This window comes from Notolepis coatsorum, assembly GCF_963971535.1.
Source record: "Notolepis coatsorum genome assembly, chromosome: 13".
Taxonomy (NCBI): domain Eukaryota; kingdom Metazoa; phylum Chordata; class Actinopteri; order Aulopiformes; family Paralepididae; genus Notolepis; species Notolepis coatsorum.
In genome coordinates this window covers 46,910,751-47,199,108 of record NC_140177.1, presented here as the reverse complement: position 1 = coordinate 47,199,108, position 288,358 = coordinate 46,910,751, and the positions used below count along the sequence as shown (strand labels likewise).

Sequence of the window (288,358 nt, the reverse complement as noted above, 5' to 3'; positions counted from 1 at the left end):
ACACCCCAAACAACTGGTTTTCGCCTTCAGGTGGGGGCTCTCTCTCTCTCTGGGGAACCTGTTTTGATGAGTAAGCGTTTGGTTCCAGCCGTTTGGGGCAGATGGCTAAATCCACATTATCGTCTGGTTTTCAGACTAGCCAGTATTATTATGTTATAATGTCTAATAACCTATCAAAAATATACTACATAACCTCTCTTGTGACGCCCATGTGGGCGTTACACTCAGTGTTATTTTTGATGAAAATGAATATCAATCAGAAGAGTAATTTGTAAAATTCATAATAACAGAAATAATAATAATAAAAATAAAAGAAGGAACTACCGATCAAGTTAATAATAACAAGAATAATACTGTGAAAGATAATAAAGAAAAGAAATAAAGAAAGAATGTTTACCAATAGAAGTAATACAAGAAATTAGTAAACGAATTATAGTCCATTTGTCATAAATTGAATTTGTAGAAATTTAAAATAAAAATTTGTGGTCGATCTTTGCCGTTGGTCTTCTTCACGATCTGGTCTTGCTGGTCATCTGTTGTTCATTTTGTAGTGTTTGTAGTTCATCTGTCCATCTCCTCTCTTTAAGAGAAATATAGTAATTTGTTTCTCTTACATTGTGTTTTGTCATGCAGGCAATCACCGTCTCATGGCCCACAAACTTCCTCCTCTCTTGGGGCAGGTGGGAGAGGTGCGGTGCCTCTGTCTGATGTCAGCCTGATGTTGGGTGGGGCTCGGAATCCCGGTCGGATGACAGCTTGTTGTGTGGGCGGGGCTCGGATACCCCGGTTGGATGGCAGCCTGTTGTGGGCGGGGCTCGGAACCCCGGTTGGATGGCAGCCTGTTGTAGTGTCTCCCCATGATTCCTCCGTCTGGCCAGTGCGTTGGCCGGAGCTCTCAATCCGTGAGAGCTGGGCTTCCTCCCTGGTCCCTTGGTACCCGATGTGGTGATGTGCTACCCCATTGTTGGGCCCTGACTGGCGCTTTGGAATGTCAGTGGCAAGTATATACTTTTTTTTTCTTTTTTTTATGAAACATGAAATTTTATATAATTTTTTTCTTTTTTCTTTTTTTCTTTTTTTCTCTTGAGAGGTGAATCTTACCCCCCAATCAATAGGGATAGAGGCTTCCTTGATTTTTCATCAAGGCTCGCTGTATCTTTTGGGTCTAGTTGTCATTCTTTGTGGCCTATGGCCTCTCGATGTCTTTGCACTCTGACAGGTGTGTCATCAGAATCCAATGTAGTGAAGCTCCTCCTCTCTTTTTCCCGACAGCTGTCGGTCAGGTGTCTCATCTCTGCCATGCCCTCGATATCCACCGTTGTTCTCCGCTGATGGTCTTTCTGGCTGAGGGCTGCTCTCAATGACAGCCTCTTTGCTGTCATCCGTTGTCTGGTGCAGTGTGCCACCCTGGGACCACCTCCTGCAGTGTGCCACCCTGGGACCACGTGGGCGATCGTGCCAATTGTTCCAGGTCATCTCGGCCCCCCGGAGTTTCTGATGAGATGTGGTATATAGCTCCACCTCTCTTGTCACTGGATCCACCTCTCTTGACACGCTTTTGTCATCCCCTGTTGGCGTGTTGGGTCGTTGAACCTCTGTGCATGGTTGCCTGGGAGGATCGCCTTCTCTCTGCTCTGTGTAGTTTCCTTGTGGACACATAATTTGTAGAAACTCCTTGGCCATGTTAGTTGTTCCCTAATCTATCTACTCTCACTCTATGTTCATAAAAACAATACTTAACTAACTATAGTACAGCTAATTTCATATTCTGATTCAACCTTGTGTGTGTTCTTTTTCTTAATTGGTTTTCCTTTCTTAAATATTCAGTTTTATAGTTTCACTTTTTATTCCAGATTGTTTCTGTTTCTCTCTCAGCCCTGTTTAACTATTTCTTTTGCTAATTAATCTATATTTTTAGTTATTTCTCCATACACGTAAAATCATTTTTCTGTTGTCCATTTGCTCATAGAAGTTTCTGATTCAACATTCTTATTTCCTACTTATTGTTTCTAAAATTACTTGTACACGTCTTCAACAATACATGGTTCATCTGTTACACTTTCATCCTGGACGCTGACTCTCACTGTAGTGTTATTTTATTCTGATTAGCGTATTCTAGTGTCTAGTGTTTGATTACCTCAGCTCAGTTGCACAGACCTGGCCTATTACTAACTCTATGCTATTTTGAATTGTATACTATGTCTATTGTACTTTTTATTTAAGTTAGTTTATATTTCCTAATTTCCTTTACCTTGTCTTAATTTTCTATTATTTCACTTTCGTTCTACTTACCTCTCTTGTCCTGTGCACTCTTTCCATCAGCTCCCACCAGGCAAACGCGGTCGGCGACAAATATCATTGATTTGTTTTATTCCATTAACTTGTTTTATATGTTCACTTTGTTTTTATATCCACTCTCACTGTGTCATGTTTCTATTCTTACTTTATGTGTGCACTACTCTTAAGTGGCCTTACTCTCTGTGTGTTGTGTATTTATTTTTTCTCTCCTGCCATTAAACATTTTCAGTCAATATGATTATAGTTTGCCAGTTTTGGGCTAACCTAATTGCAGGACGGCTTTTTGCTTTTTCACTCCCACAAGATCTTTGAATTTGTATTCACTTTGTCTGGTGCATTATTAGTCCAGAGATATGAGTCTGGAGATGTCACTTATTTGGTGTTGATAGTGTCCTCAATGCCTATTGCAATTTCTGTGTTTCACTCTCTTCACCTCCCCTTCTCTGTGTTCACTCTTTCAGTGAGTCTTTGCTCACAGTGATTTTTACGGCTCCTGTAATCGTGAATGTGCCTGCCTTAGGTTGCCGCGGGTTTCTCTCCGTGCAGTCTTACCCATCTTTGGCTATAATGAATTAATCATTATCATTCTTCCATACCGGCCTGTTTTCAGCGTACCCGTTGGGACCGTGTCGCTTGTTGAGGGGAGGCATATTTGCGCGCTGCCATTGCTGAGTTAATGGCCTGTTTTGTCATTGTCCGAGTTGAGATTTCTCACCATTTTTCTTTTGCTCCAGAACTGTGATGTAGTCTCTAAGTAGGCTTCTCCTATTTCCTTTTCAAATTACTGTTCAGATTGTTTTTCGGAGACTTCCTTTGTACTCGGCAGAAGAAGAAAAAATGTATGTCCTAATTTGTGTGTGGTGTATATGTATGTGTGTATGTATGCATGTTTTTATATTGCTTCTAATATAGTTCTTGTCTCTCTTACACAAACTGTTGAAAGCCTGTTGGGATGTCTCTATCTATCTCAGATCACTTACTTGAGATATAACCCTTTGGCCGCCCGATATCCCCCAGCGAGGTGCTAAACTCACTAAGTTCTCGGGTCAATTACTATTTCTATCAAGCTTACTTCATAGTCACTAGTTAGTTCTATCCAGTTGATATGAAATGTAAGCATAGAAGAGTTGTTAACCTCTTCTCTGTTTGTAATAAACCGAATGTATGTCTGGGAGAACTCTTATTGCCTATAATAACAATAATATTATTATCATCATTATTATCATCATTTTACGAAATGCCTGTAATGCTGCTTCTCTGAAAGCTTGATGATCTTACGTCACCGTCATCACCGCCAATATCCTCATTTGTGAGGAATGGTCTGTAATACTGCTCATTTGAAAGCTTGATGATCTTACGTCACCGTCATCACCGCCAATATCCTCATTTGTGAGGAATGGTCTGTAATGTTACTCATTTGAAAGTCTGGTCACCGTTTAATAAGTTTTACTACTGCCAATAGTGTAATATTAGCGTACTAACACTTAATCATTATTTGCACGCCCCAGTACCCCTTATCAATCCGACAGGCCCATCCGTCGGTGACACCGATCATCCAGTCCTGCAGTGACTAGAACATCAGTTTCCCACAAACTCAATGGAGCCCGTCGGACACAGAGGCCACCGGCGCTTGCAAACAACAAACAGTGAAACTAAGCATTACTACTGTCAATAGTATATATATATGTATTACTACTCTTTTAATAAGTATTTATATATATATAATCTATTATATAACTTTAGCTGAAAAGCATTAACCAGCAATTGATTCAATCTGTAACATAGTCACCTCAGATGAAAGCAGGGCACGGCCATCATCGTGGCCCATTGCTGGCAGAAAGCAGTCCACGAACTCAACAGATATTTATAAAAAAGTATTTTTAATTAGAAAAAAAGCAAGTTACACAAGAGACCTCATTGGAAATGTCCAACTCTTAAAAGAATTATAAAACAAAACAACATCTCTTCTCTAGTATAGCAAAAACTCTCTTTGTCATTTAGAGCAAATGAGCAAATGAGCTAAAAAAACAAAGCTTTGTCCTGGGGACTCCACTTTGAAAAATATACAGAACCCGTTCCGGTACAAAAATCTGCTTGAAAATCTGAAAAACTGAGCTCCCGAAGCAGGAGCAGTCATTTATATATCATATCCAGACCTCTTTTCTATTGGTCCAAAAACAGTGATGTCACAGCGATGTCATTCCACTAGCCAACCAACGTACAACACATAACGCAATCCGCAAAGATGAACTCCTCCTTTTGTCTCTCTGTGCTGGGAAAGCACCCAGGATTCCATCTGCCATGGATCCCGACCCTCTCTGCAGGCAGAGATTTACCCACTGTCGAGGTCAAACGTTCTGTGTCCACATTCCTGGCTCCACTCAACAGTAAGAGAAGGAGACGAGGGAGACTGTAATATACAATACATGGTCCTTCTAGCATGAATAGTCTATACCATAGGTGTCAAACTCACGGCCCGCGGGCCAAATCCGGCCCGCCACGTCATTTGATGTGGCCCCCCAAGAGCTCAGATAAAAAAATTAAAAAAATTGTACATTAATATTGGGTTAAAAAATAGCAGTGTTAAAATAATTGTGGGTTAATGCATTAATAAAGCTTTAACTTTGACAGCTTTAGCTATTACACATTCTTACACATACATGTATGTTGAACATCTGAGGTAACAAAGGAAAAAAGCCAAAAGCACTTACTCCTCAGACATTCTTTGACAATTTTACAGCCCAAAATACAAAAAAGATCCAGGCGGAATAGGTAACAAAGGGTTGAAGAAATATTGTCTGAACTGTCAGATGCAAGCTGGCTGTGTGACATAACCGAGCATCTCGCTCAATTGAATAAGAAGCTGTAGGGATGCAAACAAGTCCCACCCAAAACTTGACCAATATAGTTGTGAACTGAGACAACCCTTATTTTGTTATTTTTGAGTACAGTTACAGTTGTGTGTTCATGCAGACACATAATAGCAATTTCATTCCGAATTGAAAATGGGGGACCCTGATGTAAACAAGTCGAAAGTGTTTCTCTGGTCTGCATCCCCTTAACAATTGTGTGTATTGAGCTGTACTGTACCCATTCTGCAATCTGTTAATTAATGTTAATTAAACTATCTTCCATTAGTTGGATGTATGGCCTCTGCAAGGTTGTGTGCAGCCATTTGTTTTTGTAACATCTGCTACATCTGTCCCACGTGTTCTTTGCAGCTCACACTTGTTAGTTCTGCCCCTCTTGACTGTGACAAAAAGGTTTTGAACAAACTTAATGTCATAGCTTGTATTTGATGATATTCTTCTTTGTTATTTACTTGAATGGTTTGATCATTGATTGGTGGAGTAATATGGGGTTCTGATAAACTAGAATTATTTGTTAAAATAACATAAGCTAACATATATTTTTATATTTATGCAAATGAATATGCAATATGTATAACTTGAATAAGTAATAAATACAGAAACACCATGTTTAACAATATGTAAATGTGTAGCTACATTTATTTTATATTACATTAACATTTATACGGTCTTTGGCCCTTTGAGGGCAACCATAATGCTGATGTGGCCCTCTGTGAAAATGAGTTTGACACCCCTGGTCTATACGCTTATATGTATATACAGATATATATACATAATCATCATAATCATAATCATAATAGTACATCATACATGTGGTGTTTAAAGTGTATGATGGCTCTCTCTTCTGGCAGGACAGGCAAGGGTTAAAATGTGCCACCCTGCTCTTAGCTTGAGCTGGAGTGGAATCTTTCAAGGCCACATATAGAGGGAGCACATTCCTACCCACTCTAACAGAGACTGCATTATCAAAAGGTTTCTGTTTCCATTCTGACTGCATATTAACTGTAACATAACATTAACATTAACTGTAGTATAGTTTTCAAGTGTATAAAGAATATACAGGTTATATAAGAATACAAAAAGACATCCGTCATATCAGAGGCCTATTCCATTCTCCAGGATCACACAAGATATTGTAGTGTGCACAAGTTACTGTTCCAGAGTCCACAGTCCATAGTTCTCACAGTTTTACACAAGTGGGAGGAAGAATATACAGACATTCCCCATAATCATATATAATAAACATATGCTTAATTTTTTACATCCTACAATTGACAGAGAGAACAGGATGTCATAATAACCAGTGTCACTAGTTGGCTGTGACTCTCAACACCCCCTCTGTCATCTTGTTCTGTCATTTTCCACTGTCTTAATAGCGTCTGTACGGGGGGACGAGATGGCAATTGCGGGGTCACGATGGCTGTGACTCTCAACACCCCCTCTGTCATCTTGGTACCTTGGTACCCTGGTAGCCGGCGGGAAGACTTGCATCTGTTGTTCCCTGGCTGGACGGCCCGACAGGATAGGGGCCACGTCGTTGCTTGGTATCCGGCGGGAAGACTTGCATCTGCTGTTCCTGGCCAATGCACCCCCAGTTGTTGTCGTCTGAAGAACACAATGTCATGGTTCTTATGGTCACCCCTTCTGACCTCTTGGATCTCTCCCGTAGTTTGAGGTGGGTCGAATTGTCACTTCTCGGGCGACCCCATGGGTCCCCGAGAATTGTAGCAGCAGTCCTCTATTGAAGTGTGGTTGGCCTGGTCATGTGACCCTGTCCGTAGGCCACGCAGGACATCACAGATATAGTCCACAGAGGACTACTTTCTTTTCTCTTTCAGGTCCATTCAGGGCTCTCGTCGCCCTGTAACTTGGGTCCAGGTCGATGTCTCTCTGTCTCCATGTCACAGGATATGCGGGCATAATATCCCCTGTTTCATCGCCTGCCCATTCTCCTCCAATCCTGAGCTCCAGGAGAGCTTTCAGAGAAGGCCCCTTACTGATAGGTCTCAGTTTGGCCTGCTTAGCTCTTTTGTTCGGTCTAGGAGGTTCGTCCCTTGGGTACCGAACTCTCTCCCTAGATCTTGATCTAGATGAGGACCTTGAGGATGCTCTGGAGCTTGACCTATCCCGGTCTTCCTCCATTTCTGAGTTCTGATCTGGGTCAGTATATTCCTGTTTGCTATTTGCTGCGTCGTTCACTGACTCCGGGGGACAGCCCCCCCGTCTAAGAATGCTCCTGGCCCGAGATAGGGCAGGTTCTGATCCTTCCGGTCCGAACTGTACTGTCGGTCTCCTTGGTGTATCCTAAGGAGGGAGGTCGGTTCATCCCAGGATCGCAACATATCCTCCTTGATTATCTGATCCTTTATAGAGCATACAGCTCTCTCTGCCACCCCGTTCGTATTGGGCTGGTAGGGTACAGAGTATTGGGCCATTACACCCGCTTCTTCCAGTAGTTTCTTTACTGATCCGTGAGTGAAGTAGGTGGCATTATCCATCCTGAGGGATTCAGCCTTTGGTTCTTCCCTTAGGAACTGTGATATGCAGTTGCATATAACTGCGGCCGTCGGAGTGGGGATAGGGTACATTCTGAGTCTACCTGGCCCATTGTCCACTATCACCAGTCCCTGCTTATGTTTCTTTTTTGTTCCCTTTGACATGGGTCCAAACACGTCGGCAGAAAAATGCAGTCCTGCTTCAGATACTGCTATTTGTCCCGGTGGCACTGGTTCAGGTTTTGTCCCCCTTACCAGCGCACATTGTTCACAGGCCTTTCGGACTGTTATCGCTCTTTGTTTGGCTTTAGGTATGTGAATGTTGTTAGTTCTCAGGTATACCAACATCCTCTTACTTCCGACATGTCCAAGGTTATCATGTACCTGTCTGATCATGTGAGTAGCCTCGTCCTCCGGTACTCTCACTGTGCCTTTGTCTTCCCAGGCCGTGGGCATGACTAAGGCCAGTCTTTTGAGGTGTAGCCCTCCGACCTTAAGTCGTTTTTGGGCCAGGGTATCCGCTTCCTTGTTTCCCTGGTAATGGACCCCGGTTTCCTCTGTATGGCTTTTTAGCCATTTCCAGGCTATTTTCATGCCTCTGAATTGTTCCACTATGAGGGCCCAGAGGTTACCATGGGCCATTGGCCTGCCTGTGCTGGTTTCAAACCATTTGGCTTCCCAGTACTCCAGGTTTTCTGTTCCTCCGTTGTAACAGTATTGGCTATCGGTTACAATAAGTAGTTCCTTCTTGCACAGGGGGTCAACCCTGTGTTGTGCTTGTCTCTGTCCAGACTGGGTAGTTAGTGACTGTTATGTCTGGTGTTAGCTCTGGCTAGTTAGCCTGATGTTAGCTCTGGCTAGTTAGCCTGCTTGTAGACTCAGGCTATGTAGCCCCTTGTAGACTCAGTCTCTTCTCTTTATGGTAGTGTGGTGGCCATGCTTCCATTTGAGCTCTGCGCACCGTGTTCTGCTGGTCAGAGAGACTGATCCTTCCGGTAGGGTGATATTCCCGAGTAGAGCTTTCTACTAGAGTGTGATATTCCCGAGTAGAGCTTTCCACTCGAGTGTGACTTTAAGCCTTTTATTTTAGGTTTCTAGTCGCTAGTAGAGCTTTCTACTTAGGTTTTGACTTTAGGTAAAAATTACGTTACCTTTTAGTCGCGAGTAAACGTTACTTTAATCACAAAAATAGAGCTTTCTACTGAAGTGTGATATTCCCGAGTAGAGCTTTCCACTCGAGTGTGACTTTAAGCCTTTTATTTTAGGTTTCTAGTCGCTAGTAGAGCTTTCTACTTAGGTTTTGACTTTAGGTAAAAATTACGTTACCTTTTAGTCGCGAGTAAACGTTACTTTAATCACAAAAATAGAGCTTTCTACTGAAGTGTGATATTCCCGAGTAGAGCTTTCCACTCGAGTGTGACTTTAAGCCTTTTATTTTAGGTTTCTAGTCGCTAGTAGAGCTTTCTACTTAGGTTTTGACTTTAGGTAAAAATTACGTTACCTTTTAGTCGCGAGTAAACGTTACTTTAATCACAAAAATAGAGCTTTCTACTGAAGTGTGATATTCCCGAGTAGAGCTTTCCACTCGAGTGTGACTTTAAGCCTTTTATTTTAGGTTTCTAGTCGCTAGTAGAGCTTTCTACTTAGGTTTTGACTTTAGGTAAACATTACGTTACCTTTTAATCGCGAGTAAACGTTACTTTAATCACAAAAATAGAGCTTTCTACTGAAGTGTGATATTCCCGAGTAGAGCTTTCCACTCGAGTGTGACTTTAAGCCTTTTATTTTAGGTTTCTAGTCGCTAGTAGAGCTTTCTACTTAGGTTTTGACTTTAGGTAAACATTATGTTACCTTTTAGTCGCGAGTAAACATTACTTTAATCACAAAAATAGAGCTTTCTACTGAAGTGTGATATTCCCGAGTAGAGCTTTCCACTCGAGTGTGACTTTAAGCCTTTTATTTTAGGTTTCTAGACGCTAGTAGAGCTTTCTACTTAGGTTTTGTCAAATCTGTAATTAATTTTACTCCAGAGGCACCTGACAGCCAATGTTGCCCCTAAGGTGCGCCCGTGCGCGCGCGCACATGGCAAAACGCTCCCGCGCACATCTGAAATCTGTCGCGCACAGAAGCGGTTGTGTAAAATATGCATGTAGTTAAATTGACTGGCGCGTTGCACCGAATACTACGGTAACCTGTTGCATGTGACGTTACCAAGAGAAGCCTCGCTTTCAGTGCCTTGTGGGCGTCGCTACTGCGCGCTCTCACAGACACACACAACAGATGAGGAAGCAGACAGATCCGACCAGCATCGCTGGCTCCTCAATGCAAACGCGAAAATGTACATTACAGGATACAGATGAACTGCAGAGAAAATTCCCAATTTATCGTCCCGGTCGAGACTAATTGGAAGCGGAGTACAACGCGTGCAAAGCTTGACCATATGTTTCTGTGTCTAATAAAAGTGGTGGCGATCTCAAAGCTCACATGGACACAGAAAAACATTACAAACAAAGCTGTGCGAGGCGAGAGTTTGATGGCAAAGTTGACCGAATTGATTGAAGAATGCAGCTATACAGAGGGAGAAAGAAAATAATTGAAAACTATTTTGATGCCTCAAAATGATGTTTTGGTTTGATAAGATGCTTGTTATGATACAATCATTCTAAGGATTATGTGTGTAATAAATTAGTTTAGTACACTAATTGCAACAAATCTGAAACTGCATAGTGCACTTTTAAATTAGTATCTTTGTGAGGTTACTGTTTTATAATTTACATTACATTGAAAAGATACAAAGATATATTTTTTAAGCTGGATTTTCTAATACAGAAGAGGTATTATTTAGAACATTACTTCATATTTTTCTTGTTGTTTATTTTGTCCAGTAAGACTTGAAAATATATATTATTTTGTCATGGGTTGATTTAGTTATTTTCTTGAGATTTGTCAGATAGATTACTTTAGGCATAATACAGCATGTTGAGTAACTTTGGTTATAGAGAGATATTATTTTGTTATATAAAATAATAAACAATAATTTTATATCCATACAGAGAAGGCATACTTTAAATATATTATAATGATAAGGCATCTTTGAGTAAACTTTGAGTATCATTAAGTATCTTGAGGCTGAAGGCAGTGTCCTCTTTAAAAAAAAATCACAATATGGTCACCCTTGAAGTCGCATTATAATTCACTTAATAAAATAATGACGAGTCAGCCTCCTAAAAAGACAAAAGTTAGTGACGAGACTCACACCGCTGCCGCCAAAGTAAGGACTTTGCTCTGTATCGTCAATCAATGGTCAAATAAATATTTGATTAAGGAATATAATATGCCTTTTTGTATTATTTCTCGGTGTATCAGCAAAATGTATATATTTTTATGTTAGACATTGAGGGAAATTAAGATTCTCAGATTTTTTACAAACCGCCGCTTATCAACTAACCGGTTAATCGGCAGGTGACGTATGTTGCTCAGTAGTTGCTGATGTCTGCTCAGGAGGTTGGAGTGTTTGCTCAGATCGAAAAAAAAATTAGAGGGAACATTGCTGACAGCAGTCATTTAAGTTCATATTCTCTTGGCTGTTAATACCTATTCAAATGGTATAAAGCCCAACTCTCGGATGTTCTAAGCCCCAGAACCTCCGATCCGTTTTGACAGACCTATAAACCAGTGACTTGGCCGCCTAAGCACCACAGCGTCCTGTATGCTGAAGCTTCCAAGTCCCCACAAATCTGATAGGCCTGTCGGATACAGACCCTGATGCTCGCTCTGTCCCCCCGCGTCGAGGTGCTAAGCTTGATGAGAGTTTGCAGAGTCTCAATTTTTATACATAGGCGCTGGTGAGTGTACATCTCATGCAGCTGATATGGTTGGTACGGGTGCAACCTACCAAAATAGTTACTGTCAGGTAATCCCTTTTGAATGAAATAGATTAAAAAAAAATCGTCCTCTTTACTCTGTTTTTAGAGAAAATACAGACATCTTTACATAGTATACTTAAAACATATACAAAATGAATGTAGTATTCTATGTCATGTTTCTTCCTAAATGACAATAACACTATATATTATTCCTCTTGACAGATGAGCTGAATGTCAAGTGCAGTTTGCACTTGCTCGAGTGTCATGTGTCAGGGCCCCAGAAGGTAAGGATACTATTGATGTTTTTTCCTTCCGGGCTTTGAATTCCTCACTTGGTCATACAGTATACATTCGATACGTAACTGGTCTTGTGACCATGCTGCGCATCGGGCTGCCAGTAGGTTACCCCCTGGGACACCTATGAATAGTTTTTCAAGCAGTAAGCCTGATCCTTGCATAGGCGCTCCACGTATGACTGATTCTGCTGCAGCAGTGAGAGACAGGCTCCCGTCTCGCACCTGTGGGATTAGTTTCTCCACCATGTTTTCCCCTGGAACTTGACCGGGGGTCCTTACTTCTATTTCCATCATTTGGGCCATTGAGGCCCTTTCTGGGATCTCCAGTCTTTTGAGATGTCTCAACATGCGAGCTAGCGTCTCCTGTGCCAGCTTCTCATGAGCTAGCATCTGCTGCACCAGCTTCTTCTGAGCTACCTGTGCCTGCTTCTCATGAGCTAGCATCTGCTGAGCTAGCATCTCATGGGCTAGTGTCCGCTGTGCCAGCTTCTCCTGAGCTAGCGTTGGTTGCGCCAGCTCCTCCTGAGCTAGCATCTCTTGTGCTAGCTTCTCTTGTGCTAGCTTCTCCTGAGCTAGCGTCGGTTGCGCCAGCTCCTCCTGAGCTAGCATCTCCTGTGCTAGCTTCTCTTGTGCTAGCTTCTCCTGAGCTAGCGTTGGTTGCGCCAGCTCCTCCTGAGCTAGCATCTCCTGTGCTAGCTTCTCTTGTGCTAGCTTCTCCTGAGCTAGCGTCGGTTGCGCCAGCTCCTCCTGAGCTAGCATCTCTTGTGCTAGCTTCTCTTGTGCTAGCTTATCCTGAGCTAGCGTTGGTTGCGCCAGCTCCTCCTGAGCTAGCATCTCCTGTGCTAGCTTCTCTTGTGCTAGCTTCTCCTGAGCTAGCGTTGATTGCGCCAGCTCCTCCTGAGCTAGCATCTCTTGTGCTAGCTTCTCTTGTGCTAGCTTCTCCTGAGCTAGCGTCGGTTGCGCCAGCTCCTCCTGAGCTAGCATCTCTTGTGCTAGCTTCTCCTGAGCTAGCGTTGGTTGCGCCAGCTCCTCCTGAGCTAGCATCTCCTGTGCTAGCTTCTCTTGTGCTAGCTTCTCCTGAGCTAGCGTTGGTTGCGCCAGCTCCTCCTGAGCTAGCATCTCCTGTGCTAGCTTCTCTTGTGCTGATGTGATTCTTTTTTCTATGTCATCGTATATTTTCTCATAGTTCTCCATTTCCCGAAGATTCATGTCATGAACCAGTAAAGTCTTCCCCATTGAGTGTTCACATTGAGACAGCATGCCCAGCAACTTCTGGTTCTGTGTAAATGCTTCCTCCGGGGTGCCGGGCGTGTTGCACCATTTTGTAAAGCTCTTCAGGAGCATATTGATGCACCGGTAGTCTCCAGCTCCGTCTCCGTCAATAAGAAGACGTTTCCGAATGATTTCATCATCTGTTACAGCTCCCATGTCCGCAGCAACTAGCGAGCTGCTGGCTAGTTAGCCTCCAATTAGCTCTGGCTTAGTAGCCTGTTGTGAGCTAGTTAGCTCTTGGCTAGTTAGCCATCAATTCACTTTTGGCTAGTTAGCCATCAATTAGCTCCTGGTTTGTTAGCCGGTGGTGAGCTAGTTAGCTCTTGTCTGGCTAGGGCCAGTTCACTTCCTGTTAGCACTGGCTTGTTAGCCGGTGGTGAGCTAGTTAGCTCTTGTCTGGCTAGGGCCAGTTCACTTCCTGTTAGCACTGGCTTGTTAGCCGGTGGTGAGCTAGTTAGCTCTTGTCTGGCTAGGGCCAGTTCACTTCCTGTTAGCACTGGCTCGTTAGCCTGTTGTGAGCTAGTTAGCTCTTGGCTGGCTAGGGCCAGTTCACTTCCTGTTAGCACTGGCTTGTTAGCCGGTGGTGAGCTAGTTAGCTCTTGGGCCATCAATTAGCTCCTGGATTTGTTAGCCTGTTGTGAGCTAGTTAGCTCTTGGCTAGTTAGCCATCAATTAGCTCTTGGCTAGTTAGCCATCAATTAGCTCCTGGCTTGTTAGCCTATTGTGAGCTAGTTAGCTCTTGGCTAGTTAGCCATCCATTAGCTCCTGGCTTGTTAGCCTGTTGTGAGCTAGTTAGCTCTTGGCTAGTTAGCCATCAATTAGCTCTTGGCTAGTTAGCCATCAATTAGCTCCTGGCTTGTTAGCCTGTTGTGAGCTAGTTAGCTCTTGGCTAGTTAGCCATCCATTAGCTCCTGGCTTGTTAGCCTGTTGTGAGCTAGTTAGCTCTTGGCTAGTTAGCCATCCATTAGCTCCTGGCTTGTTAGCCTGTTGTGAGCTAGTTAGCTATTGGCTAGTTAGCCATCCATTAGCTCTTGGCTAGTTAGCCATCAATTAGCTCCTGGCTTGTTAGCCTGTTGTGAGCTAGTTAGCTCTTGGCTAGTTAGCCATCCATTAGCTCCTGGCTTGTTAGCCTGTTGTAAGCTAGTTAGCTCTTGGCTAGTTAGCCATCCATTAGCTCTTGGCTTTGTTAGCCTGTTGTGAGCTAGTTAGCTCTTGGCTAGTTAGCCATCAATTAGCTCCTGGCTTGTTAGCCTGTTGTGAGCTAGTTAGCTTTTGGCTAGTTAGCCATCCATTAGCTCTTGGCTTTGTTAGCCTGTTGTGAGCTAGTTAGCTCTTGGCTAGTTAGCCATCCATTAGCTCTTGGCTTTGTTAGCCTGTTGTGAGCTAGTTAGCTCTTGGCTAGTTAGCCATCCATTAGCTCCTGGCTTGTTAGCCTGTTGTGAGCTAGTTAGCTCTTGGCTAGTTAGCCATCCATTAGCTCTTGGCTTTGTTAGCCTGTCGTGAGCTAGTTAGCTCTTGGCTAGTTAGCCATCCATTAGCTCTTGGCTTCGTTAGCCTGTTGTGAGCTAGTTAGCTCTTGGCTAGTTAGCCATCCATTAGCTCCTGGCTTGTTAGCCTGTTGTGAGCTAGTTAGCTCTTGGCTAGTTAGCCATCCATTAGCTCTTAACTTTGTTAGCCTGTCGTGAGCTAGTTAGCTCTTGGCTAGTTAGCCATCCATTAGCTCTTGGCTTTGTTAGCCTGTTGTGAGCTAGTTAGCTCTTGGCTAGTTAGCCATCCATTAGCTCTTGGCTTTGTTAGCCTGTTGTAAGCTAGTTAGCTCTTGGCTAGTTAGCCATCCATTAGCTCTTGGCTAGTTAGCCATCAATTAGCTCCTGGCTTGTAGCCTCCTGTTAGCTCGGGCTATGTAGCCTCCTGTTAGCACTGGCTCGTAGCCTCCTGTTAGCACTGGCTCGTTAGCCGGTGCTCCTGTTAGCTCGGTATATGTAGCCTCCTGTTAGCACTGGCTCGTTAGCTGGCGCTCCTGTTAGCTCGGGCTAGGTAGCCTCCAGTTAGCTTCTAGTTAGCTCTGGCTATGTAGCCTCCTGTTAGCACTGGCTCGTTAGCTGGCGCTCCTGTTAGCTCGGGCTAGGTAGCCTCCAGTTAGCTTCTAGTTAGCTCTGGCTATGTAGCCTCCTGTTAGCACTGGCTCGTTAGCCAGCGCTCCTGTAGTCTCGGGCTAGGTAGCCTCCAGTTAGCTTCTAGTTAGCTCTGGCTATGTAGCCTCCTGTTAGCACTGGCTCGTTAGCCAGCGCTCCTGTAGTCTCGGGCTAGGTAGCCTCCAGTTAGCTTCTAGTTAGCTCTGGCTATGTAGCCTCCTGTTAGCACTGGCTCGTTAGCCAGTGCTGCCAGCCTGTATGGCTGCGCTGATGTCTCTCTAAACTGCCAGAATTTTTTTAGAGAGAGGGTTTTCTTTACTTTCTTTTTCTTTAATCAAATTTTGCGACCTCAACCGCTCCACCAGCAATGCCCCCACTACGCATATGCCTTTTAATTTGCCACTGCTTTCCACTGAGGGCCATACAGATCAATATCCTTTGTCTGGTGTATTCTAAAGCGGAAGGTTTTAGCTCCCTAGGTGCTAATAAGAGCACATTCAAGTAAGGTTTAAACTCGCTTTTGTAGTCTGTTCATTTCAGGGTTCTCCGTTATTAATATTTCTAGTTTATTTTATTTGGCTGTTATCATACCGATCTCAGCCCTAACTCAGGGACGCCATGTTGAAAGCCTGTTGGGATGTCTCTATCTATCTCAGATCACTTACTTGAGATATAACCCTTTGGCCGCCCGATATCCCCCAGCGAGGTGCTAAACTCACTAAGTTCTCGGGTCAATTACTATTTCTATCAAGCTTACTTCATAGTCACTAGTTAGTTCTATCCAGTTGATATGAAATGTAAGCATAGAAGAGTTGTTAACCTCTTCTCTGTTTGTAATAAACCGAATGTATGTCTGGGAGAACTCTTATTGCCTATAATAACAATAATATTATTATCATCATTATTATCATCATTTTACGAAATGACTGTAATGCTGCTTCTCTGAAAGCTTGATGATCTTACGTCACCGTCATCACCGCCAATATCCTCATTTGTGAGGAATGGTCTGTAATACTGCTCATTTGAAAGCTTGATGATCTTACGTCACCGTCATCACCGCCAATATCCTCATTTGTGAGGAATGGTCTGTAATGTTACTCATTTGAAAGTCTGGTCACCGTTTAAAAAGTTTTACTACTGCCAATAGTGTAATATTAGCGTACTAACACTTAATCATTATTTGCACGCCCCAGTACCCCTTATCAATCCGACAGGCCCATCCGTCCGTGACACAGAGGCCACCGGCGCTTGCAAACAACAAACAGTGAAACTAAGCATTACTACTGTCAATAGTATATATATATGTATTACTACTCTTTTAATAAGTATTTATATATAATCTATTATATAACTTTAGCTGAAAAGCATTAACCAGCAATTGATTCAATCTGTAACATAGTCACCTCAGATGAAAGCAGGGCGCGGCCATCATCGTGGCCCATTGCTGGCAGAAAGCAGTCCACGAACTCAACAGATATTTATAAAAAAGTATTTTTAATTAGAAAAAAAAGCAAGTTACACAAGAGACCTCATTGGAAATGTCCAACTCGGTTAAAAGAATTATAAAACAAAACAACATCTCTTCTCTAGTATAGCAAAAACTCTCTTTGTCATTGAGAGCAAATGAGCAAATGAGCTAAAAAAACAAAGCTTTGTCCTGGGGACTCCACTTTGAGAAATATACAGAACCCGTTCCGGTACAAAAATCTGCTTGAAAATCTGAAAAACTGAGCTCCCGAAGCAGGAGCAGTCATTTATATATCATATCCAGACCTCTTTTCTATTGGTCCAAAAACAGTGATGTCACAGTGATGTCATTCCACTAGCCAACCAACGTACAACACATAACGCAATCCGCAAGGATGAACTCCTCCTTTTGTCTCTCTGTGCTGGGAAAGCACCCAGGATTCCATCTGCCACGGATCCCGGCCCTCTCTGCAGGCAGAGATTTACCCACTGTCGAGGTCAAACGTTCTGTGTCCACATTCCTGGCTCCACTCAACAGTAAGAGAAGGAGACAAGGGAGACTGTAATATACAATACATGGTCCTTCTAGATAATATATATATATATATATATATATATATATATATATATATATATATATATATATATATATATATATATATATATATATAAGATATACATACAGATATATATATATATATATATATATATATATATATATATATATATATATATAAGATATACATACAGATATATATACATAATCATCTACATCATAATCATAATAGTACATCATACATGTGGTGTTTAAAGTGTATGATGGCTCTCTTCTGGCAGGACAGGCAAGGGTTAAAATGTGCCACCCTGCTCTTAGCTTGAGCTGGAGTGGAATATTTCAAGGCCACATATAGAGGGAGCACATTCCTACCCACTCTAACAGAGACTGCATTATCAAAAGGTTTCTGTTTCCATTCTGACTGCATATTAACTGTAACATAACATTAACATTAACTGTAGTATAGTTTTCAAGTGTATAAAGAATATACAGGTTATATAAGAATACAAAAAGACATCCGTCATATCAGAGGCCTATTCCATTCTCCAGGATCACACAAGATATTGTAGTGTGCACAAGTTACTGTTCCAGAGTCCACAGTCCATAGTTCTCACAGTGGGAGGAAGAATATACAGACATTCCCCATAATCATATATAATAAACATATGCTTAATTTTTTACATCCTACAATTGACAGAGAGAACAGGATGTCATAATAACCAGTGTCACTAGTTGGCTGTGACTCTCAACACAAACCTTCAGTTAGGTGACCCTGTTGTTGCCTTTACTCGATGGACGTTTGTCACAGACTCCGTTCTCCCGGTGAGACGCTGTGAAGCAGAACAAGGCAAAAAGAGACATGTTTTACTATATATACAACTGTAATTTCAGAAACAATTTCTTCTAAATTTAGCATAAATGTTGTTCTTTTACCATTATTTTTATTGAGAGAATTTGTGATCGAAATATAAAGATATATATATAGCATGCTGGTTCGTTCTGCACCTGGATTTCGTTCCCTATTTTCTAAACTAATCTAAGATACTTCTAGTCCACTGGCCACTTCCACCTGTATTTTCTCAGAAAAAGAACAAATTATTCACATGTTTTGGTTATTCATAACATTCCTAATATAGTCTCTCACTTTTTGCCCATGGAATTTTGTGTGCAATCTTGCATTGTCGCCGTAACTTTGGCAGGTTATAGGACCACGTCCATTTCCCAATGTGACTCTCCTTACCCTGTTTCAGAAACCATTCACTGGCCTCTTCAAGGTTAGAATGATTTAGCATAAATTATTTGGACACATCTGCATTTCTTCTGTGTCTATTAGTCGTCATAATTTTGACAGGTTGTAAGCATCCGGATTAATCAACCGTCCATTTTGATATCCTCTCTTTGACTCTGTCTAGTTCAGAGTCCACATGACCACAAAAGCCATTGCGGTGACCATTTTCCTCTCTCCCATCTGTGCAGCTTGGCCAGGCTGTACAGGTGGGAGACATCAAAATTGTCCACCATACCATTCTCTCTTACGTTTTCCTTACTGCCACAGCAAGAGTTGATCAGAAACACTGTAGCAAAAAGGAAAATCCATGATTGGTAGTTTGCACAACGGGCTACTACCTTACACAAGTATCTATATTTCCCTACTGGGAATATTTGATTTGATCTTAATATTCAGTTAAAAAAGAAAATGTCCAGGGTCTACACCTGGTTGACTTCAAGTCGATGTCACAACCACTTACCAACTTATCAACCCAACACACCTGAAAAGTGTACCTGGAAACATAGCATTGATCATAATATTCTCATAATATTATCATTTTACAAAATTGTTGAATACTATAATCCACTAAACAAATCAAGAACCAGCTTAATTAGCTTAGTATTATATTATATTAGTATTATATTACTTAAAAGAAAGTTATAATGTGAAATAAACATTTCCAATCATCTAAAATAATAATCTTAAGGTATACAATGTTGCCAAATGAATGCATAGCAGTTCTTTAACTATAAAATGACACATAGATAGTTTGCATGGTCAACCCTGCCACAAGTTCCTACTGTGAAATCATTATACTGACCTAAACTATTGTTTACTATATGCAAAACAATCTTTTTCTAAATGAATTATATTTCTGATGAGCACAGAAATCTGAATTTTTAGCATATTAACTTCATTGACATGCAATGTAAACCAAACATATCTACTTCACCTAGACACATAATCAGCACAATATAATTGGTTAGTACAGTCACAAGTATATATTCAGCACAGCATTATTGAACACATCATAAACCATTTCATCTGACATATAGTTTTCCTTAAAGTAATTTCTCTCTTCTGTCAAGCCAAACCGTCGCATCAGTAAGTGTTCACACCTCTAGGAGTAGTTATTGTCAATATATGTAAATTAGTTACCCTCTCAACTCAGTCGCAATGAACACTTATGTGTCTATCTATCTATTTATAATTCCATCTATTTGTAAGTCGCAATCTCTGTACAGTACTTATCTACTGTTTTAAACTGAATGCCATAATTTGATGTGGACTCACAACAGGCATCCAATAAACCATTTGGAGGATGTTTTTTCCTCATAGATTATGATATGACAGTTTGGATATTGAATATAGTCAGATATACAAGTTTATTCAGTGAAGCCCCGACTGGACTATCCATTCATTTACAAGTGAGGATTATTTCACAATTTGGGTGGAATATTTTTCAAACCATTGCATAGTCTGTGTCTGTCTCCTATCATTACAAGCTTAGTGAAACTAAATAGTTGCATTGATCAATTCACTTTGGTCCGGTACTAACAATTATATCTAAAATTAAAATAACACTAAATCGGTTACACAACACACTGTTACACAACAACATAGTCAAACAACAAGAGCACACATTATCTAAACCATCAATAAAAACAAATAGAATATATTCAATCACTTCTGGTTTCTATCCAACTGCCACTCACTTATGCTTTACAAAATCACGCGTTTCTATGTGTTTATGTGTGTCCAATGGTAGCTCTGATTGTTAAATGTACTGATGAAGTGAACGGGAGTACACTTTTATGTATCTTGTGTTTTTATAAATATAAATATGGGTGTTATGTGTATGTATGTATTTTAATGTATGTATTTAATACGTAAATTTACTTCTATCAAGCTGATTTGTTAGCCTACAGTATATGCACAAAGTCAAACGTACTGAGTATATCTAAAATGTTCTAATGCAGTGTATTATGATGACACTATTTCCCCTCTATCTTAATAAACTATGTCCCAAGTAACCAAATAAACACATTCAAATGGTAGTTTGCAATTTAGTCCTTCATTCTATTCCGCCCACATTTATACATATAATCATTGTCTTTTCACAAAGTGTATCTATTTCTAATCAAAACTTCAGTTTTGCAACTGAAGTCCGTTAGTAAAACCTCTCCCCCATTTGCCAAATGAGAAACGTTCCGCTTCCCTGTAATGTGTTTTGTTTGAACCAATGAGAATTCATTTTGTTAATCCCTGTAATATAATAGCTTCCTTACATATTATTAACTACAGCCACCCCGTTTAACTGTTATGTGTATCTATTCCCCATACAATATATTTTACACTTATTGGTATGTAATTTATTATACCCCATTTCTAATTGTTTTGCAAACATAATTATATTCAATTGAGTAATGCTATTTGAATCAGCCTTGGTCTTAGTGACATTCCAAGACAAATTAACCGTATTAGTTTCTTTCTTTCATTCATATAGTAATGATATGCCATCAAAAACACATACTCTCCTCAACTACACATCTCTCGCCCACCCCGGAAGTGAACTGGAAGTTTAGCGTTTTATCAATGAAAATAACTAGTATATTGTAAGCGAAAACCGTGTGTTTTAAATGTAAACAATCATTCTTCCCATACTTCGCCAGACAAACATATTTCCTCATTCGTCCAACATTATGCAAAATTTTTTGTCTTCCCTGTTAAGCAAACCAGTACAGCATGTCAACGCTACTAGTCACTTTTGTCAATGAAACCTATTCTCCCGTGGGAACTGGCGGTGCTGACATCATCCACTCATTCTGTACATGTGCTGATTCACCATTCAATCGTTTGGACCAATGAGAATTCACGTTACTACCAGTCGCGCAGCACATAGCCAATGATAAGTGTCGTAATTCAAACACATACTCCGTTGTCCGCGATACCGGAAGTAGTTTTTAAAAGTGTCATGACTTCGTTTTAAAGCCGTTTCCTAACGTGAATCGATATCAACCTAACGTTTTCATTCATTCGTTTCTTAAGCTATATCATAAAGTGCCATTTTACACTTCCTTATTTACAGAACGGACGTCTTTATTCTGCAAAATAAGTATTACAATACATGGATCCATGTTTTCCTATTTCCACAGAGCTTGAAAATGCGTCTTATCAGACCTCGTCCACTTCATAACAACACAGGGTCTAGTCAATCAGACTTCGTCCTGTTAATCCTAGTGTGGATTCATCCAATTACCGTCAACGTCATTGTTTCTGTGCCTCTGAATATACATATCTATTTTCTTATAATAACTTGTCTACGTTACCTGTTAATCCTAGCCTGGATCCATTTGGGTCCAGTTCTTAACAGCACGGATCTAGCCAATTTAATCTATTAGTAATAATTTGTCTTCGTTACCTGTTAATCCTAGCCTGGATCCATTTGGGTCCAGTTCTTAACAGCACGGATCTAGCCAATTTAACCTATATCTAAACTTTTTATTAAATAATAATTATTTATATTATTCAGAGTATTCAGTAACCATAACTTTGAGAACCCTTAAAACAGGCAAAAAGTTCCCCACCCAGGAGCGACCATAGATTTCAAACTATTTGGCAAGTTTAGCAGGTTTTTTAAACATATATTCCTAATGAATTATGCCAATAGCTCTTTAATTAAACAACTCATCGTCCCCAACGACGAGTTGGCGCATTTCCTCCTCTGGCACTATTTTACTACAATGTTCTCTCTTTATCAATAGTAAGATGTATAATTGTCATCACATCTCTAATAGTGTGGGATCTTCCAATTAGTTTATATAATAATTTGTCTTCGTTACCTGTTAATCCTAGCGTGAATCCATCTTGGTCCACTTCTTAACAGCACGGATCTAGCCAATTAACCTATATCTAGAACTCCTACTATTTGGCAATTCGCCTGACAATGAGAGAACTTAAGATAGACTTTTACTCTGTGTACTTTACCAATTCATACTTTGTCTGCTTTTAAATACACCAACCTCTTCCTTCTGCTTTTCTTTCTTGAAATCAGTGCTCCCCTCCATTCCCTGTCCCTGGGTCTCGCCAGCCCCTGCTGTTCTAACATTGTTCACTCACCGTTCAATTTGAAGAAAGGTTTCAGGTTCACTCAAATTTGAAGAAAAAGCTGGTGGTGTGTCTCCGTTAGAACAGCAGCAGCTAAAAAGCGACTTGGTTTCGGCACCATTTGAAGTAGATTCTTTGAGAGTGGGCACTGGTTTCAAGAAGAATTCAGACTGGAGATGGTTTTCAGAGGCAATGGCTCAGTTGGTGAAGAAGATGATTTAATTCAGCATACCACAAGCATAAGTTACACAGCAACAGTTGTCCATCCTGACCAGTGCATGTGAGCGGATCGGAGCGCGAGCGGCGCGGGGCGCGGAGCGGCCGGTTTTGACGTGAGCGAGGAGTGGGTTTTAAAATGAGTCGGCGCGACGTCCGGAGCGAGAGTTCTCCTCCGCTCCAATCCACTCCAGGCCGCTCACAGTGGTTTAACACTGATGTAATATATACATGCAGTACAATGCCAAAGCAACAGATGGCGATGTACAAACATGAAGGCCATTTTCAACCAATGAGAAGGGTGAACCTGTGATAGGCTGTTCGTTCAGGCTTTGTCACTGTAGAGACGCCCACACTCACTCTAGTTAGAAAAAGTATATCGACGCCATTGTTGTTGACGTTAGCTTACATGCTAACGTTAATGGCAGCGACCATAGCATTGTGGCTCGGCTAGCCTATCATCGCTTAATAGAGATAGTGAATGGATAAACAACGTTATTTAACATTGCAGAATGGCTACAATTACAATGCGGCTCAATACAAACAATTGTTAAGGGGCCCAGGGGGTGTAGACTGTTGTAGTTTGAGCTCATTTACACCATGCTCCAAAAAAAGAAGAAAAAAAACTGCCGAGCGATCTGGCGCGGGGAGCGGGGAGCGCTCGATTCAAGGTGAGCGGGGAGCGAGCGGAGAGCGACTTGGGGGCGGGGTCAACATGAGTGATTAGCGGAGCGGACCAAGCTTTAAAGAGCGAAGAGCGGATTTCTCGGCCGCGCCGATCCGCTCACGTGGTCTGATCCTGACACAGATAGTTTGGTTCTACGGAGTGTGTGTCTCAGTCCAAAATGACTGCCTTATATATTATATGCTCAACCCAAATCTAATACTGTTCTGTAATTTGCTACCACTACTGGCCAACTGGATGGGTGGGTTTCCGATGGCTGAAAGTGTGTGGGTCGTCAATCAATTGGTCATGGGGTGTGTTTGATCAGATTGCTCTAAAAACCTGTTTGCCCTGTGTTGGTTCAAACATTGGTCTCTTGGGAGGACGCATGGAACAGTGTGTGTGTGTGTGTGTGTGTGTGTGTGTGTGTGTGTGTGTGTGTGTGTGTGTGTGTGTGTGTGTGTGTGTGTGTGTGTAGTAACAAAAGGTCATTCAGTTACACCCCAAACAACTGGTTTTCGCCTTCAAGTGGGGGCTCTCTCTCTCTGGGGAACCTGTTTTGATGAGTAAGCGTTTGGTTCCAGCCGTTTGGGGCAGATGGCTAAATCCACATTATTGTCTGGTTTTCAGACTAGCCAGTATTATTATGCTATAATGTCTAATAACCAATCAAAAATATACTACACGGTTAACAGAATACACACGCGGTGGTGAGGTTGGAGCCAAAAGCTCCCTTCCCCTCATCCAGCCCTATTTTATAGTCAACAAATGTTGGAAACCACCGAACTGTCTATAAACCTTTATGATTTGATTTGTCTGCCATGTATGTACATGTACATCATCCGCTAATATTTGAAGTTTGTGAGGTGCGCCAAAAAGTGACAGTGTGGAGACGCGCACAGAGAGCGAGACTGCAGCAAAATAGTACATTTATATCAAACATTCTCGCAGTGTTTTAGCCTATACACAGTAAATTTAGCAGAGGAAATGTTACTGTGTATGAAACGTATTCTAAGTCATCGTCATTTATTAGGTCAGCTTTTGCTCAATATGCTTTGAGACGGTTTGAAGATTTTAGATTCTTTTTTTATATCGGGTCAAGATGATGTGCTGGCCAGTTTGCTCTGCAGTCTGTGAGGATGAGAGATATGAAACACGTGTTCGCTCGTCATACAAAAATGTTTACATAAATTAACGGTTTATAAGTAAAACAAACATTTCGGATTGATTGTAAACAATTACAGTTTGCAGTGTAACACTTTTTTTGCACTGTATGGAACACCGTTGGTCTGTACAGGATACTGTTGACATTTAACCCTTTCACTGCCACACGACAGAAGGTTAACCCTTTACTATCACACAACCGACGGTCGCCGAAAGGGTTAACCGTTTGGTAGTGCGGAATTAATTGAATTTAAAACCTTTTTTTGAACTCTAAAGGATTTGAGGTTGCCTTCATTTGCAAGATCTCGAGTTACTTGCCAGTTAAATACATATTTAAAATTATTATTGTCTGTACACGGGCAAAGGATGTAGTCTACCTTTCCCTTTCAGCATCATCCCCTCGGGGTCCTACTAATCACCACAAAGTACCAGAAAATACCCCAAAGTATACCCCAAAATATACCCCAAAGTGTACTCCAAAGTATACCCCAAAGTACCCCAAAGTATACCACAAAGTATCACGAAATACCCCAAAGAACCTCAAAGTATACCAATACCTCAATGTACCACAAAATACTGGCTCAGAGGTAGAGCAGGTCAACTAATGATCAATGGTTTGTGTTGACAGAATCCGTCTATAGGGCGACAATAATGTGGTCAAGAGGCATGGTTTCTATCTTGAGCCTTAACTGGCGTGGTTTATTTATTCACATGGCAGAGCAGCAGTTCTACAGTTCTCCTCTCACTGAGAGGCTGGGGGAAAGAGAAAGAATGGGAGGAGACATCTCTATTTATACTCGCCACCTGGTGGTGTTCCTGAGTGGCTCCGCCTAGAGCGCCCTCTAGTGGAAACAGTTATATATGCAGTTAGACAGTTACTAGTGGAAACAGTTATATATGCAGTTAGACAGTTACTAACAATCCTACACAGAACCTCTGACTCCAACACTCCCACTTAGGGTTTGTATTAGCATACTGGATAACTTCTTTGGAAAACATTTTACAAAGGAAATAATATAATCCAAAACATCAACAGGGTATGACAGTCAATATTTACACATTAAACATGACCCTTGCAAATCCCTTCAATTTTAATTTGGAACATGTTTCCTCATAGTATCTGCTACCCTGTCGTCCGTTGGACAGTAAACCAGTGTCATCCTTTCTTCTCTGATGACAGATCTGATGGTATGATATTTTCTATATTGACATGTTTACATCTATGTTGACACACTGGGTTCCTAGCAATCACAATGGTTTCCTGGTTGCCCTCATAAACAACAGCCTTCATATATACACAGTGTCCATCATTTTTAAATGATGTTGACAAAACGCCCCTCATATTCAAGAACCACCTTATTTGGTATAGAGGATACATTCCAATTACCTATTACATATGTAGCAGCCTGAAAATATTGTATATTATTCAGAACTGCTGACTTGCCTTTTTATCTCCCCTCTCTGCACCAAGACATTCTAATTAGTTTCATTGATACTCGTATGAACAATGACACAAGCGCCTCCTTCTTCTATCGCTGGAATATTGATTATAAACGGCATTACTGGATTCTGTTCTGCAGTCCTTTTCCCTGTGGAGCTAGTGGGTGACCAGCAGGGGGCGGTGGCAGGCAGAGAGTGTCGGGGAGAGATGGAAGGAGATATATGGGAGCGGAAGGAGAGAGACGTCCTCTTCGGCAGTGAACTTGACCACGAACAGTCGCAACGGGCGTGGGCTCTGGAAGAGCCCTGTTGCAGAAGTTATGTCGAAGGGCCCCGTGGAATAGTGACGGGTGATAGGAAGTACTTGCTAGTTGACGTGACATCCTAGAAGTACCAGCGATAGTGTGTGAGCAAACGGTACAGAACAAGGTACTAACATTATCGGGTTATAGTAGTTACTGTGGGCGGTATAAGTAGCGTGCGGCTAATAACATATCTGAGTCCTTAGTAGTCGGGTTATAGCAGTTACTGTGCCGGTATAGAGTGCGAGCCCAGATACGTGCGTGGACCTACAAACAGTCTGCTCCGGCCGTCAGCAGCTGTCTTCACCGGCGTTCTGCATCAGCTCTGCACTGGCTGGAAGCAGCCAGCACGGGAGTCATCCCGTCCAGCAGAGGTCGCCAGCACACAGCACGCGCTCTCAACCCACCACTGCCCCTGCTCCAGCCCCGCTTGCTAGCACCTGCGACGAGAGCGTTCGACGCCATCTTGCCACTCGGACAGTGGTGGAGCAGCGCGGCCGCCATTTTGGTAGAGTACATTAGGGCTTCGGTGCCCAGGATCTATTGCACGTTACACAGTGTGGTGCGGCCTGCGGGCGAAGTTAACTTTGCTAACTACAGACCCCAAACAATATATGCCGGCATTAGAATAGGGCTTTTGCAAGGTATTAGTGGGCCCACACTTTTGTTTTCTTTTCTTTCCTTTGAGTGTGATAACCTGTGTGTTTAATAATATTTTCCCATCCAATTAACCCTTTCCCTGTGGGGAAGTTACAGACCTGGTGTATTATAAATAAAGCCTAGAGAGGTATTATTCTGGCCGTATAATTAAAGCCTTTTGAGGTATTATACAGGGTGAAGACCCAGACGTGGGTGATGAATCAAACACAGTGAAGTATATTATCCCTGATATTAACCCAGAGGTGGGTGTATAATATACGTGTTTATGAGGTATGGAGCTACCAACGGTACTATAGTGGGACTTCCGTCCAATTGGCCACTAGTAGTAGATCATTGTAACTGACCAGTGCATAACATTAAAGAATCGGATGGGAGATTTGTGTGTGTGTCTATCCATGGGCCGGTTGACAATCCTTTTGGTGTGGGTAACGTTAATATAATTAACCCTTTCCTATCCCACCTTTCCCTCTTCATTGTAAGGTTTCTAGGGTCATTGAGGGAGGGTACTGCTTGCGGGGGGAACTCAGAGTATTTAATTACAATTCAGTCACTAGGTGTGGGAGGGTTTAAGGAGCAACTGGGGGGAGTGGGAGCGTGTTGGGGAGTACTGCTGACCGCCCTGCGGCAGGGAAGGAAGACCAGAGTACCAGACCAGGTTGGTAAATCCCGGGCCCCATCCACTCACACTACCAGCCTCCAGTCGACGCCCCAGGCCCAAAGGCGAGGGTGCAGTCAGACAGAGTTCTACGGTGTCCAGCTACCTAGTGACTGCCAGCAACCGTTCCCACGAAGCAGGGATAATCCACCCTGCTACACATATTAAGCAATATACTCGTAATCTTATCTCCACCACTTCTAGCGGTTGTTCTGGATAAATACACTCCTGCATGGTCATAGCTAGAACCATATATTCGGCTTCACAAGTTGATAGTGCCCTGTCTGCATCACTGTGGGCTTTAAGCCCTAGACCCTCGCTGCTCTTTCTGAAACACAGTTGTTTATCTGCTGTACCTTTAGGATAACAAAAGACATGTTTGGCTGTAATCCAAATGCTCCTCTGTGGGGTCAGCAAAATGCTGTGACTGTTATGGTTTGAAACCGACCCCAACAGCACGGCACAGACAGGTAGTTCAGAGTTAGCCAAAGACTAGGGCGTATTTATTTCTGAAACAGGAATGAGCGAGATAACAAATAAGAACAACAAAGGGGAGAATGTTCTTGGCAGAGTTGTCTGCGGCTCTGCAGATCGTCCCGGTATTGAGATGGTGAAGCGGCGTAGCGCCACTGCCTCTGCGGCTCTGCAGCTACTCCAGGATCCAACTCGGGGAGGAACGGAGAGAGAGAGAGTGGTCAATAAACAAGCCAACGGAATACAGAGGCAGTCCAGTCCTCCTTAGCTGAGTCCAGTATAAACACACGTGACTTAATCTTCAGTGTTACCAACACACAAGTTTAGCTGAGCCCAGTACAATCCCACGTGACTTAATCTTCAGTGTTACCAACACACAAGTTTAGCTGAGTCCAGTACAAAACAAAAACGGCAAATCTTCAGTGTTATCCAAACACACAAAAAACAGAGAATCCAAAAGGTTCGTTCCAAAAACTCACCAAAGCGCAAATGCGCAAAGCGGGCAACGAGGCACAGCTCCAAACGGATGATAGAGATACACAACAGCGGCGACTTCCATGGACGTCCTGAAGAAAAACAGACGAGGCACAACAACGGGGGGAACAGGCAGTAGCAGTGGTAATCCAAAACGACCCGACAACGATTGACAGAAAGACCCAAGTATATGAAGGGCTCTGGGCGCTGATTACAAACAACCGACAGGTGCGTGACGGCAATTGGTACTTGACCTAGAAGCGTGTGGTGGCAATGAGCCAATCCTCCTCACAGTACCTTGAAGCGTGTGGCGGGAATGGGCCAATCCTCACAGTACCCCCCCCCTCCACGGGAGCCACCCGGCGACCAGCCCGGCCCGGCCTGTCCGGATGGGAACGATGGAAGTCGGTGATCAGGTCGGGGTCCATGATGAGCTGGCGGGAGACCCAGCTCCGTTCCTCCGGGCCGTATCCCTCCCAGTCCACCAGGTACTGGAACCCCCGTCCCCGCCGTCGGACGTCCATAAGCCGACGGACCTGCCACTGGGGGTGTCCGTCCACCATCTCGGGAGGAGGCGGGTCCGGAGCAGGAGGCATCAGGGGACTGAGGGAGACAGGCTTAACCCGGGACACATGGAAAACGGGGTGAATGCGCATGGACGCAGGAAGCTTAAGACTCACCGCCGCGGGACTGAGCACCTTCAGAACCTCAAAACGACCGACGAACCGGGGGTTAAGCTTCTTGGCCGAGGATCGAAGCGGAAGGTCCTTGGCAGACAGCCACACCCTCTGCCCAGGGTGGTACGTCGGCGCAGGGATCCGGCGCCAGTCAGCCCCACGACTGGCGCGCTCCGATGACCGGAGCAGTGCAGTCCTGGTGATCTCCCAGACCTGTCGGCACCGGTCGAGATGGTCCTGCACGGAGGGAACTGCCACCTCCGACTCCTGTGCAGGGAAAAGAGGGGGTTGGTAGCCCAGGGATACCTCAAAAGGAGAGAGGCCGGTGGCGGAACTGACCAGGGAGTTGATGGCGTACTCGACCCAAGGGAGGAACCGGCTCCAGGAAGCGGGTCTCTCGGCAGCCGCACAACAGAGAGCAGACTCCACGCTCTGGTTCATCCTCTCTGTCTGTCCGTTAGTCTGGGGATGATAACCAGAGGAAAGACTGACTGTTGCCCCCAATCCCTTGCAAAAGGCCCGCCATAACTGGGAAGTGAACTGGGGGCCCAGGTCCGAGACGACGTCCTGGGGAAAACCATGGAGGCGGAACACGTGGCTTGTCAGGAGGTCCGCTGTCTCGGCAGCCGAGGGAAGCTTGGGAAGGGCCACGAGGTGAACCCCATTGCTGAACCGATCCACCACGGTCAGTAGGCACGTGTTCCCCTGGGACGAAGGAAGACCCGTGACGAAGTCCAACGACACATGGGACCAAGGGCGGCTCGGAATGGGAAGCGGCTGCAATAGCCCGGAGGGTGCCTGGTGGGAGGCCTTGCTGCGGGCGCAGACCGCGCAGGCCAGAACAAACTCCTTGACGTCGTTCCTCATGGTGGGCCACCAGAATCGACGAGCCAGGAAGGAGAACGTGCGATGAACGCCCGGGTGGCAGGCGAACCGGCTGGTATGGCCCCACTGGAGGACCCGGGAGCGGACTGAGTCGGGGACGAAGAGGCGACGAACGGGTACATTGCCGGGAGCGGGATGGAAGCGTAGGGCACGCCTTACCAACCCCTCGATGCCCAAGGTGACCACTCCCACCACCCTGGCCTCTGGGAGGATGGGAGTCGGATCCTCAGTGGTTGGAGCCCCCTTGGAGTGTAACCGGGACAGGGAGTCGGCCTTCGTGTTGCGGGACCCAGGGCGAAAGGTCAGCGAGAAGTCGAACCGACTGAGGAAGCTGGCCCACCTTGCCTGCCGGCCGTTGAGGCGCTTGGAAGCACGGATGTACGTCAAGTTCTTGTGGTCCGTCCAAATGGTGAATGGTTCCTCTGCCCCCTCTAGCCAATGACGCCACTCCTCCAAGGCAGCCACTACCGCCAGCAGCTCCCGATTGCCGATGTCATAGTTCCTCTCGGCAGGGAGAAAACGACGTGAGTAGAAGGCGCACGGATGTACCTTCTGGTCCGTTGCCGACCGCTGGGACAAGATAGCCCCTAGTCCAGTATCCGAGGCGTCCACCTCCACAATGAACTGTCTCTTGGGGTCTGGGTGGAGCAAGACCGGGGGCGGTGGTGAACCTCTTCTTGAGGGAACGGAACGCAGCGCAAGCCGCTGGGGACCAGTCGAATGGCAGGGAGGGAGAGGTTAGCCTGGTAAGTGGTTCCGACACCTGGCTGTAGTTCCGGATGAATCTTCGGTAGAAGTTTGCGAACCCGAGGAAGCTCTGTAGCTCTTTCCGAGAGGTGGGTTCCGGCCACTCCTCCACGGCCCGGATCTTGCGAGGGTCAGCTCAGGTCAAGCCGCTCTCCACGATGAAGCCCAGGTAATCGACGGAGTCGGAGTGAAATCGGCACTTCTCTGCCTTGACGAAGAGCCGATTGTGGAGGAGGCGCTCCAGCACACGGCGGACATGCTGGACGTGTTCCTCGAGGGTCTTGGAGAAGATGAGGATGTCGTCCAGGTATACCACCACAAACTCCTCCAGCATGTCACGGAGGACGTCGTTCATGAGCGCCTGGAATACCGCCGGAGCGTTGGTGAGGCCGAACGGCATCACCAGGTACTCGTAGTGGCCCCTGGGAGTCTTGAAGGCGGTCTTCCATTCATCGCCTTCTCGGATACGGACCAGATGGTAGGCACTCCGGAGGTCCAGCTTGGTGAAGACGGTAGCCTGGGTGAGGGGCTCGAAGGTGGAGTTCATGAGAGGAAGAGGGTACTTGTTCTTAATGGTGATCTCGTTGAGTTGGCGATAGTCGATGCAGGGTCGAAGGTCTCCATCCTTCTTCCCAACAAAAAAGAAACCGGCCGCCACCGGGGAGGAGGAAGGCCGAATGAGGCCTGCTGCCAAGGACTCAGAGATGTACTTATCCATCGCTGCCTTCTCAGGGACGGTCAGACTGTAGAGGCGGCTGCCGGGAAGGGGAGCCCCAGAGCGGAGGTCGATGGCACAGTCGTAAGGCCGGTGAGGCGGAAGGGCCTGAGCCCGGGACTTACTGAAAACCTCCTCGAGGTTGTGGTATTCGGGGGGAATAGTCGAGAGGTCTGGGGGTGGCTCACAAAGGGAACTCCGGGGCGAAAGACTGGACGCCGCCTGAAGACACTGGGCATGACAGGAGGAGCTCCACCCCCTGATGGTACCGGAGGACCAGGCGATGTGGGGCTCATGCAGCGCGAGCCAAGGCCGACCCAGGACTACAGGGACAAGAGGGGATCTGGTGATAAAAAACTGGAGTCTCTCAACGTGGTTACCAGCAATGGTGAGAAGGACTGGACAGGTGCGTTGAGTGATGTCAGCCAGGCGGTGCTGGTCCAACGCGAACACCTCCAAGGGTCTCTCGAGGTCCTCAAGTGGAATGTTGGCCTGGGTGGAAAACTCAAAATCCAGGAAACTCTCATCAGCACCCGAGTCAATGAGTGCCTCCACCGTCGCCCGTTGGTCCGCCCAGGCTAGGGTGACGCACGTCAGACGGTTAGGTGGTGCACGGGTGTGGGAACAAGAAAAACGGCTCACCAGGATCTCCCGGGGTCCCGGCGAGCCTGGTCTTTTGGCCGGGTGGGGCAATTGGAGATACGGTGTCTATCCCGGCCGCAGTAGAGGCAAAGGCCGGACCTGAACCTGGCCTCCCGTTCAGCCTGGCTAAGGTGTGTGCGTCCCAGCTGCATCGGTTCCTCCTCGGGCACCGAACGGGAGGGGAAGGGGCCACCAGTTGCGGAGGGAGCAGGACGGACCGCAGTACCGTCACGAGTGCGGGGGGTCTGGGGAACGTCTGGGGGTCCCAGTCGGGCTCTCTCACGCCTTCTCTCCCGGAGGCGGCCGTCGATGCGGATTGCGAGGTCGAACAGGCCCTCGAGGGAATCGGGCTCCTCACGGGTCGCGAGCTGGTGAGACGAAGCGCTTGAGCGTTCCAACCACTCTCCGTTGCGGCCAGTCTGAACTCCAGCGTGTAGTCTGTGACACTGCCACTGCCCTGCCGGAAGGTGCCCAACCGAGCTCCTGGGTCCTGGCCACGAGCTGGGTGGTGGAAAACCCTGCGGAGCTCTGCCACGAAGTCTGGGTAGGAAAAACAAAAATCAGCCCTCATTGACCAGGAGGCAGTAACCCACTGTGCTGCTCGGCCTGAGAGCAGGTTAGTCATGTAAGCCACTCGGGCTCCCTCTGAAGTAAATCGGCTGGGTTGATGAAGGAAAACCAACTCACATTGCATGATGAATGTGGCACAATCCTCGAAGTTACCGTCAAACCAACGTGGTTCGGAGAGACGGGGCTCCCGAGGTGAGGCGCGGGGTCCGCCATGGCTGCGGGTGGTGATCTGGCCGAGACTCCTGGAGTAGGTGGGGTTACAAGCAGGGCGTTAAATGCTTCACTCAACGTCTGTAGTTGGTGCAGAATCTCAGCCTGCTGATTACCCTGGGCTGTCTGCAGGGTAGCCAGAGAGCTAAGGGACTCCTGAATAGGCTGGACCTTAGCCCGGAGGTCCTGCACAGCAGCCGCAGCCGCACATAACTGTAGGCTGTGGTCGTTGGTCAATTCGATCTGGACCGCCAACGCTGCCTTGACCCTGTCTGTGTCGGCTGGGGTCGTCATGGTCGGGTCGTAATGTTATGGTTTGAAACCGACCCCAACAACACGGCACAGACAGGTAGTTCAGAGTTAGCCAAAGACTAGGGCGTATTTATTTCTGAAACAGGAATGAGCGAGATAACAAATAAGAACAACAAAGGGGAGAATGTTCTTGGCAGAGTTGTCTGCGGCTCTGCAGATCGTCCCGGTATTGAGATGGTGAAGCGGCGTAGCGCCACTGCTTCTGCGGCTCTGCAGCTACTCCAGGATCCAACTCGGGGAGGAACAGAGAGAGAGAGAGAGTGGTCAATAAACAAGCCAACGGAATACAGAGGCAGTCCAGTCCTCCTTAGCTGAGTCCAGTATAAACACACGTGACTTAATCTTCAGTGTTACCAACACACAAGTGTAGCTGAGCCCAGTACAATCCCACGTGACTTAATCTTCAGTGTTACCAACACACAAGTTTAGCTGAGTCCAGTACAAAACAAAAACGGCAAATCTTCAGTGTTATCCAAACACACAAAAAACAGAGAATCCAAAAGGTTCGTTCCAAAAACTCACCAAAGCGCAAATGCGCAAAGCGGGCAACGAGGCACAGCTCCAAACGGATGATAGAGATACACAACAGCGGCGACTTCCATGGACGTCCTGAAGAAAAACAGACGAGGCACAACAACGGGGGGAACAGGCAGTAGCAGTGGTAATCCAAAACGACCCGACAACGATTGACAGAAAGACCCGAGTATATGAAGGGCTCTGGGCGCTGATTACAAACAACCGACAGGTGCGTGACGGCAATTGGTACTTGACCTAGAAGCGTGTGGTGGCAATGAGCCAATCCTCCTCACAGTACCTTGAAGCGTGTGGCGGGAATGGGCCAATCCTCACAGTGACAGTCTACTCACTACAAACCATCGGTCAGGGCGGGTAGTACCCGCCCTACCCAGCTTCTCTGTACATTTTCACATCTGTCAGTTTCTGAGCATCCTCCTGATAGTCTAGTTTTTGATCACATGGTGTTTCCCTTGATCTACATTCTTACATGTCTAAACGTTCCAGGGTCTTTCCCACATAGTTACATCATTGAGAACATGGTAAGTCATCCACCTCTGTAGTTAAACATGGGATTAAACATAGGATCCATTTCAGTATTTAGACATGGACACCAGTGCATGTGAGCGGATCGGAGCGTGAGCGGCGCGGGGCGCGGAGCGGCCGGTTTTGACGTGAGCGAGGAGTGGGTTTTAAAATGAGTCGGCGCGACGTCCGGAGCGAGAGTTCTCCTCCGCTCCAATCCACTCCAGGCCGCTCACAGTGGTTTAACACTGATGTAATATATACATGCAGTACAATGCCAAAGCAACAGATGGCGATGTACAAACATGAAGGCCATTTTCAACCAATGAGAAGGGTGAACCTGTGATAGGCTAGCCTGTTCAGGCTTTGTCACTGTAGAGACGCCCACACTCACTCCAGTGAGTCCAGTTAGAAAAAGTATCGACGCCATTGTTGTTGACGTTAGCTTACATGCTAACGTTAATGGCAGCGACCATAGCATTGTGGCTCGGCTAGCCTATCATCGCTTAATAGAACTAGTGAATGGATAAACAACGTTATTTAACATTGCAGAATGGCTACAATTACAATGCGGCTCAATACAAACAATTGTTAAGGGGCCCAGGGGGTGTAGACTGTTGTAGTTTGAGCTAATTTACACCATGCTCCAAAAAAAAAAAAAAAAACTGCTGAGCGATCTGGCGCGGGGAGTGGGGAGCGCTCGATTCAAGGTGAGCGGGGAGCGAGCGGAGAGCGACTTGGGGGCGGGGTCAACATGAGCGATTAGCGGAGCGGACCAAGCTTTAAAGAGCGAAGAGCGGATTTCTCAGCCGCGCCGATCCGCTCACGTGGCCTGATGGACACCTCTGTACTTTAACATGGAATTAAACATAGGATCCATTTCAGTATTTAGACATGGACTCTTAATCAGGTATTTAAACCTGGATTCTACTCCTCCCGTATTTAAACCTAGAGTATCATCCTCCTGCATCTAGGCAGTGTAGCCACCCTCCGTCAGTATTTAAACATGGGGTACCCTCCTACAGCATTTAAGCAATTTTCTACTAACCATACTTTGTATTTGTCGTGGCCTTCAATACCCTCCTGGATTGAATACACCCATTTCCCTCCCACTGTCTGTCTGCCCTCTGGTAACTTGGTTGAATACACCCATTTCCCTCCCACTGTCTGTCTGCCCTCTTCGGGGGACAATGTGACCTCTTTAAAGGTCAGGGTTACCCCACTGACTATCCTGTAGTAGTAATCAACGGGGGTAGGTGTACTGTCCTCCTCGTCACTCCCTTTTCGGGCATAGTCTGTCAGATACTTTGGGGGTTTGTGTTCCCTTGAGGGATACCTCCCACTGCTTGTGTGACAGTTCGGTTCAGACTCCTCTGCGTTGTGTATATTAAAGGCTGATGTCCCGAGGGGGAGTCGAACAGGGGGCTCCCGCTCCGCGGGCGACGACATAGACCGCTGCACTAAGAAGTGAATCCACTGCTAAGTACCGTACCTATGCGTCTATTAACCCTGTTATGAGGAAGTGAGTTTAACTTCCCAGCCCGCTTACTGCCACAGTCACTTCTCAACACACCTGTTTCTGTGACTGTGGATATACTCACGGACACCTGTTACACTCACCTCCCTAAACTCACGTCACCTCAGGACATCCGGGTCACTGGGCACCACTGTGACAGTTCGGTTGGGACTCCTCTGCGTTGTGTGTATTAAAGGCTGATGTCCCGAGGGGGAGTCGAACAGGGGGCTCCCGCTCCGCGGGCGACGACATAGACAGCTGCACTAAGAAGTGAATCCACTGCTAAGTACCGTACCTATGCGTCTATTAACCCTGTTATGAGGAAGTGGGTTTAACTTCCCAGCCCGCTTACTGCCACAGTCACTTCTCAACACACCTGTTTCTGTGACTGTGGATATACTCACGGAAACCCGTTACACTTGGGGCACTTGACGTCACCCTCAGGTGCTCCTCGTCATCGCCCTCTGGGGGTTGCTGACTTTCTGCCTGCACGACCGTACTATGTACACTGGGCTGATGTGTCTCTGTTTCTACACCCCTTACTCTGGAGTCCAGCTCTGGCTCCTCTGTCTGTGTCTTGCTCTCACATGTTGCCTTTGTGACAAACTTGACTAGCATGTGTTTCTGCACTCTCCCGTTACCGGGATGATAAACTAGGAAAGCGGGGCTTCCCTTGTCGTGTCCTACGAAAAATCCTTTTACACCTCTGGACTTGGGCTTTCCCCTGTCATGCGGGTACGCATAACACACTGATCCAAATCGGTGCATTCTGGCTAGATTACACTTCTTTCCTGTCAGCGCTGTATACGGGGTGGTGCCCGAGTGCTTATTAAAGCACCTGTTTCTGGTGTAAGCGGCTTCTTGCACCGCATAATGCCATAGGCTCTTAGGTAAGTTACTATCTACTAGCTTACACCTAGCCATTTCGAAAAGGGTGCGCCATTCCCTCTCTGCCACCCCGTTCTGGTGTGGGGGATATGGACGTGACGTCTCGTGTCTTATCTTGTACCTTCTCAACAGTGATTGGAACTCTCTGATTGTGAACTCAGTTTTGTTGTTGGACCTCAAGCATCCTACGTTACCATAAGGGGCTACGTCTGCCAGGAATCTCTCCATGGCCTGGAGTGTGTCACTCTTTGCTTTGAGAAAGTAAACAAACACTGCCCCTGTGCCCATATCTGTAAAAGACTGTACATATCTAAAGCCTCCTATGGACTCGTTGCTTACTGGGCCGGCTAGGTCCGTGTCAACTAATGCAAGTGGTACCCTTACTCTGTCTGTGGGATTTCTGTATCTCGGTTGAGTAAACTTCCCTGTTTTGCACACTGCACAATTTTTGTCAGGTCTATGCTTTTCACCTTCAATGGGCATGCCTTCTGTCACTACTTGCAGTTTCAGTAAATCCTCGTAATTATAATGACCCATAATCTCGTGCCATGTCTGAATATCGTGACTGGCCGTCACGCTACACATATCATTATTATCATTACACTTGTCGTTGTCATTACACTCCGTTTGCAGATAATATATTCTCTGGTACATCTTTATGTCAAACCGTGTACTGTCAGGTTCTACAATTTTTTTTTTACCTTTATCGAAGAATACCTTGGCACCGCTTGCAGTAGCAGCTATTACAGAGAATAGTCCTTGTGGGAACGATGGTACGTAGAGAGCGTTCTTTAACGTCACCGTACGCCGGCGCCCCTTACTGTCCGTGAGGCATATCTGTGCGTCTCCTCTCTCTTGCGCCAATCCGTAGGTGCGTCTCCCGTCTGCCAGCTCCATGCTGTGCCTCTCCGGGTGGAAAGTGTCGTCAAAGTTCTTGAACCGACTCCTGTCGTTGATGACATGGGACGACGCACGTGTCCACGATCAGTCCCCTTCTCTGGGCTCGCTGCAGCTGGGCCGGTCCGGCGATGCACGCCGTCCGCGCCCCGAAAGCGCAGTCTTCTTGTCCCGTTATTCTCCGGGCGTCGTCTCGATCCGTCTCACGTCGACCGTCGCCGCCATCGTGTCCGCTGCCGTCATCCTGTCCACAGCTGTCTTCTTGTCCGTAGCCGCCATCTTGTCCGTAGCCGCCATTTTGTCCGTAGCCGCCGTCTCGTCCATGGCCGTCATCTTGCCCATGCGCGTATCGCACGCTCTGGTCGTGTTTCTTCATGCACGCTCTGTCTGTGTGCCCCGTGGATTTGCAGAAGCTACACCAGACATTCTTTGTGCAGTCGCTTCTCCGATGGCCTTACTCTCTGCATCGCCAACACGCCAGTTCCGTCGTGGTCCTGGTCCTCTCCCTTGGCGTCGCTCGGGCCTTTAGCACCCTCTCTCCCGCCTCCGCAGTGACTGGGTGGGTATCTTCGAAGCCTCGAAGTTTCTTAACTTAGCCTTGAACTGTCCCAGCGTCATGTCCGTTGAACCGTGTGTTACCAGGAGTGTGAACGGTTTGTACAGCTCCGGTAGTCCTCTCATCATCATCGCCATCATTAGCCCATCACTTGGTGCTTCTCCGGCACTCCTCAATGGCGTCGTGATTTGCTCCGCTCTGTTGACGTATTCGGTCACAGTCTCGGTGGGCCCCTTCCTCAGGGCCGTTAGTGCTATGTAGAGCGCCAGGACTCGGGGTCTTCCTCGCCCGATGTAATGCTCTCTCAACACCTCCAGGCTTTCTCGGCCTTGGTCTTTAGTGTCGCGGAATATCAGCCCCAAGCTGGTGTCGTCGAGCAGCGGCGCTAACTCACAGTACGCGTCTGCGTTACGCTGGTCGTCCAGGGCTTGCTCTTCCGCCGTCAGTTCTCCCGTGGGGGCTGCCAGGATCGTCTCCTTCAGTCCCGCACCGTGCATGCAGCATAGCATGCGCTCTTCCCAGAGCTCGTAGTCCTCTGCTTTTCCATTGAATGAGGGCCATTTGCCCCTTCCCTTGTTTTCCATCCTCTTCGTTGGTGGTAGGCGTAGCTTTAGCTCTTGTTGGCCTAGCGTCTAGCCACGCGGTGCTCCCGGCGCTAACCTAGCCTATACTTTAGCTGAGCTTGCTACCCTTATTATTTTGCCCCGGCGTTATCTGGGCCCATAACCTGTTGACAGAATCCGGCTATAGGGCGACAATAATGTGGTCAAGAGGCATGGGCCCTCATTTATCAACGTTGCATACACACAGATATGTACGTAACCCGTGCGTACAATCATTTCTAAGCAAAGTGTGGGACTTATCAATTTTAACTTGTGCTTGACTTTGTGCGTATATCTAAGCACAGCTCGGAGCACGCGTACCTGGCGCCCGGTGGTAGAATATTATTCAGTCTGCAACGCGGAAATAAGCTTCCGTGCATTACTTCCAACACTGGCGTGTTCAACTTCTGTATGACCCGTAATTCATTATAGTTCATTGTAAAATAGCGACAGTAGTGTAATAACGGGCTCACGCGCGAACAAGAGGTTGGCCTGCTTGTTTGGCACGGGGGGCAGACGCAGAACACCCACCTCCAAACACGATTAAATATTGTTTCAAATAAAAAGCTAAATACTATTATTTTGTGTGTCATGTTTCCAAATAAGATTGGCCACAACTAAATGCTTTCTACTTCAATTTGTTGGTTAGAATAGATTACCTCCGTTGAAACTTCACTGAGACTAAAAGTAAAAGACAGTATTTTTTTTGTGAGCTCCGCGCACAGACGTGATAATAATAATAACAATAATAATAATAGCTTCATTTTATATAGCGCCTTTCAAGAGACCCAAGGTCGCTTTACATAGATAGGGGGGGGAAATAACAAAGTAACAAACATGGACAGACACAACATATAAATATGATGATGGGATTCAAGTTCGCGTTTTTATTGATCACATAGGCAGGCTATACATAGGCTGCATGGCACAGTCCATCGTGATATTGTAGATAGATCGAGCAATAGACTGTTACTGTACCACCCATGTAGCTGTCAAAGCTCCATCACAAATGCAGTTCTGTATCACACTAGCTCACGCTCAGCGTTTCATGCATATATCTCGCTTCAGCATATATACACTGAATAATTTCACAAATGTACCTTTAAATGCCAGCATTCATCTGGCCACACCCCCATCCACTTACCTATATAAGCAGGGATGGTGCCACACACTCATCTCCTTCTCAAATTTCATCACAAGCAACGTGTTGCTCATATGCCCACTTGACGTGGAGAAAAATATTTGCTGGAAAAGCAATGTTTACGAGGAGAGGAAGAACAAGGAGATACGTTGACATCATATCTTTATTTTCTCTCTCACTATTTTCGAGAAAATACGGCGATGTTGTCTTCGTCACTGGAGTGTCTGGAAGATGGTGATCATTCTAAAACCCTCCACCGGTTTTCGTATTGGGAGCACGCCGCTGCATGCTTCTCAACTGCAGTTCCTTGCTGTGTTGGTTGGGGTGAAACCTTTCAGGCCACAGCTGAACTGTAGGACGCGCCGCTGTTGTGAGAAGCAGTGGGTTTCAGGTTGGGTGAGTACTGTTGCTGGCAGGCTTCACTTGTCTGTTAGTGCTATGGGGGCTAATTGACAATGTTTATGAAAACCGGCCCCAGGCTAGGGTCCTTTGTTCAGCCTCCTAGGCGACAGAAGACCTTGGTCTGAAGCCATTGTAGTTTAACTAGTGGGCCGCGACCATTAAACACTGGTGATCCCTACTGTTAGCCAGTCAGCTGTTAGCTGCGGCGCTAGCCTGTTGTGATCACTAGGAAACGTTAGCTTGCTGCTATCGGCCTAGGCCAGCGCGGGGTAGCTCCGGCTACTCGCGCGCCGCCGCGAGCTCCCCTCTGGTCGCGTGCGCCGTTCGCTCGGCGTCTCGCGAGCAGGGGCAGTAGCAACCGACGGTTGGAGCGGCCGTTAGCTTAATGCTACTCTGTTGAACGTGCTTTGATTATAACATGTTTTACACTCTTGACTACGACGTCATCTTTGACAGGGGATGTTCGTCGACCCTGCCCTGAGCCAGGACGGCAAGGATTGCGTCAACAAAGGGGACCGTAGCGACGGGTGGAGCGGCGACGCTGCCCAGATCGAACAACACAGGATGGCTGTGTTTCTACGGTGTCTTGAGACTGCACTTCGCTGATCTACGCTCCGGGTAGGACAAAGGTTTGGCCAGACCTTATACGCGTCTTCCGGCTTTACCTTCTACATGTTTTGTAAATAACGCTGTTTTCCAAAAACGTGTGTTGCTGCAATACATTTGGGATACGACGCAAGTTTTGTGTGAACTGTCTTGTCACTGGTAATTAGCTTCTCCGGGCAAATCGGGTTGTTGTTACAGATGTGAAAATGATCTGGTTGTTGTGTGAGAAACATCATGTGTGTTGTTATGTACCGTGTACTCACAACTAAGGTAACTAACCTATGAAGCTATGCTTAGTGACAAATGAGTGAAAGAATATTCTTTTCTCAGCCTGTGATGACAATGAACAGTGTGTTCACATATTAACAGGTTCCTGTTTTAACTGGCCGTATTAAGGGTAAAGTAGGAGGATTGTGTTTTTTCCCCACGGTTCCCTGGGGACTTCTTCATCCTCCTATCAGACATGTTGTTGCACTACATTGTGTCTTTGTGTGGTAGGGATGCGATGTAACCCTTAGTTTCCTGGTCCCACGGCCTGGAATATTGGGCGTGTGCACCGCAGAAATTCCCCCGCCATAGAGTACGTCACCGTGCGCGTCTCTATTGGTAGGACTTCCGTGTGCTGTTCAGGTCCATGTGATGGATCTGTTTCGGGGGGGTGGTCAGGGCTCCTCCTCACCAAGCGCCTATTCGGGCCTTCTGTGAGTTCGGACTCCTCCTTCCATGTGAGGGAGCCTCCATCAGAGTACAGAGCCTTCCTCCTCAGATTGTCAAAGTGAGTTGACCCTCTAGAAGGTGTCCTATTCTATTGTGTATGTATTCGATTCAATTCGATTATTGAGTGTGTATGGGTTCAGTGCCTCTTCCCCGGAGAGCCCTAAAAACCAATTTTTTACATGGCTCAAGGTGCAATATATTCTTTTCAATCTGTACAGCTCGCGTGGGAAGTCTCTCTGGGGATTCCCGTCTCCTTCCTATGGGAGGGTGGTGGGATGTAAAAATGTGAAAAAATGTCCTTCTTTTCTATTAAAAAAAAAGAGTTGGAGTTAGGAAGTGTCACACCCCTCTTGTCGTTCCCCTGGGCGCCTTGGGGATTCAATGACAGGTCTAAATAGCCTGTTCATTGATGTGGGTGTGTCCCGACGCACGTATAGTGCTAGCTCGCTATAAACAGGCGACTGACTGGCACGCCTTGGTTGCTTGAGGTTAAAACTGCGTTTTTATAGAGCAACTGAGATGGAGGTTTTTCCTCTTCCGACGACCACATCCCACGACCTGGGTTGGTTATCGACGGATTCTCGTTCATGTCTGGGGGATGATGACGGAATGGATCTGAACATATGTAGAGGGGTCTTACGCCCTGGGGGTGGGCCACCGGGCGCGGTTCGCCCGAACGTCTGGGTGGCGCCTTCTTTTCATGTTAAGATCAACACGCATATCTGCCCTTTCTCCTGGAGTAGGCATGTCGGCGTGGTTAGGGCACGGGACTGGTTCTGGTCACGCTGGTCCGGATCAGTTGAACCCGTTGTCCGCCGGGGATGCAGATCTGCTGTTCTGGTACCCTGAGGGACTTGGGCTTTTTTCAGGGGGAAAAATGCCAGGTCGGTCCGGCTTACGGCCATGCCAACCTGTACACGCTCGATCTCGTCGGATCTCGGCCGCTACACAGGTTGGTCCTGGTTAGTACTTGGTTGGGAGACCGCCTGGGAATACCAAGTACGGTGTGCTTAGGGGCTGGTTCTCCATTCTTTTTCGCTCCTCTCTCACGCATGGCGAAGAGGGGCCTGTTGGGGTGGTCTTTGACCTCCTCTGGTGACCCTGTGCTTCCCGTATCGCCAGGCCCGGTCCGAAGTAATGTTTCGTTGACCCGTAGGCCTGGGTTAACCCTTTTTTGAAAACTGAAACACTTGTACTGCGGTATAGCCGGTGTATACCCGCAGGTGTGTTTTGGAGTTTTTTCTTGAGGGGTTATAGGAACGACCACCGCATTGGGTAACACCAAGGTGGTTGATTCCCTGGTGTGTTGGAGCAGTGTCAACTCCCGGGTTCACCGTTGAGGGTGCCCCTGCACGTTCATGACGTCTGCCAATCGTGTCAGCCTTCTCTGCCTCAACCCCTCTGGGTGGGGGTTTTTAAATGGAGGCTTGGTCATGCAACACCGCCAGCTTCCGCTCCTTCCGCCGGGGCGGCTGTGTTCAGCTGTCCCCTCTGGCGCCTGTCTCGTCCGCAGTCTCCAGGCTAGGGTTAATAGCCTGTTGCCTGGTTTTTCCCCGGTGCGCTGCCTGCTTCCGTTGGTTAACTTTTTTTGTGTGCTTACGGCCATGCTGACTGCCTGTTCTGCAGGGTCAGTGTGCCAGGCGGTGTACTATTGGGGGGACAGGGCCCGCTCGGCTGAGGGGCCTTTGTCCAAATACGCTGGCGATGTGGGGGGCGGGGTCACTAAGTGCCCACCTGGTGGGGTCTTGATGCTGGCATCATGGACTTCTCCGGGCCCCCGTTCCAGGGGGTCCAGTCCCTTTGGTGGGTCTGGGTCTTCCTTCGCGCTCCGCTGCTACGGCCTTGCCACGGGGTTGGGTTTACCCTTGACCCCGTGATTCTGGGGGCAGTAACGAGGTTTATCCCTCCATTCGTTCCCGGGTGGCATGCGGGTTGTGCGTGTGTGTAGTCGTGGGGTCAAGCCACGGTCTGCTCACCCAGTGCGTTGAGTTGCTTGAGTGCCTCTTCGCACGGTCGGGTCCGTCGCCCTCCCGTGAAGCCACCAATAGGGGGGGTGCCCTCCATTAGGGTGGGTCGGGGGGGCTCGGCCCTCCCTGATCTGATGGTTGTGGGGGGCCTCAGCAGGGTACATTTGTCGAGCTTCTAGCTCCCGCTCAGCTCCTATTATGCATGAAACGCTGAGCGTGAGCTAGTGTGATACAGAACGTTAGGTTATGACTATAACCAAGTTCTGTTAACACTTAGTGAACGCTCAGCGTCTAGACGCCGCTGCGGCCCTTGATTTTTCATTGTGGTGAAATTTGTTGGGAAGGAGATGAGTGTGTGGCACCATCCCTGCTTATATAGGTAAGCGGATGGGGGTGTGGCCAGATGAATGCTGGCATTTAAAGGTACATTTGTGAAATTATTCAGTGTATATATGCTGAAGCGAGATATATGCATGAAACGCTGAGCGTTCACTAAGTGTTAACAGAACTTGGTTATAGTCATAACCTAACTTTATGTGAATAGAAAGGGATTCCACTCAGTGATGCGCATTTGCCGATAGATGTCGTTGCTGCCGGGAGGAAAGGCATGCTGCATGTTTTCAATTCATTAAATAAAACGGATACTTTTTGCAAGGGTTTACTGACTGTCATACAAATAATCAACCAACTACATACTGTAACTTTTCAGTGCACGTTCTTATTTACATTGCTCCCGCAGACATGAAGGAATTCAAGTTCAAGTTTGTATTGATCACATATAGGCAGGCTACACATGGCGTAGGCTTCTTTTTTCTTCTTTCGTGTAACGTCAGAGGTCCAACTCTGTATCTTGTAGCCATGCCCTTAACTCTGGTCCCACATCAAAGAGGCTGGCTTCCGAGGGTGGTTTGTATAGGGGGCAGATGGTCAGGATGTGGTCAACAGTCTGCTCAGGGTCTCCACACTCACATGCAGCGCTGTCTGCCAGGCCCCACTTCTTTAAGGATGCTTTAAAGCGACCAACCCCAGATCTTAAACGGTTCAGCAGAACCCATTGCCGGCGTGGAAGATCGTCTCCTGTGGCGCCATCTCCTGGATCCCAGATGTAGTGGTGGATACGGGTTGGCCCAGCACTCTCCCACTCTCTCTTCCAGGCTGCCGCCAGCCATCCATTTCTGGATAGGTCCTCAGTGGTGGAACGGAGCATCTCTTGTGCCACCTTGTTGTAGGGGTGGCGGGACTTGAGTCTGCTCATAGGTGCTGTTGTTGTTGTGGTGTTGTGTAGGATGTGCCAGTCATGCTTCACTGCCTTCCTTGCTAGGGCGAGAGTGGCAGCCTCTCGTCGTAGGCCAGCTGGTGCGATTCCTGCAAGGACTGGCAGCAGGAAGACGGGTGTAGCCTTCAGGCATCCAGTGATGATCCGGAGGGCGTTGTTAGTAGCCGCATCAACTTTTTTAACGTGTGGGCTTCTGCTCCAGACTGGGGCACAGTACTCCGCTGCCGAGAAGACCAGGGCTTGGGTGGATATCCGAAGGGTCTTGGCAGTGGCTCCCCAGGTTGTACCTGCGAGGCGTCGGATCAGCGCAACCCTTGATGTTGTCTTTGCCCTGACATCTTCGAGGTGTTGTTTGAAGGACAGTGTCCGATCCAGACGCACGCCAAGGTATTTAGGGGCTTGCTGGGACTCCAGACGCTTGTGGTCAGCATATACCTCCAGTTCCCTCTTGGCGTCTCTGTTGCAGAGATGGTATGCTGCTGTAACGGTCTTGCTGGTGCTGAGCTGTAGGCGCCACTTTTGTAGATAGGCTACTAGGATGTCCATGTCTTGGTTAAGACCATCCTCCAGTGCCTTCCATGTGGGTTTTCTCAGCATGATGGCAAGATCGTCCGCATAGCCGTACTTTCTGGATGCTGTGACTGGGAGATGTAAATATTAAACAGCATCAGAGAAAGGACTGACCCCTGTGGGACAGCGTTCCTCAGTCTTCTGAGCCTGCTGCGCTGGCCATCGCTGGTGTGTAGGACAAAACTGCGGTTAGACAACATCTCCATGATAAACTTCACCATATGCCGATCAGGTACCATCCTCATCAGCTTCAGGAGGTTTATCCCTCCGTTCGTTCCCGGGTGGCATGCGGGTTGTGCGTGTGTGTAGTCGTGGGGTCAAGCCACGGTCTGCTCACCCTGTGCGTTGAGTTGCTTGAGTGCCTCTTCGCACGGTCGGGTCCGTCGCCCTCCCGTGAAGCCACCAATAGGGGGGGTGCCCTCCATTAGGGTGGGTCGGGGGGGCTCGACCCTCCCTGATCTGATGGTTGTGGGGGGCCTCAGCAGGGTACATTTGTCGAGCTTCTAGCTCCCGCTCAGCTCCTATTATGCATGAAACGCTGAGCGTGAGCTAGTGTGATACAGAACGTTAGGTTATGACTATAACCAAGTTCTGTTAACACTTAGTGAACGCTCAGCGTCTAGACGCCGCTGCGGCCCTTGATTTTTCATTGTGGTGAAATTTGTTGGGAAGGAGATGAGTGTGTGGCACCATCCCTGCTTATATAGGTAAGCGGATGGGGGTGTGGCCAGATGAATGCTGGCATTTAAAGGTACATTTGTGAAATTATTCAGTGTATATATGCTGAAGCGAGATATATGCATGAAACGCTGAGCGTTCACTAAGTGTTAACAGAACTTGGTTATAGTCATAACCTAACGTTATGTGAATAGAAAGGGATTCCACTCAGTGATGCGCATTTGCCGATAGATGTCGTTGCTGCCGGGAGGAAAGGCATGCTGCATGTTTTCAATTCATTAAATAAAACGGATACTTTTTGCAAGGGTTTACTGACTGTCATACAAATAAGCAACCAACTACATACTGTAACTTTTCAGTGCACGTTCTTATTTACATTGCTCCCGCAGACATGAAGGAATTCAAGTTCAAGTTTGTATTGATCACATATAGGCAGGCTACACATGGCGAGGCTATACATCATACATGGCAGTGAGATTCATTGTTCTTGTATATGCTCTCGTATTATTGTTATAGTATATGCTATTGTCAAGAAGGAAGTACATTATTTTCAATCGTGGCTTTAATTCGTATAGCCGGGAAGCAGTCTCCTATCAGCTTCATTAATCCCGACCCATCCAGCCACAGCATAACTGAGACCGGCTATGGAAACAAATCATAAATAGACTACTGTAAATAAAATAGCTTATAAAAGATAGGCTATAGCAGGGGTTCCCTTTCTTTTCCGAGCCCCACGATTCCCTGGAGACATATATGAATATGATATAGGCTATACATGGGTCCGTCAGCGAGGAGATTTGGCCATTTGAGAATAGGCTATTAGCCAAACGAGGGCCTATAGCCTATAAATATTATTAAATGTTTTTAAGTGTAAAGATACAAGGACAATGCAGGCATTGCGGGGCTCCGTGTGACATGTCTGTGCCATGCTGCGTTATGTGCAAATTACTGTTGAATAATGTAGGCTATGCATATATAATTTATATAGGCTATACCTAATACCGACAACAAAATAGATTGTATGCCTCCCATAACACGCGTTGTCTTCTTGGTTCGCCAGCGCGTTAAATTAGTTGCTTAGACCTCCGTGAACAATCTCCCTCTCAGTGAAGTTTCTCAGAGTTCGCCCGGGTTAGTCCATTATTTCACATCCCATGGGGGTGTTTCAAGACCATATATGGATAATCATGCACAAGCATTGACGGTAAGGACGAATGGTATTTATCGATACGGAGTGTGCGTAGGACCCGTGTACGCACGGTTGTTAAATCCCGATATTTCTGTGCGTACACACATTCTAAATTCTGTGCTTAAAGGGGAACTCCAACATTTTGGGAAATTAGCTTATTTAACATCTTCCCTGGAGTTAGACAAGAAGATACATACCTTTTTTGTCTCTGTGCGTGCATTTTAGCTTTGGGAATAGACGCTCCGTTAGCATAGCTTAGCTTCATCACTGATATGCATGACCTTGGTGGGCTCTAGGTCAACTCCTGAAAAGGGGGTCAATGTCAGACTTTGCAATCAAAAGTTAGGGGGCTAATAACCCTTGCCATAATTTCAGTGCGCCCCCTAACTTTTGATTGCAAGGTCTGACATTGACCCCCTTTTCAGGAGTTGACCTAGAGCCCACCAAGGTCATGCATATCAAGTTTGGTCAATGTCAGACCTTGCAATACACTGTAAGGCACTGTAAGGCTACTGTCCTGCCTCACTTCCAGTGATGAAGCTAAGCTATGCTAACGGAGCGTCTATTCCCAAAGCTAAAATGCACGCACAGAGACAAAAAAGGTATGTATCTTCTTGTCTAACTCCAGGGAAGATGTTAAATAAGCTAATTTCCCAAAATGTTGGAGTTCCCCTTTAAGTACGAATATAGAACACTTTCTAAGAATTGTTGATAAATGAGGGCCATGGTTTCTATCTTGAGCCTTAACTGCCGTGGTTTATTTATTCACATGGCAGAGCAGCAGTTCTACAGTTCTCCTCTCTCTCTGAGAGGCTTGGGGGGAGAGAAAGAAGTGGGAGGAGACATATCTATTTATACTCGCCACCTGGTAGTACTCCTGAGTGTCTCCGCCTAGAGCGCCCTCTAGTGGAAACAGCTATATATGCAGATAGACAGTTACTAGTGTAAACAGTTATATATATGCAGTTAGACAGTTACTAACAATCCTACACAGAACCTCTGCCTTCAACACCAAATGTAATAACATCTGTATTGAACACTGAACAAACAGTAAATCTTTTTTATTTTCAATTTTCAACAATAATTTCTGTGTCTTAGTTGTGTCATGGTTGTTTTCAGTGTTTGCACGTTTTCTGGTTGGAAGCCTTGGAAAGTCTTCTTCGCTGAATAGTGAAGGTATGTTCATGCATGCTCATAAGAGATTTGATTTTATATATGTTTATTTTTTAAGATGACACAGAATGTAATGTAATGTCCTGTTTTGCGGTATTTTGGGGTACTTAGGGGTACTTTGGGGGTATTTTGGGGTATACTTTGGAGTATTTTGGGGTGTACTTTGGGGTACTTTGGGATATACTTTGGGGTATTTTGGTGTACTTTGGGGTATTTTCTGGTACTTTGTGGTGAGGACCCTCCCCTCGCTGTACCATAGGTGCCACCCCTCGCCTAAACCAAGCACAGTATTTCCATGTTTGTGAACGCATCTGCCGCAGAGAATTGCATGCTGTGTGCGACAGTGTGTGTGTGAAAAGAGCCAAGTCCAGCCAATGCCCAATCCTCTGTGTATTGTCTGGAGTTCAATTTCACTATAATTCCATCCATAAGTACCTGGGACAAGATCTTATCAAATGGGGGTCGGTGGTCTAATTTGTGTCCGTTTTGATGTGAAAAAAGTTTGAGAACCACTGCATAGGCCAAAGGGTTTGGAAGCGGTCCAAAATCAGTACTTTAACACAAGGATGTAATCGCACATTATAAATGCTATATATCATGCTGTTAAAAATGTTTTGATTAGAGGAGTGGACATAGGGGAGATTTAATGTCCTGTTTGGCAGGACCACAAGCTGTGTTCTTAAAACGGCAACTCGCATGCCCTCTCTCACATACCGTGTTGTGGATATTTATTGGCCGCTCCCCCCCATGCTAATCATTGAATAACCACCAAATGACTTTAAACTCCACACAAGCAAATATAATCTGGACAGAAGGCATACAGTGGCGGGCAAGCCATCCATTGGTCTGTATATACTAATGAGTTATTCTTGGCTGAACCACCAAATCAGGAGCAGGAAAGCCTCCGTGCTTGGATGAACTTCCCCCTCCTTGACCATTTCTATTATTCTGCTCAGTGTGAGATCATTCACTTCAAATGTTTTTAACCCAAAATAATGTTATCATCCCCTACTGGCAGCAAGGTGTGCATCTGATTGTATTATTGTAATTATATTCTGTAGAGTCACTTTTTTGTTTTACTTTTATAGCATGTTTCAATGTGTTCATAAACGATGGATAGAAATATGGATAGAAATATAGAAATATATTTCTGTCATAGAAATACTATTTACCTGTAAAAAGCCACAATTCATCACCATACATAATTTCCTTCCCATTAAGAAATATGTGCCTATGTCGGCTACTGGCTGTTGGCCCCTTTTAAATCTGACCCTTCACCCCTCTCGTGCGGCGTACCACAGGGATCTGTGCTTGCGCCAATCCTGTTTGCTCTCTACATGCTCCCCCTAGGCCTTCTCATAAGCTCATTTAAGGGCATCTCCTACATACTAGGTCCGCTACTGTTCCTAATTTATGCAAATGACATGTCGTCAGCTTGTGACTGCAACTTGTTCCTGTTTGCGGACGACTCAGCCCTGCTGGTCTCTGACAAGAACAAGTTACAGGTTGAAAAAACCCTCAGCTCAGAACTAGGAAAAATCTGCATATGGCTCGCTGATAACAAACTATCATTACACATGGGCAAAACAGTCCATTCTCTTCGGTTCAAATAACAAACTCAGCAAGACCGACGGCTTCTCAGTTACAGTGGGTGACAATATTGTCACAAGGTAAGAAGATATTACCTACCTGGGTTCCATCCTAGAGGCAAATCTTTCCTGTGACAAAATGGCATCCAATGTAATAAAAAAAGTCAACCAACGAACTCGATTCTTGTACCGGATCTTCTCACTGGTAAACAAGAATACCCTGAAGACTCTGGCAGGAGCACTCATTCAAGGGTACTACGACTATGCTTGCACCTCATGGTACCAAAGCACCTCAAAGGCGCTAAAAACAAAATTACAAACATCTCAAAACAAACTGGTCAGACTACTGCTTGACCTTACTCCTAGAACCCACCTCACCCCTGCCCACTTTGACAACCTAGGATGGCTTAGAGTAGACGACAGAGTACAGCAACTTGCAATGGGCCTGGTCTACAAGATACACTACACGACCAAGGTACCCATGTACATGTCAAAATACTTCCCAAAGGTCAGTGAATACCACGATCACAACACCAGAGGGAGCTCCACAAATCATGTAAAAACCAGATTCGGCTCAAACAAGGGACTAAACACGTTTCGCAATTATGCCACATCAATGTGGAACGCCCTACCCAAAGCTGTAAAGGAATGTGAATCACTACCCACTTTCAAAAACACTCTCAAAAAACACCTACGGGAGACTGCAATTCGAAACTGGCCCCTGTAAATGTCCTAACACAACCCCCTCCAATGTACAGTAAATTACCAAGTATGGTCTTGTCAATATTCCAATGTACAGTTTTGTTTGTACACTTGTACAGTGTCCCCCACCCACCCCTCCTACCCAACCTCCCCCCCCCACTCCTACCCAACCCCCCCCCCCCCCCCCCCCCCCACCCAACCACCTCCAATGTACAGTCCCCCCCACGCCACCCCCCCCCCCCCACCTACCCAATCCAATGTACAGTTTCTACGTCAAATGTATATACTCTTTTTTCTGGACTCTTTTGTATCACAAACAGTACTGTATTTGCAAATCTGGTATGTCATAAATGTATAGATGTAGCAGTACTGTCTATCTGTATGTCATGTATGTCATATATGTTACGATGAATTGAAAATGGGGGACCCTGATGTAAACAAGACGAAAGTCTTTCTCTGGTCTGCATCCCCTTAACAATTGTATGTATTGAGCTGTACTGTACTGTACCCATTCTGCAATCTGTTAATAAAGTTTTCAATTCAATCAATCAATCAATCTACCACTGCTACGCGGATGACATCCAAATATATTTCTCCTTCAAACCTGAACATTTTGAGAAATTAAATATCATTTTTAAAAGGCAACTAAAAACCTACTTCACAGGCAGGCTTTTTAAACGCCCATAGCCATTTTCTTTCTGTTTTGTCTTTTTAGTTTTTTGTTGTCTATTCTGTTGTTTTAGCTCATTTGAATGTTTTTTCTTCTCTTCACATGTTTTATTTCTTGTATTTTACTGATGTTTTAAAATGCTGTGAAGCACTCTGTGCACTCGTGCTGAGAAGGGCGCTATAAAAATTAAGTTTTACTTACTTTACTAGGCATAAATTGGTGGCTTTGGATGGTTCGTCATAGAACTGTTCCAAATGGATAGTCTGCTTAAGGGTTCAGGAGTACCACACTAATGACATTAGCGATGTGGAGTAGCTATGCTAATGCTCTAATGTGTAATGGCAGTCATGTGGCGGCCCTTTCTACTTCCTCGCTGCTTCCTTTGTATGTTTAACCTCAGGTCACTGCATTGTGTTTAGCTCTTGTTTTGAAGTTTGTACTCAACAATACAGACAATGCTCCTCTTGTTGTGTCCCTTGTCCATCCGTTGGTTTCGGAATCCTCCTCATCCAATTATTTAGCACTCATGTTGAGCTGCATTACTTTCATTACTAGGCCCGGGAGAGCTTCCAGTACTCTCATTATATTACAGTTATTACACATTACGTTAGTAGTAGAAAGGACCGACTGCGTGTGAACTATAGCCTACATCCTTGCTGAAGCTGTTTTCACTAGGTGTGGGAAGTTCAATTGTTTATTCCTGGCGGCTGGCGCTATCTTCACCATCGGATTGATTGATTGATTGAAAACTTTATTAACAGATTGCAGAATGGGTACAATACAGTACAGCTCAATACACACAATTGTTAAGGGGATGCAGACCAGAGAAAGACTTTCGTCTTGTTTACATCAGGGTCCCCCATTTTCAATTCATCAGGGACACTGAATTTAATGGGTTCCCTCAGTTTAGAGGGTTTTAAACATAACCTTAACCCCAGCAGCTCTACTCCTGTGTCGACGTTCCCTGTACGGAGTGGTGTTGAGCCCTTATCTACAACCACAGAGACTTTAAACGTGTTCACTCCCTCTCTGCTTCTCGTCCATTTCTGGCACGGGTTCAACAGGCGGGGCGGGGGGATGACTCTCTCCCCTGGTGCTCAGATATGCAGTTTCTTAGAATAGGTGAAGGAGTACTAACTTTTTAAAACAGTTTTTGCACTCAAATGCAGAGTAAACACCAGTAGCATATAATATGAAGGACACACAGTTTTAAGGTGATTTAAATGCTGGGGTTAAGGGAATGTATGAAAAAAGTTTGAGAACCATTAGGTCCACTCAACTAATGCCGGAAGAAAATAGGCTACATTAGCACATGTGCTTCTTGCCACGAGCTTTTGGGCCAAATCAGCAAGTCATCGCTCAACCGTCTAGAAATGGTCGAGGACGCTGCTGTAAGGCTATTGGAACAGGTTCTATCTCCCTTACACTGGCTTTCTGTTAGGTTTAGGATACATTTAAGGTACTTGTTTCCACATGTAGAGCCCTGCATGGTCAGGCACCTGTGTACATCTGTGACCTGATTAATCCATATATCACCAGTAGGTCACTGAGGTCTTAATGGTTGTCCCTCAGTCTCGACTTCAAAACAAAAGGTGATCGTGCTTTTGAGGTTACAGCTCCGACACTGTCGAACACTCTTCCTATAGACATACGAGCTATAGTCTCTGTTGAAGCCATTAAAAAGCAGCGGAAGAGTCGTTTATACTGGCCTTGTTTTAAAGGTTTGTTTTTCTATTTTATTGTCTTATTTTTAACAACTCTTTATTCTTTGTGAAGCACTTTGTGACTCTGCTATAGGCTGTACTGTATATATAATACATGTATATCTACCGCATATACTGTGTATATGTCCATATCTGTCTGAATATACAATAATGCTGCATATACCGACGTACATACCTTTTTACATATCTGTAGATACTATATATCTGTACATATTCCTTACCTACTCTTACTAGTTATGCTGCTGGCCAGTATTACTTACTACCAGTGTCTTTATACCTATATCACTGTACATATTAATACTACAACCATGTACATACATCTGATTAGCACTATTAAAGTAGTACTAATTTATATATTTTATACCCAGTTTAATCACCTGTACATTGTATATTACTATTGCACTTTACTGTTACATTTGCACTCTGGTTGGATCGATGCCAAACTTATTATTCGTTGCGCTGTATAATGCCAATAAATTATAATCAAATCTGAAAGGTGCTATACTAAATAAACGTACTGTGCTTACCAAAGATACAGTACATGTCGCAAGGGCTGGTCTTCAGTCAATGGACCTGTCTCAAAACCCTGCCCTCTTTTCTTGATCCTCCAATCACAGCTGTCGCTTACCTCTGACTTCCTCGTAGGCTATCACACTTGGACCAATAGGATAAGACATCTACTGGATAATCTGACATGTGTCTTTTATGCTTTGAAGTGTCATGTACAGTATGTATCTTGTCCCTGTTTTGTCCTGTTTTGTCATATCATGTGTGACATCCTCCGGCACGACGCAAAACACAAGCAGATTTCTTGAACTGATTTTAATAAAGATGCTCCATCCAACCTCATCCAAACCGTAAAATCTGCATGAAATACAAATGCATACAAAAGATACCATTAATATTACAAGTTCATTAAAACCCATGGTCGGAACGTCACTGTAACATATACCACAATTATTATCTACAACAATCAATACCTTATTGGCTGCGTGCCAGTATATGAGAACATCGATGCGTTATGGAAGTATGTCTTATGTCCGTTTCTTGGAAGATTGTCTTGTTAAGTTGACTTGATGGATAGTTCTTTGCTTATTAGAACGCCAGGTAAGTCCATAACCATTCAAGTTCACGGTTCCAACTCAAGAGAGCGAGAGGGCAGAAACACGTCACTGGATACCAGGTGTGTCAACTCTCGTGAGATGTGGTAATTGCGCAAACAAAATAGAAAAATAGTGCGCAAGTATAAACAAACATCCTAACCATGTCACAACAGCATTTATAATGTATATTATCATCAATACGTTAGTTTAGCAATAGGTTAAAGTGTTATTACTAGATAGATTTTACTTTTCAATTTGGTCTGTTTATTTCGCGAGAGGCGACCATTTTGGAAATGTTTACCATGGGAATTGTAGTTTTTTTGCTGCCATTTTGTAGAGGCCAGCGCTAGCTCTGGATCTGCGTTGGAATTTTTCAGAACTACACTTCCTGAAAGCCTCTATATGGGGTTTCAAGCTTCATAGTTCTGTATGCATTTTTTTAATAACTCTTATTATTCGGGATAATAAGCCACAAAACGTAACGTTATTGACAAATATTGAAGCACAGTTAGTTTCTCTTCCCTATTGTTAGCATGCAGCAACATTTAGATTTGAAATTAGTTTCAAAACGGTTGCACCCTGATCAAAATAAAAAAAGTACAGTAGATTACAGTAGATTTCATTATCTGTTCTTACTTCTTATGCACGCCCAATACTAAATCCAAATTGAACTCTGCCATTTGAAAGATAATATATGTATATATATAAATCTGCGAATTGGCTATAATAAGGTAATTTATAAGCCTGCTATTCTATATTCTATAATAATATTTCAAATTGCATTGGTCCGGATGGGAGAATTCAGTACTGTATCTACAGAACCTTCTGTTTAATCATCTTCCCTTTATTCATTTCCTTAGATTTTTTGTACACATGATCTCAAGAAGGTACTGAACGAGATCAGTGGCAGTTCTTCATGTCTGGTCATTATTAGCATGGTGTTATTCATTGTCAAAGATGCAAAGAAAAATCACAATTCATATTATCCTAGGCGGCCGGGTAGCGCAGCGGACTAAGCGTCTGTGTACCACCGCAGAGACACTGGTATCGAATCCGGCTGTCAGCGGTACCTCCGGCTTGGTCGGTCGTCATACTGACACAATTGGTAATGTCAGCGGGTGGGAAGCCGGTGGGTGGTATCTTGGTCGTTGTAAACAGTGACTCCTACAGGTCGGTCAGGGCGCCTGCACAGCAAGGGAAGGAACTGGTGAAGGTAGTGTGATCCTCCCACGCATTACACTTCCCCAATGAGAGTCCTTGCTGTCAGGTGAAAAGAGGCTGCTGGCTGTCTATGTATCGGAGGAAGCATCTGATAGACTTCAGGGCTCCCTAGACCGGCAAGTAGGGGGCAAATGCGCGCAACGACCAGGAAGGGGAGGGGGGAATTGGCATAACGACTAAATTGGGATGGGAGAAAAATACAGAAAAATAGGAGGAGAAAAAGTAGATAACAAAAAAATATTCATATTCTCCTTTGTTTCATCACAATTTAAGCAAGCCTAATAGACACAATATTTCTGACACTGGGAATACATTCACTGAGGTCCATAGATGTCCCTAGATACCAAGAATATGTGACGTTGTCACAACCGTTACACATATGATGGGGAGGAGACTGTACATTAGGAGGGGGGGGCTGGACCTTTACGGTGGCCAGTTTCAAATTGCAGCCTCCTGTAGGTGCTCTTTAAGAGCGGTTTTGAATGTGGGTAGGGATTCACATCTTTTGATGGCTGTGGGTAGGGCGTTCCACATTGATGTGGCATAATTGCTAAATGTGTTTAGTCCCTTGTTTGAGCCGAATCTGGGTTGCACATGATTTGTGGAACTCCCTCTGGTGTTGTGGGCGTGGTATTCACTGACCTTTGGGAAGTATTTTGACATGTACATGGGTACCTGTGTGGTGTAGTGTATCTTGTAGACCAGGCCCATTGCAAGTTGCTGTACTCTGTCGTCTACTCTAAGACATCCTAGGTAGTCAAAGTGGGCAGGGGTGAGGTGGAGTAAGGTCAAGTAGTAGTCTGACCAGTTTGTTTTGTGATGTTTGTAATCTTGTTTTTAGCGCCTTTGAGGTGCTTTGGTACCATGAGGTGCAAGCATAGTTGTAGTACCCTTGAATGAGTGCTCCTGCCAGAGTCTTCAGGGTATTCTTGTTTACCAGAGAGGAGATCCGGTACAAGAATCTAGTCTGTTGGTTGACTTTTTTTTATTACATTGGATGCCATTTTGTCACAGGAAAGATTTGCCTCTAGGATGGAACCTAGGTATGTAATTTCGTCTTTCCTTGTGACAATATTGTCACCCACTGTAACTGAGAAGCTGTCGGTCTTGCTGAGTTTGTTATTTGATCCGAAGAGAATGGACTCTGTTTCACCCAGGTGTAATGATAGTTTGTTATCAGCGAGCCAGGTGCAGATTCTGCCGAGTTCTGAGCTGAGGGTTTTTTCAACCTGTAACTTGTTCTTGTCAGAGACCAGCAGGGCTGAGTCGTCCGCGAACAAGAACAAGTTGCAGTCACAAGCTGACGACATGTCATTTGCATAAATTAGGAACAGTAGTGGTCCTAGTATGCTTCCTTGTGGAACACCACAGCTCACTGTGAGGGGGGGGGGGGTAGGGTACCGTTTACCTCCACCATCTGTTCTCTCCCCTCAAGGTAGGATTGCATCCAGCTCACTGATAGACTATCAAAACCAATTGCTTTTGTTTTAGCTTGTCAATCAGAATGGAGTGATTGACAGTGTCGAAGGCCTGACAGTATATACTCCCTTTTCCTGACTCCTTCTGTATCACAAACAGTACTGTATTTGCAAATCTGGTATGTCATAAATGTATAGATGTAGCAGTACTGACTATCTGTATGTCATGTATGTCATATATGTCCTGATGAATTGAAAATGGGGGACCCTGATGTAAACAAGACGAAAGTCTTTCTCTGGTCTGCATCCCCTTAACAATTGTGTGTATTGAGCTGTACTGTATTGTACCCATTCTGCAATCTGTTAATAAAGTTTTCAATCAATCAATCAATCTTTTGTAGGTCCAGCATGACCATGCTGCAGTATTTGCCCGCGTCCACCTCTTGTTTGATGTGGTCATTCAAATAGAGAAGGCCAGTGGTGCAGTCGTGGTCACACGCGGTTACACGCCGTGTTACTAGATGATCAGTATGTGCGCACAAAGATGCGCTCTATCCATTCGTTGTGCGCTAAGTACGCGCGTGCACGTGCGTGGCGTGTTACCAGTTCCCATATTACGACTGCACCACTGGAGAAGGCATGTGTCAGTGGAGTGGGATGTTCTGAAGCCAGATTGGAATTCGTAGATTCGATTTTTTTCCCGCTAAGTACTTTTCGACCTGTTCGTAGACTATTTTTTCCATGACTTTCGAGATGGAGGTGAGAATACAAACAGGGCGGTAGTTGCCTGGGTATAATTTGCTGCCCTTTTTGTGAAGGGAGTTTCTCCTTTTTCATTGAGACCAATTAAAGCCTGGCCTGGGACACGTGCATGGTTTCAACACAAATGGACATTCCACAGAAATACGATAGATATCTTATAATGTAGCTTATATTGACATTGTGCCCGATGTATTTACATTCACTCTATACATGTGAATTGAATGGAAACTACAGCAGAACGATCTCCATCTTTCTGAAAATGCAACACTGCCATCATCTGGCCAAGTGTGAAAGCCATCAATAAAAAACGTTAAATAAATTAGAATAAATAATAATGCTGTAGTTCAAAATAGCAGTCTATTGCAAATTTAAACTTCCAATCTTGAGAAGTGTAAAATTACAAAAATGTGTTAAGAATTAATAATGGAATGTAGCCCCGTGCATTCAAACAAATCTATCATAAAAAATATTTGTAATCGTTTTTTCAAGTTATTTAAGTTTTTTTTATTACCAGCAGCCTTTGATTATTATATTTACGAGTTGTTAAAATATTCAGCAGTTTGTCGTACACAATGAAGACTTGCAAGCAACGCGCTTCTTTTGCCAGAGTGACCCGGAAGTATTATATCAGTTCTCAGGGTCATATTGTAGTGGAAAGATGTCGCCGTCCTTATTTAATCTTGTCGACGCTAAAAACAAATTTACGGTAAGAAATTGTCTTCATTATTTGGAGTATTTAACACTACGCTTATTTTCACATCTTATTTGTATGTTATTGTTTGTAACGTTAGACTGGCCAGTTAGCTAACGTTACTAAAGCTCATGTCATGTCCTGCAAGACTCGGGAGTTGATTGTACTCGTTAACGTTAGCTAACGCTCACCTACTCTCACACAGGCGTCGACTAGAAGTTCCTTGGCAGTAAAAACCAGCAAACCTTTGATAAATACTTTCAACCAGATCACGGGGAAGTAAGTAGCTCATTATAGACTAAGTTTATGTTCGTTTCGAAATCCAAGCATCAGTAACAACGTTGACACGCTATGTCGGTACACTTAACTTAACCCCCAATTACTTTTGTCCTAAACAGTGAGGCCGAGAAGAAAACAACACTCGACCAAGCTTTGAGGGATGTACTGGAGGAGCAGATTGTGAGTTAGTTACTGAGGTGTTAGTTAGATTATGAGTGAGTTACTGAACTGTTTTATCGCCCTGGAATCTTGCCACACACATTATACCAGCATTTTGTTGATTTTACGAGAGATTCTGAACATCTATTTACTTTCTCTACAGATTGAACAGAAGTCTAGCTGCGATGACTACCTGTCTCTCATTTATCTCAGCATTGATGGCGTTACAGAGGGTAGGTCGCTCCTTCAGATGTCCCAAAGCCAACAATACAATCACAAACTATAACCAATAGCACTGCTATATTCAAGGGCAGCATTCTCGTTGAGCAGCTCCCATGCAGGCGTATAATTTATTTCCTCTGAACTTCATATTTGGTCTGGTGTGGTTAAAGTGTTCAGAGTGCCCAGGTAGAGATTGTGAAATTGCCCAGGACACAGGAATAACTAATTATCTTTGGCAATATAGTAACTCCTGGCATTCTCCTTTAAGCCCCCTGCCTCTGGAATCACATTCCCCCCTACTGGCCTGGCAGTCCTACCCGGGATCATAGAGGGACTGTGTACAGAGTCAGGAAGGGGTTTGTTTACTTATTAGTTACAACTTGCCTGAGGGCACTTCATCTATCTTCTCCAAAAACACACCAGAGAACCCAAAGCCTCCTCCCCTCTCAAATAATGGAACTCAACTAAGCACGCACTATGATGAAATTAGGCCCAACAATTAATTGTGGACTAAAGGCTTTGGACTGTCCGTGGTGAGATTTTGGAGAAGACTGGAATAGATTAAGTGCCCTCAGGCAGGTTACGGCTGATGTGTAGTCAACCCCTTCTTGACTGTTACAGTCCCTGTAGCACAGAGTCAGATTCACACGACTACAAAGAACCTATGTCCTGTGTCTCCCTCTCAGTATTCATACGGCATCAATAATAAGATACTACAGGATGCGTAGTACTGTGTAGGATGTGTTCAGAGAGTCATTTATTTTTCTCCTCTATGCAGGTATCTGCTCTGCCACGACCCCTTTCCTCTTGTTGGGAGATATACTGGACTGTCTTCCTCTGGACCAGTGTGACAAGATATTCTCCTTCGTGGAGGAAAATGTTTCCACCTGGAAGTCGGTAAACAGCCTCCCCTTAATGCTTCCGAGTGATGGCCTTCAAAGTCAGTTTTTGAAGATTGGGATGGACGTTCACATATAAATATTTTTTATAACTTTGGCTTGATTGTGACCCATGTTGGTGTCCCCTCTCTTCTTAGAACTCCTTTTATACCGCTGGGAAGAACTACCTGTTAAGGATGTGTAATGGTAAGAAGAATCTACAGTCTGTTTTGGGAATTAACCGGTTTTCAAAGGCTCTAGTCTGCCGTCTTTAAAGAGGACACATTTCAGTCCAACAAGTCAATAGAGGTCTTTGAAGTCCCCTAATCATGTCTTCCAATGGGCTGTTTCGGTGCCTGTAATGAGCAAGCTGCTTTTATCGTACAAATGCGATAATTATCGTACATCTAGCAGTGGTGTGTGGGCCTGTACCGTCAAACTTTCAACCTAGACGTTGCAGATCAAATATGTCTCAAGGCAGATCAAATATGTCTCAAGATCCAATAGCATAGCAATCTTGTTACAAATGTTGTCAAATTTATTTTAGGTTAAACTTTTAAGTACAAAAGAGAATTTACATGCAAGCCGCCATCTTGTACACATGCACATTTTATCAAGATATCTTGCATACATACACGTTATTAACACTTTGATCGCCGGGGTTAAATTCATAATTTACCATCCCTCGCCAGCCCTATTTAACATGGAGAAGTTCCCCTTCTTTGCAGGGCTATAACTTTTTAAATTGTATTGTTGAGTCCCGGACCTTTCGGATCACAGATTTTTGAAATATTGATATCAAAGATGCTGTCCAGCGTCTTCGGCAGAATGAGCATGGCGGGGAAAGACGTGTTTCAGCGTCAACGGCGATTAAAGTGTTAACTACGGCAATTGTGGCAGCAATTCTGAATGGCTCGTTTCAAGAGGGAGGGTTCTTGTCACAACTGAACTGCAGAAATGGCACTATGTACACATTTAACATTGTCTCAGTGTTGGACATCCCCTCATTCTGTGAATGAAAAGAGTAGACCATTTTCACAATAGGTCCCCTTTAACACACCTCTCCTTCTCTGTAGATCTCTTGAGGAGACTCTCCAAGTCACAGAACACTGTGTTTTGTGGGCGGATCCAGCTGTTCCTGGCTCGCCTCTTCCCCCTGTCTGAGAAATCAGGTGAGAGAGACGTTTGTATACTGAGACTAGAATAATGATGACAAGGATGTATGTATTTCCATTGTTCTCGCCAGAAAAGGTTCAGTGTTCAAAAAGGCTTGTGATATCGATCTGTTCTCCTGGTGAAACCTGCCTTCTCTTTGACTCCTCGTCAATCGCAGCCGACACACGGTTTGTAGGGGTGGACGGTATAAACGGTATAGAAAGTACACCGGTATGAATTTGTGCTATGGTATGGATTTTGACTATACCTTGTGACCGGTAGAGCAGCTCTAAAGTAGCAATGACGTAACCACACCAGGGCTCTACACTGCGACTATTTCACTCGCATTTGGCCCTAAAAATATATATGTGTGAACTGGAACATTTAGGATTGTGCGAGTAATGGCTTTGCTTATTGGGCGTGTCAACGCGCAATTGTCATTTCATAATAGAAACCGAGCAGAGCGGACCTTCAATTCTAGAAGCAAACTAGCTCTTCAGCCCTGTGTTTGACAGCTGTGACAACTTCTCTCACGAGTCGCGCAGTTTAGAACTATGTGTAATGTAAACTCTGCGACGGGTCCAATGGTCTAACATGCTTTGCATCCTCGCCATCCTGGAATCCCCACGTCGTGCTAAAACCTTAAACTAATGTTGGCTGCGTGCTAATGCTAATTAAACCTATCCCTGAGAACACTGATAGCCCTTTTAGACCGCCCGGGCTCCGGTTCAAGCTCCAGCTCCGTTCTGAACCCTCTGAACCTTGGTGCTCTCTGGCGAACCAGCCCGCGTTTACACCCATTTAAGCAGAACCAACGTTCCACCGTCTCCGTCATCAACGGGGGGCGTTACTCAGGCGGAGGTAAAAATAATGCGTGGAGAAAGCGCACACACGCACTGTATACGTTTGAAATGAATCGTTCCAGCAAAGTAGGCTTCTATTCGAATTACTGTTTTAATGGGTATCATAGTAGTAAGTCCTACTGTAGAACAGGGGTTCCCAAAGTCGGGGTCGCAAGTTGCCGCGGGGGGGGGGTCGCCAGATGATTTCATTCTGGTTGGATGGTGTATTGTACTTGTGCTGTATAATGACAATACATTTGAATCGAATCTCATTTTGAAATCGCTACGCTGCCTATGGATGGGACAGTGGCAGACAGCATTGGAGGTGTGGCATTGCACCATGCTGATCCACTCAACAGGTAGTGATTTCAAAATGAGATTCGATTAAAATGTATTGTCATTATACAGCACAAGTACAATACACCATCCAACCAGAGTGGATAAATGAATTAAACGTTTATAAGAAAAAAACGTTTGGAAGCAAGAGATTTGAACATGTGACCATAGGATCCACAGCCAGGGGACTTACCAGTTGAGCTAATCAGTCGGATGTTAAGTGATTGACTAATCCATAATTTACACTTGTGCCAATTGCGTTTGTCCCAAATTTTTAGTTATGGCATTAATAAATCCGATGTCATGCTAATATGTCATGTTCTACAGTAGGACTTACTACTATGATACCCATTAAAACAGTAATTCGAATAATAGAAGCCTACTTTGCTGGAACGATTCATTTCAAACGTAGAACGCGCGTGTGTGCGCTCGCGCGTTGAGGCTCGCTAAGCCTTTCTCCACGCATTTCTGGAGCATTTCTTTATCCACTATGGTTGGATGGTGTATTGTACTTGTGCTGTATCATAACAATACATTTAAATCTAAAGCAGTCGCAAATCGCTTCCTGTTGAATGGATCGGTTGAGTGCAATGCCGACTCGCTACTAACCCGTTTTCTCGTCTTCACACCCTAGAATATGACACGAGTATTTCACTGTTCGCGCGGAAAAAACAACTATTTTCCGGTGCCAGCTGAGCACTGATTTGTCACATTCTGAACCAACTGAACGCGCCGGCCGGTGCGAGATTACGTTCGGCAACCGGCTCCAGCACGGAGCCTGGCCGCGTGAATATTTTAGGCAACCAACTTGTGTTTAGTGTTTCTCTGATTGGCCACTACGCCCATGTGACCGTGGCAGCACGAGAGAGCTGCAGCGCGGAAATAGGCTGTCTATTGCCTCGCGCTGCAGCGCGGAAATAGGCTGTCTATTGCCATTCTCTAAGACAAACTCTAACCTTAACCAGCTCCTTAACAGCGCCTAAACTTAACCCTTCTAACCTTAAGCAACTCCGAAACTATGCCTAACCTTAACCAACTCCGAAACAATGCTTAAAGTTAACATGCCTAAACTTAACCGGCGAAAGAATGCATGTTAAAAAAAAAAAAAAAATGATGGGAATCGAACTTGTTACCAACGGACCGCAGGATCGACAGCAATGCAGCGCTGCCAGTTGAGCTAGTTGTAGATCTTAAAAGAGGGAGGATTACTGCTACATAATGCTGCCGCGACAGAGCTCCGCTCTGCTGCTGCCGCGGGGGCGTGGCTGGACGCAAGTTGGGCGTGGCTAGACACAAGTTGGTTGCCTTTAATATTTAGGCAGCCTGGCCGGTGTAAAAGGACTATGAGAGGCATCCAATAGTGAGGGAAGGCGGGGCTGAGTCTCTCTCTCTGCTAACAATCCTGATTCGATTCTTGAACCTATTTCATTCAAAAGGAAGATATTGATGGACATTAGCTATAGTATAGCTCAGCAGCTGTAACGGAATCATTTTATTATTTTAGATTATTTACATTTCAACAGCGTCAAAATATTAATTACCTTACCTTCCTGCAGACACTTGAGAAAAGGTTTTGCATTTTTCTATTGCAGTTTTGCACAATAAATTTTCTTAAAATACCTCTGTACTATGTGAAGAGTACAGTAATAGCTGCCATACCAGTGTTTTACCCCTTCAGACGCATTTATATAGACATTTTAAATGAATATACCGTGATATATACCGTTACCGCCTATGCTTCAAATTATACCGTGATATACATTTTAGACCATACCGCCCAGCCCTAATTGGCGGCAATCATTCCTAATATTCATTCCCAGTCTATTATTCATACCCTCTAACTAACATATCCCCTACTGCTGCAGGTCTCAATCTACAGAGTCAGTTTAACCTGGACAACATCACCGTGTTCAACAAGAATGAACAGGAGAGTACTCTGGGACAGAAGGTAAAGGTGGTGATGATGATGATGATAATAAATTAGGCATTTGTTAACATTGTTCAATCAGCCTGAATGTGTTGATGATGTCTTTCGTAGCACACAGAGGAAAAGGAGGATGGGATGGAGGTAGAGGAGGGAGAGATGGGAGAAGAGGATACACCAGCACCATGGTAAGAGCCAGACAGAGTTCATTCATGTTCCAGGTAGTAGCCAATATCCTGGTTATGGTTTTAGATGGGATATGGTGTTTTATATGCATTTTAATGTCCGCATTATTACCAATATGCCCATATACATGAGGAAACGGAATGTAGACCCTGTATTCTGCCTGGTATCCGCATTTCCCAGGGATCATGTTTGGGTTTCTTCAACTTTCTTGTAGTCGGGATTTCATCCATGCTGTTATAATGTGGATATTCCATTTACATGTGGTATTTTATAGACCAAATACTTGAGTGTCCCGACTAATATCTAAATATGAATGTGCATATAAATGCGCACAATAACTAGCTTATGTACCAAAATCTACCACAGGGCTTATCATGTGGTACATTTCTTGCTGTAAGTCACAAGGTGGCATGTCTATGGCTTTTTTCTAAGTGAGTTCACTTATACATCATCTGATATTTTCCCTTTCAGTTCCATTCCAATAGACTACAACCTGTACAGAAAGTTCTGGACATTGCAGGACTACTTCCGAAACCCATTGCAGTGTTACGAGAAATTCTCCTGGATGACCTTCCTCAAGGTAATGCACCTGCTGATATCATCTTTATCTGATATACCTTCTACTTGTCGTTTTGGATTGCAGTTATAAATGTCAAAAGTATGATGGTAAAGGGGGTCACAATAATTTAAAACCTAGAAAAGCCAAGGCATGGAAATGTTATTGCATGTGATGTATATCAAAAGATGTTTATGAAGTGTCAAAGAAATGTGTTCATAATATTTAGTTCCAATTGGTTAAGTGTTGAATGTAAAACCCGGCTACTAGTACCTTTTTGCTGGATCTGGGGCTCGGCCAATACGCTTACAGAGTGAGTGGCTGGCTGGGTGACTGTTGTGTTGTAGTGTATTACTGACCAGTCGAGTGACCAGAGCATCTGAGTGTTGTAGTGTATTACTGCTGACCAGAGCATCTGAGTTAAATTTTTTTGCTACTTTTTCTCTTTTTTCTGTGATTTTTCTCCCCATCCCGATTTTACCTCTCGTGACAATTCTCCCTCCCCTGTCCTGACCGTTGCTCGCATATGCCCCCCACTGGCCGGTTGTAGGGAGGATAGAAGCCTTGCATCACATGTCCCCTCCGATACATGTGGAGGCAGCCTGTCACATCTTTTCACCTGCCAGCGCGGACTCTAATTTGGCGAGGAGTAACGTGTAGGATGCTCACACTGCCCCCGCCATTTTCCTGACTTTTCTGTGCAGGCGCCCCAACCGACCTGTAGGAGTCGCTGTTCACAACGACCAGACTACCACCCTTCGACTTCCCACCCGCTAACTGCCAATTGAGTTAGTATGACGGCCGGCCCAAGCCGGAGGCAATGCAGACAGCCGGATTCGAGCCCGGTGTCTCTTGCGTTGGTGATGAGCGCAATGTCCGCTGCGCCGCCCAGAGCATCTGAGTGTTGTAGTGTATTACTGACCAGATCATCTGAGTGTTGTAGCTTATTACTGACCAGACCAGAGCATCTGAGTGTTGTAGCTTATTAGCATCTGAGTGTTGTAGTGTATTACTGACCACTGACCAGACCAGAGCATCTGAGTGTTGTAGAGTATTACTGACCAGACCAGAGCATCTGAGTCTTGTACAGTATTACTGACCAGTCTGACCAGAGCATCTGAGCGGCTAGAGCTGCACAAACTCATAACAGCATATTTTGTATAATCGCAGACCACATGAATAAAATGCCAACCATGGTGTACATTCCACTGTTTCTGCTCAGTACTCGGACGAGACCCTGGCCGTGTTCAAAAGCTTCAAGCTGGATGACATGCAGGCCTCCAAGAGGAAACTGGAGGAGCTGAGGCCATCTGGAGGGGAACACGTCTACTTTGCCAAGTTCCTCACTAGTGAGAAGGTGAGATATCAAAGCTTTTTTCCCCCTGAGGAGTGAGGACGGTTGAGTTTACTCTGCAGTGTGTGTGTGTTGTGACAGTTGAAAGACAGAGGGAGATGGAGTAGGGGAGAGACATAAAATACTGCTCGGGGACGGTTTCTACTAGGGCTGCTGCACGATTAAAATAAATCGTGATCTCGTTTCATAGACCCATGCGATCTCATTTCTAAATGATGACGATTCTGATGTATTTGCATTTGCGTCAAAATGAAGATCGGTTGCATTAAAACACTCCTATTCACTGCTGCATTCACGTGTTGACTTATTTGCTTCGGAACAATCCCAGTTGCGATATCAATCACACTTACACATAAAGCAAAACACGCTATTAATTCAACATTCAATATATTTTCGTACTTTTGTGTTGAATGTCGCCAGATTCCTGTTTTTGGGTTCCAGATGAGAGGTAGGAGCTAGAAAACGCAACTGTTCCATAGCCTGACGTTTTATAGTCATACAGTCCAAAGTCTATAAAAATCCCACGGAAAATTTGTTTTTGTAGAAAGGTTTTTGTAATGCAGGCATTAAAGCGTTCAGTCTTGGGACGGATATCCATCCATTTGATTTGGAGATTCTGTCATTTGATTCGGAGTCGTGACGGATTTTAACCTGAGCCAATCAGAGGCGTCAAATATAATTTTTTCCCCCTACCGCAGCCGCACCAAGCAGTCATTTGCGAGCAATCGGCAAATTCTCAGGCAAATGCAACCAACCAGAAGGCGAGATTGTTCTGAGTTTACAGTGCTGTCACCCGCCTCCGCTGTGCTCAGCACCAATGGGAAGCGCCTATTTGCTTTTGAGTTTCTGAAACTCCACCATTGCTCTCTAGCTCTACTCGGGAGTAAACTTGACTCATCAACATGCGGCAACTTTTCCGAGACGGCTCAGACAGTAAGTTCATTTGACTTATTCTAGTCTAAAGAAATATATATATTACTATTGCTATTGCTAAATCTAGGTAACGTGAATGCCACAAAACGAATGCCTTTTGTTAATCAGAACGTTATTTACGCGACAAGCAGTGTGTTGTTGTTTTTGTTGGTGGTGGTGTTGTTGCGTGTGTGTGCTTGTGCCGCTCGCTTTCCGTGTATGATAAATGTATGAATGTTGATAAATCTAGGTAATGTTAATGCCACAAAACGAATGACTTTTTTAATCGGAACGTTATTTGCGTTATCAATTGTTTTTAAGCTCAATAAATAAAATTTGCCCGGGAGATCTCTGGGTAACAGTACTGTATATTTGCATATCATATATGTCACAAATGTAACATTACTATATAGTATGTCATGTATGTCACTATGAATTGAAAATGGGGGACCCTGATGTAAACAAGACGAACGTCTTTCTCTGGTCTGCATCCCCTTAACAATTGTGTGTATTGAGCTGTACTGTATTGTACCCATTCTGCAATCTGTTAAATATTGATTGATGGTTATTAACAGATTGCAGAATGGGTACAATACAGTACAGCTCAATACACACACTTGTTAAGGGGATGCAGACCAGAGAGACTTTCGTCTTGTTTACATCAGGGTCCCCCATTTTCAATTCATCATAACATATATGACACACATGACATTAGGGCTGCAACGATTAGTCGACATAATCGACGAGGTCTATTATAAAAAATCGTCGACGAGGAATTGTTGTGTCGATTAGTCATTAAAAAAAAATATTTAAGATTATTATATATATATATTTTTTTTTGCACTACCTATCTTTGTGAAAGTGGCTTCTCAGCTCTGGTCCAGCCAGCTGAAGACTTCTTAGCTTAGCATAACAGACCAACAGTAAGTTTGGGGGAACTAATGGGATAACTGGGGATGTTGTTTGGTCCTGACAAGAGTCTCAAAGCAACTCTGAGGTCATGCTCAATGCCCAAAAAAAATAATTTATATAATTGTTTTTCGATTAGTCGACTAATCGAAAAAATAATCGACAGATTAGTCGACTACCAAAATAGTCATTAGTTGCAGCCCTACATGACATACAGATAGACAGTACTGCTGCATCTATACATTTATGACATACCAGATTTACAAATACAGTAGCCTATTGTTTGTGATACAAAAATAGTCTAAAAAGAGTATATACATTTGACGAAGAAACTGTACATTGGAGGTGGGTGGGATGGGGGGGGGTTGTAACTGTACATTGGATTATCGACAACCTTACTTGGTCCCAAGAAGAGGGTCTCGTGTATTAAATAAAGTGTTTTCATTCATTCACTCTGGATCTGGATAAAGTTAGAATATCTAAAATAGTATCAATCCTTTGTTTAAAAATAGGCTGTTCACGGACATTATTTCAGTGAAACGGGGGCTAAATCCAGTAGCAATACACACAATTGTTAAGGGGATGCAGACCAGAGAAAGGCGTTTGTCTTGTTTACATCATCAGGGTCCCCCATTTTCAATTCAGTGACATTTATGACATACATGACATCATGACATTTATTTCATTTCATTTCAACCTTTATTTAAAATCGTAAGCATCTGAGGTTTCCCTCATTTACAGAAACGACGATTGTACAGTACATAATAAAAACAATATTCACAGAAATTTAAACACCAGAGTAAAACAAATTAAAAACGTTTAAAAATAATTTTAAAATATCAACTAAAACAGTTACAGGTAGTCACACAATGGTCTGAAATCATACATTTAAACATTCCAAGGGAAGGGAGAACCTCCAATTTTAGCGTGAGTTGAAGGACATTCCATGAGTTAGAGCAGGGGTCAGGAACCTTTTTGACTGGGAGAGCCATAAAAGCCAAATATTTCTAAATATATTTCATTGAGAGCCATATAGTATTTTTAACATATAATAAATTAAATATGTCTTACTTTTAATGCGACATCTGGTGCTGCATGGTTTTGCTGATGGCCTTGTAATCTGGTTCATACGTGGTGAGATTGAGCTTCATGCAGGCGTTGAGGCTTCCATCAGTTAAACGTGAGCGTAGGTGGTCTTAATGTTCCTCATATGCGAGAATGACTGCCCACATGCATATGTAGAGCCAAACATGGTCAATATACGGCAATACTCACGCTGCATTGTGTGGTATGTCACAGGAAGCTCGTTCCAAGTTTTAAGAATCAGCTGGTCTTCAGGTTGAAGATTTTTTATTTCTGTCCACTTGTGTTCCCTCGCCAGCTCTGCTCGCTATATCTTCAGCTACAGATACTATTAGCTGTATCTTCAAAACTAATTTCTGTTTACTTTTAAATGACAGTATTATTACGAAATATCACAAGTATTAAAAAAAAAAAAAAATCTTTTTTTTTTTTACTAAAAAAATTCTGGGAGCCATATGCTGTCACCAGAAGAGCCATATATGGCTCGCGAGCCATAGGTTCCCGACCCCTGAGTTAGAGGCATCAAAGGAAAAGGCTGACTTCCCTAACTCAGAACAAATCTGAGGAACCCTAAGAACCATCCAGTCATTCGATCGAGTTGAATAGGTTCCAATATTCCAATTTAACAGTGAGGAGATATAAACAGGTTGTTTACCAATAAGGGCTTTAAAAATAAATAAATACCAGTGTTTGTTGCGCCTTTCTGCAAGAGAAGGCCAACCCACCCTATCATACAGGACACAATGGTGAGTATCATATCTGTCACCAGTTATAAATCTGAGAGCTGAGTGATATGCAGAATCCAGAGGTTTAAGAGTTGATGCCGCAGCATGCCTATAAATTACATCACCATAGTCCAAAACTGATAAGAAGACTGATTCCACAATTCTTTTTCTACTAAATAGAGGAAAATTGGATCTGTTTCTGTACAGGAAACCAATTTTCTGTCTCAGTTTAGTGGCAAGATTTTCCACATGGAACTTAAATGTTAATTTCTCGTCAAGCCACAGGCCAAGATATTTATACTCAGTGACTCTCTCTATACAAGAGCCACTGACAGTAGATATCCTCACATCATCAAGGTTAATATTCCTTGCTCTTGAAAATAACATAAACTTTGTCTTACTAGCATTAAGAACCAATTTAAGACTAGTAAGGGCATCCTGTAGAGCATAAAAGGAAAGTTGCAATTTCTCAAAGGCCAGCTGTACAGAGTCTGCAATACAATACACAATTGTGTCATCAGCATACAGATGGGCATGACATCCATACAAAGAAGAAACAATATCATTAATATAAATTGTAAAAAGGACAGGACCCAAAACTGAACCTTGTGGCACACCTTTAGTCATGGCCAAGAATTCAGATTGTGCTTGACCTAACTTCACACACTGCCGCCTAGAAGATAGATAATCCTGAAACCAGACACAGGCATTATCATCCAACCCAATGTTAGATAGTTTCTTTAGAAGTAAGTAGTGATCAACTGTGTCAAATGCTTTTGATAAGTCAACAAAGAGGGCAGCACAATGTTCCTTCTTATCTAATGCTGAAATAATGTCATTTGTAACCAAAGTGATGGCTGATGTTGTACTATGTTATGACATAGGTACATACATGCCTTACAGATATATAGTAATAGTACTGTTACATTTGTCACATATACGATATGCAAATATACAGTACTGTTACCCAGAGATCCTAACAGTAAATATATACATATGATGAGGAGGAGACTGTACATTAGGAGGGGGTGAGAGTGGGTGGTAAAAAAATATATACAAACTGTGGGGAGGAGACTGTCCATTGTTGTTGTGGCATAATTGCTAAACGTGTTTAGTCCCTTGTTTGTCTGATAACAAGCCGTTTAGTTCATGGTTCAAAGTAATGGGAAAGGGGTGCTAGCTCGCCATCAATCAGAAGCTAGCCACAAGACTTGCATTCACGCTCTCCAGCACACAGCCTCCCTGCCTGGCACAACAACCACAACAGTAGGGTCTATAGTCACAGTCGGGACAGTAGGCTCTACAAGTAGGCTCCCTTAAAACGCTAACGCTATTTAAAAAAAAAACAGCAGAGGTTAAAATAAGAATATGACTTGGCCAGAAAAAAAGAGTAGAGATTTTTTTTTTGCTTTAATCCCTGTGTAATGCGTGTACCGGTAAAACCGCGTGATTATCCAAAATGGCCGTCCACTTTATAACATTCTGACACTAGAGTCGGGACAAAGTGGTCATTTGATAGAGCGCTTCAGCCCTGAGCTGACAGACGTGAGCAAAGTGCCACGACACACAGGCGTAGGGCTGGGCGATATGGCCAAAAAGGATATTGCGATAACTGAGGAGAGGAACATGCCTCCTCAGTGTTTGATTCACCTGGCATGTTTGATTTAGAGTGATTTACCGTACTTTTCGCACTATAAGCCGCACCTGAATATAAGCCGCAGCAGCTAAATTGAATGATGTGTACATAAGCCGCAGGTGTTTTAATGTTTAATTACCATATGGAATTAGCATTGGGACACAATACTGTCGGACAAATAACAAGAATTAACTCATTTACAAGTTGTATTAAGTTTAGCAAATAAGGGAACAGATAAATAACATTTCAATGCAGTCAAAAAAGCAATATTTCGATTATTAGATTTTCGGGTTTGGTCATGTCGAGTCACATATAAGCCGCACCGTTATATAAGCCGCAGGGTCGAAAAATGGGGGGGGGAAGGTGCGGCTTATAGTCCGAAAATTACGGTAACTACAATAAAAACCCAGTAAAGAAGAGCTGAAGTGAGGAGAGGAACATTCCGCCTCAGTGTTTGATTTTCCTGCCATTTGTTTGATTTTGAGTGATTTAACTACAATAAAAACCCAGTAAAGAAGAGCTGGGGGGAGAAGTGAGGAGAGGAACATGCCTCCTCAGTGTTTGATTCACCTGGCATTTTTGATTTAGCCAAGAGTGATGTAGGAGCCAAAGCTATATATTTAGGTTATTGTATTATATGAATGTTTATGTTTATTTTTATAACCTTACATTGAAACGGCATTAGGAATATTGATTGGATTTACATAGTCATTGAACCGTCTTATTTGTCATAATAGAACATTCTAGAACATTTGTGATGTCACAGTATGATGTCATGACCGAACGTTCTGGAACATTGGTGATGTCACCGTATGATGTCATAACCGAACATTCTAGAACATTTGTGTCTCTATATATAGTCCACAATTGGCTGCGGTTACACTGACTGATGATTTCGTTTCGTTTTCAGGATGAGTTTCGCTTTTCCAGGTTGCAACGTAGTGGCAGCCGAGTTAGACATTTGTTTTGCAACCTGAGCACTTTCGTTTTGCCTCCTGAGCACAGTGATGTAGTACAATGCCAAAGCAGTAGGTGGCGAACATGAAGGCAATTTTCAACCAATCAGAACTTGAATGTGCCAATACACTTCCTGCAAAGAAATATCAACAAGCCGCCATCTTTAAATGCCTCCGGCTATTTAGCCAATGCAGCACTTATTTTTCAGCAAAGTGCAATAAACAAAACGGATACATTCACTGTGTGTTCTGCCTCATTTGTTGATGAAACAAAACTAACATCAACAGAATTGACCACCAAGAGCGGAGTTTAGTCTCATCGGCGCCGATTTTGTTAGCTTACATGCTAACGCGATAGGAATATGCCAGTATAACAGTATAGCATTGTGGCTAGCAGCTAACGTTAGCTTACGTTAGTTAGCCAGCCAGCACCAAACTGATGATATCGGGAGCTATCAGTAGCTAGATAACATTAGAGACAACGCCTCATGTATTAAACAAAAGTGAATAGATGACTGGGCCATTTTGTTTAATGCTTGTTATGTTGAAAGAGGAGCTCTGAACTAACAGGGTCTGATAGCTAACGTTAGCTCACGTTAGCCAGCTGCTCATGCAATTGTTAATGCTAGCAGAATGAATGGATGTAAACTTTATTTAACATATTGCAGAATGGGTACAATACGTCTCAATACAAACAATTGTTAAGGGAATGCAGACTGTAGCTTGGACTGGGGTCCTTATAACAATAACTTGACAACACATGGTAGCTGCAGCTATTTGGGACAGCTCTGTTGTCACCGGACGTTGGTGAGGGCACGCAGATGTCGGTATCTACTGCACATGGGCGTTGAGCAACAACGGCTCCACGCAGATTACACGACACGTTGTCAGCGAGTTGGCATTTTTCCAAAACTGAAACACAATTTTTGCGTTTTCAGTAGGGCAACGCGTTTTCCTGCCAAACGGCATTTCTATCTAACGGGGACAGCAAACGTATTCATTTCAGCAACAAAACGAAAACAAAAACAGTCTGTTTAACCATGGCTTCAGAACAGGCAGTGTGTAGCTTGAAACAGGACTGAACAGATGGACTAAACAACATAGACTGAAGCCTGCATTTCTCAACCAAGGTGCCAAGCCTACCGTTTTGCTGTGGAAAGAGCCGGCAAGTTGATTTACAGCTTTCCAGTGTGGAGAAATTTTCATGTGTCGAGTCGGCGGTGATTTTGGAGACTGGGAAAATACAGTTTTATTAGCTTGTAGTAGTAACATGAATATTTAGGAAAATAGCTTTAGGACCACTTCTGTAAAGAAAGACTTCGCTGTGGAAGAGAAATAAACCATTTGGATATCTTTGTTTTACACTGGAGCGGCTGTGGACAGTATTTTTTCTTTATCAACGAACGTACTACTCACGAGTAAGCAACTTTAACCAGTAGAGTGGAACGTCGGCCCTCATAAGTGATTTGAGTTGTAACTGAGTTTGCTTTATTGAATTAAAGGGCCAACCACGGCCAAACTGCCCTCTTGTCTCCTGAGTCTCTGCGTGCCCTGCTAGTGTGGCTTATCCTTCCCCATTGTCTGTCAAATAAATGGGAATAAAAGAAGTGACACGTTTTTGCCCAAGTCACTTACTCAAGAAGTAATTTGGCCTAAGTCAGGTTTAAAATGGCTCAAGTCACAACGGCATGTTCGTAAATTGGCCTAAGTCATTTATTCCTTTTATGTTACATAATTGATAGACATCGTTATTTTTATGTTAATTGTCTTCTATTGTCATAACATTTTTGTGTGAAATTATTAATAAATATAATATATTCTATATATGGTTCAGTTTATTATGTTTCCTGAAAAACGAGAAATTATGACTTAGGCCACTATTTTAAGAAGGCGACGATATAGAATTTTCAGCGCACGTTACATTACAGTTCTCATCAGTTTCGTTCACAAAAAACGCTCTCTGCAGTCGGAAACTCAATCACCCTAAAAGGACGCAGCTGGTTAACAGGCGCAAGGCATCCTGGGACTTGTATTTCTACTAACGTGTCGACTAATGTAAATAATAGTATCTCTTGACTAGAATAAACAAACACTCTTCCACTTCCACTTCTTCTTTCAAATGTAAACAATAATCGATATTAACATATATGAAATATAACTCATAAATCATTAACCTGGCCTATTAACACTTTGGTTGCCTAAGGTTAAATTAATGATATACCATAGATTGCCAGCGCTATTTGTCTATGGAGAAAGTCCCCTTCTTTGCAGGGCTATAACTTTTTAAATTCTATTGCTACATTGCCATTATTAGGGCCCATTCAAAGTCCTATATGTATTGTTCATTGTGTAGCAACGTTAAACTTTTTCATTCACATATTCATAGTAAAGTATGGTCTAATGTATAAGTGTTTTCATCTCTTTCTGCAGCTTTCTCCAGAACGTGATATATAGCCCCAAATGCATTATATTGATGATGAAATACAGTTTGATGGCAATCAGCGCGATATAAAAAATTCCAACTAGACGTACTTCTAGAAGTTACTACACGTCGTCTGATGTTGACCGGATGGGCGAGGGGGCGTTTATAATTCCGTGGGCAGCGTTATACCAATCATCTAATGTGGGTCAAATGTTGATAATATCAGTTATTATCGAAGACGGTAACGTTACACGCTGAAACTCACCCCAGTCTCCGCGCGCCGTTGGGCGATCATCGTCGAGTAGAAATTTTATCATTATGGGATATATTATTACCCGGTCCATCTCCAGCTTGTATAATGGTATATACGTCCAAATCATGTTGTTTATCGAGTTATTGGCAATCGATCGCTATGTAGTGTGACGAGCTAGAGTGCCGGAACCTATACCGAGTGCCCGGAAGTAATATGGCCGACCAGCAAAACCTCTACTGCGCTTCCTGTTAAGCGGTTGCGCCGATCGGCCACCAGATGGCGCTCCTGAACCGCCAGAGAGCTCAGTGGGTCCTGCTGGTGGATCTCAGGCCAGCGGAGGGACATTATGAATCCGATCGCAGATTTTTGAAATATTGATATAAGGACGCTGTACAGCGTCCCCCGGCAACTTTAGCATGGCCAGGAAAGACGTCTAAAGACGGGTCCCGGCACTCAAAGTGTTAAGTTACAACAGTTAACATACCGTTGTATTCGTTCAGTACACAGCCGCACTGAACGGTTCGGTACGGATACGTGTACCTTTACACCCCTACTGGACATGCTACTATTTCCAAATCAAAAGTATATAAGGTATTAGGTTTCATCATGAATGCATGAAAGGGGGGGGGGGGGGTAGTTTTTTTTAATTTTATGCTTTGATCGTCACCAACGGCATACGTTGTGGATTAACGTTTGATCAAAGCAGGATTTATATCATTTAGTCCTTACCTTCACTAGGAGGTACCCCAAAAAGAATATTCCAATTGTCTGATCGCGAGTCCCAGTATTGGTGTCCATCGTGTCGCCAACATAATCGACCACAACAGATGCATCTGGGGCATTTGACGCTTCTCAATGCGATCAGGATAACCACTCGACTCGCCTGACAAAAAACTGCGCCCGGAGACATTTGACCGCTACAGTCACAGGCCAAGATATAAGGTTTCAAAGGGTGCTCGATACTGCCACCTTGGAGGATGCGGCCGGTATTGCACTTTGGCGATCTCAGGAGGATTCCCCATGTTAACCCCGAGTCCATGTGCCTGTAATGAATAGAAATATCGAATAAAACAAAACGATGAAAACCCGACTATACTCGGGTCTGGCGCTAAACGGTTGGCGAGATAACCCGACTATCCTCGGGTCTGGCGCTGATTGAGTTAAAAGAGTGCAATAAATGTTTTTATTGAAAAAATAAGAATCGTGTGAGAGAATCGTGATCTCAATTCTTAAGTGGTCTGCACACGGCGGGCGACCGGCGTCGCCTGGCGATGCGATCGCCTGTCGCTCAACGACAATCGCCTGGCCCCCCACACCAGACCCGACCGTTCACAGGTATAATAATGTGTCACTCTGTCTAGCTGGGGGTGTGGTTACTTGTTTCCCCCCGGAGGGAGATATGGGAGGACGGACCGGATGTTAGTTTGTTGTGAAGCTAGCGTATTAGCAGGTAGCTGTGTTGTGCTTTACGAGGGAATATTAACCTGTAAAACCCATATTGAGCTAGAATTAAACCACCATAATATACGAATACAAGCTCTTCTCATTCTTCCTGACATTACTGCATGACTGATCGCTACAATACGTTCATTACCACCGATTGGACAAGTATTGTTATGCACCTGCTGAGAGAGAGTGTTTTTTCACTGAAGACGCAAACTTCTGTTCTCAACCATCATTTTCTTTGGACAATAAACCTTATAAACTACATCAGCTGCAGCCTGGACATTAAACTATGTCAACATCCACAACTTATTTTGTTACCCGAGTATAAAAACACTAGTAGGTGCATCGTGGCGCATTGTTCATTTATTAGTTAATGACAAGCGGCCACTATAGCTTGTCCAACTAATGTTATTTATTTAAATTGTTCCTGTTAATAATAATGAACATAAGTAGCATGGTAATAATACGTAGGTTATTGATCAATGAATGTATTGATAAATTAATGGTGTACAAATGATACACCAGTAGAAGTCATGTTATTTCCCCATTGTCCTTGCTGTGTCGCCTCAAAAAATAGGATCGAGGTGATTTTTTGCCAGGCGACAGAAATAGCTGCGCGACCATCGCTTCAAAATCTCCTGCCGTGTGGGTTCTCTCATTCATAACAATGGAGGCGATACAATTCTGTCGGTCGGCTCGCAAAAAAAGTCTGTCGCCTGGCTTAAATCGCCCGCCGTGTGCGGAGCCCTTTAGAGAGAAAAATCGTGATTCACATTTTAGCAAGAATCGTGCAGCCCTAGTTTCTACCCAGGCCAGCAGGCAGGGCTGGGCAATATATCAAAGAAATTCATAACATAATAATCATTTGTATTTTCTCCCTGATATCAATATACAGTATATCACAATCTGTTGACAAGATCCATTATAATTTGATGTTCATATAAATATAATGTCTAATCTTATATTTTCAAATAACATCCAAATTACTAAGAGAAATGTGAGTGGTGATGCCGTGCCACCTACAGCTGTATTATCCTAGGTTGGAATGGTCTTATTTATGGGCAGTACTCGGAAGGATGGGGTTAAAAAACGGATTAATTAATATGATAAAAGTACTATACAAAGACCCATCGGCCATGATTATAACAGGTAAATTCACCTCCACACTCTTTCCTGTGTCGCGCTCGTCCAGACAGGGTTGTCCTCTTAGTCCCGAACTATTTGCTCTATCCTTAGAGCCTTTAGTACAGTATATAAGACAATCCCAATCCATAGAGCCAATCTCAATTAAGGGCACACAGCATCATATTAGTTTATATGCGGACGACGTAATATTGTTCATGCAAAACCCTACCACTTCACTGCCTCATCTTCTCAAGCTGATTGATGATTTTGGCAATCTATCGGGATTTAGGATAAACTGGCCAAAGTCGGCCTTCCTTCCACTTAACCCTTTCTCTGCCACGCTTATGTACATCCTTATACCATCCTCTGCCAGCTCTATTTGTCTATGGAGAAGTTCCCCTTCTTTGCAGGGCTATAACTTTTTAAATTGTATTGCTAAATTGACATTACTATGGCCCATTCAACGTCAATTATCTATCGTTTAGGATGTAGCAACGTTTTACTTTTTCATTCACATATTCATACTAAAATAAGGTCTAAAGTATAAATATGTTTTTATCGTTTTCTGCAGCATTCTGCAGAACGTGATTTATAGCCCTAAATGCATTATATTGATGATCAAATACAGTTTGATAGCGATCGGCACCAGATAAAAAATTTCAAATGTACGTGCTTCTAGAAGTTACTACTCATCATCTGATGTTGACCGGATGGGGGGGGGGGGGGGGTCGTTTATAATTCTGTAGATGATTCATGTAGTGTGGGTGGCCTATTGCTTATTAACAGCGGAGGAGTGCTGCCGAGTGCTTCCGCGTTTTCCCTGATTGGCTGCGACACGCCCCGCGGCAGGCGCGGCAGCCGCAGAGCGGAGCGGAGCGGCAGAGCTTGCGGCATTATGTAGCCGTAATCCGCCATGATTTTCATTCGAAGCTTAGCTCACCTGGCAGCGCTGCGGTCCGTTGGTGACAAGTTCGAATCCCATCAATTCTTTTTTTTTTTTTTTTTTTAACGTGTATTCTTTCGCCGGTTAAGGTTAGGCATGGTTAAGGTTAAGGTTAGGCATTGTTTCGGAGTTGGTTAAGGTTAGAAGGGTTAAGTTTAGGCGCTGTTAAGGAGCTGGTTAAGGTTAGCGTTTGTCTTAGAGAATGGCAATAGACAGCCTATTTCCGCACTGCCGCTCTCTCGCGCTGCCGCGGTCACATTGTCACATTCTTGCACTCCTCCGCTGTTAAAAAGCAACACGCGTGTGGGTGATATGATCATCAGAGCAGTTTGTATCGAACACGGTAATAATAAACGCTGAAACTTACCCCAGTCTCCTCAGGTCGTTGGGCGATCAGCTTGGAGTAGAAAGTTTCCTATTATGGGATGTTGATCTAGATTAACCATTTCCAGGTTGTATAATACTATATACGTCCAAATAACGTTTATTGAGTTAGGGCGAGCGATTGATTATCCAGTGTGTCGAGATGGAGCCCCGGGAGCTATAGCGAGTGGTCGGACCGAATTTGGATGAGCACCACTTTCTATTTCCAGTTTGCTGTTTGGGCGATCCGCCGATTGGCCACCAGATGGCGCTCTTGAACCGTTGGAGAGTTGAGAGGAGATCAACAGGAGATTTCAAGTCTCTGCGGGTGAAATATGATTGCCATCACATATTTTTGAAATATTGATCTCAATGACGTGTTACGGCGTCATTGGCAGATTACGAATGGCGGAGAATGACGTGTTACGGCGTCCTTGGCGATTAAAGGCTTAATGTCTCTGCGAAGGCTACCTTCCTTCGAGAAAATATACCAATGGTAGAACACTTTAGATGTCTTGGAGTTGAAATATTCCCTACTATATGCCAAACGGTGAAGTATAATTATACAAGAATCCAAGATGGGATCACAAATGACTTTGACAGGTGGTCAAAACTTAAAAACTCAGTACAGGCCCGAGTATCAATAGTTAAGATGGATGTTTTACCTAGAATCAACTTCTTTAGCTCAATGTTGCCGTTACCCCCCCCCCCCCCCCTGCTGGTTACTGGAAAAAATTACACTCTGCCGCATATACATTTATTTGGAACAACAAACCTCCACGAATAAAAAGATCCACCGCACAGAGAAACAAAGCCGACTGAGGTTTAGCATTTCTAGACTTCTACCACTATTTTAAAGCGTTCTCTTTAAGACCACTGATCACCTGGTTTGATTCTCAAGCATCTGTATCCTGGAGAACATTAGAAGAAAACATAGTGGCACCACATAGACTGCAGGATATAGTATACACCAAATTATCAATTAAGCAATGCGACTTGCAATTTGGCCCTCTTATTACACATGTGATCCGGATATGGCGTGACACACAGAAAAAATTTACTAACCAACATAAATGGCATAGCCATTCTCCCCTATTTAATAACAATGCACTCCTTATTGCACAACGACCTATCAGATATCCCAAATGGGAAAAGCAGGGCATACATACATTGGGAGATATCTTCAACGAACTGGGTTTCTGTAGCTATCAAGATATTCATAACAAATTTAACCTCACCAGCTCCACTTATTATTTCTATATACAGTTATTAGCAACTTTGAAGGCTCATGGAGTCCCATTAAAGATACCACTTGAGCACCACAGATATCACATTATTTTATGAAAGGGAGACATCGAGAGGCTTCGTATCTGACTTTTATCATCACTTACTTACGTCTTCGTATGGAATCCTTCCCCTAGACTCAGTTTGGAGGAAGGATATACCAGACTTGGAAGTAGATTTTGATTGGCCTGAAGTCTGGGCAAACGTTCGACTAGCATCACGCAACCCGGATCATCAACAGATTAATCTTAATTTTATTCATAGGACTTATCTGACTCCTATAAGATTGAACCGAATGGGACTTAAACAAGACTCTCTATGCTCCTTGTGTCTAAAAGGTGATATCGGTACATTTATGCATATGTATTGGGAATGCCCCCCTGTTAAGATATTCTGGGAAGAAGTAATCGTGCCATTATCAGAATTTTTATCTCTGACCATACCTGTACACCCTTCGGTATTGTTGCTGAATAATGTCTCTCAGTTATCACACTCTGTACATGTAAAGAGGCTAATCTTGTCCGGTATTACGGCTGCCAAAAAGCTAATAGCATCACGTTGGATTCAGCCAGATAAAATGTGCCTGAAAATTTGATTTTTTTTTTTTTTTTTTTTAACTTAAATTTTTTATTAACAGTTTTTAGACAATCAGCACTTACAAAAAATAAATAATAAAAAATAAAGAGACTAGCATCACAATAAAAACAAAAAGAAAAAACAGTGCACATAAATATTTACATGGGTATCACATGGTTAGTTGTCTGGTTCCCCTACTGTTGTTTTCTAGGTATTTGATACAAAGGCTGATTGTGTATCTCCCTTAAACAGGCATAAACGGGTAATTCCTACTCAAAGATGATAAATGCTGACTAAGGCTTGTATGTGTGATCTGGGTCCAGAGACCCTCCTTGAGCTTCTTTCTTCCCTTCTCCTTCGTCCTTTCTTTTTTTTTCTCTTGTTTATTAACTTTCACTTTGCCTTTTGGTTCACCCATACACAAACCACATCATCCCTGAATATTTAATATCACACCGTTAAACAGACATAAATAATAAGGTATAAAAGCATTCAGCAATTGTAATATCCCAAAAACAAAATAGAAAATACTAACTAAAGTACAGGTGTGTGACATGGGTTCATAGACCCTCCTTGAACATCTTTCCTCCTTTACCCTTCGCTCTCTTGTGTTGCATTTGGTTCTTCCTCTGTGATGTCGTTCTCGTTCCTTTTATAATCCTCCCACTTTCCCCATCTTTCCCCAAATTTCTCTTCCTGTAACCTCAGCATGTGTGTTATCCTTTCCATATCCTGTATTTCTTCCACTATTCCTACCCATTTTGCTATTGTCGGTGGGTCTTCCTTGTACCACAGTCTCGTTATTGCTTTTCTGGCCGCTATCAACATTATCTTTATTAAATATTTGTCCCCCCCTTGTATTCCCTCGTGTGTCAGGTCTCCTAAGTAAAGCACCAGTCCTGTTTGTGGTAGCCCGTATCCTAATATTCTGATCATTGCTTCCCCTATCTCCTCCCAATACCCCTTCAGCTTCTGACATCCCCAGAATATGTGCGTGTGATTTGCCCCCTCCTTCCCACACATCCTCCAGCATGCTTTTTCTGTTGGTGCATATTTTGAAAATTTGGATTCTTACCTATCTTGATGTGATTTATTTAGAGATATCTACCGCACGAATCCTAGGTGTTAATGAAGCCAGCATAGCAATTTGGTCATTTGTGGTGGAGAAGATAAAGCATAGCATATGAATTTGTAATCCTTGGTTAGAAACGAAATAATGGATGGATTATCCAAGGGGGGTCCTGAAGGGGGGGAAGAAGAGCGAGCAAGAGCATATGTACAGGGCTGTACACTGCGATGATATCGTCGCGAATTGCCCCTTTAATTGGCTGTTGCGATTGGTAAATATTATCTGGGGGCGGGCTTGCGAGTAGTGCTTTCAAGCCTTGGATTCGCATTTCACTCCTAAATTATCCAAGGCGTGTGATGACGTCACTCACGCGAGCTGAGCAGTGAGCACTCAAGCAGGTATGATCAGCGGGAACAATCGACTGAGCACTCACTCTGATAGGGCAAGTGCACCGGTGGAATAAGTCCCCGCGTCGGCAAAATGTCAGGCTGAACTCGCGATGCATCTTGTTGTAGCGTCTTTGCATCATCAAAAACCGATGCATTGATATAATTTCCTCTCATCCACTTGTCAGCAGTGCACTGTGACTGCACACACACACAGCAGATACTATTGCTTCGCTACTACATATAAGGCGAGAGCCGCGTCACAGTTATCAACAAACAGTGGAAGTCGAGGAGACATGAATAGAATTGCTCAACATGCTAACGCTAGTAGCCTCTGGCTAACGCCAGTTAGCCGTTCAGCTGACGCTAAACTAGTGTCTAACTAAAGTGACTCTGCAACACCAGTACCATTAGTGAGGAGGGGGGGGTATATTGAAGACTCTTGACAACAGGGGTTCAAAGATAACTTCACATTTATTGGTTATTCATTTCTTAATTATATCGCTTCATGCAATCCATCCAGGCTGGCTGCCTCCGTGTTGTTGACATAATGGAGTTACGGTCGGAAAGTATAGACGACGCATCCTAGTGACCTAGTCTAGTGTGTGACATCATCAACTGTCGACGACAGCTCAGACGGGGATTCTCTCTCTCTCACTCTCACTCTCACTCTCACTCTCACTCTCACTCTCACACACACACACATCTATCTATATTCAAATGGCTTTATTGGCATGACGTACTTCTACATGTTGCCAAAGCAATATTAAACATGGATTACAAACAGATATAAGTACATACAAAATATCATTGTAAAATGTTCATCATAAAATATTACGGCATATATCTCTCTCTCTCTCGTGTGTTTTTAGCTAAAGTGGATAGAAAAGACAGTTTATGCAAAAGTCTTCTTAGGCACCCAAGAGTTTTTATATAAATTGTCTTACAGTAGATTATTTAATTTTTAATAATAATATAAGCTGCATATAAGGAATACAACCAAATCCTCTGTCATACCATAAAATTGTATTATTTATTATTATTATTATTATTTTGCATCGTGTTGAATCAAATCGTATCGTATCTCAACAGGGGGTGAATCATATCGCATCGCCCGGTGCTTCAAATGTATCGTTAATGTATCGTATCGTTGGCACCGTATCGAGATGCACATCGCATCGGCCTCAGTGAGGAGATGCACATCCCTACAGTATAGGGCCCAGCTGCAGCTCCGGAGAATCCTGGCCGTAGCTGGAGGCTACTCAGTACACACAGACAGTGGAGCTGGTTGCATATAGCGAGCATTTAGACTTGTTGCGTGGTGGCGATGTCTCGCAGATAATACAACTACAAGTATGATTATATAATATATATATTTTATTTAAAAAAAAATTATTTATATTATTTTTTATTATATTTTTTTTCTTTTTTTAAAAGCAAAAATAATCGATATAAATAATGGTAAAATTGTTATTTAAAAATTTGCCCCTAAAAAAATTTTTTTGCCCCTAAATTTCTCATTTAGGGGCAAGTGTGCCCCTAGTGAAAAAGCTTAGCGTACAGCCCTGATGTATGTATTGTATTGTAAGTATTATGTATATATCTCGTAACCTACATTTATATTGATTCAAATACTGGACTGCATAGTCCTGTGATTTATTGTGGATATTTACTGTTAATGTTTGTGTGTCTAGTTTTATGTCATGTCAAAAAATAATAATAAAAAAATTTGTTAAAAAAAAGAAATGTGAGTGGTGGTTTAGATGGCAGAATCTCTTTTCTTGATCCTCCAATCACAACTGTTGCTTCCCTCGGACAAAATACTTTGTGGGACTTGTGCGCAACTATAGGACGATATTCTCATCATAATATAATCCTGATACGTACGATAATATTGAATTATCACCCAACCCTAACAGAGTACATGTTCTGGGGTGGCGGGTTATTAAATACATGCATTGCTTTTAATTAAAAAATAAATAAAAATACTCACTCAGGAAGGATAAATCACGTGGAATGCTTCAGTTCCTTCTTGTCAAACGCAGTAACCGCTAAAAAAGACCTAATTATTAAATATTAGGGGGTTTAATTAATTAGCCTTCCCTGTTCTTCTCTCCTCATCCTTTTTGTTTCCTTCTCTTTCTTCCAGCTCATGGACCTGCAGCTCAGTGACAGTAACTTCAGACGACACATTCTCCTGCAATACCTCATCCTCTTCCAGTACCTGAAGGGACAAGTCAAGTTTAAAAGGTGAAGACGTTTAGCAGAAGTAAAGGAACCGTAATCTATATTCCATTATCGGTATATTATGTAAAGTAAGCTGTAATCCATTCATCAGAATAGTACATTAATGTTATAAAATTAATGATCTCTTCCATTCATGTTTAATATTAAAAATGTATCTTCCTACAGCTCCAGCTGTGTTCTGAACGATGACCAAAACACCTGGATTGAAGAGACGACCAAACTGGTTTACCAGGTCAGTCCTCAGGCTCACTGCTGTACATCATCCCACCCACCGGGAGTTAATATAAGCCATGATGACATTCCATCTCTCTATCAGAAAATCTGTAGAGATTAACTCATTGGAATGGGGCCAATTGTGGGATTAGGATACAAACTTGTTTAGACTTGAGTATGTGAGTCTGACCCTACTGTCCCATAGAGCAGGCCAGTGATACTGTTAATGAGGTGGGGAAAGGGACAGGCTGTGATTATTTTAGCCAAGTTCTGATTCCATTAGTGTAAAAACCAGAATAATGAAAACAAATTCAAATATTAAATCCAATAAATTATTGAATCAGGGAAAAACTTGGTTCAATGCGATACACATTTGAAATAGGAGCCGAAGCTAAACATTCGGATTCAGATTCCTTTAATTAGCTATTTTTGTAAACGCATAGGTAATTATTGCGCCATTACAGTGTATGCTTTTTTTCCATAATAACAACAGACACGGGACAAAAACAGTGCAGTGGAGGATTAATCATTTAAATAAATATATATATATAAAGTGTAAAGTGCAGAGTTAGTTATAATTCCAGCACAGCGTAGTGCATCGTAGACCATTTCTTGAGATAACGGTGGAGTATCTTAATCGGGGGGAAAGCACACCTCAACTAACCCACGGGCCACGACTGTTTTCCCCCACAGCTGCTGAGAGAGATCCCACCTGATGGAGACAAGTTTGCCACGATGGTTGAGGTGAGTCGTGTGAGGCTTGAAGGATCTGGTGAAGCTTACCCTCTTATCTATTCCTACACCCCGTCATGAAGGATCTGGTGAAGCTTACCCTCTTATCTATTCCTACACCCCGTCATGACGGATCTGGTGAAGCTTACCCTCTTATCTATTCCTACACCCCGTCATGAAGGATCTGGTGAAGCTTACCCTCTTATCTATTCCTACACCCCGTCATGAAGGATCTGGTGAAGCTTACCCTCTTATCTATTCCTACACCCCGTCATGAAGGATCTGGTGAAGCTTACCCTCTTATCTATTCCTACACCCCGTCATGAAGGATCTGGTGAAGCTTACCCTCTTATCTATTCCTACACCCCGTCATGAAGGATCTGGTGAAGCTTACCCTCTTATCTATTCCTACACCCCGTCATGACTCATCTGGTGAAGCTTACCCTCTTATCTATTCCTACACCATGTCATGTGGTGAATGAAGCGGTAACGTTAACCCCCGACAATCTCTCTCCTCTGGCAGCATATCCTGAACACAGAGGAGAACTGGAACGCATGGAAGAACGAAGGATGTCCGAGCTTTGTCAAAGAGAGGTACTGCAACCACTCCAGATTCTAGATTGCCTCATCGAAATCTTGTTATTTCGTCGACTTGGTATTCGATTGCTATTACAGAAAAGAAGTCACCGGTATGAAAAGGACAAGGATTTTACTTTGAAATTAAATTATGAAGTAATCAGTTATTCTTCACACATCACTATGGCAACATAATGAAATAACATATTCACTATTCCAAGACTAGTGCCCTTCCAAAGATGTTTTCAGAAGAGATAAAAAAAAAAACATTCTTGTCCCCGGGGGCTAAATTGTCGTTGAATCATCAGTGTCGTCAATTTATTTCTCTCTCACTTTGTTTTCTCTCTCTCTTCTCCAGACCAGTAGATGACAAACCCAAGAGACCCACCAGGAAGAGACAAGCTCCAGAGGACTTCCTGGGAAAAGGTCCAGACCGGAAGATCTTCATGGGAAAGTAAGGACTCCCCTAATCAAGAAACCATGACGGCTGTCTGCATGACAACAGCACGATTTAACAATGGTGTGTTTCCTCCTAGTGACGAGCTGACCAGACTGTGGAATCTGAACCACGACAACATGGAGGCCTGCAAGTCTGACAACAGGTCGGTGGTTTGCAAAAAGAGATGTGTGCAATCAGTACTAACGAATAACTAGTAATGAACCATCCACGACTCGTTTGTGTTCACCTTTTCCCCGCATGAGAAGATTTCTTCCTAATGTAAACATCCTCCTTCCAGGGAATTCATGCCATCCTTGGACGAGTTCTTCACGGAGGCCATTGAACAGGCTGACCCAGCTAATATGGTGGAGGACGAGTACAAGTACGTGTCCACTGTAACCCTGTCGGAACACTGATCTCTCCACACTCAAGCACACAGCACACATCCTCACTTGCACTCTCTCACACACCCCACGCACAAATACACTACAAAAAAGGTCACTTTAAAAACACAATTGTTTGTATATTATTGTATATAGTAGGGGTGGGACGGTTCACAAAATGGACGATTCGGTTCGTATCACGGTTTTGAGGTCACGGTTTTCGGTTTGGTTCGATATACTTTAATTTTTATTTAAAAAAAAATTAACACTCAAAATCTTAACGGGCTTCATTTATAAAAAAAATTATAAAAGGTTTACAGTGTTTACAGCCTTAAATAATGTTTGGCACACAAAGACCGAACTGACTGAAAAATATAGGCTACATTTGTCAAAGTATTAACTTAGTGCAAACAAACAATATGCTCAGCCAGCACTAGACTTTCCTTTCTTTAATATAAACACAAAAAACAATGTCAACCATGTTTAAATTCCCTGATTGTCAGTTCTTAATGGAAAGGTTAGTTTTCTGCTTGAAATTAAAGTGCAGTATTTGAAATACAATGAAAGGAATATGGCTGGATTTCTTATCAAAGGGAAAAGTGTCCCTGTTATTTAAAATAAATAAACAAATTAGAAGGCCATCAATATAAATGGCAGCATACATCAAACTAACACACACGCACTGTACTGTTTAAAAACAACACTGCTCTGTTCATTCTATTTTTAAAATATGTACATTATCTGTGTCTACATTTATTTAGACTAACATTATTTAAATATTGAGTGCAACTGTGGTGGATTACGTAATTCGGTGAGTTGGAACTATCTATGGGTTGGCGGGTCCCCACGGACATTTTAGCGTGTGGGACCTTCAGCTCCGGTAACGTTAGGAGGAAAGCTTATACCAATTTCTGTAAACAGTTCAGTCTGAAGCAATTGATCTCAGAGCACGCTCGGGTAACTGATGTATCCAAGACTACTATTGATTTAATCCTAGTTACAGACAAAGTGAACATCCCCAGGAGTGGGGTCATAGAGTATGGGGTCAGTGACCACTATCTCATTTATTGTTCGAGGAAGGTGCAGAGAAAGGTTTTTACTGGTCATAAAACTATCTTTGCCAGATCCCTCAAGAATTACTCAGGGGACATTCTGAGGGCCCAGCTAGAGCAGGTGAACTGGTCTCAAGTTCTCAGGGCCAATGAGGTAGACCAAGCATGGGGCACTTTTAAATCTCTGTTCTTGAAGGTTATAAACTCTGTAGCCCCCCTTAGACAAACCAGAGTGAAGCAGCGATCAGACCCATGGTTTGACCACACCATAGGAGATAGTATCAAACGGAGGGACTCTGCCCTAGCCAAGTTTAACCGTTCTCACGATCAGGCTGACTTTGATCACTTAAAAAAACTCAGGAACCAGACTCAGGAAAAAATCAGGATAGCTAAGAGAGAATACTTTGCAGAAACCATCAAGGAGAACAGCAATGACTCAACTAAACTGTGGAAAACCCTCAAGCAGCTAGGCTGTGGGGGCAATGCCAACCAAAGGACTACTGAGTCCAACATAGGCCTGTCCACAGACAAGGGAATGGAGTTTGATAAAAAGAATGTAGCCACAATCTTTAATAACTTCTTTACATCAGTAGCAGGTAAGCTCTAACCTACCTCCCAAGACGGAGCAGTTTGGTGATGACTTTGTTTCCAACTACTATAGCCAACGAGGGGTTAAGGCAAACTCGTTCTCCTTAAGCAAGGTGTCAGTAGTCAAAGTGGCTGCGATGCTGGGTGAGCTCAAAATCAAGAAGGCCACAGGTGTAGATGGCATCAGTGCCAGGTTTCTGAGGGATGCAGCCGGAGTTATAGCTCCATCAGTAACTCATATTATTAACCTCTCCCTGGACCTAGGCAAGGTACCCACCGACTTCAAGAATGCCAAAGTCATCCCTATATATATATAAAAAAAGGGAGCAAATCTGACCCCAGCAATTATAGACCAGTCTCAATTTTAAGTGTGTTATCCAAAGTCCTAGAGAAGATAGTCCATGAACAAGTTCAGGAATATGCAAGCAGCCATGACCTCCTGTACAACCTCCAATCCGGCTTTAGGAAGTCCTACTCTACTGAAACATGTCTTCTTTATCTTACAGACAGTATCAGGAGGGAGATAGATTCAGGTAGGCTGTGTGGGCTAGTTCTTCTAGACCTACAGAAGGCTTTCGACACAGTGAACCATGACCTACTGCTCTCCAAGCTTAAGGCCTTGGGTATGTCTGAGACAGTGGTCAGATGGTTCTCTTCCTACTAGGGGTGGACGGTATAAACGGTATACGGTATAAACGGTATTTATTTGCTCTACGGTATGGATTTTGACTATTTCAATCGCATTTGCCCTTAAAAATAGATAGAATTAGTCATAGATAATAGATATGTGCAAACTGGAAAAAGTTATTTAGGAGGCTTCGCGCAGTGGGCGTGTCGACACGCAATTGTCATTTCATAATAAACACATATCACTGCGGCGCACAGCAAGTTTCAATTTCAGTTCCTGGCATTTTTAACCAGTGGAGAAAGGTAAGAGATGTCCCTATCGTTTTTCTTATATGAATTATTCTACGTTAATAAAACATACCTGGTGATCAACTACAGTTTGCTGTAAACATTATGATATGCGTGTAGTGTTATGATAACGACGGCTGCAGCGGGAGCCGGGAGGACAGCCGGGCTGGATGCTGGATTTTGCTAGAAGCATATATGTAGCTGCAGCGGCGCTTTCAGGTCAGGTCCGCTCAACAGCGCCCCCCCACCCAACGGCTGAAAGCTGTGACCAGACCTGAAAGCGCCGCTGGCTCTGCGGCTCTGCAGCTACATATGCTTCTAGCAAAATCCAGCATCCAGCCCGGCTGTTTGCAATGGGAGCAGCACGGACTCTGGACTTATTTTATTTGGAATATAATGACTTTATACGCAAAAGTAGCCTCGTTTTAAGTTAAAATATTATAAATCTACATGCCTTGAGGATGTCATTCTTTATAGCCTGCCTATCAGGCAAACACAAATTATTCTAACGGAAACACTGATACCGTGATATATACCGTTACCGTCTATGCTTCAAATTATACCGTGATATAAATTTTAGACCATACCGTCCACCCCTACTTCCTACCTTTCTGATAGGGTGCAGCGGTTGTATGTGGGGTCCCACAAGGAAGGGTACTAGGACCTCTCCTTTTTTTTACTGTACATAAATGACATGTCAGCAGCATGCTCATGTAACTTGTTTTTATTTGCAGACGACTCAGCCCTGCTAATCTCACACAAGGATCAGAACACACTAGAACAGATGCTAGGTGAAGAACTTGCAGGGGTCAGCAGTTGGCTTTCGGACAACAGGCTTTCTCTTCACCTAGGTTTGAATGGGTTTCCAATCAGTTTTTAGTTATTGTGGGGTATACAATTTTAGCGATAGGTTAGTCTTCGAATGTTTTAAAAGTATGTGTTTTGTGTTATTGTCGTGTTTTTGTTGTAGCCTAACAGCCCTGGGACCATACAAACCGACTAGCACCTGGCTGCAGTGCTGCTTCTGCCTGCAGCCAGTGCTCACCTCTCCCGGCTCCGCCAAATGATTTTTTTTATTTGCGCGTCATCTGAACCGTACGATACACAGACGCCCCGAACCGCGGGGGTCGTACCGTATGGTACACTGTTCGAATGCGTATCGTCCCACCCCTAGTATATAGTAGTATTATATATACCGTACTTTTCGGACTATAAGCCGCGGCTTTTCCCCCCATTTTTCGACCCTGCGGCTTATATAACGGTGCGGCTTATATGTGACTCAACGTGACCAAAACCGAAAATGTAAAAATCAAAATATTGCTTTTTTGACTGCATTGAAATGTTATTTATCTGTTCCCTTTTTTGCTAAACTTAATACAACTTGTAAATGAGTTAATTCTTGTTATTTGTCCGACAGTATTGTGTCCCAATGCTAATTACATATGGTAATTAAACATTAAAACACGTGCGGCTTATAGTCCAGTGCGGCTTATATATGTACACATCATTCAATTTAGCTGCTGCGGCTTATAGTCAGGTGCGGCTTATAGTGCGAAAAGTACGGTAGTTGTATTTTTGCACAATCGAGGCAAGCATGGCCACCTTCATTTCACTACATGTCTCATGTATGTATGTATGTGACAAATAAAACTCTTGAATCTAACTATGTCAAAGTATCACTGTGGTAGTTTCCGTGCGCCCAAAGCACCGCGGAGGATCGTAGATGCTTGTATGTGAGTTTCTAAATCTCCTGTGTCCTGATCCCCACCGCTTCCTGTCCGTCCAGAGTTGTGCGGAACTCTAATTACGGCTGGCGAGCGTTGAGGCTTCTGTCCAGGAGGAGCCCCCACTTCTTCCAGCCCACCAACCAGAAGTTCAAGAGCCTTGCGGACTACCTGGACAGTATGGTCAGCAAACTGGCCAAAGAGCTGCCGGTGAGTTTACATAAGTCTGCTAATATCTTTTGGTTTTTGATTTTTCTTTGTTCCAAAACAGTGTTGTAAAAAAGAATTAAATAAAAAGCCAGCACTGTGCACACGGGTGCAGCTCAATAAATTCGAATATCGTGGGAAAGTTATTTTATTTCAGTAATTCAATTCAAAAAGCAAAACTCTCCTAGATTATAGATTCATTACACACAAAGTGAGATATTTCAAGCCTTTTATTTGTTTTAATTTGGATGATTATGGCTTACAGCTCATGAAAGCCCAAAATTCAGTATCTCAGAAAGTTTGGAAAACAAAATGTATATAGAAATGTCAGCCTTCTGAAAAGTATGTTCACTCAGTACTTGGTTGGGGCTCCTTTTGCACAAATTAGAAATTACTGCATCAATACAGGGAAATATATTGACTTCCACGATATTCTAATTTATTGAGCTGTACCTGTCGTTTTTAAGTCATATATTTTTTTTTATCTACTTTTTCTCCTTTTTCTGTGATTTTTCTCCCATCCCAATTTACCTCTCGTGCCAATTCTCCCTCCCCTGTCCTGATCGTTGCTCGCATGTGCCCCCCACTGGCCGGTCGTAGGGAGGATAGAAGCCCATCACATGTCCCCTCCGATACATGTGGAGGCAGCCAGTCAAAAAAATTTCACCTGCCATCGCGGACTCTCATTGGCGAGGAGTAACGTGTAGGAGGCTCACACTGCCCCCGCCATTTTCCTGTCTTTGCTGTGCAGGCGCCCTGACCGACCTGTAGGAGTCGCTGTTTACAATGACCAGACTACCACCCATCGACTCTCCTCCCGCTGACTCTGCCAATTGAGTCAGTATGACGATACCGGTGTCTCTTGCGTTGGTGACAAGCGCAAAGTCCGCTGCTCCACCCAGCCGCCCTACCTGTTAAGCCTTAAGCCAGGGGGACCCTGCTTTTCTTTATCATAAATCGATCAATAAAGACCGTATTACATCCCCAATTATCATATCATAGGGTATCATTGGAAAGCCACACTCATTGGCTACAACCCTGTGCAAATATTTTCGAGATCGCCAAATGATTGACGAAGCTAGAGCCCCGGGAGTCGGGGGTGGTAATGTGTACTTTTGCGTACTTTGGGGCACGCCTCACATATCGGCATGTAACTCGAGAACCGCTGAACGGATTTTGTCACCTGAAAGGGCAATCGACAGGCAACAAATAGGGCTTTAATTCTATCTATATTGTATGAAAAGAAATGCACACCCAAGCCACTAGAGGTCGACAAAGAATCATCCACATGTGGGCCCTTGGATGTTAAGAGGTTAATGTTTTTAAATATTTTTTTTTGTAGCCAAGAGTAAAGACCATAACGCTATCAAAAACAGAAGTCAAAGTGTATATTTTCATTTTTACCTATGTTTTATACGATTTATCGGAAAATGCTAATTATCGTAAAAACCGCAAGGAAATGACTAAATCCAGATTCAACCCTGCCATTGGAAAGAGGAGCATTTTCCCTATCCATAGATGTATTTGGCCATAATAAGGTCAAGGTCAAATATGAATTTATAATTAAAATCGATTATCATTAATTACTGTATCTACAAATCCTTCTGTTTAATCATCTTCCCTTTATTAATTTGCCTAGATTTTTTACACATCTCAATAAGGTGGTGAATGAGCTCAGTGAGCATTTTCTCATACCCGCAGATTTAACATGATCAAAGATGCAAAAATCATAAATCATAATTTATATTCTCCTTTTCTTCATTACAATTTACTCAGCCTAGTAACAGACACAATATTTCTGACACTGGAAATGCATACCCCCAGGTCCCTAGATGTTCCTAGATACCAAGAACATGCTAATTGACCTTGCAGAAGTGGAGCAATCTTCCATTTACTTAGACATGTACCTTTAGGCGAAATATTCCTACAGCTCAAGTCATATTTATGACTATCTGTTCACTGTATACATCAGACCAGTTTTGATCGCTGTGCCCCTTTTTTGGGCAAAACCAACTCTGGGAATAAATGGGGTTTAGATGGTTGTTTCATAAACTACTACTTTAGGACAAAATGGATATAAATCACACTGAGCCCATCGTTGCCCAGAAATAGTCATTACCTCTTAGTTTTAGGTCACTTGTAGATTCATAACTGTAATATTAAATATCCAGATGGGGAAATGAGGAAGTATCCTGCACACAAACGCTCAATGGTGGCCAGTGGTAATTGCTTGACTTAACATGATGCAAAACAAACATTTCAAACTATGTAAGCGATCTGCCAAATACAAGAGCGGTCGATAGGGACGGACAGTTTACCCGCCAAAAAAGTGCTGGTCTGATCATGATGTACGTATACTATATTGTCTATCTGCTACATTCCTGTTGATTTTAGTAGCCACCTGTACACTGGTAGATGGCATCAGTGTTGTGAATATACAGGTGTACCTAATAAAGTGGCCACTGTATTTTCTATAAATTTTGCGCTGACTTGTTTGTCTGTTGCCCGAATGCTTACTATGTGGTGCTGTTGGCAAGTTCCCCCCACAGGAATAACAAGTTATCTTGACCCACTGACATCACTCCTGTCTCAATACAGAAGGACATTCCCTCTGAGGAGATCAAGACAGGAGAAGACGATGATGATGAAAATGGAGACAATCTTCTCAAACAGAGCAATGACAGTGAGTTCTACAGTCATTCCTTTTTAGATGCATCCAAAGCTTAGATGCATCCAAAGCTTTGTTCTAGTGTTTGAAAATGTCTTTCCCTCCATAATTGCGTCTTCGTGTCCAGGTCCAAGCATGCAGAGCAAGTTGGTCTCCAATCAACAGATGGATGACATCGCAGCCAAACTGGGCGCTCAGTGGAAAACTCTGGCCGGGCAGCTGGAGATGAAGGCGTCCGAGTTGAGGGAGATCGAGACGGACAGCGAGGACGTGGACATGCAGGCCAAGCTGCTGCTGGTGGCCTGGCAGGACAGGGAGGGGGCCCAGGCCACCGTGGAGACCCTGGTCTCGGCCCTCAGCGCAGCAGGCTTCTCCCAGGTCGCAGACAGCCTCAACGAGTCATAACAGGAAATCTCAGCCAACTAAAATGTTGTTTTTATTATACCTTGTGTCATCTCTTTTGGTCCAAAAGATTTTTTGAAACTTTTTTTTGTATGTTGTATTGTTTGAAGCCCTACATGGGTTTTCCTTTACTGTAGAAAGTTGAATAAAGACTTTTTTTTTTCAATAACTTTCATTTCAACCATGTACAGTCATTGAAATGCACACAATCCGTTTTGGTATAACAGTTTATTTTCACCATCTATGAAAAGCCAGTCAATAACTTATTACAGAGACAAGTGTTGATGGTTAGAGGTCTTAGACATCGTGGCAGGGTGACCAGGACAACCGCATGAGAGTGAAGCCGTCAGCACGGCTGTAAAACTTACAGAAAATATCACTTCCAACAAGGACAATGTGCAAGGCTCATCGGTCAGACAAACTGGTTCAATCTCAAGTCTTCCAACTCGTTAAGGGCATTTCATAAGTTCCTACACCCCCTTAATTTCCCTCTGAAAAAAAACACCTTTGAACCCATCGTCATCGCCTAAGAGGGCTTCCAGGAGGTTGTGACGCAACCCGTATCCAGAAAAGGCTTGAGATTGAACCTAAACTAAGAGCTAAGCGGATGAAGGGCTAGGAGCTGCGATAGCGGCAAGACAAGATCTCCTCGGTAGATCTGACAATGATGGTACGAGGCAGGAGGTCCCCGAGGACACCTGGAAATCAATGAGTCGGCCAAAGAATTTCTGTACAAGCTGATTAGTTACAGGACTATCTGAGGAATATGTTGCTTCTATGACATGACATGAGCACCTAGTCAAAGGCATTAAAAAATATACAATGTGTATAAAACATTTAATGACACTGCAGAGCTAGACTTCAAGCCTCTTTCAAGGATCCAGTCCAGAGATTGCCTATTTTTCTCTTTTAAAACACCATTCAAATACTTTAATTCCAATTGACAGGATGTTTTCCTTTACAAGCATCTGTGTCAGTTACAAAAACAAAAGATTAAGGTCATAATTTTTTTTAAAGACACCCAGATTTATTGCACATCTATGCAGACAGTGCTTGGAAATGGCATTTGTGCGTCGTCTCCTTTAGTGCTCTGATGCAGTTTACTGTTTCTCTTCAATTTCCAGTCGCCGCGGGCCGTAGAGTAGAACGTATGCTATATGCCAGTCCCCGCCACCAGACAGTCGCAGGATGTCCTCTGGAGACACCACGCTCACCTTGTCATCGTCAAACTTCACCCACTCATCTGTGGAGGAGAGGACAAAAAGATAATTCAGATCAACTAACTGCGCTTGCCCCTTGGTATTCGATTCCTGTATAGATACGCACGCCCATGTTAACACTTTCTTCGCCAGGCTTATGTACATCATTTTATACAACGGCATGCAAATTTCTCGATTCCGATTGGCTGAAAGTCATTTTACACGTGTTTATTCTTCACAATTCCACGCTGCTGGCCCAGGACCCGCCCACAACCGAATCACATCACATCACTCCGCCGGATCACAAGATGCCGGACAATAATTTAACAAATGGATATGTTGATAACGACTAAACGACTAAATATCAAGCGATTGTCACAGCGAATGTCTTAGTCCTTTAAACAATGTTGGATGATGTAATTGATGGGTCTTGAATCATTGTGTAACAAAAGAAAAATCGCGGATTGATTAATTTTCAATTTTTTTTTCAATTTCTTTTTCCTTCTCTCTGACTGCAGCCCTCACTCTCACACTGTCCGACGCTGGCTCAGTCTCCACCCACCCCAAGCACACACACACACACCTGTCTGCAACGCGGGGGATAGTCAGACTGAGAGAGCTGCGCTGTTCTAAGTGAGCATGGCCTATTGAGGTGATTGATTGCTAATTTGATTACTGTACGCTTGGTTTCCAACTGGTTAAGTTTAGGCCCTCTACAGTAGGTTTAAAAAAATAAAAAAATAGGGCAAAGAAAACCTTTTAATTTGTTTTACCTACTTTCTATAGAAGCATCTAAGAATGAAGTTCTATAGAAAGTAGGTCTGCATCCCCTTAACAATTGTGTGTATTGAGCCGTACTGTATTGTACCCATTCTGCATCTGGTAATAAAATTTTCAATCAATCATTCCAATAATACACAGTTGGATGTGTTAGTTGGTTGGATGCACTTCAAGCTGCTTCCACATGGAGGCAACTTGTCTTTTTTGTAGTTGTGGGAACTACTTTTTCTGGCGGATGGTTTTTTCAATAAATCTTTGATTAATGTGTGTTTATTGTATAGAAATAAGGTTTGATGAATGTGGCAGTTGTATAAAAGCATTACACCACTTGCAGTCGTGATTTGTGAACAATAAACCATGCCTAGGGGGGTCTAACGACGTTATACTTTTTCATTCACATATTCATACTAAAATACGGTCTAAAGTATAAATATGTTTTTATCGTTTTCTGCAGAACGTGATTTATAGCCCTAAATGCATTATATTGATGATTGTATAGTTTGATAGCGATCGGCGCGAGATAAAAAATGTCAAATGGACGTGCTTCTAGAAGTTACTACTTATCATCTGATGTTGACCGGATGGGGGGGGGGGGGGTCGTTTATAATTCCGTGGCCAACGTTAGATGATTCATCTAGTGTGGGTGATATGATCATTAGAGCAGTTTGTATCGAACACGATAGCGTTGGGCGATGAGCATGGAGCAAAAATATTCCTATTATGGGATGTTGAAATATGCGATCCATCTCCAGGTTGTATAATAGTATATACGTCCAAATCATGTTGTTTATCGAGTTATTGGTAACGGATTGAATTGGAATGAGCACCAGTTTCCGGTTTGGGCGATCTGCCGATTGGCCACCAGATGGCGCTCTTGAACCGTTGGAGAGTTGAGAGGGGATCAACAGTAGATCTCAAGTCTCCGGGGGAGAAATATGATTGCGATCACAGATTTTTGAAATATTGATCTCAATGACGTGTTACGGCATCATTGGCAGAATGAGCATGGCGGGGAATGACGAGTTTAGGCGTCCTTGGCAGAGAAAGTGTTATCTGGTTCCTGGCCAACCACGGACATGTCAGTGTTTCGGATCCAACGGTTGAGGGTCAACCACGGACATGTCCGTGGCAAGGTTGTTTTGGCTTTTATTCCATTGTAATATCCCACTCAATGTCACAGAGCGACATACCCTACTCTTGGAATTCGGAAAAGTGCATTACCGGCCAGATCCTCGTAGGGGCGGTCTCGCTAATGCAGCTCTACAAACAGCCTCACGCACAATGAAACCTTGTTTTGATTTGCTGGCCTTATAGAGTGAGATTAGATGGATCCAAATGGCCCCGAATGTGTTAATGGTGGCTCAAGGCAAGGGTGCCCTTTACCGTTCATGAGATGCCCCTACGATATGGAACATGGGTGCAAAAATGCCCCTTGAAAATAGGCTAGAAATAGGAAATGTTTGGTTTATTGATTTCAATAGATTGTCGTCGGCAAAAACATTAACGCATATAAACTGGGAAATCTGCCCCACTGTTCTGATTAGGATTACGTTCGTTTTTTTGCCTGGTGATGTGCGTGCAAACTGGTTCAAGATGTAGTCTGTAAAAGCCATCTATCGGTTACCTTCTTTCCTCTTCACCCATCCGACATAGTGACCTGATGAGCTGGAGCGGCCCTGGTGTGTCAGCACCCCCTGCAGGTCATAGTAGCCACTGTTGTTGGAACCCAGGTCTGTAGGAAACAAGCAGGCATTGGTTAGAAGAGCACTGCCCAAAGTAGTGCCCCCTTCATGGCCTCAAAGAAAGGGCTCTAGGGTGTCGGAAGATATTCCACTTGATCTATTTTTATGCCAAGCTTATAACCAGATACAGTATTAACAACTTAACATAAACTCTTGGACAGTTATTTGCTTGTTAAATATAAGATGAGACATTCGTTTATTGATCCCCTTGGGGAAATGTGGGGGAGGGGAGGTACAGATATGAGCAGGGTAATGGAAGAAAGACATAAATATAGGCAATCAAATTCAATCTGAATATAAAAGAATAAGGGAAAAATAATAATGAACAGTGTAAACTATATAATTGACGATTAAAGAAAGTAAACAGTAATCAAAGGTGCAGATGAGGGTCTGTATGCCCCATCAGTAATATTATACGATAGATTTCTAATTTATCAAATTAATGTCCGGTCACACTCTTTGGCCCATCTCCTATGGTACCATTCAGTCCTTGACCCTCATCGCCCCGGGGTTAGAATGTCCGTCTGTGACCCGTCTTTAGCTTATAGTATAGCTACAGTGTGTGACAGACCTTGACATGTAAAAACGTACCATCAGGAAATGAGAAGGGCTCGAATTTCACTTCTTTTGCTTTTTCTCCCTTTTTCACCACCTGTTGACCACAACGAGAAAAAGCAGAGTGAGGTACAGGGTGTGAGGTACAGTGTGTGAAGTACAGGGTGTGAGGTACAGTGTGTGAGATACAGGGTGTAGTTCAGGAGCTCCAGCCTCAGCTTAGGTCAAATAGAGTTCAATTACATCAAACGTGGTCGACAAGGAAGAGGTGTTTCTGATGTTTCAGAAATGTGCCTGTTAGTGTTCACCATCTATTGTATATTATGACAAAGCGCTGGATGTCCCAGGGTAAAAATAGTCCCATGTGAATAGAGCTTTAGATAGTGTGATAGGCTGACATCTACATGGCCTAATGATAAATCTAAAACCAAGAATGAAAAGGAATATTCCCTGTGTTTTTACCCCCAAACTACACCAAGTAGTCATGGAAGTGAGCTGCCTGCAACTACTGCCATGTTAATCAATTGAACAAGTTACACCGGCTGGTGAAGCGTCCCAGATACTCAACTACAATCCAACCGTATGTGTTTGGGTCATGGCATGCGTTGCCCTGCAAACTGGAGGGTATAGATGACAACGGGACGACCACAGCCTCTATTCAAAACACGAGCACCTGATGAAGACAGCACAGCATCCTCTCCAAAACTCAACTAAAATGTGCTGCTTATATTAGATTTCCAGGCTAGGTTCAGAATTCATATCTTGGACCACAAGGTTGAAATTCCGGCAAAACACCTACAGAGCCTACAGGAAGAGTAGCGTCTGTATATAAGGTGCAATACTTCCACCCATAGGTGACCACAATCATCTACTTCCTTCAAATTAAATGGGACTATATACAAACAATAAGATTCAGTAAAGATAAGTGTGTATATATACAATAAATAAATAAAAACAGGTCACACCTGTACTTGCACTTATTACAAAAAACATGCCAAGAGGCTGAAAGAGGAAATAAAACGAAAAAGTGAATTGATAAACCATGAATGACAAAACCACCCCTCCCTCTCGACATGTCAGAAGGAGAGGTACAAACTTGATCAATTCAAGAGGGATAGCACCATGATTTATGACTAAATCCTATTATAGATCTTAAATACGACCGACATGAGCCAGAAGGAAGAAGGAAATGCAGTATTCAACTGGAAGTGAATACCCATGTTGATTAAGTATCTGTTCTCAGTAAGGTGTTCTCAGTAAGGTTTAGCAATGAAACAATGACCAAACACTAGGATCAACAACACGCTGTGGAAGCGGTCAGGTGGCGTAGCGGAGATTGTGCTAGTCACCAATGCAAGAGGCTGCGGTCTCGACTCCCGGAGTCAGCATTGCCTTGGCTCGGGCTGATCGCTATACTAACTCGTTTGGCTGAGTTAGGGGGAGGGGAGCCGTGGGTGGGTCCTGGGCGTTGTGGACAGCGACCCCTACAGTTCGGTCGGGGGGTCTGCTCAGCGAAGGTAGGATCTGGTGAGAGGTAGTGCGGCCTCCCACACGTTACACTCTCCCAGTGAGAATCTGCGCGGCCAGGCTGGCTGCCGGCTGGCTGCACATGCGTCGGAGGAAAGCATGTGACAGTCTTCAGCCTCTCGGACCAACAGTAGGGGAAAGTGCGCAACAACCAGGAAGGGGGTTGGGAATTGGCATAACGACTAACAAAAAATAAACACACGTTGTGGAACTAGCAAGCTACTCTCTCCTGGTGGAAAACATTGAAGAAGCCCTTCTCCCCCAACACTATTCTGTAGCAATTATCATGTTGTGCTTAGCAGCAGTGCCCTAGACCAGCGGTTCTCAAACTTTTTCATACCGCGACCCCATTTTATTTCGGAATTGTTTTGGGGGACGGTACCCCACACTTAACCAAGTCTGGTTAACTCGCCAAACGGTCAGCGCCAATCATGAGAAAACTCTGGTTTTAATCGTTATTTCTTTTATTAGCTATATCCATTCATTTTTCCTCCATCCAGCCTGATGTTATCATTGGGAATGGGTCTGAGCTCTTAAGTCCGGTCCAGGTTTTCCTTCTCGGGCAAGAGTAACGTTTATAACACATGGACTGGGGAGACAGGGAGCAGCGTGGATTATGCCTTTCGGACATATAACGTTGGATCAATAAACGCGATCAATATTTGGAATGGCGATCAGGAATTGGATTAATCTTTTTGCAGGACATCAGATGTGAGGTAAGGACTCCATGTTACGAATCTTGGGTTAATCCGATGTTTCTTTCGCCACCATGTGTGTGTGTGTTTCTGACGTTGGCTGCAGGCAAAGCACTGAGAAGTGATTTCAGTCCCCGCTTCTGTTCACGCATGATGACACATAATACCGATAATCTAGCGTTATTTTCAGAATGATCATAAATGGCACGATTTCTAAGGAAATACATTGAAGCACCGTTTGCTTGAGTTTCTTGAGATTAGACAGAATGCTCTGGAAATATACTCTTATTCACCATGGTATAAAACGGAAATGTATGTATGAAAAAACAATCTGTTTTGTGCATGTTGACTGGAAGCAACTCACTGACAATCGACGGGTGTATTAGACCCATAGCTATAATATAAGATATATTTTAAGCACTTGCAAATGTCGCAGTCTCCCCATTGATTAAAGCGATGGCGCTCTAGCGCCCTCTGGCGCCGCGACCCGTGGCGCTGAATGAGTTAATGTATTGCGCAATTTCAACGTGGAATTAAGGAATATCAAAATAAAAGCACACGTTGTTGAACTTGATCATGCTTATTTATTAGAACATTACAGCACTATGTTATCAATTCACATTTATGAAATGAGGCATATTTAGCCAAAATATGCTGCCAGAAGATAAAAAAAATATAAAAAAATGCCAATGCACACAGTCACCTACCTGCGACCCCACTTTGGGTCGCAACCCGTAGTTTGAGAACCGCTGCCCTAGACCATTGTGACTGGTTTGAGAAACACCTAATAGGTATCGTCAACTGTTCCACAACATCTTAGTGTGAAGTTGCATGTGATTAAAAAAAAACACACATCAGACAACTTGGAATGCGCCCAGTTATGGCTCACAATTAAAACACTGAGCAGCATAATCCTATGGTAACTAACAAGTGAACGGAAGAGAAAGACAGGAACAGGGACATGGCCATGAAGACAGTTTGAACAGGGACATGTCCATGAAGACAGTTTGAACAGGGATATGTCCATGAAGACAGTTTGAACAGGGACATGTCCATGAAGACAGTTTGAACAGGGAGATGTCCATGAAGACAGTTTGAACAGGGACATGTCCATGTTTACCTTTTGCTGCTGTTTCTCCAGCACCCCGTCCTCAATTTCCTTAAACTTTGACCTGACTGCCACCATCTTCTCCTGGAGCTCAGTGGTGCACAGCTCATAGACGTCCAGCATCAGTGGGAACTTGACATCCTGTCAAAACCAAAAAAAGAAATATTTCACATCAAGTTCCATATCTCCAAGTGACCCATCTCGAACCCTGCCCTCAATCTTTCCGAGGGAAGCAAGAGTTGTGATTGGAGGATCGCGAAAAGGGGGCAGGGTTTGAGGTCAATTACAGTAGGCCTTACTGTCAGAACACCAACCTTAAGGACTTTGGCATTGACAGACTCCTTCTCTTTGTAGAAAAAACGAACCATCTGTATAGTCAGGTAGGCAGGGAGACGGCTGACTTTTGACTGGGGGGAGGAAAGGGTGTCAAGATTGTCAATAAATCCATTTGAAATACTTGTAGTATTTGACCATTTGTCTTTGAATTAAGCAAACAAGTTAAAGAATGATGAAGAAGCTTACGGATTTTATATACAGGGCATTTCTTTCCAAAGATGGAGACAGCTTCGTGATTTCTTCTTGTAGTCTCTGGGAAGATAAAACGGGAGACATGATTAGATCCTTGTTACTATGGAGACAGACATCCCATTTGCCATGTGTGTGTGAGCGCGTGGGTCCGCATTAGATCCTGTAATGCTCACCAGACGTTGGCAAAGAAAAGGGGTCATAACTCATAATACAACATGGTTTACTTTCAAATAATCTCAACCTACTCTAGGCAGGCTTGTTTATCTTGCCACACACTTCAGCGGTTGAATACATCACTTGTGAGATAAGATAACAAGCGCTCCTCCCTCCTACATATTAAAACGTATTCAGCAACCATTTTGTCCAAGACTGTGGTTAGATTTGTCGTATCAATGTGATTTCCACCATCTCATCAACATGACTCTTAACACTTTGAATGCCAGGCACGACATAACGTGTTAGCAGCCCGCCCCCTAAATGCCCAGCACGATAATTAGCGTGAATTCTTTTTTATTAGCGATCTGAATTCATATTTCATCAACAGAGTCTACCGTTGGGAAACCAGCCCCACCAGGCACTCTGATGTGAAAAAAGCGCCCCCTATCATCTCCCAGATGGTAATGCACCCTTTTGGAATGGACTCAATGAAAATGGAGAAAAAAAAAACCTCCGGAATCCACATTTTACTTCTCACGCATGTACCCCGAGCCGCTCGGAGTCATTGTGGACCATCAGAACAGCATGTAATATGTCTTGCAGTACGTAGCATTGGATCAATAAAAGGATACATTTTTGGAATGGCGATCAGGAATTGGAATAATCTTTTTGGATACCATCTGATCTCAGGTAAGGAATCTATTTTACCAGTCTTAGGATAATCAGACCTGTTTTCACGGAGATATAAGCTTTTCCCCTATGTGTTTGGCTGTGCGAGCGATCAGGAACTAAGAGAATCGATTTTCAGCTTGCGGCACCAGCGTGCATACGTACACATACTATCGATAATCTAGCGTTTATTTGAAAACAATTCATAAATAGGCCGAAAAATGACAACGTTCTAGAATATTCCAGTACAGGGCGTTTATCACGGAATCTTTTTATTTTCCGTGAAAACAAGGGCTTTTCAAAATGCTATAAAACGGAAATGAACCGATAAAAAAACAATCCGCTTCGACAATGTTGACTGGAAAATTAGTCATTGATAAGCGACGGGCAGATGTGCACGCAGGGTGCACGCAAATCCAATGTTGCTCAAATTGTGCTGAATTCTGAATATAGTAGAATGCCAAGTGTGGACACACTAACTTGAGGTCCTAGTGTTATGTTATGTCTGCGTGTCAGCGGATAGTTTATTTCACGGTGCCCTGGGAGTATTCAGTGGAGGAGGCTTATGAAAGGAAAAAGCTTAGATGTGGCAGATTTGGCAGCAGAAACTGAACAGCGAGGATGGAAAGCTAGGATATCCTTCTAGGGTAGAAGTAGGATGCAGAGGGTTTATAGTAGGGGTGGACGGTATAAACGGTATACGGTATAAACGGTATTAATTTGCTCTACGGTATGGATTTTGAGTATACCGTTTAACCGGTAGAGCAGCTCTAAAATAGCAATGACGTCATGTAACCACAGCGCGACTATTTCAATCGCATTTGCCCCTAAAAATAGATAGAATTAGTCATAGATAATAGATATGTGCAAACTGGAAAAAGTTATTTAGGAGGCTTCGCGCAGTGGGCGTGTCAACACGCAATTGTCATTTCATAATAAACACATATCACCACGGCGCACAGCAAGTTTCAATTTCAGTTCCTGGCATTTTTAACCAGTGGAGAAAGGTAAGATATTTCCCTATCGTTTTTCTTATATGAATTATTCTACGTTAATAAAACATACCTGGTGATCAACTACAGTTTGCTGTAAACATTACGATATGTGTGTAGTGTTATGATAACGACGGCAGCAGCGGGAGCCGGGAGGAAGGCGTGCAGCAGTGGATTTGCGAATAGCATGCAGTGGCTCTTTCAGGTCTGGTCACAGGCCCGTCAAACAGCGCCCCCCCACCCTTGCGCCGTTCTGACCCCCATCGTCTCTAAGCATTTTGTGTGTCAATTTGTTGACACATGTGTCAATTTGTTGACACATGTGTCAATTTGTTGACACAATTGTCAATTCTTAAAGCTGAGGATGAGTGGCACCTTTGTCTCAATTCTTATTTAATTCAATTCGCTCTGCGGCTCTGCAGCTACATATGCTTCTAGCAAAATCCAGCCCCGCTGTTTGCAATGGGAGCAGGAGTCTCGACTCGGGACTTATTTTATTTGGAATATAAAGACTTTATACGCAAAAGTAGCCTAGTTTTAAGTTAAAATATTATAAATCTACATGCCTTGAGGATGTCATTATTTATATAGCCTGCCTATCAGGCAAAAAAAATTATTCTAACAGAAACACTGATACCGTGATATACATTTCAGACCATACCGTCCACCCCTAGTTTATAGCACGATAAACGTCATCATTATTGGGAGAGTTGGGGATTCGTGGGCGGATTTTGCAAAAGGTGGTAAATTAGTTGTCGGAAGAAGCATCGACAGTCAGTGGATTTGGTCGAGGAGAAATAGAGTCAACTGGGGGCCAAAGTAAACAAAGGGTTAAAAGTAGGGATGCTCGATATTGTCAAGTCAAGTCAAGAGTTTTATTTGTCACGGCATACAAGTATACAGTGAAATGCGGGGGGTCTTGCCCGCAACGATTGTGCATAGTACAGTAATACAATAATAAGAATCCAAGGGATGAGAATGCAACATTTGTGCAATAATACAAGTCATAGAGTAAAGACAGGTATATGTACATGAGTTTTTCAAAAGCATGGTAAGACATGCTAGGTCCTGTGATAGTGCAATACACTGTTAGCTACGGATGGGGCACTGGGTCTTATGTACACTACTATACAATGCTATACTATACAATCTACAGTTATACTATGTGCTAGCTTGCTATCCATCTATTTACTATACAAGAACCACTCCTGTTCTTGTTTTTAAAGTGACCTTTCATTGTGTAAAGTGACCATAGTGTGAGCATATGTGTGTGTGCAGGGCATGAAATTAGAGCCCGCCACCCGCATATTTTAGGTTTCAAGTCAAGTCAAGAGTTTTATTTGTCACAGCATACAAGTATACAATGAAATGCGGGTGGTCTTGCCCGCAACGATGTGCAATACAGTGGTACAACATATAATAGAATCCAATAAAAAAAAACGGCCGCGCCTGCTCTGCTCGCGGACAAGGGATGGACATTAAGTCTATCTCTGTTTTGTTTACTGTTTTTCCTTTGCCTAATGGCTTACTTTATGTATGTGTATGTCTTGTACTTTTTATTTTTTTGTCTATCCATACATGTTGTTGCATAGTTTACAAGGAGGAAGCTGTAAAGTTGCTTGATAAAAATAATGGGACCTAATCATGTAAATCTGATTAGCTGGAATGTGAAAGGTATTTCAAACAAAACGAAAAGATATAAAATTATTACATATTTGAAATCCCTATCATGTGATTTGGCAATGCTCCAGGAGACTCATCTTAATGAAATAGAATCAGTTAAATTGAAACAAAGATGGGTAGGTCAAGTGTTCTCAGCACCAGGCAGTGGAGCCTCTAGAGGGGTAAGCATCCTGATTTCAAAGAAAATATCATTTAAACTTTCAAAACAAATAGTTGATAAAGATGGTAGATATATAATTTTGTCAGGTATTTTACTAAATGAAAAATGTACCTTAGTAAATGTATATGCTCCCAATACGGGACAGAATACTTTTTTGTCAAAGCTGAATCTGGTGCTGGCAGAATTTGCAGATTATCCCATTCTGATGGGTGGGGACCTAAATTTGGTTAGCAATGCCTCGATTGATAGGTCTGGGCGTCCCCTCCCACTAGACGTAGCATTGTCAAGTGCACTTAAAGAAATGCAAAACTCACTTGCATTAACTGATATTTGGCGTGTTGTCAACCCTGACACACGTGAATATACCTTTTACTCCCACGCTCATAATTCATATTCCAGGATTGACTATTTTCTCTTCTCACAATCCTTGGTGGGTAATGTAATTGATTGCAAAATTCATAACATACTTTTATCAGACCATGCGCCCCTGTCAGTCCTTTTTACTCCTGCTGTAATTAACAATAAAACCAAACAATGGAGATTTAATAACTCCTTATTGAAAGATCAAGTTTTTGTGTCTATGATTGAGGAGAAAACACAGGAGTACATTAGTATTAATCTTACATCAGTCCAGTCAGTGCAGACTGTATGGGAGGCTTATAAGGCAACCTGTAGGGGCTGGATTATAAGCTACTCAACAGCTAAGAAAAAGAAAAAAATGGCAAGGAAACATGGTCTGATTACTGAACTTAAGTCCTTGGAAACTAGTCAAATGTTGGACCCTGACAATTTAGAACTGAAAAAAGCAGTGTTGGTTATAAAAACAGAATTACAAGCAATTCTACATGAGGAAAATGCATTTGCCCTCTTTCAGTTGCGTCGAAAATATTATGAATCTGGCGATAAGGCTGGTAAAATGCTTGCTCTCAGACTGAAGCAGCAAGAAAATCGTCAATCAATCTCTAGCATATATGATGAAGATGGCTCTCTGATTTGTGAACAACTTCAAATCAATAAAGCATTCACTAAATTTTATAGCACACTGTATAAATCAGAATGTTGTACGAGTGAAGAGGAAATGGAAAACATTTTCAGAGATATAAATCTCCCAACCCTCTCTGAAGAAGAAAGGGAATCACTAGATACACCTATCACGGAAAATGAAATTAAATCAGCTATCAAATCCCTCTCAACCGGTAAAACACCGGGTGATGATGGTTATACAAGTGAATTTCTTAAGTGTTTCCAAGTCACTCTTACACCACTTCTAATATTGCTGTTTAATGATATAGTGGCCAATCAATCCATGCCGCTAACCATGCGGCAAGCTACTATTTCATTGATTCCAAAACCTGGCAAGGATCACTTGCAAATGTGTAATTTCAGACCTTTGAGTATTTTAAATAATGATTATAAGTTGTTTGCGAAGGTCCTTGCAGGGCGATTGGAAAATGTTATAGCCTCATTGATTCATATTGATCAGGCTGGCTTTGTAAAGGGTCGTTTAGCTTCAAATAACATGAGGAGGCTAATGCATGTCATGTCAAGGGCGGGGGCCTCCCATCATCCAGCGATGGCAATATCGCTGGATGCTGAGAAAGCCTTTGATCGAGTGGAGTGGAAATATCTGTTTTATGTACTACCAAAATACGGATTTGGTCCGGTTCTCATGAACTGGATAAAGGCACTTTACTATGAACCGGTTACGTCAGTCAGAACAAATGGTATAAGGTCTGATCCATTCCATCTCTATCGATCTACCCGCCAAGGATGTCCGGTTTCACCGCACATTTTTATTCTTTCCCTCGAACCACTTGCCTGTGCTATACGTGCTCATAAAGAAATCAGTGGTATTCGTATTGGTAGTTGTGAGTATAAGGCCAGCCTGTTTGCTGATGACATATTATTAACACTAACAAATCCTAGCCATTCCATCTCTCAAGTGCTAAAGCTTATAGATACATTTGGTAAATGTTCGGGCTATAAAGTGAATTATAGTAAAAGTGAAGCTATTCCACTTAACAACCTAACTTTTCAATCACATCTGGGTTCTGCTCCTTTCAATTGGAAGCCAAAAGGAATTAAATACCTGGGAATTAAAATCCGATCTCCCATTGAAAAAATGGTTGAGTTAAATACATCTGACCTTTTAAAGAATATAAAGGAGGACATCAAAAGATGGACAGTCTTGCCTTTATCCCTTTGGGGCAGATCTGATATTATAAAAATGAATTTGTTACCAAGGCTAGCTTTTTTGATGTCCTCTATACCTTTAAAGTTCCCTCCTAGTTGGTTCAAAGAAATAAACAAATTATTTTCTGGCTTCCTATGGAACAACAGAAAACCTAGAATCAGCCATAAAAAACTTATAAAACCAAGAAATAGTGGAGGAATAGGACTACCAGATATCCACTAATATTATATAGCATATAACTCAAGATACCCCTTGCAGTGGGCTTACAATAGTGTGAGACAGATTGGCAGCTGGGAATGGCTTGAAGAACAAATGATAGAAGAACATAACAAAGATCTATCTCTTTCAATGTTGTGGTATAACCCAAAAATCACTCCCAGACTGGACAATCCGCTTTTAGAATTTTCATGTGAGATAGTGAAAATCTTACATAAACGCCTGACCTTTAGTGGATATTCCTTACCATCATGTCCATTATGGAAAAACCCTTTGCTCTCTGCAGGAGGTAAACTCCTTAAAAATAATGTATGGCAACAACATAATATAACACAGGTGGGCCAAGTGATCAAAAGGGGAAATATGATACCTTTTAATGAACTTAAAACACAGTTTGGGCTGAAAGACACAGAATTTTTATCTTATTTACAAATACAATCGGTTATTAAATCATTGTTGTCTAAAGGCATAGCTATAGGAACAAACGGAGTCATGGAAGAGACATTAAGGGGAATTACAGGCAGGAAAGGCATTGTTTCTGCAATGTATAAACTATCATGTTCAACCACCCCTGATACCAATACCCAAACTAAAGTCCAATGGGAGCGAGACATGGGTATATCCATATCTGAAACACAATGGGAAGCAGCACTTAGGAATAGTACAAAAATATCAAAATGTGTTAGATATAAAATTATACAATTAAAGATACTACACAGGGCCTATATAACACCCTGTACATTGAATAAAATGAATCACACCCTACCCAAATTGTGCTGGCATGGGTGTGGAGTAGAGGGTACGCTCATGCACTTGCTGTGGCACTGCCCACTTGTTAGGAAATTTTGGTTGGACATTGCTGAGGACCTGTCAGTTACTCTCCAAATTGACATTAATCCTTGCCCTATAATGTGTATATTGGGTGTAAAAATGGACACTGCTCAAGCAAAGATTGTAAATAATACTGTAGCACTGGCTTTTCTAGCATGCAAACGGATTATTTTAATGAACTGGAAAGAACGCAAACCGAACTGCTTCAGTATGGAGAACTGGCGCAAGGACTTCATGGACTTGCTATCGATGGAACAGGCTGCTCTGTCTCTTCAAGAGAGTGATCGGCCCGATGGCCTTCAAGGTCCCCTGAACTTTATTAGATCACTAGCTGGAATAAGTTTGTCTACTAAACCTTTGTAACGCTCTGCAACCCCCCCCCCCCCCCCCCCTCGCCCCTTGTTGTTATTGTTATTATTATCATTTCTTGTCTTGTTTTGTCGTGTATGTATTGTCTTGTTTGAGAAAAATAAAAAAACTTTAAATATCAAAAAAAGAATCCAATAAAAAACAACATTGTGCATAAACGGGTAACAAGCAGGTAACATGGTGGGACATCTCGGTATCTGTACATAGTTATTTACATAGCATGTAGGACATGCTAGATCCTTTGGTAGTGCAATACACTGTTACTGTTGCTATGCTATTTTTAAAGCGACCTTTCCTTTTGGCCATAAGTGTGGGCGTGTGCGGCATGAGTGTGTGCCTGCTCATGTTAAAGTGGCTGCTAGTGTGCGAGCGTGCACACCGTGCATTGTCGTGTGTGTGCTCATGTGTGCTTGTGTGTGGAAAGTTCAGTGCTCTGTGGCACTCAGTGTTCATTGTTCAGGGCTCTGATGGCCTGGGGGAAGAAGCTGAGCCGAAGCCTCTCTGTCCTAGTAGCTGGGGTTCGCAGGCGTCTGCCTGACCTCAGCAGCTGGAACAGACTGTTATTGGGGTGGTGGGGGTCTTTCATTATTCTGCAGGCTCTGGATTTGCACCTCTTGTTGTATAGAACCTGCAGGGGAGGTAGTGCAATACCCGTGGTACGCTTGGCTGAGCGCACCACTCTCTGTAGGGCCTTCTTGTCCTGTGCCGTGCTGTTTCCATACCAGGCAGTGATGTTTCCAGTCAAGATGCTCTCTACAGCTCCGGAGTAGAAGGACTGGAGTATCTTCCCCGATACTCTGAACTTCCTTAACTGTCTCAGGTGGTAGAGGCGCTGCTTCGCCTTTTTTACGACTGTGTCTGTGTGTTGACCATGTCAGATCCTCTGAGATGTGGACCCCCAGGTACTTGAAGCTGCTCACCCTGTCCACGGTAGCCCCGTTTATAATCAGTGGTGTGTGCGTCCCCTGCTGTGTTGTCCTAAAATCCACAATCAGCTCCTTGGTTTTATCAATGTTCAGGAGCAGGCTGTTGTCCTGGCACCAGCGTTCCAGTACCTCAACCTCCTCCCGGTAGGCCTTCTCGTCGTCAGAGATCAGCCCCACCACCACTGTGTCGTCCGCAAACTTCACTAGTTGGAGCTGAACTTGGCCACACAATCATGTGTGTATAGTGAGTACAGCAGGGGGCTCAGGACACAGCCCTGGGGGGACCCGATACTCAGGGTGATGGTGTTGGAGGTCTGACCCCCCACCCTGACCGCCTGGGGCCTTTCACTCAGAAAGTCCAGTATCCAGGCGCTCAGAGCGGAGCTCAGACCCAGCTCGATCAGCTTGTCCACCAGTCTGGTGGGGACTATGGTGTTGAACGCTGAGCTATAGTCAATTAACAACAGTCTCACATAGCCCCCCTTCTGGCAGTCTAGGTGAGAGGGTGCTGTGCAGTACTTGGGAAGCCGCATCGTCAGTGGACCCGTTTGGACTGTATGCAAATTGCATAGGGTCCATATCGCTGGGGAGAGAGGCACAAATGTAATCCTTAACCAGCCTCTCAAAACATTTCATGGCCACAGAGGTGAGTGCCACCGGTCTGTAGTCATTAAGACATGTTGGGGAGGATTTCTTTGGTACCGGGATTATAGTAGACACCTTGAAACAGGCAGGGACCACAGATTCCGCCAGGGATAGATTAAATATGGTGGTGAACACTGGGGCTAGCTGGTTAGCACAGGACTTAAGTATCCGTCCTGTTATCCCATCTGGGCCAGCTGCCTTTCTGGTGTTCACCCGCATAAATGCTCTTCTCACACTGTGTTCCGTCAATGAGAGAGTGCCCCCCCCCCACCTCCACGACGGCCGGCGCGTCAGTGACGTCACTAGCCGGTGAGCTAGCGTCTAGGGATGCACCGAAATTTCGGCACCGAAGTTTTCGGCCGAAAATGGCAAAAAAATTGCCTTTCGGCTTTTGGTCGAAAGAGTTTTTTCACCGAAAATATATCACCGAAACAGAAACAACCTCGCCTGTTGTTGTGATGATGTCGCGCTGTCGGGAGTTTGCGCTGTTTCTATGTAAACTGCGCGCAACGTGTCCAATAAATGCGTCTTTAGCATGCTTTATATCCTTATTTACTATATGCCGCGGTAAATCACTGAGTGATCTAATATACATATTATTCGCGTGTTGTTGTGATGATGTCGCGCTGTCGGGAGTCGCGCTGTTTCTATGTAAACTGCGCGCAACGCGTCCAATAAATGCGTCTTTAACATGCTTTATATCCTTATTTACTATATGCCGCGGTTAATCACTGAGTGATCTAATATGCATATTATTCAGAGCGAGAGGATTGTGTTTCTCACATCGACGCTGTCTGTCGCGCGTCTACTGTGCCGAGTCAAGCGAGCACATTCAGCTGGGGACTAGAAAGGTGCGCTCAGTAGAGCCAGATGTCCGCTGCGCAGCCAGAGAAAAGATGGAATTAATGTACTGTATGCATTCAGAAGTGCTGAATAAATGTTTTATGGACCCATAATAGTGATTATTTATTATTTAAGTTAAGTTTTGCCATAATCATATCTTTTTCCATAATCATAATGTTCCACAACATTGGTAAAAAAAAATCTATTCTATGAATAATTTTCGGCCTTTCGGCTTTCGTTTTCGGCCAACTGTTTTCTATTTTCGGTATCGGTTTCGGCCAAGAATTTCCCATTCGGTGCATCCCTACTAGCGTCGCTACCGTCTGCGCCAAACCGTGCATAAAAGGAGTTGAGCTGGTCCGCGAGAGAGGCGTCGGCACTCCCCATTGAGGGGGCGCTGACTTTGTAGTCAGTTATCGTCCGTAGCCCTCGCCATAAGCCTCTTGTGTCATTCTGTGCCATTTGTGTCTCCATTTTGTCCGCGTATGACCTCTTAGCAAGCTTTACAACCTTGCACAGAGTGTAGACTGTAGCCTTATACTCATCCATGTTTCCTGACTCTCTGCCCAGGTTATAAGCAGTGGTGAGAGTTCTCAGAGCTGCTCCGATAGTACGGTCAACCCATGGTTTCTGGTTCGGGTAGACCCGCACCTTTTTCGTGGGGATGATACTATCAGCTAGTGTAGTTATAAAACTAACAACAACATCCGCAAACTCGCTGACTCTGCTGGTCTGAAACATACCCCAGTCGACGTCGTCGAGTGCGTCCTGTAGCGCCGTCTGATTGGTCGGACCACTTTTTTTTTTTCTTTTTTTTTTTTTTTATTATTGCAAAACAAAACTTATTAAAAGTCAGTACTCAACACACAATGTATAATGAAACTTCTTTACCTCACATGACACGACAGCGTCACGTGATCTCTGCCTGTAAGCAGGAACAAGAAAGATGGAGCCATGGTCCGATGTGCTTGTAGCTCCCGCTAATGGCGGAGCCGGTATTGCCTTGTAGCCGGCTCTGAACGGGGTGTAGCAATGATCCAGCATATTTCCTCCCCTGGTGGAGCAGGCGATGTGCTGAAAAAAGGATGGCATCACTTTCTTCAGATTCGCCTGGTTGAAATCGCCGGCTATGATCATGGCCACGTCCGGGTGTTTGATCTGGTGGATGTTGAGATGCCCCTGTTGCTCCGCCAGGGCCCTGGCGGTGTTTGCTTGTGGAGGAATATACACCGCCGTCATGATAATGGCGGTAAATTCTCAGGGGAGATGAAACGGTCGACATTGAATGGAAAGATGTTCGAGATCCGGGGAGCATGAACTGGAGAGTATCTTAATCTCCTTTGGGCTAGTCCAGCCGTTGTTTGTGAGGAGACCCTCCAGAGCCCTTCCCGGAGGCTGCTGTGCGATCCGCTAGGAAGACGGTGAAGGAGTCAGAGGGAGAGACGCTGTGATCCGGAGTCGCTGGTTTCAGCCATGTCTCCGTGAAGCACATGACGTTACAGTCTCTCACCTCTCGCTGGAATCGAACCCTCGCCCGAAGATCATCCAATTTACTTTCCAGCGAACATACATTTGCCAGTAAAATGGATGGAATCGCCGGTCGGTAAGCAGAACTTTTTAGCCTTATTCTGATTCCGCTCCTCCTTCCCCTGTGTTTCTTCTTTGTCCTGCCGCCGTCGCCTTTGTCCCGCCTGATCTCCGATGGCCAATCTTGGCATAAAGTAGGGCTGGGCGATAAAACGATAACGATAACTATCGCGATAAATTATTTCCTCGAAATAAACATGAAACGTGGTCGCAAAGTTTCGATATATCGATTTTCCAAGCTTGGATATGAGCACACACACTAACAACCAATCAGTGAAGGAGATGGCCGACAGCGGAAGGAGACCCGGAAGTAGACCCGGAGGTAGGACTCAGTAAACAAGGCTGGCTAGGCTAATTAGCTTGCACGGCGCTATTTTACAGTTTACCTGCCGAGTTGGTGTGTGTTTTGAATTCTGAGGGTAACTGTTATAGTAGTGTGGGGTATACGGTGGACGTCGTTGCAATGTATTGGGGCGGAACAGAGTATTTTATGGTCATATTTAGTACATTGTCATGGAATACACCGCTCAGAAACGAGGCTGGCTAGGCTACTTAGCTTGCACGGCGCTATTTTACAGTTTACCTGCCGAGTTGGTGTGTGTTTTGAATTCTGAGGGTAACTGTTATAGTAGTGTGGGGTATACGGTGGACGTCGTTGCAATGTATTGGGGCGGAACAGAGTATTTTATGGTCATATTTAGTACATTGTCATGGAATACACCGCTCAGAAACGAGGCTGGCTAGGCTACTTAGCTTGCACGGCGCTATTTTACAGTTTACCTGCCGAGTTGGTGTGTGTTTTGAATTCTGAGGGTAACTGTTATAGTAGTGTGGGGTATACGGTGGACATCGTTGCAATGTATTGGGGCGGAACAGAGTATTTTAGGGTCATATTTAGTACATTGTCATGAGATACTCCGCTTGCTTTGGCTAACTGCTAACGTGCGTGGACTGATGACGACATCAACTCGACTCTCGAGACATTCGCAGCAGCAAAACAATTAGGAACAACTACTGTTCCTAATTTATGCAAATGACATGTCGTCAGCTTGTGACTGCAACTTGTTCCTGTTTGCGGACGACTCAGCCCTGCTGGTCTCTGACAAGAACAAATTACAGGTTGAAAAAACCCTCAGCTCAGAACTAAGCAAAATCTGCATATGGCTCGCTGATAACAAACTATCATTACACATGGGCAAAACAGAGTCCATTCTCTTCGGTTCAAATAACAAACTCAGCAAGACCGACGGCTTCTCAGTTACAGTGGGTGACAATATTGTCACAAGGAAAGAAGATATTACCTACCTGGGTTCCATCCTAGAGGCAAATCTTTCCTGTGACAAAATGGCATCCAATGTAATAAAAAAAGTCAACCAACGAACTCGTTTCTTGTACCGGATCTCCTCACTGGTAAACAAGAATACCCTGAAGACTCTAGCAGGAGCACTCATTCAAGGGTACTACGACTATGCTTGCACCTCATGGTACCAAAGCACCTCAAAGGCGCTAAAAACAAAATTACAAACATCTCAAAACAAACTGGTCAGACTACTGCTTGACCTTACTCCTAGAACCCACCTCACCCCTGCCCACTTTGACAACCTAGGATGGCTTAGAGTAGACGACAGAGTACAGCAACTTGCAATGGGCCTGGTCTACAAGATACACTACACGACCAAGGTACCCATGTACATGACTAAATACTTCCCAAAGGTCAGTGAATACCACGATCACAACACCAGAGGGAGCTCCACAAATCATGTTAAACCCAGATTCGGCTCAAACAAGGGACTAAACACGTTTCGCAATTATGCCACATCAATGTGGAACGCCCTACCCAAAGCTGTAAAGGAATGTGAATCACTACCCACTTTCAAAAACACTCTCAAAAAACACCTAAGGGAGACTGCAACTCGAAACTGGCCCCTGTAAATGTCCGAACACAACCCCCTCCAATGTACAGTAAATTACCAAGTATGGTCTTGTCAATAATCCAATGTACAGTGTTGTTTGTACAGTTGTACAGTGTCCCCCACCCACCCCTCCTACCCCCCCCCCCACCCACCCAACCACCTCCAATGTACAGTCCCCACCCACCCCTCCTACCCACCCCCCCCCCCCCCCCCCCCCCCCACTCCTACCCACTCCTCCTTCTATTGCTACATTGCCATTATTAGGGCCCATTCAAAGTCCTATATGTATTGTTCATTGTGTAGCAACGTTAAACTTTTTCATTCACATATTCATAGTAAAGTATGGTCTAATGTATAAGTATGTTTTCATCTCTTTCTGCAGCTTTCTCCAGAACGTGATATATAGCCCCAAATGCATTATATTGATGATGAAATAGTTTGATGGCAATCGGGGCGATATAAAAAATTTCAATTGGACGTACTTCTAGAATGATCTGATGATGACCGGATGGGCGGGGGATCGTTTATAATTCCGTGGGCAGCGTTATATCATTCATCTAGTGTGGGTGATATGTTCATCATAACAGTTTATATGGAATACGATCAAAAATAACGCTGAATCTTACCGTATCCTCCTCGCGCCGTTGGGCGATGAGCGTGGAACAGTCATTTACCTATTATGGTATGTATAAATATCGGGTCCATTTCCAGCTTGTATAATAGTATATATGTCCAAATCATGTTGTTTATAGAGTTATTGGCAATCGATCGCTATGTATTGTGTCGAGATCGAGTCCCGTGAGCCAAACAGAGTGCCCGGAAGTAATATGGTGGACCAGCACAAGCTCCATAGCACTTCCTGTTTGGCGATTGCGCCGATCGGCCACCAGATGGCGCTCCTGAACCACCAGAGAGCTCAGTGGGTCCTCCTGGTGGATCTCAGGCCAGCTGAGGGGAAATATGAATCCGATCGCAGATTTTTGAGCATGGCCGGGAATGACGCTCTAAAGCGTTTTCCGGCAGTCAAAGTGTTAATAGCCCGTCCATCGGCGCCGGGCATACTAAGTTAATTAAACTTGACAGACATTATATCGGCGATAATTATCGATATTGAGTTATATGAAAATAATTTTATAATTTTATCGCAATAACGTTTTTGGCCATATCGCCCAGCCCTAGCATAAAGTGTCGCTAAACTCCTCTTTAAGTTTGAGTTTAGGTCTATAAGTGACTGTCGGTCGTATAACGTCCCCGCCAGTGTAGTTTTCATGAAAAAGGTATTAAAAATAAACATAATAACTAAAAGTATGCACAATCTTTACCAATACCGATATTGTCCAACTCTTAATATCCGATACCGATATCAACCGATACCGATATATGCAGGGTTTCCCCCCCAAAAAACGGAATAATTTCAGGTAATTAACATTACATATCTCTTGTTGTGGAATTAACACAACATTATGCATACGTTTGACAATAAATAAAATCAGAATTTGTTCTTACTTGCTTGCCTGGGTAAATAAAGGTTATAGAAATGAAAAAAAAAGAGAACGAATTTATTTTAAAAAAAAAATTGAAAACGGATACCGATATTTTCCGATATCACATTTTAATGCCAATATCGGACGATAATATCGGTAGGCCGATAATATCGGACATCCCTAGTTAAAAGTATTCCTATTCTGTTTATGTGTGATATTATTATTAGGAATAGTTCCGTTTTCGACATAAGGATATAATAACAGTTCTGCATGTGGGTATCATGGTCAAAGAGAGCTAGCATGGAGGGGGTGGTTCTGGGACGCTGGAACAAACTGTTGAGCCTTCCAGAATTCTTCTTTTATTGAGTCTATTTTAACTTTTGCAATGATTTCTTTGGTTTGGCAACCTCAGCGTGGCTAATAAAAATAGGCTGGGAAGTATTGTTAAAGTGTGCCGGAAGACTATCGGCATTAACTTGAATGATCTCAGTCATGTTTTTCAAGTGAGAGCCACTCAGAAGGCAAAGGCCATTCTAGCGGACCCTCAGCACCCTCTCTATGCAGAGTTTCGACTCTTGCATTCAGGATGGAGGAGGTATATCTCCCAAAGGAGGGCCAAATCAAATCGGTATTTGAGATAATTTGTTCCGTCAGCTGTTGGATTTTTAAATAAGCTTTAGGCTTAGGTGCTACTGTATAGACACTTTAACAAATATGTACTGTGTTCTTATTTTACACCTGATTGCAGTTGTATGGTGATCTATTGTATGTTTTAATGTATTTATGTCTTTATTGTATATTTGCCATGTGTACTGGTTGTGCGGTGTACTATTACTGTTGCAAACCAAATTGTCCCTTGGGGATAATAAAGACTATCTAATCCAATCCAGAGGTGCCATGGGCCTAACTTGACTATACACTGGCTAAGGGAGGTGTCCACTTGATAACCCTGGTGATATGCTGGCTCTCACTGACATCTATGTACATGTTGAGTTGTGGTGGCCATTAGGGGCCATATGGTAGAGTATGTAGCATCGGCATTGTCAATACCTGGAGCTCTCTTGACGGGGCATGGCTCTGTTGAAGTTGGCAATGCCGCTTGTGGGACGTTATGGGCCATGTAATACATTCATAGTGTGTAGTTCCATACTATAAGTATTCATAGGCATGTTTTGTCATTGAGGGCCTTATCATTAAGGCACAAGTATCTTGTGTCTTATTATAAATAAATGATCTCAGGAAGTGTTTTGAAATGACAAGTGTAACAGGAGCTCAGGTGTGGTACCCACTAGTCTCAGTCCTGTGGCCAGGTACTTGACCTCCTGGTTGATGAAGCAGCTGAGCTGCAGCTGGTTCTCCTTGCCCTTGGTGGGCTCCTCTTCCTCAGACTCTGAGCATTTCATGCTGGAAAGGACACTGGTTAAGGAAAAGCAAGGGTGCTTGGGTGCAGTTGTTGAGATTATGGGCGACTGAATCAAATACATTGATTATTGATTGAAAATAACTGCATCGATGCTTCTTAACATTTCATTATCTGCAGTTATTACATGGCGTTTTAATATTCGCCGAAATGCTCGATTGTGATTGGTCAATAGCCCCCGACAGCGGTGAATTATTTTTCGATAACCACGGGTGATTGTTTTTCGCAGCTGGAGTAATCAAGCCCACTGACACTGTTTCAGCTGCTCAGCATATGCACAGCTGCATTCAGTCATCAGTGCAAGCTGCCGGCGATGACAGCGGGAGCGACAGAACAGAACTGCGTCTGCATTTGATTTCGTCAAATGAATTAGGTATATTGTTAGTAAGTTATCCATGTAATAAGCGGGATAATGTATAGCCTATACTCGGTCATTGTAGCAAAATAATTTACCTTCACTGACGTTTAAAACACCTCGGCGAGGTGCCTCGGTATTTTAAAGTGCGTGTCGGTCAATTATTTTGCGACAATGACCTCCCTTACTTAAATGTTCCGAAGCTTGTAAAAAAATAAAAGATCTAAAAATACCGATAACCTCTTAACTCATTGATGGCCAACGCTTGAGCGCCAATAACGAGTAAACTTGTTTTTGGATCCTTTGATCCCCGTTCTAAACGAGCATCCGGATCACTCTAGCCATCCCTGGCTCATTTGCCTACGTTGGAATTGCAATGCCGATCGAATCTCACCAGGTGGCCGTATCGCCTACCTTTTGAACTCTGATAGAAAGGGACAGGAGAGACAATGAATGAACTGGACTATCAAGACTCGCTCTGAGGGGGAGGAGCTCTTGCAAAGCAATCGCTAGCAGATCTGCTCACCTCAAAACCTAGTTTCCCGTAAACGTGTGTAATTACATATAAACGGGTAATCGCGATCGCCGATGGGATCATTGGAATTATTCTTTTTGGAGTACCGCCTGGCTAAGGTAAGGACCCCCTATGCCTATTTTACCGAACCTGAAACATGTTTCTGTAACGATCAGTGTCTTACTTTACCGGACCAAAACCAAGCGTTTTCTAACGATCGCATTTTCGAGGTAAGACCCCCCCCCCCCCCCCCCCCTTGATGAGTTTGTGAAGGCACATGTGTACATGGTATATACCTTTGATTTTTGAGTTTCAGGGAATCACAACCAGAACGATTTGGGCTTATTGCATATAACGCATTTTATCTCACGATCTATGGAAAGACTGGATTCTTTCGGAAATGGGCGATGTTTAGCGTGTAATAAACTACAAACTACAGTGTGTAGAAACAAACTGTTTTACATGTTGGACTAGAAATAGTGTCTGTCAAATGAGCCATACTATTGTCTCCATAGGTATAATATAGAATATACAATAGCTCCGCAGAGATCGTGAAATATTGTGAAAATGGTGAAAAGAAAAGCTGGCGCTAGAAAGTGCAGATGGGGAAAAGGGCGTGGGCATCAATGAGTTAAGCCCGAACAATCTGATGAAAACGGCGGCGACATTTACATAATAAAAAAGTAACTGTACTTACAGTAGATTTCATTCACGCTTTGTGAATAACGCCTGGTGATACTAAACCCAGATTGGACTCTGCCATTGGAAAGGGGAGATTTGGCCAATCCATAGATGTGCAACTTGGTCATAATAAGGTCATTTATAGGCCTGATATTCTATAATCATATTTCAAATTGCATGTGTCCAGATGGCAGAATTCAGTACTCCAAAATATCTTGTTTAATCATTTATTTTATTTATTCATTTGCTTAGATTTGTTGTACTAGTGAGCTCAAGAAGGTGATGAACAGTGGCAATCTTTCATGTCTGGTCATTTTTAGCATGGTGTTATTCACCATCAAAGATGAAAAAATAAGTTATATTCTCCTTTGGTTCATCACAATTTACTCAAGCCTAGTAACAGACACAATATTTCTGACACTGGGAATAGATTCCCTGAGATCTATAGATGTCCCTAGATACAAGAACATGCCAATGAACCTTGTAGAAGTGGAGCAATCTTCCATTTACTTATGTATTTTTAGGCGGATTTTCAGAAAATAGGGCTAGGGCTTAAGTGGTTAAAAGTGCATGTTACAGTGTGCATTCATAAGAATAAAAATGCAACTAAACTAATTTTTTGGGGTGAAAATCAATAATTTAGATGCACCAATTAATCAATACAAATAATTGTCAGATGTATCAATTACTTAAATAATCATTAGAAGCAGCTCTAGTTGATGACACTTTTGTTGAAGTGATCAGAAGCTGATGTTCACAGGGCAGCGTGGCACCGGAGTTAAACCTCAAAACTCCTTCTGGGTGAGCTCAACTAGTCATGAAAGGCATGTTCAGACTCCTCTGCGATACGATTTGAAGGGCCCGCCAAATGTAACTGGATTTAACGGACAGCACAGCAGGCTGCAAAGGATACGTGGTTTCATATTCCACTCCGAAATACTGGTCAATGAAGTTCTTCTTTGCAGAGGCAGCTCCGCTCTCAGACTCAGTCTAGAGAACAAAGGGAAAGAGGTAGAATGAATGTTCTAAAAGCTCATCATAACATGCATCAAACAGTACCATCACCCTGTATAAGAAGATAGGTGTTCCCAAACCCCTTTTCAAGTCAAGGACCCCCAAATAGATACACATCAGGCCATTACAGAGTCACTTGTGTCTATAATGAAGGTGGGGAGAGTGGAACCAATGCACAGAATGTTCTTATGTCGTTATCTTATTTTGCTAACTTCTATTTAGTAAATAATGGTTAAATCATTCCTCATTTTGCTGGGGACCGCTCGAACACCCGCAAATCCTTGAAGGTTACATTAGGGGGGGGGGGGGGGGGGGGTCATGTTGTTACCTCCATTTGAGTCTCTGGCTCTAGTGGCTCCAACTTTTGCTGAAGGACTCTCATCATCTGCAGCCAGCACTCATTGGCATCCTGGGAGAGCAGAAGAAGAAGTTGTTTTGAGATTAAAGTCTTAATTTATGGCTACACTCTTTAGGCAAACAGTGGCGTAACAAGGGCATAATGTCATAAACGGAAACCTATTTGCGGAACTCCCAGATAAACTGACCAACACAGTGATGTCATATAGCAAGTTAAATGTGCATCCCTGCCAAAACACTGACATTATATGACAATAAAAATAAAGAAATTACACCTACTACACAAAGAAAATAATTGTGCACTGCATACAGAAATGGAGCGAGGGATCATTACTTAGCAGCCAAATATCTGTTTTCCGGTAATGGCTCCTTAATGACTTTCCCAGAAAACCACAGAAGGCGGTGCAATTACCGGAAATGAACAGTTTAGCTGGAGGATTTGAAATGAACTTCGGAGAGAATAGGGTAATTTTATACTGTATTTCAGCAGTGGCTTGTGTTTTCACTCCACCTGCCTTTGTTGAGGCTCTTTGAGCTTTCTGTTGATCCATTCCAAAACACAATGGGAACTTGCAATAATTAGTTATTGACTTACCGGTAACCCTCAGACTCCATGGCAGTTCATGACATGACACTCCCCTCCAGATAATGACCCCAAGCTCCCAGATAAATGATATTAGTTTAATGAGATTTGAAAAACCTATTCCACCAGCCATCCCTCCTACTCCCACTGCACAGCCCTTCTGCGTGGATGAGGCGAGACCAGTCCTGCTCCGCTGAGCCACTGTGCAGCTCAACATAATGTAACGCCTCTCTAAGTCCATGTCCAGTCCCACAGTGCTTCAAACTCTCTACCGTCATTCCTACCAAAGTCCACAAAGATCACCCGCCTCAATGACTTCGAGCATCTGTAGCCATGAAAGCATTCGAGCGCATCATTCTGTCACACTTGAAATCCTGCACCTCCCCACTAATGGACCCATATCAATTTGCCTACCGAGCCAACCGGTATGTTAAGGATGCAGGCAGCATAGTGCTCCACCATTCCCTGTAACGCCTGGAATCGCCAAACACCAACACATGCATCCTGTTCATAGACTTTTGTTAGTTCCGTCTTTAACTCTATCAACCCACTCAAGTCTTTACCATACTGTTGGACATGAACACTGACTCTGCCACATGCCACTGGATTCAGAACTTCCTGTGGAACAGGCCACAGAGGGTAAAGGTTAATAACCCAACCTCACACCCTCTTAGGCTCAGTAGAGGAGCCCCTCAAATGTGCAGATGACATAACCATTGTAGGCCTCATCTCCAACAATGATAGAACCCAGCACTGCATTGAGGTGGCCAAGGCAGTCACTTGGTGTGCAAACAATGACCTCCTGCTTAACACAATGGCGCCCGACCACGGATATCTCCGTGTTTCGATTCCACCCGTTGTGGACAGAAGCACGGACATATCCGTGCAAGTTGTTTTTGCCTTTATTCCATTTTAATAACCTATTCAAGGTCGCCGAGCGGCACTGCAGATGTGCCCTACTCTTTGAATTCGAGAAAGTGCAATACCGGCCAGATCCTCTTAGGGGCGCTATCGCGATAATGCAGTGTGCCCTGTGGCTGAACGGAGCATAATTTTTGACTTTCAATGGAGTTTTCAGTTAGCTCGATTCTGGATGTGCAGCACGTAGCTTGGATTACGTTTTGGATTGCGGATTTCACTATGCAATAAGGGGATTTATCATAGGGCTGGGCGATAAAACGATAACGATAACTATCGCGATAAATGATTTCCTCAAAATAAACATGAAACGTAGTCGCAAAGTTTCGATATATAGATTTTCCAAGCTTGGATATGAGCACACGCACTAACAACCAATCAGTGAAGGAGATGGCAGACAGCGGAAGGAGACCCGGAAGGAGACCCGGAGGTAGGACTCAAGTAGTAAACAAGGCTGGCTAGGCTAATTAGCTTGCACGGCACTATTTTATAATTTACGTGCCGAGTGGGTGTGTGGCGTGAATTCTGAGGCCACGGTTATAGTAGTGTGGGGTATACAGTGGACGTCGTTGCAATGTATTGGGGCGGAACGGAGTATTTTAGGGTCATATTTAGTACATTGTCATGGAATACACCGCTTGGAAACAGGCTGGCTAGGATAACTAGCTTGCACGGCGCTATTTTATAATTTACGTGCCGAGTGGGTGTGTGGCGTGAATTCTGAGGGTAATAGAGTAGTGTGGGGTATACGGTGGACGTGGTTGCAATGTATTGGGGCGGAACGGAGTATTTTAGGGTCATATTTAGTACATTGTCATGGAATACACCGCTTGCTCTGGCTAACTGCTAACGTGCGCGGACTGATGACGACATCAACTCGATACATTCGCAGCAGCAAAACAAGTCTATTAATAGCCCGTCCATCGGCGCCAGGCATAAGAAGTTAATTAAACTTGACAGACATTATATCGACGATAATTATCGATATAGAGTTATATGAAAATATTTTTTTTTTGTATTTTATTTTTTTATTCTTTTTTAAAACAAACATATAAACAAACATGACAACACACGATAAGATATACAAGCATTAATTGTCAGGGCACATCCAATGAGATCACATTTTGGTTAGTTGTTTTATATAAGATATACCCATAATACCTGTTATCTAAAAAAAAACCTACATACATATGCTCAGCTCGAAACCCCCCCTCCCGGACCCCACCTTGAGAAGTACCTCCACTATCCCTCGCACCTAACCAGACACTACCATTATAAGCTAGCTTTTATTCTCTCCACCACTTCTAACCACATTGACATTTTGGATTCATTGAGACCCAGAATTCTTGCTGTAGATATTTCATGGTAAATTACATCGAGATATGTAAGAAACCAAACTTTACGGCACATTTTTTCCGGTTGAAACCAGCGTGATGCGATCAGCTTTTTGGCTACTGTGATACCCGATAAAAATATTTATAATTTTATCGCGATAACGTTTTTGGCCATATCGCCCAGCCCTAATTTATCATCAGCCAATGGACATATCTTTCTACCAGATGGCGATCGATAACGGAGAAATGCTCGAGGGGATCCAACCGGCTCATGGTAAGATCTTTTTCACGTAAATTACAGCCCGATCAAGCCTTGTTATGATACGATACGATCGGCCTATGTGGCTACTTAGACGAACGCGGTTATTGGTAATCAATAATAAGAAACGACGTCCCCCGCCCCCCCCCCTTTTCATGCATACATGCTTGAGGATCGTGCCGATCATATGCAGTTTTAGTTTTAACTGTAGCATCTGTATAACGGAAATGCCATTGGATATAACGTTAGTAACTATTAGGGGTGCACCGATGTATCGGTCGGGTATCGGTATCGGCCGATAAGTGCCTTGTTGACTGCAATCGGCCTATCGGCCGATAAGCTCGAATGTGCCGATGGCAGTAGCCGATAAATTCAGTCGCGTCCTGCACAACGGCGCCACCCCCAGTCCCCCCCACACAAGCTACTGCATCAAAGTTACTACTAAATATTCAACATTCTCTTTTGAGACTCTTATCATTTGGCACTAAAAGCTAAACATTGTCACCGATATGGCTGTCCGCAACATGTCATTAATTGTGTACGCGAGGTGGTCGCTCAGTGACTACGTTAACATGAGCTAGGTTAGCTAACATTAGCTACCGGGAGATGGAAGACTAACGTTACTGGTGAAAATATGATTTACGTTGGAATACTCCTTTGCCAACTTGCTGTACTTTGCTTGCAGGTCTGCAGCCATTATTGCTGGATATGAATAGCCCCAACTTTAGCCAAGGTAACGTTATGGCTAAACCTTTAACGTTAGTTAACGCTAGCTTTCGGTTAGCTGTTCAATGCTATTAATAACACAACCAAGCGAACCCATCACAGCTCCCCGTCAACACCCCTCTCTCGGGAAGATGGCATTTAAGAAAGTATCTGCTGTTAAAATGACACAAACATTAGTTTTGTGGCATTAACGTTATATAGTTAGTGTTACACGTTCAATAACATCAGCATATTATTTACCCGAAGATAGCAAGTAAGCAAGGCATTACTCCGTTCATAGCTCAGTTCCATTCCGTTGCTCATTCCGTACCCAACTACCCATTCTGCAATCTGTTAATAAAGTTTTCAACCAGACAAATGTATAGAAAGGCTTTGTTTTATTATAACATTTGTTGCAGTAAAATCATTGTGTCTCGTTTGGTCATCTTGTGGAGCGCTGGTCGGCGGGCAGCTAACGTATTAGCTTGTTGTGGTTCTCGCAAGCAGATCAATGGCGACATGCCCGGAAGTAGAAAATTAATAAACGCTTGCCGATTGGTGGCAAGAACAGCAGGAGGTGGGTGCTAGCGGTGTGACGTAATTGGCCGAATCGACTGTCAATCAAAATGGTTCTATTGCATTGGTTGAGAGCACTGGTTGAGAGAATAGTATCCATCTGCAGGCCGCCAGACGATACTGGGAGAGGGATAGTGCTACATGGCATGGTGGAATTAATACCATAAACATATTTCTTGATGTTTCCTTTTTTTAAGTAAAGAGGCCTACAAATACAAACATACAAATATACAGTAGTTTCATTTAAAAAAAAAAGAAAATTACAAAAAAAAATATAAAAAAATATATATAAAAAAATATTACAAATACTTATTTTTTGCCACAAATATCGGTATCGGTATCGGCCGATTGTGTTAGTTGAACAATCGGTATCGGTGGCCAATTTTCATATCGGTGCATCTCTAGTAACTATTAGCCCTTTATCTCGCCTTCCAGGAAATATACTAGACCAAATGCCGTATAACGCTTATATTCACGGCGCTATAAAATGAGAACGTATTGATGATTTTTTTTTCTTTAATCCATTTTGAAGGGACGGTTTATGGTCCCAATTGACAATGATAATGGACAGATAGCAATACTATAAAGTATAGATTTAGCTCTACAAACAGCCCCACGTATGTTTACATTTGCCGGTCCTCTAGATTTATTAGACGCATCCCAATGGCCCCGAATGTGTTAATGCAGACAAAACCCAGGAACTCATTATTTACTTCTGGTGCATCACATTGAATCCCCAAATAAATAAATAAATAGAGACCCCATCACCACCACTTCCTTGGAACATCAGCAATAACCTCAAATGGAAAACAAACACTAAGAAACATCATTGTAAAAAGCACAACCACTTATTTCCTTAGACAGCTTAAAAATACCAGATCTACTCATCATTGCGTCCCATAATCCCATCCTCTATGACAGTATGGTACGGCTTAGGGCTGGGCGATATAACGATAATTATTGCGATATATTTTAATAATCGATATCGGGGGGGGGGGGGTTTACCAGGGCATAATTTAACAGGGCAGTTTTAAAACCAGAGACAGTGGACAGACTTGTCTTTCTTGCCTGCAACTTAACCCTTTGATCGCCATGCTTAAATTCATAATTTACCATCCTCCGCCAGCCCTATTTAATATGGATAAGTTCCCCTTCTTTGCAGGGCTATAACTTTTTAAATTGTATTGCTAAATTGACATTACTATGGCCCATTCAACGTCCTATATCTATTGTTCAGGGTGTAGCAACGTTATACTTTTTCATTCACATATTCATACTAAAATACGGTCTAAAGTATAAGTATGTTTTTATCGTTTTCTGCAGCTTTCTCCAGAACATGATTTATAGCCCCAAATGCATTATATTGATGATCAAATACAGTTTGATAGCAATCTGCGCGAGATAAAAAATTTCAAATGGACGTGCTTCTAGAAGTTACTACTGATCATCTGATGTTGACCGGATGGGGGGGGGGGGGTCGTTTATAATTCCGTGGCCAACGTTATATGATTCATCTAGTGTGGGTGATATGATCATTAGAGCAGTTAGTATCGAACACGTTAGAAAATAACGTTGAATCTTACCGTAGCTTCCTCGTAGCGTTGGGCGATGAGCGTGGAACAGAGATTTTTCCTATTATGGGATGTAGAAATATGCGATCCATTTCCAGGTTGTATAATAGTATATACGTCCAAATCATGTTGTTTATAGAGTTATTTGCAACCGATCGATGTCCATTGTATCAAGATGGAGTCCCGCTAACGATAGAGAGTGCCCGGACGAAATATGGGAGAGCACCACTTCCGGCGCATCACTTCCTGTTTGGGCGATCCGCCACCAGATGGCGCTCTTGAACCGTTGGAGAGTTGAGAGGGGATCAACAGGAGATCTCAGGTCTCCGGGGGAGAAATATGATTTCGATCACAGATTTTTGAAATATTGATATCAAAGACGTGGTACGGCGTCTTTGGCAGAATGAGCATGGCGGGGAAAGACGTCCTACGGCGTTTTTGGCGATTAAAGGATTAAAGTAATGGCTTTGCTTGTCCAAATGATAATACTGACCAAATTGAGATTTATTTTTCTCTTGTCCATTTATTTTGTTTGCTTTCTAATTTAAAATACAGTTTGAAACAGTCTGTACACAGTAGGCTATGTGTGCTAGCAGAGCTAGTCTCCAGTCATGAGTCACGGTGCACATGTGCGGTGGTTTGTACACCAAAAAAGCGCCAAAAGATAGAAAAGAAACTAGCAGAGCCAGAACTATTCCCCTGGAGCCACAGCCAGCAGAGAAGCCGGTTTACTTTCGCTTTCAAACCAGCTGCAGCCTGAGAACTGGAGTGCGAGGGGATGTAACACTAAAGATGGCGGCAATGACAAAGAATTGCTGCAAAATAAACATACATCTGTTGTTTAATTAAAAAAAATTTAATAAAAAATAAATAAAAAAGTAATTAATACTTGATTTTTTTTATCGATATGATATTGTTATCGATATCGTTATCGCAATATCATTTTTGGCCATATCGCCCAGCCCTAGTACGGCAGCACACAGTCAAAATCTACAGCAGATTGTGAACAAGGCATCCAAAATCATAGGCAACCCAGTACCCACTCCCCTCAGTTGAATCTCTACACACTCACCGAACTGTAAAGCAAGCAAAGATCATCTCCGACCCTCACACCCTGCTCATCACCTCTTCAGGTCATTAAGATCATCTCCGACCCTCACACCCTGCTCATCACCTCTTCAGGTCATTAAGATCATCTCCGACCCTCACACCCTGCTCATCACCTCTTCAGGTCATTAAGATCATCTCCGACCCTCGCACCCTGCTCATCACCTCTTCAGGTCATTAAGATCATCTCCGACCCTCACACCCTGCTCATCACCTCTTCAGGTCATTAAGATCATCTCCGACCCTCACACCCTGCTCATCACCTCTTCAGGTCATTAAGATCATCTCCGACCCTCGCACCCTGCTCATCACCTCTTCAGGTCATTAAGATCATCTCCGACCCTCACACAGGGATTAAAGCAAAAAAAAAATCTCCTGACTGAATTTTTTTTCAGGCCAAGTCATATTCTTATTTTAACCTCCACTGTATTTCTTTTTAATAGCGTTGGCGTTTTAAGGGAGCCTACTTGTTTCGGTTTCGTCGATAATCCAATGTACAGTTACCCCCCCACCCCGCCTACCCAACCCTTCCCTCCCCAACCACCTCCAATGTACAGTCCCCCCCCCCCTCCACCCAACCTCCTCCAATGTACAGTTTCTTCGTCAAATGTATATGCTCTCTTTTTTAGACTCTTATTGTATCACAAACAATACTGTGTAAATCTGGTACGTCATAAATGTATAGATGTAGCAGTATTATCTATCTGTATGTCATGTATGTCATATATGTTATGATGAATTGAAAATGGGGGACCCTGATGTAAAGAGGAAAGTCTTTCTCTGGTCTGCAACCCCTTGACAATTGTGTGTATTGAGCTGTACTGTATTGTACCCATTCTGCAATCCGTTATAACAATCAATCAATATTTAACCGATTGCAGAATGGGTACAATACAGTATGGCTCAATACACACAATTGTTAAGGGGATGCAGACCAGAGAAAGACGTTTGTCTTGTTTACATCATCAGGGTCCCCCATTTTCAATTCAGTGACATTTATGACATGCATGACATTGACATCATGACATTTATGGCATAGGGACATACTACAGGTATATAGTACTGTTACATTTGTGACATATACGATATGCAAATATACAGTAATGTTACCCATAGATCCTGACAGAGAGAATATATACGGTGGGGAGGAGACCGTCTACAGATACACCTGTGTGATGTTGCTACGGAGTTAAGCTAATAAACGTATACTCACAACCACAGCAGGGGACTCACATATTGTACTGTGAAGTAACACGACAATGACAAACGTGTTGTTTCTGTTTTTCTTTTTGACATCGTTGCGGCACACGGAACAAGTTAACTCACCACTACAGCCCCCAGTAGCGCTGCCTAGCCAGTCTCTTCAAACGTCCTCTCCTCTCGAAACTTTTTGTTAGGTGGTCCCGCTGATCCTTTTCATCTGAGAACCCCGCGGTGGGTTCTCTTTTTAGTGGCCGGCTTACTCCTTCCATTTAACAGACGCTATTAAGCTAACGTTAGCTAATCGGTATATAGCAGCGAGTGCAAGCAGCGTGGTGGCTGTGACGTTGGTAAACGAGCAGTTGACGCGTGAGGCTGCAAAAAAGGCGACCTGTCTCTCGAGTCGCTGAGTGATGATGACTGCTTGGCGCGATAGGAAAAAAAAGCCCTTTTCCATATTTGGCGCCTCTGATTGGCTCAATTTTGTTTCAATCTGTATGCATCTACAAATCATGCAAATACTTCCGTCAGACTGCGAATCAAATGGACGGATCTCCCCAATCAAATTGACGGAAATCCATCTGGAGACGGAATGCTTTAATGCATGGGCCCTCACACCCTGCTCATCACCTCTTCAGGTCATTAAGATCATCTCCGACCAAGGGCGGCTAGGTGGTGTAGTGGGCAAGGCGCTCGCCACCAATGCAGGAGACGCTGGGTTCGAGCCCAGCTCTCCGCATTGCTATCAGCTTGGCTGGTCGTTCATACTAACTAGCAGTGTTAGGGGTGGGAAAGCTGATGGGTGGGGATCGGACGTTGTGGACAGCGACTCCTACAGGTCGGTTGGTGTGCCTGCGCAGCAGAATCAGGAAGCGACTGGGGCGGCGTGTCCCTCCCACGCAGACCCCCGCCGCTGAGAGATCACGCTGTGCAGGTGAAAAGATGCGACGGCTGCTTCCTCGAGTACCAGAGGGGACACGTGATGTAAGGCTTCGTCCACATTGCAGCCGGCTTGTGGGAGGCATGGCCTAACAGAGTTCGAGACAGGGGAGGGTAGAATTGGACGATACGAAATTGGGATGAGAGAAAAATAGAAAATGGGAGAAAAAAGTAGATAAAAAAAAATATCATCTCAGGTCATGGTCCACTAGGACTAAATGCTTCACAAACTCACAATACGATATTATCATCACGATACTTAAGTCACGATACGATAGTATTGCGATTCAAAATATATTGCGATATGCAGAGTATTGCGATATATTGCTATTTATTACCTTTTTTCAACTGCAAAGTAAAACTGTCAACATGTTTTATCTAATAAAGTCTGTTCATCTCACTTCAATCATTTGTATTGCAGCAAATGGGATTTTCTCAAGCAGACAGATCATTGTCAACACTTTAATCTGTGTTGCATGTACCTGACAAAACGGAACGGTTTGTATTACATTCATATTCCAACTTAACTGAATGCACACGTGTGCGTACAGGACTACTGTACTATTACAGGCATTGAAATGAACAATGCAACTTCCTTATACAAAAAAATTCTAAATTAAATTTAAAAAAAATTATAATAAAATATAGATACTTGGCGTCCTTGTATCGATACAGTATCGCCACACAAAGTATCGCGATACTATACTGTAGGGCTGGGCGATATGGCCTAAATATGATATCACGATATTTTCTGACCTTTCGGCGATACACATCACGATGTTTTTCTTTTTTACCCCAAACAATTCATTATGAGGCTTACCAAGACAGTATTTGAGTTTGCAAGCTAACATTAAAGACAAAATAAAATACCCATGCATTTAGCATTTTTATATTAGATTTAGATTATTAGATTATATATTGCTTATGAGATATTATATGATTTAGATATGAAATATGATGAATTGAAAATGGGGGACCCTGATGTAAACAAGACTAAAGTCTTTCTCTGGTCTGCATCCCCTTAACAATTGTATGTATTGAGCTGTACTGTACCCATTCTGCAATATGTTAAAGTTTTAAATCAATAAATAGCATTTTAGCATTTTTATGAAACTACTGTATATATGTATGTCTCTAAATGTTTTGATGAATTGAAAATGGAGGACCATTATGTAAAAAAGCCGAAAGTCTTTTTCTGGTCTTCATCCTCCTGTACTGTATTGTACCCATTCTGCAACCTTTTAATACAGTTTTCATTCATTCATTCTGACAGAAACATAATCATTTTGATTGACAGTCGAGTCTGCCAATGACGTCACACCGCTTGCACCCGCCCTGCTGTTCTTAGCACCAATCGGCAAGCGTTTGACTTCCTGAATGTCCCGTGTGCTGAACATCAACAAAGCTACTAACGTTAGCTCCCCGCGGCCGTCGAGTAGGAGACCAGTGCTTCACAGGATGACTAAATGAGGCATAATGATTTTACTACAACGAATGTTATAATAAAAGCCTTTCCATACATCTGTCTGATTGAAAACTTTATTAACAGACCGCGGAATGGGCATATCTCAGCACAGGCTGAGATATGAACGAGTAACGTGTGGACAGATTGACGCGACACAATCCTCTTGGGCAAAACATCACGATATACACGATACGTTGAAAAAGTGTATCGTTAATGAACTGTACCCGATATTTATATAATATCGTCATATCGCCCAGCCCTACTATACTGTATTGATATTTCCCCCCACCACTACTGTATATGGTTGCATGTACTATGTTCTTGTGATGATATTTTGTTGACTGTATCCCTGTATTGTGTTGTGATAATATGTTGATCGTCTTCTGTTACCGACATGTTAATCTAAATAGTTACTGGCTAGCTTGGCAACCAGTGGCTCTCTATAACCGGTGGCTCCCTCTATAAATAATAATAAATCAAATTTCTATAGCGCCTTTCAGGAAACCCAAGGTCGCTTTACAATCAAGATGGCTAGGTAAAAGGGGCAATAGGGGAAAAGGGGAGGAAGAGGTAGGGCTGGGCGATATAACGATAAATATCGCGATATATTTTAATAATCGATATCGAAAAGAAAGAAAATCGACCTGCAACAGGGCAGTTTTAAAACCAGAGACAGTGGACACTTTTGTCTTTCTTGCCTGCAACTTAAAGTAATGGCTTTGCTTGTCCAAATGACAATACTGACCAAATTGAGATTTATTTTTCTCTTTTCCATTTATTTTGTTTGCTTTCTAATTTAAAATACAGTTTGAAACAGTCTGTACACAGTAGGCTATGTGTGCTAGCAGAGCTAGTCTCCAGTCATGAGTCACGGTGCACATGTGCGGTGGTTTGTCCACCAAAAAAGCGCCAAAAGATAGAAAAGAAACTAGCAGAGCCAGAACTGTTCAACTCCCCTGGAGCCACAGCCAGCAGAGAAGCCGGTTTACTTTCGCTTTTAAACCAGCTGCAGCCTGAGAACTGGTGTGAGGGGATGTAACACTAAAGATGGCGGCAACGACGAAGAATTGCTGCAAAATAAACATACATCTATTGTTTAAAAAAAAATATATATATATATATATATATATTTTTTTTTTTTTTTTTTTTTACCTATAACAATTTCGATAATTATCGATATCGAGTGATATGATGACATTATCATATCGTTATCGCAATATGATTTTTTGCCATATCGCCCAGCCCTAGGATGAGGGCAGGTAAGGGATAATGAACCTAATCTAATCTAAACTAACTAATGGGGAAAAGCCTTGGTGAAGAGGTGTCTTTTGAGAGCAGTTTTGAAAGTGTCCAGGGTTGGGGCGTTGCGGATTTCAGGGGGGAGAGTTCCAGAGGGTAGGGGACGCCACGCTGAAGGCTCCGTCACCGAAAGTCCGCAACCTGGTGCGAGGGATGGAGAGGAGACCCAGATCGGAGGATCGTGGGTTCCAGGATGGAGTGTGCTGGTGGAGGAGATCAGACAGGTATCGGGGAGCGAGGGCATGGAGTGACTTGTAGGCGAGGAGCAGGAGTTTGAAAGAGATGCGGAACTTGACTGGGAGCCAGTGGAGGTGGATGAGGGTGGGGGTGATGTGCTGCCAGGGCTTGGTGTGAGTGAGAACCCTGGCAGCTGAGTTCTGTACATACTGGAGCCTGTCCAGGGCTTTGCTGGGTACCCCGAACAGGACTCCGTTGCAGTAGTCCAACCGGGAGGTGATGAATGAGTGGATCAGGGTCTCAGCCACAGAATCTGAGACGGGAGATGTTTTTGAGGTGGTAGAAAAATATAACCGGTGGCTCCCCCTATAACCTGTGGCTCCCCCTATAACCAGTGGCTCTCTCTATAACCGGTGGCTCCCCCTATAACCGGTGGCTCGGCTCCCTCTATAACCGGGGGCTCTCTATAACCGGGGGCTTTCTCTATAACCGGTGGCTCCCCCTATAACCGGTGACGGTGGCTCCCTTTATAATCGGTGGCTCCCTTTATAACCGGTGGTTCTCTCCAGGGGGCGAAATTTAAGCACGCCGCCCGCCAGGGGCGCTCAGTTTTTACCTTTGGCACTTGCCACTGAGAGGTCTGCCCGCCGTGTGGCGTGTAGACGTGTAGTTCATAACGATACTCTTATTTTGAAAATCTGTGCGGGTCCAAGCGCAGCTAGAGTCATAATATCGATGGCTCCGGCAGTTAGCAACATTCAGTTCGTATGATATTCTTATTTTGAAAAAAAACGTGGCAACGAGTCATATCCGCCCAGCCGGGCCAGCCCTGCAGCGGGATACTATTGGCTTCTGCTCGTATCAACACAGAGGCAGTCTGCTCTAGTCTAGATCGGACCTCCATGAGCTACCGTTACTGTTTAAACAATGACCCAGTCAACTATTCACTTTTAGTTTAATACATGACGAGGCATTGTCTAACGGCATCTAGCTGGCTAGCTACTGATAGCTGCTGATAAACAAATGCTCCAGCAATAGTCGACTCGAGTGCATAATATCTCTGTTCCCTCGTTAGCTAGCTCACGTTAGCTCTATATGTCCCAGTAAACTAAATTGTCTTAACGTTATCTAGCGGGCTAGCAGTAGCTACAGATAGCTCCTGATATCAATGTCTTATAACATTGATTCAATGCGTATTCTAGCTGAGGGCTTGATGAATGTGATTTGACCAAAGAACCGTAACGTTATACCAATAGGGTCCAGCTGCAGCGCCGGAGAATCCTTGCATGCTGAATGTAGGGTCTAGCTGAATATAGGTTCTAGCTGCATCGCCGGAGAATCCTTGCTGGAGCTGGAGGCTACTCAAGTATACACACAGACAGTGGAGCTGTTTGCAGATAGCGAGCATTTTGACTTATTGCGTGGTGGCGATGTCTCGCAGATAATACAACTACAAGTATGATTATATAATATATATTTTATTTAAAAAATATATATAAAATATATATATATATATATATTTTTTTTTAATCAAAAAAAATTTGGCAGGTAAGAAATATGCTTGGCGGGTAGATTCTTCCCATCTACCCGCCACTGGCCGGTGAGTCAAAAAGTTAATTTCGCTCCCTGGTTCTCTCGCTTCCGTATATAAATAAATCACTCCGCCGCAGTGGTTCTGCTGGCACTTAGAAAGCAAATAGTCCTGGCACAAAGTAAAGGATTCTGTGATGGTTTGATTTCGAAATGATGATATAAGCAGCACGCAAATGCACTCAGACTGTCGAAGCCTTCTGTATACGTCTGGAGCAATTTGGTACAGCCAGACAGCAGCCCCACTACTTCATGTTAGGACAGCATGGAGAGAGCTGAGGGAGAACTCTATCCATCAAACACTCTATCCATCAGTGAGTAGGAAAAGAGATGGATGCCAAGAATTCCAAACTTACCCTTTAAGTATAAAACGAATCCATTGGTGGGAAGGGAATAGTGACGTGTGGGGACTGGGAGACACATAGCGGTGCAGGGCTGTACGCTAAGCTTTTTCACTAGGGGCACACTTGCCCCTAAATGAGAAATTTAGGGGCAAAGAATATTTTTTAGGGGCAAATTTTTAAATAACTATTTTACCATTATAGTAGGGCTGGGCGATATGGCCTCTAAATGATATCGCGATATTTTTTGGCCAAATCACGATACACGATATATATCGCAATATTTTGTCATTTCCTCTAAAGCACTTAAAAATGCTTGATTTAACCCTTTGATGCATACAGTCACACCAATATGATGATTATAATAAGGCCCTGCAATATATGTTTGCATTATTAAACCATGAAGATGCTTTAAAAAATAATTTAATGAAAATGTACTAAGAGTAGTCTACTGACACACTAATAAAAAATTTATTTACATCTAAGACCATTTATATAAAAACTTTTGGGTGCCTTTTTTTTGCACAGTACTGTGTTTTCTATCCACTTTAGCCAAACACACACACACACACACACACACACACACACACATATATATATACACACACACTACTGTGAGAAAATAATAATCACACACACAAAGGGATAATGGCTTATAGCAGACTTAATGATTTTAGAATATTTCAGATAATGAAATTAAATGTTTATATCATCAACTATCCAGTTAGTATTTATACTGTCTGTAACGTTTGGCTACTTTAAATCATTGAATGTAGAGAGAGCTGTACTGTATTGTACCCATTCTGCAATCTGTTAATAAAGTTTTCAATCAATCAGAGCGAGAGAGAGAGAGGGGGCGAGAACGAATGAGAGAGCCAGCCCCCCCCCCCCCCCCGGGTTTTGTTCTAGGTTCGCGTTTTGATCGTCTAAGCTGCCGTAAGTGACGACGTCACACTCGAATGTAAACAGGAAGCGTTTAACAGACGGAGATGGAAAGTGGATGATATAGTGACAGAAACGAATAACCAATAAATATGAAGTTATGTTTAAACTTCTGTTGTCAAGCGTTGTCAATATAACCCACCCCCTTTCCTCCCGAATGGAACTAGTGTTGTGGAGTCCGCTTTGACGGTGTCCAGGGTTAGCAGCAGCTAACGCTAGTTAGCTTAGCATAATCCTAATGGATACCGTGGATAGCAGCTAACGTTAGCCCATTGCGCGTGTCAATCAAATTGCATGTTATTAAAGGTCCGCGCTGGTCTGTCTAATGAAATTACAACCGCAACATTATGCCCTGGTTGTAGGCTAATGTTTTATCCAATTTGTATGGATTAATTTAGGAGTAAAATGCGAATGAAGGGTTGCAATCACTACTCGCAAGCTTGCCCCCAGATGATATTTTCCACTCGCACCAGCCAGATTAGGGGGCAATTTGCGACGCGATGCTTGCAGTGTACAGCCCTGCGGTGGTGGAAGGCTTCTCACCTGCTGGAGGTACTGGCCTTGGTCTCCCTTCTCTGCAAACTGTGGGAAAGCCATGTGGAGGAACTGCAGTAGGATGATGGGTGGGAGGCTGGAGGAGGTCTTCTCCATGGTCTCATACAAGTCACGAAGGGCTGAGGATGAGGATTAAGTTCAGTACATGAATATAGAACTGTTTTAGTAGGGCTGGCACGGAAATATTGGGGGGGGGGGGGGGGGGTTGATATCAAATAGCGCAGACGTGATTTCCAGCGTGCCTCGCCTGTCCTGCAGATCTGTCTCTACTAGTTTGCCTTGCGCTGAGTTTCTGCTGAACTACTACAGAAACTCAATTCACCAAATGACATCTTTTGACAATGGCAGGTGCTTGACCTGTGAAACCAGTGCCGCAAAGCCCAACTGAATCAATATTAAATTTCAGGACCTTGCGATTCTAAATTTAAATCGAATAATAAGTACCCAGCCCTAGTTCAGTTTCAGTGCCATCAAAGTTTGTTCATTTGTCCTTCTGACCTGCTGTGATATACTGGGATGGTGCATTTGCCCCTGAGGATCGCAGAGCACCTGAATACCTGTAGGGGGAGACAGAAACATTTACAGAAGCCATAAGAGCATGAAAAACCGTGCCTGAGTGAGGACTGGGATAAACAGGGTGGTGCATCTCTGAAAACACACAATAAACTCCAACATAAATCACTTTCAAAACGATTTAATTACTATAGACTACAATCGTCTTATTCAATGTTAAATATTTACTGTATTAAAAAAAAATCTAAATTTCCTGGAACATTATTCGTTAAATTGATTATTATTTCACTCAAATGGGTATTTGTTTATTTGCATGCAGTGGTGCCATTTTAATAAAATCTACTTGCTGCAAATTGGGGAGGTCATCAACAATGGGTGTGGTGTATGTATATGTGTGTTTCAGGGTGCTCTTATAAATACATATAAATATATTGAAAATGTATGAATGTTCTTATTTTCCATGTTTTTCCTCCCACATGACTAGTAAACAAACCTTTTAGAGATCTGTGTGGGATCTCTGCTATTGCAAAAAGAAACACTCACCTTCTGAGGGCAGTTTTGAGCTCTGGCACGGAGCGCAGACACTGCACTGTGGCATTCATGTAGCAGGTGTTGCCCAGGTTTGTCAGCCCACAAGGCAACTCCATCTAAAACACACATAGAAGCAGAGGGGGATGTTAGCTATTCTACTATTAGGCCACTTAGGAAAAACCACAGTCTCTTTCTTCTATTTAAAGATAAAGAATCATTTCACATAAATAATGTGCCCATCTACTGACCAAACCTTGGTATGCATTTTAAACAAGGATACTATAGAACTCTGTAGCATGAAAAGCAGAGGACTTATTTTTAAGAAGGCAGACACCTCATTTTGGAAACTAGTGCAGTTTTTGGGCGTGCCCATTCAGAGCTTGTGCCTGTTTGGAACGTGTGCTCATTCTGAATTGGCCAATTGCCTGGCTCCCAGTATTGCTGCTTGCAGCATTGTCGGAGCATGTGGCCATTTGGAGTGCATGCTTGTTTGGAGAGGGCCGATCGCTTTGCCCCCGGAAATACCACTTGCCGCATTCTCGTGAATTGTGGTATGGCTACCTGCATCGTTCTCAAAAAACACTCATCTGATCAACTTCACACTCAACACTGCACTCCCTTGGCTAGTCTGCAATACACATGCCAAGTGCAAAGTCGATCGGATGAACAGTTTTGAACTTTGCAAAAAGATTAGCAAAGGATAGAGGACAGACATAGATGGATTTTCAAATAACAAACGAAATGCTAGCTTATGCTCACAACACCACAACGGCTGGTGCCTCATTGAACACATCTGATCATTTTAAGTAATTCCACCTTCCTCACAGATAATATTCAGCCTGATAAAGACGTGACTCCTTGTCTTATCAATGTCAATATCTTTTCAAATGAACATCTTAACGAATCGCAGTCGTGCAACATCCACACCAGGGCTGGAGACAGCAACCACAGTCACTGCATTTGTCTTCGACTGCCCTATAACCTGTAGTCAAACTCACCGCAGAGGCCAGCTGCTCTTCAGTCATGTCCTCTACAAACATGGGCCGGACAGCAGGCTCTTCGGGCAGGGCATCTGCAGAGCCCATCATCAACAGAGTCATCCCCTAAGAGAAAGAAAAAAGCACAGGGAACATGAAAGACACATTCTGTTAACATGTGCAAGACATTAGTCCTTGTGCTGTAATGAAGTTCAATTCAGATCAACATTTTAGTGGCTATGTGCTTTAACACATCCAGCGCCAAAAACGCTGTACAGCGTTATTGCCCACCATGCGCTGTACAGCGTTTTTTTAGATCAATATTTCATTTTTTCGCCATGGCATTCTTAATTCATCCAGCCAACCTCCGGTGCTCCAGTGGGACCCTGAATGAGACTTCTGGAAAGAAGTATCCCAGCAATTATCAAATTTCTTAATTCTAAATATACCTGTACACCCCTCTGTATTGCTGTTGAATGATGTTTTTGAGTTTGCAGTTCCTATACAGCTAAAGAGATTAGTTTTATCTGGTATCACAGCGGCTAAAAAGCTGATAGCATCACGATGGTTTCAACCGGAAAAAATGTGTCTGAAGGTTTGGGTTCTTACATATCTTGATGTGATTTATCTAGAAATATCTACAGCAAGAATTTTAGGTGTCAGTGAAACCAAAATTGCAATGTGGTTAGAAGTGGTGGAGAGAATAAAAGCTAGCATATGAATTGTAGTGCCTGGTTAGGAGCGAATGATAATGGATGGATTATCCAAGTGGGGGTCCGGGGGGGGGGGAGCGAGCGAGAGCATATTATGTACCGGTATGTAGGGTATTAGATAGCAAGTATTAGGTGTATATCTTGTATACTACATTTATTCAAATGGTAATTTAATTGGATGTGTACTGTTAATTAATGCTTGTATATCTAATTTTATGTTATGTTTAAAAAAATTAAAAATTAAACACAAAAAATAAAAGATAATCGATGTTGAATGGGCAATAGTAATGTGAATATAGCAATACAATTAAAAAAGTTATAGCCCTGCAAAGAAAGTAAACATCTCCATAGGCTTTCAACGGTGGCAGACTGGGTACTTTGATGGGTACAATGGCTGGCAATCAATGTGTTAAAACCCAAGATGCTTACATTTTTCAGTTTGATGTTTCCCCACTCATCATCCTGGAACAAAGACAAACATTGATTAGCTACCATTATTACCAGTCATTAAAACAGAAGTGGCTTATGTTTTTGGTCACTTCCACTTTTGAGCCAAGGAAGATATTGTTATGACTACCTTAAGAGTGCCTCCCTTCACCATGACCTTCTGTCTCTCTGGTTGAACCCCTGACAGGGCAAAGAGCTGAGCCTTGAACACCATGGGTGGCTCCTCGGTGTTCACCTCAATTCCGTCAAACTTCTCCTTTCCCCATTTTACATTCACTAAAAGAAACATGTGATTAATTTCTAACGACAAAAAGACTTGCGGCCAAACAAAATATCCATAGCTGTCATGTCATGAATGACACAGCACATATAGCTGCATGCAATGACAGCTTAAAGTTCAGTTAACAAGTGCACATTCTAAAACGTTAGCCGGAACGCCCCAAGTGAAATATTGAGCATACGTTTTCTGTACTTGTATGTAATAAAGTTAAATCTGACACTTGACAACTTGTAAACAGTTAGCATATTGCCACAAGCAGCCACTATATACCGATACAAACTGTGCACCACGTATTTGCTAGCTCGGTTAGCCTAACTTTAGCAAGCGTTAGCAACTCTCTGCTAGTTAACGTTAGCCAAAACAGACCGAATGATTAACACACACTGGCCAAACAATTCGTTTTTAATACACATGTATTTTAAAAACGTGAATGAAATAATATGACGAGGGAGCAGCACAACTGCTTGTGTTATGTTAAATAATAACATGACTGAAAACAAGTCGACGGAGTAAACAGCTAACGCTAGCTAACGGGAGCAGCTAACCATGTCAGACGCCGGGTGCTTTGGTGTCGTTAGAAGATGCACCACCTTTAGCTAGCAGTTAGTTCACTAACGTCTGCGAGCAATTATCACAACAACACAAGCAGAACATTGTTACAATAATATATGTTCAAATACGTTGAGTCTATTCTGTTTGTCGCACTGGCTGGTCGCTTCTCGTCAGGGCCTAGCTAGCCAGCTCTGCTGCAGCACTACTAGCTTTAGCTAAACAACACCTAGCGAGCTATCAACTTTAGCATGTTTAGCCAAGATGTGCTCAAAGTGAACACTCACTGTGGCACGTGTACGATTGTATGTACACAACATGAAAGTGATGTTTTAATTATAAACCCCTACCTGTAAACAGTGTCATATTTGGCCACTGTTGTTTCCTTGTGTCTTGTTACTACAGTCCACCGCGGCGCGAATCTGAGTTTCGGACTCGGCTTCTTTTTAACTTCATTCAAACAGAATGACGCTGCAACTGCGCGCTGAGGCTGCGCGACGCGCTCTACTGTCCACTGTCCTGCCTGCTGCCGAGGCGTGCCAGCATCCCAATACAGTCTAATAATATCAAACAAACAAATAAATTAATAATTCCATTAAATGGTCCAATGTGGACTCTAGTGATATTTCTACAGAAATCCAGACAAGGGGCTTATTATGTGAGCCAGTTCAAGAATGTTCCCAGTCTAAGGTGTGGTCCCTAAACCTTACTGTACCTTGTACCTATTGGATTGAGACCCCTTTTTCCATGCAAGCGATGAGACTCCTTACTTTAGAACATCTGTTGATAAATTACATGGTCTTCATTATGAGTGTGAATTTATTATTGTTGCACCAAGGATAACCAACGATTTAAATGTATGTCTCATCAATAACAAAGGACAGCAAAATACAGTGAATAATAGATAAAGATATGTTTATTGACACATATCCATCAGTGCGGCCTCCAATGCAATTAAACATGCAATTCAACCAAGACAAAATAGAATAGATCATAGTTCCAGTGCTTTTTCAACTGAACAAAAATGTATATTAAAAAAAAAAAAAAAAAAAACGTTTGATTATTGCGGAGGTATTCCATGATCCTTATGTCTTTCTAATTATGTACACTGTTGGGGGGTGGGGGTTGCATTAACGGGACATTACCATATTAGTAGAACAACATGTAATCTTTAACAAGGGCAGTCATTACCACAGGTCTTAGCCTTTGTTTAGGTACACCATCCCGAAATTTGTCATGTGAAATGGACTCTGGGAACTTTGTTTTGACACACTAAACTATTGCAATGTGTTCATAAAGAGGCAATCTGTATATATATCTCTACTCACACCAGAGAAGAAACATTCTGATAAAACCACAAAGTGGCAGATTTATATAAAAAAAAATGATGGAAGAGTTAAGATTTGTCTTGTTTTGGAGATAAACACAAACAGATATGGCAGTAAAATCGTTATCCAAAACGTTAAGGCACTAGGTGGGCCAAATGCTACACCTGTTTAGTCTTCTACAAATAATTTACAATTCAAACAGTGCAGTTTTACATTTGTTAACTTAATGTTTTCCTTTTGAACCATTTATCCATGAATCAATGTAAGGCAATACATTACAAAAAATAAACAATACAAGAAAAAGAAAAAAAAATATTACAGAAACGATGTACCCAATGAACACAGAAAAAAAATCAATGAAGTTTTAGGTCTCCTATATGCCATTACAATGGAATTTCCTTATGGCTTGGAGCAATAATAATTATAATAATAATAATAAAAATAATGCATAGATTTAAATGATGATCTTGCATGCTCCTCACTCAATACTCAAAACATTGCATACTCAAATCCCAATACTCTGACCCAACCATGATAACTGGCTGGCAGAATGAAGATAGAGGCAAGAAGGCCACCAGAGTCCATCAGATGAAAGGCATCAAAGTCATCTTTAGAGGGGAAACAGAGATATGCGTTTAGCTACAGATATGAGTATCTGTCTTCTGAGACGGAGGGGTTAGGGGGAGGGTTTCCCCGAGATGCACCCACTCACCGCAGATTAATTAAATCCCTGTACTACAGTACCTCAACGTTGACCTTGTAACATACATGCAAGAGTCCCAGCAAAACCCCCATGTCGCCGTCCCTTTCCCCATCACGACTGATAAGATTCTATGGAATATGTACCGACAGCATTGAGTCCCTCTCTCACTCCCTTGTTCAGGTCCATAGTTTGGTTAAAGATGAGTACGCCATCTTGTGGAAGATATGAAGAGCTGCAAGTGCGTGTTCTCTGGATGAGGAGGGGGCGGGGGGGGGGGGGGGGGGGGGGGGGGTCTCTCTTGGGTCTTGGGAGGAAGGCGGGGGAGGTGAAGAGGTGTGAGTGTGTGTGGTGTGTGTGTGTGTGGGGGGTAACAGGCCTCTCAATGTCCCTGATGCCTTGTGTCTGACATGTGTCCCGATTTTCCAGCGCCGGTCAGTTTGTTTCAATCGACTTTCGGACGTAAATAGGGGATACTCCTTTCTTTCTTTTTTTTAGGGGTTGGGGGGGGGTGGGGGGAGGAAAAATACAGAGTCCCATAAGAATCCAATGGTTCAGATGGTTAGCTGGAAGAAACAAAAAAGAGAAGACAGGTGTACAGTGAAAGAACGGCAAGACATTCCTAACTTGGTTAGCACCCAGTCTAGGTTAGTACGGGACAACCACAATAGGCAGACATTGCACACTATTAACACCTTTCTAACGTGTTTGGCAGAAGAAATGCAAAAATAAGAAAACTTCACACACGCCAACTGGTATAAGGGAGGGTTGTGCAGAGAGGAGTTAGTCAATGAATCCCAACAACACTTTAGTGCCAGTTAGACAAACAGAATCCCAAGTGTCAAATGGAAAAAAGAACCACCCAGGAAGTCGACCAACGCCTGAACCAACCAGGGACAGTCGCTGCTGTTAGGAATAGGGGGTGTAACAGCACATTGGTGGGGATCGAAACATCGATTTAAAAGGCAACAATCGATTAAGATTAAAATATTAAAATATTGCCAGTTCATATTTTTTTGGTTTGTTTTTTCCGGTTTGCGCTGTCTAACCTCATTTTAGGTTGTATGTGATGTGATAGAAATGTAATATTATTGTGTTAGCTGGATCACAATATATCGGATCAAATTGGTTACGCTACGAAAATGTAACATGACGAAATGTGTGATATCGCCAAAAAGGAAATTGTTGCCTTAAGAATCAAAATCATATGGCGTGGTGGTAAAGCCTCGAGGTTTAACCCCCTCGTTAGAAACACCCATCAACACAGTTAATAAATAGACAAGGGCAACGACTGTAGGACACAAAGTCTTAAAAACATCAAGTGTTTGTTTTTTTTGGTTTGAGAATAGGGTCTGGAGAAGTTGATGTCAACAAGTGCTGGATGTTGTGTCTGCTGCTTGGAGGCTGGACTGCGCTCTGCTACAACACAGGAGACAAACAGCAGGTCATGTGACTGGCTTCACTACTACACAGCTCGGTCGAGCAGAGGGGACAAACATAGAGGACGTTGGGACTGGAGCACATTAGGGCTGTCACTTTTTGTTTCCGACATCGTTCGACGTTGTTCAAACCTGGCAAAACGTTAACGTGTTCCAACTGTAATGACGTGTTTGAATTCAAAATTGGACGGCAGTTGGCTCATGTATTAATTCTACATCTGCTTTCCAGTGTCCCAGAATAATATAATGACGTTAAAAAGTAATGTGCCCAGTCTTCCAAAATTTGCATCTACCGGTAAAGTATTTAACAAGGAGTGCCAGCTTCTCTCTCTCCCCCCTCTCTGCCCAAAGCAGTTTGACTACAGGAACTACTCGAGTCAGTCCACAAACTATCCAAAGTAAGGCTGTGTTCACATCTGAAAGTCCATGGATAGTCCGGACTTTCTGGTGCACCAAATGTGAGAATGATACATTGTTTGATTTTGGTTTGCGTTCACAGTTCACACTGCCCTTTTTTGAGCAAACCTAATTTGTAGTTAAGTTGAGAGCGAGAGAGTGAGAGAGAGAGAGATACTGTCATTACGCACGCGGCGCGAGTCGACTAGAGAGAGAGAGAGAGAGAGAGAGAGAGAGAGAGAGAGAGAGAGAGAGAGAGAGAGAGAGAGAGAGAGAGAGAGAGAGAGAGAGAGAGAGAGAGAGAGAGAGAGAGAGAGAGAGAGAGAGAGAGAGAGAGAGAGAGAGAGAGAGAGAGAGAGAGAGAGAGAGAGAGAGAGAGAAAGAGAGAGAGAGAGATAGAGACGAGAGAGATATACATTGTCCGCGCGCAGCGCGAGTCTAGAGAGGAGAGACTGTCATTACGCGTGAGGCGCGAGTCTGACTACGGAGCGCACACTCAATGCACTGTAGGCTACTTTGCTTCCTAGATTAGGTACTATAGTTCGATTGCATTCACACCAACAGCAAAACGCAACATGCTCCACTTTGAGTCCCAACTTTTCAACAACTGTTCGGTTGTTTGGTCCTCACAATAGTTTGGTTTGTGTTCACACCTCTCCAAACTAAACGGACTATTGATTTAAAGGGACCATGGTTCACTTAAAACGGACCAAACAGGGTAGGTGTGAACGCGCCCTAAATGGTATTGGACACAAAACGTGCTAGAGGACCTTCCACCATTATGAATAAAAAGCTGCCTGTTATTTGATCAATTGTGACCTTCTCAGACCTTCTTCGTAAATGTAATCTGAACCCTTTCTTCATTTAGCGCTTATCCTCATAATTTGGGCGCCAGGTATCTTGTGTTTTATTATACATTTGGGATTGCTTGCGATTATGAAAAGGCACAGGGTAGCTGGGGGAGGGGGTCACATTATAATAGGGGATTCTGATTACATACGATTTCAAACTAATTCCAACAAATTATATATTACTTTGGAATCATTCAAACTAGATTTTGGGGGAAAAGTGACAGCCTTAGAGCACATCCTCACTGACTCCCTAAAATAAAATTACAGTGCCTTATCGACGGCCATGCTACCATCTTGATAATTTACCCATTTCAAGCCCCACCCACTTTTCCTCGATCCTCCAATCGCAACTGTTGCTGTCCAAGCAACAGCTGTGATTGGAGGATCAAGAAAAGAGTGCAGGGTTTGAGATAGGTCAATTGTGACAAGAAACACGAATCAGTCTACCGGAAGAAAACTAGATAAATATTGGTTTTGAGGAAGTTACCTTGGCTTTCCGGTAATGCTTTTGGGGTTCTTGCGGAAGGACTGGTTTGCTCCGGAGCGAGTGGACATGTTGCGCGGCGAGGCCCTGGAGAAGGTAGAGGGTGGGGTCTTGGGGATCTTCTTGCCCAGGTGGCCAATCCATTTCTTCTGCTCGTCTTGGGTCAGGGCCAACAAGAGCATGTCCCGGGCAGAAGTCACATCGTAGTTTACTGTGGGGATGAGTGACCAGATCAGAGAAGTCAACACTCCTCACTGTACCGTGCTTTGGATGACTCCAGAGAAGAAAACTACCCAACAGAACTTAACTCATTCATAACAAATTCCTTTGCCTTATCAGAGTCTGTACATACATGATTCCTTAAACAGGGCTGTACGTTAACTTTCTTTGCACATAGCAGTGATGCTACAGCGGTCGATAGTTTTGAAGCACAGGCCAAAAATCTAAAAAGATTCTAAAAACAACCACAAGTACCGGTAGTGCAGTTCAACACTTAAACAGGTATGTGACTATGGACCAATCAGACGGACATGAATGTCGTATACAGTGCACAGAAAACCCAAACAAGAACATTTATTTCTTAATTTGACCGTAATGGAAAATTGCAGGGACACAACAATGGTATACAGGACAACAATATGGTATGCTTCGTTTGGGGGTTTGGTTACTTTCTTTACTTTGATTCAAGACTTGAAAATACCTCTTAATTTTGTAGGGATGGGCATCGGTTTTCAAATGGTCATTCAATAAAAAAATAAATGTAATGGTTTTGTCTTAATTTTTTTTTTAAATGTCCCTTTCCCCCCCTCCCAGCACTGTGTAGTGTATTGAGAGGGGACCCATAATATTAACTGTTACACCGCTGAATGGCATGCTGGGTACAGCTTGCTAGCTAGCCAAGTAGCATAACAGCTGGGATTTGACACGTTCCATGGCAGCTTGCCTCAATGGAAATAAGTCTCTGACTTTATTGTGTGATAATTCCTCAAACAATGCAATGCATGTGATGGTTGTGGCCCAATTGGGTTTTAAATCCTGTGTATTTTAACATCTGTTTAAATAAATTCATTCATTCCCAGACAGAAGCCAGGGCTCTGCAGTCATGTTACCTTTGCAAGGAGCGATAACGTCCTCCTTTTTGTCGAGGTGATCCTTGTGGCACTTGACGTGGCAGCGGCGACACTCCAGTGCCGGAGGAGGCTTGAAAACGTGCCACAGCGGCTTGGCACAGGCCTCACAGTTGGAAGGGAAGTGATATAGTGTGGGGATGAACTCGTGGCCCTTGTGAGGGAGGCAGTTGGTCTTGTCCCCCTGTGGGACCGTCTCCATGTCCGCCTCTTTCCTGCACTCTCCCTCGTTGGCATAGAGGATCTGAATTGTGGATAGAAAGCAGACACTGTCAAGAGGCTGCGTCTAAAAATATGACATTTTTGTAATCGAGCAGAACTGAGCAGAAGCTCAAAGAACATTTGCAAGAAAACAAAACCATTGGCACCCCTAGCCATGGGTCGTACATCATCAATGGATGCAAATATATACAAGCCTGGGGGTAATTCTAGAACAGGAAGGAGCCCCCTACCTGGAATATTCTTGGAATCTCCTCTGTCTCAGCTCTGTACACATCTCCCTGTGTGACTGGTCGCACATGGAACAGTTTACTGAAAAGGATAACAACAAGCCATTAGCAAAAAGCTATCAGAAATCTTACATCAACAAACGACTAACACATCCCACATAACATGTCCTCTGTGATAAACAATCAGTATGTAACACATAGCCGTTAACTCTACCGGGGTAATCTGTCAGCAGTGACTTCATAAGAGCTTGATCTACAAACATGATGGCAATCTGTCAGCATTGATTACATAACAGCGTGATCTACAAACAACAGGATTTCTGAAGTCAAATAGCGCACAGAGAGAAAGAAAACATCACTTACTCTATATCTAGTACCATGGAGGGGTTGGACTGTTCTTTATCCTGCTCATCATTGTAGAACAGAATCTTCTTGCTGCTCACCACCACATACTATACACATTAGAAATACAAGGACAGGAACGTCAATATTGGCCACCAATACTGGACCTCATTATAGGGCAGGGGTCGGCAACCTGCGGCTCTTTAGCCAATCAGCTGCGGCTCCCTGGCCCAAACTAATTATTTTTCTCTTATTTTGGAGATCGATGTCATACTGTGACACTGAAATGAAAAAATATTTCATCAACAAAAATATTTAGTCAACAAAAATATTTCATCAACTAAAATATACAGTACGTCACCTCTCCCTGCCGTCTGCAAGTGGCTAATCTTGAGTTTCCGACTCCCCAGTAAACTAACCATGGATAAATCCAAAAAAAGGAAAGTCTGAGGAAAATACAGGGTTTAATTCAGCGTGGACAGATTAATTTGATTTCACGACTAACGATGCAGACTTACCTGTATGCCTGATATGTGGTGCGAAATTTGCGAACAACGATTTTATTTTATAGATTTTCCACAAATAAGGGAAGGACTCAAATAGAGCTGCATAGTTCAGGGTTTTATTTCAAAGTAGGTCTACAGATGCCAGTGTTTTTTCTCCTTTTCTGTGTTTTATTTCGAAGTACCGTAGGTCTACACATGGTAGTCTTTTTTCAAAGTGGACTACTTTTTATTTTATAAATGTTCCACAAATAAGGGAAGGACTCAAATATACCTGAATAGTTCAGGGTTTTATTTCAAAGTCGGTCTCAGACACCAGTGTTTTGTCTCCTCTTCTGTGTTTTATTTAAAATTAGGTCTACACAGCCAGTATCTTTTCTCCTCTTCATAAGAGTTTGAGGTTTTCCTTTGTTATAACAGGTAAAAACAACATTTATTTTTGTTGCTTTATAATTCCATTAATGCAACAGACTGTGCTATAAGTATAAAGTATAATAAATAGCTAATTACTTTGGGTATGCAATTGTCAGGCGTTTTATGCAAAATGTGGGGTATGCTTGGGGATATATAAAACGTTATACACCGTTTTATCTTAATTTTAAGGGTAAATAGGTTGTGCGGCTCCCTGAGCACTTTATTTTGTGGGAGGGGGGAAAAGTGGCTCTTTTGATAGTAAAGGTTGCTGACCCCTGTTATAGGGTATCGGTAGAAGATAATTTCACATATAGTCATAAATCAAAGCGGCTAGATGTTCTGAAATATCTGCAATTAAAACATATTAAGGGCTCTATAATGACAATATACATTTGATTATATTTCAATGTTATATTAGTATAATATTACAACCCAACAACCCCCAAAGTAATGGTCTCTAAATCCTTACTGTAAAGTGAATGTAATAGATCAGATAGGTCAGTGAAAAAGTGGCATCTCTTCATCCCTAGCCAGAAGCATCCATTCCATCTCTAGCTGCCGTGGAGTAGGCCTATTATGATGGAGATTGAGAGACATATCCTCTTATAATGTGTACTTGTTCTGTTGTATTTTAGTATGTGTCTTTTATTTATTTTTTATGTTATGTGTTCTGATTCTGTATTACATTGCACAAAATGTGGGACCCTCTCAAAAACGAGATACTGTATCTCAATGTGGTTTTCCCAATAAAGAATTTCAATATATCCCTAGTCAGAAGCATCTCTTCATCCCTAGCCAGAAGCATCTACTTCATCTCTAGTCAGATGCATCTAATTCGTCCCTAGTCAGAAGCATCTCTTTGCAAAGAAAAATAGAGTATAACAGTGTGAGTGAAGGAAAAGAAAAAGAAAAAATATATACAAAATTCAACAGCATACCTGCTTCTTCCATCCATAACGCTTGATGTTAGCACGATTTGGTATAGACAGCCAGCCTTCCAGTCTGGATTCTGCAAAAAGGCCCAGGATATGATATGAAATTATATGAGTTGCACATCCAAGTCAAGACACTCTGGAGAAGAAGGCCATGCAGTGATTAAATACAAACTCAACTGGGAAGGAACAAAAAAAGTCAAGTGACAAAAGCCATTAAAAACAACAGGGCAGTCTGCTGCCAGGGCTTCACTTTAATATAAATGAACTGGAGCGGAGCGGGTGACGAGAGTCTGTTTGAAAGCTCCCATGCCATTACTTCACTCTCCATGCATGAGAAAACATGATGACACCAAACACAGGTCAGTACCTTTCCCTTTGTACACCCCCAGCATGTTAAGTGGCTTCAATTAGTTGGAATAGCTGAAGAGGGACGTGTTCCATAATAGTTAATTTATCATCTCATTGATGTTATTCCAATGCAACGTTGATCGCGCCCTCCATTTACGGAACGGGGAACAGATGCTCCTCGATGACGTGTGCTATAAATGTTGTCTCTTTATTATGTTAAAGTGATACCAACTGAAGATGAAGAGCATGCCTTCAGGCCCCAACACAGGCTACAAGGGTACAGTGAACTGAGGAGAGGGGTGGAAACTGAATGCCAACAACACAACTGTGTGAGGGAGTTCCTGGTTTCTAAAAAAATAAAAAGGGGAACTACATCTGACGGTGAACATGCCAACAAAACAACGACGGCAGTGTCTTGGAAGCAGCACACGGGGGCCGGAACTCAAAAAAGGGGTGTTTCGTGTTTATAGCTTCCAGACACATTTTGAAAGGTGCCGAAAGTGTGATGTGGTTAGAATACTCACACAGGGTGTGTAGAGTTTAGTACTTCTGATGTAACGTAGTCGCTCAAGTCACATTACCTGTGAGATTTGAAACTCCTGACACTACTAAAAACAAATTCACAGGCCAACATCACGTCACTACTAAGAGCCGTCTTTTAGACGTTGAGTGTTCCGTTTCTTTCGGGTCGGTGACTTTGCACAAAAAGAAGATGTTTTCTTCTTTTGGTTTCTCCACTCACACTAAAGCTTCTTTCAAAAAGTGTTGAGTTCACACAGGAGGGGGTAGCCCCCCCCCCACCCCCCCCCTGTACTCCGCAGAAAATGACATTCAAAGAAAGACCACGAGAAAGCAAAATACACAAACACACACACACACACAGGAACTACAACAGCAGCGGTGCAGGCCAGGCACAAATTAGCTCCTATATTCATAGTTACTCACAGAGGGAAAAGAATAGAAGTTACTATGAAAAGAGAAGCAAGGACAACCGACTGGACATGAGGGAAATAAAGAGATGAGAGAGGGATTTAACCACAGACACCAACATTCAATATACTGAATAACACCTGCCAACATGGTTCTGATACGTTTAAGATGCTTAAAATGTGCTGTAAAGCAGGGGTGTAAAGTACTTGAGTAATTGTACTTCGTTACAATACTTAAGTACTGTTTTTGGGGATTTGTACTTTACTCAAGTATTATTAGGTTTGTATACTTGTACTTTTACTCAATTACATTTAAGAGGGAAAAAAACATACTTTTTACTCGTTACCTTTAAAATGCAGACCTACAAAGTACAAATCTCGCAGGTCCAATAATTTTAATTAGTATATTTGTTTCTCATGCCGAACTAACGTTATTAATCCTGCGGCCGCACTTTATTTAAAAACAGCCAATCAAATCCCCATCAATGGAAAATTAACCCACCCATACTGTAGGGATGCTCAATATTGGCTTTTTTACCGATACCGATATACCGATATTGTCCAACTCTTAATTTCCGATACCGATATCAACCGATACCGATCTATGCAGGGTTTCCCCCCCCAACAAACGGAATAATTTCAGGTAATTAACATTACATATGTCTTGTTGTGGAATTAACATAACATTATGCATACTTTTGACAATAAATAAAATCAGAATTTGTTCTTACTTGCTTGCCTGGGTAAATAAAGTTTATAGAAATGTAAAATAAAAATAAAAATTGAAAACAGATACCGATATTTTCCGATATCACAATTTAATGCCAATATTGGCCGATAATATCGGACATCCCTAAGTCCCATACCCATGCTGATTGGTCCTTGTGCAAGACTAGAAAGCGGGGATATTTGATTAAACACCTGCTATCAGAAGAATAGACAGTCAGGAAAAACTTTTACTTTTTAAACTTTTTTACTTTTACTCAAGTGTGTTTTTAACCAGATACTCTGACTTTTACTTGAGTAAGATTTTGAGACGGTACCCATACTTTCACTTAAGTATAATTTCTGGGTACTTTTTACACCCCTGCTATAAAGTGATATTGATGGCCGAAGAGCAAAACCTCCTATCTGAAAAAGTCCCCCTTTTGAGAAAACTAAAGAAATTTGTTGTTTTCTTGTCGAATGCAATTTTTTAAGGAAGCCCAATAGAATACACTGTTTTTGGACTATATTATGTGTTAACAATACCGACCAGGTATTAGTGCCTCCAAAGTGCAGATAGGTTTTTCCCCACTTTTTCATGCAGATAGGTGGTTTTGCTCTTCGCCCCTTTTGGTTAAAATAAGTATTAAGTAGCTCTACATTCCAATAGGCATCACTGATATAGAGTGTTTTGGTCAGTAACATGGGTCTCCCAGTCCCTCCGCTCTGCGTTAACGGAAAATAAATAGTCTGGTATTCCGTTCCCACTTTATCCAATCAGGAGAGAGAACTCTACAAAGTGGGGCGTGGGAAGCAGGAAAAACACGGCTTGCTTGTAAACCATCTCTTTTTCAAACTAAATGGTTCACAAAAATATGTTTCTGATCAAATTCGAGATAAGAAATAGGATATGCAATTGCTGGATCTTAATTCATATTTGATCCGCAACACCTAGTTTGACAGAAGTCAGCCAAATACGGATATCACTTACAGCACCTTTAACTCATTCAACGCCAATCACAGAAAAAGTCGGGTTAACTCGCCACCGTTCAGCGCCAATCACTAGAAAAGTCGGGTTTTAATCGTTATTTCTTTTATTAGCTATATCCATTCATTTTCATCCATCCAGCCTGATGTTATCATTGGGAATGGGTCTGAGCTCGCAAAAGGGCAAATACCGCCGCCTACGCCTTCCAGCAGGTATTGCACTCTATTAGAAATGGTGTAGTTTATTTTCAGGGCCGATCTGAGCCGTGCGGGCGGGGTATAAATACTCAGACGAGGCAGGCCTTTACAACGATGTACCATGCCACTAACCCCGCCCGCCTGTTCAGGTGTAACGCTCGGTAATGTGGGACGGACCTCCATGAGCAGTATTTGGAATGGCGATCAGATAATTGGATTATTTCTTTTGCATTACATCAGATACCAGGTAAGGACTCTATATATAAAATATTGCGTTGATCTGATATTTCTTTCTACCGCGATCGCGGCTGTCTGTGTGTGTCTGTGTGCCGTTGGGTGCAGGAGGGGACTGGGGGAGCCTCGCACTACGAGGCCCTTTTCATTCTTGCATGAGGAAGGATAATAACGGTGATCTAGCATTGATTTCAGGATGATTAGATAATCAGGCGAAAAATTACAACGTGTTTAGTAGGGATGACCCCCGGACCCCGGTTCTAAACGGGAACCGGTACTATATTAGAAAAGACAGGAGTATTTATAAGCTCCGACGTCATCGATACTGCTATCGGTACTCGAGAAATTATGGATTTTTTTTGAGGAATTTAAACGTTGCAAACTAATCTTGTTGGCCGTTTTCTATATCTCTCCTCCCTCGGTCTCTCTCTGCCTGCGCGAGGAGCGGGCTGTGCTGTGCTCACACTAGGGCTGGGCGATATAACGATAACGATAAATATCGAGATATATTTTAATAATCGATATCGAAATAAAAAAAAATCTATCGAATTTTTTTCCATATCGCCCAGCCCTAGCTCACACACACACTCACTCACACACACACACACACGGGTGCTGTTGTAGGCTACAGAGTACAGACAGCTCTGCTCTCATCATGGCGGACAGAACGAAACGTTCAAAAGTCTGGGTCTATTTTACTAAAGTCGATGCGGACAACGCTCGTTGCCACAAGTGCAACAAGACATTTGCCAGTAATGTATAAGCGCTGGTACTTGTCAATGTGCCTGGTGGGGAGCTAACGTTATTAGCCTGAGCTCAGAGTAGAATAATGGCTGACAATCCGGAAGTAAATAAACGAACGAGAGCTTCTGATTGGTGGAAAGAAGAAGAGGTGGGTGCAACTAAGCGGTGTGACGTAATTGGCAGATCGACTGTCAATCAAAATAGTATTGTATGACTCCAACTTTTTTATCTTACATTTGTTGTTAATTATAAAAAGTCTATAATTCAGACACATTTAAAACATTGCTGCTGCTGTTGCTGCTGAAGAAATAATATTTATTTATATTTATATAGTTATATAAAAGAATAATAAAGCAATGTCGATTCTGTTCTTAATGAATTGTTTTTTTTTCTTGCAAAATAATCAAAAAGAACCGATAAGAGTATCGATAAAGTACCGTACCGTTAAGCAGTATCGATAAGAGTAGTAGTATCGATAAAATCCTAACGATACCCATCCCTAGTGTTTAGTGTATTCCACTAAAGGGCTATTATCGCGTCTTTTCCTGGGATTACTAAGAATCACCAAAACTATATTCATATTCAAAACGGTATAAAACGGAAATGTACGGATGAAAAAACAATCCGTTTTGTACATGTTGACTGGAAGCAACTCACTGATAATCAATGGGTGTATTAGACCCATAGCTATAATATAAGATATATTTTAAGCACTCAAATCTCTCAGTCCCCCCATTGATTAAAGTGGTGGCGTTCTAGCGCCCTCTCGCGCATTAAGCGATGGCGCAGAATGAGTTCATGCCAAATCATTGCTCATCTCTTGATCCGTCCCAAAAACATATCTTAAATCACTCTACACACAAAACCGTTTCCTTTTAAATGACACTACTCAAAGCCATAAGCAATCTGTAATAATATCTAACAATATAATAAAATTCTTCAGCACTTATTCTTTTAATATATATAATATTTCATTTCTGAGTGTTAGATAATCCAACTCTCACATAAATATAAGTTATTTTAATTATGCAGGATACAGACTAGATCAGTGGTTGTCAAACCTTTCTTCAGGGAACCCATGTTTTCAGAATAAATATTTCCACGATCCAAAACTGATGGCAGAATATTGTGCAAGTTAATAATAATTATCCATTTATAAAAAATTATAATAATAATTTAACATTTTATTTTATTCCATCATGTCTATTTTGCATTGGACTCGAGGGCTTTTGCCTTATATATGATCCTTCCAGAGAATTATTTAGGGACCCCATTTCAATCTTCCCAAGACCCACATGTGGGTCCTGACCCACCCTTTGACAGTATACTGCAGATAGGATCAAGTCACGTCTCATCTCTGGTTATGATTCAAAACAGCTCCACCACAGGTACGTTGGCCGGGACCCACCCCCCACTCTAAAAAATTAAAATAAAAATAAAGGTGACCACACTGCCTCGACAGGAAGCGAAGACGGCAGAATGTGGTTTTGATGCTCACCAGAATAAATCCAATGAGAAAAGACAGACTGCTCCCTTTGCTTTGCTTTTTTTCTCCTCCCGGTTTCCTGTGTGGTTGTTTTTGGGTGGGTATACACTTTAGTCTTACACACAAGCCGACACTCATGAACTGTGTCCCCCGTACCACCCACTGTAAGACGGATATAGAACACCCCAGCGGTAGAGCGGAGAGATCTGCGATGGCGATTGTTACAAAGGGTCAGATTAAACCGAATATATGTATTTATTGATTGATATATATTGCATAATATTTGTATATCGTTTGATATCCCTTGTGTATTCTTTGTACATATACACGGAATATCCCTTTAACCTACTACAGACCATAATATTTCGTTCTCTTATTGGATGGCGTGCCACCAGCGCCAGTGTCTTACCCCCAGAGTCGAGTTCAAAGCTACCGTCAAGGCTTGTCTCAACATGCCCGGTTCTGCCCAGGACTACGAGACAGGAATAAGGCTGGTACTAGTTTGTTCCCCCAACATATAAATATGGCGCAGGTGAATACATAAGTTAGTTCAGTCCGCAGTTCAGTTCGAGTTCGAGTTACCCAAGTGAAGCCTCACCCACTATGCAACGTGCGGTGAAGTGGGCCCGTATTGCCCCAAAATAGAGTCTTGTTTTATCCTAATACGTTTGTTCAACGTATCGTTCGCTCCTTACTAGTAAGCCTTCATCACGAGTCAAAGACCAAGTGAAGTGAGCAATTGTGTGTCTAAATAGAGCACTTATAGCCGCGTGCGAATAGGATAGTAAAGTATCAGCGCTTGGTTGAGTAACGTCAAGTTCAACTTGGTTGGTGTGGAGTACCGCGCACCGGAGGATCTACACCGGGGAATGCAGACCCCCTCTCCGGCTGGATTATTATTCTTATTGCTTTTAACCATGCTGTTGGAGCGGAGAAGAATCGTCTACACCCACTGCTGTGGGACCTGCCCGTGAGGACCATCATTCGAGCCCGTCTCTATTGGAGGGGCTGACCGGCTTTCACCTGTGCGGCGCGCACACTGGGATTACAGCTGCCTTTCGTCTGCCGAGCAGGGAGTAATATACAGTACCGCCTCCAGGAGCCTATTGAGTCCCCGCTGACTCGGACTTTGCATTAGAGCATTGCCTCCCCCTGCTGGCTTACAACCGGTGGAACCCCCTACCAGTATCCCCTAGATATAATTCCTAATATTCAAGTTGTATTATTATCTCATGCGTAATATGAGAATGGACATTCATTATTGATTTGCCTACGCACATTCCTTTGCCTTACAAGTGCATTCAATTAAAGTATATTATGTATTCTTGCTGCTAATAAATACTTAAAGACAACTTTGTGTAGAACCGATTCATTGTGGGGAAGTGTTCTCATCATATACTAGTGTACGGTATGGCCAGTATAATGTACATAAGACGGTAGTGGTTTAATGATACCATACTTGATTAATACAGTCAGGGAATTGTACCCCTCAGTTACAGCGATACTTGAGCGATCTCTCACGTTGCACGTTTAAAGTGAGGATTATAATAACAGCATACATGTTGGCAGGTAGAACCAGTGATAATGGGTTGAACATGTAATGGATGGAACCCCACCCTCCAGAGATACAATACTTCTCATAGCTGAACATCTCGTGCGTTATAACTTGTGTAATAGAGCCATTACCTACTCATGATGACGGAGAAATAAAGCAGGTGGGGGTTGAGTATATGTTTATGGGGTAGGGATGCTCTGATTGATCAACAAGCCATGTGTATCGGCAGATATTCACACTAAAGAGAAGACAGTCGGCCCATAATGAAACGGACACACAAAAAAAATAAAAATAAAAATAAACCTTTAGTTTTGACTCATATGAGTCATCAGTGTGTTGTTGCATAAATGCCATTATATCCACTAGTAGTGATCATTACATTCTACCATCTGCCAGTGCTATATGTCACTTATTCACATACAGCTACAAATCCAAAAAAGTATTTTCTGTTGAAACTATCTAGAAAAGATATCTACTTTCCCAAATTGGGAAAGTTCGGAAACCCAATGTATATTATTAACAAATCAGTATTGGATCGGCATGGGCTAATCTCCACACACACGAAAAACTGATATTATAAAAGTGATTGGTTTTGGCACCTCAATGAGCTAAACCTGCGTCACAGGTTTGAATTCAGCCTGCAATATTTGATGCATGACATCCCCTCTCTCTCCCTTATCCTGACTAATAAAGCACAAATGCAGCAAAAATATGAACTATATACGATATGTGTATATATTATATCGACATCATTGTAAATGAAGGCCTGCCCTCAATGATATCCCAATCGGAGCATCCCTAATTGGATATGAGATCTCCATGGAAACGGCCACCCTGTGGGATGACAGCAGCATCCTCTGACCCCCTGTCGTGACCTTACCAGCGATGTTGCTGTCCGTCTCGTCAGTCTGCAGGCTGGTGACACTAGAGTTGTCCATACGGAGCTGCAGGTCGTTCAGCTTCTCCCGGAGCTGCTCGATGTCACTCTCCTTACTGTCCAGCTGCATCTGCAGCTCGTTGCGGTACATGGACTCCTCCGACAGTTGCTGTTCGCATGGAGGGTGAGAGGAAAGATGGGTTTAATGAGAGCAAATAAGATAAGGGAAGCGTTGTTATCGTTGGGGTGGGGATTGTGTGATTGTCAACAGCAGCACGACGCAAACATGGTTGGAAGAGAATGTTCAAAACCAAAAAGAAAAACAATAGAATGAAGTGATAAAAGGGGTAGACCCATAAGTAGGGGTGGACGGTATAAACGGTATGAATTTGCGCTACGGTATGGATTTTGACTATACCTTCATACCTTGTGACCGGTAGACTAGAGCAGCTAGTCGTCACAGCAGTAGCAATGACGTTAACATTACTTGTTGATTCACTCGACATTTGCAGTGGTCGTTGCATAGTGTTTAATTGTACTGAGTTTTTCTCCACTTGTTCACGGACCTTGCCATATAGTTTTGGCATTTCAATTTGGCTAAGGAGGCTGGCTTTAGCACAGCAACGGGCTAACGTTAGCCGCTAAGCTAACGTGAGCTAAGCTAATGTTCCAACGTGACTCTGCGGCACCAGTTCCATTCGTGAGGAAGGGGGGGGTATATTGATGAGGCTTGACAACAGAGGTTCAAAGATAACTTCACATTTATTTGGTTATTCGTTTCTTTATATCGCTTTATCCATCAATCCAGGATGTTACTAAAGAAGGGAGCTGTACTGAGTATTCGGGCCCCCGAAAGAAAATATCGAATCAGTACGTACAAATGTCATAATTAGCCAGCTAACGTTAGCTATCTTAGCTCGGTTTATTACGCCAAGAAAATCTAACGTTAGTACAAACACTGTGTGTATGTGTGTGTGTTAGACAGAGTGATCACACACAAACATTTTGCACAATCACATTAGCTAGCTAAGTAACGTTAATTATCTAAGTTGTCAATGCTCTTCTGTAGACTTCACTTAGATTTTACAATGAAATGAAGATAGCAAAGTATTTGCTGCATCCCCTGACAGAGATTACAATTTGTTATTAGGGCAGGCCTTTGCAGTGCCCACCTTCCCGGGACATCGGTTGCCAGACTGACCCCCCAAATAGGATATGTGTTGGCACCCAGCTCTCGAAGAAAACTCTTCAGACACATGTAAAAAGTCGAGGTTTGTAAAATGTCTGATCAATTAGCAATTTTTGTATTCCAGTTAGTGCTGTGATGTGTTGCTTAGAATGTCAATTCTGTAGCTATTGCACATGTAATGCACACATGTAGTTTTGGCAGCTATAATAGCCTTTAGATATCAATCTACTGTAATCTATCAGTACACACCCTACTACTGATGGTAGTGGTATGGGCGGCGCTATATGCTATAGTGCAGGTTGGTGACTGTCACTCAAAGCGCATTGCGAGTATGGGCGGAGCCCAGCCAAAAACAGCTTGGAATTTGTAAGTGCAGAAAGTGCTGCTCTACAGTACTTGATTAGAAATACAAAACAATGAATTACATTTTTTTTTAACAGATGTGTTCCATAGACTCACAGGAATTGTGTAAAATTGCCCAAATAGTGAACTAAATAGCTAAATAGTTCCCCTTTAAGACAAAGAGCAGCCATTCAGTTGACTTGTGATTAGGGCTGGGAAATTCATCTAATTTCATTAACAATTTTACGCTTTTGGCTTCCAACAATTATGAAATCAAGATAATCGACTATTAGCCAGGTCAAGCCTTTGAGCCAGGTCATGTGATTACATTATGAATTGAAAATGGGGAACCCTGATGTAAACAAGATGAAAGTCTTTCTCTGATCTGCATCCCCTTAACAATTGTGTGTATTGAGCTGTACTGTACCCATTCTGCAATATGTTAATAAAAGTTTTCAATCAATCAATGTTTTTCAGTTGAATTATATTTAAAGATCAAGGAAATCCACTCAAAGTTCAATAAATGCACGATGAGTCGATGAGTAATTGTGTTAAATAATCGTGATCTCAATATTGACCAAAATAATTGTGATTATGATTTTTGCCATAATGAAGCAGCCCTACTCGTGATTGTGCTTTATAGGGATGCTCGATATTGGCTTTTTTACCGATATACCGATATTGTCCAACTCTTAATTTCCGATACCGATATCAACCGACACCGATATATGCAGGGTTTCCCCCAGGGGAGTTTTTAGGGTTAGAAAACATTGGGGGCTTCAGCTTTTTTTTTTTTTTTTTTTTTAAACACAGAAATACGCAATTTTAGAGTAATTAGAGATGAATACTGAATAACTAGAATCATTAGAGGTTCTCAAAGTGAGGTCCAGGTCCATGAGAGGGATCTGGGCAGTCCCCATAGAAAATTCAAAGTTAACAGGACCAAATCATCAGTTTCTTATTTATTTATTTAGCCAGATAAAACAATGATCTGGTCCAAGAAGCCCCAACAGGAACAAAATATAGGCCCAGATTTGCACCCCTACAATGTCAGCCTCACTTTTTGCAAAACAATACACAGTGATTTGCAAAACACTAAACACACTTGCATTACATTAGACACAGAATGTCAAATTACCACACATATGAGCCAATTGGTTAAACACAGCCATCAGATGCACAAACACACCATTGCTTAATTGTAGATACACAATCAGGTTTAAGCACTATAAAAATGCAGCAGGCGAGTTCACCTGTCTTCAACCAAAATGGAAGGAGAGTGAAGTACTGTACACAGAGAACGTGAAAATATACAATACATTCACCAAACACTACACAAGACAACCAATGATGCAGACTGATGAAAATATACATTTTCTCCCATTTTCCCAAATCAGTCAACATGTCAACATGGAGAATCACAACAAAAAATTATCTTGCCAGATCCAGCTAGGCAAAGAGATAATGTCTAGTATTTTCTGTTTAAATTTTTTCAAAAAAGAAATTGTGTTACTGTAATTTTAACCTGTACTGGATACAGTATTTTATGTTTGTCTGATATTTGCTGAGCTTACAGTGTTATGCACATAGTAGCATGAAAACTGGGACATGTATTGTTGTGATTCTCCATGTTGAAATGTTGACTGATTTGGTTATATGGAGAGAACATTTATATTTTCATCAGTCTGCATCATTGATTTGGGTATATGGAGAGAAAATGTTATTTTTTTCATCAGTCTGCATCATTGATTTGGGTATATGTAGATAAATAAATTATATTTTCATCAGTCTACAGCATTGGTCTTGTGTAGTGTTTGGTGAATTTATTGTATATTTGCACATTCTCTGCGTACTTCACTTACAGTACTCTAATCACTGAGAAGTAGAATTGCTAAATGTGTTTTAGGTTAAGCACAGCAGTGTGTGTAACTGGTTCAAACAGAATTAAGTCATATGAAACGTGTGTTTCATATGGTAACAAAATTAGTGTATGGTTTTGACAAGTGTTTAATTTAGCAAAGGATCTGAGGTGTTCTGATAATTGTGTGTGTGGTTGTGCTAATTGTGTGTTTTGAAACACCGGGCCCCGTTTTCAAAATCATGCTTAGGCAATCGAAAAAAAACTATTGTGTGTTTCATTATATACATATGTTTCAGTCTTCTCATAAAAAAAAGATTCGATTTTTGGGTCTTTTCCTGCCTTTGGTCCGCTTTGCATTCACATCTCAAATGAACCGCAGCAGGGTTCACTTGCAAGAGTGAATGAGCTTTCACACCACCCCAAACCAACCGGACTATCCGAGGTTCGATTAAAGCTTATTATAGGACACTGGACATGGGTATGGATGGCTCCAGGTGCTGCTGCATTGCTGCAACCGCTCGCCACACATTACAATATCCAACTATTGCCAGAGGAGATCACAGTTGCAAAGTGTTTCCTGGTCAGGACAGGCAGAGATGCAGTCCCTACTATCCAAAGTGTCTTTTCCCTCCTGGATGATGATAATAATAATAATAATAATAATAATAATAATAATAATAATAATAATAATAATAATAATAATAATAATAATAATAATAATAATAATAATAATAATAATAATAATAATAATAATAATAATAATAATGCATTTGATTTATAATGCGCCTTTCAGGACACTAAAAAAAAAAAGAGTCCACAAATCGGTGAATGAAAGAATTATAGGATCAAATGAAAACTACTTACTAAAAAATTTTAAAAGTACTAAAAACCAACAAAATATACCAAACACTAACAAACATTCAGCACAGACAATGGGGATGCTGACATCAAAATAAAAAAAAAAAAAAAAAAAGTAAAGTAAAAAAAAAAAAAAAAAAAAAATGTAAAATTTTTTTTTTAGATCCGGGGCTAGGAGAAAAACATCCGGGGCTAAAGCCCCGGAAGCCCAGGGCTAACGACGCCACTGTTTCCCCCCCCCCAAAAACGGAATAATTTCAGGTAATTAACATTACATATCTCTTGTTGTGGAATTAACACAACATTATGCATACTTTTGACAATAAATAAAATCAGAATTTGTTCTTACTTGCTTGCCTGGGTAAATAAATGTTATAGAAATGCGGGAAAAAAAAAAAAAAAAAAAAAAAAAAACGTATTTTTCTTTTGAAAACAGATACTGATATTTTTCTATATCACATTTTAATGCCGATATCGGCCGATAATATCGGACATCCCTAGTGCTTTATTTTATTTCTTTGTTTGTTTTGTTCTGGTAGCACAACTAAACTAAAAACACTTCTATAATAATAATAATAATCTCGTTTTATATAGTGCCTTTCAGAGGACCCAAGGTCGCTTTACATAGGGGGGGGGGGGGGGGGGGGATGACAAATTAACAACATAGTGGACAGACACAACATATACATATAAAGTGAGAAAGTTAGGGGTTGAAGGCCAAGTTGAAGAGGTGGGTTTTGAGCAGTTTTTTAAATGAGTCTACTTCTGGTAGCAGCAGCTAAATCCAACAATTATCATAAAACTCTTTTACGCAGCTACTGAAGAATACTACATATATTTCTAGGTAGAGTAGGGCTGTACAGTGCGACGAGGTTATCGCAAATTGCCCCTATACAGGTGCAGCTCAATAAATTAGAATATTGTGGAAAAGTCTATATATTTAGCTGTATTGATGCAGTAATTTGTGCAAAAGGAGCCCCAACCAAGTACTGAGTGAACATACGGTACATGAAGATACTTTTCAGAAGGCCGACATTTCTATATACAAAAGAAAAATACATCTATTTTTATTTTTTTATTGGTGATACAGAAGTTTGGGCTTTCATGAGCTGTAAGACATAATCATCAAAATTAAAACAAATAAAGGCTTGAAATATTTCACTTCGTGTGTAATGAATCTATAATCTACAAGAGTTTCGCTTTTTGAATTGAATTACTGAAATAAAATTACTTTTCCACGATATTCTAATTTATCGAGCTGCACCTGTATATGGCCTGTGCGAGTGGAGAAAAATATTTGGGCGCACCTTTGCGAGTAGTGATTTCAACCCTTGCATTCGCATTTCACTCCTAAATTAAGCCAAAGCATGTGATGACGCAATGACATCACCCACGCGAGCTGCACACTCAGGTATGAACAGCGGGAAAAATTTACTGAGCAGCACCCACTGTGATTGTGCACGCAGCTTGTAGATGCCAGTCTGATTAGCTACTAGGCTAAAAATGAAGAAAACCACCAGTAACGTTAGTATTGCATCATATTTTCGACATGTTGGACCTATTCAGCCATCTAATGAAAATGTGACAGAGAACAGTGAGCCAGCAGTGGCAGTAGCCACCATTACAGGTATGGCTAACGTCGTTAGCGACAGCAACATGGCTAGCTCTAGTATCGTTAGCACTGAGTCTGCAGACGCCGACGTTACTAGCGATGAAGATGAAGATGGCGAGATAGCTGCACCCGCCACAACTGTCACAACTAAAAAGATCGACAAGTTCAGGTCGGATTGGCTCAAACTATTCCCCTGGCTAGTATTTGAGAATTACCTTATGTTTTGTAAATACTGCAAGGGACAGAAGCAGGCAGGGAAAACTGCGTTTGTAACGGAGAAATGCCAACTTTAAAAAAGATGGCTTAACTAAACACAGTATGTCCTATCGGCACAGAGCCTGCAGAGACAGCTACATGATGCAAACCAATAAATCGTCGTCTACGGTGACAGCAGCCTTAGGTAGGCAAGTTCTTATTTCCGAGGCGGATCAACGGAGGCAGCTTAAAATAAAAATGAATATCGCCTACTTCATCGCCAAGGAAGAGGAGCCGCTCGTGAAGTTTGGGCCACTCATTACTCTTCACAAGAAAAACGGCGTTGATATAAATCCAACCTACGACAACCATGTCAGGTAATATTTTTCCAATAATAGTAATACCTTGCATTTAAATTATTTTAGTTTTTCTAAATGCTACCCAAAACAATGTAATGGCATCTTAGGATGCGAGTGTACCATGATTAGCAATGTAATTGCATGTGATGTGTCATCATGTTATGTGACTATAATATGTGTACATCATACCGTAGTAGGCCTCTCAATTCTTATAGAAAAAAAGTCCTGGATATACATAAACATTAATTGGCATAGACCTCTATAAACGGCCCAACACATTGATCACTTTAGGCACACACTGAAACCAGTAACATCACAAATATGAAGCAGGTAATTACCCATACAAATAATAAACCTTTCATGGGGTTATTTACAATAATAATAATTCATTTTATTTCTAAAGCACTTTTCATTGTGAAACAAAGGTATGCAGAGTTTCTTGTACTCCTGATTAATGCAAGCACGCACGCACGCGCACGCGCACACACACACACACACACACACACACACACACTTTTGTTCCATTAGTGATTTACACACTTTCTCAGTTGGTTCATTATAAATGATACAAACCTGAAAACAAAAGCACTTAAATGTTAAATAAAAGGACCACAGTAATGAGGCAGGAGGAACATATTATTTTGCACTATAATGGTCAAATTGGTATTTAAAAAAAGTGCCCCTAAAAAATATTCTGTGCCCCTAATGCACCTGTGCCCCTAGTGAAAAAGCTTAGCGTACAGCCCTGTAGAGCTGTGTGAGGAAGCTGCATTCTCTCACACTCCTCATAACTTACTGTCACTAGCACTAGACATTTCTCAGTGAGGAGGCCCGAGGCAAATCAAATGTCTGGCAGATGCAAATCACCCAGACCACACATGAGCTCGGACTGTAATCCTGCTAAAGCCACGAAGCAAAACGGCAGTAGTCTACTAATTAAACCAACGCAATGTATCGGCCTTCACATTCGAAACTCTCACTCCTCGCAGTTCAAAGCCTACACTTTGTGGGTCCTGCTTGTAGTAAATATTACATAAATAATAATAGCAGTCATCAATCCATTTGAGTGATGATGTGGTCTAGGAACAAGACTTCATGTGGCAGAGTAACACAGACGTGATAGAGATATGTGCTTGGACAACATTCTCTTCTCTACAGTACGTAGCCAGCCTTACATTCTGTATTTCATCAGTTTCAATCAGTTTCTGATTATTTGGTAATGTGTGTGTTCATGCAGCTTTGTTGTTGTTGATGGGTTTGTAAGATAAGATCAGATATTCCTTTATTGATCCCCTTGGGGAAATCTGGGCGTCATGGCAGCATGGGGGAGAGGAGGTATACTATAGGTATGGGCAGGGTAATAGAAGAAATACCGGTACATAAATATAGGAAATACAATTACGTATAGTAAAAATACGATGTTATGAACTATAAACTTTAAGTACGGTAATATGACATGTTATGATGGATGAAAGCAGAGCCGTTACCAGCAGCATATTCCTTGGTTGCTTATTGTCACAGAGTTGTGACCTGGCATTAGACTTCTTCCAACATCAACAACACATTCATTTTCTATAAGCACCATCTTCTGGCCCCTATATCAGTGTCACCAAACTATTTAATGGTGCAGGCAATTGAAAATATTAAAGGACACCAGTACAAGCAAGTCCTAAGCCCCGAATCTGCCCCGAACAGTCATGCAACCATACTCCAGCTTTCTAACACAACACATGTTCCATTTCAGTGTTCCATTTCAGTATTCCATACTTTCTAACACATGTTCCATTTCAATATTCCATACTCAGCTTTCTAACACATGTTCCATTTCAGAATTCCATACTCCGCTTTCTAACACATGTTCCATTTCGGTATTCCATACTTTCTAACACATGTTCCATTTCGGTATTCCATACTCAGCTTTCTTTCCCAGACCGCAATACCTTGACCGGATTCCAAGATTTTGGTCCAGGGAACAAACTTAACTTTTTGACTTACCAGCCATTTGGCTGGTAGATTTTAAAAACTACCAGCCATCCAGATGTTTTACCAGCCAAAAATTATAAATAGCTTTTTAGTATATCGCCATGTGTTATTATTACTATATAATACTCTCGTATGCTATTTTCAATTAATATCATAAACAACATAAGGAATATTAGCATAATTTTGCGTGGACTGAAGGAATGAGTCAGCGTTAATAGTTTTAAATGCAAATAATTTATTGCGAATTTATTTACAATATGGAAGCAAAAGAATTAAAGAACATATTAAAACAACTTCAAACAAGATAAACAAATCCATACTTGCCACCTACAAGGCAACAAGGGATGTTAGCGGAGTCTGTAATGCATCCAGCCTTGTATGGAATAATAATATAATAATAGATAATAATAATAATACCGTCCACCCCTAATATAATATAATAATAATCTGGTCAGCAGCCTCCACTGATGTAGCGTGATTCAAACCCCCTCAATGTGCAGTTTCTAGTTAATCCGTTAGTCAGTTACGCAGCCTCCACTGATGTACAGTGACGAGTGAATCTGGTAGTTGGTTTATGACGTTACGAGTTAATCAGTCAGCAGCCTCCACTGATGTTATGACGTTACAAATGCGAAATAACATTATACATTATGCTCCGCGAAATAAAGAGAGCTTATTATTAATCAGTCAGCAGCAGCCTCCACTGATGTTATGACGTTACAAACGCGAAATCACATTATGCTCCGCGAAATAAAGAGAGCTTATTATTAATCAGTCAGCAGCAGCCTCCACTGATGTTATGACGTTACAAACGCGAAATCACATTATGCTCCGCGAAATAAAGAGAGCTTATTATTAATCAGTCAGCAGCAGCCTCCACTGATGTTATGACGTTACAAACGCGAAATCACATTATGCTCCGCGAAATAAAGAGAGCTTATTATTAATCAGTCAGCAGCAGCCTCCACTGATGTTATGACGTTAAAACACGAAATAACCAGGGTACAAAATATGCCTCCACATATTTGGTCAAATCAAATGCAAAATTAAATATCAGAGCACAATCAAAAACACGATTGCAGGTTTTTTTGTAGGCTAAAGAACGGATGAAGACAGACCTCGTGTGCGTCTCATGTTACAAACTTGATCTCGTGAGCAGAGCGCATCTCATTTACATTTAAAGGTTCATTGTTTGTAAACATTAGAACGGACACGTGAGACGTGACACACACACACACACACACACACAGTTTCACTTTCGTTTCAACTCACCACGCCCGCATCCAATAGGGGCCAGCTGCAGCCCCGGAGATTGTTCCAGATTGGGCAACTTTCGCCCGCTCCCACGACATTTCTCCCTCCAGCTGGAGGCTACTCATATCATATTAATGCCGACGCATGCAGTGGATTTTGTTGGCCGCCAGATGGCGCCCAGGCCTTAATTTATGACGGCCAAACATTAAATCTACCAGCCTGTGGCGGTGGGCGTGTGACTATTTTGTACCCTGTTTTGGTCAGTGTTCAATTTGATGTGACTGGGCAATGAAACGGTCAAGTAGACTATACCTACAGCTGAAATTGATTCTTCACGACAAGCAATATCACAATATATTAAAATAACTGTGGGTCTACAACTACATAGAATGCGTAGTCCCTTGTAGGGCTGTACCGAATAGTTCCAAGCTTCATTCATAATGTTGACATTCGAATTCTAAATCAACATCTGAATTTTTTATTTTTAATAAAAAGAAAATATATATTTTAATTATATATATATATATTTATTTGTATGTGTCTATTCATTCTGTTTAAACCAATGGAGTTTTTCTTCACACAGTTGCAGATACAAATTAGGCTACACTAATATTACCGGTATAGTATTATACTATTATAGTCATAAAGTTATATTCATTAACTCCTTCCGGGTCAACAGTGCCCTCTGCTGATGGCCCTTTACGTGCCATCTCAACTCTCCAACGGTTCAAGAGCGCCATCTGGTGGCCGATCGGCGGATCGCCCAGACCGGAAACATGAAATGGAAGCTGGTGCTCATTCCAATTCGGTCCGATCACTCGCTAATAGTCCCAGGACTCGAGCTAGACACAATGGATAGCAATCAGTTACCAATAACTCGATAAACAACATGATTTGGACGTATATACCATTATACAACCTGGAGATGGATCGCATATTTCTACATCCCATAATAGGAATATTTCTGCTCCACGCTCATCGCCCAACGGCCAGAGGAAGCTACGGTAAGATTCAGCGTTATTTTTTAACGTGTTCGATATAAACTGCTCTGATGATCATATCACCCACACTAGATGAATCATCTAACGTTGGCCACGGAATTATAAACGACCCCCCCCCCATCCGGTCAACATCAGATGATAAGTAGTAACTTCTAGAAGCACGTCCATTTGAATTTTTTTATCTCACGCCGATTGCTATCAAACTGTATACAATCATCAATATAATGCATTTAGGGCTATAAATCACGTTCTGGAGAAAGCTGCAGAAAACGATAAAAACATACTTATACTTTAGACCGTATTTTAGTATGAATATGTGAATGAAAAAGTATAACGTTGCTACACCCTGAACAATAGATACTTGATGTTGAATGGGCCATAGTAATGTCAATTTAGCAATACAATTTAAAAAGTTATAGCCCTGCAAAGAAGGGGAACTTCTCCATATTAAATAGGGCTGGCGTGGGATGGTTTATTCTGAATATAAGCCTGGCGACCAAAGTGTTAATCACTTTATTCAAATTGAGGGTTTAGTTTGAGGATATTTATAATTCTTTTTTTTAAATATTACATTCGGTACAGCCCTATTCCCTTGTGTATCGGTACTCATGTTATATGTTTCTTGCCTCATACTTTTGCTGACATTCCCAACTATTCAAGACGCGGAAATTGTCCAATACATTTTCCATACTATTCCGGACCTTCCAGGCCTGTGCAGGGACGTTGTTTTTTGAGTCACTCACCGCCTGCATCTCGCTCAGCTCCTTCTGGTACTTGATGGCCATGTGGTTGAACTTCTCCTTCTCCTGGTTGAGCTCCAGCTGCAGCTTGCGGTTCTCCTTCTCCTTCTTGCGCAGGTCGGCCGTGCTGCCCTTCTTCTTCTGGTCCAGCTTCATGTCCTTGCGGTTCATGATCTCCGCCAGCTTGTTCACCGCCTGGGAGACATTCAGGTGGGGTTAGGGTTAGTGTTAGTGTCAACCACAACATCTGTCCACCTCTTTAGGCTGTGTAGGTTTCAGCAGTAAGGGTACTTCCAGAGACACAGGTCTTTGGGAACATCAGACAACATTCTCCTACTGAGACAGGCTATCTTTTTTTTTTTAAACTTTGGCCATTCCCCTGGCTCTTTTATGTGTTTATCACATTTATACTGGTCAAGGATGACCGACAGAAACAGGCTGAACGGGTTCAGATGGGGGGGAAGACACTCTGGGAAAGGCACGGCTGCAGTCGGGATTCGAACTCGCTAAGCCCCAGATCCGTGACGAGCACGGTTGTCCACGGCGCTGAAATAGCGCTCGCGGTACATGGTGAGCTACTGGAGCTCCCCGAGACAGGCTATCTTTACCTGAGTCTTCAGTGTGCGCTCTGTGTTGAGGACCTTCTCATAGTTGGCCTTGGTCGTGTTTTGAATCTCCTCTTTCTCGGATGCAAACTCTGTGAGGGAACAAAGACACGGCGTCATCGATGCAAAGCATGAGGGCAGATTCTCAGAATATGAGTGAACGAGAACTGCTGCTGGGGGCAGATTGGTTTGTCTAGTGAGTAAATGTGTGAGTGACTGAGTCAGTGACACTGCTTCGCATCTAATGAAAACGGTTCGGCTTATAGAACAATATAATTGACATACAGTCCAGACCACCTAACTGTCTACCTCACTTTGGACTTGATATCGAACATCTAGATCCAAAAATACAATTCTCTATGCCGAAGATGAATGAGATTTGTCTCTCATGGTTAGAAATAGTTGTGTTATTTAATGTCAATTCAGTTATTCTTTAAATTAATTCAAAATTGAATTCAATATATGAATAAATAAAAAATGCTACAGTTGCAACCCAGGTCGTTAGCTGCTGCCAAAAATAAAGTAGTATTAAAGAAATAATAAAATAAAAAAATAAAAGTCTATAATAACAACTTCCAGTGATAAATGGAAGAGATCTTTATCCTAGACAAAATACCACAGCTGGGAGGGGCTATGACAACCACAGATCTTGGTGGGAGGGGGCGATAGTTTCAAATCCAATTCCAACTGAGTTTTCTGATAGATGACGCGTTTGGATCCAGCACTTCATATTTCATATATGGTCCATTTCAAGAGCATTTGTATGTAGCACACACTACATGACTTCATCAGGTCTCTCTACTCACACAACACAACTTTCTGCCTTGTAATGGAGTATGTTGAAGTTGTCGTGGTTTGCACAGTACATGACTGATCAGCAACAGGGGTTTTTACACAATTACAAGATCTTTCACCAGGAGGACATCCTGACGAGTCTGTCTGGTCCCCAAACGTGAGAAGGGATTCTGGTCATTGAGGCATTTGTTTTAGTCAGAGGAATACACTGGAGAAAGCCCAAGGCAAGGTTTTAGCGGTTTCTCTTTTGCTCAGAGAATGAGCTGTCATTCTTTCCTTGACCGGGTCTCATTTCTTCCCAAGCCACACCCACTGCCTGGTCAGTCTCCCTCTTTCTTGATTATTCTGTCTTTCTCTCTGCACTTATTATTCTCCTTCATATTCTCATCGGGTGTATTCAGAATATGATACTCTTTATTGCCAAATTCAGGTGATGAATACAGCTTTGAAGTTTGTAAAAGCATTACAATCATAACAAGCTAGCAGGGAAAAAAGCCAACTTGTCAACCGCACTCTGGTAATGGGCTGTATAGTATTTCCCAGATATCCGCCCATCCCCTTTTTATAATGTCCCTAAAACCACAAATTAACGAATGACTAATAACAGAGACACTCTTAATAACATGGCAGGGTCATAAGACATTGCAATAGGCTCATTTTCTTGTTCTGATTCAGACAAGACAGCTCATGAATTGACAGCTTTTCCAGACAGAGTTTCTTCATTCTGTTTGCGGTCCCTCACTAGTTCAAAGTTAATGTAACTCCACCACAGCAGAATGGTGTCTCTCTCTCTCTCTCTCTCTCTCTCTCTCTCTCTCTCTCTCTCTCTCTCTCTCTCTCTCTCCTGCCCTCGACGGGGTCCAGATATTTAGCCTGCTTGATATCTGTCGGGCATCAGCAAGACTCTTGGGCCGCGTCTGGGTCAGATCACACATAGCAATCGAGCGCCAACTTGCGAGTGCAGAGCGAACGCCAATGTGCCTCTGATCTGGAGATTTTTGTCGGCAATCAGTAAGCCAGTGTTTCTCAAAGTGGGGGGCGCGCCCCCCAGGGGGGGGGGCGCAGAGGCATGACAGGGGGGGCCTTGAGATTACAGAAAATTGTCACTAAAGTGCTATCTGTTGCAGCTGCACTGTTCTCCATGAAAATACCATTTCTCAAAATCTGAAAATCATTATTTAATAAAACACAGAAAAGGATCACCAAGTTACTCTGGATAAAAAAAACTTTACAGACAACATTGAGACAAAGCTTCCTGACACATCTCCATCCAAACTCTTGGAAGAACTCTTTGAAATCTCATCTGATACCACCTGGAGAGCTAGTTTCAGAGTGTGGTGCTGAGTACCAAGTATCTCATGATGCAGCAGTTAAGGTGTTGATACCATTCAGCACCACATACAGTATCTGTGTGAAGCTGGCTTTTCATCCATGACAGCTCTGAAAACAAAATATAGGGCCAAGTTGAGCCTTGAGGATGACATGCGTGTTGCCTTAACAGCAATAAAGACTGTTTGCTTATTTCCTATGTTCGCTTTGTAAATTCCCAGTCACTGAGTGAAGATCTGCTGTTTTGCAAATATGTCAAAAACAGAGCGACAGCTGATGAGCTCTTCAAAATGATTGACAGTTACCTGACAGAACATGGACTGAAATGGGAGAACTGTGTGGGCTTTTGCTCTGACGGTGCGCAGGCCATGGCAGGGAAAAGGAGGGGGCTACAGGCGCACATCAAGGGGGTCTCGCCAAACGCGCAATGGACGCTCAGACATTGAGTGAATTCTGGCTTGGTGTGGAGAGGGAGCATCCACTCATAGGGCAGAGGGCTGTGGGCATCCTTCTTCCCTTCGCCACATCCTATCTCTGTGAGATTGGATTTTCAGCTGTTGCTTCACTGAAGACAAAGCACAGGTCTAAGCTCAACATTGAGCATGACTTGAGAGTGGCAGTATCAAGCCTGCAACCTCGTTTGAAAAGATGTGCAGTGCAAAACAGGCTCATTGCAGCCACTAATGCTGTGATGACTCACATAATTTCCTTACATTTTCTCTTTTTTTGCACAAATTGCAAAGTTCTTTCACAAGTTTTCACACGTTTTTCACAAAGTTTTCTATCTATTTTTTTTTAAAGCAGTGTCCTTGAATTGTATTGCAATGTTACAAGATGTCTCTATTTTTGAAAAAGCAGTCTTGAGTGTCCATTGAATTGTATTGCAATGTTACAAGATGTCTCTATTTTTTTTAAAAGCACAGTCTTTGAGTGTATTGGACTGTATTGTTATGTTGTTGCACAATTGCACAGTTGTAAAGTGGTTGCACAATTTGAAAGGTCACGATATTGGTGTTATTTCAATAAATTTAAACATGGCCCATTTCATGACTATTTTGTTGGGGCGAGGGGGGGGGGGGGGGCCCAAAATATTTTGGTCCGCCAAAGGGGGGCCTGACAGAAAAAGTTTGAGAAGCACTGCAGTAAGCGGTAAATCAGGGCTATAATCATGGAGTCTGAATTGGGCATTATGTGGTCTATAGGGACAAGTGAAAAGCCGACAGAGATCGTACCTTCCTCCTGAGTGTGAAGCTTCTCGTCTAACTCAGCCTTCTCCTTGCTGAGGTTCTCCACGTCTTTGGTCAACGTTGTATTGGATTCTTCAAGCTGGGGAGAAACGACAATAGTTTAAACAAATAAAATAATAATAACCAGTGTTATTGTTATGGTTGAAATATGGAATAAGTGGAGGAGAGAAAGTAAAGGTGATCTCGTCACTCAGTTTGTGCAAAACACACTCAAACACACACACAAGCACACACTACACTGGAGCTCTGGAAAAAAAGAACGATGCTGAAAGGCTGTCTTGAATTACCTATTGAAAGAGGGGTAAAGGAGGAGGTGTTGGCTTAATAGTGAGCTCATCCTGACGTACAGCACATTGCGTTGTTTTCCGACCAGGAACCACTTAACTCTTTCAGTGCCACGCCTGGTTTTCCGTTTTACCGCTTGAATGCCACCATCGGCGCCAATGTTAACGTTAATATCGCCTAATCTATGTTTTAAATTATGGCTATGTGTCTAATCTGCCCATCGCATTATCAAAGACTATTTTCCAGTCAGTGCTGTGAAGACAGATTGTTTTTTTATCGCGTCGTTTCCATTTCAGAGCAGTTAGAAAAGCCCCCGTTTTGATATAAAAAACAGCTCATTCTGGAGCATTCTATGAAAATCGGCTTTTAGTGGAATATTCCACAACGTTGATATTCGTCGGCCTTTTTATGAATCGTTTTCAAATAAACGCTAGATGATCAATATTATACGTGCACGCAAGCACATTACGGCCGCGCACTGATAATCGCTCCGTTGATTACCTCACGGAGTTTTACAGTGAAACCGAAAGAAGACATTTCACAAAACAGCTTATAACTTCATCACACTTACTCCGATTATCCTACCACTGATAACATAGAGTCCTTACCTGACATCAGATGGTATCCAACTGGTATATTCCAATTCCTGATCACCATTCGAAAAAATCGATACGTGTATGGATCCAACGCGACACAGTAGATCTCTATGATCCGCGGGGATCTGAGGCTCCAGAATGAACTCTGGTAACCCCGGCTGGATCAGTGAACTGGAAAATGTGGAGTACCGGATTTTTTTCCCCATTCATTTTCATTGAGTCCATTCCAAAATCACTTATGTCATCTGGGAGACGACAGGGGGCGCTTTTTTCCACAGTGATCGTCGGCGCCCCTCGGCTATACTCGGGTAGGCTCGGGTGATGCAATAATTTTTCAGATCGAAAAAAAAAAAAAAAAAAATCCGAGAAATCTCGTGAGTGGCTAGCAACCACCTATAAAAAAAACACGAGAAATCTCGTGAGTGGCACTGAAAGAGTTAAGCAAGTTTACTGAACACATTGATAAATAAACACACGTTTTGACAAAGACTAATTTAAAAGGTGCAACATCCGAGATGTGCATTTTGCAGTATTTGGAATGGTTGCTACACCAATAAACACCACCTCCTCCTCCTCCTCCTCCTCCTCTTTGTGGGGGGAGCGCATCACTGACTGACAAAATGTGCCCTACCCTTTTTGCCAGACCCGGAGGGCTGGCGTACAATAGCCGATGTCCCTAACCGACTTGACTCCCCATTGTTGAAACATGCATGCGTGATCGTCACGGACGGCTCCGGCTTAACCAGGCATGCCTAGTCTTGTTTATCTGCTAAACTCCACTGTTACTTTGCACAGGCTCTCGGGACAGAGTTTGGAAGAAAGGCCTGTGACGGAGGCCAGAGCCGTGCTGACCCGTGCAATGGTAGAATCCTTCTCCCCAGTCTCCTGCTTGTGCCTGGCCGTGGCCTTCTTGTTCTCCTGGCTCAGCTCAAAGTACTGCTCCTCCTGGAGCGCCCTGGCCAGCTGCTCCGACTCCGCCTTCGTCACCGTCAGATCCAGCTGGGCAGACAGGGAGTCCCTATAGACACAGACACACACACACACACCACAAAACGCTTTAGTAAATCCTGACTCTGTACCTGTAGAACTGACCTCCTCGACTTTTACCGGGTATCTGTGGTGGTTCGATAAGCTGATCATTGGGAATATTCCAATGAGAAATCTGAATCAATTAGTGAATATTGAATGTGAAATCTTAATCAATTAGTGAATATTCAGTGTGGAATCTGAATCAATTCGTGAATATTGAATGTGAAATCTTATTCAATTAGTGAATATTCAGTGTGGAATCTGAATCAATTAGTGAATATTGAATGTGAAATCTGAATATATTTGTGAATATTCAGTGCTAAATCCGAATCAATTTGTGAATATTCAGTGTGAAATCAGAATCAATTCGTGAATATTCAGTGTGAAATGTATGTCTCCAGAGCCATTGCAATGTTGATTATGATGAAGTACATCTACCGTAAGCAGTTCTAACATTGAGTCACTGAGAATAAATATTTTGGCTTGTTGTTCGAAGAGAGATTTTCATTTAAGTTCCATGTGGATATTCTTGGTTGGTTTCCTGTACAGAAATAGATCCAGCTTTCCAGTGATTAGTAGAAAGAGGATTGTTGAAGCTGTTTTCTTCTCAATTTTAGGCTATGGTGATGTGATTTATAGGCATGCTGCGGCTTCAACTCTTAAACCATTCTGCCCTCAGATGTATTACTGGTGACTGATATGATACCCACCACTGTGTGCTTTATGAAAAGAATGGCCTTCTCTGGTCAACATTGGCATCCCCCCCCCCCCCCCCCTTATTGGTAAACTTCCCTCTTACATCACAACACTGTTGGAATGGAATCTTGGAACCTATTCTACATGTTTGAATGACTGGTTGGTTCTATGGTTTGCTCTGAACTAGGGGAAAAAAACGCTTTTTCCTTGGATGCTTCCAACACCGGGAATGCCCTCCGACTGACTCTGAAAAGTTCTTCCTTCTTTTGCTGCATTTAAAAGTATAATCTCTGACCACTGTGTGTCGACTTGTAACCGTCTTAGCTGATTGATTGTTTATTGTGCCTATATGTATGAAATTGCTGATAAACTATGACTTGTTTTGTAAGCTTGTCATCACTGTATATGAGGGTAACCTCAGTGCCTTACGACTTGAAATAAATGTTTGATGTGTGGTAATCCAAGGGTATGCATCTTGACAAGCTTCATTCTGAGTGTATATCATCATCACTGCTTACCTTTCAAACTTGATTCTGAGTGTATATCATCATAACTGCCTACCTTTCAAACTTGATTCTGAGTGTATATCATCATAACTGCCTACCTTTCAAACTTGATTCTGAGTGTATATCATCATAACTGCCTACCTTTCAAACTTGATTCTGAGTGTATATCATAGCTGCTAGGGGTGTAAAGGTACACGTATCCGTACTAAACCGAACCGTTTCAGTGTGTACCGTACCGTACCGAATGGCTGTGTGTAGTGTACCGCACAAATACAACGGTATGTTAACCACTAACGACCGCCCACCGGGCAATCTAATATAATTATTATTATTTTTTAAGTCGATTATTAATTTCAATATAGAATATTCGTTGACAGCCCTACAAGTACAATTAGTTACTGCACACTACATCACCCCTGAGTGGAACATGGAAAGCCAAACTTTCCCCCACTGTACCGAAAACCCGTACCGAACCTTGACTTCAAAACCGAGGTACGTACTGTACCGTTGTTTTTGTGTACCGTTACACTCCTAATAGCTGCTCATCTTTCAAGCTTCATTCAGAGTGTATATAGCAGGGGTGTCAAACTCATTTTCACAGAGGGCCACATCAGCATTATGGTTGCCTTCAAAGGGCCAAAGACCATATAAATGTTAATGTAAAATAAATGTAGCTACTCATTTACATATCGTTAAAACATGTTGTTTCTGTATTTATTACTTATTCAAGTTATACATATTGCATATGCATTTGCATAGATGTAAAAATATATGTTAGCTGATGTAATGTTAACAAATAATTTTAGTTTATCAGAACCCCATATTACTCCATCAATCAATGATCAAACCATTCAAGTAAATAACAAAGAAGAATATCATCAAATACAAGCTATGACATTAAGTTTGTTCAAAACCTTTTTGTCACAGTCAAGAGGGGCAGAACTAACAACTGTGAGCTGCAAAGAACACGTGGGACAGATGTAGCAGATGTTACAAAAACAAATGGCTGCACACAACCTTGCAGAGGCCATACATCCAACTAACTAACAGATTGCAGAATGGGTACAGTACAGTACAGCTCAATACACACAATTGTTAAGGGGATGCAGACCAGAGAAAGACTTTCGACTTGTTTACATCAGGGTCCCCCATTTTCAATTCGTAATGAAATTGCTATTATGTGTCTGCATGAACACACAACTGTAACTGTACTCAAAAATAACAAAATAAGGGTTGTCTCAGTTCACAACTATATTGGTCAAGTTTTGGGTGGGACTTGTTTGCGTCCCTACAGCTTCTTATTCAATTGAGCGAGATGCTCGGTTATGTCACACAGCCAGTTTGCATCTGACAGTTCAGACAATATTTCTTCAACCCTTTGTTACCTATTCCGCCTGGATCTTTTTTGTATTTTGGGCTGTAAAATTGTCAAAGAATGTCTGAGGAGTAAGTGCTTTTGGCTTTTTTCCTTTGTTACTTCATCAATACCTCAGATGTTCAACATACATGTATGTGTATGAATGTGTAATAACTAAGGCTGTCAAAGTTAAAACTTTATTAACGCATTAACCCACAATTCTTTTAACGCTGCTATTTTTTAACCCAAGATTAATGTTCAAATTTTTATTTTTATTTTATTTTTACCTGCTGCTCTTCATAGTTTTTTTTTCTTCCGTTATTCTTTTCTTTTTTTTTCTTTTATCTTAACCACCATCTGCATAGTCCATCATAGGATTAATCTGGGTGGTGTAGTTCTGCGAGGTCTCTCTGTGCAGAGGGACATAGTTAAGCTATCTAAGATACTTATTAATTGGATAAACACAAAGTTTTTTTTTTTTTTTAACATTATTTTTATCAATTTGACAAATGTCATAAAGATATATTCCAACTGAATAGTTGCTTAGACACCTGTTAATCAATACTGTTTACTCCAATTGCACAGAGAGCCGACCAGCACACAGCCACCCACTGGGACATGAGGAGATGAGCTTCCTTTTGCAGCTATGTCACAACCCTGTGTTAGATATACAGGGTGGGGAGGATCTACGTGGGAGGGGCACCAATCACCTTTGTTTTTTTTGTTTTGTTTTTGAAGTTTTTGTACTGTTTTTTAAATTTCTTACAGGTTTTTTTGTTAGGATGGGGTGGGTTATATGGGCCTTTTTTTTCCTTATGTGCATACTTTGGGCATCTCGTCAACAAAGACCAAATTTGGGTTATCTATTAGTACAGATTCATATACTTTTGAATAATTTTATTTCATATTATAAATGTCGTCTTTAGCTATTTTTTCATGGAACGTTAAAGGTCTTAACAATTCCATTAAAAGGGCTAGCTGTCTTGATACTATATCAAGAAATCGAGTTGAAATATGCATGTTTCAAGAAACGCACTTGCTTGAAAGAGATATGCACAAATTAGAAAATCAGCGTTATAAAGTGGCTTCTTCTGCTTCAGCTTTGAATAAAGCCAAAGGGGTTGCTATAATCATTGATAAAAAATGCAAAATTACCATCATAGGCAAAGGCAGTGATCAAGAAGGAAGAATAGCTTTTCTAAAATGTATTCATAATGGTAAAAAAATTGCGTTTATTAATGTCTATGCACCCAACTGTTATGAACCAGACTTTTTTCAATCATTGAATAAAATCCTAATGGAACTAGCTGATTTCCAGTTGATTATTGGGTCGGATATGAATTCTGTTTTGGATCATACCTGGGATAAATCAAAAGCAGTTAATCATAATGCTCGCTCGACAAACGCTTTAAAGCACTTGCTATCTGACTTTAATCTTATTGATATTTGGCGGGTTCATAATCCAGGCAACGGAGTATACTTTTTTCTCTAATAGACATCTATCATTTTCCCGTATTGATTTAGTTTTAATATCAGCATCCTTATTTTCAGACGTAAAAAAAATTGAAATCCGACCTATGAGTTTATCAGATCACCATGCCTATTTCTGTCAATTTCAATTCAGCCAGGCTAAGAAAAAGGCCACAAGATGGCGCTTTAACTGCTCTTTATTGGATAATCCAGTATTCTGTGAGCAATTTCAGTCTGAGCTAGCCCAATTTTTAATGTTTAATAATAACTCCGTGGATGATTTCAGGATACTTTGGGACGCTACTAAAGGCTTTGTCAGAAATAATGCTATTACTTTCTCTTCAAGTCTTAATAAATCTCAGCTAAAACGAATATCGGAATTAGAAACCATGCTGTCTACCTTGGACCTATCTCAACAGAGGCATTACTCTCAACAGACTGCCGCCACACAAGCCAATGTTAAGAGTGAACTAAACGATCTTATCAGGAAAAGAGCCGAATCCTCCATCCATAAAGGTAGAGTAAACCAATACTTTCATGGTAGTCGACCGAGTCAAATATTGGCCAACAAACTACGCAATAGCGATCTTGTAGGAAATATTACTACTGTTACATCAGAAAATGGTGAGCTGCTTACAGATCCAAAATTAATCAATACAAGATTTGCAAAGTTTTATAATGATTTATATACTACAGAAGGCGAGCGTCCCTCTGAAGAGATTGAATCCTTTTTAAGTGGCCTTAACCTCTCTGTTTTGTCACCAGTTGAATCAAGTTTAATGGGTGCTCCTATATAATTGCAAGAACTCAAAACATCTCTGGAAACTATGAATAAAGGCAAGTCTCCAGGGTGGGATGGCATTCCCCCAGAATTTTATTTGCAGTTCTGGGACGTCTTAGGCCCGCTACTACTTGAGATGATTAATATATCCATATCTAAAGGCTCCTTAGGGAGAGACGTGAATATGTCCCTAATCTCTCTTTTATTAAAAAAAGGTAAAGATCCAAACCAGTGTTCTAATTGGCGCCCTATTTCTTTAATTAATACAGATGCCAAACTATTTTCTAAAGTATTATCTTGCCGTCTTGAAAAGTTTTTACCTAAACTGATTCACCCAGATCAAAGTGGTTTTGTTAAAAAAAGGCTTTCGTCTGATAATTTGCGATGTCTCCTTCACATTGTCAACTCCGCCTCTCAAGCTAAAGTGTCGTCAGCTGTTCTCTCTGTTGACGCAGAGAAGGCCTTTGACCGTCTGGAGTGGACCTATCTTTGGGCTGTACTGAAACATATGGGACTAGGTCAAAATTTTATAAATATGGTAAAAATTATATTTTCTAATCCATCAGCCAGTGTCATAACCGGAGTTTTAGTTCTCCTCCTTTCAAAATCACTCGTGGAAGTAGGCAAGGGGATCCGATCTCTGCAAGCTTGTTTATTTTATCCCTTGAACCTTTAGCCCAAGCTATACGGCAATCAGAAAACATTAAGCCAATCTCTGTAAATTCTACTGATCATCATATTTCGCTTTATGCGGATGACATTTTGTTATATATGAAGAATGTATCTCAGTCTCTCTCAAGCCTCCTGAAAATCTTTGAAAAATTCAGTTCAATTTCAAGTTATAAAATAAACTGGACCAAATCAGCACTAATGTACCTAAGAACCACTCCTAACTCTGTGCTTGACCATGAGATCCCGGTTGTAACACAGATCCCGGTTGTAACACAATTTAAATATCTTGGTATTGATATATTTCCTTCAATTGAAAAAATTGTGTCCGTAAACTACAATAGAACCATTAGGTCAATCATAAATGATCTCAATCGATGGTGTAATATACCTGTCTCCCTTTCCGGAAGAGTCTCTATTATCAAAATGAACATATTACCTCGAGTAAACTTCTGTAGTTCCATGATTCCTATTGCCCCACCTGTTGCTCATTGGGAAAATGTACATAGAGCAGTCTCAAAATTTATATGGCGAGGCAAGCAAGCTCGGGTTAAACTTACTACCTTACAAAATGAGCGGCAATCTGGTGGTTTAACTGTGCCAAATTTTAAGTTATATTTTCAAGCGTTATCATTTCGTCCTCTGTTGAGTTGGTTTAATTTAAATTCTGAGGCCCCCTGGCTTAATATTGAAAAACATATTGTGGCGCCGATTCGTTTACAAGACATTGTCTTTACAGATATTTCACTAAAGCAATGTAGATTACGTTATGGTCCGATAATAGCGCATGCCATATCTTTATGGCGCAAATATGAAAAGTTACTTAATTGGGATACTAAGTGGCATGAACAGACTCCCTTATTTCATAACCCGTTTTTGCTTAGCGGAGGCCGCAGTTTTGTAGCTCAATCATGGTCCAACTGTGGCATTCATGTACTTGGCGATGTTATGGAGGACAATGGTCTAAGAACATTCTCAGATCTGAAAGAGTCATATAACTTACCTGGCACCTCCTTTTTTTTATATTTACAGCTCCGCTCGGCTATGCGAGCCTATGGAGTTCCATGGACCAAACCAACTACTCACCCGTTAATTACTTTCTCTAAAAAAAAACTGCAGGTCTCTCCAAAGGACAAGTCTCTATAATTTATAAAGATCTATCACAAAGATGTACTTCGTTAATACCTGTTATCCAATCGTGGAGCACAGAATTGGGATTAGAACACCATCACTCTATCAATTGGACCAGAGTTTGGGGAAATGTTACTATGGCATCACGAAACCCAAATCATCAGCAGATTCATTTCAATTTTGTCCATAAAACATATTTAACCCCCCAGAAAGCTTATAGAATGAGACGTGCTATGTCACCAACTGTTCTCTAAATACTACTGGTACTTTTACACATATGATGTGGGAATGCCCCACAGTTAAAAGTTTCTGGGAAGAGATAACTAATTATCTATCTAAAGTATTACAAAAACATATTCCCTGTTGTCCCAAATTACTTCTCCTTAATGATGATGATTCTTTAGCTTTAAGTATTGTTCAGAGACGATTTTGGCTGGCAGGAAGTACTGCTGCAAAAAAAATGTTGGCGCTGCGATGGCAAGCTCCACACTCTCTGCCCTTTAATCACTGGAAACAGTTATTAGCTGATGTTGTAACAATGGAGCTTTCTACAGCTAGATTAAATGGGGCAAGATATCAAACAATAGATAGCTGGAAGTCTGGAACCATATTCTCTATCAAGTTAGGACCTTCAATATATAGCTAGCAGGACATAACTAATTATATCTGTATAATTCCTTTTAGTTTTTTTATTTTCTTGGTCTTTGTTGACATTTTTGTTCAATTAATTTTCTTCTCAGGCCTATGACGGGGTGGGTTGGGGGGGGGGGGTTACTATTATTATTATTATTATTATTATTATTATTATTATTATTATTATTATTATTATTATTATTATTATTATTATTATTTTATTTATTTTTTGTCAACGGTGGTTGGTGCAGGGGTTAGGGGGTAGGAGTTTTTTATTTTAAATGAGGCAAGGGGCAAGCCAATGCATGTAATTGGCAAATAATTTAAATGTATGTTTTTATGTGCATTATATGTGCATTGTATGTGCATTATATATCCTGCCCTTTCTTCCAAAAAATGAAATAAAAATATATTAAAAAAGAAAAAAAAGAAAAATTTTAAGAATTACCAGAGCTCTTGGGGGCCACATTTGGCCAGCGGGCCATGAATTTGACACCTATGGTATATAGCATAGCTGCTTACCTTTCAAGCTTCATTCAGAGTGTAAGGCCCTTGTTACACACACTGTTTTTGTGCTCGTTTTTATACGTTTTTGAATACGTTTGCTGTCCCTATTATGTCCCTATGCCGGAAACGTTGTGGCCCTACTGAAAACGCTAAATTGTGTTTCCGTTTTTGGAATAGAGCCAAAAACTCGCCAACAACATGCCGTGTAATCTGCGCGGAGCCGTTGTTGCTCAACGCCCATGCGCAGTAGATACCATCTGCGTGCCCTTCCGGTGACAACAGAGCTGTCCCAAATAGCTGCAGCTACCATGTGTTGTCAAGTTATTGTTATAAGGACCCCAGTCCAAGCTACAACAGTCTGCATTCCCTTAACAATTGTTTGTATTGAGCCGTATTGTATTGTACCCATTATGCAATATGTTAAATAAAGTTTACATCCATTCATTCTGCTAGCATTACCGATTGCATGAGCACTGCAGCTGGCTAACGTGAGCTAGCGTTAGCTATCAGACCCTGTTAGCTCAAGCTCCTCTTTCAATCTTAACAAGCATTAAACAAAATGGCCCAGTCATCTATTCACCTTTGTTTAATACACACGGCGTTGTCTCTAATGTTATCTAGCTACTGATAGCTCCCGATATCATCAGTTTGGTGCTGGCTGGTTAACGTGAGCTAGCGTTAGCTTCTAGCCACAATGCTATACTGTTATACTGGCATATTCCATTCACGTTAGCATGTAGCTAACAATGTAGCTAACAACATCGCCGATCCTTTTTGAGACTAAACTATCCGCTCTTGGTGGTCACTTGTGTTGATGTTAGTTTTGTTTCATCGACAAATGAGAGGCAGAACACACAGTGAATGTATCCATTTTGTTTATTGCACTTTTATTACACTTTGCTGAAAAATAAGTGCTGCATTGGGTAAATAGGCATTTAAAGATGGCGGCGCCTTGTTGACATTTTCTTTGCAGGAAGTGTATTGGCACATTCAAGTTCTGATTGGTTGAAAATTACCTTCATGTTCGCCACCTACTGCCACCTACTGCTTTGGCAGTGTACTACATCACTGTGCTCAGGTTGCAAAACGTATGTCTCACTCGGCTACCGCTACGTTGCGACCTGGAAAAGCTAAACTCATCTGAAAACGAAACTAAGGTGTAACCGCAGCCTAAGTATCATAGCTGCTTACCCTTCAAGCTTCATTCTGAGTGTATGTATCATAGCTGCTCATCTTTCAAGCTTCATTCAGAGTGTATATCATCATAGCTGCTTATCTTTCAAGCTTCATTCCGAGTGTATATATCATAGCTGCTTACCTTTTAAGCTTCATTCAGAGTGTATATCACAGCTGCTTACCTTTCACTATGCAGCTCCTGCACCTTCTTATGCACCTCCTGTACCTGCCGGTTCCTCTCCTCGATCTCCTCTTTTAGTTCCTTGACCTGAGTTTTGTAAAGTGTCTGAGGGAAGAGAGACGAGACAATTTAGCCAGTGACTTCTTACCACAGGAGAGGGAGACGGAGACAGAGACACAGATAAAGTGGGAGGAGACTTACAGAGAAATACTGTTCGGCCTCCAGCTGGTCCTGAAGTTCCCTCATCTGTCCCTCGTTGCCCCTGTATTGCCTGGTGAGGCACACAAACAAACACGTTCACCCCCTTTTCCAACACAGCTATAGAATTGTTTAAAGGGGTGTTTCACCAAAAAGCACGGCTGATTTATTTAGCACAGAGGTTCTCAAACTTTTTGATACCACGACCCCATTTTATTTAGGATTTTTTTTGGCGACCCCACACTTAACACATTCATGGCCAACCACGTATACATACGTGATTCAGCGCCATGCTTAAAGGGCCAACGTAAACTTTTTTTTGCTTTCATTGCATTTTAATAACCTACCCAATGTCACCGAGCGGCACTGCAGATTTACCCTACTCTTGGGATTCGGAAAAGTGCATTACCGGCCAGATCCTCGTAGGGGCGCTGTCTCGATAATGCAGTGTTCCCTGTGGCAGAACGGATGAAGTATTTTTTCATCCTGCAGTGAATTTTCCTGTTAGCCTGAAGCTATGCCTGTAACCGGGAATACTTTTTGGAACGCTGAATTCAGTATGCAGTAAAGGAATATAGCATCAGCCAATGGACATATCGATCTACCAGATGGCGATCAATAACTGGGAAATCCTTTTTGTGATCCAACCGGCCCACGGTAAGAGCTTTTTCACGTAAATTTCATGCTGATCAGGCCTTGCTTTGATAGCCAACCAGCCGATCAGCGAATGAGGCTAATGCCGTTATTGGTAATCAATAATCAGAAACGTGTGTGTGTGTGTGTGTGTGTGTGTGTGTGTGTGTGTGTGTGTGTGTGTGTGTGTGTGTGTGTGTGTGTGTGTGTGTGTGTGTGTGTGTGTGTGTGTGTGTGTGTGTGTGTGTGTGTGTGTGTGTGTGTGTGTGTGTGTGTGTGTGTGTGTGTGTGTGTGTGTGTGTGTGTGTGTGTGTGTGTGTGTGTGTTTCCATTGGGTGGGGCCGGGGGACAAATACACTGGAGGAAAGTAACCCAGCTCAGCACTGCCCAAATTATATCATCACTATTGCCTGTTTGAAGGATATCATCCTCAAATACATATACACCTACATGCCTTGTAGAATTCCACACATAAGAAAGAAAGATACTGGGATGAATAAACAAAATAGGAAATAAAATTTAGATAAGGTGCTACTGAGATGTTTTGGTGAGTTCTTTGTTTTTTTGTGGAAGTTGCCCTTCTTAAAAATGCATGAACATTCACTGATAATTGGTCTGTAGTGGAGTCTACAAGGTCTACATTGCCGGACCATGTAGAATCCGGACCTTGTAGACTGACATAATTCTGTGCATAGTTTAGTCTACACAGGCCATATTTCAAATAATCAAAATCTTACTTCATTCATCTTAAACATTCTTGATTTGGGGGATTGGTAGTTCCCATGAAATCTGAAGTTGTTCAAACGACAACAGCGATCCACCTTGAATTAAATCACACAGCCGAGTGAAACCTTGTTGGCTCAGTCACGAAAGGGGCTACTTAATTAATTAATCCAACCCACTTTATTTATAGAGCACATTTAAAAACAACAAAGTTTACGAAAGTGCTGTACAAGTCCCACAACATAAGATATAAAAAAAAAAAAAAAAAAAAAATTCGAAGCTTCGAATTAAAATCGAAGCTCGGCCGCGAAGCTTCGATTGCCAAAAAAAGCTTTGAAGGTCAGCCCTAGCGAATACTCTGCCACCTCACTTCAGTGTGGTATAGCAGCTGATTATGCGCAGACACCATTTCATCGCGGCCAACCAGCAACGCTTCTGACAACAAACCTATCCATTGAGAGTCCAGGTTACACACAAAAGACCAGACCTCCCCCCTCCCGCGATTATAAATGCGTTAACATGCGCTTTGGCAGAGATCCGCTTCTACTCTGAAAATCCACCCTCACAGAGATATGTTGATGCGAAGGGGACACGCTTTATCAGCGCAGCATTACACAACACTTGGTACTCGTTCTGGACTGATATCCAGAACTTTGTGAGCGCCTGTCCAGTGAACTTGACTTTCAGTAGCTCGTCACACGAAAGATCATTGAGCGCCTCCTGCATTCTGTTCCTACAACAAGCCATTAAGTTGAGTAAATACCCCCAAATCTCCGCTGATTATCCTAGAGTGTCACAACGGAGTTTCCAGCTCATTATCAGCACATTTCTCTGCCAATGTGTTGTTTTTGTCTGCAAGGAAAATCTGCGCTTCTTCTCCGAGTTAACAAAGGCGAATACTCTGCCACCTCACTTCAGTGTGGTATAGCAGCTGATTATGAGCAGACACCATTTCATCGCGGCCAACCAGCAACACTTCTGACAACAAACCTATCCATTGCGAGTCCAGGTTACACACAAAAGGCCAGACCTCGCACCCCCGCGATTATAAATGCGTTAATGCGCAGGGTGTAGTGAGATGTGTATTGGAATACGTGTGTCGGTCCCCATTGATGAAGGGGCGAGACATGGCAAATACACACAGCTGCCGGGTGGAAAACTCGATCGGAGTTTTTTTTTAGTTGCCACTGCGTGACCCCACTGTTACCTACCCGCGACCCCACTTTGGGTCGCGACCCGTAGTTTGAGAACCGCTGATTTAGCACATAATCTCACACACATCCAAAAACAGTTTTGCACATTAATTTAGTTTGACAGTTATTGAGAGTAAATTAGATTGAGTATGGCCACCAGTGATCGGAGACATTGAATCCTTGCCTTGTGTAAATTACAGCCCAATGACAAGTAACAGTCCCTAAGACAAGGTATTGCTATATTTTCATCTACATCATTTCATGGTGCTGTAATTAACACTTTAATCGCCGATGACGTGTTTAGACGTCATTCCTAGCCATGCTCATTCTGCCGAAGACGCCGTAACTCGTCTTTGATATCAATAATTCAAAAATCTGTGATCGAAATCATATTTCTCCTCCGGAGACATGAGATGTACTGGTGAGCTCCACTCAACTGTCTAACGGTTCGAGAGCGCCATCTGGTGGCCGATCGGCAGATCGGCCAAGAGGGAGGGGCGCGCCAAAACAGGAAGTGCTCATCCATATGTCGTCCGGGCACTCGCGATCGGTAGCCGGACTCCATCTCAACACACTGGATGATCAATCGCTTGCCCTAACTAAATAAACAACGTTATTTGGACGTATATAGTATTCTACAACCTGGAAATGGTTCATCAGGATCAACATCCCATAATCGAAAACGGTCTACTCCACGCTGATCGTCCAACGGCGCGAGGAACATACGGTAAGATCCAGCGTTATTTTCTAACGTATTCCATATAAACTGCTCTGATGACCATATGACCCACACTAGACGAATGGTATAACGTTGCCCACGGAATTATAAACGCCCCCTCGCCCATCCGGTCAATATCAGATGATACGTAGTAACTTCTAGAACCACGTCCAGTTGATTTTTTTTTATCTCGCGCCGATTGCTATCAAACTGTATTTCATCATCAATATAATGCATTTGGAGCTATAAATCAAGTTCTGGAGAAAGCTGCAGAAAACGATAAAAACATACTTATACTTTAGACCATATTTTAGTATGAATATGTGAATGAAAAAGTATATCGTTGCTACACCCTGAACAATGGATATAGGACATTGAATGGGCCATAATAATGGCAATCTAGCAATAGAATTTAAAAAGTTATAGCCCTGCAAAGAAGGGGAACTTCTCCATAGACAAATAGAGCTGGCTAGGGATGGTAAATTATGAATTTAACCCATGGCGATCAAAGTGTTAACAACACAAGGATTCAATGTCCCTGGTGGCCATATTCAAACTAATATACTCTCAATAATTGTCAAAGTAAATGAATGTGTGCAATACAGTTTTTGGATGTGCATGAGATCATGTGAAAAATAAATCAGCATTGTTTTTGGTGAAGTGCCCCTTTAATAATCGTTCATATATTACATGGATCATCTTAACACATTGAGTGCCACGCCCCTTCCGGGAAGTGACCTGGCCTTGCCGTCCATTAACCCCATGTAAACGTAGTTGTAGTTTGTAGAGCTAAACCTATATTTTATAGTATAGCTATGGGTCTAATAACGCCGTCGAGTGTCAGTGAGTTGCTTCCAGTCAACGTGCAAAAAAAATAGATCCTTTTTTCATCTGTACATTTCCGTTTTATACCGTTTTGAATATGAATATAGTTTGGGTGCTTCGGAGTAATTCCAGGGAAAAGACGCGAAAACAGCGTTTTTGTGTAATTCAATAAACATGTTGTCATTTTTCGCCTGATTATCGAATCTTCCTGAAATCAATGCTAGATCATCATTATTATCCTTCCTCGTGCAAGCATGCAATGTGGTTTAGACCGGCGCCCCCCCCCCCCCCCCCCTCCTGCACCCAACGGCACACAGCCACACACATAAAACACAGATAGCTTCAATCGTGGTAGAAAGAAATATCAGATCAACGCAAGCTTTCATATAGAGTGTCCTTACCTGGTATCTGATGTAATGCAAAAAAAAGAATCCAATTAGTTATCCACAGCGATCCTGTCTCCGACATTGTTGGGCATTGCACATCAACGGGCGGGCGGGGTCAGTTGTCCAAACCATCCCTACAAGCGTGTGTTTTGCCGGAGTGTTTAGGACCCGCCCCCACGCCGCAGCTCGGTAGAGAAAAAAAACGAACCCGTTTCTAACGGAGTGCAATAATGGCTGAAGGCATTAAGAGGGCGGTATAAGACCGTCTGCCAGCTCAGACACACTCAGAACAGTATGCACAAGGTGCCCCGCTGAATTATGAATGGCAATAGCGGTTAAAAGAAATACTGTGAGAAAAACTTAGATCTACGTTTCCGGCACTCAGCGGTTGGGCGACAGAAATGTAGTTCTACGTTTTCGGCAACCAAATTGTTAAAAAAGGAATGTTTAGAAATAGATAATTGAAATGCTGTTCTTTTCCAGACACAGTCACATTGAAAGAAATAAGTGTGCATATGTTATCAGCATTCCTGCGGGGCACGTCTATCTACAAGCTTACCGCTAGTGATGCCCCTTGGTTTCAATTAGGAAAGCTAATAACGCCAACATGTAATTTTAGTTGATGGATAAACGTCACCAGAATAAAATCACAACAGGCCCAAATTCATGATCCATCTCAACATTTCTACTATAAGCAAAGGCAGCGTCTCACCCAGGTCTCGCATTAATAAAGCACCACCAGCGTGTACCAGCAGCAGCACTCCCTGCAGAGCTAGCCAGGGGATTAACGCCGGGGTGGAGGGAGCTGGACTCTGGGCTAAATCCCTAATCCTGTGGTGTAAACATTGTCGGGAGAGCAGCTTTGGCACAGTCACCCTCTAAGCTGGAATAATAGCTCTTATTTGAGAATAACAGGCAATTGAAGGGCCATTTACGCCTCAACTTCCAAAGAGCATTAGTGGCAGGTGCCGTCAGAACATAAAACGGGTAATTCAGTCTGAAGGAGTCGGTGAGACTCAGGGCAGCGGAGCAGGAGTATATTCTGCCCCTTGTGTTGAAGGGTAATAATCAGAATTGGCCGCGGTGGGACCCGTCGGGGCAGCGAGGCAAAACGCTGTGGCCCACAGACAGACGCTGATTCAAAGTGACGTGATCCTCCTCCCCACAAGCGTGACTTCCAGTGGGGCTTCGCGCTGAGGGCTGGAGGTGGGCGGGCGAGTCGGTAGCCAGGTGGGGAGGGACGTCGTGGGGCCAAGACAATCCGTCTGGGACTTCCACTCTTCAACCTGTGTAATCCTGCCGAGCGTCGCCCACAGCTAATGTCTATGTTTACAATATAATGGCGCACTGTGATCGCAGTGTGAGAGACGGGCCACTCACGCGGCGTAAAAACAAACATCCCATTAATCCGTTCCATAATACCATAATGGGTGGGGAAATAAAACAGGTTCTGACTGCTGAGGACACCCCCCCCCTCTCCATATCAGAAGGGTAAAACTACGGACAAAAAAAAGTGCCACAGTGCAGAAATTGAAGGCGTGTGTGTCTGTGGTTCTCACTTAGTCAGCTGTGCCAGCTGGAACTCCACCGAGCGCTTGTTCTCTAGTGCCGTGTTTATCTCCTGTTTGAGCTGCTTCTCAGAACCCCTCAGACGCTCCGCCTCCTGGGAGCGGCTCTTCAGGTCGTTCTGGGCCAGGAGGCGCTTGCTGGACTCCTGGTCCAGCTGCGTCCGCTGGGCTTTCACCTGGAGGGAGAGAGAGAGAGAGAGGTCAGGTGTTATACAATAAATATTATAACCACGTTTCAGGCATTTAGCAGATTTCTTTAAGAGCAGATTCAATAAGATTGGCAAGTTGAAAATCTAAATCCTAGGTGCCCAGCAGCGTCAGACAAGGTCTTATTAGCATCAGCAACATGTAGCTGGATGTCAGCAGGACATGCCTGTACGGAAGCAGCTGCTTCAGAATCTCAGGACAGAGTTATCGGAAGCGGTATGATTCAGGTTCCCTCTGGGACGTCTCTCCCTCCAGGAGGGGTGGATATTTAAGTCTCACTCACACTCACACACCCACACTCACTCACTCACTCTCACTCTCACTCCCTCACTCTCTCACTCCCTCACTCTCTCACACTCTCACTCTCTCTCTCACACTCTCTCACCTCGTCCTCCAGTCTCTCCTTCTGCTTCATCAGCTGCTCCATCTTCTGCACAGACTGCTTGAGGTCAAACTCCATCATGGAACACTGCTTCTCCACCTCCACCACCCGGCCCTCCGCCCGCATCCTCGCCACGTTCTCCTCCGACACCTTCTGCTGCACCGCTGTGGGGGGTGGGGGTACAGGGGGACAGAGTAACTCTACTGATCTACTATTAAAATGCATATTCTGTAATCCAAAGGGTAACAGAAGGGTAGCCCCGCGCCACTGCCATCTTTAAAAAAACAGGGTTAGAGACATCTAATCGTTCCCAAATTGATCAGACAGGTCTCTTAATCCAAAGACTAAAGACAACTAAATATTTGTTTTGAATGTTTTGTCATGGTGTGAAATGTTTGTTTCCATTGGTAATGTAACATTGGAGCAAAACAGACGGATGGATGAGGTTTATTTTCAACTCTTTGATTGTAAATATGGATACACCAGAAATGTGTCAAAAGATTACAGATTGGGCCTTTAAAACGATCACGTATCAATCTAATGATCAACTCACGGGGAGACTGCTGTCAATGTACTAACCTCTCGCTATGTAGTAATTATGTATCTATAGGCAATCCAGAAACCTTTCACAAGGGGCAGGGCTGCGATTAAAAGGTCTTCGACCACGTAGGTGTGGGTGTAGCGGCGATGACGCAGACACCACTTTGTAATCGGCGTTACTTAACGGCACAGATTTCACGAGACAACTCCTACACAGATGACTGAGCAATGTGTGCAAAAAAAACAAAACTCCGAGTTTCAGTAAAGAAATATGGTTCATACAGTTCAGGGGTAGAGTCCAGCTTTTAATACGCAGCGAGGCAAAGTCCTGACATGCTCTCCCTGAATTCCACTCCTACCCAAAATGCCCCCTGGGTGTGAGTGAGTGAGGCTGTGGTGTGAGACGTGCAGGTGGAGGGGGGTGAGGGAGAGAGAGAGGGGGAGAGAGAGAGAGAGCAAGAGCGAGAGCAAGAGAGAGAGAGAGAGAGAGAGAGAGAGAGAGAGAGAGAGAGGCGAGAGAGAGGGGGGGCAGAGGAGGAGACTGAAGGGGGAGAAGAGGGGAAAACCAAGACAGGAGGAGAATAGATATAGAGAGGAAAGAGGGAGAGAGATCAAAACAGTGGGGAGGGGGGGGGGTACGAGAGAAGAGAGAGACGAGGAGAAAGCCAGAGATAGGAGAGCCTCAGAGACGAGACGGCGCTCTGGCGTGCTCCGACAGGGACCGGCCATACCGTGCATAGCAGCCGACTTGGCCTCCTCGATGGACTCGTATTTGTCGGTGAGCTGGGCCCGCGTCACCCTGTGCTCTGTCTGCTCCTGGTCCAGCCGCTGCTGCAGGGTCTTCAGCTTGTAGTTGAGGTCTATCTCCAGATTGTTCCTCTCCTGTAGGGGGGGGGGGGGGCAAAGCCGTATGAAACTAGCTCACAAGTAAGAAATAGTTCTGTCACTTCAAATAAATAACTGCTGACTGACGATGCAACTTGCCACCTCATTTCTTTTGCTGGACCTAGACAATGGCACATCAACAGCAAGACTCTCATGGAAATTGCAGCACTGAAAATCTATTTGTCCCCGATATATGAATGTATAGTATATTATGAATAACAATTTGTATTCCTCGTATACATTACGTCTTTGGTAAATAAATGGTGATTGCGTTTATTTCTTTATTTGTTCCACACCTTCTCCAGGTTATTGCTCCTCTCCTGGGCCTGTTTGCGATCCGTCTCCACTTTGGACAGACAGAGCTTCATGTTCTTGTTGTCGTCCTGCACCCCGGCCATCCTCGCTGAGAACACAACACACAGATCTATGATCACCATGACAGTGGACACAAGTATTTTTTGATATAGTTGTTTATCACCTTTCAACGGGATAATACCGTGATGAAATTATGAGATTGAGATATCATGGCACACAATTATGTCGTCTTAATGAATGATAAAAAGCACACTAATATTTCTCAAGAAATGTGACCTGAAATATCTGAGGGAATATAATAAATTTGTATTTGGTTTAATATCACTCTTTATTGTGTACATGTTAGTAGATAATGAGATATGGATATAGAAAGAAATTGTCTTATTATCCTGATGTGGATTTCTTCCACATTGCCCATCCCTATACAAACTCCGCCCTCTTTTCATGATTCTCCAATCACAACTGTTGCTTTTCCTCGGGACAGGAAAGCAACAGCTGCGATTGGAGGATCAAGAAGAGAGGGCGGGGCTTGAGATAGGGTCAAATTCATGATGGGGGGGCCTGGTGTCTTCGCCGCAGACTCGACTCTAACCCCACCGTGATGTTTTCATCCACAGCGCCCACTTGAAGAGAACTATGAAGCCTGGGAAACTGGCCAAGTCTGAGAATATTACTTCCAACTCAACTCAACACACCACAACCTCCTCCTCCTCCTCCTCCTCCTCCACCTCCTCCTCGTACCAGGACTTTTCAAAGCCTAGATCGCAAATAAAAAGCTATCTGGCTGACAGATTAATCAGAGGGTGATTGGACTGCTCTGGGCGTTGTCAGTGCCTCGACATGTCTGGGATCACTGGCTAAGTGATGGATGGTGTTGGCTGGTGTATCTGCAGCTGTCGCAATAATGCTTAAAAAGAGAGCGAGGTTAGTAGTCTAAAATTCAAGATTCAGAACCACCGGCGATGTGTCCTACATCGTATTAGGGCTGTCCCCGACTAAGGATTTGGATGGTCGACTATGATTGGCCAAGATTTGCCTTCAGTCGACTATTTTTATCATTCCATTTGGGCTGTGGGGGTGCTTAATGTCTGAAGGAGTCGACTGAAGGCTTCTTGTCCTCTGCAAAAGCATGCAATTGGTCCACTGATGGATACATCTTGATATTTGTCTAGTCTAGTGTGTTCATTAGATGGGTGAAATCCTCTTTTAGTGCCTCTGTGCCTGTTTTCGTAGGCAGTTAGCCTCTGGTATGCGTGCCATTAGTGTTAGACCACGCTTCTAGGGCTCTTTTCTTTTGGAAAGAATGATACAAAATAAAATAAAAAACAAATTATAAATATTTTTTTTTTGTTTTTGTTTTTTTTGTATTCGACTAAAGGCCTCTACATGCTACAGCAAATTCAAAGCAACTTCAACACAACATCGGCGCGATTTCAGCGCGCTTGTTGCAGACAGTCTTGTAGACTGTGTTGCTTGGGCGTTGCGTACCTGTGTCCAAAATCTAATCTAAAGACCCGTTGCGTTGGTATTGCGTAGCAGTGATTGGTTGGTAGTGAATGGGGGCGGGGCTGTCTGTCACTTCTAGTGTTCCTGGCTCGAGACCAAAAGAAAACTTTCTGACAAGAGCTCGAGACCAAAAGAAAACTTTCTGACAGGAGCTCGATAGCTAGTGTATTGTTTCATTACACTTGTTTAATTGTTTGTTTAAAATGAATCAAATGCAGGAACGTATTGCAGAGGAGGTCCGAAAGTACCAACATTTATATAATAGCGGGTCTAAAGACTACAAGGATAGCATTATGACGATGAATTCGTGGAAGGAGATTGGGGAAACAATGGGGATGGACTGGGTTGATATTACACTATATACAAGAACACAAGCGAAAACAAACATAAACAGGGCTATTATTATACTAACGATGTATGGTTGAGAAGGGAAATCCGTTTGTAATGGCTAGAGTGCGCACCTTCGGCTGCCCAAAGTATTCAGGCGGGCTGGGCGCGCTCGAGCCGCACATCCGGGGTACATTTTGTTGCATCATAGGCTGCGCGTTGATTTTGCAGAAGCATAAAGGTAATGTGTCTGCAACACCGTTGCTTTGTCGATGTTGTGTTGAAGTTGCTTTGAATTTGCTGTAGCATGTAGAGGCCTTAAGAGGTTGGCTAGTCGACTACGGCTCCTTTCGACCGATTAGTCGACTAATCGACTAATAGGGGTCAGCCCTACATCGTATACTTGAAATCCTGGCAGATGGGTAATGGGTTTCTGGTCCGAAAATGTACTGGCTTTAAAAGTCTGACTGGAAAAATCCACCGCAAACCTGGAGTCTCTAATCGACAGGTGCTTAACCCTTTCACTGCCACACGACAGAAGGTTAACCCTTTACTATCACACAACCGACGGTCGGGCTGTCGTGTGGCAGTGAAAGGGTTAACCTTCTGTGTATTGTCGCAGTGAAAGGGTTAACACATTGACCGCCAGCAGCAGGGGGCGCTGATACCCCATTCATCGCCAGGTCTTTATTCAATGGATATAGTTTTAGACTGACATTTGCAAGTGCTTAAAATAATATCTTATATTATATCTATGGGTCTAATAACGCTGTCGAGTCTCAGTGAGTTGCTTCTAGTCAACATGCCTGAGACAGATTGTTTTTTCATCCGTACATTTCCGTTTTATACCGCTTTGAATAGAGTATGGTTTGGGTGTTTTTCAGTAATTCCAGGAAAAAGACAAGAAAAAGGCATTTTACTGTAATCCAGTCATCACGTTGTAATTTTTCGGCTGATTATCTAATCATCCTGAAATCAACGGTAGATTATCAGTATTATGTCTCCTCGTCCATACATGAAATGACCGTCGTAGCGGGGCGCTCGCCCCCCCCCCCCCCCCCCCTACCCAACGGTAAACAGCCATACACGTCCACACAGATAACTGTGATCGGGGTAGAAATAAATGTCAGATAATGCAAAAGAGATAATCCAAATATCTGATCGCAATTCCAAATAATGCTCATGGAGGTCTGTACCACACTACCGACCGTTTCACAATGACGGGCGGGCGGAGTTACTGTTCAATGCCATCGTTGTATAGAACTGGCTCGCCTGTGTATTTAAACCTTGCTCGCCCGCTCAGATCGGCTACTAAAACACAACAGCCCATTTTCAATGAGATGCAATAGCGCCGCCTGGCAGTAGAGGGCGGTGTTGACCGTCTGCCAGCTAAGACAGGCTCTGAAGGGGATACCAGAGGCTGCACCTATGAATTATGAATAGATATAGCGAATAAACAAAATAACGATCCCAAAAACGAGTTAACTCGTTTCTGGCGCTCAACGCACAGCGGCCAATAACGTGTTAACTCGTTTATGGCGCACATTGTGTTAATAGAAAATATTATTTGTAACAAGTTTCACGTGATGGAAAACCTGTGGACCGAAACGTGTGAACAATATCGATTACAGATAAGAAGACCGTGTGCGAGAGTCCTCGATTCTAAACCACATTGTCCTAAAAATGACGTTTCCGTCTGGTCACTGTGCACAGAGAGAAGACGGGTCTTTTTGTGATGAGCGTCCTCTCCGGTACCTTGCAGCTCCCTGATCTCCTCGGAGCCCTGGCTGTAGTTCCTCCTCTCGGAGTCCAGGCTGCTCTGCAGCTGCAGCAGCTCCTTCTCCAGCAGGGCCTTCTCTGTGTCCGCCGCGCGGCTCTTCTCCTGCAGCTCGCGGTTTAGCCCCTCCAGCTGGCTCAGGGACTTGCCCACTTCCGTGTGGCTCTTCCTGAGCCGCGCCGCCGTGTCCGACTCCACCCGCAGCAGGTCGTTGGCTTCCTCCATCTGTCGAGGGAGGAAAGGGGGGAGGGAGGGGAGAGAGCGAGAGAGAGAGAGAGAGAAAAGAAAGAAAGAAAGAGAGAGGGGGGTGTCATTAGGGATAAGTGAAGTTCAATGCCATTTCCTGCTTTGGGTCATGGTAGCACCACACCTTCATTCATACATAACCGTGCATAATGTTCACAACAGTGTATAACATTCATAACCATGCACAATGTTTATAACCATTCATAACATTTATAACCATGCATAATGTTCATAACCGTGTACAATGTTCATAACCATGTACAATGTTCATAACCGTGTACAATGTTCATAACCATGTACAATGTTCATAACCGTGCATAATGTTCATAACCGTGTACAATGTTGTTTTTTTTATCCACTTTTTCTCCCATTTTCTATATTTTTCTCCCATCCCAATTTCGTATCATCCAATTCAACCCTCCCCTGTCACGGACGCTGTTTCTTGCCTCCCACAAGCCGGCTGCAATGTGGACTAAGTCATACATAGCACAAGTCCCCTCTGGTACTTGAGGTAACAGCAGTCGCATCTTTTCACCTGCGCAGCTCGATCTCTCAGTGGCGAGGAGTGGGAGGCTCACGCTGCCCCCGACACTTCCTGATTCTACTGCGCAGGCGCACCAACCGACCTGTAGGAGTCGCTGTCCACAACGCCCGATCCCCACCCATCAGTTTCCGACCCCCTAATAATGGGAGGCTCACGCTGCCCCCGACACTTCCTGATTCTACTGCGCAGGCGCACCAACCGACCTGTAGGAGTCGCTGTCCACAACGCCCGATCCCCACCCATCAGTTTCCGACCCCCTAATACGGCCAATGTGTATTAGTACGGACGACCAGCTAAACTGAAAGCAAATGTGGAGCGCTGGGCTCGAACTGACGAGCCCAGCGTCTCCAGCATTTCGTGGCGAGCGCCTTGCCCACTACACCACGTAGCCGCCCTATAACCGTGTACAATGTTCATAACCGCGTACAATGTTCATAACCACGCACAATGTTCATAACTGTGCATAAAGGTTCATATTTAACTGTGCATAATGTGCATAACTGCACACAATGTTCACGGTTCTATAGTGTTGTTTCTTTGCAGGACAGTAGTAGGCTAGAGGTAAGAGAGGTGCTGTGAGGAAGTAAACAACCACGACAGGTGCAATAAACCTCCCAACTGTTCAGTGGAGCTGCTGAGTGGAGCTGTTCAGTGGAGCTGTTCAGTGGAGCTGCTGAGTGGAGCTGTTCAGTGGAGCTGTTCAGTGGAGCTGCTGAGTGGAGCTGCTGAGTGGAGCTGTTCAGTGGAGCTGTTCAGTGGAGCTGTTCAGTGGAGCTGTTCAGTGGAGCTGCTGAGTGGAGCTGCTGAGTGGAGCTGTTCAGTGGAGCTGCTGAGTGGAGCTGCTGAGTGGAGCTGTTCAGTGGAGCTGCTGAGTGGAGCTGCTGAGTGGAGCTGTTCAGTGGAGCTGCTGAGTGGAGCTGTTCAGTGGAGCTGTTCAGTGGAGCTGCTGAGTGGAGCTGTTCAGTGGAGCTGTTCAGTGGAGCTGCTGAGTGGAGCTGCTGAGTGGAGCTGTTCAGTGGAGCTGCTGAGTGGAGCTGTTCAGTGGAGCTGCTGAGTGGAGCTGTTCAGTGGAGCTGTTCAGTGGAGCTGCTGAGTGGAGCTGTTCAGTGGAGCTGTTCAGTGGAGCTGCTGAGTGGAGCTGCTGAGTGGAGCTGTTCAGTGGAGCTGCTGAGTGGAGCTGTTCAGTGGAGCTGTTCAGTGGAGCTGCTGAGTGGAGCTGCTGAGTGGAGCTGTTCAGTGGAGCTGTTCAGTGGAGCTGCTGAGTGGAGCTGCTGAGTGGAGCTGTTCAGTGGAGCTGTTCAGTGGAGCTGTTCAGTGGAGCTGCTGAGTGGAGCTGCTGAGTGGAGCTGTTCAGTGGAGCTGTTCAGTGGAGCTGTTCAGTGGAGCTGTTCAGTGGAGCTGTTGAATTGAGCTGTTCAGTGGAGCTGTTCAGTGGAGCTGTTCAGTGGAGCTGTTCAGTGGAGCTGCTGAGTGGAGCTGCTGAGTGGAGCTGTTCGGTGGAGCTGTTGAATGGAGCTGTTCAGTGGAGCTGTTCTGCTCAGTGGAGCTGTTCTGCTCAGTGGAGCTGCTGAATGGAGCTGCTCAGTGGCCAACAATAGAGCACTGTAATTGTACTTGGCGGCTCCAAGGTGGGAATTTGTGGAATTGCATGAAGCAGGGTGTTGCTGAACGAGAAGCACGTGTACTACTGAGGTCTACTTTGTGTGCACTGGGGGGTCAAGTGGGGGGGGGGGGGTAAGTGAGCTTCAGTCAGCTTGCACAGACAGGGGCTTGACCCCATTAACTTGGTATTAGCGGCCAACTAGCCAGAGCTATAGTGTGAGGAACAGCATGGAAAGGATTCTACCAATCGACAACATCATTGGCAAGTATGAAATAGAAACAAATCACAACTATCCTTTTAAGTGAAATAATATCAATATCCCTCTAATCCTATTAGGCCAAGATGATTCTGAAGATAGAAGGTTCATACAAACCCTCTTTTGAAAATGTGACTTCGATTTAAGTTAAGTTGTACCTTTATTGATCCACTATTGACGCACTACTTTTATTGTCTTTTATACCTATTCTTATGTCTGCAATTTATGCATTGTTTTTTATTCTGTCAATTTTGTGTGCTGATTTTATGCCTATGTTCATTTTATACTAATTGCTGTGGGGCACTCTGGACTGCGGTCCATGTGTGACAAAAAAGAAGTGCTATATAATATTTATTATTGTAGAAATGTGTGCATTGAAATGTCTGTAAAGTCTCGACGATAGGGATGGGTACCGTTCACATTTGAACCGATACGGTACCGGTACCTGTGAATCAATACTGGTACCCAACGGTACCTTTTTTCGGTACGTTAGTCTCTAAAAATGTAATCTACCTACCGCAGTTGTAAAAAAAAAAATCCAAACTTCAAATAACCACTTTCGACCGTTTTCGGCTTGCCATTGCCCCGACTGCTTTGTTGTTGAATCAAGTCAAATCCTAGGTAAGCGTATATTGTGCGTGTGAAAGTTGACGTGAAGACATTTTTTATTTTATATATTTTTTTAACAGTACCGACATCTGACACCGACGGATCTCACGTGAATCGGTACTCGGTAGTACCGACGTGATTCGGTAGGTACCTTTAAAAGTACCTAATTCGGTACCCATCCCTACTCGACGACATTGAAAATGAGGGTGACCTCAATTGTCTTTTCGAGAATAAATAAAGGTTTGAATCCCCTTGGGGAGATTCATCCTCTGCATTTGACCCATCCAAACTAATTAGGAGCAGTGGGCAGCGACACAGTGTGGCAACCGGGGGACCATGTCCATTTGTGATGCCAGTACCTTAGTCAAAGGTTTGAATCCCCTTGGGGAAATTCATCCTCTGCATTTGACCCATCCTAACTAATTAGGAGCAGTGGGCAGCGACACAGTGTGGCAACCGGGGGACCATGTCCATTTGTGATGCCAGTACCTTAGTCAAGGGCACTGGCAGGAAACCTAACATGCATGACTTTATGGTGCGCGAGGAAACCGGAGTACCCGGAGGAAACCCACACAAACACAGGGAGAAACATGTAAACTCCACACAGAAAGGTCCCCTGCTGGGGTTTGAACCAAGGACCTTCTTGTTGCGAGGCAACAGCGCTGACCACTGCACCACCGGGCCGCCGTACTGGTCTGGCAGTGGAATGTAAGTTCCAGCTGTATTCCTGCATTTCAGTCACATTTTACTTTATAGCTAGCAAGCATGTCGACTATAGATTCCCAGGACAGCCAATGTAAATTCATGATTCATATGAAGCATGCTAAAAACAAATAAATACATAAAGGTTCTACTAAAGTTAAATATAATCTCAAGAGCATGACTCGATGGTCTCGTTTGGGGATATATACATCTTCTAGGCACAACACAGGACCACCTCTCATACAGCGTACTGCCCTCTGACTGGCTGAGCTCATTAATGCATAGAAACAGATCAACTATACCACCCTTACCACAAATGACTGACTCACACATTGTTAACACATTGGTTGCCAGCAGGGGGTGCGCTATTTATCGCTTGGCGCTTTAGTCAATGAGAGGACAGGGATATTTGCGAACGCATAAACTATATCTTAAATTATGGCTATGTGTCTAATACAACCGTCGCTTATCAATGACTTGCTTGCAGTCAACATGTACGAAACGGATTGTTTTTTCATCAGTACATTTCGTTTTATACCGTTTTGAATACGAGTATAGTTTTGAGGATTTCTAGAATTCTAGTGATTCCAGAAAAATCCGCGAAAATAGTCATTTACTGGAATACACAAAACACGTTGTAAATGTTTCTGCCTATTTATGAATAGTTTTCAAATAAATGCTAGATTATCGATAGTATATGTGTACTTATGCACGCTAGAGAAGCGGGCTGAAAAATCGATTATCTATGCCCTGCCTGGCGCTAACGTTACGCACGCACACATACAAACATATGAGACACGTTGTGAAATATGTGAAAAAACATCTGATTACCCCAAGACTGGTAAAATAAAGTCATTACCTCACATCAGATGTTCTGCAAAAAGATTAATCCAATTCCTGATCGCCATTCCAAATATCGATCGCGTTTATTGATCCAACATTAGACCTCGAAACAGATAATCCACGCTGCTTTCGGTTGCCTCAATGAATGCAATAGTCTCAGGTTACATGGCTCAGAAGTAAAATGTGGAATCCGGAGGTTTTTTTTCTCATGCATTTTCATTGACTCCAATCCAATGGGTGCAATACCATCCAGGAGACGATAGGGGGCGGTATTTGCCCTTTTCGAGATCAGAGCCAGTCCCATCATAACGTGAGGCTGGATGGATGAAAAATGAATGGATATCGCTAATAAAAGAAATAGCAAGAAAATAACGAGAAAACTCGTTGTTGGCACTCAACGAGATTTCTCGTCGTTGGCACCCAATGTGTTAAGTGCAGCAAAATCCGCACTGGATCTCCATCTGTACATACTATGTGTGTATGTGTGTGTGTGTACATGTATGTGGCATACTTGATTCTGCAGCTGGACAATCTTGTCGTTGGAGGCCTGAGAGTTTTGGCTGATCTTCCTCATATCATCAAGCTGCTCCTTCAAAGTGGACACTAGGAATAATAATAAAAAATAAGGCAAATGGGTTAATGTTGGATTACTGTGGTCATGTAGCCAAATGGGCAGAGCATGGTAATAACACTGCCAGGGTTAGTGGTTCGATTCAGAATCAAAAAGAACTAAAGAAATGTATGCACCCATGGCACGTTGGAGGTTATGTTGCGCGCCAGACACAATCCCCTTTAAGGGGACATGCATTGCTATTCCTTGCACTATTTGGGCAACTTTACACAATTCCTGTGAGTCTATGGAAGACATCTGTTAGGTTTATTTAAAAAAAAAAAAAAAAAAACATTGTTTGATATTTCTAATGGAGTACTCAAAAGCATCATTTTCCAGCTTCAGGATCTCAGCCTGTTATTGGATGGGCTCCGCCCATAAGAGCTTTCAGTGACAGTCACCCACACAGCGTGATACATACGAGAGAGAGCGAGAGAGAGAACGAGCAAGCGAGAGAGAGAGAGAGGGAGAGAGGAGATGCGTCCCCGACACACACGCAGTCAAGTTTGTGTATGTGTGTCCCCCCGACGAGGGAGAGATGGCGCACACACATTTACACACACTTCTGCAGTCCCTCCCGCCGTCCCTCTCTCTCTATCTCTCTCTCCCTCCCTCCATCTCTCTCCTCGCTCGTTCTCTGCCTGTCAAACCCCGTTTGAGGAAGTGTCGGGTTACACTATGCCTACGTCCCCGACACACACGCAGTCAAGTTTGTGTGTGTGTCCCCGACGAGGGAGAGATGGCGCGCACACATTTACACACACTTCTGCAGTCCCTCCCGCCGTCCCTCTCTCTCTATCTCTCTCTCTCCCTCCCTCTCTCACCTCGCTCGTTCTCTGCCTGTCAAACCCCGTTTGAGGAAGTGTCGGGTTACACTATGCCTACGTCCCCGACACACACGCAGTCAAGTTTGTGTGTGTGTCCCCGACGAGGGAGAGATGGCGCACACACATTTACACACACTTCTGCTCTACAGTCCCTCCCGCCGTCCCTCTCTCTCTCTCTATCTCTCTCTCTCTCTCCCTCTCGCTCGTTCTCTGCCTGTCAAACCCCGTTTGAGGAAGTGTCGGGTTACAATGCGGTCTCTGCACTATAATGGTTGATGTGGGCGGTGGAGGTGAGTACAACCAGGGGCGGAGCTATGCAAATCAATGCTATATTAACGTCACGGAAACCGTCAAATCAGAACAGTTTAGTTGAGTGAGGGAGGATCTCGTGAACTCGAGACTAGACTGATGAGTCAATATGGTAATTAGAGACACAGACCCATTGATACTAACCCGTATTACTATAAAACCATGCTAAACACAGAAAAAAGGCATTTATAATGCATGTCCCCTTTAAAATGTCAAGCCTTTACGGTGGTGCTGCAGTTTTACTGCATTGCATGCAAACTTCTGTGTGTAGAACATATCCAATCTTAACATTTCAACGACTTAAAGCTGCAGTAGGCAACTTGAGAAATTAGCAAGAGTGTGTTTACCTGCCCAGCCAAAATAGAGCAATTTTTGCATCACTTTTCAAGCCCATGCACATGCAAATGTTTTCCACAGACTCCCAGAGGCACCAGCAGCTTTAAGCCAAACTTAAAAAAAAAAAATATATATATATATATTTCCTAGCCACTGATCGGCAGATGGTTTGCACATTGTGTACCTTTTGACAAGGAATGAGATGGTGTTAGTTTTCCGATGCGACCCCAGGAACACCACTTGGCAGAGGCCAAACACATCCGATTGGTTGTTAAAAATCAGGCTGAATCTTGACAACTAATCAGATGCTTCAGCTGCTGGTGCCTCTGGGATTCGGTGGGAAACCGTTGTCGCGCATCCATCCGTGGGCTTGATGCAGAGCTCGCTCCACTTCTGCTGTGCAGGAACTTACTCTCGCTCATTTCTCCTACTGCAGCTTTGAGATACGTCAATCCACTTACTGCTGTCCTCTGCTACAAGTCAATGGACAAGTCAGCGTGGGCATATGTACTGGTTTAACAGCTAGCTAGAACTGCACCCAGCAGCCTGGTTTAACAGCTAGCTAGAACTGCACCCAACAGCCTGGTTTAACAGCTAGCTAGAACTGCATTGCCAGGTGCGAGTGCATGCCAGGCTACCATGTCAAGCAACTGGTAATCCATTTGGAACAGATGCCTGGACAGGATCAAACGACAGTGAGAGGAAGGAGGAAGAGGCTGCTCACTGATGAGGACTGAGTTATACTCTACTCTGAGGACTACACAGAGCTCAGTTATACTCTACTCTCAGGACTACACAGAGCTCAGTTATACTCTACTCTCAGGACTACACAGAGCTCAGTTATACTCTACTCTCAGGACTACACAGAGCTCAGTTATACTCTACTCTCAGGACTACACAGAGCTCAGTTATACTCTACTCTGAGGACTACACAGAGCTCAGTTATACTCTACTCTCAGGACTACACAGAGCTCAGTTATACTCTACTCTCAGGACTACACAGAGCTCAGTTATACTCTACTCTCAGGACTACACAGAGCTCAGTTATACTCTACTCTGAGGACTACACAGAGCTCAGTTATACTCTACTCTCAGGACTACACAGAGCTCAGTTATACTCTACTCTCAGGACTACACAGAGCTCAGTTATACTCTACTCTCAGGACTACACAGAGCTCAGTTATACTCTACTCTCAGGACTACACAGAGCTCAGTTATACTCTACTCTCAGGACTACACAGAGCTCAGTTATACTCTACTCTCAGGACTACACAGAGCTCAGTTATACTCTACTCTCAGGACTACACAGAGCTCAGTTATACTCTACTCTCAGGACTACACAGAGCTCAGTTATACTCTACTCTGAGGACTACACAGAGCTCAGTTATACTCTACTCTCAGGACTACACAGAGCTCAGTTATACTCTACTCTCAGGACTACACAGAGCTCAGTTATACTCTACTCTCATGACTACACAGAGCTCAGTTATACTCTACTCTCAGGACTACACAGAGCTCAGTTATACTCTACTCTCAGGACTACACAGAGCTCAGTTATACTCTACTCTGAGGACTACACAGAGCTCAGTTATACTCTACTCTGAGGACTACACAGAGCTCAGTTATACTCTACTCTGAGGACTACACAGAGCTCAGTTATACTCTACTCTCAGGACTACACAGAGCTCAGTTATACTCTACTCTGAGGACTACACAGAGCTCAGTTATACTCTACTCTCAGGACTACACAGAGCTCAGTTATACTCTACTCTGAGGACTACACAGAGCTCAGTTATACTCTACTCTCATGACTACACAGAGCTCAGTTATACTCTACTCTCAGGACTACACAGAGCTCAGTTATACTCTACTCTCAGGACTACACAGAGCTCAGTTATACTCTACTCTCAGGACTACACAGAGCTCAGTTATACTCTACTCTCAGGACTACACAGAGCTCAGTTATACTCTACTCTCAGGACTACACAGAGCTCAGTTATACTCTACTCTCATGACTACACAGAGCTCAGTTATACTCTACTCTCAGGACTACACAGAGCTCAGTTATACTCTACTCTCAGGACTACACAGAGCTCAGTTATACTCTACTCTCAGGACTACACAGAGCTCAGTTATACTCTACTCTCATGACTACACAGAGCTCAGTTATACTCTACTCTCAGGACTACACAGAGCTCAGTTATACTCTACTCTCAGGACTACACAGAGCTCAGTTATACTCTACTCTCAGGACTACACAGAGCTCAGTTATACTCTACTCTCAGGACTACACAGAGCTCAGTTATACTCTACTCTGAGGACTACACAGAGCTCAGTTATACTCTACTCTGAGGACTACACAGAGCTCAGTTATACTCTACTCTCAGGACTACACAGAGCTCAGTTATACTCTACTCTCAGGACTACACAGAGCTCAGTTATACTCTACTCTCAGGACTACACAAAGCTCAGTTATACTCTACTCTCAGGACTACACAGAGCTCAGTTATACTCTACTCTCAGGACTACACAGAGCTCAGTTATACTCTACTCTGAGGACTACACAGAGCTCAGTTATACTCTACTCTCAGGACTACACAGAGCTCAGTTATACTCTACTCTCAGGACTACACAGAGCTCAGTTATACTCTACTCTCAGGACTACACAGAGCTCAGTTATACTCTACTCTCAGGACTACACAAAGCTCATTTATGCTCTACTCTATACCGTCATCATTGAGTACACCATCACCTCCTCTATCACCAGCTGGTACGCTGTGGCCACTGCCAAGGACAAGGGCAGACTGCAGCGTATCATTTGCTGCGCTGAAAAGGTGATTGGCTGTGATCTGCCATCTCTCCAGGACCTGTAGGGCTCCAGGGCCCTGAGGCGTGCAGGTAGGATGAGTGTCAGGACCAAAACCTCATGCTCCAAGAACAGTTTCTTCCAGTCTGCATAGACTGGTGGTGACTGGTGTTTTATTTGAAAATACAATAAGATATTGTTCCAGTCCTTTAAGTTTGATTAGGATTTTGTTCTAAAGATCAGCATCCTTACCCTCGTTCTCCAAGTTGCGTCTCTTCTCTGCTTCCTGGTCTGCTTTTCTTTGGTAGTCAGTGGACCGGTGTTGAATCATGATCTTGTCTTTCTCTAGCAGAGACAGGTTGGCCTCTACGCCCTTCCTCAGGTTCGCCTGCACAGAGGAGCAACACCCCAACCACAATGTCAAAGGAACAAATGGACACCTTTAATCCAGCCTGCGCTTTCAGACACCAATTCATTCAAGCACAACGTTCGGATTGCATCAGGGTTGTGGATTCCCAAAACATCTGTGGTGTTGCCGTCACAGCAGCGTCCTAATTAGTTAATTAATTCTAAGTGACATAGATCATCATTAATTCATCATACTCGTTAAAAACGGGTAGCATCTCACCTCCTCATCCAGCTCTTTCATGATCTTGTCAAGCTTGGTGTTTGAGGTCCTAGGGAGAAAACAAAAAAAGATATACATATATATAATTGCAATTGGAACAACTCATCTTGCATTGTATAATTTTGTTTACCTTTATCCTTATATTTTTTTATCTATTCATCCAGGGACAATTGGCTTATTATACCTGCTCAGCAAACCCACTACTTGACACCGATTCACATATAGGAGCAGACCACTGGAGCCCCCCCCCCCCCCACACTTCCCCCTAAAGTAACTGACTTCTTCATTTATCGATTAAATTAATGACATGTCTTTCAATACCTGCACTTCTGCTCCATCTCGTCCTTCAGCTGCATCTCACTGTGGAGCTGCTCTTCTAGCTGATAGACCCTCTTCTGGAGGTTCTCCAGCTAAATGCAAACCAAAAGAAGACCCACTTTATAAAAAATAACTAAATAAATAAATGTGCTCACTCCTGCCATCTTGACAACGGCAACTAACCAGATCTGAGCCGTTTCTGCTAGTGTTTAGTTACCATGGCAACCACTCGCTGCGCAGATCGTCATTAATTTTAAACACTCTTCAAAACTCACATTTCACCTCAAAATGCTGTAATTATAATTTTACTCAACATAAAATAACATCCCATTTTAACACTTTGGTCGCCAGGCTTAAATTCAGAATAAACCATCCCACGCCAGCTCTATTTGTCTATGGAGAAGTTCCCCTTCTTTGCAGGGCTATAACTTTTTTAATTGTATTGCTAAATTGACATTACTATGGCCCATTCAACATCAAGTATCTATTGTTCAGGGTGTAGCAACGTTATACTTTTTCATTCACATATTCATACTAAAATACGGTCTAAAGTATAAGTATGTTTTTATCGTTTTCTGCAGCTTTCTCCAGAACGTGATTTATAGCCCTAACTGCATTATATTGATGATTGTATACAGTTTGATAGCAATCGGCGCGAGATAAAAAATTTCAAATGGACGTGCTTCTAGAAGTTACTACTTATCATCTGATGTTGACCGGATGGGGGGGGGGTCGTTTATAATTCCGTGGCCAACGTTAGATGATTCATCTAGTGTGGGTGATATGATCATCAGAGCAGTTTATATCGAACACGTTAAAAAAAAACGCTGAATCTCACCGTAGCTTCCTCGGGCCGTTGGGCGATGAGCGTGGAGCAGAAACATTCCTATTATGGGATGTAGAAATATGCGATCCATCTCCAGGTTGTATAATAGTATATACGTCCAAATCATGTTGTTTATCGAGCTATTGGTAACGGATTGCTATCCATTGTGTCTAGCTTGAGTCCCGGGACTATTAGCGAGTGATCGGACCGAATTGGAATGAGCACCAGCTTCCATTTCCGGTTTGAGCGATCCGCCGATCGGCCACCAGATGGCGCTCTTGAACCGTTGGAGAGTTGAGAAGGGATCAACAGTAGATCTCAAGTCTCCGGGGGAGAAATATGATTTCGATCACAGATTTTTGAAATATTGATATCAATGACGTGTTACGGCGTCTTTGGCAGAATGAGCATGGCGGGGAATGACGTGGTAAGGCGTTTTTGGCGACCATAGTGTTAATTATTTTCACAAATTATTTTCATTAATTTCATAGCGAGTAGTTTCGTTAGTTCCATCTTTAGCGTCACAGAGTTCTCCATTAGAAACTCCTGTAGTGAGGCGGTCGGGTGGTGTAGCAGAGATTGCGCTTGTCACCAATGCAAAAGGCTGCGGTCTCGACTCCCGGAGTCAGCATTGCCTGCGGCTTGGGCCGATCGTCATACTAACTCGTTTGGCTGAGTTAGCGGGAGGGAAGTCGTGGGTGGTCTGGGCGCCTGCTCAGCGAAAGGCAGGAAGTGGTGAAGGCAGCGTGACCTCCCACGCGTTACACTTCACCAATGAGAGTCCTCGCTGCCAGGTGAAAAGAGAGCCACTGGCTGTCTCCGCATGTGTCGGAGGAAGCATGCAGTAGACTTCAGGGTTCCCTTGTACCGACCAGTAGGGGGAACATGTGCACAACGACCAGGTAGGGGAGGGGGGGAATTGGCATAACGACTAAATTGGGATGGGGCGAAAAAAAGAGAAAAAATCTGAGAAAGAGGAGAAAAAAACAAAAAAACAAACTCCTGTAGTGCTTCCATCTCCTCATTGATATAGACCGTCTCTGGTGTGGCTACCCTGGTGTTACTACCCTGGTGTTACAACCCTGGTGTTACTACCCTGGTGTTACTACTCTGGTGTTACTACTCTGGTGTTACTACCCTGGTGTTACTACCCTGGTGTTACTACCCTGGTGTTACTACTCTGGTGTGGCTACCCTGGTGTTACTACCCTGGTGTTACAACCCTGGTGTTACTACCCTGGTGTTACTACCCTGGTGTGTTACTACCCTGGTGTTACTACCCTGGTGTTGCTACCCTGGTGTTACTACCCTGGTGTTACTACTCTGGTGTTACTACCCTGGTGTTACTACTCTGGTGTTACTACCCTGGTGTTACTACTCTGGTGTTACTACTCTGGTGTGTTACTACCCTGGTGTTACTAGGTGTTACTACCCTGGTGTTACTACCCTGGTGTTACTAGGTGTTACTACTCTGGTGTTACTACTCTGGTGTTACTACCCTGGTGTTACTACCCTGGTGTTACTACTCTGGTGTTACTACTCTGGTGTTACTACCCTGGTGTGTTACTACCCTGGTGTTACTACCCTGGTGTTACTACTCTGGTGTTACTACCCTGGTGTTACTACCCTGGTGTTACTACCCTGGTGTTACTACCCTGGTGTTACTACCCTGGTGTTACTACCCTGGTGTTACTACTCTGGTGTTACTACCCTGGTGTTACTACCCTGGTGTTACTACTCTGGTGTTACTACTCTGGTGTTACTACCCTGGTGTTACTACCCTGGTGTTACTACTCTGGTGTTACTACCCTGGTGTTACTACCCTGGTGTTACTACCCTGGTGTTACTACTCTGGTGTTACTACCCTGGTATTACTACTCTGGTGTTACTACCCTGGTGTTACTACCCTGGTGTTACTACCCTGGTGTTACTACTCTGGTGTTACTACCCTGGTGTTACTACCCTGGTGTTACTACTCTGGTGTTACTACTCTGGTGTTACTACCCTGGTGTTACTACCCTGGTGTTACTACCCTGGTGTTACTACCCTGGTGTTACTACTCTGGTGTTACTACTCTGGTGTTACTACCCTGGTGTTACTACTCTGGTGTTACTACCCTGGTGTTACTACTCTGGTGTTACTACCCTGGTGTTACTACCCTGGTGTTACTACTCTGGTGTTACTACTCTGGTGTTACTACTCTGGTGTTACTACCCTGGTGTTACTACTCTGGTGTTACTACCCTGGTGTTACTACCCTGGTGTTACTACTCTGGTGTTACTACCCTGGTGTTACTACCCTGGTGTTACTACTCTGGTGTTACTACCCTGGTGTTACTACCCTGGTGTTACTACTCTGGTGTTACTACCCTGGTGTTACTACCCTGGTGTTACTACCCTGGTGTTACTACCCTGGTGTTACTACTCTGGTGTTACTACTCTGGTGTTACTACTCTGGTGTTACTACCCTGGTGTTACTACTCTGGTGTTACTACTCTGGTGTTACTACCCTGGTGTTACTACTCTGGTGTTACTACTCTGGTGTGTTACTACTCTGGTGTGTTACTACTCTGGTGTTACTACCCTGGTGTTGCTACCCTGGTGTTACTACCCTGGTGTTACTACCCTGGTGTTACTACTCTGGTGTTACTACCCTGGTGTTACTACTCTGGTGTTACTACTCTGGTGTTACTACTCTGGTGTTACTACCCTGGTGTTACTACCCTGGTGTTACTACTCTGGTGTTACTACCCTGGTGTTACTACCCTGGTGTTACTACCCTGGTGTGTTACTACTCTGGTGTTACTACCCTGGTGTTACTACTCTGGTGTTACTACTCTGGTGTTACTACTCTGGTGTTACTACTCTGGTGTTACTACCCTGGTGTGTTACTACTCTGGTGTTACTACCCTGGTGTTACTACCCTGGTATTACTACTCTGGTCTTACTACTCTGGTGTTACTACCCTGGTGTTACTACCCTGGTGTTACTACCCTGGTGTGTTACTACTCTGGTGTTACTACCCTGGTATTACTACTCTGGTCTTACTACTCTGGTGTTACTACCCTGGTGTTACTACCCTGGTGTTACTACTCTGGTCTTACTACTCTGGTCTTACTACTCTGGTGTTACTACCCTGGTGTTACTACCCTGGTGTTACTACCCTGGTGTTACTACTCACGTGGCTCTTGTCCTCCTTGGTGGAGCTGCTGCGCTTGTCGCTGGTCTTCGTGCTGGAGCTGCGGGGGAACCTTGAGACAGAAAGCAGCAGCTTTTATCAGACCGGGATCTAAAAGACAACAACTGGCTCGCTTGGGAAACGTTTCCAAGTTCACCACATTAAGCTTTGACGGAAAAGCCCGGTCTTGTGACTTAAAAAATATTCAAAACAAGCTAGGGTTCCATGTGTGACTATGTGTAATGATGGTTGTTGTTGCACTGTTGTAACCGTCCATAACCACGTCAATACTGCGGTCTCTGTGTTGTTGACTGGAATGGTATGTGGAACCAAAACTGTAGATACTAAGGTAAATGCTGACTATAATATATTAACAGTGGGGTAGGAAACCATCATTTTGCCCATATTAAGCTTTTTAACACATTCAGCGGCAATAACGAGTATACTCGTGATTCGCCGCCAACGCTTGGGCGCCAATAACGAGTATACTCGTTTTTAGATCCTTTAGATCTTATTCTTTTGATCCCCGTTCTAAACACTCAGCCGGAGCTCCCTAGGTCTCCCTGGCTCATCTGCCTACGTTGAAATTGCAATGACGATCGAATCTCACCAGGTGGCAGTATCGCCTACCTTTTGAACTGGGGATATCACTTGTCCCCAGTACTGAATTTACCTCCGGCTGTTTTCGCCTAGGAGTGGATCACAACATAGCAATCGTGGAAGATTTGGTGCCTCAGAGTCAAAGCTATTCTTTCCCATATGGTAGCCATGCACAATATACACGAGTAATTGCGATCGCCATGGGATCAACTGGGATTTATAAATTTTGGAGTACTTTCTGTCTGAGATATATGTCCATCTTAGGTAACCTGCTGGTATTTTTTTTACGTAAAACATGCTTCTGTACCGATCAGCGTCGTGTTTTACCGGACGTAAAACATGCTTGACAAACACGATCGCAGTTTCTAGTTAAAACGACCCCCCCCCCCCTTGATGATTTTGTGAAGACACATATGTACATGGTATATACCTTTGATTTGGAAGTATTTGGGGTTTCAGGCGATCAACCATTTGGGCATATTGCATATAACATGTCATATCTCGCGATCTATGAAAAAAGACTGGATTATTTTGGAAAGGGGCGATGTAATAGCACACAAACTACAGTATGTAGAAATTAACTGATTAGTCAGTGATGGACTATGAACAATGCCTGTCAAATGAGCCATACTATTGTCTCCATAGCTATAATACAGAAAACACGATGGGTCTGCAAACATCGCTAAAATGTCAATAACGCTGGCGCCATTGAGTACAGATGGGGAAAGAGCGTGGCGCCCAAAGAGTTAAGGGGGGGCGTTTTTCAGCATTGGGGCAAGTTTATGAGAATTGTTGAAAAGCATTTGCTTTTTCTGAATTTTTTTCAGCTATAGACACTTTTTATGACCGTTCAGGAACAATTCCCTGCGTTGATGTTAATGTTCTACCCAAGTTTGACAGCAGATGACTCCAGTACTTACTGATGACTGTTGTAGTAGGTGAAGCCTACGAAGGGAAGCTGGTTGCCCACAAAGGCCTTTGGTATGGGGAACGTTTCCTCGTCTCCCCGGTCCTCCTCGATGTCATCAAAGTTACTGGTGTCGATGTCACTGCTCAGCTCAGGCACAACTGGAGCAGCCGCTGCACACAGCAAAACCACGGCAGAGAGAGTCGGAAATAAAATGTATTACTATTAGGGCATTTCCAGAATATTTTTTTTGTATTTTATTTTTTTATTCTTTTTTAAACAAACACATAAACAAACATGACAACACACGATAAGATATACAAGCATTAGTTTGTCAGTGCACATCCAATGAAATCACATTTTAGTTAATTGTCTTATATAGGATATACCCTTAATACCTGTTATCTAAAAACCTACACACATATGCTTTTCCAGAATATTAAAGATTCAAGATATGTATTTGTCACATGCACCTTACAATGAAAATCTTACTTTGCTAGTCCCCAAAAAAAACTTGAATGCCAAAATAACTAATCTTAAAAAAGATAAATAACGTAGAAAATAAGGCACGAGTGACAGAGTAACAGTATTGCACATTCAGTTCACAGTGTAGTGGTTCTGGCTACTGGTGCTTTGATTCCTTCGAGGAATAGGCAAAAAATTCTGTGTATTGAATAGTCGACTAATCGATCTAAATGATTCTTTCCAAAAGCAAAGAGGCCTAGAAGCGTGGCTAATGGCGCGCATACCAGCGAGGCTAACTGCCTAAGAAAACACTGAAGGCACTGAAAGAGGATTTCACCCATCTAATGAACACACTAGACTAGATAAATATCAAGATGTATCCATCATTGGACCAATTGCATGCTTTCGCAGAGGACAAGAAGCCTTCAGTCGACTCCTTCAGACATTAAGCACCCCCCACAGCCCAAATGGAATGATAATTCTTTTTTTCAGGGGGGTAGTCGACTATCTGCATATTTCGGCCAATCAAAGTCGATTATCCAAATCCTTAGTCGGGGACAGCCCTAGTATATTGTAAAGAGGACTTTCGCAATATAGCACAAGGGAATGGGAGGAGAAGCATGTTTACAGACAGTGAATTATCACCACTTAGCTGAATTACATGCTGTAATATGACTTCAGCTAAATGTATTGGGAGATGAAAGAAAATGCTTGTAACACACAGTCACTGACTGTAGATGTTTACTTCAGATATGGAGATGTTCTTTGCCCAACTATCTCCTTTAGATGTATTGTTGATGACCTATGCCCACACAAGGTAAATCAACTGGGACAAAAGATGAAAACACTTGTAAACTACAGAGCTTAGGGTTTCAGTTCAGTGTTGTGGTCGAGAGACCGAGACCACCCCGGTCGAGAGTTGAAACCAATACAAGACCGAGAACAGGACAGTGTGCAGAGCTTTTTAACACATTGGCCGCCATGCATTGTACCCATCTTTGGGCCCAGTCTGCCAGCGCTGTAAGTCTATGGAGATGTTTACCTTCTTTGCAGGGCTATAACTTTTTAAATATTATAGCTATATCGACATTACTATGGCCCATTCAACATCGGGTATCTATCGTTCTATCGTTTCATTCATACATTGTCGTGTTAATACTGTCGTGAATATAAGTATATTTTTAAGGTTTTCTGCAGTAATTCCTAAAACGCGAGTTATAGGCCCTGACGCATATGATAGATTATCGATTCTTTCCTATACACTCTATATTAAAAAATTCAAATGTATATGATCGGTATACATTATGCTTAATCATGTGTGAAGGAAGGGGGGGGGGGGGGGGTCGTTTATAATTCCTTGATCGTCAGTAACAGCTTTATTTAGTATGGGTTGATACGTTGATCATGCAAACAAAGAAATGGACAATCAAGCTGAAAATAACGTTAGATTCCTCTTACCGTTCGCCGATGAGACTGGAGGAAAAATATTCCAATTATTTGACGTCGATCTGCTAGATCCATTTCCCGTTTGTATGACGCAATAAACGCTGAAATCATATTGATTATTGCGTTTCAAAAGCGATCCCAATGCACTCAAGTGTGTATCTAGACCCACGTTACAATATATCTCTGGCGGAGGAATTTCCCCGATGCACCGAGCGCCACTTCCGGTTTGGCGTGGAGTGTAACTCGCCCGAAATCCACCAGGCGGCGGTATTGAGGCGTTGCAATATCAGACCAGGGTCCAGCTGCGTCCCGGAGGGAGGCTGGATGAATTATGAATGCCATGGTGAAAAAATTGAATATTGATCCCAAAAACGAGTTCCCTCATTGTTGGCGCACAACGATTGGCGGGGAATAACGAGTATACTCGTTGTTGGCGCACAAAGTGTTAAAGCTCCTTTACCATATTTATACTATAATGGTATACGTTTATTTTCTATTCAGCATATATAAAGAATATAGCTAAGCCTATACACCCAAAGGAGCAGGGGGAAAAGACACCCACAGTGTCCAAAGGAGAAGAATCCTGTTTGGTTTATGAATAACATCAAGAAACTTGAAATTGTTTTGAATCCAAGGCCAAGAAAACACCCCTGAGACCGAGAACAGGACTAGAGCATGATTTCTGTTTCTGTCCTCTCTACAACACTGCTTTCAGTCAGCCTCTCCATCACCTGAAGGGGTTGCACAGACCTTTATAGATCACAGGATTCTTTCATAACAGAGTAAACCAGCTAGTGGGGGCAGGTCAGCTGGTGGCATAGTCTGTTCTTTACTAGGTTTATATGAAATACTCCACTAGGTTGTAGTCAGTTCTTTACTAGGTTTATATTAAATACTCTGCTAGGTTGTAGTCAGCTCTTTACTAGGTTCATATTAAATACTCTGCAGCTAGGTTGTAGTCAGTTCAGCAGAGTATCTTAAATAAACCCTGTAAAGAACAGACTACAGCCTAGCAGAGTATTTCATATAAACCTAGTAAAGAACAGACTGCAGCCTAGCAGAGTATTTCATATAAACCTAGTAAACAACAGACTGCAGCCTAGCAGAGTAAGAACAGACTGCAGCCTAGCAGAGTATTTAATATGAACGAGTGAAGAAGGAACTGCAGCCGCTGGGTTTAGCCCTCTGTTTCTAATCTCTCTCTGTTCCAGGCTTGACCACAGCATCAACATTTTGCAAAGGGACTGCTTCCCCATTCTCAGCCTCAAATGTACTAAGCCATTAATTATTACTCTTTTTCACTGGCCAACAAAAAAAGAGTTCATGTTTAGTTCTATAAAGGGTATTGAATGAACAGCTCCTTTTCACCAATCTCCTGCCACTGTGAAACGCGGCTGAAAGGGGGGAGGTGTTGTAAAAGTCTAAATGGCAACAAACTGATGAAAGTGTCTCACTCTCTCTGATGTTCTCCCACGTCCACTGGTCGTTCTTGAAGAAAGGATGCCTCTTAATCTCATCCACACCATTCCGGCCGAGTCGCACCTCCCTACGCGGGATGGATGAAGGAGAAACAGAGAGTTCATGACTTAGTGACCGTGGAGTTTTAAGTACAGGAGATTCCATTTGTGGCTTTAGACGATGCACTCGACACAGGACAGCATCTACTTATTTAAGTGGGATACTCTCAATCAATGGCATTCCTATAATTTTTCCCTCCAACAGAAAAGTAGAATAAGTTAATAGAATCAAAAACTACTTTCAAGAAAAAATTTAAATACCATCTACTAACACGCATGCACTGAACCCTTATGGCATAGTGGTGAAAACCAATTGACCGTTTGTTAATTGTATTTATGTTGATGGCAGTGAGTGCTTCTTCTTCTTTCGTGTTTATTTTATACTGATAAGTATCTTGTACACTGTCATCCTTAACTGAAGTTGATATTAAGAGTGGATGAGATTGGGGCGGCTAAGTGGCGCAGTGGGCAAGGTGCTCGCCACTAACGCAGGAGATGCTGGGTTCGAGCCCAGCTCTCGGCGTTGCTTCTGGCTTGGCTGGTCGTTCATACTAATACAATTGGCAGTATTAGGGGGTGGGAAAGCCGGTGGGTGGGGATCGGACGTTTTGGACAGCGACTCCTACAGGTCGGTTGGTGCACCTGTACAGCAGAATCAGGAAGCAACGGGCAGCGTGAGCCCGTTGAGAGATCGCGCTGTGCAGGTGAAAAGATGCGACGGCTGCCTCCTCGTGTACCGGAGAGGACACGTGATGCAAGGCTTCGTCCACATTGCAGCCGACCAGTGGGAGGCATGGTCTAACGTTCGAGACAGGGGAGGGTAGAATTGGATCATACGAAATTGGGATGGGAGACAAATAGAAAATGGGGAGAAAAAGTAGATAAAAAAAAAAAAAAAAAAGAGTGGATGAGATTGTTGATGTTGTTAATGATGTAATGACTTGTCTTGAATATTGTTGTATTGTTTTAAGTGTCAGACCCCAGGAAGAGTAGCTTTTTTTTGTTTTTTGATCCACTTTTTCTCCCATTTTCTATTTTTCTCCCATCCCAATTTCGTATCATCCAATTCAACCCTCCCCTGTCTCGAACGCTGTTTCTTGCCTCCCACAAGCCGGCTGCAATGTGGACTAAGTCATACATAGCACGAGTCCCCTCCGATACTCGAGGTAACAGCAGTCGCATCTTTTCACCTGCGCGGCGCGATCTTTCAGCGTCGGGGGTCTGGGCTTTGGAGGGGCGCCGCCCCCATCGCTTCCTGATTCTACTGCGCAGGCGCACCAACCGACCTGTAGGAGTCGCTGTCCACAACGCCCGACCCCCACCCATCAGTTTCCCACCCCCTAATACTGCCAATGTGTATTAGTACGGACGACCAGCTAAACTGAAAGCAATGTGGAGCGCTGGGCTCGAACAGGCGAACCCAGCGTCTCCAGTATTCGTGGTGAGCGCCTTGCCCACTGCACCACGTAGCCGCCCTGAAGAGTAGCTTTTGTCAAGTGCAAAAGCTAATGGGGATCCTAAATGTACATAAACAAACATAAAACGGAAACACATTTGTGCAAGACTGCAATTGACCCATCTCAAACCATGCCCTCTTTTCTTGATCCTCCAATCACAACCGTTGAAATAGGTCAATTGATGCCCTGTAACGATGAAAAGGCCCTCTAGTCATGACCTCGGTGCTCGTTCTGCCGGCTCTCTCACCTGTCCGTCAGAAAGGCACAGATGAGGTTCTTGGCATCCTTGGAGATGTCGCTGTCGTCTGGGAAGGTCAGGGCGTTCTTGTGATTCATGATCTTGCTGTACGTCCCCACCAGCGAGTCCGCATAGAAGGGCGTGTCGCCTGCACCGCGACGCCAAGACAAACAAGCAACACAAGTTACCGCTGTGTCCACACTAAACCGGCTCTAGCCAAAGCAAAACAAGTCACGTCAACAAGTACACACTCAAACAAGTATACACACTCAAAACACAAATCACAACACTCAAAACAAAAAACACGAGGGTCGTTATGTCCATCATGCCGGCAGTGAAGTGTCCAGTAGGAAACACAGGATACGATGAATACAGTTAGACGCTACCCTTCCTTGTCAATTAAATATGTGTGCGTATAACAATGTGTACAGGGTTCCCACAGACGTTGCAAAACGAAATTGAAGGACTTTCAAGTACTTTTCCAATCACAATTTTTTATTTTAAAAGGGAATTTAAAAAGATACAATTCACTTTTAAATGCTGTTTTTAAAGAAAAAATTATCTGATCCAATATGTATGGCTTAAAAACAATTAGTTACACTTTAAATAAAAACATTTAAAAAATCTTGATTCAGAACAATATTATCATGGATGAACAAAACTTTCTTTTTTTTATCCACTTTTTCTATTTTTTTCTCCCATCCCAATTTTGCTGTGCCAATTCTCCCCTCCCCTGTCTTGAATGTTGCTCGCATACGCCCCCCACTGGCCGGTTGTAGGGAGGATAGAAGCCTTGCATCATGTGTCCCCTCCGATACACTAGGAGGCAGCCTGTCACATCTTTTCACCTGCCAGTGCGGACTCTCATTGGCGAGGTGTAACGTGTGGGAGGGCTCACACTACCCCCGCTATTTCCTGTCTCTGCTGTGCAGGCGTCCCCCAACCGACCTGTAGGAGTCGCTGTCCACAACGTCCAGATTACCACCCATCAACTTCCACCCGCTAACTCTGCCAATTGAGTTAGTATGACGGCCGGCCCAAGCCGGAGGCAACGCCGACAGCCGGATTCGATCCCGGTGTCTCTTGCGTTGGTGACGAGCGCAATGTCCGCTGCGCCACCCAGCCGCCCTTTGGATGAACAAAACTTTCCAAGCAAATGGATTGAATTTCAATTACTTTTTAAGCACCTTGTTAAAAAATTGGCTGTTTTCAAGGAATTCCAGGCCTTGACCTTTTTTGGTCAAAAATAAAAATTAAAAGCACTTCAAGGACCTTGTGCGAACCCTGTGTAAAGTACACTTGCAAAACGACTGAGGTCAAATAAGGGAAAGGATCAAAGAAAATAGTATTTAAGGTTTGTTTATTTTAAGGTTTTATGGGAACAGGGAGCTATCGCAGCGTGGTATTATAGTCTCTGTTGAGATGTTTCAGATATTAACAACACAACCCTTGATAAACTCACCAACAAGCATTTCGTACAGGAAGACTCCCACAGACCACCAGTCACACTCTCTGCCATAACATCCGTCTCCCCCTTGGGATTTTAGTACCTCAGGCGAAATGTAGTCGGGAGTTCCCACTGCTGTGTCACATCGTACCATACCGTCCTGAGGGGAGGAGGACAAACAGTACATTTTTAGATTAGATTTACATTTGGAAAACGACTCGTATTCAATTCACATCAGTGTTTTTCATTCATACCATTGTTCAAAAGAAAAGTGAAAATTGTTGACATGTTAGGTGGAACATAACTCAAAATGTGCTTTTTAACTACAAGCCATTATACAAGTATGATCTATGTACTATGATAACATTCTCTATTTTGTTATGGCACCCTGGGGACAAAGCATTGATACCTTGTTCATTTTCATACAGGTCCCAAAGTCTGCCAACTTCAAGTGGCCGGCTTTGTCTAGCAACATGTTATCAGGCTTCACATCCCTAGAGAGACAGAAACAAGAGACAAGACAGACGGTAACACATCCAGCCACAACAAAAACACGGGGACATGTGTCGCGCACAAAGAATATCGGGAAAGCTACAAATGTTGACAATTTCCATGGAAGAGGCAGCAGCTTTTCAAAATCGAGAGCTACGTGACTGCAACCTAATCTGAAGCAGACCAAAAGCATAACAGAGGGGAAGAGAACAGAAAAGGTATATTTCTGTATAATGGTTGTCTGTGTATCTCTGTACAAAAGGTTTCTGTATATCTCTGCACAATAATATGATTCCAACTCGCTAACTGTATCTTTAGAGATCTGCTGACTCCTGTAGATGTGTCCGTATGTAAATAGGCCATTAAAAGTCCCTTTTGCACATCTGCATAAAAGCCTTTGTGACTGGTGGAGTATGTAAATAGGGAATCATACATTTTATTATATTATTTATTTTCTATTCACCTTTGCACTTTCTCTTCCAACCATTGCCATGTCGTGCCATTGACAATAATGCAACCCCCGCACGGAATAATACAGGATTTCTCTCACCCCATGATAAGTGTTTGGGTTTTACCTGTGGATGAAGCCCATGGCGTGGATCCCGTCCAGTGCCAGTACCACCTCCGCTGTGTAGAAGCGGGCCCACTTCTCTGGGACGTCGTAGTTGCTCATCAAGTTGACCAAGTCCCCCCCGGGCATGTACTCCATCACCATGTAGAGGTAGCGATCGTCTTGGAATGCAAAAAAGAGCTGGGGAAGGTAGGAATTGAAAAAGACGAGTTGGCATTAGCAGTTTTCTTGCTGGTAAAACAGGTGGACGGTGAATTCTGGGCTCCACTGCGTCGGGGCTAATGGGGAATTTGGTTCACAGCCTGGATCTCAAAATGTCTCAAAATGCTACAAAGAACCATTGAAATATTGCAAGAAAACGACATTAGGAATACATGTCAACTCTGCAGCCGCTGGGTTCAGGAGCTAAGCTTTGAGGCGGAGGGGTCGGGGGGGGGTCATACCTGCACCACCCAGGCGCTGTTGGCAAAGGCCATGATGTCCCTCTCCTCCCAGAAGAAAGCGGAGTCCGACCTCTTGATCATCTCAAACTTGCTTAGCAGCTTCATGGCGTACACCTTCCTCGTGGCTTTGTGTCTTACCTGGGGGGGAGATGAAGGCATGAGCTTCTAGTTCAAGGTCTGACAATCTTATTTAAAAATGGCCAAAAGGGGGTCTTGTACAGTACACAGGGTTCCCACAGACATTGCTAAATGAAATTCAAGGACTTTTAAGTACATTTACAAGCACTATTTTTCATTTTCAAGGATGTCACTCAAAGGATACAATTCACTTTTAAATGCTGTTTTTTAAGCATCTTCTTGGCCTGCTTGCCAGCTAGAGCAAGCTAGATCACATGCGAAGAAATGAGGAAAAGCAGTTGGGAGCGCGACAGCGACTCGTCAGATTTGATTAAAACAGAACAAAGCAAAACGATTTCTTGATTCAGAACATTCAATGCGAATGGTGGATTTTAATTTCAATTACCTTTTTAAGCACGTTGTTAAAAACATGGGCTGTTTTCAAGGAATTCCAGGCATAGATTTTATTTTTGTATTAAAAAAAAAAAAAAAAAGGACCTTGTGCAAACCCTGCTTCTAGTTCAAGCAAGGTCTGACAATCTTACTGTAAAATGGCTAAAAAAGGGGGTATTGTACAGTACAGCAAAACAAAAGAAAAATACAAAGAACCGTTTCATATTCAAGTGTAACTTATCTAGAATAAAAAGGCAGACAAGACGGAGATACAGTAACGTGCGACTCAAAAAGAAAAGCAAGCCAACCAATGGCAACCTTACCAACTGCACCTCTCCAAACGCTCCCCTCCCAATAACCTTGACCACCTCATAGTCCTCTGCTTTCATGCGCAGATCCCGGATTTTACTAATGGTGTCCTTATCTGGAGAAGAAAAACAAAAGGTGCAGATTAATGGGGGAACAGTAACCATGTTGAAAGCTGCACTAGATAACGCCACTGATCTTTGGAGAAGAGCGAGAGACAGAGACATGGAGAGACACTCAATAACATGACGCGCTGTCGTTATTGTTGTTACTATGTCCTGTGAAGTCCTGTTTATTGTTGTTATTACTGTATTGTGTTGTCTTGTTTAATAAAAAATATATATATATATTTGATAAAAAAAGAAAACAATTCACAATTCGAATATCATTTTTTACAATAGAATGTATGTTTTTTTTTTTTTACAATTCGATTATAAATTCAAATATAGAATATTCGTTGACAGCCCTAGTTGACAGCGAGTTTACAAGCCGTTCCGACAGAACGGGGTCTGCCTTCCCAGCTGTCCATCTTACACAACCAACAAAAGGGGGATCCGAGCTCAGGTTTCTTTACTCTCACCAAATTGCGGGTGTCACGGATTGTCCCAAGTACAACAGAAACTAATTAATGCAATCAAGAGCTTCCAGTGTGTTCGCAAACAGAGCAGAAGAAGAGGAAGCCCCTCTTGGCCCGGCGAGCGGAGCTCAGTGGCCGAGGGGAGAAGCTGCTCGGAAACCAGCGATTGCTTGCTGAGCGAGTTGGCCTCTCTCTGATGCAACAATGCTGGCTCCCACAGGGAAGATAGTAGTCACTATTCACCCAAATTTGGTCATAGATGAACTGGGGGGATAATTTTCTATACACATGGGGTCACAAATGGCACAGGGATAGATGGATGGGAAAGGGGGGGTGCATCCACGTTCAATTGATCTAAAAATAAAAACCCATGCCTCGTCCTGTTAAGAGTAAGAACATTGGACAGTGAGTCATTTCCAGCAGGGGCTCCAGAAAACACCATCCCATAGCAACCAGCCGGATTAGAGGAGACATTTTTAGAAGCATTAAAGCTGGACTGTATTAAAAAAAAAAAGAGAGAGAGAGAGAGATTCAAGAAAATATGTGTGTTGGGGGGGGGGGGGGTGGATGAAATCCAATAAAGACATAGACCCATTTGTGATATGCATAGTCAGCTGATATGTGAGGAGTGATGCAGAATGCATCCGCGAGGAGGTACGCATTCAGAGGCAGACTACCACCCCCCCCCCCCCGCCCCCCTCCCCTCGGGCGCTGCATGCCACTGGCAACCAGTCTCTCACAAGACAGCAAGTCCATTTATTCATTTATCAATGAATTTCCAATACTTGGGGTTGTTGAACACAAAAGGTACTGTACCAAGACTAATTGAGCTAATGCCTTATGACAGCTTTCGCCCGAGGCTTTTGCAGTAGCTTGCGTTGACACTCTCGAAATATGAAACTTCCAATTTTACGGTTTCTAAGGATTGCAAGCGTGACTAGAAAAGGCTCCAGTAAGACAGAAAAATTCCATTAAAACGGACACGACTGAACTCTGACACTGCATACATACACTGTATGTCAACACGCTACTGCAGTCAGCAGGACTTTGCAAAAGCATTTGCTGCAGTTTATGGAAAACGCAAGCATGGGGGGAAAATAAATACTTTAAACCAAACTAGACCAAATTCAGCAAGGTAATAGATTTAGTCTGGCTAGCATTCATACAGGACATTTATATTGTATGTATGTATTGTATCGTCCTTCTACCTCTTCTACCTAATTTGTCTTTTTAGCTTTGGATATTGTATATTTTGTATAGTGTTTGGTCTTTTACTTTTTTACTATATGAAGCACAATCTCAGGAGGGTCATGCAGGTGCAGACCTCGACCAAACACTCTCAGGGAAAACAATGGCCCTGAAGGTGATCAAAAAAGTTAACACAAGGGTGACATTTTTGCACAGAAAAAAGGAGGTTCTTATCACTGGAAACTATGAAATTGCTTGCCAACTGCATGATCCTCCTCAGCCAATATGATTATGCATGTACGTACTGGTATAGTGGTGTTACAGTGGAAAGTAAACACAGGCTACAAACCAGCCAAAATAAGAACATAGGACTGGTCCTAAATCTGCCACCTCGAACCCATATTGAGCCATGTCACTTCAATGAGGTGGGATGGCTCCCTGTGGAGCAGAGGGTCTCCTTTCTGAAACTGGGACATTATGTATAAAATGTTAAATGGATCTGCCCCCAGTTATTTATGCTCTCGCATTGTCCTGTGTGGCCAGGTCCACGGACGACAGTTACGGTCTGGACAGCTCTCAGTTTATGAGCCTAGAAAGGGTTCCTATTCACAGAATGGCTTTCTGTCTCTACAGCCTGCCGGCTGTGGAACTCTCTGCCCAGGGCCATCCAAACCTCCCCCACTATTGCTGTCTTCAAGAGGGGTGTGAAGAGACATCTGCAACAATAGGTTGCAGTGGGTGCTTGGCCACCACTCTTGAAGAACAGGAACATGACATGCTGTAATGAGGCTCTTTCAGAAAATTGTGTTGTCTATTTTATCTACTTGTTGTATTCATCTTATCTTCTTAACTCTTTCTTTGTGATTTATTGTATTCTTCTTGGGACCATTTTTTAAACAAACATAAACAAACATGACAACACACGATAAGATATACAAGCATTAATTAACAGTGAATATCCAATGAAATTACCATTTAGTCAATTGTCTTATACAGGATATACCCCTAATACCTGTTATCTAAAAACCTACATGCTCTAGCTTGTACCCCCCCCTCCCGGACCCCCCATTGGATAATCCAACCATTATAACTTGTTCCTAACCAGACACTACCATTATATGCTAGCTTTTATTCTCTCCACCACTTCTAACCACATTGTCATTTTGGATTCATTGAGACCCAAAATTCTTGCTGTAGATATTTCTTGATAAATCACATTGAGATATGTAAGAGTCCAGACCTTCCGGCACATTTTTTCCGGTTGAAACCATCGTGATGCTATCAACTTTTTAGCCACTGTGATACCGGATAAAACCAATCTCTTTAGCTGTGGAGGTACTGCATGCTCAAAGACATCATTCAGCAGTAATACAGAGGGGTGTACAGGTATATCCAGAGTTAAGAGATTTGCTAATTGCTGGGTCACTTCTTTCCAAAATATCTTAACTGGTGGGCAGTCCCAGTACATGTGCATGAATGTCCCTTCGTCCCCATTTGTACATAGGGAGCATTTGGAGTCTTGTTTAAGACCCATTTTGTTCAGTCTTATAGGAGTTAAGTATGTCCTGTGAATATAGTTAAGATTGATTTGTTGATGGTCCGGGTTCCTTGATGCAAGTCGTACGTCATTTGCCCAGGCTTCTTGCCAGTCAAAGTCTATCTCCAGGTCTGGTATATCCCTCCTCCAGACTGAGTCTAGATGGAGGGTTTCATACGAGGCCGTTAGTAATTGATGATAAAGATCTGATACAAAACCTCTCGTTGTCTCTCTTTCATAGAAAAATGTGTGGTATCTGTGGTGTACAATTGGTATCGTTAATGGAACACCGTGAGCCTTCAAACATGCCAACAACTGTGCGTAAAAATAATATGTGGACTTGGTGAGATTACATTTTTTGCGTATTTAATTGAAACTACAAAAACCCTGTTTGTTGAAAACGTCTCCTAATGAGTGTATGCCTTGCTTTTCCCATCTAGGGAATCTTATAGGTTGTTTTCCAATCAAGAGTGCATTGTTATTGAATAAGAGAGTATGATTATGCCATTTATGTGGGGTAGAATATTTTTTTTGTGTTTCACGCCATATCCGGATCGCATGAGTGATTATGGGGCCAAATTTCCGTTTGCATTGCTTAATTGATAATTTGGTGTATACTATGCCCTTCAGCCTATGTGGAGCTACTAAATTTTCTTCTAAATTTCTCCAGGATACTAATGCTTGGGGATCAAACCATGTTGTTAGTGGTCTTAAAGTGTACGCCTTAAAGTAGTGGTAGAAATCTGGAAATGCCATACCTCCGTCTGCTTTGTTTCTCTGTGCGGTGGATCTTTTTATACGTGGTGGTTTGTTATTCCAAATAAATTTGTATGTGGAGGAGTGTAATTCTTTCCAGTAACCCTTTGGAGGGGGTAACGGTAGCATTGAGCTGAAGAAGTTGATTCTAGGTAGGACGTCCATCTTAACTATTGATATCCGTGCCTGTACTGAGTTTTTAAGTTTTGACCACCTGACAAGGTCGTATTTGATTTTGTTTTGGATTTTTATGTACCGTACTTTTCGCACTATAAGCCGCACCTGACTATAAGCCGCAGCAGCTAAATTGAATGATGTGTACATATATAAGCCGCACTGGACTATAAGCCGCATGTGTTTTAATGTTTAATTACCATATGTAAGGAGTGGAGCCTGCGGCTTAATTTGACTCAACACGGGAAACCTCACCCGGCCCGGACACGGAAAGGATTGACAGATTGATTGCTCTTTCTCGATTCTGTGAGTGGTGGTGCATGGCCGTTCTTATATTGAGCTTTAAGTTCCCACCTCTACAGAGAATGACTCCCATTGGGACACAATACTGTCGGACAAATAACATTAACTCATTTACAAGTTGTATTAAGTTTGGCAAATAAGGGAACAAATAATAACATATCAATGCAGTAAAAAAAGCAATATTTAGATTTTCGGGTTTTGTCCACATATAAGCTGCACCGTTATATAAGCCGCAGGGTCGAAAAATGGGGGAAAAAGCCGCGGCTTATAGTCCGAAAAGTACGGTAATCATGCTTCACCGTTTGGCTTATGGTAGGGAATATTTCAACTCCCAAACATCTAAAGTGTTTTACCATCGGTATCTCTTTTGGGAGGGTTATATTTCTTTTTGCAGGGGCGTTAAGTGGGAGGAAGGCCGACTTCGGCCAATTTATCCTAAATCCCGATAAATCTCCAAAGTCCTCAATCAGCTTGAGAAGATGAGGCAATGCGGTGTTGGGGTTTTGCATGAACAGTATTACGTCGTCCGCATATAAACTAATTTTGTGTTGTGTGCCCTTGATTATGATTGGTTCTATGGATTGGGATTGTCTTATATATTGTGCTAAAGGCTCTAATGATAGATCGAATAGTCCGGGACTAAGAGGGCAACCCTGTCTGGAAGAACGTGATACCGGAAAGATTTCGGAGATGATTGTACCTGTTGTAATCATGGCCGAAGTCGACAGACTTTCACATGTTATCCTTGTACCCCTTGTTTTTATACTTTTGTATAAATTGTATGTACTAAATAAAAATCAAATCAAATCATGCAGAATCAATAATTTCACTATAATGTAACATGTACCTTATACGTATGTGACAAATAAAAAACTTTAATCTTTCTTTCTTTCTTTCTATCCCTGCACCTCCCCTCCCCCACGCTGCTATGACACCCACATTTCCCCCCAAGGGGGCTTGATAAAGGAATACCTCATCTTATTTCCGTATATAACAATGTAAGGATGAACCTGAGACCACTTATCGATATATCGATAATTATCGATAACTGTGTGATATTGATAAGTGGCGTCAAGTTTTTTACTACTTTATACTATACTAAATACTAGGTCTGTTCAGTTGAAACTCTGCACCGTGCATTCAATATTCAGTGCACTCCTCCATCACATCCAGAGACCACAACTATAAAATTAGAAGGATCATTGTGGTAGTTTTGAATGGGGAAATCTGTAACACTAAAGATGGCGGCAATAACAAAGAATTGCTGCAAAATAAACATACATTTGTTGTTAAATATATATATATTTTTTACTAATTATACTAATAAAAATATCGATATTTATCGATAACTTGGTCCCGATTTATCGATTCTTCCAAATGGCATATAGTCTCTCAGCCTTATAACCATGTCATCGTGGTCTCCTCCTTACTGTATGGTGCCACTACATAGCCACAGTGGTCGGTCCCACAGTCTGAGAGGGCACTGGGATGCAGAGAGAAGTTCGCCACGTCGTGATTGGCTGCCCGGGCACCATGTGGGTCACCACCGGTCATTCATGAAAGCCCCTTTGTTGGGGACACTAAGCAGCAGACACAATTGTGCCCGAGCCTCATGCATAGAGGCGCTGACCCACAAACAGCCTCTCTTCCTGAGCCTGGGCTTATACTGATATGTGGGGGGGGGGGTCTGCAAGTATGAATGATGGAAGAGAAAGACAGCAATGGAGGACACAGAAATGGAGGACAAAGGGAAGGGAACAGGGGGAAGGGGGCGTGCGTTGGGGCTTTACTCACATCTATTCAAGAAGTTATCGATGCTCTTGTTTTTCCTCAGGGCAGGGAAGTCAAGGTCGTACACCATGGCATCCAAGCCGTCCTGCAAGAGAGGAGAGAAGGCGTTAGAGAGGAGATACAGGATGAAACACACAGCCATCATCATGACTACTCTCCACACACACACACACACACACCATCGCCGAGAAGATCTAAACACACAGCCATCATCATGACTACTCTAGTCTCCACACACACACCATCGCCGAGAAGATCTAAACACACAGCCATCATCATGACTACTCTCCACACACACACACCATCGCCGAGAAGATCTAAACACACAGCCATCATCATGACTACTCTACTCTCCACACACACACCATCGCAGAGAAGATCTAAACACACAGCCATCATCATGACTACTCTCCACAGTCCACACACACCATTACTGAGATCTAAACACACAGCCATCATCATGACTACTCTCCACACACACCATTACTGAGATCTAAACACACAGCCATCATCATGACCGCGCGCGCGCACGCACACCACACACACACACACACACACGATCTAAACGTAGAGACATCTTGATAGAAAATGAGGTCCCAAAGCTACAAAGCAAGCAGTGGGCCATCAAAGCTTATATTACACACGTTTATGTATTCAGCTGAGCCCAAACAAAAAGGTTGCATTTCAGAGCTCCTTGTAAACATTAGCAGTTTGCCAAACTGATTAATGGACTAATCTAATGAAGGATTTTCTATGTTTGTTGATCCAAAATCCAGCTACCAAATCAGCCTTGCGTGTAATATTTACAGTACAACGTAAAAACATGGTTCTAACGATACCACCTGGGGCAACAAATGTCTTTTTGATGACTGAGCTAACGGGTGGTACTTCACGATAACCTCAGGTCCTTGGAGGGAGCTCCATTATACAGTTACACAATGTGTTTCCATGCACTGCTGCAGTATGCATGACTCACCCAGGTTGCACCAGCTAGGCACCAGCTCTCCAGTACCCAAAACCACACTGGCATTATCCTGTCTATTGCCCTCTCTTGCATCAACGCAGTTACCCGGGAATAACCCGTGTCAGCTGTCGGTATTAATGGGTCGTCCCATGTTGATCAACCCGGGACTTACGATGCAGGTTTGTGCTGCGGCATGGGTCCTACCCTGGGCCGTTTTGGGGAGACCATGCTGCCTCGACTTTGAGAGATCATGCTCCCTTGGTTTTGGCTACAGTACACTAGTGTGATATTAAGAGCGCTCAAAAGAATGGGATATAGTCACATAGGGTTGTAGTGTAAATAGTTGCACTCTTGGTGACTTGACTAAAACAAAAATATGCAAAGTGAAAGAATGGACAAACAAATGTACTGGGCGTCATTTCCTCATGCCATGCTGAACAGATGTACAGTTTGTGCACCGCTTTTGGGTATGTTGGCAGTCCACCGAGAGCATTCCTCTTCTGTTGTCACAGGTCGTCTGCTGTAATGCGCCGGATACCTTCTAGCCACTACCCCCCGGTCTTTGGCAAAACCATACCGCTGCCCCTAGCGTATAGCATTGAACATTGACCGCTCGTATTCGTGCGAGAACGGAGGGAAAACATCAGACTCTCGCATTGAGCAGCTAAATGCCACCAACGTAGAAAACACTGATGTAAGGACTGTCCCATCGCCGGGGTGTTGCCAGCTAGCTAGCTAGCTCTGCACAAACCTTAGATGGCTAGGATGGTAATGTAGAACTAGAAGACATCCACAGCACAGCCGGCTGCCTCTGAGCTCTGTGCGTGTTGCACTATGCACTTTTGCATAAACATAATAAATTATGATACAACAGCTTCATGAATAACCGTCATTGTGGCAGCACTTCATGGTTGCTCTGAAGGGCGAGGTCTACCCTTGGTTTTGTGCACACCCCCACCCCAACACGCCACGGATCTGGGTCAATAACCAGGGTCGTTAGGGTTGGGCAATAAACCAAAACATTTTTGGTTGAATCTCTTACCAACCTAATCATGCATTCCATCAGTGCAAAAGGGCCAACACGAATATGGAGTTTAGACGAGCACAAATTTGCAATAGCTGCAACCGTTTTGCGATAGGCCACTCCCATTGCCATGCCCCGTTTTAGCCAATTGGCTAGCCCCTTACGTGACTGCGATGTGCACACCGCAGTCACTCTCAGCTGTGCCGCGACCAGGCTAAAAAGAAAGTACCAAGCGGTGATCGGGGGCTGGGGGTGGGTCAAAAATATATCAGATATGAATTTCAAAGATACCCCGCGTACAGTGGTACTCACAGAGCGAACGTCCATTTCCGCCGTTGGTGCCACAGCACATGCGCACCAGGCAGCCAAATAGCGGCAGAAGAAGAAGACGCCATCTTCTTCTTCTGCCGCTATTTGGCTGCCTGGTGCGCATGCGCTGTGGCACCAACGGCGGAAATGGACGTTCGCTCTGTGAGTACCACTCGTTTTGTAACAATGATTTAAACTGTTTATTAGCAACTCCGAGCTTCCAGACCCCACTGTAAAGCTGTGTTAAACCCATATTGAAATTCATATCTGATATATTTTTGACCCACCCCCAGCCCCCGATCACCGCTTGGTACTTTCTTTTTAGCCTGGTCGCGGCACAGCTGAGAGTGACTGCGGTCACTAAAGCCCCAGGCTTGCACATCGCAGTCACGTAAGGGGCTACCAATTGGCATGAACAGTGAACACACACACTTTCTCACACAAACACACACACACTTGACCTCCATGTCCAATTTCAGCCTCCTAGGGTGAAACCTGTGGCCGCTAGAGGGTGGGGAATCTTTGCGGACCAACCGAACAACCGATCAATAGACAAACGGACCAACCTATAGAGCAGCTGGTTGCAGCGAAAAAGGTATTTGCATTTGTCATTACAAAAGGTACATATGAGGGCGGTTAGGTGGCCGAGCGGAGATTGCGTTCGTCACCAGCCCCGGAGCTGAGCTGGATTTGCCTGTTCGAATCCAGCTCACAGCTCCGGGGTTGTCACCAGCTTGGCTGGCCGTCTGCACTGATACAATTGGCTGTATCAGAGGGTGGGAGAAGCTGGCGGGGTGGGTCCGGGTCGTTGTAAACAGCGACTCCTACAGTTCGGTCGGGGCGCCTGCTAAGCGCGGATTGGACGTGAGGGGGATAGTGTGGTCCTCCCACACGCTACGCCCTCTCAATGAGAATCCGCGCTGCCAGGTGAAAAGAAGCGGTGATTGGCTGGACGTGTGTCGGAGGAAGCACGTGGTAGCCTCCACTCTCCCAGATGATCTGACTGTGGGGGGTAAGTGCGCAGCGACCAGGAAGGGACTGGGAATTGGCATACGACTAACATTGGGATGGGAGAAAATCGGAGGAAAATGGAGAAAAAAAAAAAAAAGGGTACATATGATAATATACCATGTTACTTATCGGTTTAAAATCATACTGCCAAGCCCAAAGGGTTGTCTGTGTAAAAGAGATATTAGGATACTTTGCATAGCATTTTCTTAACCGCCAAGTCAGTGGTGATGATGCATTCTCACACGGATTCTAGAAAACAAAACCGTACACAATATCGAAGCAATCAGTACACAAGACCACAGACTTCAAATGGACCCATCACGAACCCCACCCACCCAGGGAAGCGACGGTCACGATTGGAGGATCAAGAAAAGAGGGCGGGGTTCGAGATGGGTCAACTGTGACATTTACCATGATATTAGACATGCTAGAGCACTGGAGAAGGGAGGGGTGGGGGGCTCCACCAGCTGTGAGCACTGAGCATTAAAGGGCTAGTTAACCTAAAGGGCACGCTGGGGCAGAAGTGCCTCCGCTGGGATTTAATCTAATCTCCCTTAATCCAAGAGGGCTCACACACAAAGCAGGGCACAGGCCCTGCAACACAGACTATAGCAGGACACGGTCCCTTCCCCATGGCTGGCGGTGTGTGGCAAGTCCGTCCCGAGGGGCCACCTGAGGACCTGAGTGACACTTGTCTTGTACCATAGGACACCTTTACGCCAAGAGAAACAGGGCCGCGCACAAGACCATTAATACTCCCGCCTTGACATCTCCGGCCTTCATCAGATATCAATCTTACAGTAGACTAATAAAGAACTCTCAACACCTCAATAATATCTGAAAACACTAATATCAGGACATGAATCATCCAAGTCTGGTCCGGGCAGGTCGTCGTCTGCTAGGTAACCATGGTGACACGTAGGGCTGCAAGATTTTGGGAAATAATCTAATTGCGATTTTTCTGACAGATATTGCGATTACATTTGCGATTATAATATTTTTTTTAAGCAGCCCCACACCCCACAGAGGTTTATTGTAAAATGCGGCTTGGATCTGGACTATGCGGTGGGTCTGTTCGGGACACCGAGTCTGAAAATGTTTCTTTTTACCTGGGAATTGATACCGGTACGGTACCCAACAGACGGTACCTTTTTTTCTGTACTTTACTCTCCCTCTCTGAAGTAAACTTCACAACACACAATCTAAAACCCCTTACCTCCCTCTCCCAAACTGTTCCTACAACAATTTTTTTTGTGTTGCATGATCATGTATATTTATTTTGTATTATAATTTTTTTTGTGTTTAAATATCAACATTATCTGGCAATCCTCAGTAAATACTATCAAACTCTTCTGATGTCAGACCAGATATGAGACGTGTGCACACACACGACACACACACACACACACACACACAGAAAAGGAGAATGGCTTAAATTATTTTAGAATACTTCAGCTAATGAAGTTAAATGTTTATTATCAACTATCCAGTTCCTTTTTATTAGGGATGCACCGAATGGGAAATTCTTGGCCGAAACCGATACCGAAAATAGAAAACAGTTGGCCGAAAACCAAATGCCGAAAGGCCGAAAATGATTCATAGAATAGAATTTCTTTTTACCAATGTTGTAGAACATTATGATTATGGAAAAATATATGATTATGGCAAAACTTAACTTAAATAATAAATAATCACTATTATGGGTCCATAAAACATTTATTCAGCACTTCTGAATGCATACAGTACATTAATTCCATCTTTTCTCTGGCTGCCGCGGCGGACATCTGTGCTCTACTGAGCGCACCTTTCTAGTCCCCAGATGAATGTTCTCTCTTGACTCGGCACAGTAGACGCGCAACGTGTATGCTCGAGAATGATAATAATAATGCTCTTCAGATTATATTATCAACGACAGACAGCGTCAATGTGAGAAACACAATCCCCCCCCCATCTCGCTCTGAAGAATATGCATATTAGATCACTCAGTGATTAACCGCGACGGGGATATAGTAAATAAGGATATAAAGCAGACGCATTTATTGGACGCGTTGCGCACAGAGTTTACATAGAAACAGCGCGACTCCCGACATCATCACAACAACACGCGTTAGGTTACAGGTTGTTTCTGTTTCGGTGATATATTTTCGGTGAAAAAACTCTTTCGGCCGAGAGCCGAAAGGCAATTTGCCATTTTCGGCCGAAAACTTTCGGTGGCCGAAATTTCGGTGCATCCCTAGTTTTTATAGTGCAACGTTTTTCTACTTTTCTACATTAATTGAACCAGTAGAGAGAGAGATGCCCCCCCCCCCCCGGAGCCACGCTCCCCCCCCCACCCTTTCCTTACTCAGCTCAGATGTTTTCTCTGTGTTGAGCAGGGTTAGCTAGGAACAGCTTTCTCAAGCTTCGCACCTTGGGCATGGAATGGGCTACAATTATCCACTTAGACACCCCGGTCTCTCTTGGTGAATTTAAATCTGTATTACATAACTTCCTACAAGAAGAATGTTGCTGCTTTCTGTGGTCGGGTCCCAACTGCAAAATTACTGTATTACCCTGTATTATACACTTTTACTATCATGTAGACTATTCTGCTTTGTGTTTTTGTGTTTACATGTGATGTATAATGTATTGTATATTGTATACATGCACATTTATTATGTTCTTGTGTGATGTATCGCACATTTTATTGCTGTGTGATGTATTGCAAATGTTATTGCTGTCATCTTGGCCAGGTCAAATAAAAATAAAAAAATCTTTTTTGCAGGCTTGGCGATTTGATAATTGAATCATTCCAAATCGCGATTTCGATTAAAAAACAATTAATCGTGCAGCCCTAGTGACACGCGCGATGAATCAGCAGCTCAGATGAGTGGAGGAATCCTCTTAAGTAACTCTGCTGCTCCTGCAGCATGGTGGAGGCCAGGCCCATAGTACCACCCTGGCCCTTCCGCATCAATACTTTTACCAACTAACTTGCATTTTTCCGCGATCTGATTGGCCACTGGCGTTTCTGGTCATTGTGTGACGCCTGTTTCTATCACTGGTTAAGCTTAGGCACTCTTTCGAAGTTGGTTATGGTTAGAGTTTGTCTTAGAGCAGGGCGATAGAACACCAGCCCTGATTCCAAACTCTAACCTTAACCAACTTCGAAAGAGTCGCCTAAGCTTAACCAGTGATATAACTAGGCGTTAGATAGTTTGCAGGCTGTTAGAGGCGGAAATAGGCGCAGAAACAGGCGTCACGTGATTGGCGCACATGTCCAGAAACGTCAGTGGCCAATCAGATCACGGAAAAATGCAAGTTAGTTGGTAACAGAATAGACGCGGCCCTTCCTCCTCCAGGACGCGTGTTGCTTTTTAACAGCGGAGCAGTGCAAGAATGTGACAATTTGACCATGTGACCGCGGCAACGCGGGAGAGCGGCAGTGCGGAAATGGGCTGTCTCTAAGACAAACTCTAACCTTAACCAGCTCCTTAACAGCGCCTAAACTTAACCGTTCTAACCTTAACCAACTCCGAAACAATGCCTAACCTTAACCTTAACCATGCCTAACCTTAACCTTAACCATAGAAAGAATATTGCCATTCTCTAAGACAAACTCTAACCTTAACCAGCTCCTTAACAGCGCCTAAACTTAACCGTTCTAACCTTAACCAACTCCGAAACAATGCCTAACCTTAACCTTAACCATGCCTAACCTTAACCGGCGAAAGAATACACGTTAAAAAAAAATCACGTTAAAAAAAAATATTCATGGGATTCGAACTCGTCAACAACGGACCGCAGGACCGCAGGACCGCAGCGCTGCTAGGTGAGCTGAGCGCCGAATGAAAATCATGGCGGATTAGGGCGGTTACATAATTCCGCAAGCTCTGCCGCACCGCTCCGCTCTGCGGTTGCCGCGCCTGCCGCGGGGCGTGTCGCAGCCAATCAGGGAAAACGCGGAAGCAACGGCAGCACTGCTCCGCTGTTATTAAGCAATAGGCCTCCAGGACACATCAAACAAGTCGATGCCCGAGGGATGGGAGGGAGGAGAGGGAGGCTGTCCCCAGCCGCCTGCTCAAAAAGGCTACTCGACTTATCAGAAATTAGTGTCCGAGTCAACAGAGGCAAGTTGATTAAATTTCAATCTTGTATTTATTTATTTGAATGTTTGTTTGCTTGTTTCCATGTGAATTGTGTTATTTCCTAAGAAATTAAAAGCCTATCGCTGGCTTCACAGAAATATTCCCACATATCCTTCCTTCTCCGTGGCTTCCTTCATTTGGAGAAGGATAGTAAAAGTGTGAACACAATTTTAGAGATTGTTCAATTAAACTGACTAATTCCGTTTGTCGCTATAGAATAGGTGTTGAATTGAATTCCCTTAACACATCGGACTTTTTTCGCCATTTTTTCGCCATGGCATTCATAATTCATCCAGCCAACCTCCGGACTCCAGCGGGACCCTGTATGAGATTGCAACGCCTCAATACCGCCGCCTGGTGGATGGTTGGGCGAGTTACACTCTCGCCAAAACCGGAAGTGCCGATCGGTGCGTAGAGGAAATCCCTCCGGCAGTCACATCTTGTTACGGGACTCCAGACAACCACTATAGTGCATTTGGAACGATTTCTAAACTTAATAATGAATATGATTTCGGCGTTTATTGCGCCATACAAACCGGAAATGGATGTAGGAGATCGGCGTCAAATAATTGGGATCTTTCTCCTCCAGTCTCATCGGCGCACGGTAAGAGGACACTAACGTTATTTTCAGCTCGATTGTTTATTCATTTCACTGCAAACCATCTGATCAACGTATCAACTAGGGATGCCCCGATCGATCGGCCAGCGATCGGTATCGGCTGATATTCAGTATAAATATGAGATCTGTAAATTCCGATAATGCTTTATTTTCGCCGATCGTGAAAACAGATAGAAAAACATGATCCAATTTTTTTTTTTTTTTATCCACCTTTTCTCCCATTTTTCTATATTTTTCTCCCATCCCAATTTCGTATCATTCAATTCAACCCTCCCCTGTCACGGACGCTGTTTCTTGCCTCCCACAAGCCGGCTGCAATGTGGACTAAGTCATACATAGCACAAGTCCCCTCCGGTACCTGAGGTAACAGCAGGACTTCGCATCTTTTCACCTGCGCAGCTCGATCTCTCAGTGGCGAGGAGTAACGCGTGGGAGGCTCACGCTGCCCCCGACACTTCCTGATTCTACTGCGCAGGCGCACCAACCGACCTGTAGGAGTCGCTGTCCACAACGCCCGATCCCCACCCATCAGTTTCCCACCCCCTAAAACGGCCAATGTGTATTAGTACGGACGACCAGCTAAACTGAAAGCAAATGTGGAGCGCTGGGCTCGAACTGACGAGCCCAGCGTCTCCAGCATTTTGTGGCGAGTGCCTTGCCCACTACGCCACATAGCCGCCCAACATGATCCAATTCTTAGCGGAGATCTCACTCGCTGACTTCTCTCTCAGACACAGAGCTGCAGTGCACTGGCCCTCCCCCTCCTCCCCTGCTCCTCCCGCACACGTGTCAACAAGCTCCAGCAATAGTCTGCTCTAGTGCATGCGACCTCTGTGAGCTAACGTTAGCTACCTAGCTATCGTTACTGTTTAAACAAAACGACCCAGTCAACTATTCACTTTTAGTTTAATACATGAGGCATTGTCTAACGGTATCTAGCTGGCGAGCTACTGATAGCTCCTGATATCAACAAATGCTCCAGCAATAGTCTAGTAGTGCAGGATACCTCCGTTAGCTCGGTAGCTCACGTTAGCTCCCTGTTTACACGGAATGTCCCAGTAAACTAAATAGTTCACTGAGGCGTTGTCTTAACGTTATCTAGCCGGCTAGCAGTAGCTACAGATAGCTCCTGATATCAATGTCTTATAACATTGATTCGATGCGTATTCGAGCTCTTGGCTTGCATTGCAGTCACGAAAGGGGCTAGCTGAGGGAGTAGGGTATATCTGCAGAGCCGCAGATATACCCTGCTGAGGGCATGCTGAATGTGATTTGACCAAAGCAGAGTATACACACAGACAGTGGAGCTCTTTGCAGATAGCGAGCATTTTGACTTGTTGCGTGGTGGCGATGTCTTGCAGATAATACAACTACAAGTATAATTATATAATATATATATTTTATATATTAAAAAAAAAAGTATATATTTTTTTATTTTTAATAAAACCAAAAACGATCGGTATCGGTATCGGCCGATATTGGCTCATAGACAATCGGTGATCGGTATCGGTGGCAAAAAACGTGATCGGGGCATCCCTAGTATCAACCCATAGTAAATAAAGCAGTTACTGACGATCAAGGAATTATAAACGCCCCCCCCCCCCCCCCCTTTCCTTCACACATGATGAAGCATAATGTATACCGATCATATACATTTAAATTTTTTTATATATATCTTTTTTTCCCTCCTTTTTCCTCCGTTTTTCTCCCATCCCAATGTTAGTCATTATGCCAATTCCCAATCCCCTTCCTGGTCGCTGCGCACCTACCCCCTACGGTCGGTCTGGGAGAGTGGAGGCTATCACATGCTTCCTCCGACACATGTGTAGCCAATCAACCGCTTCTTTTCACCTGGCAGCGCGGACTCTCACTGAGAGGGTGTAACGTGTGGAAGGATCACACTACCCCCTTTAGATCCTTTCCTCGCTGAGCAGGCACCCCGACCAAACTGTAGGAGTCGCTGTTTACAACGACCAGGACCCATCCACCAGCTTTCCCACCCTTAACACTGCCAATTGTGTTAGTATGAATGACCAGCCAAGCTGGTAGCAATGCCGAGAGCTGGGCTCGAACCCAGCATCTCCTGCACTAGTGGCGAGCGCCTTGCCCACTGCGCCACTTAGCCGCCCTACATTTGAATTTCTTAATATAGCATGTATAGGAAAGAAACGGCAATCGATAATCTATATATGCTTCAGGGACTATAACTACTGTTTTTGGAATTACAGCAGAAAAGATTAAAACATACTTATATTCTCGACGCTAGTAACACAACAATGTATGAATGAAAAAATATAACGTTCCCACATCCTGAACGATAGATAATCAATGTTGAATGGGCCATAGTAATGTCAATATAGCAATAAAATTTTTAAAGTTATAGCCCTGCAAAGAAGGTAAACATCTCCATAGGCTTTCAACGGTGGCAGACTGGCTATATTGATGGATATAACCCATGGCGCCCAATGTGTTAAAAAAGGAACATGCCTGGGTTCGAGCCCAGCTCTCGGCGTTGCTACCAGCTTGGCTGGTTGTTCATACTAACACAATTGGCAGTGTTAGGGGTGGGAAAGCTGGTGGGTGGGGATTGGACGTTGTGGACAGCGACTCCTACAGGTCGGTTGGTGCGCCTGTACAGCAGAATCAGGAAGTAACAGGGGCAGCATGAGCCTCCCACGTGTTACTCCTCGTCACTGAGAGATCGCGCTGTACAGGTGAAAAGATGCGACAGCTGCCTCCTCGTGTACCGGAGGGGACACGTGATGCAAGGCTTGCTCCTCACTGCAGCCGACCAGTGGGAGGCATAGTCTAGCAACGTTCGAGACAGGAGAGGGGAGAATTGAAGGGAGAATTGGTGAGGCGAAATTGGGATGGGAGAAAAATAGAAAAATAGAGAAAAAGTGGATAAAAAAAAATACAAATAAAAAGGAACATGCCAACATTATAGGAAATGCGCTTACTGTAGAAGATAGATACCAATTTCCTCTCTGTGCGTTCAGTAGAAAGCTATCCGGCTGCAAGGCTCTGTAGTTTTAAGCTAGGCTAGCTGATCCGTATCCCCTTCCATTCATTTGTGCTAAGCTGGGCTAGCTTGCAGCCAGACAGCTTTCTACTGAACGCAGAGAGGAAATTGGTATCTATCTTCTTGTCCGACCCTGGAGAAGACAGTAAGCGCGTTTCCCACGATGTTGGCGTGTTCCTTTAAGCTGAGGGCCGAAGGACACCCCGGCCGGTAGGGATGCCCCCCGAAACCCGGTTCTAAACGGGAACCGGTACTAAATTAGAAAAAAACAGAGTATTGATAAGCTCTGACGTTTTCGGTTCTGCTATTGATACTCGAGACATTAGAGGTTTTTTTCGAGGAATTTAAATGTTGCGAACTATCTCTCCTCTCTCTGTCTGCAGGAGAAGCGGGCTGTTATTTTACACACACTCGCGAGCGACACTCGCACAAATGCATACGGGTACTTGGCTCCGTGCTGAAGCGCACAGCACACAGACCGAGCTCTGCGCTCATCATGGCGGAGAGAACAAAACGAAAGTCTGGGTACACTTTACGAAAGTCGATGCCGACAACGCACGTTGCCACAAGTGCAATAAAACATTTGCAAGTAAGGGTGGCAATACAAGCAATTTGTCAAAACATCTGTTGTCAAAACATAACATTAGTCTGCATAAATGCGCCGTTTTCGACTGCTTTGCTCGCAGTGTTCCATCTCAATCCACGTCCAGTCCACTGCAGGTAAGCCAAGATACGGAGTTAGCTAGGCTAATAACGAATTATTACGAATAGGCTAATAAATAAAATATAATTGCTTAGCTAATTGTTTAGCTACAAATGTATTTGAAAGATGACAACTTTTTATAGATAGTCAATCGTCATCAGGCTGAGGCTGCAGCCACCACGGCCGGTGGCCATGTTTTTCCCCTCGAGCCTCCTCGTACATCCTCCTCTTTCACACCACAGACAGCGTGAGGGGTTGAGGCCAGGAGGAGGACCTCCAGTCTAGAGGACATATATAGAGGAACAGGAGAGAAGAAAAATGGGGCCTTGTTGACCATCGAGCAGCCAGCCACCAGGCAGCCATGCACTGTGGAAGAAAAAGAAAAGAAGCCTAGAAGAGCCCAGTCCACCAGGAGCCTAATCACACAGCCCTGCACTCTTAGCGATGCACGTTTGCATAACTTCCTGCCGCAGAGCGCTCCGGACAGCCGCAGTAACATTCCTTTACAGGACTGTACACGTCAGAGAGAGCTATTTTAAGTATGTGGCCAAACAAGTTCTCAACAAAAAAGTGAAGGAAGAGAAGAAGAGGAAAGAATCTGTCTCAAGTACAAAGTCACATAGTGAGAGCCTTATTTTCAATCAGCTTAACATTATTATGGAAGGGAGGGGGGCAGTGGAGGGCTTGTGTGTGTGTGTGTGGGGGGGGGGGGGGGGGGTTGCTTCCAACATGAGAACAAATTAAGGAAAAAACTAAGAAAGAAAAGGACAATCACACCAGGAATTTCATACAACCAGGCCTCGAAATGACAAAAACACAGGGTTAACATATTACAGGCCTAAATCAAAACTATCCTACAGTGTAACTACGAGCCAACAAAGTTTGACTTACAAAACGACAAACATCCAGCGAGATACTGGGCCAACTGTTTACCTAAGAGAGTTCTCTAGAGTCTAGAGTCATCCCTGTGAGACGGGACAAAAACTCCTGGGGAAAAGTATACTTTTGAAATACATTTTCAAATAAATAAATAATTTGTGACGGTGATATGTTGGCATGGAGTATCGCTAGCAGAGTGGTGCCACCGGGAGGACTGGATCTCACTGGCCCTGCAGAAAGTCACTACAGTGCTTTATTACATGGCGTTTTCACATTCGCCAAAATGCTTGCTTGTGATTGGTCAACAGCCCCCCGACAGCGGTCATTATTTTTCAATAATGACGCTGTTTTTTCAATAATGACCGCAGTGCGCAGCTGTTGGCAATCAAGCCCACTGACACACACTGTTTCAGTGCAATTCAGTGCTGCCGGCGATGACAGGGGGCGGAGCGACGAGCGGAGCCAGAACACAGCGGAGCCAGAACAGAGGCTGCTGCCCGCGATAATAATAATCACTTTATTTGGGCTGACAGAGCCACAGAACAACTGCGATTTGTCAAATGAATTAGGTATATTGTTAGTAAGTTAGCCATGTAATAAGCAGGATAATGTATAGCTTTACTCGGTCATTGTCGCAAAATAATTGACCTTCACTGACGTTTAAAACACCTCGCCGAAGCGGCTCGGTATTTTAAACTACGTGTCGGTCAATTATTTTGCGACAATGACCTCGTAGCTATACATTATCCCTTACATAAACTACTGTGTGCACGAGGGGTTCGAGAGGTGTGCCTGAAATTTGAATATGCCACACATTGGAATGCACTAGGGATGTCCGATATTATCGGCCGATATTGGCATTAAAATGTGATATCGGAAAATATCGGTATCGGTTTTCCAAAAAAAATATATATATATTTTTTTTTACATTTCTATAACCTTTATTTACCCAGGCAAGCAAGTAAGAACAAATTCTGATTTTATGTATTGTCAAAAGTATGCATAATGTTGTGTTAATTCCACAACAAGAGATATGTAATGTTAATTACCTGAAATTATTCCGTTTTTTGGGGGGGGGGGGGAACCCCGCATATATCGGTATCGGTTGATATCGGTATCGGAAATTAAGAGTTGGACAATGTCGGTATAGGTAAAAAAGCCAATATCGAGCATCCCTAGAATGCACAGATCAAATCATCTCCAGTATCGGATGGCAGCTTCTACATTAGTTTGTAAACACCATATAATTTCATAAAAGCCGGGTCAACGAGTTCAAAACATGATTGGGGGGGGGGGGGGGGGGGGTAAAGGCTGCTGTTGGGGAGTGATGATCAGGCGTGGGGGTCAGTGTGTGACCTGACTTTATCAGCGAGTCTCTGGCTTTAGAAGTCAAGTCGGCTGTTTGTCCTGTTTGGACCAGATGGAGCAGCAGCAGCAGCAGTACACACAGCAGCACGGCATCAGCGGGCCCAATAAACAGCTCCACTAGGGCCTGCATTAACCGAGAATAGGACTGCTGATCCGGGATCACTAACAAGTAGAGACGCCCCGCCCTTCTTGCACCTCTCATTCATTTATGATCTCCAGAGGTGAAACTGATTCTAGATAAGCTCCATTTCTACTTTTAGGTTTTCCAGCACCTGGGAGTGGCAGCTGAGAGTAGTCGACACAAGCTAATGGGGTTTTCTCTGCCTTCCAGGCATACAGGGGGGAAAGTGGGCATCAACTATCACTGTGAAGATCTAAACGGAACAAATAATTACTAACATGATGTGAGGCCAAACGGTAATAACAGAACACAGCTTTGAGATTGACAGTGTATGAAGAGCCGTTAGTCACAGAGACAACCGACGCAATGCACTTCACTTGGGCTATTCACTAAAGGATAGCTCAGAATCCATTGACAGAATCCATTGAACATAATCAAATTCAAATGCATAGCTAGGTCAGAAAAAAGAAATAGCTCCAGTGTTCAACATTAAACAAAAAGATTGTTCAGACATTCGTCTCGATTGGAAATGGAAATGGGTCGTGCATACAATGATTCCCTAGTGTCCCGGGACAGCGAACAGAGGGTGGTAACGGTACAGCTAACAGAGGGGGGTAACGGTACAGCTAACAGAAGGGGGTAACGGTACAGCTAACAGAGGGGGGTAACGGTACAGCTAACAGAGGGGGGTAACGGTACAGCTAACAGAGGGGGGTAACGGTACAGCTAACAGAGGGGGGTAACGGTACAGCTAACAGAGGGGGGTAACGGTACAGCTAACAGAGGGGGGTAACTAACGGTACAGCTAACAGAGGGGGGTAAGTTGGGTAACTAACGGTGCAGGTAACAGAGGGGGGTAATGGTACAGCTAACAGAGGGGGGTAACGGTACAGCTAACAGAGGGGGGTAACGGTACAGCGAACAGAGGGGGGTAACTAACGGTACAGCTAACAGAGGGTGGTAACGGGACCCAAGGCTAGGTTTCATTTTCAGACGCTGGAGCCTCAACAGATCACATGTGGCAGTCTTGGGAAAAGAGGTAGGAAAGCAAACGGGAGCTCCCCGCTCGGCTCCTGGCTGATCCCGTTTCTGCTGATGTTGCTCCCAGGGGAGGGTGACACATCTCCGGGATTATGGAATAACAACATGAAAAATATTCTCAGCCATCGCCCGTTAATGAAACGCGGCGATCTTAAAGAGTGCACTTGTACAAAACACACAACTCAGTGGTTGATATTACACATGGCAATTATTTCTTTAAGCTTTAGGGGAGAGAAATTCAATGCAGCACAACCTCTTTTTCCAGATATTTAAGTTGGGAGTTTGATTTTCCATGGCCACATCTTCCTTGTGTAAATGCCAGCACTAGGAATGTGTACTAGCCTCAGTGGAGCCCTACCTCGCGTGTGGACTAGCCTCAGTGGAGCCCTACCTCTCGTGTGGACTAGCCTCAGTGGAGCCCTACCTCACGTGTGGACTAGCCTCAGTGGAGCCCTACCTCACGTGTGGACTAGCCTCAGTGGAGCCCTACCTCGCGTGTGGACTACTAGCCTCAGTAGAGCCCTACCTCGCGTGTGGACTAGCCTCAGTGGAGCCCTACCTCGCGTGTGGACTAGCCTCAGTGGAGCCCTACCTCTCGTGTGGACTAGCCTCAGTGGAGCCCTACCTCTCGTGTGGACTAGCCTCAGTGGAGCCCTACCTCTCGTGTGGACTAGCCTCAGTGGAGCCCTACCTCGTGTGTGGACTAGCCTCAGTGGAGCCCTACCTCTCGTGTGGACTAGCCTCAGTGGAGCCCTACCTCTCGTGTGGACTAGCCTCAGTGGAGCCCTACCTCTCGTGTGGACTAGCCTCAGTGGAGCCCTATCTCTCGTGTGGACTAGCCTCTGTGGAACCTACCTCTCACCTCAAACACACAATATCCCCTTGGCATCAAGGGGACTACAGGACATCTAGGATGCGTAATACATGCTACTCAGAGTCAGCTGTTTCCCGCAGGTAGATGCCAATCTAGCTTTTGTGTTTCATGTGTCTCACTCATGGAAATTTTGTTATGATTATCAGTGGGATTCCGACCAGCAGTGCCAGCTAATCAATCGGCAATTGTTCACCATGCAGTCAGTTCTATTGCACGCCTCGGTAATGTAAACTCAACAGTGCTCACTTTTACCAGTCAAAGCCTATTCAAAGCATCGAGTCATTCAAAACATTAAAGGTCCCATGCATTATAAATGGCCTTTTCCAGTGTTTAGCATTGTTTCCTAGCAATGGGGGATTATATCAATGTGGTCTGTATCGTTAATTATCATATTGACTCATCAGTCTAGTCTCGAGTTCACGAGATCTTCCCTCACTCAACTAAGGGCCCTTTCTCACTCACCCTATTCGTTTCTATTTCGTTCCGTTCTGCCCGTTCCGAGATCTGATGCGAACTCCCCCCCCCCCCTCTCCCCCCTCTAGTTTGTGTACACACTTCAGTCTGGGTGCGCTCTGGGTTTTGTTTACGGTTTGCGTTTTGAGCTTGTAAGCTTGCCGTAGTCGATGATGTCACGCTCGAAATGTAAACACAGGAAGTGTTAACACGGAGACTGGAGAATGGATTCTGATATAAAGAAACAAATAACTAATAAATATGAAGTTATATTTGAACCTCTGTTAAGCCTTGTCAATATAACCCACCCCCCTTTTCTCACGAATGGAACTCTGTTGTAGAGTCCACTTTTGATCGTTTTGCAGGGTTAACAATAACGCTAAGCTAACGGCTAACGCTAGTTAGCTTAACCTTTTACTAGTAACATTGCTCGCATCGATTATATTGAATGTCATTGATCTACTGGTCGACCGAAAATGTAAACAGGAATGTCTTAACACGACTGCGGACTCTGGATGCTGATATAAAATGAACAAATGGCCAATAAATATGAAGTTATATTTGAACCTCTGTTGTCAAGCCTTGTCAATATAACCCACCCCATTTTATCACGAATGGATGGTGTTGTAGAGTCCGCTTTTGAGCGTTTTAACAATAGCGCTAAGCTAACGGCTAAACGCTAGTTAGCTTTTACTAGTAACATTGCTGCATCGATTATATGCATTATATTGAATGTCATTGATCTACTGGTCGACCACGCTATTTCAGTGGTCCAGGTTCAGCGCCCCCGGGGACGAATCAGCGGGGGGCGGGGACGGGGGACAGCGTTCTCACTCAGACAGACACACCCTTTTCTGATGCGAGCCAGGTCTGATTCGACACAGAGCAGTGAGTGAGAAAGGGCCCTAAGCCATTCTGATTTGACTCGCAATGCGACGTAGCAAGGAGCTGATTGAGCTGATCGTTATCTGATTGGCTCTGTGGTAGGGTTGCACAGTATACCGGTATTAGTATAGTACGGTACTAGAGTGTTCGAAATGATACTATACTGCGTTTGGAAAAAAACTATTTTTTTCTTCTTTTTTTTAAATTAATTTATGCATGCGAATGCCTTTCTATTGGAGCACAGCGCTGCTGTCAGTGGTGACGTTGCGCTAGTTTACCTGAAGCAACCTTCTGGAATGAAGAACAACAAACTAGTCACGAGAGCTAGCATAGCTCGTCCAACGAATGTTGGCATCAATGGCATGACTACAGTACTGAAAGGAGCTACTGTAGCACGTAACGTTAGTTATCACAACCATCGGCAATCGCAGTAAGGATCTTTATTGATTAACGTTAGCTAGCTAGCTTTAACTAGAATTATAGTTCGCTAGCTATATAAGCTAACGTTAGCCGAGTTTATTCTATGCAAAATGTGCTAGCTAGCTAACGTTAATCAATAAAGATCCTCACTGCGATTAGTTAGTTATCATAACCATCGGCAATCGCAGTGAGGATCTTTATTGATTAGGCTAAACATAGCCTAAACTGCCGTGCTGAAAGCTAGTAAACACAGCATCCCCTGTTGCCTACCCACAACAGAAATTAATTGATGCACACGTGCATCTCATTTCTATGGCTTAGTCACAAACGTGATTTATACAGAGACATTTGACAATTGCCCATTAACCCATTCTCCGCCAATCACGTGTTAAGGCGGGTTTCTCCGCCATGCGTTGTCTGCCAATCACGCCGTAAGGCGTGTTTGAGATCAATATTTCATATTTTCATCATGGTATTCATATTTCACCCACGGAGTCTTGGCTGATGCTGTCTGAGCCATCACAACTCTGCAACGCTTCAATACCGCCACTTGGTGGCCGATCGGCGAGTTGCCAAACCGGAAGTGCCCATTGGAGTTCGGTCCGTCCCCTATTTTCGTCCGGCCACTCGTTTATCGTCCCGGGGCTCAATACAGACACCGTCGATATGGATCTTTGCCATAACTCAATAATCAACATGATTTGGACGTGTATTAGTAATATACAAACCGGAAATGGATCGCATCGATCAACATCCCATAATTGGGATCCGTTTGCTCCACTCTCATCGCCCAACGCTACGAGGAGACTGACGTGAGTTTCAGCGTTTTTCTTTATCATTTTCGTAACAAACTGCTCTGATCAATATATCACCCATACTACATAAATCATTTAACGTCGGTCATTGAATTATAAACGACCCCTCCCCCCCCTCCGTTCACCCGCAGATGATCAGTCATGACGTTTAGGACCATGTACAGTTGACATTTTTAATATAGCATGGATCGGTATCAAACTGCATTTTATAATCTAATATATGCATTTATGCCTATATCTCACGTGCAGAAAACGATAAAAACATATTTATACTCTAGACGGTATTTTAGTATGAATGTGTGAATGAAAAAGTAAAACGTTCCTACATCCTGAACGATAGATAATTGATGTTGAATGGGCCATAGTAATGTCAATTTAGCAATACAATTTAAAAAGTTATTATAGCCCTGCAAAGAAGGTGAACATCTCCATAGACAAATAGCGCTGGCAGAGGATGGTTTAGGATGATCAAAGTGGTGGCAGAGAATGGGTTAACACTTTCAGAGCCGGCCGTGTTTTCCCTTTTACCCCCTTGAATGCCCAGCAACCACTTCAATGTTAACGTTAATATCGCCTAATCTATGTTTTAAATTATGGCTATGTGTCTAATCTGCCCGTCGCATTATCAATGACCCATTTCCAGTCAACATTGTCGAAGCGGATTGTTTTTTTATCGGTTCATTTACGTTTTATAGCATTATGAAAAGCCCTCGTTTTCAAGAAGAAAAAAAATGAATCCCTGATAAACGCTGATGTACTGTAATATTCTAGAACATTGTCATTGTTCGGCCTATTTATGAATAGTTTTCAAATAAACGCTAGATTATCGATAGTATATGTGTACGTATGCACGCTGGTGCCGCAAGCTGTAAATCGATTATCTTATTTCCTGATCACTCGCACAGTCAAAACAGCCATATCACATATAGGGGGAAAGCTTATATCTCCGTGAAAACAGGTCTGATGACTGGTCAAATAGATTCCTTACCCGAGATCAGATGGTATCCAAATGGATTATTCCAATTCCTGATCGACCATTCCAAAAATCTATCCTTTTATTGATCCCACGCATATACTGTAAAACAGCGTATACACACGCTGTGCTAAGGGTCCAGCATGAAGCTGATCTGCCCCGGTTACATGCGTGAGAAGTAAAATGTGAATTTTTCCCCATGAATTTTCATTGAGTCCAATCCAAAAGGGTGAATTACCATCTGGGAGACGATAGGGGGCGCTTTTTTCACATCCGAGCGCCTGGGGTGGCTGATTTACCAACGGTAGACTCGGTTGATGAAATATGAATTCAGATCGATAAAAAAAAAGAAAAAAACCCTGCGGGGGGTAAACCCGAGAAAACTCGGGTTGGGCATTCAAAGTGTTAACACATTCCCTGCCACGGTTATTAGGGATGGGTACCGAATTCGGTACTTTTGAGGCACCGAACCGAAACACGTCGGTACTACCGAGTATCAAATCATGTGAGAAACCGAAAAAAAATAATAAAAAAAAATAAAAATAAAAGTATTATTATTTTTTTTTTACTTTTTTCTTTTCATGTCAACATTCACACGCACAATATATGCTTACCTAGGATTTGACTTGATTCAACAACAAAGCAGTCGGAGCAATGACAAGCCGAAAACTGTCGAAATTGTAGTTATTTGAAGTTTGGATTTTTTTTTTACGACTGAGGTAGGTAAATTAAATTTCTTGAGACTAAAGTACCGAAAAAAGGTACCGTTGGGTACCGGTATCGATTCACAGGTACCGGTACCGGTATCGGTTCAAATGTGAAAGGTACCCATCCCTAACGGTTATATCCATCAATGTAGGCTCACTGCCACCACTCTAAGCCTATGGAGATGTTCACCTTCTTTGCAGGGCTATAACTTTTTAAATTGTATTGCTAAATTGACATTACTATGGCCCATTCAACATCGATTATCTATCGTTCAGGATGTAGGAACGTTATACTTTTTCAATCATAGATTCTTCCAAAAATACCTTCAGAATATAAGTATGTTTTTATCGTTTTCTGCAGTAATTCATAGAACGCGAGTTATAGGCATAAACGCATATATAGATTATCAACTGCCGTTTATTCCCGATACACGCTATATTAAAAGATTCAACTGTATATGATCCTATACGTTATGATTCATCATGCGCTGATGAAACGGGGGGGGGGGGGTCGTTTATAATTCCGTGATCGTCAGTAAATGCTTTATGTAGTATGGGTGATATATTGATCAGATCGGTTTGCAGTGAAAATAATAAACAATCAAGCTGAAAGTAACGTTACTGTCCTCTTACCGTTCGCCGATGAGACTGGAGGAAAAAGATCCCACTTATTTGACGTCGATCTACTAGATCCATTTCCGGTTTGTATGGCGCAATAAACACCCAAATCATATAGATTAATGAGTTATGGCAGCGATCCATATGCACGCCAGTGTTTGTCTGTAGTCCCGCAACGATATGTGACTGCCGGACGGATTTCCCAGATGCACCGATGGCCACTTCCGGTTGTAACTCGCCCAATCATCCACCAGGCAGCGGTATTGAGGCGTTGCACTATTGTGCAGGGTCCCACTGTATCACCAGAGGCTGGGTGGCGGAATTATGAATGCCATGGCGAAAAAATGAAATATGATCTCAATATCGCTGTACAGCTTGGTTTGGCAGAATTCGCATGGCCGGCAAACACGCTGTACAACGGGATTGGCGGTGGATGTGTTAATGGTTCATACATACTGTATAAAGACAACGGAAATCTATTTTATTTTTGTTAAACAGCCTACAATATGACATAACCTAGTTCTAGATTATGATAGGCTCTAATCAGTCTCACTCATCAAAATGTTTTCTAGGTTATGGTATCTCAAACTAATTAGGCCCTCTGCTATGACAAATGTATAATAATACAACCATACTTTTTCTACCCCTTGAATTTTTTTTAACTACAGAAGTCTGCTGCATTTGGCTCACAGTGACTCCCCCCACTCAGAAGCAACCTAACCTCCGCTTTTTTTGAGCAGCATATTAAGTACACAAATTAGTCCAAAGATGATAAAAGGATCAACAGGGCAGTCGCAGAGTTAATCTGTATGGACCAAGTTCCAATATATATACAGTTGAGAAAGCTGGGTTCAGAAACCTTGTACAGCAACTGTTTTGAGTGCAAAAAAAGTTCTCCAGCATTTTGAATGCCATTGCTTTTAATTTAATTTATTTAGTCTGGTCGTTGTTCATTGTTTTTTTTTTTTTTTTTTTTTTTTTTTTTTTTTTTTATCTTTTTCCCCCTCCATTTTCCTCCGATTTTCTCCCATCCCAATGTTAGTCGTTATGCCAATTCCCAATCCCCTTCCTGGTCGCTGCGCACTTACCCCCCACAGTCGGTCTGGGAGAGTGGAGGCCATCACGTGCTTCCTCCGACACACGTCCAGCCAATCAACCGCTTCTTTTCACCTGGCAGCGCGGATTCTCATTGAGAGGGCGTAGCGTGTGGTAGGGCTGGGCGATAAAACGATAACGATAACTATCGCGATAAATTATTTCCTCGAAATAAACATGAAACGTGGTCGCAAAGTTTCGATATATCGATTTTCCAAGCTTGGCTCCGTTCAGCCTCGGCTCAGCACACTCACTAACAACAACCAACGTTACGTGATGACGTGCTTGCGCACAACAACTAACAACCAATCAGTGAAGGAGATGGCCGAGAGCGAAGTAGACCCGGAAGGAGGTAGGACTCACTCAACAACAAGGCTTGCTAGGCTAATTAGCTTGCACGGCGATGTTTTATATATTTACGTGCCGAGTATGTGTGTGGCGTGAATTCTGAGGCCACGTTTATAGTAGTGGGGGTATACAGTGGACGTCGTTTCAATATATTGTGGTGGAAAAGAGTATTTTAGTGTCATATTTAGCACATTGTCATGAAATACACCGCTTAGATACTACAGGCTTGCTAGGCTAATTAGCTTGCACGGCGATGTTTTATATATTTACGTGCCGAGTATGTGTGTGTTTTGAATTCTGAGGCCACGTTTATAGTAGTGTGGGGTATACAGTTCGTTTCAATATATTGTGGCGGAAGAGAGTATTTTAGTGTCATATTTATTGTCATGAGATACTCCGCTTGTCGGCTAACTGCTAACGTGCGCGGACTGATGACGACATCAACTCGACTTGAGACATTCGCAGCAGCATAAGAAGTTAATTAAACTTGACAGACATTATATCGACGATAATTATCGATATCGAATTATATGAAAATAATTTTATAATTTTATCGCGATAACGTTTTTGGTCATATCGCCCAGCCCTAGCGTGTGGAAGGATCACACTATCCCACTCAAGTCCTATCCGCGCTTAGCAGGCGCCCCGACCGAACTGTAGGAGTCGCTGTTTACAACGACCCAGACCCACCCCGCCAGCTTCTCCCACCCTCTAATACTGCCAATTGTATTAGTGTGAACGGCCAGCCAAGCTGGTGACAACCCCGGAGCTGTGAGCTGGATTCGAACTGGCGAATCTAGCCGCTCCGGGGTTTGGTGGTTCATTGTTGTGTTTTAAAATAAAGAACAATAATGACATCTGAGAGTGTTTCCCTGATTTTGAGGAAAAGTATCGAATAGTATCGAAATTCATATTGGTATAGTATCGAAACAAAAATGTTGGTATCGTGACACTGACAACCCTACTCTGTGGTTGTAGTCACCAGAGCGAGTGGATTACTTCCTCAAACAGGGTGCAGAGTCCGACAGACAGCAGAGAACTAGCGAGCGAGAGGGAGAGAGAGATAGAGAGAGGGACCGCACGGGACCGCGCGCAGGAGTGTGTGTACAAATGTGTGTGCGCCGCGGGGATGTCTTTCACACACACACATGGAGCATTTACACACAACCTCCCGACCGCGCGTGCGGGGCAGGAGCTTCTCTCTCATGCATGCGTGTGTGTGTGTGTGTGTGTGTGTGTGTGTGTGTGTGTGTGTGTGTGTGTGTGTGTGTGTGTGTGTGTGTGAAGCTCCTGCCCCGCGCGCGGTAGGTTGTGTGTAAATGCTCCGTGTGACTGTGTCTCTCTATCTATCTATCTATCTAGCTCTCTCTCTCGCAGTCGGGAGCACTAGCTTATCACTGTCAAAATATCTTTGTGCATGCTCCCACGTGCACGCCCGTATTCCGATCCGTGCAATAATAATCAGAGGTATATATTGTCATTTGAAACAAGTTACCAATGCATTGTCCCGTGGGATTATGCCCCCCATGGCGAAATGTATTAGTATCCCCCTCAATCTCTCTCTGTGCCAGTCACAGACTGTGTGGGTGACTGTCACTCAAAGCGCTTATGGGTGGAGCCCATCCAATAACAGCCTGAAATCCAAAGGGAGAAAAATTATGCTTTTGAGTACTTGATTAGAAATATAAAACAACGTACAGATGTGTTCCATACTCACAGGAATTGTGTAAAGTTGCCCAAATAGTGCAATGAATAGCAATGCATGTCCCCTTTAAGTCATACAAAACATTAAGTCATTCAAAGCACGAAATGCTGCGTCGCTTCTTTGCACCCTTATTAAACCCCCCCCCCCATCATGTAGGCCCATCTCCTGACTCTCTGGGAACGTAGCAGTTTCATGCAACTGTGGAACACCCCAAGCAAGGTTTTCACTCCAGTTCTTTGGTCCCAACACTTATGCACCCTTGGGGGAGTACGTAATGTCAACTGACAAGAAATCCTACTCTTACTCTTACCTAGAAAGACTGCATATCTAACTATCCTACTGGATGAACCGCAGCAATGGTGAACCCAGGCATGGCAAAACAAGGCCATTCCATTTCCTTAAGAGGCCCCACTGAGAGAGAGAGACTTGCTGTCATAAAGGCTTTCATGTCAAAATATAATTGAGTTATTCCAACAGAGGAGCGCACTCACGTGCTCCTACTGACTGGAGCCCTGGATTCTCAAGGCAAAACCCTGACCATGCCTGCCTGCCTGCCTGACTCAGCTCAGCCAGGACTGCTGACCTCACCCTGCAGATAACAAACTTATTAAACATTGACCCAGGATCTCTGCTCACTTTTGACAGTGTCCGCTGGGGGGGGGGGGGGGGGATTCCTGTGGAAGAGGGGCAATAGAACTAGGCCTCTTAAGCCTTGTAAGAAAATAAATGTATAAAGACAAGAAAAGGGAGGCTGAGAAGGTCAATGGGTAAATCAAAAGGAGAAGAATTCCATTTATTATAAGACTGGATCATTTCAGTATGCATTCCTGCACATGATCAGTCAGTTGAGGGAATCCAGCAACAAAATAGCTCAGCCCATTGTTGTTCCCGCGGCTGAATAGCTGAGGAGAGCAGTTTGCAATAGGCAGCCCTGGACCGTTCTGACAGTTTACAACAGGCAGCCCTGGACCGTTCTGACAGTTTACAACAGGCAGCCCTGGACCGCTCTGACAGTTTACAACAGGCAGCCCTGGACCGCTCTGACAAAAGGGGATGGATGCAATGCTGACCGTCAAGTTTACAACAAATCCATACTTTTCAAACTAACTGAAATGTGGTTGATTCTCGTTAAGAGAATTAATGTGTGCAAGAGGGTCATAAGTCTCACCCGTCTGCCCTATTAACGAGAGTAGCCATCATATATTACAAAAAACAAGACCTTCTCATTTGATTTGGCTTAGGCTTCAGCAAAGCTACGGGTTATTTAAAATGTATCCTAGGCCCTACGTGTTTTATGCACATTTTACCATCATACCACAACAGATAATATAGTATATCTTGATATATGCTTGACCTAGACACAAAGGCATGAACATGTCGACAGGGCGATTATCTCCTTGTGTGTCAAACTGGTCCAAGTGTGACAGGAGCCTAGAGGCCATTGACCATATTCACATGGTGGCCATTATGCTCTTATGTCATGCTCAGGTTGGGATTTCTTCCACCCTGTTCCCACCTAGGAGAACAGGCAGACTTCCCAGGGTGGAAAGGAATCCCAACCTGAGCATGACATTAGAGCAAAATGGCTGCCGCGTGAATATGGTCAATTCAGCCTCGACCTGCATTATCAGTGCAAGCAGCACCTTCCAGGTGGAGTTTGCCCATTAGGGGGCAAAGGTCACCAGAACGAGGGCCAGACACTCTGCAGTCTACTCTAGATGAGGACTGACTGTACCTCTGTGCTGTTACACAAGTTTGGCCATGGTAATTTACTACACAAGACAATTTAGCCACTGGAATGAATGGCTCATCAAACTATTCCACATGCTTCCTCCCTACAGAGAAATTATCAAGATTAATACATTCTCAATGAAGAGAAAGTACAACACAGGACCCACTAACCGTCCATAAGAGCAGGGGCAGGCAGAATTATGTCCTCCTCGCTGTTACTATGGTAACAACACTTGATCTTAAGCATTGTCATTTAGCTGTGAAGTTTCATAGTGATAAGACAAAACTACATTTTCCACAACCTTCTCAGTCACGGTCTGAAATATGGTCAACGTTCAGGTTTTATTTTCCAAATGAACTGTAGCCTAGCCGTCTCTGGTATTTAATGATATTACAGATTAATAGCCCAAATACCAGATAAAAGAAGCATCAAAACACTGAGGCTGATGCACCCCAAGTGTCAAAGCAAGAACAAAGACTATGCCAGGAAGCCTTCATCTCAAATAAGGGCAAAGCCCATACCAAACAAGTTCCAACATATCAGCTCAACCATTCCACTTCGCCAACTGTTCAAATGGCACAGCCACACAACGACGAGTGCATCAACCACTGCAATTACTATTAAATTACAACTGTTCATTACTCCACTTGTAGCCTGTTCCCAATACGGATGCTATCAGAGACTTCTCTGAGCCATCAAGACAAACAGCCATGGACAATAGGCAGCCCTTTAATGTCAGCAAGCTTTCCCGTCACAATGCCTGGAATTCTGCCTGTTCAGAGTGGCTCTTAGGAGCCTGCCTGGAGCAGTGATGGTGGGCGGCACATCCCTGATAAGGCCCTCTTCTCTCCAGCAGAAATTATTTAGGGGGAGAAGATAAGGACGACGACAGGGCTGGAACACAGCTCTCAATAGGCCACCCCTGAGCGGAGGGGAAGATGCCAAGAGGCCAAATGTCACAATCACACAACACAGGCTTAGCCTCTGTATACAACCGCCACCACATCAGTGCTGTGTGGCAGTCGCAATGCCACACCATACTCTCAGGTACGGTACGGGAAACAGCCAGTAAAAGGCTTGCATTGTGCGTTTTGATGGAACCTATTACTCATCATAGCAAAACATGTTGGAAGCTGCTTTATGAGTTAAATGTCCCGATTCAAGGCCCTCCGAAACATGAGTCTTCAGTCCACATAATTTTGGTTTATGGGTAAAGAGAGCAGAGCCCACACCCAGCTACCTCAGAGTTGCCTGCCTGCCTAGTCTCAGCTCTCTCTTTCTCGCTCTCTCCAGACACACAGAATGGCTCAGGGACACACAGGGGACTCCAGGCCAGTCAAAGACAAGAGGTTATTTGATTAGCATGGAATTTTATTAAGCTGTGGGTGGAGTAGCATGGTGGTGGAGGAGAGGGCCTAAGCAAAAGGCCTCCATTCATTGATCAGAGGGAGATTGCAGAGAGAGGGGGGAGGAACAACACCCTTGTGTGTGTGGCTGCCGGCAGAAACAGTCCCCACAGGTTTCTGCCATTAAAATGCAGAGTGTATGCACTTTTTTAGGTGAGTTTTAATTGCCTTTCTCTACAGCAGGCTGGGGAGGTCGTAGAGACTAAACAACTTCTCTTGTTAACAGCCGGCTACATCTACTGCAGCCTCCACAGACAGAAATACTCCCAAGGTGGGTGTCTGGGGTGGGACTTAAAGAAAGCCTCCTTCCAATAAGTATTCCTTTCATCGGTTTGTAAGCCAATCTGCCCCATGTTGGAGACAACCAAATCTCAAATGTCCTACATCATGGAATAAGAAAATCTAAAGTTGTGAATTAAAAGACCAAAATAATGAATGTAATAATAAAACAACATGACCGTATATGGATAACAGCTCTGATTACATCACAAAGGAACTACTGTATAGCCCAAAAACAAAAAAGACATCACTCCTACGGTCCTTCCTTATGGTTCAAGTCATCACAGTGGAATCAACTCCTCTAACAGAAAACTCATACAATTCCAGTCATACCTGCAAGCGTACACAACCACTAGTGCCAAAGACAATCACAGGAAATGCAAGCCACAATGTTCCATTAGATCACAATACATGTGCTCCACATGGACTTTTGGGGGGGGTTGATCGAACTACACAACATCTGAGCATAAGAGACCCACGCTTCACACCAAGTGTCTGACATGCCTGTCAAAAATACTCAAGTGTCAATGTCCCCCCTAACGGAGATAAGCTTCAAATTAGGCTTGGGCGGTATCATTTTTTTCATACCGTCATACCTTGCTGACATAATACCCCGGAGCTAACAATATACTCGTTATCACCATACATAACGCTTATATTGAAACACGTTGACATTAGGGCCGTTCTTTCAACCTAAAAGTGCACTTTCTTCAACCTCTCACCTAAATTCCTTAGCAGCCCGGCCGTGTTACCAAGTAAACAAATCACAGAACGATAGCCAGTTAGCCAGCCAGGTACCGACGTTAGCTCTCAGAGCGATTAGCCACGTTAGTTAGCCAGCATCCAGCCAGGCAGAGACGTTAGCTCAGGGCTGTACGCTAAGCTTTTTCACTAGGGGCACACTTGGGGCAAAAAATATTTTTTAGGGGCACATTTTTAAATAACAATTTTACCATTATTTATATCGATTGTTTTTGATTTAAAAAAAAAAGAGAAATTATTTTATATAATTTTTTTTTAATAAAATATATATATTATATAATCATACTTGTAGTTGTATTATCTGCGAGACATCGCCACCACGCAACAAGTCAAAATGCTCGCTATATGCAACCAGCTCCACTGTCTGTGTGTACTCGAGTAGCCTCCAGCTACGGCCAGGATTCTCCGGAGGTGCAGCTGGACCCTATACTGTAGCCTCCAGCTACGGCCAGGATTCTCCGGCGCTGCAGCTGGACCCTATTGACTATATTCAGCGTGCCCTCAGCTCGAATACGCATCGAGTCAGTGTTATAAGACATTGATATCAGGAGCTATCTGAACTATTTAGTTTAATGGGACGTTTCGTTTTGAACAGTAAGCTAACGCGAGCTATCATGCACTACTATAGACTTGCTGGAGCATTTGTTGATATCAGTAGCTAGCGGCTGGCAGGCTCACCGAGGTGACGTCCCAGTGTCCCACTAGAGACTAGTGTTTACAACAGCCACGGGTGCGCTGGAGGAGGAGGCGCAGCAGACGCCGCAGCTCTCTCCGTGTGTCTTGAGTTCAGTTCAGTTCGGCTCACTATAGGAGGTCAAACGCGTCGAAAATATGAAGCAATACTAACTTTACTTTTCTTCATAGCTAAATCAGCCAGTCTATCAGAGTGAGTGCTCAGTCGATTGTTCCCGCTGATCATACCTGCTGAGTGCTCACTGCTCAGCTCGCGTGAGTGACGGCATCGCGTCATCACACGCCTTGGATAATTTAGGAGTGAAATGCGACTGCAAGGCTTGAAAGCACTACTCGCAAGCCCGCCCCCAGATAATATTTACCAATCGCAACGGCCAATTAAAGGGGCAATTCGCGACCATCTCGTCGCACTGTACAGCCCTGTAGCTCTCAGAACGATTAGCCACGTTAGTTAGCCAGCATCCAGCCAGGCAGAGACGTTAGCTCTCAGAACGATTAGCCACGTTAGTTAGCCTGCATCCAGCCATGCAGAGACGTTAGCTCTCAGAACGATTAGCCACGTTAGTTAGCCAGCATCCAGAGACGTTAGCTCTCAGAACAATTAGCCACGTTAGTTATCCAGCATCCAGCCATGCAGAGACGTTAGCTCTCAGAACGATTAGCCACGTTAGTTAGCCAGCATCCAGCCAGGCAGAGACGGTAGCTCTCAGAACGATTAGCCACGTTAGTTAGCCAGCCAAGCAGAGACGTTAGCTCTCAGAACAATTAGCCACGTTAGTTAGCCAGCATCCAGCCAGGCAGAGACGTTAGCTCTCAGAACGTTTAGCCACGTTAGTTAGCCAGCATCCAGCCAGGCAGAGACGTTAGCTCTCAGAACGATTAGCCACGTAACCCTCTGCTGGCACGTGCTGTGCACTACAACCAACTCTGTCTGTAATAGCAGTCTGTGACGTCAAGGTATTGAGAATCATACCGGCGGGATCTCGAAATACCCTGGTATACCGTAATACCGCCCAAGCCTACTTCAAATCAAACCAACCGACAGAAGTCAACATCCCAACAACGACAACAACCGCTAAAGCACCCCCCCCCCCCCCCCCCTCCGTTTGACAGTGAGTCGGTTGCTTTTGAATGTCTTGTGTAATTCTAACTACTGGAGGTGTTGCTCTGGGGCTTCCAGCACGTGGCAGCAGCTGCCTCCTCTCCCCAGACAGACAGTCACTTCATGAGTTGTGACACAGAGACAGGAAGCAGTCGGGGCAGGCAGACTCCCGGTGAACAGGTGGACTGATGCAGCTGGAGGCCTGCAGGTTACAACAGGCTTACAGGCAGGGGGTAGGTAGGTAGGTAGGTAGGAAGCCTAATAGCCTATCACTTAAAATGCATCTTAAATAAGAAAAGCTAGACAGAACGGAGCATGCTCAAGACTAAAAACCCTTCCATTTCATTGAGTGACTCAAAAGTGGCCTTGTTACCCATTATGCGGGCCTGTGTCAACCGTTAGTGGCTTTGCAACCCAAATCCTGACTGTGAGATGGTCAAGATGCAAGTCACATACTGCTGTCATTTACAGCAGCTAGTGGGCAATCAAAGAGATCTGACCGGTGCGTCTCTCTCTCTCTATTGGTAAGACACACGGTAACAAGACATTTCTCTGCAAGTAGCACTGACCCGATCCAATTGGTCTCAACTATTTGACTATCACTAGATAACTATTGTGCAGACTGAAGTTTCCATAGTGAAACACTGACATCAACCTTGCATTTAGCAATTACAATCTCATCATTAGGCTGTGTACATAATCTCAGGGTCACATTGGAGAACACAGGCTCAAAATGATGATTGCTTCACTTTTCACAAATCCTTGAAGTAGATAATGGTATTGAAAAGGTGTATGAACTTCATTTCATCTCTGTTGTTGACATGTGGCTCAGTCTGGCCTGTCGGGAGACACTTATCAACACCTTTCTTCAGCCAAACATGCGACAATGTAACAACTTCCATCTCCTCCTGGCGCCCAGGCGGTGTGTGTTCCACGGAATGTTCTTCTGTTCCAAGGAGTAGTCTGACCCCGAATGGCTGACTGGCTATAGCTACTTAGCCAGTTAGCAGGCTACTATGAAACTTACCAAAAGGCAATCCGTGTTTATTTCCGACTTTGGGTCCTTCAACATGGCATCGATTTTTTCAAACCGAGCCTCCAAACTTTCCCCAGCTGACATGTTTGCTGTTTTAAGTAGAGTTCCACTGCTGTGTGCTGTGAACAAAAACGAGCTGGCGGACGAGCCAGAAGGCTAGCTAGCTAGCTTAGCAGCCAGTGGGTAGCTAGCTAGCCAAATGTCCCCTTTCTTCGTGTGAACTCTTCACCACACTTCAAAGGAAAGACGTGTCTCTTCTCGAATTCTCACAAACAGTGAAACGTTTAAAGTTGCGTTCAACGCACAAAAGCCACATTTTCCCAAAGACGAAGATGTTTCCCCGGTTGAGTTTTGCAGAGGCGACTTCAGCAGCAAAAAGAGAAATGCGGCAACAGATTAGTCAGCTCCTCCACACAGGATGCCGCAGAAGACGAGGGTTTAAAAATGTTGATGCATCCAAACAATAGGTAAAACACTTAAATATATCGTTAGTTTGCGGAGTTCGTTATGTTAGTCCAGGCCCGCCGTGTCCATCTCTGTGCCAGGCCCCTTGCAGAAAAGACAAACGAGTCTGACAGCTGCAAAGTAGAAGTGGTGAAAAAACTTCTCCTTCCAAAATTTCGATCAGTTTAAAACACGGCGTCGTTAAAACATTGTATGGCAGTCGTTCCGCGGCATGCCCCGCATTGTCAGTGACTGTCGATCGTGACCGGTTCAGACGGAGGTGTCCCAGATTCTGTACACATAAATCGGCGTTTGATCTATGTTATTTTTCGGAAGAAAAAAAACAGACTATGCCCGATTTTCTCCCACAGTCTGACCAACATGTCCGCCTTCCTGTTCAAACAGCCCGGAGAAGCGACTTCGAAACGTCAAGCAGCACTGCGCATGAGCCGCGCCGAGGCGCAACATGCTGCTGCTACACTTGACATGCCCATTTGATAATAACGATATGTAGAATTATCTTTTTTTATGCATTGTAATATTCTGCTGCCCGAGTTCGTTTTTTGATTTTTTTTTTCATTTAATTTTCAACCCTTTATTTTAAACTCGAAATGCAACTGAGGGTTCCCTCATTTATTCTTAGTCTGAATGAATGAATGAATGAATGAATGAAAACTTTATTTAACAGATTGCAGAATGGGTACAATACAGTACGGCTCAATACACACAATTGTTAAGGGATTGCAGGGTCCCCCATTTTCAATAGTGACATTTATGACATACATGACATTTATGGCATAGGGACATACATGACATACAGGTATTTAGTACTGTTACATTTGTGACATACGATATTCAAATATACAGTCTTGTTTTTATTCTTATTCGTGACTATTCGTGACTAAGCGGCACGGTGGTGTAGTGGTTAACACTGTCGCCTCACAGCAAGAAGGTCCAGGGTTCGATTCCCGCTTGGGGACCAGGTTTCCATGATGCCAGGTACCCAGGTGGGGTATCTCCCAGGCCTTTCTGTGTGGAGTTTGCCATGTTCTCCCCGTGTTCGCAAGGGTTTCCCCCCCGATAAGATAAACCCAATGGAAAAACATGCACAACAACAGATCGCTAACGCTGTGGCGTCCTTGACGAAGACGGGCAGGAGCACTTGGATTGGTCCCCGGGCGCGGCCCTCGCAGACGCCTGTCTGCTCCCGGCTGCCCTTGGGGGGAAGGACGACGGGATGGGTTAAGCGCAGAGACTAATCGCATCGGCGATCCTACAAAGACAATGCATGCGTGTGTGTTCCTGTGTGTGTGTGTGTGTGTTGAGGATAATTGCATGCCAATTAAAGACCTCCGAACAGCACCTGCATTATTATTATATTATATTGTTTTTGACTACCTAAATGTTTACTGTGAGCGAACTGTAGTGCCAAATTTCCCTCGGGATGAATAAAGTATTTCTATTCTATTTACAGTCACGTCGAGTGTGTATACAGAGTTAACAAAAGAAAGGCATATAAAATCACACAGCATATACAATCATAACAATTAGACAAGTAAGGATAACAATCAATTAAAACTTGTACAACTTGATTGACAAATGTTGGAGATAAAGGTTTTAAACTGCAACAGATGGGGAGAATCTCAAGCTTTAAGGACTGTTGGAGTTCATTCCATGAGTTAGGGGCATCATCTGCATATATTCTGGCCCAAGATCATCTCCAACAATAACCTCCTCAACATTACCCAATGCACTGTATAATTAATAAACAAAGGTGGACCTGGATTGGCCATGTACGCAGAATGGACACCAACGCGATCCCAAGAGTCGCATTACACTGGACCCCAGAAGGCAAAAGAAAGAAAGGGAGGCGTAGGACTATAGAAAGGAGCTCCAGCAACACCACCAGAGCTGGGGGACCATAGAGAAGATGGCCAAAGACAGATGCAAGTGGAGAAACTTTGTTGCTGCCCTATGCACCAGCCGGCTTAATGGGGGTACGTAAGTAAGGGGCATCATAGCTAAATGCAGATTTACCCTGTTCCGAGCAAACTCAAGGGACCAGCCAGTCACTAAAACAGGTTCCATATGTACCAAAATCCCATTCCAATAATGATGTAGTAGTGTTGTAGTACTCAAGTCTGAGTCCTCGACTGATTTTCAGGACTCGTGACTCAACTTGGACTTGGCTCGCTGGTAACTAACTATCATTACACCTGGGTAAAACAGAGTCCAGTCTCTTTGGATCAAATAACAAACTCAGCAAGGCCAAGGGCTTCTCTGTTACAGTGGGTGACAATATTGTCACAAGGGAAGATGAAATTACATACCTGGGTTCCATCCTAGAGGCAAATCTTTCCTGTGACAAAATGGCAACCAATGTAATCAAAAAAAGTCAACCAACGAACAAGATTCTTGTACCGGATCTCCTCTCTTTAACTTTAACACAAGCACTCATTCAAGGATACTACGACTATGCTTGCACCTCATGGTACCAAAGCACCTCAAAGGCACTAAAACAAGATTACAAACATCACAAAACAAACTGGTCAGACTACTGCTTGACCTTACTCCTAAAACCCACCTCACCCCTGCCCATTTTGACAACCTAGGATGGCTTAGAGTAGACGACAGAGTACAGCAACTTGCAATGGGCCTGGTCTACAAGATACACTACACCACTAAGGTACCCATGTACATGTTGAAATACTTCCCAAAGGTCAATGAATACCACGACCACAACACCAGAGGGAGTTACACAAAACATGTTCAACCCAGTTTCGGCTCAAACAAGGGACTAAACACGTTTTGCAATTATGCCACATCAATGTGGAATGCCCTACAGCCGTAAAATAATGTGTGTCCCTACCCACCTTCAAAACCGCTCTCAAAGAGCACCTACGGGAGGCTGCAATTCGAAACTGGCCCCTGTAAAATGTCCCCCCCCAACCCCCTCCAATGTACAGTTTCTTCCCCCTCAAATGTATATACTCTCTTTTAGAAACTGTCTCTTAAACAGTACTGTATATTTGTATATCTTGTATGTCATAAATGTCTGAATGTAACAGTACTGTTTATCTGTATGTCGTGTATGTCATAAATGTAATGATGAATTGAAAATGGGGGACCCTGATGTAAACAAGACAAAAGTCTTTCTCTGGTCTGCATCCCCTTAACAATTGTGTGTATTGAGCCATACTGTATTGTACCCATTCTGCAATCTGTTAATAAAGTTTTCAATCAATCAAAGCACTGATGACTCAGACTTGGACTTGAGCATTGACTGCATTCGGACTCGGAAGGTGCAGACGAGGACTCAGACTTGTTAATTGATAAATACTTATTTATTTTTTATACTTTTTGTTATAGCCCCTAGTCATTTGGCATAAGATATTGATGGCTAGTGCATTTGTTTGGCTATTGTGTCACAAAGTAAATAAACTCCCTTTGAAATGGTGACCACGGTGTCATTTATGTTTAATGTAGACCTTTTTTTTTTATTTGTATGTCAGCTCTTTGACTGCCAGAGTGGAGAGGACTCAACCTTGATGACTTGGACTCAGACTCGGATTAGGGTAATAGGAGCTTGATTCGGACTCGACTCTGGCTCTTCTTTGGTGACTCGGACTTGGACTCGGACTTTAACACTGGGGACTCGAGACTCGACTCGGACTCGAGATTTAGTGACTCGACTACAACACTGTAAGGAGGTAGCTTATCAATAAGGGCCTTAACAAATACTACTACTACTACTACATGTCTCGTGTATGTATGAGACAAATAAATCTTGAATCTTAAATAGATTCAAGAGGTTTATTTATCACATACATACCAGGGCATACAGTGAAATGCGGTTGGCCATGCCTGCTTAGATTGTGCAAGAATACAATAGTAAGTAAAATAAGTAGAAGATGATAAAGTAGACGTAAAATAGACATGTTAATAAATCCTGAGATACCAGTGTTTGTTGCGCCTCTCCATCAGCGAGGACCAACCAACCTTCTCATAAAGGACACCGTGATGAGTGTCTGAGGGCAGAGTGATATACAGAATCCAAGGATTTAAGGGTTGAGACCGCAGCATGCCTATAAATTACATCACCATAGTCCAGGACTGATAAGAAAACTGCTTCAACAACTCTCTTCCTACTAATCAAAGGAAAGCTGGTTCTGTTTCTGTATAGGAAGCCAATTTTCTGTCCAACTTGGAGGTAAGGTTGTCCACATGGAATTTAAATGTAAATTTCTCATCGAGCCACACACCAAGATATTCATATTCAGTGACTCTCAATGAACCACTTACGGTAGATATGTGTAAACCATCATATTCAATGTTTCTGGCTCTAGAAAACAGCATCAATTTAGTTTTAAGTTTAATGCATTTCTATCCAAACCAATAGTAGCTAATCTGTTTTAAGAGTAAATGGTGATTGACTGTATCAAAAGCTTTTGACAGATCAATAAAGAGGGCAGCACAGTGTTTCTTCTTTTCTAAAGCTGATATTATGTCATTAGTAACTAAAGAGATGGCTGATAATGTGCTATGATTGGCTCTGAACCCAGATTGGTGTGGGCTTAGTACAGAGTAATTTGAGAGAAAGGACTTAAGTTGATTATTCACTAAACATTTGGAGATTGAGGGATGTGATCCACGGAACTCAGTGTAATGAAAAAATTCTGTAGTTAATTCTAGTCTTTTTTTAGGATACAGGTGCACTGTACATGCCTATTTATTTCATATTGAAAATATCTCTACACTCTCATAATCAACCACCTTATATACGGTAATTTGAAAAGGTTGAACACAAACATCATCAGGTGCTGAATTTAAAAGACCTGCTAGAGTAGGACAACTGTGATCCCAACGTAAAACAAGTGGGTAGCCCCAGCACCCAAAAATAACAAATGGGAATTTACTTGTTTCATTCTCCAGTTGACTAACTTAGCTCTTGATACAAGGACTAACACTAGACAAAAGGTAAATATGAGTTTTTAAATGTTTTGACAGTAAATGGTTTGTTTATGTTTGTAAACATTTGAGTAAAACAGACATCTTTTGATTTCCAATGAAATTTCAATAAAGCTTATATTTTCCATCTAATCAAAAGCTTCTGTTGTGCACAAAATTAGTGGTGGAAAAAGTACAGACTTAATTTACTTGAGTAAAAGTAGAAAAACCCAGATAGAATAGTACTCTGGTAAAAGTAAAAGTCCTCCATTCAAAATGTTACTTAAGTAAAAAGTTGAGAAGTTTTTGCTATTGAATATACTTACGTATCAACACAGTATGCATTCTACATGATGTGTGTGTGCTTCAGTGCTTGGGAGCGTTCAACCCTCAAACCATTGACCTCTAAAGGTTATGTTAAAGTGGTATGCTGTCCAGTTATGTTGCTCTGATTAAAGGTTATATGTTAAAGTGATATGTGGTCCAGTTATGCTGGCTCTCTTGAAGTCCTCTTGAAGTTGACAGGCTTCAAATTTGAAAGTAGGCCTACATAATCTTCATCAATGTTTGTCATGTTTTCTATGCACAAATTCTTTCTTCAAAGTAACTGTAACTGTAAGTTTCCTAGAATGAAAATACTCAAGTAAAGTGCACATACCTCTACATTGTGCTTAAGTACAGTACTTGAGTGCAAATACTTAGTAACTTTCCACCACTGCACAAAAGGTATATTTGAAAAGTGACCGTAATTGTTAGGCTAGTCATCATAATATAACTTACTGTGAAGAGTATTCACATGACTCAGTGGAGCCGTCTCCCTTTCTGAATGGACTAAACCAGTCTTGTGAACAGTGAAATTTCATAAAATTATTGTAGAAACTGTTCTGTACTGTTCTGTATGATTTCATATGAGAGGTATGAATGGATTAGAAGTTGTCTGGAGGGGATCTCGCCATGCTCTGCTCCTGCCTGAATGAAATCCCCTGAACCACAAACCAAAAAAAATGCATTATTTGTTCACAACTCAAGATTTCACATTGTGAACAAATACAATATTCAGGAAATACTGATGGAGAATGGGGATCCAACACTGTGCACTGGCTCACTTTAATGGGATGAGGTGGGTGGGTTATAGGGTGACCAGGTGTCCCCCTTTTGGTTGTACTGTCCCACAATTTGAGACCGCGTCCCACATATTGAGAGGATGTCCCTCTTTTCGAAGCAAAAAAAAAATCGAACACAAGACATTCCTGTCAAGTGATAAAGTTTGAATATTTAAAACAGATGTTAGGTGGTAACAAGCCGGCTGCCAGTGCCAAGATGAATGTGGAGAGATATAATTCTGTATTTAATTTGTATTTATTTTGATTTAACCTTTATCTATTTGGTGAAGACGAGTTATTCTAATAAAAAAAATTACATTGTCTATCTGTCCCACTTTGTCCCACCAAAATCTTACTGTTGTCCTGCTTTTGGACTTTTTGCATCTGGTCACCCTAGTGGGTTATTGTCTAGTATTTATAGTATTTATTTATTAGGCTAGTATTGTTATTATATTAATTCATGAATGTGTTTATTTTTGCAAGAAATATGTATTAATTATCACAAACCAGTTTCCCTTCACTGAAGGGAAGTCTCCACCTAATGACAAACTGGCCTATGACACAAGACTGATGGCTGGGTGAAAAATACAACAATAAAATGTATTCAAGAAACCATTATTCTCCCATAATACGAATTCGTTTCCCCCATCAATAAAGCTTTTTGACAATTCAAGTCATTGTAGCAAGTATTTTGTTTGAATGTATAGCACGCGCTACTTTACGGATTGTGAGCATGAGCTCTCCAGAGATGATGATGGTGGGAGATCGTATCCTCTGCGTTTGGATCTGATCTACAGTTCTCCCAACAGAGGGAGGTGTTCTCAAGCTTTTAAACTGAAAACCGAGACTCGCACTCGGACACCTGAATTAGGCATAGGATAGGAATGGATCCAGATTTATTTAAAACGGCGTGTATTTAATTTTACCTTAAAAACATGTGCAAAATAATATATATATTTTTTTTCAGTTCAAGAATAGGGATGGTATTCATGAAAAGGCCACGGTGATTGTAGATGTAAACCCCTGTGAGTCTCAGGCAAGTATGTCAACTCAGATCAGTCATTATAACCACAATGGAGCTGACGAATGGCCAACGAACGGCCTTTCTGGCAGACACAACGCATCACCCATCGCCGTGTCAAGATGTTACACATGTGGAACATATTTGCGTCAATCAAATGGTAACGTTAGTCAAGCTGTTCTGCAGTTTCCCCTCCATTTGTACCATATTCACTCTTCATTAGAGCAACTAACACGTCTAGTTTTTAGTTTTCTACAAAGCCAAACGGTAGCTTACTGTAGACTAATGCCTGCTTGACGTCACTTGGCGGCTCCCTCACTGTGCGCGGCTGCGGGGTCTGGGAGAAGGCAAAGCGCAGGGATCGAGAGACATGAGGGTCATCTTGTTTTCGATGGACGTGGCGTTTTAACGCGTGTGCATTTGGAAAAAGGTAAGACATTACTTCGATTTGTTTAGTTTTAAAGGCTACTACGTTGCAACTAGTTGTATCCTCCTGCATGTCACATGAGATCAGCGAGAGCAGACTGAGGAACACGCTCACGATTTGTCTCGCCTTGAGCGCGTTCCTCTCGATGCAGGTGATATTGTTACAGATACGCTTGGAGTCTGTCAGCGAACACGAGATGTGTTTATTTATAGTCGACGTTTTTGTTTTGTTTTAACTAAATTACTGTTAACATCGCAAGTGTTTTTAGACAAGTTGTTCAGATTGGTTGTTTGGATCTGGATCAGAATTCTGGATTTTTTATAAAGTAATTTTGCGGAGTAATGGCACTACTTTGGCAATTTGGTCGAAATATCACGATATCTTTCATAGTTTTGACGGTATAACCGTATTTGACGGTTCTCCGGTACACATTTCAATGTAATAATATGCCTGCCTCTTTTTATCTTGTGATACGATTGTCCTGGCACTATTTCATTCAAAATTGTCTATTTTCTTTTGTAACGGATGCAATTAATAACTTTTTGATTAACTTAAAAATATAGAGTATGTTTTGGTGCATATATTGTGGATGACGGTACCTATTGTAAAAATCCATATACAATCATGGATCCATGATGGTATACCTGCATACCCTCCCAGCCCTATAGTGTAATAAGGCCCTTATACATGATCAGAAATTATAATGGCCTTTTCTTTTGACTGTACCCCGTTCAAATATTGTTCTCATGACACTCGTTATTACCCTGCAACATTTTGGACAAAATCATTAGGCTGTGTTGTCCTCAGCTATTCTCCTGGTTTGAGCTACACATTCTTTCCAATTAATTTGTAATCCTATTCCGTAAATTGTTTTGTCAGGATTATGGATGAATGAACCAGTGTAGAATTACTTAATAATTTTAACTTGTAGGCCACTAGAACAGCAGTGCATAAAGGTAGCCTACACAGATGTTGCATGCAATTTACATATACTATGGCTACAGATACCACTTCATAGACTAGTTTCATCTGTTGAATACAGTTGATGTGTTGTTGCCTAAGCTAGGTGTTGAAATAGATGAGAGTGACTAGGAGAGGTTATGTGTGGTCTGTTAATGTAATTATGGGCAAACCAGTCTGTCTTGACCAGATTCTGATCTACTGTCCCAGTCCCTCATGGTTCATGTCCCAGAGGTGACATTCCTCATGTCTCCATACCCCCCTCCCATCACCGCCAGTGGTCACTTTGGAGCCATTTTAACAGGAAGTCCATGTAGCACAAGAACCTTAACCTACAAATGATTGGAGGGCCCAACTATTTATCTTCCTCATCAGCAATGTGTATATTGCCATACTGCTGCTGCTGCTGCTACTTACTACTACTACTACTACTACTACTACTACTACTACTACTACTACTACTACTACTACTACTACTACTACTGAAACTACTACTACTGGTAGTACTGCTACTGCTACTCAGATTCAGATCATTTTATTGTCACCGTTTTTTAAATGTACATACATGGTACATAACATTTACTACTACTACTACTGTCACCACCACCACTACTACTACTACTACTACTACTACTACTACTACTACTACTACTACTACTACTACTACTACTACTACTACTACTACTACTACTGCTGCTACTACTACTACTACTGTTGCCATACTGCTGCTGCTACTTACTACTACTAACTACTACAACCACTACTACTACTGCTACTACTATTACTGCAGCAGCTGCTGCTGCTACTACTACTACTGCTATAGCCACATCTACTAGTAGTAGTACTAGTAGTACTAGTACAAGTACTACTACTAACTCACTACTGTAGTGCAACATTTTCACATTTGTATGCAGTTAAACCACCACTATAAGCAGCCCTAACGTTTTCAATTCACCACCAGCATTCAGAATCTGAATTGCCACATTTCTTATAATAGATCTCATATTTCTGAGAAATCTGTTTGTTGAAATTGGATTTTTTTTGTCGTTGTTTTTTGTAGCCTATACCGAGATTGTTTGTCCTGTTATGAAAATCCATTTGAGATAATATATGCAAAGAAAAATACGATTTCTAGAACTGAAAATCAGTGGTGGCCATGAATCCCTGACAGCTGACGTATGCATGCTGGGGGAAAAAAAGCTCTTATTAAGATGAAATATGACTTTACATCAGACTGGTAGTACACTATTTTGTGTGTGTGTGTATTGTGAACTTTGCAGGGTGGCCTGGCTCGCCTAGAGCACGCGCAGCCCCATCAGTAAGGGCCAGGGCTGGAGGGGTCAGGGGGCTCTGAGCACTGACCATCTGGCCCTCGGGGGCTGGTTTCCTCACTGGTTGCCTTTGTTCCTTACGAACAATTGGGAGTTAATCTGGGGAGGAGATAAGTACGGCCCCTGCAACACTGCTGCTGCCCCACGTTTCCCTCTAGCCTTGAAGGAGACATCTCTTTCCCCCCTACACAGCCTAATTCTTGTCCTTGTCAGGCTATGTGACGAGCCCCTCAGTCTTCTTCACACCGGAACCATGTGCCTTGATTTTTCAATCATGGGACACAATTTTTGGGGGGCGAAACAGAACATGATCCGACTCACTTGTTGATATTTTGCTGATTGAATGTTTTATTTGAAATGGTGTCTTTTACCCCTTTCACAAAACATTTGGAGAAAAACAAATCTTATTACAACCACTTGGTCTATAGGCCGACATTGCTATTCAAAGATATTTATCAGTAGGCCCTATCTGTTTGTAGCCTTAATGAATAATGAACTTGAGCAAGTTCTTTCAATGTTTTAAGAAAAATATGTCCATGGGCGGCAGAGTGGCGCAGTGGGCAAGGCGCTCGCCACTAACGCCGGATATGCTGGTATCGAGCCCAGCTCTCGGCGTTGCTACCGGCTTGGCCGGTCGTTCATACTACCACAATTGGCAGTGGTAGAGGGTGGGAAAGCTGGTGGGTGGGGATTGGACGTTGTGGACAGCGACTCCTACAGGTCGGTTGGTGCGCCTGTACAGCAGAATCAGGAAGTATCGGGGGCAGCGTGAGCCTCCCACGTGTTACTCCTTGCCACTGAGAGATTACGCTGTTGGTGAAAAGATGCGACAGCTGCCTCCTCGTGTACCGGAGGGGACACGTGATGCAAGGCTTGGTCCTCACTGCAGCCGACCAGTGGGAGGCATAGTCTAGCAATGTTCGAGACAGGGGAGGGGAGAATTGAAGGGAGAATTGGCGAGGCGAAATTGGGATGGGAGAAAAATAGAAAATAAGGAGAAAAAGTGGATACAAAAAAAAAGATAAATATGTCCATCTTGTAGCCATGAAGTACCCTTTCCATCATTTTAACATGGCTTGTGTTCTCAGTATAGTTTAACAAATCAGATGGCAGATGACAGTAAAATAGTTCTTGCACTCCAAAAGACAGTCCTTTTTCGTGTTATGCCTGTCTGAGTATGCTCAGAATAGATATTTGATTTTGTCACTGCTCACACAAAAAGACACATCTCATAAATCTTGCCCTCTATTCTGGTTCACAGTTGTCCTATTGTTTATTACTACCAAAGAGCTGCAACAAGGGACAAAGGTTTCTATTAAACACAGAGATTTCTTAGAAGAAAAGCACAACCGAATTTGAATTACACCACTATTTCCGATAGATTTCCTTCTTGGGTCCTTGTTACCAAGGTAACAGTTTAATGAGCAACTGTAATGTCCTCCTGCTGGTGTCTTGACTACATCTGTACTGTAAATGTCCCCCTTTCGTTTCTCATTGGTCGCTTATTGTGTCCGTTTACCTTGTGCGAGAAACCAAAAGAAAATCATGTTTCTTTGAAAGCAAAGATTGAATTACAGTGCTGTATTGTGTTCACACATATTCCAATTATTGTCCTCTGTTTTGACAAAGCAGTGTGTGTATGTGAGGGGTTACTCGCCTATGTAGTCATAACAGAACATATATAACAATTGATTATCAATTGATTACCAATAGGCCTACTTGGAAGAATGTGTGGGTTTCAGTTGTTGCCAGCACCAGAAGACATCTCTGTTAGCCGCTAGAAGATTCCTCTATACGGACATGATTCATTTTACAATATCATCTTTAGATCACTGAAACGCTAGTGGGGTGAGTCAGTCTTTGTTGTAGTAATTGTTGCTTCTCTTAATGTTTTCAGATAAGTCTTCTCTTACTTGGTTCTTGTGAGAAACAGTGGGCTTTCCTGATCCAGAGTGCAGATGGCAGGAGGAGGGACAGCATCGTAGCTTGTGAAATCGGTGCTATTGTTGAAAACTTTTTGACTGAGATGTGACAGGCGCCCCAAAAACAGCCGGCCCTCGAAATAACGTGTCACTCGTTACGCTGCTAAAAGGACATTATCACTCAACCCTGTGTTGATTTCTGGGTTGGCTTGGTATTGATCCCAAAAGATTACCTGTATATATTTGTATTATTTAGACAATTTATAAGGTGACAAATAATACTACACAACTAAAGACAAAACGATGTCACATTCCATTTCACAGTGAATTGGATGGATTTTTTTGTCTTTACGCTAAGTACAGAGGAGAAATCAATCAATCATACTAAAAAATGCATGAATAGTGATCACTGATCAATAGAAGTAGCCAGACATTTTCATAGATATGCTTCTGCAGTCGTGCTGACCACCATTGCACCACTGACTATAGTCAAAAGTCAACAGGGGTTCAATGAAATAATGTCAGCAGCGTAAAATTCCAATTCATTAATCAGGAGAGAGGAGGGGTCGATGTACTGTCTGAGTGAGGTCAGCGTTGCCTGCTTATTCTGCCAAAATATTCCATAACTCTTTTAAACTTTCTTGTAAACATCAGCGTTGTGGATCATCTCAGTACTGTTCACCAGAGCCAACCGTCTTCCGCATGGATGCTTGTAAACTTTTATCCTATCCTTTTTATTGGGGGTCAAGAATGCCAGGAACCCATGTGCATTGTCAGCTCTGTGTAAATCTTTTTTTAAACAGAGAGAAATTAAAATATGATAGTCTTTGTAATTGCCAGATGTGCCAAAGATCATAATCAGTGATCTCATCTTGTCTTTATGTTTTCATTGATAAGATAAAATGTTTCTGTAGTTTATTGAAGTTTGAGTAGAGAGTGGTATCAATAATACATTTAATACTTCTATCTATTAGTAATAGGATATTTAACGTCTCACCATAGTCACTCATTCCTCACAAATAAACAAATAAATGATGATGCTATGCTATCTGCATTTTCCATAAATGTATTGCCTTTTTTTTTCACAAACGAATAGATTTTTCATTCATACAGTTACAGTATATACATATATCTTGCTATATCTTGTTATATCGTGTTCCTCGCAATAAAATACCTCTAATTGAGTTAGAAAGTGCAAAAATGACTGCAGCATGAGAGTGGAGCTTTAGGGAGAATATAGATAAGATGATGAAGAGGGGGAGTGTGAATGAGATGAGGTTCAAACAGATGTGGGAGTGATGGGGGGGGGGCAGAAACAAGACAGCTGGAAGAACACTAGTACCTCATTTACCACCACAACAGACATGAGGCACTCTATATTACCTCATTTACCACCATAACCTCAGCCATGAGACACTCTATAGTACCTCATTTACCACCATAACCTCAGCCATGAGACACTATCTATAGTACCTCATTTACCACCATAACCTCAGCCATGAGACACTCTATAGTACCTCATTTACCACCATAACCTCAGCCATGAGACACTATAGTACCTCATTTACCACCATAACCTCAGCCACGAGACACTCTATAGTACCTCATTTACCACCATAACCTCAGCCATGAGATACTATAGTACCTCATTTACTAACGCAACCTCAAGACTTATGAACCTCCCATTGTACAGAATGGACATAAGGAGCAAACAATTGTGGTTGTGGAAAAGAAAATGTAGAGATACACTATATTCATTTTATACTACATAGTTGTTGAAACATCCTTGCTGTTACATACAATTTTTTTTGCCTGATTAGCAGATAGATACATAAGAATCTTCATAAAAAAAATTAAAAAAAAGGCTCTTTCCATTCCAGTTGAGTGCTCCGACAATTCATTATTTTGAACAACCTCCTTTCCAGAGGGGCTTGACGGGTAAACAAGCTTGTAATGTATTTTTGAAAAGGGAGAGAGACGGTGAAGTGTTTATGAGAGACTTCATATAGGCTACTGTATAAGCAAAAGTGTATGACACAGGACCATTAAAGCCAATCTCACAAAGGCCCTGTGCCCTTCCCCCGGCTGAAAAGAGATGTCAAAGGTCTGTGACCTCTTCTGTTTATGTGCATTGATCCCTCTGGTGGAGGCGGGGCTTCCCTCTCAAAGCCCTCTCTCCCATCAGCTGTTATATCTTAGTTTCACCTGCAGGGAGAGGAATGGGGATTTCTTTTGCACATGCTTTTGTGTTTACAACAATGTATTTTGAGGATGAGGTACGTTTGGTAGCATTGGACGCGTAGGCTTCTTCACTGAGCACAGGGGAGCTACTGTGACCACGAGCAGATGTTTACTAAATGTATAATATTAATGGTACTCACTGATTGAATATACTGTATTAATGAGTAATAAAGCTAAAAAAAAAAAAAAAAAAAAAAGCAGGGCTGGGCAGTGTACCGATATTTATCCTTTATCGTCTATGTGTTTCACAATGTTGTTTGTTTGTCAAAATGGGTGGAAAATATGCCAGATTTCTCAGTTCTCAGTTTCTCAAGTTATCGATATATATATATATATATATATATATATATATATATATATATATATATATATATATATATATATATATATATATATATATATATATATATATATATATATATATATATATATATATATATATATATATATATAAATGATCACAATAAAAATCCTGATGTCCTGATGTTTTTTCATTTGAGTGCTAATTTTCATAACCCAGGTTAATTTCCCCACAAAGAATTCATTCATCCTCACGTCTTTTCCCATTGTATCAGTTTGGGCTGTCTGACTAAATATTCATTCTAGACTAATCAATTGTTTGGTTTAATTGACAAATGTCCTACATGCAATGCAGAAGGACCTCTTCTAACTTTATGCTTAACCAGCAAATGGGCACATAATCTTTCAGGAAATAATACATTTAGCATGAAAGGAAGCTCAGAAGAAAATTACCAGTACAAGTAAGCTGCAGTTTGGTAGCTGACATTGTCTCTATGTTGGACTTGGACAAGGCCGGGCCACCTCTTAGCTAATTAGTTGACTAATTAGTCGTAAGTGTCTTAGGCGATTATTCTTTTGTTAATATTTCTTAAAAATAAAAACAAATGCTGAATGAGTAGGATGATTAGACATCACTGGTGGACAATGATAAGCACATCTCATATCTCTCACATGATATTATTAACCAGTGTGCTTTGTTCTTCAGTAAGCACAGAATTTCACGAGGTCCATCTACATTCTTCATTTGCAGAGGGACAATAAGTTGGGAAACACAACTTAGCAGATTTGTCAATGAAATGATCAAATCCTCTAGTTACAGGCCTATATGACTAGTAGTAGTGGTTGATTTAATTTAGTCTGCCTAGTCGAGGACAACCCTAACTTTGAACAGACCTCTCCCACGAGGCAGCCTTTGTTTAGAGACAGTAACGATACAGTATCAGAAAGAGCTTGGTCGCATTTTATGAACTATTTCCTCTCTGTGACGAGTGTTTCCCCCCAAATGTCTGACCATGAAGTTGTGCTGCTGGGTGTGAGTCTACTTCACACCCTGGTGTTTACGACCTGCCTTAAACCCCTCCCAGCTACAGCCTCTGTCTGTCTCTCTCTCTCACTCACTCTCTCTTATTACTCTCTCTTCCCCCTCTCTCTTACACACACACACACACACACACACACACACACACACACACACACACACACACACGCACACAAACACACACACACACACACACACACACACACAAACACACACACACACACACACACACACACACACACACACACACACACACACACATGGTGGAACTTGGCCTGTAATGGTGGATGGGTGAGCAGACATGCAGTACAGTTTGAGCACAACTAATACTAATAATTATTTTTTATAATAATACATTTAGCTTATAATGGAGCCTCTGGATGTGGTGTCACCAGTGAGTGTGTGAGTGTGGGGACAGGGGGGTATTAAGAGGTAGACTAGTAGAGAGTTTAGTGTGTGTGTGTGTTGTGTGTGTGTATACCAGTATGTGTGATATGTGTGTGTATTTTAAGGGCAGCTCTTGGCTTTGAGTTTAGTGTGTGTGTGTGTGTGTGTGTGTGTATACCAGCATGTGTGATATGTGTGTGTATTTTAAGGGTAGCTCTTGGCTTTGAGTGTAGTGTAGTGTGTGTGTGTGTGTGTGTGTGTGTGTGTGTGTGTGTGTGTGTGTGTGTGTGTGATGGATGCCACTTCCTCTTGCTCTGCTGTTTATCTCAGGCTCTGACGTTGAAGAGAGACCCTTATCGGTCATCACTGGAATCCCTGATTGACCAACTGACTGACCGAACGCACCCCAACCCCCTCTCCTGCTTTCACCCCCCTCCCTTCCCCCCTCACACACACACACACCCACCCCTCTCCCACCCCCAACCGCCCCTCACCGGCCAAAGTGGTCTCCCTCTCCCCCAATCAGATCAAAGCTGGAAATACTCTTGTGGCAGAAATGTATGGACAGCTTATCTGAACGGTGGCCCCGAGTCGTTCGTCAGGAAGCGAGCCCGGAACAAAGGCGAGAGGTCGCTATTTAGTGTGTGTGTGTGTGTGTGTGTGTGTGTGTGTGTGCGTGTGTGTGTGTGTGCGTGTGTGTGTGGGGGGTACCTGAGGATGAACTACGAATTCCAATCTGGTCCTCTGTGTTTCAGCTTCTCAATCAGCTGTAATGATCGAGCGGGAGGTTCCTCACTCTTCCACAGCATCACAATGTCATCACGGTATATTGAGCCGTGGTGACCTCATCATGTTCAACCACAACCACTTCTTAGATTATTCTCTGGGATTATGCTCCACCACACTGATGCAGGCTCACGAACAGGAAAGAAGTGGAGAACATTTATTAATAATGTATCCTTGTTGTGAGTATTGGACCCTGGAGTAGGCTGAACCCCCCCCCCCCCCACACACACACTGTGATGTTGTGGAACAGTGTGTTCTCACATTCTCCCCCCGGCTCTCCAATGCCCCGCCGCGCTGGAACAGAACCTCTGGCAGATTCACATGGCAGATAATTTTTTGCGCTTGTCTTGTTTCTTGTTCTCCTTTTTGTCTTCTCTCGCCCAATGGTCAGGTGGACCCACAACGTTGTTGGGATTTTAAAACAATGAAGCCACGACAATTTATGTAAAAATACTACACAAGATCTAGTTCACTATCAATTGAAAATGGGGGACCCTGATGTAAACAAGACAAACGTTTTTCTCTGGTCTGCATCCCCTTAACAATTGTGTGTATTGAGCCGTATTGTATTGTACCCATTCTGCAATCTGTTAAATAAAGTTTTCATTCATTCATTCATGTTTCCCATTTACCTCCTGCTAGATCACATTTATCAATGAAAGTGCTATTCGTTCGTGATAAAATGTGAAAATGTGTTAAAAAAAAAAAAAAATAAAGTCTATTACATTCAAGACATGAATGTTCTTAAAAATATAAATGGAACAAGGTCAAGGTAGAGGCAGACAGTGAAGGTACAGAGAGAACTTTTTTTTTTTTTTTTTTTTTTTTAAGAATTACAGTACTTGTTTTGACCTACAGTTTCACAGTGTGCACTCAGTGAAAATCTATGTTCTTCACTGAAAATTAACCAAGGCCAATGAGTCTCAGGTTGAAAAAAGAATGAGTAGGTAGCCTATCATCATTTCTCTTTGAGTAAACATTGAAAACTGGTCCCACAGACCCAAACACAGGGTTAAACGGGACAGTGTGTGCTATGCCGCTGATAGACTAGATTGGCTAGTTTTATTATTATTATTATTTAATATACAGTATATATTATCTAGTTTTTAATAAATTATTTTATTAAAATTATTATTTCTTTTTTTACGCCGTTTTACCATGACAACATACAGAATTTATATAAATGTTCATGGCTGTAGTTGTACATGTGAGGTCTTGTGATGGTCATTTCTTATTGCCATATGATCTGTGTTCAAAGCATTAATGTTTTCTACCAGATGATTCCCACCTCAATGCAGCAACAGGCAGGAATGTAATGAGGCGTGTGGGTGGGGAATTAAATGTATTTTAAATTTTTTATAAAGCTATGTACTGGGGGTGGGACGGTACACATCTGAACCGTGTACCGTACGGTACGACCCCCACGGTTCGGGGCGTCTGTGTATCGTACGGTTCAGATGACGCGGAAATAAAAAAAATCATTTGGCGGAGCCGGGAGAGGTGTGCACTGGTTGCAGGCAGCAGCAGCACTGCAGCCAGGTGCTAGTCAGTTTGTGTAAAAATGGCAAGCACAATATAAATCAATCTTCATTACGACTTTAAAAACATAGCCATTAACATTACATAGGCCAACACACATCTTGCCATAGCGTTAGCAGTTTGTACAACACAACGCACGTTTTAACTATAGTAGCCCGCTAGCTAATAGAGTCAATGAAATGTTACCGTAGCTACTAGCTAGCAGAGGAGGAAATGGGATTCTGAGAGGCGGAGTGTTTAAAGACAATGATAGGCGTTTATTCAACATCCAAGATGGCTAACATACAACTGTGTTTTACTAACTCCAACCGGGATTATTGTCGCTTTCCCACTGCATGCCATCAAGTTTCATGTTTCAAGTTTCTTTAATAGTTGTCATACAGAAGTACAGAATACTTTTATACAAAATGCTTCTTACTGTTACGCTCCAGAGACTGTGCTAGACAAGATAAGTATGAAATAAAATAGTATAGCATGTAAAATAGAAGTAAAAATAGAAGTCACAGTGTTCAGTATAGACATATGTACAATGTTCGATGCAGAATAGAAGTAACTGAGTTACCATACAATATACTATGCAATGTACTAATATACAATACTATATACTAGTGCAAAGCAGGAATGGGATGAGGGGTACAATTTAGGTACAATTTACAGTAAGGTGTACGAGTTGTAGTGCAAATCCTTTACCAATAAATATAAAGTGTGTTTAGGTGTTCTAAAGTGTGGAGAGTGGGTGCTGCAGTGTGTTGTTTGTTTAAAGTGAGTGTGTGCGTGTGGATGTGTGTGCTGTGTGCATTTGATGGTTGTTGCATAGTGTTTATTGTTCGTTGAGCAGCCTGATGGCCTGGGGATAGAAGCTTCTTCTGAGTCTTTCTGTGCTCGCCATGAGACTCCGGTATCGCTTGCCTGACCGTAGCAGTTCAAAGAGGCAGTTGTTTGGGTGGCTGGAGTCCTTGATGATTCTCTTAGCCTTACCCCTGCACCGCTTGTTGTAAATGTTCTGGAGGGTGGGAAACCCCCCTCCAATTGTGTGTTCGGCTGAACGTGTCACTCTCTGTAGTCTGCTTCGGTCTTGTGCAGTGCTATTCCCAAACCAGGAGGTGATATTGCCAGTCAGGATGCTCTCTATTGTACATGAGTAGAAGTTCTTAAGGATCTTCTGACTGACCTAACGTTGGCGAAGCGCGTTGATAACATTGCCTGAGCTGGCGGTCCGTGACACTAAAATGTCCGTGGGGACCCGGCGCCAATGGCCACTAGATTAATTTTTTGGTACACATCAGGTAACATAGAGTGAGCAGAAGTTGGGGAGGAAAGAGGGGGGAAGGAGAGAAAGAGGTAAGGGGAAGGGGTGGGGGTGACAAAAAGAGAGGAGAGATGAAGAAAACATAAAAGATCAAATAAAAGACAAAAAAAAATAAGATTCAATAATAAAAACAAGGACAAAATAAAATTTTAATTAAGATAAAAAAAAGATACATAATAATTTCAAGCGGAAAACGAATCTTTCCATTAAGAACTGACAATCAGGGAATTTAAACATGGTTGACATTGTTTTTTTGTGTTTATATTAAAGAAGGGAAAGTCTAGTGCTGGCTGAGCATATTGTTTGTTTGCACTAAGTTAATACTGTTAAAATGTAGCCTATATTTTTCAGTCAGTTCGGTCTTTGTGTGCCAAACATTATTTAAGGCTGTAAACACTGTAACACTGTAAACTTTTTTTTCTTTTAATAAATGAGAAGCATGTTTAGATTTAAAAAAAAAAAAACGAGGTACGTACCGAACCATGGGTTTTACGAACCGTCCCACCCCTACTATGTACACACTTCCAAAATAACACTATAACACTGGCAACAACGTTGTGTAATCAGCCCTCCCCCGCCCCTCCAACACACGCACATCAATTTCTCTCACAAGGTTGTGTGTTTGTACTGCTAGGGCCTGTGTGGGAGATGTCTGTCTCTTTGCCATAGGCTGTCACAGACTGTCCAAGGCCACTGTGACCAGGCCCCAGCCCTCAGCCGCTCCAGGACTCGGCGTTCCTGCTTAGCTAGAGAGGTCAACCTCCCCCCATTCACACTGCCCGCCCAAGCCGGGAATCTTACCCAATTATTCCTCCATGCTGTTCCCGTGTGAATGGTACGAACACTGAATGGGGGGTCAAATTTGATGCAGCATTATGCCATCTTCAGGTAATAGACAAATTGCCCGGGTGGGTTTGCCCCAGTGTCTGTGTGAAAGGGACTGCCCGGCATTGCGGGGACAGGGGTGTGATGTTTTGGTGATGTGGTTAATTCTGTGGGGGTTAACTTATAGGTAATATCATATATTATTACAATGGCGTTTTCACATTCGCCGAAATGCTTGATTGTGACTGGTCAATAGCGCTCGGTTGCCCATAGCAGCAGTCCTTTATTACTCGAAAGGGGCAACCGAGCAATAATGACCGCTGTTCGCAGCTGGAGCAATCAAGCCCACTGACACACACTGCATCAGTGCAACCGAGCAATAATGACCGCTGTTCGCAGCTGGAGCAATCAAGCCCACTGACACACACTGCATCAGTGCAATCAGACACACCTGCCGGCTGCCGGCGATAATAATAATAACTTTATTTGGGCTGACAGAGCCACAGAACAACTGCGTCTGCATTTGATCTCGTCTTGTCGATGGTGTAAAATGAATTAGGTATATTGTTAGTAAGTTAGCCATGTAATAAGCGGGATAATGTATAGCTATACTCGGTCATTGTCGCAAAATAATTGACCTTCACTACGTTTAGAACACCTCGGCGAGGCGCCTCTGTATTCTAAACTCCGTGTCGGTCAATTATTTTGCGACAATGACCTTGTAGCTATACATTATCCCTTACTTATTAATATATATATTAATATTTTCATACGTGGAGCATTATTATGATAATCATAATAATAATAGGCAATATTTTATGTGTGATTAAAATAATATGCAAAAAAAAAGGTCACAACACACCAACTGGATGCTCTGGATTTCTACACCAGTCTCAAGAAAAGACTAACACTGCGTCATCTACTTTGCGATAAAGCCATTTTTGTAAACGTAGGGTATTTTAAACAACAGTTAATGAGGGCAGGGGTAATGCCTGGCACGCACTGAGGGCAGGGGTAATGCCTGGCACGCACTACAACTCTACAAGATATTCCAACCCACACATCATATCACGTGACGTCATATTACAAAATGTTTTTGTCTTTCATTCATTAGAACGCATGGGACAATTTGGGACAAAACTGAGCACCTTGTACTTGAACATGTACTTGAACTCTCTTAGCCTATATTAAAGAGTTACTTAGAACAAAGACAACAGTTTGTGCAGTTGGGGGAGTACAGGTCCACTCAGTCAAACATAATCTGTGGTGTGCCGCAAGGGTCAATTCTGGGCCCGAAACTATTCATACTGTATATAAATGATATAGGTAATGCGTCTAAAATATTGAAAAATGTAATTTTTGCTGACGATACAAATGTCTTCTGTGAGGGAGAGAACCTCCAAATGCTTTTAAAGAATGTTGCAGCTGAGCTAACCAAGCTGAAAGTGTGGTTTGATGTAAATAAATTATCATTAAATATAAAAAAAAAAAAAAAATCATGATATTTGGTAAACGTGATATACAAGTAAATACACCGGTGGAACTAATGATTGATAGTATTAAACTGGAGAGGATATTTGAGAATACATTTCTGGGTGTGATAATAGACCACAAACTCAACTGGAAACCTCATATCAAATATGTCAGGACTAAATTGGCACGGAGTGTTGGTGTTCTATGCAAGATAAAACACATTCTAAACCAAAAAACACTGTATACACTGTACTGTACACTCTTCCTACCATATATGAGCTACTGTGCGGAGGTGTGGGGTAATACCTACAAAAGCACTCTACAGCCAATATGCACCATGCAAAAAAAAGCAATAAGAATAATCAACAATGTAGGATATTATGAACACACCAATAACTTATTTATAAAGCTACAAGCATTGAAATTTATGGACCTAGTGGATTACAAAACTGCCCTCATTGTATACAAAGCCAGATATAAACTAATCCCAGGCAACATTCAAAAATGGTTCAGAGACAGGGTAGGAGAATATAACTTAAAGGGGAACTATTTTACTATTTCTTTCACTATTTGGGCACTTTTACACAATTCCTGTGAGTCTATGGAACACTTCTGTAATATATATATTTTTTTTATTCATTGTTTTGTATTTCTAATCAAGTCCTCAAAAACAGCATTTTTCTACCTCAAGATCTCGAGCTGTTTTGAGCCTGGGCTCCTAAACCACTGCGCAGCGTCGTCTTCGCCTGAACATTAACATGCAGCGGTGTCTTTCTGACATCACATATCAGCACATTTTCAAATGACTCAGTTCAGTGAGGGTGAATATTGTGAGAGGAGAATTGGAAGAATGCGCCAATATGAGAATTTTGAGACATAGATCATATTAATATAAGTTCACATAGCTAGGAAACAATGCTAAACACTCAAAAAGGCCATTTATAAGATAGTTCCCCTTTAAGAGGGAGAGGGAATCTTAAACAACCAATGGTAAACACCACGCTGAAAAGCATGTGCATATCGGTGTGTGGAGTGAAGTTGTGGAATAATTTACCCGAATACATCAAACAGAGTAAACATGTGGCACAATTTAAAAAGCAGCTAAAAAAATACACATTGGAAAAATACAGAAATGAGTATTGAGGATAAACAAAGTTATGTTATATTGTGTATGTAGTGCTGTACTATATTCACTGCTGTCAAGTGAATCAAGTTTTTTTTTCTTGTAATCTTTTAATATAAGTAAAAGTATATTCTATATTGTAATACACTAAATTATGTTATATCTAGTCAAATTAATGGAAGAACAAATATAAATGTAAGGGGGTAGGGATCAATAAGCTTAGCTTCCCTCTACTCCTTTTTTGGACATGTCTGCTAACCAAACACATTGCTCTTGACCTTTTGTTTATAATTCCTTATTTATTTTTTATTTTTTTAAATGTTTTTCTCTTAATGTTTTTTTTTATTTGTTGCTATGATTGTTTGGTTCGACGGAACAAGATATCGTGAGTTGTTTCTGGAGAAATATGGAGAATAACTTGTCCAAAAATAAACTTTTTCATTCATTCATTCATTCATTCATTCATTCATTCATTCATATTCTTGCAAGAACTCAAAGCTTAAACCGTCACATGCCAAATGCCTCGGCTCACATTAACCCATACACCCATTCACTCACACATTCACGGCAGAGGCATCTATGCAAGGTTCCAATCTGCTCATCAGGACATTAAATGTCCAGATGACCGCTCCTGAGCCACTGTCCCTAACAGGTGAAAAACGCTCCTGTCTAGTATCTACACAGTAAATTTCGCAGAGTACATTTTACTCAAACTCAGTACATTTTACTCAAACTGAGTAAATTGTACTCAGTTTGAGTAAAATGTACTGTGTGAAATGTACTGTGTACCCCCCCTCCTATCTCTCTCTCTCTCTCTCTCTCTCTCTCTCTCTCTCTCGTTCCTTTCTCTTGCTCTCGCTTGCTTCTAATTAGATTCACAACTCTAGGCTGAGCTAATAGCTTGAAGAAAAAATATACAATTAACTATTCAAGGGAAGACATCTATTACATGTCTGATCGTTTAAATACACCCAATCAATACACCCACTACCTGACTAAGATCTATTTAAACACACCCACTACCTGACTAAGATATATTTAAACACCCACTACCTGACTAAGATCTATTTAAACACACCCACTACCTCACTAAGATCTATTTAAACACACCCACTACCTGACTAAAGGCCTCTACATGCTACAGCAAATTCAAAGCAACTTCGACACAACATCGACAAAGCAACGGTGTTGCAGACACTCTACCTTTATGCTTCTGCAAAATCAACGCGCAGCCTATGTAACATTGTACCCCGTATGTAGCTAGGTTCCCTAGATAGATGACGCTTCCCTTCTCAACCAACCCATTGATAAAAGCAGAAAAATAAGCATAATTTTTACTTCCGGGCGGGGGGTTTCAAAATAAAAGAGCGAGTCTAAAAGCACCGTAAATACGTTTATTTTTTACAATATCTAACGTTACACAAACCTAAACTAATCTAAAGTTAGTTTAGGTTCGTGTTAACTTTGGATAATGTACAAAATAAACGTATTTCCGGTGATTTTAGACGTCGCTCTTTTATTTTGAAAACCCCCGACCGGAAGTGGTATAGTGTCTGTTGCTAGCAGCTTGACTTTCTGTGCTTTTCGAGCTAACGTTACCGTAACATCATTCGTTTCCAATGGAGAGGACCTCGGCTCACATGCAGCTCAAACTACCTATTGGAATAAATTACTTGATTGATGTTTAACTTGTCCCTGTGTGTGTCCAGTCATTTCGACTAGCAAACGTTGTATTTAACGTTACCTCAGGACGGATACCATTGTATTTACTTGGTTAGCTAATGTAGCTAATGTGGATAGCATTTTGAATAGACCCAATGCTAGCTGGCTGGCTACATCTTTATTTACTAAATTATGGAGGCTTTTTAATCGTCAAGGTAAGAGGATTTGTCATGATCAACTGAAGGCGTATGCTATGGAACAATATGTGCTTGGGTTTTCAGAAAAAGGCGAGCTATGTGACGCTGATTATTTAGCGTCAACGCTGGCTTCAACAATGGAGGATATTATTCTCTGCGGGACTAATATTATTCTATGACAGCCCCGCCCCCATTCGCTAACCAACCAATCACTGCTACGCAATATCAACGCAACGGTTGTTCAGTTAGATTCTGGGGACATGTACGCAACGTCCAAGCAACACAGTCTACAAGACCCTCTAAAACAACCGCGCTGAAATCGCGCCGATGTTGTGTTGCAGTTGCTTTGAAGTTGCTGTAGCATGTAGAGGCCTTAAGATCTATTGTGTCATATTATGTCTTTGTTGTTAAGCTACTGGTAAGTGCAGTAAACTCGTTGCAGGCTGTCTACCAGTTATGTCTGGCTGTCTTTGTCTCAATGAGAGAGATCTGTAAGAGCATATTTAGAGAATATTTAGAGAGACATTTGTAAGAGCTAGGGCTGCCCCCTAAGATTTAGAGAGACATTTGTAAGAGCTAGGACTGCCCCCTAAGATTTAGAGAGACATTTGTAAGAGCTAGGGCTGCTGACCCTAGTATTTAGAGACATGTAAGAGTTAGGGCTGCCCCCTAATATTTAGAGACATATGTAAGAGCTAGGGCTGCCCCCTAATATTTAGAGACATTTGTAAGAGCTAGGGCTGCCCCCTAATATTTAGAGACATATGTAAGAGCTAGGGCTGCCTCCTAAGATTTAGAGATATATGTAAGAGCTAGGGCTGCCTCCTAAGATTTAGAGAGACATTTGTAAGAGCTAGGGCTGCCTCCTAAGATTGAGAGATATATGTAAGAGCTAGGGCTGCCCCCTAATATTTAGAGACATATGTAAGAGCTAGGGCTGCCCCCTAACATTTAGAGACATGTGAGTGCCAGGGCTGCCCCCTAACATTGAGAGACATGTGAGTGCCAGGGCTGTCCCTTAAGATTTAGAGAGACATCTGTAAGAGCTAGGGCTGCTGACCCTAAGATTTAGAGAGACATCTGTAATAGCTAGAGCTGCTGCCCCCTCTTTAACACTTTCCGTGCCGGCCGTGTTTTCCTTTTTACCCCCTTGAATGCCACCACCCACTTCAATGATATAGCACTCGCATTTGTGAATGCATAATCTATGTCTTAAATTATGGCTATGTGTCTAATCTGGCCGTCGCTTATCAATGACTTGTTTGCAGTCAACATTGTCGAAACGGATTGTTTTTTAATCGGTGCATTTCCGTTTTATACCATTTTGAAAATCGCAATTTTTTTTTAAGTTTCAGGAAAATATAAAGATTCTATGATAATCGCCCTTTACTGGAATATTCTGGAATACACAAAAAATTGTAATTTTTCGGCCTATTTATGAATCGTTTTCAAATAAACGCTAGATTATCGATAGTATATGTGTACTTATGCACGCTAGAGAAGCGAGCTGAAAAATCAAATCTCATTTCCTGATCAGCACACACACACACACATAGGGCACACGCTGATATCTCTGTGAAAACAGCTCTGATTATCCTAAGACTGGTAAAATAGATTCCTTACCTCAAATCAGATGTTCTCCAAAAAGATTATTCCAATTCCTGCTCGCCATTCCAAATATCGATCGCGTTTATTGATCCAACGCTGCATACTGGAAGTAAAATGTGGATTCCGGATTTTTCTTTTCTCATCCATTTTCATTGAGTCCATTCCGATGTGTGCATTACCATCCGGGAGACGATAGGGGGCGGTATTTTCCCAATGGAGCTCAGAGAGAGTTTGCAGCACTAACGTGATACTAGATTGATGAAATATGAATTCAAATTGCTAATAAAAAAATAAACACCTAGTCGATTAGTCGACAAAGTCCTACGACTATTAGTCAACTTAAAGGAACACGCCAACATTTTGGGAAATTTGTTTATTTGCCATCTACTCTGGAGTTAGACAAGCAGATACCCCTTTCTTCTCTGTGCATGCATTAGGCTTAGGGAACAGCCGCACCGTTAGCCTAGCTTAGCGTCATTCACTGGAAGTTTTTCAAAAAACAACAGGGCTTTTGAGGTGATGAAATCACTGCGCCCAGGCAGCAGTGGTTCGGCAAAAAATAGTTCTGAATATATATCTGCTTAGAAAACGAAAATGTCTAATTATAAAAAAAAAAAATTCTCCACGTTTCAAGTTCAAGTTTCAAGTTTCTTTAATAGTTGTCATACAGAAGTACAGAATATTTTTATACAAAATGCTTCTTTCTGTTACGCTCCAGAGACTGTGCTAGACAAAAGATAAGTATGAAATAAAATAGTATAGCATGTAAAAATAGAAGTAAAAATATAAGTCACGTACGTAGACACAGTGTTCAGTATATACATATGTACAATATTCGATGCAGAATAGAAGTAACTGAGTTACCATACAATATACAATACTATGCAATATACATATACAATATACTATAGTGCAAAGCAGAAATGGGATGAGGTACAATTTAGGTACAATTTACAGTAAGGTGTACTGAGGTATGGGTTGTAGTGCAAATCCTTTACCAATCAATATAAAGTGTGTTTAGGTGTTCTAAAGTGTGGAGAGTGGGTGCTGCAGTGTGTTGTTTGTTTAAAGTGAGTGTGTGCGTGTGGATGTGTGTGTTGTGAGTGCATTTGATGGTTGTTGCATAGTGTTATTGTTCGTTGAGCGTGGTAAATACACAGGTCACAACATGTATACAGGAAAGTTTTGGAGTTGTATTTGGAGTGTATTTCGTGACTGTTGGGAACTAGGCTACACTGGCACACATACTTCCAGTGAATGACACGAGGCTAGGCTAAGCAAAGGGTATGTATCTGCTTGTCTAACTCTAGGGTAGATGGCAAATAAGCAAATTAACCGAAAAGTTGATGTGTTCCTTTAAGAATTCCTTTAGTTGATTATAGCCTTCAGTCAGAGCCCTCAAACTCCTTACACCCAAGCTAAACAGCCTCTATTTTGTATCCAGCTGTTTACCCAAGACCACATGTATCATCTGTTTTGTCTGAAGGTTTTCCTGGGGCTCCCAGGCTCCCAGCTCTCTGCCTTGATAAGAGTTCGAGTCCATTATGAGGGGCAGAGGCTGGTCTTCTCTCAGTCCCTCTCATACTGCAGGTGGTAAAGGGTTCATGTTAGGCTTGGGCGGTATGACGGTATTAAGGTATACCGGGGTGTTTCGAAATACCGACGGTATTGAAAATCAATACCGTCTAAACAGAGTTTTGTTGTAGTGCACACACGCGCCAGCAGAGGGCGAGACTAGTCCTCACTAGTGGGGCGAGCCATGCAGAGCTGGTTGTCTTCTACACACAGGAGGAGGGGGAACCCCGCTTCAGTGAGTGAAATTAAATGAGACACGCTTACCGTTGCTGGTGCTGCGGGCTAACTGGCTATTCTGAGAGCTAACTGTAGTGTTGTGTATGATCACAACGGTGTTCACGCTTTACGGTAATGTTGCGACAGTGCTGTGAAAATACCGTAAAGCGCTGTGGTAACGAGTGTGTGTTGTTGTGTGTAGGATGCTGCGGGCGAGCTGCTACCATTCTGAGAGCTTAAACGTTAGCACTAGCATGCTGCGGGCGAGCTGCTACCATTCTGAGAGCTTAACGTTAGCACTAGCATGCTGCGGGCGAGCTGCTACCATTCTGAGAGCTTAACGTTAGCACTAGCATGCTGCGGGCGAGCTGCTACCATTCTGAGAGCTTAACGTTACTAGCACTAGATGCTGCGGGCTAACTGCTACCATTCTGAGAGCTTAACGTTACTAGCACTAGAGCTGCGGGCTAACTGCTACCATTCTGAGAGCGTA

At 43.1% G+C, this 288,358-nt stretch overlaps 3 protein-coding genes across 4 annotated transcripts; 1 reads left to right on the top strand and 2 right to left on the bottom strand.

Annotated features, from left to right (window-relative positions):
* Positions 1 to 58,475: 58,475 nt before the first annotated feature.
* Positions 58,476 to 94,830, top strand: thoc1 (THO complex 1). The gene is made up of 21 exons (XM_084327930.1): positions 58,476 to 58,550; positions 58,741 to 58,814; positions 58,934 to 58,994; positions 59,137 to 59,206; positions 59,974 to 60,092; positions 60,232 to 60,280; positions 61,150 to 61,245; positions 64,272 to 64,354; positions 64,445 to 64,518; positions 64,988 to 65,096; positions 66,295 to 66,429; positions 84,664 to 84,764; positions 84,927 to 84,993; positions 85,668 to 85,718; positions 86,230 to 86,300; positions 86,641 to 86,736; positions 86,819 to 86,884; positions 87,020 to 87,103; positions 91,446 to 91,593; positions 94,189 to 94,273; positions 94,386 to 94,830. The coding sequence occupies exons 1-21, from the start codon at positions 58,503 to 58,505 to the stop codon at positions 94,661 to 94,663; spliced, it is 1,965 nt and encodes a 654-aa protein (XP_084184056.1). The 5' UTR covers positions 58,476 to 58,502; the 3' UTR covers positions 94,664 to 94,830.
* Positions 94,831 to 94,873: 43 nt separating this feature from the next.
* usp14 (ubiquitin specific peptidase 14 (tRNA-guanine transglycosylase)) lies at positions 94,874 to 141,850 on the bottom strand. The gene is made up of 16 exons (XM_084327931.1): positions 141,725 to 141,850; positions 140,676 to 140,821; positions 140,528 to 140,560; positions 139,407 to 139,511; positions 138,421 to 138,524; positions 137,863 to 137,921; positions 137,353 to 137,483; positions 121,775 to 121,855; positions 121,346 to 121,422; positions 118,752 to 118,866; positions 102,789 to 102,854; positions 102,581 to 102,673; positions 102,279 to 102,407; positions 98,973 to 99,033; positions 98,264 to 98,371; positions 94,874 to 95,903 (listed from the first exon to the last, which is right to left on the bottom strand). The coding sequence occupies exons 1-16, from the start codon at positions 141,738 to 141,740 to the stop codon at positions 95,761 to 95,763; spliced, it is 1,467 nt and encodes a 488-aa protein (XP_084184057.1). The 5' UTR covers positions 141,741 to 141,850; the 3' UTR covers positions 94,874 to 95,760.
* A 430-nt stretch (positions 141,851 to 142,280) lies between these two features.
* rock1 (Rho-associated, coiled-coil containing protein kinase 1) lies at positions 142,281 to 260,272 on the bottom strand. 2 transcript variants are annotated; one of them, XM_084327922.1, is made up of 33 exons: positions 259,422 to 260,272; positions 228,343 to 228,424; positions 222,031 to 222,131; positions 221,198 to 221,335; positions 220,759 to 220,934; positions 220,101 to 220,185; positions 219,707 to 219,851; positions 218,254 to 218,392; positions 216,487 to 216,578; positions 213,135 to 213,294; positions 211,618 to 211,687; positions 207,616 to 207,704; positions 207,295 to 207,343; positions 206,919 to 207,054; positions 202,290 to 202,381; positions 196,954 to 197,200; positions 193,347 to 193,453; positions 192,897 to 193,047; positions 191,629 to 191,789; positions 191,028 to 191,212; positions 184,994 to 185,063; positions 184,794 to 184,897; positions 175,509 to 175,674; positions 173,761 to 173,854; positions 170,408 to 170,496; positions 169,803 to 169,994; positions 158,409 to 158,574; positions 150,346 to 150,416; positions 148,512 to 148,600; positions 148,152 to 148,230; positions 147,682 to 147,943; positions 146,576 to 146,783; positions 142,281 to 144,821 (listed from the first exon to the last, which is right to left on the bottom strand). In XM_084327922.1, the coding sequence occupies exons 1-33, from the start codon at positions 259,512 to 259,514 to the stop codon at positions 144,770 to 144,772; spliced, it is 4,140 nt and encodes a 1,379-aa protein (XP_084184048.1). In that variant the 5' UTR covers positions 259,515 to 260,272; the 3' UTR covers positions 142,281 to 144,769. The 2 variants fall into 2 exon arrangements, with proteins under 2 accessions (XP_084184048.1, XP_084184049.1); XM_084327923.1 differs by having other exon boundaries at positions 142,281 to 143,968.
* Between the last annotated feature and the right edge of the window lie 28,086 nt (positions 260,273 to 288,358).

Excerpts from the sequence above, each read along its gene's own strand:
- thoc1 (XM_084327930.1), top strand. The coding sequence starts at position 58,503 with ATGTCGCCGTCCTTATTTAATCTTGTCGACGCTAAAAACAAATTTACG. Across the intron at positions 64,355-64,444 it reads AGAGTACTCTGGGACAGAAG|CACACAGAGGAAAAGGAGGA; the intron begins GTAAAGGTGGTG and ends TGTCTTTCGTAG. Across the intron at positions 64,519-64,987 it reads GAGGATACACCAGCACCATG|TTCCATTCCAATAGACTACA; the intron begins GTAAGAGCCAGA and ends TTTCCCTTTCAG.
- rock1 (XM_084327922.1), bottom strand. The coding sequence starts at position 259,514 with ATGTCAGCTGGGGAAAGTTTGGAGGCTCGGTTTGAAAAAATCGATGCC. Across the intron at positions 216,579-218,253 it reads TGTGCCTTTCTGACGGACAG|GGAGGTGCGACTCGGCCGGA; the intron begins GTGAGAGAGCCG and ends CATCCCGCGTAG. Across the intron at positions 146,784-147,681 it reads CGTTATCGCTCCTTGCAAAG|TAAACTACGATGTGACTTCT; the intron begins GTAACATGACTG and ends TCATCCCCACAG.
- usp14 (XM_084327931.1), bottom strand. Across the intron at positions 102,674-102,788 it reads ATGCCCTGTATATAAAATCC|TCAAAAGTCAGCCGTCTCCC; the intron begins GTAAGCTTCTTC and ends TCCTCCCCCCAG. Across the intron at positions 102,408-102,580 it reads TCAATGCCAAAGTCCTTAAG|GATGTCAAGTTCCCACTGAT; the intron begins GTTGGTGTTCTG and ends TGGTTTTGACAG.